The sequence below is a fragment of the Mesocricetus auratus genome, unplaced genomic scaffold (assembly GCF_017639785.1).
Source record: "Mesocricetus auratus isolate SY011 unplaced genomic scaffold, BCM_Maur_2.0 Super-Scaffold_100004, whole genome shotgun sequence".
Taxonomy (NCBI): Eukaryota; Metazoa; Chordata; class Mammalia; order Rodentia; family Cricetidae; genus Mesocricetus; species Mesocricetus auratus.
In genome coordinates this window covers 48,265,793-48,505,051 of record NW_024429189.1, presented here as the reverse complement: position 1 = coordinate 48,505,051, position 239,259 = coordinate 48,265,793, and the positions used below count along the sequence as shown (strand labels likewise).

General features: G+C 38.7%; 2 protein-coding genes and 1 long non-coding RNA gene across 6 annotated transcripts; 2 read left to right on the top strand and 1 right to left on the bottom strand.

Annotated features, from left to right (window-relative positions):
- Positions 1–350: 350 nt before the first annotated feature.
- Itprid2 (ITPR interacting domain containing 2) lies at positions 351–43,087 on the bottom strand. 3 transcript variants are annotated; one of them, XM_040745687.1, is made up of 19 exons: positions 42,998–43,087; positions 37,048–37,293; positions 36,714–36,759; positions 33,357–33,406; positions 32,464–32,520; positions 30,655–30,694; positions 30,469–30,567; positions 29,080–29,288; positions 27,616–28,301; positions 21,506–21,578; positions 17,876–17,964; positions 14,630–15,832; positions 12,613–12,690; positions 12,406–12,533; positions 11,667–11,817; positions 10,440–10,502; positions 9,355–9,819; positions 2,366–2,484; positions 351–1,493 (listed from the first exon to the last, which is right to left on the bottom strand). In XM_040745687.1, exons 2-18 carry the CDS (start codon positions 37,256–37,258, stop codon positions 2,380–2,382), a joined length of 3,753 nt encoding a protein of 1,250 aa, XP_040601621.1. In that variant the 5' UTR covers positions 37,259–37,293; positions 42,998–43,087; the 3' UTR covers positions 351–1,493; positions 2,366–2,379. The 3 variants fall into 3 exon arrangements, with proteins under 3 accessions (XP_040601621.1, XP_040601620.1, XP_040601622.1); XM_040745686.1 differs by lacking the exon at positions 42,998–43,087 and having other exon boundaries at positions 37,048–37,393; XM_040745688.1 differs by lacking the exons at positions 2,366–2,484; positions 42,998–43,087 and having other exon boundaries at positions 351–1,487; positions 9,351–9,819; positions 37,048–37,395.
- On the top strand, positions 37,519–175,554 carry LOC110343068. Of its 2 annotated transcripts, XR_005877236.1 has the most exons (9): positions 37,519–37,837; positions 133,217–133,276; positions 135,695–135,770; positions 140,062–140,149; positions 141,863–141,904; positions 143,020–143,167; positions 144,399–144,534; positions 172,517–172,621; positions 175,253–175,554. It is a non-coding gene; the product is annotated as an uncharacterized LOC110343068 (long non-coding RNA). The 2 variants fall into 2 exon arrangements; XR_002385264.2 differs by lacking the exon at positions 135,695–135,770 and having other exon boundaries at positions 37,525–37,837.
- A 42,472-nt stretch (positions 175,555–218,026) lies between these two features.
- Positions 218,027–222,092, top strand: Neurod1 (neuronal differentiation 1). Its single transcript, XM_005065117.4, has 2 exons — positions 218,027–218,201; positions 219,702–222,092. The coding sequence occupies exon 2, from the start codon at positions 219,713–219,715 to the stop codon at positions 220,778–220,780; it is 1,068 nt and encodes a 355-aa protein (XP_005065174.1). The 5' UTR covers positions 218,027–218,201; positions 219,702–219,712; the 3' UTR covers positions 220,781–222,092.
- The last annotated feature ends 17,167 nt before the right edge of the window (positions 222,093–239,259 follow it).

The following is a 239,259-nucleotide window of genomic DNA, read 5'->3' as shown; positions in this document are numbered from 1 at the left end:
TTCAGGCTGTCTTCAAGTTCCTGATACTACTGCATCTACTTCTCCAATACTGATATTACAGGCACGCGTGTCATACCTGGCTTCTTATCTGCTCTTCATAGTAACTGCACATTTTAAAGAGAAGTTCAACCTGGCCTTAGATGGGATCATAGCCCTGGACCTTTATGAGCCCAAAAGTGATGTATTACTGTGTCTCCGGTTGGTGGTGGAGACTGAACTTCCTGAGAGCATTGCAGGAGCCTCTGCAGGAGAGGGACAGCTAAAAGGCTGTTCAGATTTATTTGTTAGTCATCAAATGCAAAGCAAATTCTCCATGTAGCAGGTCAAAAAACAAACAAAAAAGAAATGAATATTTTTGGCAAAATAAATACTTTATTGTTTTAATGGGTTTTTTGTTTTTTAGAGATCAGCCTTTGTGTGGTATTTCAAATATTTATAAACCTTTTAGATAGTCTTTGAAGGAATGATAATATTTCAAGCACTTTTGACTAAAATTTCTCACACAAAGTAACATAATAGGAGTTGAAGATTACAAATACTAAAAGACTAATTTCTAATACTTTATACATTTATTTGACAAACATAATACCAGATAGAAAACCTTTTTTTTTTCAGAAAAACCAAGAGTTTTCTGGTTAAAACTGAATTAAAATCATTTATGCATGAGAAAAACAAATCTAAATCTCATTTGGAGAAAAACAAAAAACAAAAACCAGCTTATTCATTTCTATCCTATCCATTCAAGTCATAGGCCCCATTATCTTGACAATACTATTTAATCTAAAAGACAGAAAAAACATCTTAAAGTAAGACATCTGGACAATGCAGAAAATACATAGTGTTTACCATAAGGCACATAGCTATAATAAAATTACATTTGTTTGGGGCAAAGCAACAAGGCTTACAGTGTAAGAACATGAAGTAGTTGTAGGTAACCTAATGAGATCTACCCTACTGCTTCTCAGTAGCCTCCTCAAGAATTAAGAGCAATTTTTACAACAGAACCATTTGTCTTCTTGGAGTGACCCAATGAAGAGCAGTGGAGGGAAAAGTCATCGGTTGCTTCAAGCTCTCAAAAGATGAATCTGTTATTGCACAGTAAATACCTCATAGAGGTCAGTGTTGTAGAAGCTAGTCTGAAGAAATATGTTATTTATAAGTTGGTTATGTTTGGAACTCTTCAAGTTTTACAATTAATTCTACATAGGAACATCAACTGGAAAACTACTGACATACAAATAAATACTAGACTTTCAAATGGCCAGTCTGATAGTTTAGAAATGAGTCAGCAAAGTGCCTAAGTTTCTATATGTGTTTTTAAAGTTTTATGAATAGAAGAACAGTATACTGTACACTCATACAGAAATGCACAATGTCCATTGTGTACAGTAGGCCAACTCAGTAGAAAGTATCTTCCAAAGGACAAACAACACCTCCACCAACATAAATCATGGATAACACCAGTATTACAGTTAATGGGATCCATCCTGACCCTAAAAAGAAGGAAACGTCAACATTAACCATTCTTCAAATACTATTTTGAAAGTTCTTCAAAAAGAAATGTGTTTATTCAAAAAAATCCATTTATATCATATATATCTCTCTCTATCTATCTATCTAGCTACCTATTTAACTATCATCTATCTATCTGCACATACATATGAACACTTACACATAATCCTCTGGCTGTAAACAATTTTTTGAGAGTTAATTGTTTGATTCTTGGCCTTTGAAAAGGAATCCTCTGAGTTGCTTGTGACATCATTTATTAAAATACTTGCTTATTTTCCACAGCTAAAATTATATCTCACACTTTTCATATCACATTGAATAAACACTTTCAGCTGTGAAAGTGTTGTAGAGACTATATGTTTACCAATCACTACTATTAACACAATCTATAAAATATAGCTAGAGTTATTCATTTTATTAAGTAAACCACATAAAATTCTTTAATAAATTATTATTACAAATGGATCTATGGAATGTCTGTTTAAAAGATAAAAATAACAATGAAAGGTATTATAATTTTTTGACCAATTTTCAAACTCTTGTCCACAAATTATACATTTGAAATACAATTTAATTAATATTAAATTAAGATTCAGCCTAAAGCCCAATTCCAGGATTTATTTACTTATTCATCTACAATGGAATTTCAAAGTAACTGTAGGCAATTCTATTCTTAAGTTGAGTTGTTAACACTTTAAATGAGGCTATACTTGGTTTTCATACTGAAAAACAACTAAGACATACATTACAAAAACAAAAATGTAGCTAGAGATAATAAACTGCACTAAGACAAAAAATTAAAAACCAAGTATCAACTTATATCTAGTTAAATGAAGAAAGTAATAAGCATTACCTAATAAATTCCATTCAGTGACTGTCCTGCTTAGAATTCGACGCTTTACTTGAAGACACGGCTGCCAAAAGTCCACTTACAATTTCTCGTCTAATTTCCCCAACAATAGACTCTTTAATCTATAATGGGAAAAGAAAAAAAATACACATTTAACAACAGGACAAAGCTATTTTTTTTCTGTTTTCAGATAAAAATACACAACATTTAACTGGTACAGTCAGTTAAAACACAGAAAAGACCACAGCCCTCATATAGCAAACATAGAAAGAAGGACCTGCAGGGCAAGTTCATCCCCTCAATTCTCATCAGACTCTGAGGTCTGGTGTAGCACAACCCAGCTAATGAGATCATGAAAAAAAAGTCACAATTCTTATGGGACAAACTTTTTAAAACCTTCTCGTAAGTTACTGTACACAACAACCTTCAAGGACTAAATGTGAGGTTTGCAATGCTGCTTTTACAGATGAAGGAAGTCAACAGGACTCATGCTTTTACTGCTAAGAAAATCAGTAAGTGGCAAAGTGATACGCAGGAAGGGATACTCTGCCTGTTTCTACTAACTAAAAACAGAGTATCTAAGGATACATTTTAAGTGGACAGAAGAAATTTTCATTGAATAATACTTATGTTTTAAATATTATAAACATACTCAAACACAACTATCTGTTCTAAAATTAGGATTTTTTCTTTAGTGTTATGGTGTGCTTGTTGCCTATCTGGCTTTCATCTCTGGTTGAGGAAGGGCAGAGTCAGTAGAATGCTTACCATGTAGGCATGAGGATCTGACTCTGATCTCAGAGTCCATGTTAAAAAAACAAAAGCAAAAAACAAGCTAGGTGTGTGATGTTTACTTGTAATTCTGGCACTGAGGAGGTAGGGACAGGTGGGTCCTGGAACTCCCCAACCAGCCATCACAGCCTAATGTATGAACACTATGTTAGTGAGAGACCCTGTCTCATAGAACAAAGTAGAAGCCCCTTGAGGATGACACTGAGGCTGTCTTCTGGCTTCCACAGGCATGCACAAATAAACACCCAAACACGCACACACAGACAAATGAACATCTCATTTGGTTGTTAAAAAAAGCAAATCGACTGGAGGCAATGATCATTCCAATTCCTTTCTAGATGTCTAAATACTACATAAGCCTCCTTCCTCCTTTTCTTTCTAGTGATACGGCCTCACCTCCAAATAGCTCTTTGTAAAGGCTTTAAATGTGCATTCCTGAAGTAAATTGATAATGTATTCCCAAATTAGCACTGTGCTACTCTCAACTAGCTCTTAAAAACTGTACATTTCCACAGTTTCCTGTCAGCCTGATCTATTTCCTAAAATGTTCCTAAATACATTCTGAAAACATCTCTGTTGAAGTCTTTCTAAAAATGGCTCTGCCATGCAAAACTGGTACATAATACATAGACATATATATGATTCTTCCTAGGAGCAAAACAGGGCTAGGGAGATGGCTCAATGCTAAAGACTAGGCTCACAACCAAAAAGACAACAGAAACAAAACGTTCCTTCGCTATCAACCAGTCATTTGCTCTGCTACTCTGTTAATAAATACAAGATTTTAAATTTCCCTATTACCACCATTTTTAGAACATTAAATAACAAATTTTTTGAAATTCGTAGTATTTTAGGATTCTTTTGTAATGAGTATGAAACATGAAAGCCAGGTGGTCATAGCCACAGTATATAAGGCAATTACAGAATGCAGGAAAAGAACCGATGCAAATCTGTTTTAAAAGATGATGAGCAATGCTTTGTAATGGAACTATAATAAGACAACTTTAATACATTTCCTTCCTGTTCACCATTCAAAACACCAATTAAAAAGAATGGCTTAAGCATTTTGGGTAACACAGATACTACTGGCATAATGTCTGTAAGAGTATCTAAGACCCTAGCAGGGTGATGTGCATCTGTAGTCCCAATCATCTGGGAGGCTGGGCCAGGAGGATTGCTTAAACCTAGAACATGAGACTGCCTTGAGCAAAACCCAACTCACTAAAAAACAAACAAACATCACTCTCTGCTGTCAAGCATAATTTACTTTAGATGGGCACACAAAATGATACTGTCTGAAAAATAATAAAAGAAGGCTAAGTGTGGTGATGCATGCTTTTAATCCTAGTACTCCGCAGCAGAGGAAGTTCCAGGATATTCAAATCTTGTCTACAGAGAGTTCCAGGAACAGCCAGGGCTACATAGTGAGACCCTGATGAGGAAAAAAAAAAAAAAAAGACAGAAAAGTAGGTACATCTAACTAGCACTGAAAATAACACAATGGCAATGGCCATAATATATACTTCACAGGGGCATCATGGGCAAATAAATCAGTCTAAAGTTCCCCATGCTACAGAGAAGAGAAGATAGGAGGGTTCAGAGTAAGAGAATTCTAGGGACGGAGGTAAAATTATCTTTGTGAGCAGTTTCCAAAATGTTGTGTGGGCTTTAGATGGACTACTTGACATTTAAAAAAGGATGGTTGATTACAACACCCAGTGACTTGCTGGTCATGGGAGGCTGCATCTACACAGTGTCTAGAGCCCCAAAGCCATGACCCTTAAATGGTCTCTAAAAGATTCCAAAGGAATACATGAAAAGTTGTGTTTTTACCAAAACACATGTTTAATCATGTCAGATGTACTAAAGTTGTAAACCACACTAGAAGCTTAAATAAACACAGAAAACATTCATTAAAGCATGATAATCTATGCTTATTCTTCAACATTCAATAGTGAATTTGCCTCTGTGAAAATGGCACAAGTTCACATATCCAATAAACCATCTTTTTATTCCTATATATATATGCACATTTTCTAAAATATCTGTAGATAGTTTTGGACCCTGGTCACATACGTCACGATGACTCAGACAAATTCTAAGGCAGTACTGTTTTGTTTTGTTTCATTTTTTCCCAACTGTGATGTGTACACAATCGAGCAAAGTAGTACCCTCAGTTTGACAAAAGTTTAAGTACAGACTGTATACTAAACACTTGCCTGTAAGAACTGTGTGTCAATATTCTCCTTCCAAAGTGGGATTCCAATGAATTAGTGCATTGTAAGTAATGAAGTAGTCTTTATAGCCTCACTTACGGCAGTGATGGAAACAAAGAACTGACAGTCACCATTGTTTTCATACACCCAGGAGTACAGGAAGACAGCTTCCCTGAAGGTGCTGCCAAGCATGTTTAATCCTCACCTGCAAAACTGTTCTACCCAAGACTAGATCTTGCCATCCTGAATGGTGGCTTTGTTAATGGGGTTAGGGACCACAGATTTACAAGGAAGATAGAATAAAATTTAGTTTTCTTGATAGCAGGTACAATAAGCTAAGTACTTGAAATTTAGTGCCATGGACATTTAATTTTAAAAGATAATCAGTTGGAAATAAATGGGGTAAAGAGTAGTAGGTATTTTAAACATTTGGTAAACAAACAACAACATGAATTGGTTTTTGAATTTTAATGAGCAATGTGTCAGTGTATCTATTCATAGACATTCTCATGGATATTCTTAAAGTACCCCAGAGGGTTTGATTTGCTAAGTATATCAACATTCCTTGTGCCTTGTTTATAGATATATTTTGCAGGGTAAGCCCTTCTTTGTAGCCAGCAAGGGTAAATATTAAAGCAGATTTCCTTCAAACATTGCCATATACTGAGCTGAGTAGCTTCTCACAAAGGGTGTAGAACACATTTTCAGAAGTTCATCAGACATTTGCCTAGCATGTCGATTTAAATGTTGACAAAGTATAACGTCATTCATATTTAATGGGAGATTCCTATAAATGATTGAGTAATTCTCTAAGGCCAAGGCGGCATAATGGAAACAAATGACTTCTCTTATGGTCTATGCTATTGGCCAAAGAATCAATGTTCTGGTTGAAAGCAAACAGTGTCTTCCAAGGAAATGACTTGCTTCATGGATCAGGTCGACAAACTTAAAAATGAGAATTCAAGCATGCATTAAAGGAGTAAACTATGCCAAACAAGCAATAGGGAGTCATGTTTTCAAGAGAGAGAACTTTCAAATCAAAGCAAGTTAAGAGGAACAGAAATATCAGAATTTAGTAAAAGAAAAAAAAGAGTAAACATTCCATGAACAAATGCATACGGGTAGAGTATTACTTCATCTTACTCAAGTACTGTCCTATTCCTACTCACTGGCATGCCTGATTGAGGAAGCTGAATGCACAGCCATAATCAACTTACAAAAATAACTGCATTTGTAGAACAAGTAAACATATAAAATTAAAGGCTTCCAGTAGTTCATAGTCAAGTCTGGAGAACAAATAAAAATCATGCAGCCTGAAGCTATACTGATTTTGAAAGGTGGTGTTTGTTCCAACATGTCAGAAATCCTAGGTAACAATTTGCATGTAACACAAGTGTCATGTCTATTTATTTGCATTTCAACCTCAAGATGCATGAGTGATCACAGAAAGTAGCTTTCGGCTGAACCTAAGAACTCAGAACACAAAATTAACACAACTTCACTACCTACCAGCAATATCAGTCCTGTGCACAAGCCACTGCTACTCACACCTGGCATTGTAGCTTTGTCAGATTTCAGGCCATCCTTTAACCCCACAGTAGTAACCCACACACTCCAGCCTTCCCAAGCCCCAAGTTCACAAGCACAAGTCAAATGTTTCCAAGGTCCAAGTACCATTTTTACTGTTGTATTATCTGCTTCCAGACTATACAACTAGGTATAAAACCACGCTACTGTTCTGATAAGTTTTCTATTTGTCCTTTTTAGTGCCAATGATCAAGTATGGAATGTCATCCTTTGAATCCTATTTTACTTAGACAAGTTCTATGGTTTTTATTGCATTTTCACAGCACAGACATCATCTGTGTATTCATAGAATTTCCTGTCCTTTTAACATATTTCGATATGTTGTACGATAAGTCATGGCACCATGTATATAGGCATTAATCTTTGGCCCCAGAGACTCAGTGGCCTGTTTGAGGGAAGATTCTATGCTATAAATTGATTCAAAAAGAACACTAGATACACATTTACATTTACATTAGAAACAGTTTAAAAATAGGAAGCCCTAATTTCTGTGATGTATTTTGTTCCTAAATTGTTAGTTCTTGGATTACTGAAAAGATTAGGAAATATACATTTATGAGACAAGAAATGGTGCATGTGTGTGTGTGTGTGTGTGTGTGTGTGCGCGCGCATGCTCGAATGAGCATGCACACATACAGTATTTTCAGACTTTAAGATCTCCAAATCTGAATAATAAAAAGGCCCAAAAACCTGAAAAATTTTTAAGGGCCACTGTGGAAGTTTTCAATTTACTTAGGGTTTGTCTTGTTAACCCCACTGTAATTTAAGTCAATGATTTCATGGCTTATAGGTACGTTCTATTACCCTGGATACTTTATAAACTGTGTTGCTGGTTTCTTTTTTGTTTTTCATTTTGTTTGGGCAGTGCTGGGGTAGGGGTCTCACACATGCCAAGTGCCACCTTTGCAGGGGTCACAATCAGGGCCTAACACCTGTGCCCTAAAGCTACAGATGAAATCCTAAAGGGACTTCTTTTTTTTTTTTTTTTTTTTTTTTTGGTTTTTACGAGACAGGGTTTCTCTGTATTGTTTAGGAGGCTATCGGTCCAGCCCAGCCTCGAACTCACAGAGATCCGCCTGCCTCTGCCTCCCGAGTGCTGGGATTAAAGGCGTGCGCCACCACCGCCCGGCCCTAAAGGGACTTCTTACATATAAAATATATTGTTCTTTCTGGCTAAAGGCAAAAAATAAAAGGTGTTTATTATCAGGAATTTTAGGACTGGATGGAAAGAAAAGTTCAACTAGTACACGTCTTTATGGTTGTCCTTAGGAAAACTAAACAGAAAAGTATTCAGCGTGTGTAACTATAGAGAGCAGATTGAAAAGCCATCATGAAGCTTGTCCAAGGTATTCTTCTTTTTAAACATAAATACCCGTTTATATTAATGAAACTCAATGGTAACAACAATAGTATAACTTAAATCTAAAATCTCCCCAGAGGCTCACATGCCAACAGTGTGGCTTCCTATACAATGATACACAGAGGTGTGCCTTTTGAGATGTCACTAAAGTAGTCCACATATGGGCTCATAACTCCACCAGTTACTGGGAGGTCACAGAAACTCAGAAAGTGGGCCGTGGTAGAGAGTAGGCAGGTTCTTGGGCACAGAACCATGGAAGTTCTTTGTTATCCTGGCTCCTAGAGCTTCCTTCCCTCCTCCCAGAGAACACAGGGCGAGTAGCCCTTCTCTGTCCCGGCTTTCTCCACATGCTGTTTTACCACAGGCCCATGAACAGCAGAGACATGTGCTTATGGGCCAAGACCTTTGGGAGCACCAACAGAAACAAACCTTCCTTTCTAACTTGTTCTTCAGGGCGTTTTGTCACAGCAATGGAAAGTTCAGTCATTCTACACATTTTCTTAGTTATCTTTTGATTCTGACTCGTATCCTTCATATATATCTGTGATTCCTTCAGTAATCCAGAACTATGGTTCACACTTTGGGTTCCCATGTTGTCACACAGGATATACCCCATTTTTTGTACTATGTTTCAACTTATGAACAAATCATACAATATCTACACTTCTCCAACCATCAAAGAAAAGGAACAAATTCTTCACAATCATGAATTTCTCCCTTTTTCTCATGCCAATTGGAATTTTATAAAATGACAGCTTCTGGAAGAAGTCTAAATTGTAATTCCATATTTTACACAAGTGGAAATGAGAGGTCTAAAGGGCTTTCCCTCCTTCAAACTTTATGAATAACTTTTCCACTAGAGTGTATTACTCTGCAGAATAAAATCTGCAGAAATGCACAATCAATGCGAAACCTAATCTAAAGCTTTCTGCAAATTATTATATTAAGTGAAATCAGTCTCACAAGTAAGCAGCATCTGAGTCAAATCTACCAGGACACACACTGTAATTAATGACACAAGTCCAGACTGTACCCACCTCGCGTATGACTTGCTGCAACTCATCCTGCTCCACGTTCCGATGCATTTCCTCTGCAGCTGGCATCAGTGGGAGGTCTTCTTGCTCTTCCTCCACGTGAGATGTAAGTCCCACAGCCTGTGAGGTTTCTTCAGCTGCTCCAGCTTCCTCAGAACTTTCCAGATCTGGAGGTGTCTGCACAGAGCCTGTTCTAGAGGGGGCAGTTGGTGTCAGGGCCACAGAGGCTCGAAATATCTTCTTTCTTGCCACTAAGTGGGCTCTGGGTTTGTTGCCCGAGTTGCCAGAAGGTCCTCTGGATCTTCTGTTATTGTGGGAGGGGCTAGAGCAGACAGAAGAGGACTCTGATGTGGCCTGAGAGAAAACGGACTCTGAGCTCTCTCCAGGAGGAATTTCGAACCCCATCTCTCCAAGTCCTAGGCCCAACTCGGACTTCAGATATGACTGCTCCCGTATCAATTCTGTGACCTGGAAGCCAATAAAATTATTCTTTATTTGCAAGATAAAGGCTAGTAACTCAGAAGGTTAAATTCCCAGCAACGCTTATTGTCCTAAATCACATGGATATTTTAAGGGCCTAATTCTATTTCATTAACTTATTAACTGGTCAATTTCATTTACAAAAGCAAAGTTAAATTCATAATAATCTCAAGTCATAACTTAGGAACATAGGAAACACAGAAGTGAAATTTTGTTAGTTAATATATAGATGTCTGAATTCCATGAAGGAGTAATTAAAGAAAATTGGAAAAATAAAACAGTTCCTCAGAAGGCTTTGCCAATGACTCTAAAATGTAATGATGAATACATAAGTCATTCTACAGATCCTGTAGGAACCTTGATCTGACATGAAAGGACTCCGTGGAGTATAAATGAAATGTTTCTATGGTGCATTATCTCCTTTAGGTTATAAAGACAAATCATTATTGCAATGAAGCTAGCTTTCTAGTGGCCCAAAATGGTACCCACTTCCAATCAATATCTTAAATTCTGTATTTAACACAAGCATGCTTTTTATAGGAACTGGGAAAACTGCACATTGGTGTTACAGCACCCTTCCCCGGGACCTAAGAAGCATAGAGGCTTACTGGTTCCATGACATTCAGTGGAGACGGGCATAAGTTATCAGCACTTCTACTGCCACACATCCCCTGAAAAGGTAAGTACAACACACAAGCTTACACTTGTATACATTTTCTCATACTGCAAATGCTTCATACTAAAATTACTTGGCTACTGATTTCCTTGAAATATCACTTTATGTCACAAACACTGTGGTCAACTACCATGAATTCCATCAAATGTATCATTGTCAGAACTCCACAGACATTATGGTTCTCTATTCCCACCAACACATTTCTCAGAATGATGGTTCAAAACCATGGAAGCATTCATAATGATGAGGAACATTATTTTATCTATGTACATACACATTCTTCTTTGTACATGTCCAAATACACACATACAGCCATTTATTTTTAATAAAATCAAACATGAAATAGCAGGATAAGATTCAAAATTTCAAGCCAGCATGTTTTATAACCGGAAAGTATTGGCAAAAATAAGAATATAATGGTGAAGCTCAAATTCCATGGGAAGCACATTAGAAATATGGAGAAATGGTACAGCATAAGGATAAACAATGTTCTTCATTATTCCTTTTGTATAAACAGATCACATCAGGACATCCCACAACATGAAGACAAACAGTGTTCCTTCATTATTCCTTTTGTATAAACGGATCACATCAGGACATCACACTTGCTTCCTTAAGTAGACAAGGAAGGCACTGGAGGCTCCACCAGTGGACAAGGCATGCATTTGGCTTAGGGGAGGCCTCACGTTCAATCTTCAGCATCAAAACCACAAAAATATAAAAAAAAAACCACAAGGAATAGAAAAGAACTGAACTGAAAACAAAGGGAACATTAAAAGGGATCAGCTACTTATTTAAACAAGGAGGAAGGGAGAAAAGGAGTACTATATCATGTTCTTTGGAGTTACAAGCAGGGATACGAACTTAAAGTAGTCATATTTTAATCCACTAAAACTTTTCCTTCAAAAACATCTTTTATGTTAACCTTTGCTTTTTCTATCTGAAAATTATGCTTAAAATTTTCAATGTGTTTCTAAATTTACTAAATATGAATTTATCATACTTTGTACAAAAAAACTAATGTGTACAATATGAAGATAATCAAGGCAAAAACATTGTGCATGGTCCTAAAAAGCCATTAAAGAAAATGGTTGACTAAGTCCCCTGTCCTAATCACACTATGAGTAACCCTCTTCCGACTCTGGACCCCACAGCTTACCGGGAGCACAGAGGATCGGAACGGTGAAGGCACCCGGACTGCACGGAGCTGCTCATCCAGGCCCAGCAGACGCTCCTCCAGCTGCAACTCCAGGTCCTGCAGTTCCATTCGCACAGAGTTCCTCAAACCCTGCAGCTGATCAACTTCATACCTATCACATTGGGACAAGCAGAACTTTGGAAAAATAGTAGCCAAGTGATTTCTAGTCACTACACTTTTGAATACTATGATATTACAAAAGGTTTACAAAAGATTGTGATTCTATAACTTCAGACAGAAGCAACCCTGAGGTAATGACTAGGACCTTTTTTAAAAATTATTTATTTATTTTTATTTTTATTTCATGTGCATTCGTGTTTTGCTTGCCTGTATGTCTGTGTGAGGTGTTAAATCCCCTAAAACTGAAATTATATACAAACAGTTGTAAGCTGCCACAAGGGTGCTGGGAATTGACCCTTTGGGTCCTCTGGAAGAGCAGTCAGTGCTCATAACCACTGAACCATCTCTCCAGACCATGACTAGGTCTTTGATCCCCTCCACTCTCACCTCTCTGGAAAGCAGACTACTGAGAGTCTTACTTAGCACACCGGAGGCACAGGTATAACTCAGTGAACTCCCTGGGCCTGTTTCTTGCCTAAACTGCTTCACTAAACACAGAGTTCATGGAGTGTGAACGAAGCTGCATTCTCAAGAACCTACACTGCAGGCCCTGACTGCAGCAACACAAATGAGTCCTTACCTGTCCTCCTCTGTCATATGAGGGTACACCACGGTTTGCTGCCGCAGCATGGCCAACTCCAAGTCCATCATCTGCGTTCTGAACAGATTCAGGCTCCGCCTCACGACTTGAAGCTCCTGGAAGGTATTCTGAAATGCAACGTAACAAGATTACACTTCCTAATCACACTAATTACTTTGTAACTAAAAGATTTAGGAAGGAACTTACTTCATAAAGAGGTAGAACAGACGACTTCTGAGTACTGTATGAAGCAGCAGCAAGATCAGGTCCTCTCATCATAGGATACTTCAGACAGATGACACAGGATTAAAAGCCATGTCAAAGTGACTACCACCAAGCTCTCTATGGTGTTGAGGCTAACTTAAGACATGCATTATCATTTCTTTTTAAGCTAAATCAAATCCAACAACATTTTACACTATAATCAGCAACAAAGGAAACTAGTCTCTAAAACCACGTATTATTCTTAAATATTCCAGCTCCAAATGACTCTGTTTTGGAGAAGTAAGAAGCAAAGGAAAACTTGTGTGTGTGTGTGTGTGTGTGTGTGTGTGTGTGCGTGTGCGTGTGCGTGTGTATGTTGTGTGAGTGCGTGTATGCACATGTGTGTGTGTGTGTTTTCACAGAATTTCCTTCTTGTCTTGAGAAAGTAAGTAGAAAAGCCAAACTGGAACTTGGAGATGTGGAAGCAAATGCAACAGGAGATTGCATCACACTGGTGGGCCTGGAGAAAGTAGCCAGTGACCATCACATACACTCTCAGTGGGACATATTCTGCTTTTAAAGGTAGAGAAGACAAAAAGGTGCCTTGTACTCACAATGTAAGGGAAAAAAGTTAAAAAAGAACAGTGTAGACATATGTCTGTGAGTATATGTGTGAGACAAGTGTGTTTGTGAGTATATGAGTGTGGTAGTATAAATGAATGTATGAGTTTGCAATGTGTTTTAGCATGTGTGGATGTAAGTGTGTATAGATGTGAATATGAGTGTGCATGTGTGTGAGAAAATATGTATGAGTATGTGTGAGTGTGTGAGAGTGTGTGTGTGAATATGTGGTAGGAGGCAATATCATGAAAAGAAGCAAAAGTTCAGTTGGTAAATATGCCTATAGTGGTGACAGCTAAACTGAGCTTTAGACACCGCTGGGGTTTTGCAGTTCTTGCAAAGAACAGCAAAGACAGAGCCCTATAGTTGGAAAACAGCAACAATGAAAGCATGCACCCAACCAACCAACCGAGAGGTATAGATCACCCAACTTCACAGACACTGAGAACCCTGTATCATCTAAGCAGGAGACTACAGAGAATCATCTGTCTGCTAGAGTGAGGTATGGGGTGGGGAGATTCATCAACTGAGTTATTGATGGAACATTCATGACCAAGAAACCACAGCTGGAGAGGCTGGCCTAGAAAGGCACACCACAGAGGCACAGATAGAGGGCTCTGAAAATTCCCACCCTCACAGAAGTACGGTGAAAATGCTGAGCAACTCAGTCACAGCCAGAACTATGTTTTATGGGGAAGAAGACATAGGTATGTTCTGGGCAGACTATAAATCACTAGGGACAATTGTCAGTGGGACAAAGATGGTATTTAAAAGGTGCATCTCATTATTATTTGGAAAGCTGCAACTTTGATTTTTACCAAAGCTGCTTCCCATCCAATATTTCACTGTAACAGATGGCATGCATTCGGAATTCATACTTTACCTGATTCTCTTTGGAGTGGTTCCACTTTTGAGACCATGGAAACAGATTAATTCTGTGCCAGGAGGCCAGCATCAGAAGTCAGCAGGTGAAGAGGAAAGCTTAGTCAGAGAGCTACAAGAACCAGGAGAACATCGTGCCAGTGGAGGCAGCCAAAGAAAAGACTTAGATAGTTAGGGGTGATCAACACATCCAATGGCAGAGAACAGGAAGAGGGCTGAAGATGCTTTTAACAGGACACTCTCAGGTTTAGACAAAGAGAATGAAGGAGAGGATGAATAGGGAAAAACACCATGAAACAACTCCATCTCTACAAAGAAGAAGCTCTCAGCACAGAATGAACTGTTCAGGGTTAGTTACAGCTTTCCCCCACAACACAGGAGGGATGTGTCTAGGAGAGCAGGCAGAGATGAGTTCAGACATGTAGGAAAATAAGCTCAGGTGGTTTGTCTGCTCAGTTCTAGTTTCCTGGTCAATTAGGAAGAATTGCAATAAAATAGAAAGACCTCTTTATCTTACCTGTGAAAGATTCTGTAGTGAGTTTCTAATATCGTGCAATACTCTTCTCAGCTGCATCTCTATTGCAGAAGGAGGATTCACGGGGCATGTCCTGTATGGGTGGGCAGCATGTCTATGTGAATAGGGACACCCAAGAGGAGAAGAGAAGGCGCTACACGAGGCACCTGATATGTTGGGGACGCTGTGAGCACTCAGGGTTCTCATGTGTTCACACAGGGGCCTGTCCTGCCATTCATGGACAGAGTGAAGGGAACAGGTAGACTGGGATATTGCAGCAAACTGTGGACAAGAGGGAAGCCTTCCATGGTGGCAGTCCTCCAGTTTTGTCACCTCACTCTGAGGGGCTTCTTCTTTCTTCCCAGAGGAAGTGGGTATGAAGATGGTGGATTTAACCATAGACTGACCATCATGTCCAGTCTCTTGCTTTTCCAATTCTTGTTCCTCTTCAGGTGTGTACTTGTAGGTGAAGGAAGGTGGGCTGCACCTGGTCTCTTTTCCTGGAGATAGTCGTACATTGACAGAAGACACAACCCTTACTGGGCTCAGTAAGGTGGTCGGCAAAGACTGAGACCTTCTTAGGGGATAGCCAGCTTTTGCAAGCAAGTACCTTTGTTTCAACAGATCTTTTGATTTTATTAGGCTACGCCCTACTCGTTGACCAGACAGACTGCAAACCTTCATTTGAGCTCTCTGTAAGGCAGTATTAACTCTATCCACAGAAGAGGGAAACTCGGTTTTCTTTTCAGAGCTCACACCACTGCACTGAGCTTCAATGGAAGCCAAGGATTTGAGAATGTGATGTGTGGTATACTGGGCAAATTCACATTCACTGCTTCTCTCCACATCACTGTCTCCACTACCTTCCCTCAGGACCTCTCCAGTTGGTGCTGGAGGTGCATCCTCCTCCGTTTCAATAAGCTGAGGGTCAGGGTCACCTGGACCCTTTGTGGACTCTTGGTTTCCAGTATTCTCTGCAGTCTCACATGGAGGGAAATCTTGGTTGCTTACTCTTCTTTTGTCAGAAACTATTACAACCTTTGTTTTTCCTTTCTGAACGGGGGCACAGGACTCCTCCTCTGACTCATTAAAATAAGGCTGATCTTGTACTGTAGGAGTCACATGGTCTTCACCAAATGATGTGACAGTTGTCTCACTGTCACAGCTGTCAGCACTACTCCCCATGGCTTGCAGGGATTCATGAACCTGAAACAGAAAACATTTGGAAGAATGGGAATAAAGTCAGAGAGACACCACTGACAAAAGGCTGCAGATGAGATGTGTCTGGACTCAATGGTCTCCTCTCATGGTTGTTCTGGTTTTTACCATCTCCCTCCCCACCTACTCCTCAAGATTGTCTAAGATCTTTCTTAAGTTTCCTTTCCAACATATGACACCGGCTCACAGAACTGGACAAAACTGTTCTCTTCCATACCTCTAATTTCCCTAGCTCTCATCACCTTCTCTTCATTCTGAAGGGAATCATGTTCTTTTCTCACATCTAACCATGCTGTGCTTGTGATCATGAGGCTTCAGGAACAGGGGTCTCTCCACAGTTTCATCCCAGATTCTTCTGGATCAAACGCTTCTTACACTGAGGTCCCTTCCCTAAGCTGAAAGTTTTCCTCCCATGCTAAGACATAGGGACCTTTTCAAGGAAGCAGTCATCCTTACTTGACAAGCTAGCCAAGTGTCTTCCTTTCCTTCCTCATTATTGACATATAACTCAGTCTGCCTTTACCTTGTCTGTTTCATCACAATTACATACCTTCTTCCCATTGGCCATTTTTTTGTACATTCCATTATTCATTTTAAATGTATTTAATATACATAACCGGTCAATTATCATATCTTATCCCATTCTATCTTAAGTATGCTCAAACCACTTATGCTAACTTACAGGTGAGCAAAATTATCCAAAATAAATCTTATTTTATTACTAAAATATTTATGTTATGTAATTTATCGAATACTATAAATGGAAAACAAAATTGTGTAAGTACAGGAAAGACAATGACTACTGTACAAACATAACAGAATGTAAAAACTCAAAACACAATACCCATAAAATACTGACATACAGTATACTGTAGAGTACAACCTATTCACTTCCAGAACACATACCAGACTGCACCCACTGTCACTATCCTATATAATAAAACACAATTAAATACTGAAATTCAAAGATTTCTACAGAACAAAAATCACTTTTGCAGTATTGTAAAGCTACAAATTTCAAGTCAAGGAATTACAACCTGGGGAGTAGATACCTATTTACCTTTATTAACAAGTTTTACACGCTTCATATTACTGATTACTATTTTTTCATTTTAACTTGAAGAATTCTCTCCAATAGTTTTAAGAAGTTTTTTAATTTAGTCTCTTAATATTATGCATGAACATAATGAAATATGGTCATAACTACATTCCATTTCTCCACTCCAACTCCCCCTAGATTCCCACACAACATGTCCCCCTCCCCCCCCCCACTAAGCATAACCTAGTTTTTGCTTTTTAATGTTGATAACACACTGAGTCTAGCCAGTCTTACCTATATGTACAGGGTTCATGCAAGACCACCCACTGGAACATGGGCAACCTGCTAGTAGCCAGAGCTCCAAAGAAAAATGACACTCCCCCCCAGCTGTTACCGGTTGCCACTAACTCAGGTCGGAGCAGACTTTTGTGGTCTCCTCCTCTCCCATAATGACTCTTTCTGGGTTTTCCTGGGTGACTCTCTTGCCTATTTACCCTTCAAATGGCATGTTTTTAGAAAGCTCTTTATTATTTTCCCCCTTATTTCAAATTTTATTAAAGACACTTTGAACACCTTTTCTGTGCATTTTGTGACTCTCCATACCAAGCAACCAGCAGCTCCTCAAGGATAAAGAAGCCCCTGCCTTCTGGGTTGCCTAAGACAGCTGAACTTTTCACAGATGCCCCTGTATAACTAGCAGGAATAGGAGTTTTCAAATAAACACGATATTATAAAAGGCTGGGATATACTAATACAAGCAAATAAGAAAAAAAAACCATCAGGTCAAACAGTTTAATGGCCAAAATAATTTAGTCACCAGTAATACAAAACTTAGATTTTAAAAAAATACTCAGAGATCATGAATGAGTAAAACCTGAAACTTAGCCAAGATCTACATTCCAGACATTTTATTCTTATATCCATTGACAGACCATCTTGCAGTAAGACACAAAGGTGCTAATGAAAGTGCCTATTAAAATAGGAACTAGTACCTGAAGATGATTGAGGGAGAGGAAGTCTGCAGAATCCTCAGCAAAGCCGCTGCTGTCGGAATGCTGACTTGCAGTTCGCAGCAGATGATCTGTCAGTAAAACATGTTAAATAAAACCACTGCGTAGGCCTGCAAGGGCAGTAACATTATCACAGATATGATCCCCAATAAAGCAGCACAAAGAACTTATGAAAAATCATGGCTTGAAAGCATGGTAAGTAACTCAAGCTCAAATAAAAGCTGGATCAGATTTTCTAGCAGAAAATTAGCTAGTATTCACTTGTTAATTAGGCTTCAATGGTCATGTATTTGGGAAATCCAATTAAGTCTTACCATAGAGAAAAACTGGATGAAATAAAAAATTACATTATGTAAATCTATAAAATTAGAAGTTTATATGCAGAATGCATTAAAAAAGTTTTGTATCTTCTTAGTATGAAGGAATGAAATTAAGGACAATAAACTAAATCATTTGAAATGCAAGGGTATTTAAATATTTCTGGTGTTTCTAATGATGCAAGTATTTGCATTAAGAAATAATTCTTTCATAACAATTACAATGAAGTCAAAGATTCAATTAATGCATGACTTTTTATCATAAGACATGTTTATTTTTATGTCACAAAGGTCTAATTTCTAAGTACATAAATATGTATATTGCTTTGAGAAAGGTGCTAAGAACAGCAAGCAAGATGACATTCTATTCATAGGAGAGCTACCATAGAGGGGACATTATAGCTAGTTCATTTGCAAGGATCTGAGAGACAGGAGACTTTTGTAGAACTTCAGAAGCAACAGGCTAAATACAGTGCTTACCAAATCATCTGAACCAGATAATATGACTATATAAAATCAAAAATTAAAGTTTACTTGCATCTTTGACCCTATTAAAAACTGAGACTGATTCGGCAACAATGCCATGTCATTAATAAAGCTTCATATTGAGTTAAGGAAGAGATCCATATCCTTACCAAGCCTAGAAAAGCTGGAATAATTATCAAACTGAATTGTAACACACCATTACCACCAGTTCTAATGGGGCATTACATTCATTCAAAAATGAATTAACAACAAATGAACAATTTATGTCAGAGCACTCGTCACTGTACTGGTGCTTCCATGTCTCTGCTATGTTTTGTTTTCTTTTATAACTATGAGCCCATGAAATCGGGAACTTCACTTATTCTTAATGTTCTGGTATGTAGAACAACATAGCAATGTTTGCTTAATGACTCAGTTGTAACTCTCAACACAACAATTAAGCAGCCATGCAAATGATGTACAAGTTAAAGTGCCTATTTGGTTGGGAAAAGGGAATCTCGGTGGAGTACAGAGAAGTCAGAATGACTGGGTCAGACTGTTTCTTTAACGATCTGTTGAAGGTGCAGCAGAACAAGGTCTGAGCAGGTTTGCAGCTTTCCCTCAAAACTGAGCACCATGTGACTCACACAGTGAGTGGGCATGGGGAAGTGAACAGAACAAAGAGCTGAAGTTTCTCCCTTGGTTCATGGGGCAAAGCAGTAACTTCTCTCCTCTGGGGTTTGGGATCAGAGCCCTCCATTGCCTGGGCTACTTCAGGGCAAGGCAGGAAAGTATTCCCATAGCTACAAAGCACACAGGCACTGCTGTGGTCATCAACAATACCAGAGAGACTGACAAGTAGAGCTTGAGTTTAAGGCCAGCCTGAGCTACTGAGATAGGCCTTGCCTAAAAATAAACAAACATTCTAAGAGTCTAAATATCGCAATCTAAAGTCTTTAGGCAGACATTTCCGTTCCATAAAAAGCATAGTTCTCTTGGGCGCAATAGTTAAGAACATTTGTTTGTGCAGAGTACCTGAGTTCGATTCCCAGCACCCACATGGCGGCTCACAAACAAGTGTAACTCCAGTTCTAGGGATACAACATCTTTTTCTGGCCTCTATGGGCACCAGGTACACAGACATACACACAAGCAAAATACTCATACAATAAAATAAGGAAATCTTATAAATCACAGTTCTTTACTAGAGAAATTTAGATCCAGGAAGGATTAATTCTCAGTTCTGAAGACACTGAATATTACCTAAACATAAAAGTTGGAAGCATTTAAGTGTGAAAACACAAAACATGGAAACCATCTGTTTAGTATCAAAGAAACTGAATAAAATCCATACATCTTTCTAGAGTTTTAAGAAAATATATCATGTCTTCTATAACAAGAACAGTGTTAGACTCCTAAGAAGCTCATTGAACATTAGGCCAGGACATGAGGTGAGCCACTAAACCTTTGTAAGGTGCAGGAGAGTCCCTGCACCTTAGATTAGGGAAGTTCAAGTTGTAAAGTCCTACTAGTGAAGCCATGCACTGTTTCTATTAAACTTGTGAGATGAGTGTCCTGCTGGTGACTCAATCTGAAAACATGATCAGTAAGTGATACTATATTACCAGAATTCAATAGGCTACCTTCCAGAATGGGTAAAATGTTTCTGTTTCCCCTCCTCCTTTCTCATTAATGCATACAAGAAGCTCTTTATTGTTCCTTATAATATACTTATATACAAATATGTTAATAGTTTTGCTTATGTTGCCACAAACAAGAGACTGAAGACTGTGAGAGGAAGAAGCTCAGATTTGACCCTGAACTGAACACATCTTCCCATCACTCACGGTTTCCCTAAAAGAACTTAGAGCCATTTTACTCTTCTGTTTTATCCTCCTTTGGTGCATGACAGGTTGCTTTGTCCAATATGGCCCTTGCCTATCCACCGAAGGCAAAGTCTTAAGCATCACTTTACACCTCAGAAGCAGATACAATTATTTATGGACTTAAGAAAGAAAGAAAAGCCAAGGAGAAAGTTCATTTTGTGTTTGACTAGAGCTGCAGTGACTAAGAGCCCCTATTCTTCAATGCCATACCACAATGAAAGAAAAGTCACGTGCAAACTGTCCCTCAGGAGAAATTTCAGAGATCAGGAGGACAAACATGTAATTTCCTATTCTAAGAACATACATACACATTTTTGTTTAAAAAAAAAAGAAACCAGGTTAAAAATAAACAGTCCTACCTTCAGTGGTCATTTAATGTCTCCCTCTTTAACTATCAAAAGCTTGGCAAATCTAAAGTCAGACGGTATTCTCCAGTTCCAAGTCAAAAGTGTAGGCAATGGATGCAAAGGTTCTCTGGTCAATAATTAACGATTCAAGGGGAGAGTGGTATCTGGGGCTACTCACCTTTGATCTACACTTTGAATTTATCTAACTTGGTTTAACTGTTGAGAGTGAGTTTTGCCAGTTACATTACAAGATATGTTTGCATAAAGAACACCCAGAGAACATAAGAGTTTTCAGTCATAACAATGTAAAAGTAGTCTTAATCTGTTTCAGTACATGTGTAGAACTGAATAATATTTAGAGCACCCAGAAATATTTAATGGGGTCATTACAGGATAAACAATCTAGTATTAGTTTATAAGTACAAAAATCTCCCCAGCATAAAAACCCCACAACAACTGGATGAATGATAACATACCCACCCTATACCCTAATCTTTTCACACTTAACTACTATGCACACTGATAGATAACCCCTTTCCTTCCCAGCTGACAACACACAGTAATTATGGGGAACTAGTGGGTAGTGGCTCCACTTACCTCTTTTTGACTTGGCAAGACCTAGCTGGCAAGTGGCTGGCACGTGAGGTGCCTCTCCCTCTGTGCTCTGAACCTAAAAGAGAAACCTCTGCAGTTAAGAGAATCTATGACCAAGAACTGAGTATCACTTGATGGCAATTCATTAAACAAATCAGTCTGGCTAAAGTGTACCAAACATCACATAGCATTTTATCTCAAAATTGTCAGCATGTGCCACAGCTATATTTTCTGACCTACTTTCCCAAGTGATGTGCACACTCTACCTAGGTAGCTGGGAGAGAAGTAACATACAAAGTAACTGCACAGACTTAACTGTAGGAAAACACTACCACACCAGAAAGTTGTCCAAATATTAAACTTTATGGTAGTTTCAATCTGAGGAAAAATGTTAATCTGTGTATCACAGGAAGTGATTACTGGGCCATATTTGATACATAGACTAGCATTTTTCCTCAGATTGAAACTACTTTAAAGTTTAACATTTGAGCAACTTCCTGGTATGGGCCATCTTTCACCTATGGCAACTTTTCAGAAATGAAGTCACTATATGCGGCGTTTTCTTACAGTCATGTCTGTATGTGAATGAAAAGGAAATCTTAAAACAACTAAAACAAACCTTGAAAAGTCTTATCCATATACTCTCTCTAAAAATTCTATTTAATGAAGTACCAAATCCAGAGAAGTTGTCCATCTTATTCCTACCTGCACAAATTCATCATTGATTAGAAAACTGTTATTCTAAATGCCACCCTCACCCTGTGGAGTCACTAGCTAGCTATTCTAATGACTAACTTGTATCATTTGGAGGAGGCACATGTTAACTTCCAACACTTTACCACACAAAAGTAAGCAAAATGACCAAATCATAGAGTAAATAGCAAACAAAGTTTAATTTGAATCCTGGTATACTTCAAGCTATGAATTAATTCAAGACTAATAAATACTCCTAAAAGAATGAAGAAAAAGACACACACATACACACACACACACACACACACACACACACGCGCGCGCGCACACAGACACAAATGCATACATTCCACCTCCACAAAGTTTAACAATCCTACTACCCTGTTCAGGAATTTCTGATTCGACAGGATAGTTATTTACCACATAGTTCCATTAATCTATAGTTATGAGTTGAAGAAACTGAAAGTAGTGACCATTTAACACTGTCCTGGGTATGAGACATACAAAGTAAGCTCTACAGTTCTTCGCTACTATTTAAAAATTATATTATTCAAAGCAGCAGATACAAGTCCAACCGGAAACCCATTGTTTTAAATGCAAGGGAACAGAACACATTTTCTTTTTATATTCAACAAAAGGCCTATTATTAGCTGCTATTCAGGCCCAACCTAATACAGACAGATTTCTAAAAAACAATCATTAACTAGATTTAAAAGTACAAAACAAATCCGGATAATTATTTATATTTTAGGAATCTTAGCTTAGACACAACAAATTACTATTTCTCACTTTAAAATGTAGGATTAGAAAATATTCTATTTCCTTAGAGATAAAATTAATCACAAAGTAGTGTGGATTTAAAGAACTCACTACCTTCTCTAACTGTCTATCCTTCATGATGTTGTTATACGGAAAAAAAAATCACTCACCTTCTACTAAAAGCCCTTTATCCTTGCACTGACAACAGAGAGGGCCATGTTTACTTACAAAACTAACATCAGTAAAAATATTCTCACTCAGCAAATTTTACAGCATTAAGACAGCAAGTGACGACTTCTTTCTTAGTTATTATTGGTCACAACTACGCAAAAGTCAGATCTGAGTGGAAAGTCAGGGAGTCAATACAGAATAAAAATCTAAACAGCAAGCTTTCCTGTCAGTGCTGCGGGTGATTATTCTTAAAAATATAATCAAACACAAATGAATTGAATAATAAGTAATAGGCTTTCATCATACAATTCTCTAAACTTTAGGTAGGTTCAAAACTTTCCATAACAACAGGAAAACAAATGAACAAAAACCACATTAAGCCAAAATAAGACAAAGTCACTTATTCTTAATGTTTTGGGGACAGTTTTCTGAATCAGTGTCTATCAGCTTTGGTTTCTTGATCATAATGTCTTTTTTATTCAGCTCTCACCCGGTCCTTTACCGGGATCAGAACAACACTAATTATACTTGTCATCATATACACACTACATAGAAATACTGCTGAAATAAAATCTAGAGTCTTAGAAATTACAATTATGTGTTGTATCACAGAAAAAGAAGGAATAAAGAAACAATGCTTTGCAAAGAAGTTGTATGAGGCTGTAACAAGAACTTGAGCTCTAGTCCAGTGATCTCAGCAATCTCCACCCACCTATGTGTTCTATGGTAAGTGTATGGTGCAGCTAAAAGAAACCAGTCTTACTAATGCCATTTATTGGCTTCTAAAAATTATCTGGGATAATTATATGTTTTCGCAATTACAAAATAAGGGTGAAAAGTCTTCCACCACAGTCCTTAAAACAATCAAAGGTAACTGCAAGTGAACTTTGAGACATAAAGTAACAAGGACACATGACAGAAGATTCCTCTCACTGACACACACCCATCTCCTGTCCATCTTCCCCTGACATCATAGGGAATGTGACATCCCTCCGAGATGTGGTGAAAGTCACCGCTGAGCTGTGGTATCTAAGTGCCAGGGAGGTATAAAAGGAGGGAAACAATTGCAAGCAACCTTTGTACTAGTCTATGATTCTGTAATTACTTGTAAGTTACCTTAAAGAAAACTGTTAAGTTTTAAAAGACACACCACACAGTTTGTTTCCACTACTATATAATTTTCAAAAAACTTAAGGTATTTTAGATTTTAAAAAAGGCAAATAACAAACCCAGTGACTATTTGGGATTTGGGATATTAGGACAGATATCAATCGTTAGAATTCCTATGCTTATCTTCAGAAACTAGAGCTAGAGACAGGCATGGTGGTACAGGCCTGTAATCCCAATATCTGGGAGGATGAAGAGGGAGAATCAAAGTGAGTTCAGAGTCAACCTTGGCTGCACAGCAAGACCTTGTCTCAAGAAACAAAATTCACAGCCAAATTTTGTGGGTCAACGAAACAGTGTAAGCTGTTCCTTAAATACCTGATTTGGAATTATTTGTATTCAGATGAATAAATAAAATAAACTTTAAAAGTAATAAATTGTATTAGCTGAAAACCAATAAAAAGTACAAGGGCAGGATTAGAAAGTTACTTTAGGAGCTCAAGAAATAGTGTGTTCACCTAGTAACAATTACACTTAAATAGCTCATTAACACCATGATAGGACTACCTGGCACACAGAGGAGGGCTCCCAACACCACTACAGACATATCTTATCCACAAAGCATGAGCAACTGTTCATCCATAGGATGAACAGTTAACTGAACCATCCAGACTTCTGATGTTCAATTCCTTGAATACAGCATAGTAACTATGCTATATTCAAACAAGCCACCAAAAACAAACAAAAATTATCCATTTGAGCCACTAAGAATTAAAATCCTTTCCCCACATCTCACCCAAAGGGTTTAGAATTTCTGGATACTCTGGACATTCTGAAATGGCATTTTTTTAGAAGGCAAGCTGACTTAACTAAAACAGTCTATGAGCTTTTTCATCATTTTCTTTTCCTAAATAAAAGAAATAGACACTTCTCCTAGGCCTGTATCAGTCTTGTCTTGTGTTTCACTCTCTTCACATTTAAACATCTTTCCTGTTTCCTGTTAGGTCCTGGTTACTGTCACTCCTTACCTCCAGTATGATTAGGCTGCCTCACCCGAAGAACACCACCGAGGGCTGAAGGCTCTGAGACCGACCGCGGGGAGAGCAAGCTTTCTGAAAAGCTCTAACCTGTATCTACTTGCAGCGTACACAGGAAAAAGCAGTCTCTACAGGAATGGGACCCCAGGCAAAGGGAATTTCCCACAGAGGCCGTGCAAGTTCCTCTGAAGGGATGGAATCGCCCTCAGGGGGACTGTTCTCTTTGTCTGTTAGTATGATTGATATTATGCTTAAGAGGAAATGAAAACAACACATTTCCCTACTTTAGTCATTGTTCCATAACCTTTCTCTAAAGTTCCCTAAGAAAAAAAGCAGAATTTTAGGTTTTTAATGCATATTTAGATAGATATGAAAAAAGCAAGGATTCATTAACCGTAAAGTGTCTCTATTTACAATAGACAAAGTTGACAAAATAATTTGTTTATTTGAGAAAATATCTTACTATGTATACCAGGCTACTAGCCTAGAATTTGCTTTGTAATTCAGCTTGCCTCAAACTCGTGGTCATCCTGCCTCAGCCCTCTGGATGCTACAAACATACAGCTCCATTATTAGTGACCCCCCCACACACACCCCAAAGATCTAATATTCCTTAACTTATTCACGTAGTTTTACACTTCACCAAAAGGTTCACATTATTTTGTCATTAACTAGTTTTGCCAGCAGAGGGCGCAAACGAAAAAAGGTCTATGAAGAAAGGAAATTACCACCAAACTGCAGCTACCATTTTCAGGTGTTATGGACCTTCGATGAATGTTATCAGAACGCTTTCAGAGAACTGCCCCTTACACTTTTGCTTGGAACTCATGAATTCTTGAAAACCCTAGACATCACAAAGAAGTCACAGCCAACCTTCTGCTGTCCAAACTGAGTCAACAACACAAAATTTTTAGCTAGTGCATAATTTGTATGGGTTTGTATAATGCAGTACAGTGCTCAAGTGTGGAAGCTGTGGGTTCAGGGAAGGGTCGGACTAGACTTAGTAGTCAGGACTAGTTAGACTAGAACAACATCCAACAGGAATCAATAGGACAGAGATGAGGTTGTAAAGCAACCATAATAATTCTCTTCCATACTAATTCTACTAAGACATAAATTACTTTAGAAATTAAAAAAATGGAAGGATAAACTACAGGAAAAAGTAGCCTACAAGAAAAATGTACAAGCTGGGAATTGGTGGTGCACACCTTTAATCCCAGCACTCAGGAGGCAGAGGCAGGCGGTTCTCTGTGAATTCGAGGCCAGCCTGGTCTACTGAGGGAGTTCCAGGACAGCCTCCAAAACAATACAGAGAAAACCTGTCTCAAAAAAAAAGGAAAAATGTACAATATTCCAAAGAGCTTCTTCTATTCCCCTTTCATTTTACTCTTTAGCCATAATTAACACATATAAATTCAAAAAACCATCAAAAAAATCAAATCAAAACATAGCTCACCCAGCAACTGAAATTTTGAAATAAGTAAAAAATAGTCTCTAATGTGACTGATACAAAGCTCAGCTAAGAGGATATTATGGGCACCATCCTTACTCCATTCTTTGCACCGGAAAAAAGGTTATTCTAAAGTTAGATGAGCAAATCTTTCACATTTTTAACAGGAAAAACTGCATATTGTATTATGCACAGTCACAACTCAGTTTCTTCCTGTGGAATATGGGACAGCACTTTCCATGTAGCATCCTCAGGCCAAGCAGTAGTCCCTCCCACAGGGCAGGTGCCTGCCCTGGACCACATAGCCATCAGTCCCTATGGTCTAGAAGGAGCTCTAGATGAACCTCATGAGTATTTTTCCCTCCTGGATTAGAATTTACACTAACTAGCAGGAGAATCAATCAGTAAAATAAAGCCACCAAATGTTGACCTGGCTTACAGAACCCCACCCTGCAGCCTTCCAGAGCCCGCCCTCTCAGGCACACACCATCACTAGTATCTGTTCACACGCTGTCTTCGCCCTCACCCTGGTCACTGGGACCCTTTAAGAATAAACCACACATCTGTTTGATTTCTGCATTTTCACTGTAATGCAATACTGATTTGGATTTGCAGATACACTCTCTAGGCTCTCTCTGACCCCAAATCTTATGCTTGAGGACAAAATGGCTGCAGGTAAAATGTCGTCTGGGAGATGACAATCTAAACTGAGGGGCTCCACAGCACACTGTTCTGCAACCAACTCTTGTTTGTGAAGCATGACACAGGAAGTCAACACAAAGGCGAGTTTCCACAGTTATGGATCTGCTAGCAGCCTCCAGTTTTACAGACGCTTTCTGGGGCTTTTCTTCCCGACTCTCTACTTCAAAAGTAGTCCCCGAGCATCTTTTACCTACCTCTTCCATCTCGAAGGAGTCTTTCTGCTGCGCCAATACACTTCTTAGGAATGGGATTGTCAGTGGTGCACTCGAGGACGCATGGGCAGGTTTCAGCTCACTGCTGCTCTCCAGCTCGCAGTGGCTGGACATGTTGACATCACAGCCTAAGTCAGATTCTGAAACAAGAGACTTCTGGAGCAGTTTGTTTTCCTGACTTGGAGTTTCTTTGCTTTGTTCCCTTTCCGTTTTGTGTCTAATGTTACCACCTGCCTCATCAGAAAGTCTGTCGGCATCAACACTGTCTGTGACGGTGGATGAACTGCCTGAGACTTCTTCTGTAACTGTTGCCAGCATAGAGGAGGACTCCTTCTTCTTCATAATTTTCTGCAGCTTGGGGTCATTCTTGCCACCATTGTCCTCAGCCAGCGAAATGCTCAGACTCTTTCCTTTCTCACCAGCGGGGGAAGAGCCCCCTTCTCCTTTCTCTGTTTTATCAACACATAAGTTTAGTTTGGATAGTGTTTTCATCAGACGGTTTGCAGTGTTGCTTCGAGTCAGAGGAGGAGGGGAGTCTGTTGCCTCCTTGGTGGAAGTCACTGAAGACATACTTCCAATTCTCTGCAGGGGTGTCCCAGAGACTTGGGAATATAAAGAAGAAAATGCATTGGCCACAGTAGTGAGCACTTCAATTTGACGAAAACGGCCTACGAAAGGAAAAAAAGAAATTATATGCTTATGTTATATGTACATATAGTAAACAAATTCTATCCTTATAAGTACATACAGCAAATGCATGCTGTTGAGAATTCTAGTAACTGAATTTAGATCTTAAATACTATGAAATTATATTTTTCCTAAGTGAACATTTAAATTTCTACATTCATAGAATAGGAATATTTTTACTGTGAACATTAGAATTTATATTTAAAAATTAGAAATAAGCACAAAAATGATGATAATACTGAACATAAGAGAACTAGCTATTGATCTCTAGTTATGACTTATTGTTTGGTCATGGACTCCATTAAAACTTCCAAATGCCTTCCGAAGAAAACAGAAATGTATTTTACACTGATCCACAGACAAACTTGGAAGAGTCCTGTTTTGAAATACCATTTAACAGAGAACAAAGAAGCAGGGACATGGATTAAAAGGAACCCAACTGCCCAAGGTATCCTACATTTACAGAAAAGCACCTGAAATGGACTGATTTTTCATTTAAAATTAATAGACCCCTCCCCTACTTCTTCCTTTCTTGAATAAATGTAATTTGGAGATAAATAAAACGTTCTGCAAATAAATTATGATGAGTTAATGAGGAAGGAGGGATGGAATAATCTCTATAAATAGAGTAATTAATCCAGAGTGTATAAAACAGCTATTCTAATATTAACCTTATTTTTAAAATGACAGGTGCTACACAAAGACCATCTGGCCTAGATGCTAACTTTTAAAAACAATACACTAACACCAAACTCTTACTTGTCAAAGCATAATTTGGATTCTCTACTTCCATTCGTTGCATTTGTGCACTCAAAAATACTTTAATGTCTATGCCTCTGGCAAAAGACGATGAATTAAAAAATCTGGAAGGAATTTTAGAAGCAATATCTGGTTCATCTCGTCCAAATCCAAGATTATATAGAATTTCTTCAGGATCCTCTTCATAAAGCTCCAGCAGTTCTGAAACACTACAACCAAAGGAGAGGAACACAAAGATGGAAACTGTGCTTAGAGTCTACATTGCATTGTCAGGAAATCTGCAGTCCCGCCTTCATTCCCCTTACATTCTGTTCTTTACTCCAACATTTCTCAGTATTTTCTAATATTGTGCACTCATGGGACATACAACCCTTAGAAGGGATACATAGGTGCATTTTCTCAGGGTGCTAGTGTTGGAAAAACAGAAACGCAAGTGCTAACCCCTAATTCCCACAGAAACAAAATAGACCCTCTAAGGGATTCCTCACCTTATTTTCTTGGTCATTTTAAAGAGATTTTCCAGTAAAGCAATTCAGTTCAAAAAGACCAAGCATGATGTGAAAAGAACAAATTGAAGGAGAGGGGAAAAGGGGAAACATCTCAGGACGTTGCTATTGAGGAGCCGGCTGGGAAACATAAGCTTGGCAGACATTTTTTTGTCTTAGAAGAAGCAATGAAGGAGACACACTGGGTAAGAAAGCAGGGGAGGAGCCTCCAGCTCTTCTCTGGCCATATTCACCCAGGAAGGTGAGGAGGATACGAGTTACATAAAGGGAAGTCCATGCTCCCTATCTGCTGGGAGTTCAACACTATCCTACCCTCTCACTCCAGTGACAATCCAAGCTTTCTGAGGCTCAATAAGCAACCAAGAACATTAGAGAGGTTACTCCGCTTCAAAGAAAAGTGCCTCGGCTGTGATACAGCAATTTGTACAGCAATTTGAAAACTGGTTCCACAGGCCTACGCAGTTGATTTAGCACACACTTTAAAGATTGGATTAACACGCTGAAAACAAATTTAGCCTAAATATCAAGTTACCAATTAAGGAGGTTTATGCTGATGTCTATGTCAGAGTTACTGAAGGCTCTCACAGAGCAGAGAGTTTTGGTTGTTTCCAAGTAGAAGTTACTCCAATACAGAGTTAATTTCAGGATGTTCACAGAGCTTTAATCACTCATTACTAGAATGCAGCACTGTTATAAACATAGCTACTGCTTTTTATTTGCTGTTACAAGTGTTCTTGGATTTTACATAATAAGCTCCTGTCAGTTGTGTCAGTTTAGAAAACACTTTGGGTTCCCTTTGATTCATACTCTCAGCATCAAATCCAAGAACAGAAGGTGACAGGTCCTTTTAACACCATGTTAAACCAGCCTCACCAGGACTCACCTTGACACTGTACCACTGCTTTTCCCAGACCCAGTAGAATTCATACTTCTCCCTTTCTGATGAAACTGTAGTCTTCGCTCTTTGGCCAAGATGTTGTTGCTATAAATATAGTAAGATACTTTAAAACTTGATATTCTATAACCCTTTTTCACTTTTAGAAATAAGCAGAACCAAACAGGTACATACCAGTTCTCAACTTGAGCATCAGGCTCGTGTAGGTGATTGGCTACAAACAAAAAATAAATAAATGGAGAGCACAGTGATTAGAAGGACAATGGTCCAATTATGGAGAAGACAGGTTATCTATATTGCCACAGTTGACTTGTTAAATGTCCACTACTGAAACTACTATAGAGAGGCCAGAACTGGACCAGCAGCTTTTGGAGGTTGCTTGTAGTTTCTGGTAATGTAAAACTACTCCTATTTGAGTGTTTAAAGGAAAAAGATCTATAAATAATCGATTAAATTGCCGGACCAGGTTGAAGAGTAATGGGAAGATAAACAGCATATGCTATCAAATTTCAAATTTGTCAGTCAAGAACATCTTAAAGGCAAATGTGAATGGGCACCATTAAGTACAAGCACACTATTCACATACTTCTTATATGTTTTTAATGTTAGTGCCAGTCTTTAGTACATACACCTTTCCATGTAAAGTTTCCAGTAAAAACTTCCTCTTAACTTTATCCTTGATTAACAAGGTCAAAGCAAACAGAAGTCAATGTTTAGAATTAATTTTGTATTTATAGAAAAATAAAACAAAGACATTAACAACAACAAATGTTCACCCCAACAGTGACTTTTTCATTTCTGATGCACAAAATTGTGAGAATTGCTTTTGCAATTCTTTGTACATCCTACTGGTAACATTGTTTGAAGTCATGGTCCAGGCAGATATCAGAGCATCCAAAGCTGTTTACATGGGTGCTGACAAGCATCTTCATAAGGTGCTGATGGCATTGATCAGAGCACTGACTTGAAAGACGAGATTTAAAGTTTTTATTTATTCTTGAAAAATACATTGTGACAGAGATAATGAAAATGCACATATTCTAACCTTTCTGAATGTTTGAATGCTGGAATGTTCTAAATAAGTAACTCAGCTTACAATCAGAGGTAAAGTACTGAAGAATCAAGGGTCCTGAATGCAGTGGGCAAACTTAGTCTTCATCAGCTTCTACTTTTTAAGCATTTAACAAAAACCTTTACTTCTTTGTAAGAGCTACCAATAACCTATTCTACCTAACAAAATAAGACAAAATCAATGTAGATCCAAGCATGCTGGCCCACACCTGCAATCCCAGCACCAAGAAGGCAAAAGCCAAACAACGGTGAATTGGAGGTCAGCCTGAGGCTACATGAGGAATTCAAGGCCACTGTGCCTAGTAGTGCAAAACCTGTCTCAAAACAAAGTAAAAGCCCTACCATTTATAATAACAACAAAAGAGTTTTAAGAAGAGAAACCTAACTTTTCATAGTGAAAAGCTTTATTGGGAACCTACAAAGAATTTAATGACATGCTTTTACAATGCTAAGCACTCTGAAATAGGCGCCAGCATATGATCTAAATTCTAACTCTATTTGGTCTTTGTACTTTAATCTTTAACTGCCAGGAAAAATAGGGAAAATATAAGGAGAAAGACAAGCCACAGCTGTACGTGTGACATGAGTCCACTTCCCTAAACTAAAACTCAGCTTCAGCTTAGTTTTCTCCTGCATAAATATTTAAGCTCCTTTCCTTCTTTGGGACAGTTTGCCTCTCATTTAGGTCTCCATAGTTTTGTCACAAACAGTTCTCCAAGCACTTAAGCCAGGCAAGCTGTAGCTATGGTATTTCAGAGGCACCCAGAAAAGAATCCTACAGGGGAGGACAGTGAAAGTGACCCGTTGTTAAGACCTTTACATGATCTCTGAGAGCTTTAGATGTGCCGGTCCTTACCTCATTTCTTAAGATAACCCAAACAACAGAAAGATACAGTTCCTCTACACACATACCTTCAGCTCCCAGCGACAAGTCATCTTCGAAGCTTCCTCCATTTCTCACAAGCACACCTAGATCAGAGTGTGAAAATTCAGAAACCATACCCTTGTGCTCCACTCTTCCCCATGACCCCATTACTGTACAAGGTTACTAAACAAACAAGTCGACCAAACAAAAGATTTCATAAACTACGGGAAAATATCTCAAACCTGTATATACTCAAAATGATTAAGATTGTCATTTCAAGATGCTAACAAACTTTTTCCCCCTACTGTATACAAATGACTCAGGAAAAACTTGCAGAATTCAGGGCTTATACTTTATATTTTTTATACCTATGAAGATATTTGATTAGACAAAGTACTCGACCCAAGGAGTTCCATAAAAAGCCAGGTCTTGGAGCAACCATTTGTTTTACACCTTTATGTTCAATCAGGGCCTCAAGCTTTATTTTTCTGACACTATAAATGCTTTGTAGTCACCTTGTTATTACCTGTACATTCTTGTTGTACTTTGAACTTGAGAATTTTGTCTTGCATAGGTGCGAAAATTTCAGGTGTGGCAATTTCAGTTAGAGTAAGCAAAGAAATGCTACACTAAAGTTAACCTAGTTCACTCATTATGAATTTTCTTTATATTTATATAACATAATCCATATTTAATCAGTCTTTATAATATCTAACTGGGCAATAAGAATATAAGTATGACATTGTGAAAAGCTTTGGGAAACAACGTTCTAAAGTTACTGTTCTTTTATGGCTTCTGACAATATTTTTTTCCTTAGGGCTTCTAGCTCGGAATGGTGTATTTTATAAATACGAGCCTCACTTGAATAATTCAAACATACACTTTCATCTAAAAGCCCAAGGAAGATTCTCGGTTTTGAAAACAGAAAACTTTCTCTTACCCTTCAGTGCTCCACCGCTTTGCTCATCCAGTGAGGCTCCCAAAGGGGTGCTGCAATCACAGAGACACAGAAGCCTCAGTCTTCGGAAACCCCATCTGGAGAACTGTCACTGCACAGCCTCACTTAGAGGAACAGCTAAGCAAGCATCTTAATCAACTTAGCGCTCCTCCCCAAACACCAGGAATGTGCATGGCTTACATAAGTAATGTCCTTCTCACTAAGCAAATACGTGTTGTCAAGTCAGTTCACCAGCAATGGCTTAATCACAGGTCTGCTCTGCAGTAATTAAGAGCGGGAATGGCAACAGCATATGATATACATTGTTATTTTCTTTGCAAAAACAGAGCAAGAGAGAGAGAGAGACAGACAGACAGAGACAGACAGAGGCAGACACAGAGACACACGCACAGAGAATATATGACAAGAGGCTAAGGAATTGTTTCACTCAATGCCTTCTGCTGAAACAAACCAAAACCAAACAAACAAAGCAAAAAATAAGTAAGTAAGTAAATAGCAGATTTAGAAGAAAGCAAATTTTCAGTGATTAGCAACTTAATTTAGTAAAAGTAAAAGTTACAGGAGTTAGGGAACAAGCTGGGGTTCCTTAATTCTCACCTGTCACGCAAGCCAGCAGCAGTTCAGAGCACTACCTATCTGCGCAGCTGCTCTCCTCCTCAACAAAAGCCTTTCTCATAAACACAGAGAAGCCTGAAAACCACTTTCTGCTTTTAACCGTAAAAAAAAAAAAAAAGTGACACATTTTTGTCACTTAACTTGGAAAGTCCTCAGCTGAGCTTGGGAATTAATTAGGAGTTAAGGATCAGCCCACGCTGATTTCCTCTCCCCTGTTTGTAGTTCAAACACAAATGTCTCAGAATTGGTTTTCAAATACAGAGATACTTTTACTTTTCTCAAAACAACTTAGTTTTGGGACTTGAATCACAGACACATTCTTTTATTCTAAAGGTTCTAATCTGTGATACAAACTTTAGTTTCTCGGTAACAGTTCCTACCTATTAACAGTTTTCATCAGAAGTGGGATTCATCCTGGAAACTGTTTCGGAGAAATACTACTGAATGCCAATTAAAAGTGCAAGCATATACATAAGCAAGGTGGTTTTTTGACAATTAGTGCTGTTGAGATGGAGAAGAATCATGAGCAAGTACCATATGGGCACTGATAAAACCTTTAGTTCTAGGGTTTCATATATATTTCAGTTAAGCGCTAATTTCTGTCTTTATGGGACTTCGTTTTTTTTCCCCAATGGCTCTTTTCTTAGTTGGGCCCAAACACTGTATTTCTGTGTCCACAGCTGCCTGGCGGCTCTGCACTAACAGAAAATGGCAAATGAGGCAGAATGTAACTGGTCTCCTTCTTCAAAAACAAGTTCTCTACTCTTTAACTACCCTCCTCCAAATCCCATTGGAATCCTTACTGCTTCCTAGACATCAATTCAGTCTGTTTGGCTAGCAAAAAAAGAAACAATTATCAGAATGAATAAAGAGTCCATCAGAGAAGGGAAAGTATGACATCTTCACTCATGATACGGATAGCAATGAGAAAACAGTATTCCAGAATTTGTCAAGGGAGGAAAATGCTGTCCTTCCAATCATTTGCAAATAATATACAAAATACATTAACACTCAACTCTGAGAAGGACCTCAAATTGCTTTTAAAAAAATAGAGTTCCAAATATGCTAGCAGCCGAATCTACAGCAGAATAGCCAACATTAAAGATTATGTCTTCCAACTTTCCCAGTCACAAATGAATATTGCTTGTGGACTGAACATGGGCAATTACTGGAACGACAAAGACATCTAAGAGAGGAGAGACAGAAGGCTGCAGAATCATGCTCATTAGGTTTAGCAATGAACTTCTGCAATTTTCTGAACCCAACTTGGGTCCTGGTCAATATCAGCATTTACCTGAAAGATGTATTTGTTTCCTGTCTACTTGATATGGTTCCTTCTACAACCCCAATTCCTATACATCATTTTTAAAATGTGATTTTTCTCTTCTTCTTACATTAAAAATTCCTTGATTATCCACTTGAAATAAAATGATAGAAATTTTAAGACCTATTTTAAGGGTAAGCCAATACTGTATTCAGGAATGGATTCTAAATCAGAACCAAGATGTAAATAAACATTAAAGACTTGAATTAAAGCGAGGCTAGACTACCCCTTTCACTCCTTAATGGAGAAACTTCAAAGATACTGCTTTGTAAGTTCTCTCCTAAAAAATTTTGAAAATTTAATTTAAAATATCAGTCTTTCAATTTCACACTATGCTGCTGACATATTCTTATAATTCAGAAACCAAAGGGGTAAACTAAGCCGAGTTGTTACCCTAAAGATGCCTTGAAGCAATGCATTTGCCTGTGTGCATCTTTAAAAGGACCATCTATACATTACATAATATTTTAGAGAATTCCAGTAACAAAAGTTAAAAAAAAATACAGTGAGCAATCATATGTTTCCAATTACTCAAGTCATTAAACAGAAACAGCCAATATTCTATCTATCTGTCTTTGGGGGACAAAATTAATACCATATATAAGAATCATTTTCAAAAAAAATCCCTAGGACAAACATAATTTGAGAAAGCAATAATATGCCCAGAAGCAAACGCCAACAAAAGTTTAAAAGCTATTGTCTTTACACAGATTTTTCAAGGAGTAAATAAATTGGAAAAAGATAAAAGTGAAACACATTTAACTATAGTCACATATACTTGCAATACGACCCATCCTCTGTATTTTGTCAAACAATTTTGTGTCGGTTGCCAAAGCATGTAACTACAGATTCATGCAGTCTGAATGCCTTCAAAGCTCCATTTCCTTCTACGAATTCCAAAGCCAGCTCACAAACCCGTGTCCAAGGAGTTAAACTCCAAGGACCAAGTTGGTTAGCTTTAAAAACTCCCCAGAGGGACTTAAGGCACACCACCAAAATTTAAGCCCAGCTAGGATAGTTAAGTAAATTAAATTCGTCTAAGACATGTTTGAAAGGAAAATGATTCCGCGCCAGATATGCAGATGACAAAATAAAACATTCTAGGAAACATCAGAATTCTTTCAAGAAATGCCACGACCCGCCAAAGTAGCATCACCACGACCTATTTTAGTTTCTGATCTGATGCTGACATCACTCCCAGGCTGCTAAACTTTACAGTTCTAACTGTAAAGTGAACTCAGTCACAAATAATCAGCGGTCACAACACTTCCAGTTGTAATCGCTTCAAGAAGGAAGCTATCGGCCGGCTCACTTTCCGGTTCCTAGCTTACAGCCGCCACGGGACCCAAAGACATCTCCGGGTCCCTCGCTTCTCCCCGGGCAACCCGAGCAGGACTCACCGGCAGTCTTTGAGCCATATTGCGATCTTCTCGTTGGGCACGTTTCCTGCGGAGCAGAGCGAAGGGACAGCTCGTTAGGGACCCCAATAGTACTCAGAGGCTGTGCCATTTCTGACGCCCCCTGGCAGCAGAATCCGCCGGGGGCAAGCGGCAGCCTCCTCGGGGAGCCTTCCGGGCGCCCGACCCAGAGGAGCCAGCCGGCAACCAGGTGCACATGCTGGCGCGAGAGCGCGGATCACGCGCGCGTTTAAAGGTCGGGGGGCGTCCGGTCCCCGCGCCCAGTGGCACGGAGCACCCCACCTCCCCGCCCGCCCGCACGTCCCGGAGCACCGACCTCGCCCCGCGGCCGCCGGCAGCTTTGCGCCGGGGAGGTCCTCCTCGTCGTCCTCGTCCTCGTCCTGCGTCGTAGCCTCGGTGGACAGATCCTCCGTCTCCGACGCCTGCCAGGAGCTGCGGCACTTGGCCCAGGCCTTCCTCCTGCGACTCGCCACTTGCCACTCCAGTTCCTCCTCCGCCTCCGCGGACGCCGTCAGGGGTCGGTTCATGGCCGCACCGGGGGCTCCGCCGGCCCAGCCCGAGCCTGCGCGGGACACGGCGGCGGCCGCGGGGACCCCCGCCGCTGCTGTCAGCGCCCAGCCGGGCAGGGGGCCCGGGGGAGCTGGAGCGGGCGCCGCAGGAGGAGGGGACAGGGAGGGAGGGAGGGAAGGAAGGGAGGGAGGGAGGGGCGGGCGCTTCACGTGAACCCGGCCTGGCGGGGCGCAGGAGAGCGAGTGGCTCCTGCAAGCACTGTAGGCGCGGAGCGCCGGGCCGGTCTGACCCCGCCCACTCCAAGGCCCCGTCCTGCCCCCTTCCTAGCCACGCCCCCCGCCAGACACAGCCCAGCCCCTTCGCAGCTGTGCGCCCCGCCCACGGAGGAGGCCACGCCCTCTTCCGGTGGCTGTCTCGCTGGAGGCCGAAGAGGCGAGCCCGGGCGGGGCTTGGCCTGACGAGCCCGGGCGGGGCTTGGCCTGACAGGCCCGAGCCGACCCGCCCCTTCGCGGTTGCCTCAGGAAAGAGCCAGATTTGTTTGTTTGTTTGCTCATAGCTTTTCCTTCTCTCAACTCCTCGCTCATCCAGAAATAGAGGTAAAGTGCCGAGGCCAAGTCTCCTAAAACGCCTCCGCGTGCAAAACAAGTGACTGGGCTCCTGAGACCTGTTCTTTGAGGCGTTGCTTCAGTGTGGGATGCCTGAGGGGTTGGGCAAGGATGAAAGAAGCAGGAGATTGTACTAAGTGTAAAAGCTTCCCCTGGTGCTGCTTGCGCGCTTGAGAAACGTGTGTCCTGGCTATGCGAGTTATGAAAATGTACTGAGAAAGAATGGACACACCACACTGAAGCTGCTGACACAGAGGGAAGTGGGGGGGGGGTCGGGGGAGTGGAGCAAGAAAGACCCGTGGGATGTAGAGATATCTAACTGTTTGGATTTGAGGGCTGGGGATGCGACAGGAAGCTGATAGTGCCAAGGATCTGAAATAACCTTCTAAATGAGCTTCAGCAACCCCCTTTAACATATTTTTATCTCTTATGAGAAAAAAGATTCAAATTCTATCCAGAATGAAACAAAGTGAAGCATACCAAACAAGGAACATCCGCTCTAAAGTATCTACACTACTTTCTAAAGTATCTATACTAGTTTAGAACTAACCTTCCAGTATTTTATTGTGCGTGGCTGAACTCTGAAAACAAAGTTAGAATACTTTCTGTTTTGGTCTTAGCTTTACTAAAAAGAACATTTTTACATAAATACTATTTTAAAGAAGAAAATTCCACTTAAAATAGACATTGACAATTAATGAAATTTCAATTTAAATATGCACTAGTAGCCAGGGGAAATAATTTGTGGAAATTTTAGGAAGTGAAATGTTCTTGAGGTAGAATGGTGTCTAGTGTTCTGTGCATGCACGTACACCTAAGCCGTATATATGCTTTTGCATATGTCCTTGAACTTCTTGTCTTTGTTCTTCCCTATCTTCTTTCTAGCATGGTCCTTACATCGGATAGTTCACAATACATCATTATTCATTATTGGAAACAACTCCTGATGGCTTATCAACATCCTCAAGATCAAATCCAAAATCCAGACTGGCTTCCCCGGAGCCATCACAATATGATCTCCTACACTTACAATGAAATGTAAACGGAGTTTAGAAGGATGCTTCTAGCATCTCAGTGGCTTGCTCTTTCATATTAAAGAATCTGTTAGTTCTTAATATGCCTTAGACTGTCAGGAGTTCTATATTAAGGGTGAAGCTAACTCTTTAGTGTTTTTTCCGAAGCAGCTGCCTGTGGAAGGAAGAGGCAGACAAAAAGGAGGTGCCTACATTACTGTTGGTGGGCTTGGTCAAATGCTGTAGAGTACACTGCCTCATAGTTTATACAGAACCTTATTGCATAAACTGCAGTCTCCAGCTTCCATTCTGTCGTAGCCATGTGCTGTTGCTGGCTCTTTTTTCTTGTCTTTTAATTCATTCCTATTCTGTCTAATACCTGAATGGACAGACCAGCTGATTCAGAATTTCTTCAGCCTGTTGTTCCACCAGTCGTGATCATAACCGGCTAGCAGTTCCTTGATATACAAATCTACACGCTATTTCTGGGGGGGGGAGCACTGAATTATGCAGCAAATAATATGACTGGATCCAGATAATATGTTTAGTTCACCAGCCACATTGTAAACATGAGAGAACATTAATATCTTTACTGTACTACTAATACAGTATTTACTCTACATGGAATACTGACTACTTGAGGTAAGTTGTCTATTTGTTATTCTTCTTCAAAGGAGACAAATTAGGGATATGTTTGCTTTGTGTCTTCTCTGCAATGTGCATTATTTTTTAATTAGTTTTGTCTGCATGTTTAGAGAGTAAAGAATTCTTGGGAAAGGCAATAATAAAGTATAGCTTATATTTACATGTTATTCAACCACAATCAAAGAAGAAATAGAGTAAACTCAGGAAGTATCACTAGAATAGAATATAACAATTGTTGAATCTGCAGTAGCACAAATATTTTTGTTTTACATTGCAAAACTTAATGGAGGATGAAATATGTATATTTCCTTCAGAAGAAAATCCATCAGGCAGCATGCTAATACCTTAAAAACCAAGACATTTATGTGGTCAGCTCTGAGGTTATTTTTAATGCCCAAGGTATTTGATTTATTCAATAATGAATGCTAAACCTGAGGAGAGTCTAGGCATTTGACTGTTTTCCAGACAAATACCATAGGCTAGATGAGTTGCATAATCTGCATTGCTAGTGTTCTACATTAAGAATACTGGCTAAGTCATTATTGTTTATAAAGAAGAGAAATACAGTTATATTTAAATGGACAATGTCAATTGACAACATAGAGTAGAAAGGGGAAGACCTTTGGTATCAGACTAAAGTTGAATGTTTTTCTTCTCTCTGGATATCATTTTCTTCATATGTGAAATTGCAATCATAGCTACATTCCCAAGTTAGTGTGAGGGTTACACAAAATTAAGTAGATGCTCATAGGGCTATTGCTCATAGGGTTATTATGTTGCAAGAGACAAAAATAAGTCAATTTTATGATGCTTTTTTAAAATTATAATAAGTTCAAGCTAGAACAAAACCAATTTGGTTAAACAACAAAATTTTAGGTGGAAAAGCTCAAATAGTGATATATCATGTAAAATTTCTTAACACAGGCCTCAAATTAGAAAACAAGATTTAGTTTGGCACTAGTTACATTGAAGCCTTTTGATTCTAGTTAAGATACCATTTCATTTATATCTATGAAGTCAAAATTTTATTCAAAATCTTATCTGAGAACGGCAGAATTGTAGTTATATCAAATAATTTCTCTTTTTTGGTGATAACACTATATACTGTGTTACTGTATTATCCACTTTCTTTTTTTCTGGCCAAATCTCATATTAAAGACCTGGTAAATCCTTAAGGCACATTTTATGTGAGATTGATGTAGTACCCACTGTACAAAGGTAGCACCTTCAAGGTTTATTCTAAACAAACATGACAATTTGGGTTAGCTCAATAATTCTAAAATTCATCTCAGAAGAAAACCTTGTGGGTCCCCCCAACATCTATTAGCATTTCCAGTGATAGCCGGGGGGAAATTCCCAAATAGAATAAAAGAGAATTGAAATAACTAATGATTTATTTATGAAACAAGCATAATAAGTGAACTCTGATGAAAGATAGTATGATTTTGGTCAGTTCTTTGATCTATCCCAATAAGCTATTATTACTCATTAAAATATATTTTGTTTTAGTATTCCTAGTTATTGTACATATTTTAGAGAAAAAATCATACAAGATATATAACTCAAACCTGTTATTAGACTACCCAGCCTAATAAAAATTTCAGTAATTGTTGGATTCCTATCCTTATACTATATATATATGTATATACATATATGTGTGTGTGTATATATGTATATATTATAGCACAATCATCTACCATTTTTATTTCCCATTTTTTATTAAGTACACATCAGATGGAAAGGGGTAAATACCACTTGAAAACTGCCTTACAGATTATTTACTCAATAGGCAAGTAGTATATTTTCTGATGCTATACTCACTGGGGGCTTATCAGTTTTATCACTTGTTCTTGGGTCACAATTTCATGTTTGAAGAATGGTAGATGTAGCCTTTTCACAATAAATTTGTAGCCAGCTTATTTTTTTCCCACTGAGTCAGTTCTCTCCTGTTTCTGAGCAACAGATCATAATGCCATCTATTCTTTATCCACAATGGAGAAGCAAGATTATGTAACAAAACAAATAAACTCCACTTGGTTTTGTTTGTGAGTTCATAAAACTGCCCAAAGGAGGATTTGGAATCTCCTTACTGGACATATGGGAAAGCTATAGGGGAAGCCAAAATATGTGTAATTCTTTGGATTCATCTCTGTTCTTTTTCTTCTCAGTCTTGCTCTAAAATGTTACTTTTGAAGGCTTCAGTCATCTTGAATCATGCAAGGTTTTACAGAGGTGTATGGTTCTATATTAAATGCTCACTCTATGCCAGTACTTGCTGATGATAAGACTTTTTTGCAGTATAAAACAAAACAGGATAATAATGTCTCTTAAGTTCCCAAGTGTTAACATTGTCCTGTAATGTGATCAATCTTTATACACATTTTCTTTCTAATGTGATTATTTCCAAACACTCGTGTTTTTATTTAGACCTTTAAAAATTTACTATACATAGATTTAGAATTATGTATTTCTATATAAAACTTTCTTTGTACCTTTTTCAAAGATGAAAGAAAAAATGTTAGTGCCTGGAATACCTCATATCGGTTTAGTAATGATATATTTGAAAAGCTTTATGAGGACAGTGTTAATAACGGTTGTTTCACATACATGAGCATGTTCACTGAACACACACACACACACACACACACTTTTTAAAGAAAATCAGTTCTTTGACATCCACCTGATCCTGAATAAATATGAACTGTACTAGCTTCTCCTATGACATTTCCCGTCTCTAATCTCTTTTCTGCAGCTACTTCATGCCCACTGCAGAACAAACAAAATCTATATTCAGAACAGGACCCTTTACAAGTTCAATGGAGTTATTTTGGGTGAGTCATTGAAAACACAGTACAAAACCTTTCCTCACTCACCAGAAATGCATTTTAAAAATAAAGCCAAAGTGAACAAGGCTTGGCAAGTTTAAGAGTAAAATAGGGAGAAAGTAGGCCTTTTCCAGCCACAAACAGGATTTTAGTTATTTCCTAACTCTCAGCTCCACCATTGCCTTTGATCACCTCTAACTAAAAAGTGCAAAGTCCAACAGGTAAGACATCAAAATAATAACACTTGCTTTCAACCAGCACTGTTAGGGGGTCCCCTGCAGAGCCACTGCATCTTTGTACTCAGAACAGTTTTAAGACTCCTTCGTGTCTTTCTTTACTTCAGATCCATAAGGCACACACAGTAAGTAACTGCTTTCTTCAGGCTTTCAGACAAATAATCAGAATGTCGTATGCACACTTCTTATTCTTCTTATTTCTTTAATAGCTTTTAAGTAAGTCAGGTCCGATGGAAGTTATTCCGGCAGTGAAGTATCAGAGGAAGTAGAAATGTGGACACAGAAAATAAGCTAGTTCGTAGGAAGTTTTTAAGCTAAATTTGATAATAAATAAGTCTGTGTAATAGTTTCATGAATTTGAGAGATTTAACAAAGAAGTATTCAAGATTTATAAATGACTGTAGATTACTTCCTATTAAACATGTTACTCACCCAGTACTGTGAAGGAAACTTCCTATTATCCACAAGGCACGGTAGATCACAGAGGTATGCACATCCCATGAGCAAAAAGAAGCCCAGAATCTACAAGGAGATATTGTAGGATTTTGGTTTTACTATTTTTAATTATGTGTATATGTGCATGTCTGTGAGTGGGTATGTACATATGCATGCAGTTATTCAGGAAAGCAATAGTGGTTGCATCCTAGAAACTGAAGTTACAGGTGTTTGTTTCCTTCCTGATGTGGGTGCTGGGAACTGAACTCTCAGCCCTTCCAAGAGCAGCAAGCTCCCTTACCCACCCACTGAACCAACTCTCCAGCTCCATGAAGATAGTCCTAAAAACCTATGATAACTCAGGCCGGGCGGTGGTGGTGCACGCCTTTAATCCCAGCACTTGGGAGGCAAAGGCAGGCGGATCTCTGTGAGTTCGAGACTGGGCTGGACCGATAGCCTCCAAAACAATACAGAGAAACCCTGTCTCGAAAAACCAAAAAAAAAAAAAAAAAAAAACCTATGATAACTCAGAAGTCTTACTACAGGATTTCACAATTGCTAAGACCCTCTTTAACACAGATTGTCCTAGAATGATTTCTGTGAGGTAATTAACATATACTGTAGAGGATCCTACAGTGAGAAGTATCCTATTCACAAAAGACCTTTCCCTGAGTTATAGGAAAAGCCAAGAAACAGATTGTCTTATACATTTTTATCCCTGGACTCTATTTCCACAAGTCAAGGTGACAACTGTGGTAAAGAAATAAATGTCTGTGTTTGAAATTTAATCTGCCCATGGGAATACTAGATCAAAATAAATAGATATCCCTGCTCTAGTTAAAAACAAACCATAGTATTCCATTTCCTATGTTTGAGGAACTTTTCTTTCATTTCACTTTTGTAGTGATAACATTTTTAAATAATAACATAAGAGCTTGTTTTTCTTTTAAAATGTCTGTCTTACATAAGAAAAGTGTTGTCTACGTTTACTTAAATGCAATCTACATATAATGGAAGTAAAGGGACTTAATATGTATTATCATTAAGATCTAAGAACAACAACAAAAAAGAACTTCCTTATAGGATGTGTCAAAGGAATGAAAATGTGAAGCAAATTCCATTGAAATCTCATCTCATTGGGCATGAAAGTTTTTAAAGCTGTGAGGTAGGATGCTTGGCCGAGATTACATTAATGCTGATCAAACAGCTCAGCAGCATGTAGCATGGTTATTAGTAGATTGTAAAAAAAAATGACAAGGTAAAAGTTACCATACAGGTTGTTTTGCTTGATTTTTAAATATTCTAGAATCTGAGTATGTGACTTCCCTATAGTTTTTTAACAAATCGTCTCAGAGTGGTACTTTAAGCCCTTCAAACACACCTCATTATAGGTATGTGGATATCTATTTGTAGAAATTTTAATATGGAAATTATTTCAGTGGACTCCAGGAAATGGCAATGTTAAAAATGAGTGGTTTTTACTAGGTACTTGCTTTGTGACCAGTTACTATATTTAGAGCTATACTGACACTGTCTCATTTAATAAAACAAACAAAAAACCAAACACACCAATTTTTAACTGGTTGTATTATTTTAGTTTTATGGATAGGGAACCAGATTTTTCTGAGACATTAGTGGTCCAGACCACTCACTAATACACTGTTTGAATGGCAGAGTAAATCAAGGTTTCTCCCTACCACACTCACTCTCTAGCTTACCCTGCACAACTGCTTCTTGGAATCCGAGGCTTACTATGAGAGCTCAGCATCTGTGAGTGCAGCAGGCCTCTTCACTTACAGCTGGGCAGAGGAGAAGGGGCACTAAAAGCTCACGGACTCATGGAGAGAGATTTATCTACCCCAACTTTTTGGTTTCTCAGAGCAACAAGACTGAGTTAGAAATATTAGAGAGCTTGCATAAGGCCAGCAGGTAGTCAGTGACAGAAATACAAGAGTCTATATCAGCCTTTCAGTGTGTTTGCTTATCTACCTCTGAGGGATCCTACCAGGGATTTTTAGGAAAAAACTGTACACTTTAACTTGAATATTTTGTGATATCATACACATCTCTTCTGTTTTATTGGAAGATATAAACATTAATATAAAATGAATGCATTTAGTGTCTCAGCAACCCACGTTCAGTTCCCGGTACCTATTTACTGAAATTCCCACAGCTTGCAACTTTAGCAGCAGGGGGACCCAATGCTTCTGGCCTCTGCAGGCACCAGTACACTCATGAAGTTCATACACCCAGACACAGGGATACCCATGGTGAAAAATAAGGTAAAAGACAAGTAAAAAGAGGCTTGAGATATGGATCAGTATTAACTACTGAACCCTAACTGCTTTCAGAGGACCTGTGTTTGACTCCCAGTACCCTAGTGGCAGCTCACAACCCTCTAAAATTCCAGTTCCAGGGAATATAATGCCCTGTTTGACCTTTGCTGGCTCCTGCATGCACAGTGCAGATATATATACTCACACATGTGCAGGTACATATTAAATAAATATTTTAAAATAATACATTTAAAAGCATTAATGCTAAGAATATTTGATTTTCAGAACCCTCTGAAATATTTGTTGATCTGGAATCAGGAGAGTTCTGGCTACATGGAGGACAGGTCTCCTATTTTTTCCAGAAAAACAAGCTTTGTGTTTTTCTTATTAATATAACACCTCTAAATCTTCTGTTGTTTTGTACTAGCTTTATTTTTATATACTTTGTGTTTTGAAATGGAGTCTCTCTGCGTACCCTGAAACACATGATGAATCTACCTATGTATATCCAATACTGGTATTATACCTTTTTGCATTATCATAAATTATACCATAACATTTACTGTGTGGCTCATAGAGTAGGATAACTATGAATAAGATGTTCATTTTAATCTCATTATACATAAAATCATAGTCATAAAATCTTCTCTATAAAATATTTTATAACCTTCAGAAAAGCATCTCAAGCCAGTCTAGCAAGAGGATTAACATCAGTGTTACTTGGAAAACCTCAAGCTTGTTATAATCTTCCCAGGCTCCTAACTATACAAGTTCTAGCCTATGTGATAATAGAATTTGAAGCAGCTACAACCACATTTAAAACCACAATGGGAAACATCACTGTCTAATAGAGCTTATGTAGTCATTTTAAGGATGGTTAAACAAGGCTGAGGGGTAGAATGATGGTCTGCTGGTTCAGAAAGAAATATGGAAACTCTGACCCAGCTCTTTCTGCTGGTGTCTGGTGGAGAAGAGGGTAAAGTTACCAAATTTTTGCATAGTCCTTTGAAGTATCACAAGCTTCCATTCCTAAGTGGGATCTTTTGATACTTTTTTTTTTACTTTCTATAGGTCTAGAGGTATAGCCACTCAATATCTAATTAATCATTCCTTCCTCTCCTTCTTTGGGAATAATTGTTTTAGATTGGATACCATTCCTATAAGTGATTAGATCTTCCTTTAGATCTCTACAATGTAGGGACATATCTAGATAATCTATGTGCCTACTTATTTCAGTACTGTGTGCAAATGTGTAAGATACATCATGCCTGGTAAGAAGAAATCTTCCTTTCAGATAAACTATGTATCTCAGGAGGTTTATATTTATTGATAAAGGTAAAGATGTAAAATGCTTTTATATTATCAAATCTTCAAAATGGCATGTAATGCAATGACTTTAACATCTAAGTTTCTCACTATCATGAAATATTAAAATTCCTCAGTAAAATTGATATACTTCAGACCCCAAACCTATCACTCCACCAAGTCATAAATCTCTGTAACCTGAGGGTGTTCTTTAACTTATGTTTGAGTTTCATATGGGGGCATACTATTCTATACTAGAAGCTAAAGGCTAAGACTGTATCATATCTAGTCTAGCTAGCTACTTTCTGATACTCAGAGTACTATCTACAGGTGATAGGTTCATGATAAATATCTGAACCTAAAATCTAGTCTTCATGGCAAAGCTCAAATGTCATATGTGGGATCTAATGCCTTAAATGTTTACTTATGGAACTGGAACAATGACTGGGCACACAGGTTTAACTCCAGGTTCAGCAGATCCAATGCCCTCTTTTGGCCTCCATGGACATCACATACCTCTGATGCACAGATAGGCATCCAGACAAAACACTCATACATATTAAAATATATACATCTTTTTAAAAGTTTACTTAAGAAATACTTAAAATTCTAATGTTGAAGGAGGTGGAAATGTTAACTATCCAATTTGATCATCACATATTGCCAACAAATATTGTCACACTGTACTCCAGACATTTGAACAATAAATAAAATAAAACACTGTAACTTGAGGGGGAACAATATTCAAACTTTTCTAAAGGATACAAATGCAACTATTATCATGACTGTGCAATGTCATTATGCATGATTGTTTAAAAATATCAGTATTTACCCAAGGCTTAAGAACAGTCTAGGAAATAGCCCACTGCTTTGCTGCTTTGATAATATTTAGTGGTTTCCACAAGTATATGTTTTACAATTATATTACTCTGTGGTTTGCATGGTAACACCTGCAGGCATCAATTCTGAATTTGAACAGTGAAGAAGAATTATCATAATTGAAGTTGAGATGGTAGGTAAAAGCTGATTTTTAGTCACTGTCATAAGAGTTTGTTTTTTTTTCAATTTTCAACTAGAGTGCTATTTAAAGATAAATAGTAACTTTAGAGTTGAAAGAGTTTGGTAGGCCTCAGGCAAGGCAACCTGATAGGGAGTGTATTAATTGGAATTTGGCACAGATGATAAACGGCTGTGTTAGGGCAGTAGCGATAGGGCCTACACACAACACTAGGAATTTAGAAATAGGTGTGGGAGGGGAGAAGAATGAACTCCCTAAAGTTTGTTTTCAACTTTTATTAAAAAGGTGTTTATTGATGTTGTTTGACATGACGGGAAATATAAAGATTCAGCATTTGATATTAATTTGTTTATGAGTAAGGAGAACCAGGCAGGAAAAAAAAGAAAGGAGTGTATTAGTGTACATGTTAAATGGCAGGTTTTTATAAAGACAACTGATTGAAATGTGTCTCCAAGCTCTCAAAAACAGAGTTCAGAGCTGGAATTGGGGGTGAAAGTTTGGCTTAAATAGTGCATGTATGTTTTGACAGCCTCCTATCTCCATGGTTCCTGCAGTTTTCCTCCTACTTCTCAAGGAAGCTGTTGTATGTTCAGTGAGGTGGTACTCATAAAAAAACCTGCAAAATGCAAATTCCAATGATCATTTTTAAGCCATACTTTTATAGTTTGTCTTATAACTTTTGGAAGAATTCAGACTCCTTCAATTCCTCTTGTCCTTCTGTATTTTTCATTGTGTTTCTCAGTCTCTTTAATTAGATCTGTTCTTCCTCCATATATACTCCTGTGTTCCCCAAATTCCCACCCTTAGTTCACCAACTCTTCCTTGTCGAAGAGGGAAAGACATAGCTTTATCATAGTAGTGCTTTAGGTCCCTGAAGAAATATGCCTCTAATTCAATTAAAGCAGAGGTTAAGCAGAGGGATTGCATGGCCTGACGTATGTTTTTGAAGGCTGCCTCTGACTATTCTTTATAAATGTGACTAATATGGTAAAGATAAGAATAGAGAAAAAAACCAAGTAGATTATGTAATAACAGGGTTGTACCAGAGTGGGAAAATTGAGCATGGTGAAGATGATAAGTATATCTTGAAGATAAAGCCAGCAGAATTTGCTATTAGAAGTCATGTGTAACAAAAAATAAGGGGGTAAGAGTGATTTCATTTATTGAGAAGATAAGACTGAGGTAAAGAATACTTTTTGTAGAACAGTCTTGGAAAAGAATAATTGAATGTGTTAAGTTTGAAGACCAATTTAGATACTTAGCTAGAAAGATAGCATAAGCTTGCAACAATGGAGACTGAACTCTGGAGAAAAATGAACTTAAATATAATTTAGGGAGTAATAGATAAATATGTAATATCTAATATCCCAAAGTTAGGTGGGGCCATAAGTTGGGAACTGGTTAAGAAAAATGAGAAGAGACACCCAAGGACAGTATTTTGGGGGTTACTTCACACTTTAAGGTAGGTGAATGAAGAAAATTCACCAAAGGAGGCTGAGAAAAATAAACCTATAAGATAGAAAAAGAGAAAGTGGAATCCATAGAACAGGTGAAAGAGGAAGAAATCAACTTTTCTAACTTTCTGATTAGTTAATTAGGATGAAGACTGAGACTGACCTGTGGTTTGGTTGTACAGAGGTTATTTCTGACCTTGATAACAATTGTGGCTGGAATGGTGAAGAATGGAGACTTGATTAGAGTGGAAGTCTATGGGCTAGTTCCTTTGAGAAGAATAAAACAGGAAACAATATGGTTATTTACACTAAAACATTTCACTAGCATACAACAAGAAAGCAGGAAACCATTTATACAAATATATGGCCATAAAATCACAAAAGCCTGCTCTAGCTGAAGCTCAAGAGCAAGTCCTAATTTTGGATGCTTCTGAATTTATTCTTAATTTTAATATTGGCCTCACAATTACCATTATTCATCATCTCTCAATTATCCAGCAACCACAAGAGGTAGAACCACACCTATATGCATACATATACACACATATAGATATATAATTTTATCATATGTATATATGATGAAAATAAATTTAGAGCTTGGAATGAGAATGACTTCCATTGGCGCTCAGATATTTGCACTTGGTTCCCAGTTGTTGGTGCTGTCTAGGGAAGCTTAGGGAGGGCGATAAGCTTTGCTAGAGGAACTATGTCACTTAGGTCATGTTTTGAGATTAAGGGTCTTGTGCCACTTCCAGTTCACTTTGTCTGCATGGTGCTTGTGGCTTAAAATGTGAGCACGAGGCTTCCTTTTCCTGACACTGTGCCTACCGCTTGCTGTTATGTTCCCCCACCACAATAGACTTACCCACTGGAACCATAAGTTAACACAAACAGCAGAAACATAGCATACTTTAGCTAGACTAAAATACAGAGTTGGAATTACAAGTATATTGCTGTACTTAAAGAGTTGCTACTTAAGAATTCATGGGGGGTCTGTATATATGGTAAAATCACATGGTATTTGTTTTTCTATGCCTCGCTTTGTTTACTCAACACAATGTGCTCCACAGTACTGCATGTTTCTGCATATGAAAGATATTTTTCTTTCTGTAACACAGTAGTGTTCCATCATGACTGAAAATCATATTTTATTCATTTATTTGTACATGGATGCAGGTTTATTTTATACATTCCAAATATTAACATCACTGCAGTAAACAAGAGTATAATGTTCTTATATTTATTGTTTCTTTCATGAATACAACTATGAGACTGTTTTTAAATTTTTGGGAACCTCCATGCCACTTTGCATAATCACTCTACAAATTTACATTCTCATCACTAGTATTAAGGTCTTCCCTATTCTCATACTTGCAAACACGGGTGGGATTTTGTTAAAAGATAGTGTAACAGGTGTAAGATTATATCTCTTTGTTGATATAATTTGCATTGTACTGATTACTAGTAGTATTGAACAGTTTTTCAGATATGTTTTGGTCTTTTCTTTTTCATTTAAAAAAACTTTTATTGATTCTTTGTGTATTTCACATCATGCATTCTGGCCCTACTTATCTCCCTGTTCCCTCACATCTGCCCTCTGCCCTTCCAATCTCCTGCGAAAAGAAAACCTAATTTAAAAGAAAAGCCAAAAAACAAAACCAAGAACCAAAACAAAAATAAAACCAAAAACAACAACAACAAAATGAAAAATCTTTTGGAAGCTGTAGTGTAGCCAGTGAGTCATACAGTTTATCCTTTACTCCATACATCTTTACTTGTAAGTTTTCATTGCTATGAGTCATTGGTCTGGCTCAATGCTTCTAGTTTCTGGTACACCATTGGTAATGGGCTCTCACTGGGGCACCTCTTGGATATCCTGTTGTTGTCCTGTGTCATGGAGATCCTGCTGTTTTGGATTTGTAGCTTTGTCTCCTCACATGCTTTAACAGTTCATAGATTGGGTAGATGTTGGGGTAGGCCAACTCATAGCCATGGTTCTGTGTCTAAGTGGTAACTGGGTTAGTCAGCTCGATAGTTTTCCTGTATAGTCATTACTCAGATGAACTCTCCAGAACTGCCTAGGCTAGCCCAATGCAGCCTACAGCAAGGAGCAAGGCCAGTTCTCCTGCTCTTAGGCCTTCAGATCTGTGTCCCCCTCACTCATATTACCAGGACCAACTCTACTGCTCTGTCCAGACAAGGTGCAGGGCCTCTCTGCTGATTGCTGTAGGGGTACAGGGAGGGGGGTGGCAGAGTCAGCTCTCCTGTTCTCATGCCATCAGGGTTGGCTCACCTGTGTCACTGAAAACAGAGTCAGCTCTAGTGTGCTGCTCAGACAGGACACAGAGGCTGCTTTCTTGTAAACTGCAGCCAGTGAGGGTTAGGGCTATCTCTCCTACTCTTGTGACCCTAGGGCCAGCTCTCTTACCTGCTGCAGGTGGTAATGGGTATGTTGGTTATTTCTTTAGAGAAATGTGAAATTGGGTCTTTTTTCATTTATAAAAGCATTTTTCTTTTATTGCTATTGAGTTATATTCTTTATATATTTTAAATCTTAACCCTTTATCTGGTATAAATACACATGCATACATACATACATACATACATACATACATACATACATTCACATAATTTGTAAATGTATCCACCTTGTAGGGTGTCTTCTCACTGTATAGCATCTCTATAGTTTAGCATAACTACGTTTGTCTATTTTTGCCTTTGTTACCAGTAGACTGGAAATCATATCCAAAAAAATATCATTGCATGATCAGTGTTTTAGAGGTTTACTGAGAAAGATAATTTAAATGAACCTATCCAGAATTGTCCTGAACATACCCAGAATCAGGTGCTCTACTAAAGCAATGGAGCCTAAGTCATGTGGAAATTTGGAAAGAAAGTTATAAAATTGTGAATTGTTGTGCTCAAATCTGAACAGAAAACTAAAGAGAAATAAAAACATGTTTGTTCAAGTTATACACCTCTCCAAGCAGCTTATTCATAGCATACTGGTGCAACATAGCCAACTATCATGTTGTGCTTTTTGGAGTTAAACAAAGTACAAAATGCCCATGTTATTTTTTCAAGGGCTGGCTCTCAGTCAGCATGGGAATAGAAAGTAAGGAAAACTCAAAACTCCTTACCATGCCCAGTGATGCTTTCTTATTGTAGAGCATCCTAGAGACCCTCTTGGGAAAGATATAGCTGTATTTAGTAGGTTCGGACATGCAGGAGTTAAATTTCAAGAGAAAAATTTAAGTTCATTAAGACAGGAGTTCAGAAATTGGAACTGGGTGTGATAGAAATTGGAGAAATGGAGGATGTTGAGGACTTAGTTGTTCAGATAAACTACAGAGATAGATAGAAGAGGAATTCATGAAGGGAAGAAGTAGGCTAGTGAAAGACCTCAGAGAAATGATATTGTGTGATTTTTCTAAGGTTTTAGATTCCTTGTGAAAAATGAATTTGTCCGATAAAATTGGGGAAGAGCTCTAGTTGAAGGAGAACGTAGTACTCAAATTAAGATGGTGATACTGTGTTGTAAAAATTATAGGAGGTTAGAACTTGCTTGGGATAACTAGGTAGCACTAGGCCATGTCACTGGTTAACACTGAAGTCCAAAGGAAAAGACTTATGTACCTCAGAAGGTCAAGAAATTATGAGTCTAGTGTGTTGGGTGGGGCATCATCATAAATATTGAAGTCATGTATGAATCATTCAGGATGAGACAGGAAGCAGGGTGGAGAAAAGACAGGCAGAGCCCAGGGCATTTCAGTGTGAGGCCATGAGGAATGAAAGATGGAGGAAGTCACAAGACCAAGTTAGAAATGATCAAAGTCCAGACAGTTGTTACACAGGACAGTCTTTCTTTTAGCCATCTGTCTCTGGGAGTATGGTAGGTTCTATGTCATTAAGGTGCCTACACTGGCAGCATTCCTGAAAAGCTTTTTGAGAGGCTGAACTTTGGAAATGATTAAAGCATTAAATTACCTCAGAGGTCCAACACATTAGTAAAGTAAATATTAACACAGATTAGTCTATCAAGCCTATTTAAAACCATTAGCCCTTTAAGCACAAATAAGGCTTTGAAGGTGTGGACAGCTATTGAAAATAGGGGAGTGGAAGGAGGTAGGGAGCATAGGAAACAGCCCTAGGCAGAAGGAAACACTACCAAGCAAGAGCATAGGGAACCGACTAATGCCGGTTCTGGCAATGCTGTGGAGAAAGAGAAAAGTGCAAATGAGCCATGTTCCTCAGTTCAGTACCCTCATTATTTTAATTATTGCAAATACAGAGGTGGGGGTTGGGATCACCTCCCATCTCTAAACACATGAAGGACCTCAAAAAGGAAATAGTAGCCTTTACAGATTATAAAAAGGACAGAGACTTCTGTGACAGTTGACCAACTTTCTATCCCTGAGTCAGAAAACAGGGTCAATTATATCCTGTTACAGAACTAAGTGCATATTATTAGAGGAAACTGTGTTAGTCAACAAAAATCCAGACTTGTCTTGGTGACACCTATTGTTGGTTACTTACTGAGTCACTACTTCTCCTTCTTAGCAATAGAATTCATTTTTATATCATTTGTATATTGCCATGAAACATGACATTAGGAGCCAAGGCAGCTATCTTGTGACCACAAAGGAAGCTACCTTCACAAGACCATCTGCTGAGAAGGTGCCCGGATTTAAGGAATAGAAATACATAGCACTCAGTAAAACTGGAACTTACAATATCAATATTGCATGACATGTAGTAAAAAATTATTCTTTAGTTGAAATTCAAGTTCTAGGAGATTTGTGTATTTAATTTTTTTAAGCCTGGCTGTTAAAAATGACAAAACAGACGTTTACAAAGATCCTGTCTCAGTAAAGAACTCAATAAAGCTGCTGACCTAATCAAGTCTTGGGAATATCTTAGTTCAAAACATTTTGATATTGGTGAAGTTCCCTTATTATTAAGTCAGATTTATTTCTGTAACTCCCTGTTGTTGTGATTTTAAAAAATGCTGCAAAGAGAAGTCATGCCATACAACAGGACTCACATAGGATGTATATTGGAAGAGTAGAGAGAAGGGGCAGAAAAAGGAGAAGGAAGGGGCACAGAGGCCATTCCCTGGGGACAAGAATAGTAAAGGAGAAAAAGAGAGGGGGATGGAGAGAGAGAAAGATAGGAGGTGGGCAGGGCCCTTTTAAAAGGGAACACAGTGAATGTGCACAGGTGGTACTTTTAAGTGGCCACAGCTGAGGGGCATACCAAAACAGCGCCTAAATACTAACATCTGTCAAATTCATCTAAACTAATGCAAGTATATTATCCCTCACACCCAGCAAGTTGACAAGATATATTGTCCAGACCTAACATCAACTTAGAAATTCTAATTAGCATTTTCAAACAGTTCTTAAATATGAAACCCATGTATATTTTAAAATTCATAATTTTATATCTTTTTGTAGAATACCACAAGAGTGCAATTCATTACACATTAATGACTTCATTGGCACAGTTTAACTGGGATGGATTTTTCTCTAGGCTCCTAGTATAGAAAGATTACTGTTCAGAAACCAATGAACACATAGTATAAAAGATGCCAAGGTAAAATAGATATTTGTAAAAATACCTAACAATTCTGGCATACAACAGATTTTAATCTGGTATTAAGATTATTTATATAAAGTGTCATTTTCATCAGAAATCATTCATTTTGAAAATGAATGCAGCTACATATTCATGGCACCAATCACAAAGGAAGGAATAATTCCATGCCTTCTACATATTTCTGAATTATGAATAAAAGTTAGAACATGGTCCTACATCCATGTAAATATGTAACTCTGCCTCTCAGTGTCACAAGAGAATGAAGTAGCTTCAAAACCTTATTAGATGAATCCTCCCAAAGCTCTTTTGGTACCATGGCTGTAACCATAGTGTTTTGGTACCATGGCTGTACTACTGTACCACAGTAGTTCAGGAGTAGAATAAGATATTTTTAACCGACCTCCCAGGATCAGGAAGTAGCTTACATGCACGGGCAAGCAGCAATCCTTTGAATTGGCAATATGCATTATGTCCAAATATGCCTATGCTAGTGAGCATTAGTGCATGCTAGTGCTGCGCTCCCATAAGAAGCATGTACTCTACCCACATGACCTCCCCCTATGGCAGCTTCACAATGCCAGAGCAAGTGAAGTCATTTGGCTAAAGATTCTCATAGGATGGAGATGGAAGGAAAACATTACAAAGTTCACGGCACACACTGTTCTTGTGCGTAGTAGTACTCCTTGAAATGGCACTTTCTATCTTGTCATGTTTCCCCTCTTCCTCTCCTCACACAGTCTTGCTTAAGTGAAATTACATTGTTTTAAAAAATCACTAGTTATAGGAGGCATTCACTGGAATAACTTTATTCTCAGACACATCTTTTAACAACCTTCCTATGTATACCCTGAACTATAAATATATCATAGTACTCATCCAGAATTTTTCTGCCTAGGAAATTTGTTGCAGTTGATTTATGAAAAAATATAGCACATGCACACATACAAAACCACACCCACCCACAAATAAGAAACATGTACTTAAGAAGAAAGAGGATGGAGGTAAGGCTGACTCCTCTGGCCTCTGTGTGCACCTGCACATACACACATACACACAGACACACACACACAGAACAGACACACACACACACACACACACACACACACACACACACACACGGTGGGGGAGAGGAAAAGAAGGGAGAGAGAAATGTAATTACTACTGCAAACAATCCTTTAAAGAAAAAGGGAATAGAAGAAATGATTTAGTAGTTGGGAGCCAACACAAATGGAAGAAATAAATTGCAATTGGAGGTTCTTTTGGTAGGTTGATTTTTCATTGGAGAATCAATTTTAGCTAATGTTACAATCTGTTATAAAATGCTTACTTGGGACTGGAGAGGTGGCTCAGCAGTTAAGAGTACTTATTGCTCTTACAGAGAACTCAGGTTCAGTTCCCAGTGCCCACATGGTGGCTCACAGCCATCTCTAACTCCAGTTCCAGAGTTCTCCTTTTCAAAGCCCTGAAGGACTGGACAAGCATGTCCCCTTTGCTTATCAGTTCTCCCTTTCTGTCACTGGATTCCAGTTCAGTTCAGTGTTTAGCTGTGGGTGTCTGCCTCTGCTTCCATCAGTCGCTGGATAAAGGTTCTGTCTCCCAGACTCTAAACTTTTAAAACAATAAAAATGCATTAAGTGCACCCAGCTACCCATCTGTCCTGTCTGTCCTTGTGCTCTGAAACACATTAGAAATTTCCCTCTCAGTGCTTGTCTATTCATTGTTCATAATTCTACAATTCAAATTTCTGCTACATTAAAATCAGCAATCAATGTGTAAGGGAGCAGGGAGAAAAGAAGATTTTAGTCATATAGAAAACTGCATTCCAAGCTAGGCAGGACAAGACTCATTTCTGTAACTCTAATAAGTAGGAGGCAGAGGCAGGAGGATAATGAGTTCCAGGTCAGCTATAAAATGATACCCTGCGTGGGATCAAATCAAACCAAACCAAATCAAAACAGAATCCATACAGTATTTCCTTATATTAGAATTTGATTTCTTTATTTTCTCATACTAGCTATTATATAATGACATCATGTCTGATTTGGCCAACATAATCTACCTACTACCTACCTTCTCTTCCCTCCCTCCCTCCCTCTCTCCCTCCCTCCCTCCTTTCCTCTCTCCTTCCCCCCCCTCTCTTTCACCAGTCTTATCCAGAATTTCAAGTAATGTGGTCTAGATGGACTTAAGGGGATTCTGGTAGTAAGTGCACAGCTTGCAGGTCATGTGTGCCCCAGATGGTCCTTCCACAGCAGCACCCTGAGCTCCTCTGAATAATTCTTAGGGTTCTAGAACTGGTACCAATCCTGTCATGGCCTTGCTCTGCCATCCTTTCTCTCTGCAGGCCTGGGTCATTTTTTTCAATCCTTCAGAAAAATGATCTAATTAGAAGCCTAGTATATACCAAAATAAAAATAAAAAATCCTGGTATTACAAACAGCATCCAGAAAAAGTAACAAAATTCATATCTAGACTATTCCAATACTTTCTTATTATATGACATCACTGCTACATTTAGATACTTCTTTAGTATATGTGTATCACAACTGATAAAATTGATTAGCAATTGGAAAAGTTATTATGGTTTACTGTGATTCTGGTTTATGATTACTTCTTAGAAGTAACTGTCACATTTTAGAATTCCATTTCAGTTTGTGTTTTTAAGTAGCCCAAATATGTGTTCGACATTCATCAGTTCTAACCCTCTGTAATACTTCACCAGAGCTAGCAGTTGCAAACATGGTGCTCCTACATACAAATAACCTGGTAAAAGCTCATTCAACTTTTTGCACTTGCAAGTCTTAACATAATTTCACAGAAAGTGTGAGGAAATAAACAAACTCAGGCTCATGCAAATACCATTAAAAAGTACGGCAGTGTCAGGCAATAAAATATGCTGTTGAAATTGGGACATTTTAGTCTGGCTATATTTAAAAACCGTTTCTAACAGGGAGCTGGTTCATTTGTAGATGGAAAAATTGTCAGGCAAAATATCAAAACAGTAAGTTCACTTGACTCAGGACACATGTTAAATAAAGTGTTGCTGCTTTTAACCTAAGAGATCTTTAATGTACCTGCCAGCATCTATAAATTTTTTAGAATTCCTGGTTTTCCCATCAGATCAACTTGGCTTAGCTACCAATAAAAAAAGTGCTTTGGTTTTCAATTCAGCTTCATCCAAACAATTGCTGATATAGCTAATCTTTGCACCAAAGTTTCTCTCTCTCTCTCTCTCTCTCTCTCTCTCTCTCTCTCTCTCTCTCTCTCTCTCTCTCTCTCTCTCTCTTTGTTTTTTTGAGACAGGGCTTCTCTGTATTGTTTTGGAGGCTCTCCTGGAAATCTCTCTGTAGACCAGGCTGGCCTCGAACTCACAGAGATCCGCCTGCCTCTGCCTCCCGAGTGCTGGGATTAAAGGCATGTGCCACCACCGCCCCGCCTCAAATTTCTCATTTTTAACAAACATATTTATAACATGAAAAGTCTAATAGAAAAAAGTCAGTTTGTATGGATATAACACATATGTGTATATGTTAACATGTATGGGCATATGTTTACATATAAATTTAGAAATATTCATTATAAATTAATCATTTCTGGTGAATTAAGCTTAGCAAACCTTATATAGAGACATTGTAATCATCTTAGTGAAAGTGTTCTTTTATCATGCCTTATTAGTAAAATGCTAAGTAAAAAGACGTTTAACTACAGACTATTCTATCCATGTACATTCTCATTAATTCCATAAATAACTGTTGTATTTTTGCACAAGATGGTCTTTTGGGCCTTTTGAAACATCAAGGAGGGCCATACTGAAGAACTACAGTATAAAGAGTGGTTCTCAACTTGTGAGTTGCAAGTCCTTTGGAGGTTGAGTGACCCTTTCACAGGGGTCATCTGAAACCATCAGAAAACCTAGATATTTACAATATGATACATAACAGTAACAAAATTACAGTGATGAAGTAGCAAAAATTAATTTTATGGTGGGGGGTCAGCACAACATGAGGAACTGTATTAAAGGGTCACAGCATTAGGAAGGTTGAGGACCACTGATACAATGTTTTTGACCTTGGTGGTCCAGCCAAACACTGTAACGTCAATCACCTTTTTAGAGACACTCAAAAGTAAGTGAGATCTGAAACAAATCAAAGAAGAACACTTACTTTTCTTTTTCTGTCTAAAGATAAATGAAAGATTCCTTATTATATCTTATTTTCTCTCCCATTTTCTATAGAACTAGCATTAACCAGATTTAAAAACAATGTTTGTTTTTAAGTTTAAAAGCATTGAAAAGAGTGTCTTTGAGCAGGAAAAGTCTGTAGGTGACAGAGAAAGAAACAACAAGAGAGGGGCTGACTGAAGGATTCCATACATTTTCAAGTTTATGTTGAAACATGAAATACTACCAATTGTTTTCTCTTTTACCATTTACAATAGGAAGATATTAGCTTATAAAATGAGATAGGAATTTTATGTCCAATAATCTCACTGATTTTTTTCCAGTCAGTGTCACTGCCATATGGTTACTGGGACCAAAACACTGAACACTAAATTAATTGAGGAAGTGACTAACTTTGGAAGAGGCAAGGGCCATGAACAGTCGTGTTGATAAGTAAAAGCATAGTCATCTGTACACAGAAAAGTATGTGCTGACTATAAAACTCCCAGTGTCAGCTGCCTGAATAGAGGCTCTGACTCTATCTAAAAGACATCACTTCAAGTATTTGATATAGACAATGCCCGGATTAAAATGTTTTATTTGTTCATTATAAATCAGAGAATTCAAATTACAGGGAAAATAGGTCACAGATTCACCATGAAACTGTCCTGTTTCAAAGACAAGATATACTTCACAACTTTAGAGAACCAGTTTAGAGTTTCAAAGGAATCTTAATCTCTATCAGTTACAATATTTGCATAAAGTGTTTTCAGAAAAACGGTTATCCTTTAGCTACTGACCTGACTTTCACAGAATTTTATGATACATTACATAACCTAAAATTTTTCTAGTTAAATGGGTGTATATAATATAATTTAGTTTCAAAATGTATATGGGAGATGAGAGTGTTTTTAAAAGATAAGGGAACTGGCAGTCCTAATAATGTTATCATTCACTAGAACTAGGATCAAACATTAGACAAGTTAGTACCAATCAGATATTTTTCTGACCTATATAAAGTTTCGTTCCACCCTTCTACTTCTAGTTACCAGAGTAAAACAATTATGCTGAATTGCCTAATTAACATTTTCATCCAGGTTGGAGGATGTCCTCTTTCCACTCTCAACTCTGATGTGTATATGATGAACACTTGTATTTTAGTACCTACCATAATTACTATGGGAATTATTTTTGCTTTTATCCACATAAAGTGAGACGGATTACTTTTGTGGGTACAACTAAATTTTGTGACATCCCTAATGTTTACCACAGTGACTGGTACTTGGTACACACAATTAAGTTAAATACCATATAACTTTCTACTGACTCTGAGATTAATGTTAATATTGTTCAACATACTGGCTCCATACAAGTAACATTTGTATAAGCTACACATGAAGGAATTGGTGGACTATTGTTCCTATTTCAAAGATTTGTTTTAGAATTCATAAGACATTTTGCTGAAATTTCATTAAACACTCAAATCATTTAATTTTGATTATCACAATAAATTTTTAAATCATAAATTTATGCTGATTACTGAAGTCTTCTAGTAATCAGTCTTCAAATCTATCTTTAAGAATAGAGTTTACAGAGATTCTTAATTCAATATTTCTCTGAAGATTAACTATGGAGTCATGGGAATTTTGGTTTGTAAATGACCTGCCACAAGAATGGCTAGAATTAAACACTAAAAACAATAGTTTTACACATGAAGTCATAAAGATTGTTTCTTATTAGAAACAAAGGCATTTGAACATATGATCTTAATGTAGATAAGTGTTCGATGAAAGAATTCCTGGAAGTTGGAAAAGTATTTCAATTGTTAATGGCATATGGTATTTTCTCTACAGAATATACATTACCCATAAACATGCTTGACCTTGGCAAGCCTGAGGCATACATTGTAAAATACACATACTGATAAAAATACATAAAGGGAATTGTTTTTGTTTTTGTTTTTTGAGACTGGGTTACTCAGCATCCATTTCCCCAGCCTGCATACCTGAGGTGCAGATGGCCTGAGTTCAGCATACACGTTTTTGTGTACACATTCTTGGACATTCATACTGTTCCTTTCAAACCAAACTGTCCCTCATCACAGATTCCACATTCCAGTCAAGCTGACCTGTGCAGTACAATGTTTCCTATCCTCCCACAGCTTCTGTACCTGTACATGCAGAACAAGCTCTTCATCCTCCTTCCTCTGATTCCTCGGCTCAGGGCACCGTCTGTCCTCACCAAGCCCATGACCTGATTGCAGTTCACACTTCAACACCTGGCTTACTCATGTGGAAGCCACCCCCAACCCTGGTAGAATCCTATAAACAGTATACCTAAAGCTCTTGTGATACATGGTATGTTCTCTCTCTCTCTCTCTCTCTCTCTCTCTCTCTCTCTCTCTGTTTCTCTGTCTCTGTCTCTCTCTGTCTCTGTGTCTCTCTCTCTGTCTCTGTCTCTCTCCCCTCCTCCCCCGCCCTCCCCACCAGGTCCCCCAGTCCCCCACCCAATCTCCACTCTGATCCCCAGGAAGGGTGAGACCCTTCATGGTGGATTTCTGGTGACTGTCATTTCATCCAGGGCAAGGCCTAGGCCCTCCCCCCAAGAGTCCTGGCTGAGAGAGCCTCCCATATTGTGGCATGGGCACTCAAAGTCTATTTGTATGCCAGTGATAAATACTACCCAAGGCCCCATAGATTACCTAGGCCTCCCCACTGACACCCACATTCAGGGGGGTCTTTTAACTTCCTCATCAACTTTGTTCTTAGGACCTGTGGCTTCACGACAGCCACCAAAATAATACAGAGAAACCCTGTCTTGTTAAAAAAAACACAAAAAACAAACAACAAAAAAAAAACCTGTGGCTTCTTCATCCATTATCACATTTAGGTAATATGAAGCCAATGAGGCAGCTTGAATGAGAAAAAATTTCGGAGTTGCAGAGGCTATAGCTTTGTTGCCAAGTTGTTTTGCAAAAGCACCAGGATCTCAATGGCTTGATTTCATCCTCTCTAAAATGGACTCACTGCTTACTTTGAGGGTTTGTTAAGAAACACTCAAATGTATACTTGGTAGGTTTTCTGAGTCTCCTACATACATTGTCTTATTGCTTAGCACAACCTTAGTAGCATCCATAATTTATAGTTTAAAAACAAAAACAGAAACATGCAGTACCTGGCCCAAAGCTATACAGTTCATAAAAATATAATATTTCAGCAATGAGCCACCTAGTTCTGGATCACTCATAAGTCCTGTAAACCCTAAATCCTATTCTTACATCCTGTTTTCCCTAAATAACTTCTTAATCACAAAAATAGTTTTTAAATTTCTAAAATATAATCTCTAATATATCTTTACAAAATTGAGAAAACTTCTCTAATTTCTAGCAAGCACTGAGACATTTCCCAGAAATGTCATACTAAAACATCCCTTGAGGGCCTCAAGGATGTAGCTCAACTGTAGAATGTTTGCCCTGGGCTTGATCCTCAGTGTTGTAAAACACAGTTGAGTATGATTTCCGCGATACTAGCGAGACTGAACTAGCCCCTGCCTAAGTTCTCTGAAAAAATTAAAATAAAAATTTAAAAATCATCTCTTAAACACTCTATTTTGTCCAAAAGAGTCCCATCATAATTTATGCTCTGTCTCAACACAGAAAAGCAAAAGGTATAAAACCTGTCATGTACTGAAAGTATGGAGAAGAAAGCAAGAGCCAAGGTGGAAATGCAAAAGAAGAGCTAGAGTGAGTAAGGAAAAGTTGCTGAGATGTGACCTGTGACAGGAAAGCCAAGAGAGTAGGGAAGGACTCAAATTGTGGAGCTCTGAGCACTTGTGCCACATCCACATCTAACACTGGTTTATCACAAACACAGGCAAATGTAATTCTGAGCGCTGAATGTGTATTACTTTGCTTAAGTGTTCAGTGCATCAGATCAGGCCTCATTGTGCAAATCACAAGAAACCTTTACTTATTTGCCAGGTATTGTTTTAATGTGAAAAAAATAAAATAAAATGACGCAAGTAGCCTTTCTGTGGCTGCATTGTTTGTCTGGGCTGTGATTGGATATGATCCACTAATACCTTTAAGATAGGCAGAGACATAAATAAATATGCAATGTGTATTTCGAAAGAAATCCTAAGAGAAGTCACATGATTTTATAGTTCTAATTGACCTTAGAAATCAGAGCTCAACCCATTACAAAGAAAAAATTCTAAGACTAAAGGAGGTCAAAGGACCTGTTCCTGCTCACCAGACTAGTTATTGACAAAGTTGCAGCCAGAAAAAGAGCAGATCACTTATTCCTACTCCACTGATCATTATATGTGCCGTCTGTCTCCCAGAAAATTCAGAACACTCCCAGATAGCAGCAGTTTGGGCTTCAACATACTCTAAATATATGTATTTTTCCTATATAGACTAACATAGACTGGATGTACCTTTGTTATCTGATACACTCTTAAATGAACATTCCAGAACTGTATTTAATAAGAAAAATTTTAATCGAATATGTAATATCAGTTGTTAAGTAAATTAGTTCAGCTGAACAACTTCCCAGATCTTATCTGCCTGTTGTTCAGTTTCTCAGGTTAGAAACCAGAAAACATAATGACTGCCTTTGAAATAGTGGTATGAATAATGAGATTCACATTTAATAAATATAAACACATAAATTCACAGTGGAGCTGTTTAGGAAAATCTTACAGTGGGACTTCAGCTCACAGTCTGGTCAGATAAGGCCAAGGCAACATTCTGTCTTCCCTTCCTTCTCTACAGTTTTCTACTTAATAATGATAACAGACAATATTTTTAATTGTTATTTCTAAACTATGACAGCCACTATACTATTCTGTGAAATAATGCGTTCTGTTAATTGTAGATATTGAGCCCAATGTCTGTTTAGTTGCTTGATCTATATTTACAGTTGAAATATTATTTTTATAAGCCCATTTCAAAAATTTCAGCACAAACTAACATTTACCAATACCTCAATAAAACAACCCCAAATGATCTAGACATCCGTTTTTAATATGGATGCCTGGAAATAAAAGGAAACATTTACTAGGCCTGATTTATAGTCTTGAAGTCTGTTAAACCAATCTGAACAGAGGGAGTGCCTACCTGAAAATATAGCATGTAATAATAGACAATAAAATTTAGAATAAGGTTAATTTATTTGTTAGGGTTGTGAAAGAATTTCTAAGATTTTTTTAGTTCTTCTTTCCTTAAATGATAAGGAGGTCATAGGGCAAAACCATATCCATAGGAATCTACTGGGTCAGTAGGTAGGTTCTGGTGGATACTAGTTTGGAGAATCTCGAGGCAGAGACAGGGCTGGGAGGGGTAGAATTGTTATTATTTAGTCAGGAGCCCAGGGAAGTCTGGCAAATCCAAGTACTAGCTGGCAAGGACCACTTCTGGGTAACCAAAACCCAGAGTTCAGGAAGGTAGTGTCAAAAAGAAAACTCCATGACAAAGATAAATTGCTTTCACCCCTGCTGTGGGCCCTTGGTTACAGAGTGCTTCTTTCAAAAGGTTAGAAGTTTGTCAGAGTTCTGCCTGTCTCTGAAGCAGGGGAACCAGGAACACCAAGGGTCCAGGACTTTGCCATTTTAGAGCATACCTTACTGACTTCTTTAACTAACTAGCAGTTAGTTCTGAAAAGGAACTTAGTGACTATATTTACCTATTAGACTCTTGACACTCTGGGTAAACTAGTGAGACATAAATGTGTGAGGTATAAAAATCTTATGAGGCAATGGGAATACTACATGATGGTAACTGGAGATTCTATTTCGTAAATTCTGTGACCTTGAGGTAACAGACTCACTGCCTTCTTCAGAGTAGTAAAATATTTGAAAACCTGTTTGGGTAATCAAAAAACAAAAATAGTCTTAATGGTCATAATCAAGGATATTAAACAATAAAAATAGATCTCATTATAAATTCTGGCCAAATGTATCACTACAAATTAAACTGATTATTAAAATTCTCTAAAACTACTAAATACAATATTAAATGTGGCTGTAAATGTAAAGTCTGCTCAAACATTTGGTGGTTCATTTTACTAGGAATTACTTTATTGTACTTTATGTATTTAATAGTTTTTCCTACTACTTGGCTTCTCTACTCCCAACGTAGACACTAACTGAAATATAATCTCAAAAATTTGTATTCTCACAAATAAACATTGTTTCTTATTCGTGTTTCTATTTTTTTATTATTTTTCCCAATAGTACTGCCACAAAAGTAAATACAATTAGAACTTCAATAGACTTTAGTCAAAGGACTAAAATAGAATATCAGTAACTTGGATCACCATTATTTGGAGGCTAACCTGTTCTGTATAGTATGTGCCAGGCCAGCCAGGGCTACACAGTGAACCTTGGTCTCAAAAAGAAAAAAGATTATCAGCTCTCTTCATTGCCAAAGATAGCTGTAACTTACAGGGTTGAAGTGGTTTGAAGCCAAGAAAATCCCTTCAAAATGCATCCAAGGAGGCCAGGAACATTCACAGCTTACAGAAGTGAAGCAACCAATAAGAAGGAAGAGATCCAGCTGAAGTGGGCATGTTCAGTTGACCACTGCTGACCTCCAATAAGCAAAGGATAGTGGTCTTCATCTGTCCAGTGCAGCACAGGGCAGTAAGCATAAGATGAACCTGTTCTTACAGTGCATTTATAAAATAGGAAACTCAGCTCTCCAGGTCTCTCAGAGGGCTAGTGTCTCAATATTTGACCATACCACATTATTTTGTTTCAATCATTTAGATAGCCATAGTCAGCTAAATGTTGTAATGAGTAACTACAGCTATGTGCGTTGTGAATTCCGGAAATCATTCACTTTATCCTCTTCATTAGATAATATAATGCATATATATAAATATATATATATATACTATTTTAAAGACATATATAGGCAATAGAGTTTGGCATAATTAGTTCAGGTGTGTGTGTGTGTGTGTGTGTGTGTGTGTGTGTGTGTGTGTGTGCTTGTGTGTGTGTACTTAAACATGCAAACACACACTGGTACAACTCTAAACTCAGGCAACAGTACTCTTGTAGGCTTCATGATGGAGTGAACCTTTCTGTATTTCAAATTGCCCAAACCAAAGGATTCTGTAACCAAATATGCTCATCAGAATAGTGAGTAGATACTCTTCGTGTTTTCTTTGCTTTTTGTGGTTACCTGGAATCTCAGAATCCCCTGCCCAAGCATTCCTGTACCTGCTTCAGCTTCTTCCCCAGACCAGTGTCAGGCATAGGTTGCTTTGTCAGTGTGAAATGCTGCAAGTCCTGAGGGATGCCCACCTGGCAACAGTTGCAGGCAGTCTCATAGACTGTGGGTATGTGAGCAGGAATGGCCAAATGCAAACCCGGAGACCTCTTGCTATTTAGGAAGGGCAGGGGAGGGTAGAAAAGGCTTATGGGCCTTGGAACAGGCTCTTCTAGCCGCCCTACCTTTTAAACATAGATTCAAAGGTATCAAAAATTCTAAATTTGAAGCTGTTCTGAACTACAATTTTAAGGTAGACCCATAAAGAGCAGAAAGTTTTTCATTTAAAGGTATTTACCCTAGTTGATAATTCCATTTTTTCTATGTGGGCCTCTATTTGTAATCTCTTTCTAGGCCCATAAATATTAGAGGAAAGACTGTACATTTAGAAAACTCATTTTCCCCAATACTTTCTATATAAACTTTGAGGAAGAAAGAAAGACCTTAGATTTTTAAAGTGTACACTAGTCTGTGATTTCTTATGGAGTACACATTATTTTGAATTGCTTTCCCAACATGTCTTAGCATAATATTATACAACATAATTAATCAAAGCCTCATTCCCACGCAGCCCCACCTTCCCTGCTTGGCACAACTTTAAGCTGGTAACTCCCTTCTGACACCAGCAACACTTAAAGGAAGGGCCATTAGGACTCAAAACAGTGGTTTTTGTTTTGTTTTTAAGTAAATTCTATACCTTATCACAGAGTAAGCAAAACTGAAGGAAAAAAACTTATATGGGAATAGCACACTTTCACAGCTTTTCTTCTCTCTCTCTCTCCCCCCCCCTCTCCCTCTCTTAATCCAAGACTTTTAAACACACAAAATGAAAAGGCCTGAACAGAAACAAAGTTGATCCCCTCCTGGGATCATTGCAGTATTTATCTCAAACACTTCCAAGCCATAGTCTTAATACTTTAGTGCCTATTTATTGAGAATTAGCTACAGGCAATCAAGAGACATACAGACAATTCAATGTGGAAAATAAGTCATAACAAATATTAAGCAACAGAAAATAGTGGGTGTGTTGTTTGTTTTCTGTGGGGCTGATGATTAAACTCAGGTCCTCATGCATGCTGGGCAAGTACTCTAGCACTTAATACCTTTAGCCTATTTTTATTTTTATCCAGATGGAGTTTTGCTATACTGCCCAGACTGAACTCAAACTTGTAACCCTCATGCAACAGTCTCTGGAGAAGCTAGGATTAGAAATGTACACCACTATAATTGGCTAAGAAAATAATCTTAAATGCTAGTCTAAGGCAGGAAGAAGTATTTGACCTTCATTAGTGAATAGAATACATTATGTGATGAAAAGGCAAGAGAACAGTGTAGAACCATAATGTTTTGTTTTGTTTTGTAAATAGGCTCTCACTATGGGGCCCAGGCTGGCCTCCAACGTGTGATCTAACAGTCTTAGCCTCTCATCATTTAAATTGTTTTTCTGTATATATGCCTCAGTTACAGATTCCATTGCCATCAGTCCCACTTGGAAATGGCTAAGCTAATAGATACCTGCTTTATTTGCCCCTACACAAAGCAAATGTCTGCACCTAGGGAATATCTGGTAAACATGATGATTTGGGACATTCTGGAACATTCTGTTTCAAATATGAAAAGTATTAAATCTTATCGCTTTCATATATCTGGGCCACTAAAGACTAGAAAACTACTAAGGCAATCTCAATTAGATACAGCAAACATGAGAGCAACTGGGCATTGATGTTGCTTCAGAAAAGTAAGAGCTATTTATAGAAAACAGTATGTAAAATGAACTGCATCTTCAGAACAAGCAGGTATTCTTGAATCTAAGCATTTAGCAGGATCACAGTACATAGGCAAGAGCATCTGATTTTCTGACATTAACTACAGTGAGTCATTAAATTGCCAGAGCTGTATGTGGCATAAATGATGAGCTGACCACACTGTACACACCCAATGTGTCATAAGTGATGATGCTCAGAGTACATGTTCATAAGCCACCTGGATTCCTCAACATGTAGTTCCCTGACACCAAATCATCCCAGTGACAGTATTCGCTACCTTCTGTATGTCAAAATGTAAACCCAGTTATCATAAATCACAGGAGCCTGACTTATCCTTAATTATTCAAGCCATTAAGTCTCTCATGTAAATTCTGAACCACAATATGGTCCACAGATTATGGCTTGGGGGGAAAGATATACATTTGATAAAAGTTGTTGAATTGAACCAAAGCTGTAGCATCAGAAATTATACTGCTATAAGGATTCAAAAATGCAAGGGGAAGGAGATGGCTCAGTGGGTGAGGCTCTTGTTATCCAAGCAGTGAGATCTGAGTTTTGATCCCCAGAACTCACATAAAAAGCTGGCTGTGGCAGCACTCACTGTAAGCTCAGTGCTAGGAAGTGGAAGCAGAGGAGTTGAAGGCTCTCAGTGGACCTTGAAAACACCATGGAAGGTTAAAGTCATAATTCCATTTGTATGGAGAACATAGAACAGGGAAATCATTACAGCAGAAATTAGATAGCACACAATTGTATAACACTGTAAACTTATTTTTAAAACCATATTGCAACTTTAATTTGATGTATTCTTTGACATGTAAATTATATTTTTATATGGGATTTTTAAAAAGTCAATACCAGCTGGGTATGAATATATTTTTCTGTTTCACATAATAGAGTTACAGAGGAGAGCATGAAGCCTCCTGAGGGGTTCCAGTTATACAAAGGCAATAAAATTCTTCCCTCTAAGATAATTTTGGTGCAGAAGCAGTACAAATATTCCCTGCTCACATTTCTATCTCCTTGCTGCTTTAGAGTCTGAAAAGCCTTTTACGGGCTATCCTGTAAAATAAGTCATGAAGGACCTTAGCCAAATAGGCACACTGTACATGGAAATGCACAGTACATTAACTTCTTAACATTCATATGAATAGGCTTATGAACTTATCCGGGCATCTCACTGAGGCCCTGAAGGAATGAAATGTTAATTAAAATTTAAGGGAAGAGAAAAAGATTTGGTACTTGGCACATCGCCTAATGTAGTGATTTTTAGGAGTAAAATCTGAGAAACAGACACAAATGTGAAATAGCACCATAGGCTACTTTTGGCAGTCATAATTCACCTGCCTTGCTCACCCTTCTTCATGTAAATCAACATTAGCCACCCGGGCTACAGTTAGTTATAGTTTTACTCTTTTGTGCTCTATGCTTTAGTAGGCAAGCAGTAAATCTAGGATTATAAATCATAATCCTTGGCAAAGAAAAGCCATTGAAGTGTTTTTAAGAAGGGCAGTGCCATGATCAGCTGCTTTAGAATTGCCTCCGTAGCTGTGGTGTGGAGACATATTTATGAGTAATGAGACTCAATATGGGGGAATGGATACCTAAAGACCAACAGTCCTCTAACAGAGTGTAAAGATTTCAAAATGAAAACAGCTACAGTGGACATAGAAGCTTATCTGAACTTCCCTTATCTGACTGAAACAGAACTTTATGAGAGTCAGCTGCCACAAATTGCCAGGAAGTCTCCTGTTAGGGAGGGAACTGGCTTTGACTGGGGACATTCCAAGAAATTGTATAAACAAGTCTCATTAGAACCTTCTTCATCCGAATCCCCATATTCCTCCTGTTACATAAACCCTAGCCCTGGTTGTTCAGGGAGTCAATCTTTGGATGCTCCCCATGTTTGTGAACCTATTCTTTAACACCTATTGTCCATTTATTTGCAGTCTGTTGCCACCTCCAAAGCACTGGGAACAGAGTTGGTAGATTTTCTTTTCTTTCCCAGCAATGGATTGGGACGCTTTCACGGTTTTTCTCTTAGAAAAGCAATAGTGGTTTTCACTAGGGTAGCTGCAGAGGGAAGTATAGAGCCAGCAGGCTTTGGGGGGTTTAATGCAGTAGGGAAGGAATAGAGAGACATGCAATGAATCTTAGCTCTCTTTCAAGAGCCTTTGAAAAGCTAATGCTCTCCTGGCTTATATAACTGTCAAAACATAAGGTGAGCTACAAAACCTTGTATGTCTGTGAGAATGGGGGCAGACAACTTAAAAAGTCAAAAGCAAGTGACAGAATTCTTTGTTGAAAATACTGACCTCTTCTTTAAAAAAAATGTCATGGTAAGACAACTTTAGCTATTTCAGATTTTGGAGAAGAGTTAAAACGTACATTTTATATTGTCTGCTAATAAAGGAGAATGTTTTGCTTCTATTGGATAGGAATGAGGCAAGTATTCCAAGCCTAGGAAAAGCAGGGAGGATAGCAGAAAACAAAAAGCATGACCCGGGGCAGCATCAGAGCTAAGTCCTAAGCAAAAGTGCTCAGATGGGTGTGAGCAGGGTTATCTGGTCTTCTACTTTAAAGCTAGGTGGCAGGATCTGTTGTTCTAGGAAGTCCTTTTACTTTGTTTCCAATATAAAATGATTACTTCCCTACCATAAGTACTCAGCTTATGAAAGTTCCTTTTGAAGAGTAACATATTAAAATGTCTTATCTAAAAAGTTGTTTTATTGGTTGAATTCTTCTCCAGTTGGGCCTCCTTGAATCAAGGAGGTTTAGAAAAATAGATGATGCCATTGAAAATTATCCTCATGTGTTAATATTTTATGTAGTTTTGTTCTTCATTCTGATTTCCATAGGTCTGTGGAAATACCATACTGTTCCCAGTCACAAGCTCCACACAAATCCAAAGCAAAATCACATTGCTTTATTTCTCTACATAGATCAATTAGATCTCTAGTTTTCCCTTAACTTTCAAATAGTATTTATTAGAATGGATCTGGGAAACAAAATTGTAAATGAATAATGCTTTCCAAAGTTGAAAACCGTAGGTGCCTCTGCTTCGTGTATCTTTCCAACAGAAGTTGGAAAGCTGTTTGTGTTTGAGCTCCACCATGTGTGCATTTTAACTTTTACACGAGTCACCTTTTACAGATTCCTAGTCTTCTTGACTCTGTTATCTTCCATTCACAATTCTCTGCAGTGGGTAAAGTGTTCAATAATTCTCTGGGCCAAATAAACATCGTCTGCCTGTCATATCAAACAGGTTACAGTTTAAATGTAACCCCTGCCTGCCATCCCAAACTTTGAAATATTATTTAAATTATTACCAAAGCTGGTTCTTAAACTCACCCAATGGAAAGGCTCAGAGATGTGTCCCATCAGACTAAGTCTTGAGAGGAACTTGAACACATAGGCTTGTGATTCCTAGACAGCAGTCTTTTCATTTTTCAAAGCAGAGTCTTACTATAAACTTTGAAGAGGCTGTCAGGCCCAGGCTTTCTTAAGTTTCTGATCCTTCTGCCTCAGTCTCCAAGTGCTAGGCCACACAAAACAACTAAAATCTTTAGTTGTTTTTTTTTTTTTAACTTTGTGATGAAAGGGAGGTTTTAGAGTAGCTGTGAAAAGTGGGAAGTAGACAAAGCTTTTCTCCTGATAGACATCAAAACTCAGGAAAATTAAATATAACTAGCTCTTATGCCTGCGCTCGGTCTGCTCCTTATAGCATTAGAAACAGAACTGGGTACTTTACAGTCATCAGGCCTCTGCAGCTAACTGTCTCAAAGCTGTGGTTTTTGCACACATATCCCATTCAGGAAAGCCAAAGAACTGCCCCACAAAACACTAGAAAAATATACTCTTAGTCCATCAAAAAGAAGACAGATTGTAAAAAAAGTGGATTCCATTTACTTGTGTGCATGGAATGAAACTACTAAAAGTAAATCTTTAGCAATATTTTATCACTGGAGTATGAACGCTTTGGATATTTGGAAGGGCAGCCACAACAAGATAAAGAAACAAAGCTGTCTAGAGTCTGTCACTTCATTCTGGGTAGGGTCCAGGCACTCCCCTAAGAGTCCAGGCTGAGAGAGCATCCCTCTTTGTGCTATAGGCACACGATGACTGTTTGTATTCCAGGGATAGACACTGATCCACAACTCAGGGCCCCATAGGTTGCCCATGCCTTCTCGCCTATGTGGAAGGATTTGGCAATAGGGTGGGGGGGGGGAAGGGGAGTGCGGGAGGAGGGGAGGAAGAGGGAACTGGGATTGACATGTAAAACAAGCTATTTAAAATTAAAATAAAAAATGATAAAAAAAGAAACAAAGCTGTCTTAGGATTAAGCACATCATCCACAAAAATTAGAAGAAAACATGAAAACTCTGTTTTGCTAAGTAGAAAGGTGGGTAAGTGCTACTGTTGACTATGGACAGACAGTTAATTGTTGTATCTTCAGAAACCACCCATAGCAATGCTATTTCTGTTTTCCATTCTAAAACAGACACAGGGTTCATCCTCTGAAACTGGTAAAAGTAGATAAAATAAGAAGTCACAACTCAGCGCTTTCCCTTTATTTTCAAATATATAAGCTTACATGAAATTTTACTGAAATAATTGGCATAACTAATAAAATATCAGGTCATGGACTTTAGCTGTTTGCTGCAATTTTGAGAGTGGGAGAAATGAAAAAATAAAATTCCTGACGTGTCTCCCTCCTACTGCCCTTTCTTCACACTAAAGGTCATAGAATGGCTTCAGTATTGCTCTGTGACAGACTGGGTTATGAAGTCCTGGAGCCAAAAGAGACTCTTGTAGTCACCTAGACACATTCATTATCTTACATACAAAACCCCCCAAAGACCAAAAACCAAAACAAAATAAAAAACCCAGAGATCAAAAGAGTTGAAATTAATTGTTAAAAGTCACAAAGCTAAATTTTAGTAGAAAAGGAGTTAGATAATGTGGAACAGGAAGAAGTTTTTCTGTTAAGTAGCCATTGTGTTAGCATAACATTAGCTCAGGAAAAGATTCATTCAGGTAAGCCAACAAAAAAATACTTGAATCCGTTGTTTCAGAATACAATAAGGACTTGGGGGTGGATAAAAGGAGTATTGGCTATTGGCTCACAGAACAAGTAGGATAACATATGGTTTTAGTTCTTAAGTCTTGGGGCCAAAATCAAAGTCATTCTTACAACCTTGGTAACCAGAAAGAATCTTGTTCCTGGAATACTTGTGAAACCTGACTTAGTCATAAGCTTCTTAGGAAAGAATTCATCCTTTGTTTGATATTGCAGTGATTCCTGATGAGAAGGACAGCAAGACCCATTCGTTGTCAAGTAGCTAGAGTTATACTGTAATTACAGGTGTAAGCAATCCCCTAGAACCTTAAAGAATCATTGATTGTAAATGATTTTACTCTGCATAAGATGATCACATGAGGCCTGTCCTTGCTGGGACTTTTATCTCCTTTACCAGTTGATGTCAGCACAACAAACTTCACATACAAGTTTCTAGAACTTAGAGCAGGCAGTAGTGATTGGATTTTACATTATAGATTATTCATTTTGGGAATTAACCAAAATTTTATTGTAAACCTCACCAAAATCATTTAAATTATGAATGAAGAGAACTAAAATGTTAGTATTCTGAATAAAACAATTCCACTGACTTTGGACCATTTGGTATTTTCAAAATCTGTCTTTTGGTTTCCCTTAAAGCTACTTACATGCCCCCATGCCAATAAATATGTTATTGCCTATGGCCAAAGGATAAAAATTATCTTTAATCTACTTTTATAAGTGGCTATTGACCAAAACTCTATTTGGTATTTTATTAAGATCTTGTGAAGAAATAAGAAAAAAAGCTTTATATCTATCTCCAACCTCTGCCTCCTGAATTCTCTACAACAAATTTAGCTTAGCATTAAAATATGCTATCTGGACTCTTCCTGACATTCCAGAGACATACTCGAAATAAGAATGCCAAAAGAAGCTAAAAATGGTAAAGGAAATTACAGAAGTGTTTGACTGTCCTCCAAAAGATTCTAACAGTTCACTCAAAGGAAAATGCCCTCCACCCCCATTCTACAAGCATCTCAGGCTTGGTACCAAAGAATGTTAAAAACTTTAATTGAGTGGCAAAATATATAGCAAGTGGCCAAGCAGTTTTGATTGATAGTAGAACTTTTTCTTCAGATGTTCAACTGCTTCATAATAAAAAATAAGCAAAGAAAAGAAATAGGAATGATTTATACATGATAGACTGAATTCTATCAATCTTTTATAGCAAACAGAACCTTTCAAAACTTAAATACTTGATTCTCAGGTTTCCCTCATGATCTCCTGTCTCCACTGAAATACAGAGAACCAGTCCTCAGGTTATGAATGAGCATGAAATTTGACACCCTTTCCTCCCCATTTCAGACATGACTCATTGCTCTTGTTGCAATCCCCAAGGTCTAGAAGTTCTTCTTTAAAGCACAGAGACAAAAGTAACATCTTTAATTCAAACTGGTTTACCCAGAGAGCTCTGATAGTTCTTATCCACTGACTTCTTTATGCATCATAAAACTAAGTGCTCTGAGTGTCTTGCCTTCACTTTCCCTGGGGAAGCATGCCTAAAAGCTGGAAGGGGAATGAGACTGGTAGGCCTTGACTAGAGCTTATCAGCTCTGCTTAGCCTCTCATTACCTCTAGCATGCTATTGAATGCTAGCATTGGGAGTATTTTATTTTATTTTCAAGGTTGGGGATCTTCTTTCCTTCAGACTCGTCTGCCTTTGGGTACAAAGAGTAAGTGACCTGAGGTCTTTCCTAAGAGCCAGTCTCATTTCAAATCTGCCTTCTGCCAAGTAAAAATTGCCACTCCAACCATCAGATTTAAAAGTTCTACAGTCAATATAAGGAGGCTTGAAATCTGAGAGTAAATTATGTGGTCTTTGAGCAATATTCAAAACTCCACTTATCCCATCCTTGAAAATACAAAAGAATAACTAAAAGCTAAGGCTATGTTACTTTTCTAGTAACATTTTGTCCCAAGAAAATGACAAGAGTTCAAGTTATACAATCATCCTTTTAGAATTTCTTGAAAGACAAAAGAAAAGAAAGAAAAAATGAAAATGCTAGCAGAGGTAGTTAACTGCTCCATTGGAAAACTTATTTCAGCAGATGTTCATTGTCTCAGGAAGAAAGCACCCCCACTTTGCAGCATAGCATTTGCACATTTAGAAGCTTAAATATTTCTAACTTGAAATGAACCATATGGTATGAGTGAGATACAAATACAATCAGTTACATTTTACTATTAAGTACAAAAGAAGAATGCTGATGACTGTTGCCTGAATTTCATATTATGACAAGGTAATGCAACCTTCAGCCTGTTTGAAATCCAGCTTCCATAGATTTTTCTTTTTATACCATGTACAATGATGCACCAAGAAAGACTAAAAAGTTAGCAATTTAATGATATTAGTAATATTTATAGAATACATGTGTAATCATTGACTGTCTTAGTTACTGTTATTATTACTATGATAAAACACCATGACCAAAAGCAACTCGGGGAGGTATCTTGGGGTTTTTATTGCTATGAAAGACACTATGATCACAGCATATCTTATAAAACAAAACATTTAATTAGAGTGGTTTACAGTCGAAGATTTAGTCCATTATCATCATGGTGGGACATGGAGGCATGCAGGCAGTCATGGTGCTGGGGAAGGAGTTGAGAATTCTACATTTTGATCCAAAGGCAACAGGGAGTACACCATAACACTAGGCATAGCTTGAGAAAACGAGACCGCAAAGCCCATCCCCATGGTGGCACATCCTCCAACAAGGCCACACCTCCCAATTCTGCCACTCTCTTTATCTTACTGGGGCCAATTGCATTGAACTACCACAGGAGGAAAGGATTTATTTGGCTTATACTTCCATATTGCTGTTTATCATCAAAGTAAGTAAGGATAGAAACTCAAATAGGCCAGGAACAGAGGCAGGGGCTGGTGCAGAGGCCATGGAGGAGTGTTGCCTACTGGCTGGTTTCCTGTGACTTGCTCTGTTTGCTTTCTTATAGAACCCAAGACCACCAGCCCAGTCCACTATGGGCTGGACCTTCCCCAGTCAGTCACTAATTAAGAAAATTCCCTACCATCAGATCTTATGGAGGTATTTTCTTAATTGAGGTTCCCTGCTTTCAAGTACTCTAACTTGTGTCACTGGGTATAAAACTAGCCAGCACAGTGCCACTTATCCTTTGAAAATGTAGAATTTAAAGCTCAGAACAGTAAGCAACTTGCCTAACTCAGACAGACTAGGATTAACCTAGTCTCATATTCATATTCTCATCCTCCCTCCCTGCCTCCTTGCCCTCCCTCCCTCCTTCCCTCCCTCCTTCCCTCCCTCCCTCTCTCTCTCTCTCTCTGTGTGCGTGCGTGTGTGTGTGTGTGTGTGTGTGTGTGTGTGTGTGTGTGTGTGTAAGTCTTTCTGGCATAACATAGAACCAAGTTCCAAGCATGACTGAATGACTGGCCTCTTTTACAATTTTCCATCTTTACTTTTATAGCATTTTTCCCCTTACAGCCAGATTTGACTGTTCTCACTAACACTATCTCGGTTCATCAAATATTTTATTTTCCTTCATTCAACATTAACTTCAAACTCAGTCTTCTCTCTCTGTACACCAAGTAAGCTGTGACCAAAAATAGAGAGACTTCTGCAGAAAGTATAGTTTAGTACCTACGGTTCTGATAGTTCCCGAGAAATAGAAGTACTTGGTGGGGTTGGGGTGGGTGTAGGTGTTTGTTTTGGTATTTGTTTTTTGTTTGTTTGTTGTAAAAGAAAAGGTATGCAGAACTATAAGGTTCTGACTTGATATAGTTAATGATGTTTAGTTTTTTAATATATAACAGAACAGTACAAATAATATTTGAAGGAGACTGGATTTATTTTTTATTTTCTGATTGCTACTGTAATGTAATCACCATTAAAATGCGATTTTATCTTATTTGCTGCAGAATTTCTAACACAGGTATTTTCTGGAAAATGAGAAATCTGTAGAATGAATAAGTGATTATTAAAGGAAGATTGTGGACACGGACACCCCGGAGCACAGTGATTAAACAGGCGATTATTGTTCTTCCCCAGTGACTCTTTCCTTATCCACAGTAGAAGCAACAAGAGAAATAATCCACAAGTCAATCAGACAAAGCAGGACTTAGTAATACGGACATGACAGGAGCATGAAGATAATGTGACCATTGTCATTTTCATGCTGGTAATGAGCAAGGAAGGGAAAACTGGACAATCCAGTCAGATCATTATTCTTAAGTAGACAGGTTCCAGAAGGTTCAATGAGAAAAAAGATGATTCTGTAGGCCAATATTTGAAATAAAAGGAATGAAATCACATGAGATTTCAAGATGTTCTCAAAACAAACTTCCGACCTTTCCCCATGCATTTAGCTATAGTAAGATGTGCGGGTTCTGTTGGGCAGGGTTTCTTCTTATATGGAATTGGACACTGCTTGTGTGTGTGTGTGTGTGTGGTGTATCCTGTGCTGTGGATGTTCAGCAGCCCTGTTGGCCTCCACACACTAGCAAGGATTACCCTGCTTCATGTTATGACAAATGAAAAATATGTCAAGCCTTGGCAGACTAAGAACCACACAACAGAAAAGGACAGCATGACAGCATGAGGAGAGTCCGAGGCTTCTGAGGTGCTTATAGAAAATAAGGGAAGGATATACAGGCAGTTCAGAAGCACATTACTGTACTTTTGACAAGAGTTGAAATCTAAGTTTAACAAGAAATTTGAAGGGGAAAGAAAGCAATGCCCATCGTGGTTTGTGAGAGCAGGAGCAAAGAAGGGACTGAGCATGTATAAACAACAGGGCAATCTTGCATATATTTTCTCCATTTAGGCTAACAACCTTCTATTGTAAGAGAATATTTTTAGGGAGGTAGAGAGTAAGAAGGAACTCTATTACTCTGAATTTCTAAAGCAGGTAAATTTAATATTGAAAAATAATTGGGAAATAAAAAATTAAAAGCATAGGCATGTCTTCATAAGTCTTTGAACCACTGCTTGAGAGATGTCTCATAAAGCAGATAACCAGATTTTCAAAGAATATTTTATTAAAGAAGCAATGTTATAAAAATGACAAGCTATTTAGTAAATTAACTTGAAAAAATGCTGAATGCCTATAGTGGAATCCACCAAAATATACCTATCTTGAGCAAAACCAGTATGAATGATTCACTAATGTTTAACAACAACAAAGACAAAATGCTACCCAGAAATGGTAATCAATCATTTTATAGCAGTATTATTTAGGCCCTATATAATTATATTTAAAATGTTACAATTATTCTGCTATCTTAGGAAGCAATAATATGCTAGATATGGATTATCTTCCCCTAAAATACTGTCTCTACCTGATGTTTGCTCTACTCCACCCACATAATAATTTATCACCTTGTTCTAGTAATTACAGAAATAATGACTAAGCAAAAGTTTACCAGCTTAGCTATTTTAAGCACCACCACAACAATAAAGTATTGTTTGGGGGTAAACAGAGTGAGTTGTAAACCAGAATGGAATTGTTTAAGCTCATCTTCAAAGACAAATGTACAACTCCACCAACACTAAAATAGAGCAAGTCACACAGAGCATACACAATCACCAGCCATACAGCAGTTTATGTGGACTGCTTCAACTTTACTACTACTAAGTCAGAAGTACGGTGTGATGAGTTTGTTATAGCTGATGATACTGTGATAGCTTTGGTTAATTAAAACATGCTTAGGAGTTCAAGAAAGGAGACTAATTTCAGGAGCTAAAATTAAATTAATAGGTAGTCATTTCATCAACATTATTTCATGTCATAATTTCCTTATGAAAGTGTTGGTTCATTTGTGGAAAATTCAGATAACATAATCAAGTAAAGGCATGCTAAAACGATTTCTTTCCAGAATTAACAACGATGCATGCTCACATTACACATGTCATAGTTATACTTTGGTGGTTTCAAACCCTGAACAAATGCAAATTTACTTAATTCTTTATCCCATGGTGATCTTCTTTTTAAAGGAAATATAATCCTAAGGAAATCTAGCCATATGCAAGAGAGAAGAAAATATGACATAGAAAAGATCAATTAACAGCATTTAACTAGGTTCCTCTTTAGAGTTGGTCCTATCTGTTCTCAAAGCACAGTCTATGTGAACTCTAACTTCAAGAGCAAACTCATGAGAGTCCAGAGTCCAGCTTTGTGCCTAGGAAAGCATGAACTCATTAATGGTAGAAGTGATTTGATCTAAGCCATACTGTCACCCACAGTGAGCACTTAGAATCTGGGAAGTACTAGCTGGGAATGTTGTTTTGTGTTCTTAGGATAAAAGGGGGACTTTGTGTTTGTTTGTAATTAGTAAGCTCCTACTGAGTATAGGACATTGATTTTATCTTAATCATAAGACAAAACCATTTAGAAGGTGCCAAAATGTCTGTCATGCTGGCAGTAAGGCTGTTGAGGCAGTGTGATGAAGAGCTTGAAGCCAGTTTGACCTAAAGCATTCTCTCAAAATGACATGACTAACCAAGTGATCCTCACATAAAACCCACAGAGGACTGGTCAATGTGGCTTACTACAGAATGCTTGCCTATGTGCTTAGTTTCCCATACCAGAATAAAGAAGATTGCATAACTACAGAGAGAAGGAAGTGGAAAATTCTATAGATTGTTTTGTGTGAGAGAGGAAGATATTATATAACCAATTATATTTATGTAGAAGATCAATGAGTCCTTTTCAAGTTCATAAAATATAAAGATAATTTCACAGATAGAACCAGTTAGATAAAATTTGAAATCTTTTCCACAGGTAGAAATAATGATATTTGCTTTCATAGCAATAATACTAGCTTTTCAATCTGATTCACATTCAAAACCTCTTGCTTTGCATGCATTTTCTACTCTGAAACCAAGAGGAATCACACGTTATAAAGAGTCTTGATATTATCTCAATTTTTTTCAGAATCTTCAAGTATATAGAAAAAGGAAGATCAGTTTAGTGTAATTTCACGAGTATTTCCCTCAACAAAGATCATTATTTTAGAATTGCCTGTGTACTGAATATAAAAGCATTTAAGTAGCTTAGGAAAAGTTAAGCAAAGAAAGAAAGTAGCTCTTTACACCCAGACCTTACCTGAAGAATTGAAATGGGATAAGACCCTCTTAAGCCTCCCGGATCTGTGCTGTTCTCCTCAAGGGACAGCTGAATCCCAGAAGCCTATATTCTCAAACTCTAAAAGAAAAACCAGGAAGCTCGATCTGTGCACATAATGGCCTGCATAATGTAAGAAAGCACCGTTTCTTGGCAACTAGAAAACAATCCTTTTCAATTAACTCACAGCAATTGGCCTACATTTGTTGTTATGCACAGAGTGAAGAAAATGTTTAAAGAACTGAAAAGAGCCTGGTAATAGCTCAAGTCTGAGAAATGTGTTCACTTGGAAAGCATTTTAAATTAGAAGACTTCCAATTCCAATAGCCTCTTTCCTAAGATCATCTATGGACATACTCATCTCACTTTGTTGATACATAGTCATTTAGTCAAAGCCCTAACCCTGAGTGTTGCATGTTATCTGAACAATAAATGTCAATGAGCAGTTCTAGCAAACCAGAGGTCTGTTGTGTTATCCTGGTGCTGGTTATTTCATTTTGCTTTCTAAAATACCAACATGACTGTCACCCCAATGTTCACTAAGATGCACAGACTGAACTATCATGTGTAATATTCCCTTAATTGTGGACTTCAGCTCAACTCCAACAGATAAGGATTTAACTGATAGGTAGTAAGTACAGCTGTGTGACATCAATCTTACTCTAGTATTACAGTTGTGGAGAACTCACAGATATTTGTGACAATCTTATGAGTGCAGATGCTCTTCTTAAGATGTCTTGTAGTCTCACACATGTATCAGAAATTTCATGTGTCAATAAGGGCCCACAGGAGTTCTTCAACTTTAAAAAATGTATGGGGAAACATAGATCAGTCATGTTTTTAAATTACTAAATCTTTCATAGGTGACAAGTTAAAGATTTAATTATCCAGTTAAATTATATATTTAAAAAATGAACAGACAATAAGGATAATTTCTATATCCAAGCAAAGTCAAATCTGGTGATTTTTTTTTCTCTATTGTCCTCCACTTTTGCCATGATTGAGTAAAAGTATGCTTTTACCTTCATTAGCTCTTTTCTATATCCTCCATTATAATGCAAATTTCTCTTGAAGATGTCAATCTTGTCTTCCTAGCCTTGACAGGTAATTCTTCTTAGGTGTACCTTTTAATATGTAGATTTAGGCAGTATCTTAGCACAAAGTACTTTCTTTGTTAGTGGGAACTTAAGGCAGTGTTGTAAGCCAGTGAAGGTGATGTGTTTGAGTAGACCGTCTGGCACCTTCAATTCAGACTTTCGACAGCTGTGTACACTTTCCATGGGTAGATCTGTCTGGGATAATTTTACAAGTGTTTCCTCAATCTTACTACTGACTCTTCACTGGCTGTATGACCTCAGGCAGATTTGCTAAACGTTTTGTGTCCAGGCCTCTTATCTGCCAAGTGAAGGTAATAATATTTATATCATAGGAGTGTTGTGAGTGTTAACTAAGGCTACTTGTGTAAAGCTTCTTAAAATAATGTCCAGCAGATGATACATGTTTAAAGTTAAGGTAAATAATAAATATGATGCTGTTATTAGTATTCCTGAACTTGGTGAATAATCATAATATATTTGTTACAAGGCTTATACCTTCACTTCTTATGTTCTTAAAATGTATGGCCATTTACTTCTGTGTTAAGTGTATTTAAACAGCATCCGCAAAGCCTAGCATTTAAGAGGACTTGCATAAAAGTCCAGTTTTCATAAATTATGATCTTTATTCTCTCATCCTCTCCATTTTAGAAAGTGGATTCAATCTTACCTCCAAGCTTCTATCCCAGTCCCTGATGTAGTTGTTACAGTCAAAATTTTACACCCTGCTCATGCTTGGAAATAATTCAGAGTCATTAGAAACAGGTAAAATAAGCCTATTTGGTCTGGAGCAATTCGGCTCCATGTTTATTGGCTTGATACAGGGCCATGGTCCCTTGTTCATTATTTTGGATAGTGCTGATTTTCCCCAGTATCTCAAAGTAAAACATTATGGCACAGGAAATGAACCAGTGAAATCTGGAAAGGAAAAAAAACCAAGAGGACAAGTTTTGTGTAAAGATGCTGAAGTATGTAAGTTGTAACAGACACTCTTCGTGGGGCTCTAGCTCAGTGGTAGAGCATTTGACTGTAGATACCCTTCAGACAGTCAACCTGGTAACCTGCTGTCTTCCCAAGGCTTGGATTTCATGTGGATGTAGGGTTGCATGAGCTCTTGGGAAACTGCTCTTGCCACGAGCACTGTCACAGCCCTGTTAGTCCTCTCACAACACAACCAAGTAGTCCACAAAGCCTAACTGAACAGCAGGAAAAAAATAACATGATAAATAGGATATAGTGCAACTTTTGGGCACCTTTACCTTCAATTAAAATGTTGCAAAAATGTTTATATGAAGATATTACCATACAGACACAATCAAAATTAATACTATTAAACAAAAATGTGATTTGCTATAGTAACCCTTCCATAGTTCATAAAAGAGGTATTAAGATGCATGTAGTAGACCTTCTTGGATCACCGGTTCCCAAACCATGACATGGAGACAAAATATTATTTTTTTAAGTTTTTTTTATTAATTTATTTTTACATTCCAATCCCAGTTCCCCTCCCTCCTCTCCTCTGGCTCCTCCCACTACCCCACCCACCTCTCATCTGCTCCTCAGAGATGGTAAGGCCTCCCCTAGAAAGTCTACTAAGTAGGTCTCATCATCTCATTGAGGCAGGTCCAAGACACCTCTCCACCCCTGTATCTAGGCTGGGCATGGTGTCTCTCCATATAGAATGGACTCCACAAAGTCAGTTTGTGCATTGGAGTTAGATCTTGAACCCACTGCCAGTGGCCTCATATATTGTCCCAGTCATAGCACTATCACCTATATTAAGGGAGTCTAGTTCAGTCTTATGCAGGTTCCCCATGTATCAGACCTGAGTCAGTGATCTCTCACTAGCTCGGGTCGGCTGATTCTGTGGGTTTCCTTATAATGGTCCTGACTCCTTTGTTCATATTATCACTCCTCCCTCACTTTGATTGTACTCCAGGAGCTTGGTCCAATGGTTACTTGTGGATTTCTGCATCTGCTTCCATCTCTTTCTAGAAGAGAGTTCTAGCTTCTCTGGGGTTGTGGATTGCAGGTTGTGGATTGAATGCTTGGCCTTATTTTATATTTGTCCCACTAGCTCTTATAACTTAATTTAATCTGTTTCTCTTCATCCATGTTTTACCTCTGGGCTTTTTACCTTTCTTTCATTCTGTATGCCCTATGTTCCTGTTTCCTCCATGTCTGTCTGGCGGCTGCCTGGCTGACTGACCCTAGCTATCTCCCTCTCTTTCTCCCTCATGTTCTCTCAAGCCTAGATTCCTCCTCCTACTTATTCTCTCTGTCTGCCAGCTCCACCTATCCCTCTCCTGCTATCAGTTAAGATGCAGTATAAACCAAAGCAACCCATCTTTATATCATTAAATAAATATTTCATTCCACAAGAGATACATATCATGTAAATTGATAAAGGTGGCAATTTGACTCCTGTAGAGAGTTTAGTGATCAAATACTTCACACAATGAAAGATTTTATAAACATTGAGTACATTTGTTCTGAAACATAAGGTTGTAGTGTGAAAAACAAATATTTTCAAGTGCGTTTGGGAGCAAAGAAAAAAAAAACAAAGTTCAGAAATAGCTTAGTTTTTTTTTTATTAGAAGTAACAATTTCTGCTTTCTAAGATTCTAACCTCCATCCCCTGCTACACACACAAAGAGAGAAGTGACCAGGGAAACTTTTAAACATACAAACTCGTATGTTCCAATTCCAAAGAAATTAACTGACTATCCTCAGCAAAACCAAGAAATCTACATTTCACTAGATCCTGGCACTGATATCTTGTAGTACAGCGCTTGAGAACTGGAGATATAGGAAAATACAGGTAGATCGGCGTCTCTGCTTGTCTAAGAGGAAACATTTACAGGACTTCAAGCAGAGGAAGGTGCCCAAAAGGATGAAATGAGAAAGTGCATTCCAGATAACTTGAGCCAGAGAATAGAATGGAGAAGATTAGAGAATAACTTCTTGATAGACAAACAGGTGTAGACACAATTGCAGTGACTTTTGATTTTGTACTGAAATGCCATTTAAAGTGTGACACTGAAACCTGAGTTTTCTGAGTGCAGCAGAAAACCAGGCAACTACTCTTACCATTACCCATTCTTCACTTGACTTGATGTGCTGACCTTACTTGGCCTATTGATTGTCCCTCAAGAACAATGGCTTCTACTTCCTACACGCTCTATAACTTTTAATAATTAACTTCTCAAAACCTTTGGGAGGTGGCCCCAAAATTCAACTTCTGCCAACTCCCACTGATACTGTTTTCTTTCCTCCTAATTCTTCTTGTCATGTATTAATGCCCTCTATATTGTCGTTGCTTGCTTTTCAGTCCCCCTCACTACACTGGGAGATTCAGATGTGGAAATGTTGGTCTTTCTTATTTAAAGGTGTGTCCCTCCCATATAGAGTGGTGCTTGGCTTGTATAGATGTTGCTGCAAAGAATTAGAAATACAAAGCATCACATGACATGTAGCTCAGTGGTACAGCACTTGCCTAGAGCATGTGAGGCCTTGGGTTATAGCCCAGCCCCAAAACAACAGCAAGGACAACCAATATCATATGCTGTAAATGTAGGCAGAAAGAGGAATTATTCAATGCTAGAAATAAAAGCACAACACTATTGGATTTTTGAAAACTTCTGCTTATCCTTCTAGAAAAAAAGTCAAAGTGAGGGAACCCTGTCTAGTGCTATAATACTTCAAGGCATATTGTTTTCTTGTCTTCATAGAGGTAGGTATGAGGAGTTATTGTTTAACCTCATTGAAAGCTAATAATTGTGTCATATTAACCTTGGGGAATGAAAAACAGGAAGCATTTATCAAGGCACAAAGATTTCATAAGTAATATTTTAAATGGTAATATTCATAGTGTTAAAAATTGTTTTTAAGTACAACAGCATAAAGGGGAAATAAAAAATCAATCTTTGTGAAAGCTTTAAAAGAACACAGAACACAGAAATTTGTCATTTATGCCCCATTTCTTTACAGTCATGACTTAACTACATTGTTATTGTTCCTTGAGAAAAACTACCATAGAAACTAGCCATTAGTAATAGAAATAATTGTTCTACCTAGTATTTGTGAGAATATTGCTTTTAGACAGGTCCAATAATCACTGTCTTTCCTATAAATGCCATGAAATGCATAAAAGTATCAGAGAGGATCTGAGAGAGTAACTAGGACAATCAAGTGATCACTGTTTGATCTGAGGCCCTGAGTTTGATCCCCAGAATCCATGTAACAAAGCTAGGCATGATAGCACATTTATAACCACAGCTCTGAGGAAAGGTAGACAGGTTCCTGAAGCACAGTATTCAGCCATCCTGGCCTAATTGAGGGAGCTCAAGGCACACCCTGTCTCAAAAAGCAGGAAAGCTAAGAAACCTGAGGAGGAATAACACTCATGGTTGTCTTCTGGTAACACACACACACACACACACACACACACACACACACACACAGTGCATAGATTGAAATGGGACCAGAGGGGAAAGCATGTTTCTGACTGTCTGTTGTGTTACTGTGTTCTGTATGCCAGAGATATGAATTTCTTAAAATAATAAATATCTGTACATGCCTCATATCATTGCATTCCAGCTTTATCATCACATTCATGCTTCACTTCCAATAATATTATCTAGATGCTCAGAAAAATTCTCACCTGCATCCCCCCAAATACACAGGACCCATTAAAAATGTGTGTTCACTCTAATCGTACTTTTAAACTCTGAATTTACTCTATATCAAGAACTGACAGGTGAACTGCATGAGTTATCTTATTTAACCCTTAAAACAACCCTGTGTGGTCAATACTTTTATTCTTTGCTACAAATAAGGAAAGCATGCCATAGAGAGGGGAAGTAAATTTCCTTAGGTCAGAGTTATTCACCACAGGGATTTAAACTAGATTTTGACTTACTCTGAAATCTACATTTTCAACAACTTTTCTTCAATCCCTGGCATGTGCAACAAACAATTCTTTCTGAACTCCATGTTGCTGCTGCTGCTGCTGCTGCTGCTGCTGCTGCTGGCAGTGGTGGTGGTGGTGGTGGTGGTGTGTGAAATAAGCACATAAACTAAAATGCTTTAAAAAGCTACTGCTTATGCCTCTTTGAATGGATTTCATTAGTACAAGTAATGGAGTTGGTGTTTAAACAGCACCAAGTGCTTAAGGACAAAAAAAGCAAACATTTTCATGCATGGTCTTTTGTAATGATGTTCAATTTAGACCTAATCCTTTTAGCCCAGAAATGGAAGAGTGACATTCTAAACAAATCTCATTGTCCTATGTTTGCTGCCATAACAAGGTATTAAAGGATGAAATTCTTGCTGGCAGATGGACTTTTTGGCTTCACTATACATGCACCACAGAACATTTTTGTTTCAGAAGTTTAAACATGGAGCCAGATGCTTCTCAGTAGATATTTCCACTTAGAAATATTTTAACTGGTTGGATAAGAAAGTTAAGGAACAATAATAAAATCTTTTTGCAAGCATTTTACTAGCTTATGACTTTGTATGATAATTTTAACCTACACTTAGTGAAATGTATCATTGGTCCCAGAATAAAATATTCCTGTAGTTTCTCTTCCCATTAGAAAATGAAAGCATGCCGGGCTGTGGTGGCACACACCTTTAATCCCAGCACTCAGGAGGCAGAGGCAGGCAGATCTCTGTGAGTTCCAGGCTGGGCTGGACCGACAGCCTCCAAAACAATACAGAGAAACCCTGTCTCGTAAAACCAAAAAAAAAAAAAAAAAAAAAAAAAAGAACATGAAAGCACATTTTCATGCTCAACACAGAATATAGAAATACATCCAGGTGGTTATCTGTGACTGATGCTGGTCCAGACAGATTCATCTTTGATGCTTTAAGATCATTTGTCTAACATGAGGTTTCTATAAGGTTATTGTAACGCCATATATTTTAGTTTAGAAATCTGATTTTTTATTAAAAAATTTTATTTTTAAATTTAAATGCAAATTAGAAACAAGGTTTCTTCACATGTCAATCTCACGTCCCTCTCCCCTTCCCTCCCCTCCTCCCGCCCCTTCCTACCACTCACCCAATCCCCCCCTCCTTTCCCCAGTGAGGGTGAGTTCTTCCATGGGGGTGTCCATAGTCTGTCATTTCATCCAGGACAGGGCCTAGAACCTCCCCCAAGAGTCCAGGGTTAGAGTGCATCTCTCATTGTGGGATGGGCACCCAATGTCCATTTGTATGCCAGGAATAAATACTGGTCAACTATCAAAGGCCCCATAGATTGCCTAGGCCTCCTCACTGACACCCCCATTCAGGGGGTCTTGATCAGGCCCATGCTGGATTCTCAGGCATCAGCCTGGGATTCAAGAGTTAACCCTTGTCAGGTCAGCTGTTTCTGGGGGTTAAACCAGCCCAGTCTTAATCCCTTTAGTCATCAGTCCTACCTCTCTGTTACTTGCTTTCTTGAGTTCAGCTCAGTGCTTAGCCGTGGGAGTCTGCCTCTGCCTCCATCAGCCACTGAATGAAGGTTCTGTTTCCCAGACTCTCTGACCATGGGATTATAGGCTGGCACTCCCTAGATCTAGGTCTAAAATCCATATATGAAAGAATACATGCCATGTTTCTCTTTTTGTGACTGGGTTACCTCACTCAGGATGGTTTCTTCTAGTGTCATCCATTTGCCTGCAAATCTCAGGATTCCATTTTTTTTTCTGTGGAATAGTACTCCATTGTGTAAATGTACCACATTTTCTCTATCCACTCTTCAGTTGAGGGGCATCGAGGTTGCTTCCAAGTTCTGGCTATTACAAATAACGCTGCTATGAACATAGTGGAAAAGACATCCTTGTTGTATGAATGGACATCTTTGGATATATGCCTAAGAGTGGAGTTGCTGGGTCTTGTGGTAGGTTTATTCCCATTTTTCTGAGGAATCTCCACACTGATTTCCAAAGTGGCTGAACAAGTTGGCACTCCCACCAGCAATGGAGGAGTGTTCCCCTTTTACCTCATCCTCTCCAGCATAAATTGTCGTTGGTGTTTTTGATTTTAGCCATTCTGACAGGAGTGAGATGGTATCTAAGAGTTGTCTTGATTTGCATTTCCTGGATGGCTAGGGATGTTGAGCACTTTCTCAAGTGCCTCTCATCCATTTTAGACTCCTCTATTGAAAATTCTCTATTTAGTTCTGCAGCCGACTTTTTAATTGGATCCTTTGGTGATTTGGAGACTTGCTTCTTGAATTCTTTGTAAATTTTGGGGATCAACCCTCTGTCAGATGTGGGGTTAGTGAAAATTTTTTTCCCATTCTGTGGGTTGCCTTTTTGTCTTGCTGACTGTGTCCTTTGCCTTACAGAAGCTTCTCAGTTTCAGGAGGTCCCATCTATTAATTGTGGATCTCACTGTCTGTGCTACTGGTGTTATGTTCAGAAAGCTGTCTCCTGTACCAATTCGTTCAAGGGTACCGCCCACTTTCTCTTCTAAGAGGTTCAGTGTGGCTGGATTTATGTTGAGGTCTTTGATCCATTTGGACTTAAGTTTTGTGCATGGCGATAGACATGGATCGATCCGCAGTCTTCTACATGCCAGCCTCCAGTTATGCCAGCACCATTTGCTGAAGATGCTTTCTTTATTCCATTGTATATTTTTAGCTTCTTTGTCAAAGATCAGATGTTCATATGTGTGTGGGTTAATATCAGGGTTTTCAATTTGATTCCATTGGTCTACCTGTCTATTTTTGTGCCAATACCAAGCTGTTTTCAGGAGTATAGCTCTATAATAGAGCTTGAAGTCAGGGATGGCGTTGCCTCCGGACGTTGCCTTGTTGAACAGGGTTGTTTTGGCTATCCCGGGTCTTTTGTTTTTCCATACAAAATTGATTATTGTTCTTTCAAAGCCTGTGGAGAATTGTGCTGGGATTTTAATGGGGATTGCATTGAATCTGTAGATTGCTTTTGGCAGGATTGCCATTTTTACTACATTGATCCTACCTATCCAAGAGCATGGGAGATCTTTCCATTTTCTGAGGGCTTCTTTAATTTCTTTCTTTAAAGATTCAAAGTTCTTACGATACAGGTCTTTCACTTGTTTGGTTAGCGTTACCCCAAGGTATTTAATGTTGTTTCTGGCAATTGTAAAGGGTGATGTTTCTCTGATTTCTTTCTCAGCCCTTTTATCATCTGTATATAGTAGGGCTACTGATTTTCTTGAGTTGATCTTGTAGCCTGCCACTTTGCTGAAGGTGTTAATCAGCTGTAAGAGTTCCCTGGTAGAGTTCTTTGGGTCATTGATGTAAACTATCATATTATCTGCAAATAGTGAAAGTTTGACCTCTTCGTTCCCAATATGTATCCCTTTGATCCCCTTTTGTTGTCGTATGGCTCTGGGTAGAACTTCAAGTACAATGTTGAAAAGGTATGGAGAGAGTGGACAGCCTTGTCTTGTTCCTGATTTTAGAGGAATTGCGTTGAGTTTCTGTCCATTTAGTTTGATGTTGGCTGTTGGTTTACTGTATATAGCTTTTATTATGTTTAAGTATGTTCCTGCTATCCCAGATCTCTCCAAGATCTTTATCATGAAGGGGTGTTGGATTTTGTCAAAGGCTTTTTCAGCATCTAGTGAGATGATCATGTGATTTGCTCTGTTTCAAAATAAGGTAGTTATTTATCTCTAGTCTCCTCTAGGAAAAAAATTAAAGAAAAACACTGGGGTAAAAAAATCAAGATCAGAGTGCAGTCCAAAAGCATGTCAGGGTACATATAAAGTCAAGTATATGATTTAAAAACCTTTCTTAAAATATTTGTATGATTTAAGGTGACTTCTGATAGACTCTCACAACTGGCAACTGTTTTTCTGAGTGTTCCTTAAGGAACATCAATTTAAAATAATAGCATTTTAAGAATGTTAAAGAAATGTTTTCCATACCTAACACATAAGAGTGTCCATAGTAGAAACCACTGATGTCAGCTTTACTACTTTTACACAGGGACACACTGTTCAAGCAAAAACTACCTTGAGCACTTTAAGCTGATCTCAAGCTATTGTCCTATTTCATAACTCAGGTAAAGGCTATTTTTTAGATGTTTACCTCTGTGGATACCAATATACAACTTTATAGAAAAAAGTGCTTTTCATCTAGAGTCATAGTCCATTTGATACTGGACATAGTCAGCTACCAGGTACATTGGAGAACTCCCAGAAGAAGGTGTTACACTATTATCTATAAATTAGACACAGTCCTAGAAAACCCATTTTAAGAACTGTTAAAAAGATTCTCAGAAGGGCAGAGTTTAAGATACAGAAGTGCTGGGTTTTTAGGCTGGGATGTGACAGAAATTTGCAGAAAGTTTACAGGGCTTGACATAAGGATATCATCATGACCTCAGCACTTTTGACTTCACTTATATGATGAAACTGTTGACTGCACTGAAAAATGCTGTTGGTATTGTGGAACACTGCTGAGACTCATACATCTACTTGCCCACCATGTACTAACAAGAAGGAGAAAAGCTCCATGGAATGTGTGGATATTACAATCTTTGCAATTAGCCAAATGATGAGGTGCTGTTGAACAGTTTGGAAAATCAGGTTCAGTGAAAGCATGTTATTACAAGAGCAATGTACAGTGGAGCATCATTAGGGAAGCTTTAGAGCTCATGGGAAATATGAATCCTCTGGGTTAGAAAGAGTTTGTTCAAAAAGCAGAAGAAAGGAACTGTAGGCATAGAGAGAACTGGAGCGTTAATGATATTAATAGTTTTCTCAGTTCATAAATTCATTGACCAGTAAGCCAGGAGAGTAATTTTTAGCCTTAAGCTCTGAGCTGAAACCCATAAAAAATGGGAGCCCTAGGGACCAACTATGTCTACTAATTTACTTTTAGTTTATGAAATATAATTACAAGGCAATTAGCTGTGGCCATCTAAGCACAAAGAATTTTACTTTTTCAGATCCTATATTGCCTCATGCTGGGATTATTAAGATAGAATTATATAGATTCCAGATGTCAATATGTCAGAAGAAATGATGATGTAGTGAGACTGTGATCGCTTGAATATTTATGGATTTCCATCTGCAGGCTCATGTTCTGGATGCTTGGAATCTGTTAGGGTTAAGAGAAAGGACCAGTGAGCAAAATTAGGTCAGAGAGCTCTTGAGAAGTGACTTATACATGCCTCTCAAGAGTGGATTTGGTTTTGTGGAGCTACATTTGTACCTTACATTGCTGGACTTTTCTGCTCTTGCAATGCTCTCATTCTGTAATTCTGCTCATCATTTTTTGAACCATGATACCCTCAGGAGAGAAGGTGGATGCTTAAACTTGAATATTACAGCTTCAAAAGCCATGAGTCCAAATAAATGTCATCTGTTTGTTAATATTCAGCCCAAATATTCTTTGTTTTTTTGTTGGTTTTACGAGACAGGGTTTCTCTGTATTGTTTTCGAGGCTGTCGGTCCAGCCCAGCCTCGAACTCACAGAGATCCGCCTGCCTCTGCCTCCCGAGTGCTGGGATTAAAGGTATGCATCACCACCACCCGGCCAGCCCAAATATTCTTATTACAGCAGTATAAAAGAGACCTAGCGGTAGACTGGGGCAGTGTCAGTACAGGCTTGGATGACTAGCATGTATAGGGGAGGGTGAAAAATTTTCAGAATCCAAGTTGTAGGGGAGGTCCAGGAGAAATACCTCAAGACCAATCCAAATCATCAAGAAGTTGAATGTCTAGGCTCAGAAGAGCATGAGGCTTAGTGCTACTGTCATGTTCCATGTTGTCCTTGTATTCATACCCAAACAAAAGAAATTTTCAGTGAAAATGAGCAAGTAGCTGCTCATTTTCAACATCCAGTGTTCTTGTATGTCAGCCAGGACTGCTGGTTTCACCTAAATAGCAACTTTTCTAATGGACTGGAATCTTAGATTCTGAGGGCTCACAGCTGTGTCCTACTTCAGGAGTGTCGCTTAGCACAAAGAAGTTGCCTCGCCAAAGCTCTTCCTATGACTCATAGTGTGTTAAAGAATAAATGATTTTCTTACTTGTACAAATCAGAATGCCCTTGGATGGCTAACACACCTCCAGAGGAACTATAGGATTGTCTGGGGCTGTGCTTTGCTTACCTCATGGGTCAACTTCCATTCTCAGGGATTAACAGTAATTCCCTCAACAAATTAACTTATTTTACTGCTAAGTTGATTTTAAGACACTCTGCTAGATGCTATTAAGAATTAAACTGGTGACCTAATCCTGTAGATTTTAACTTAGAGAGAGAAAAAAGACTCCAGCCTATTTTTAAATACAACCTGTAGACCCAGTTCTACCCTATTTTATTTCAATAACATTTATTAATTTATAATACACTATATATTTTACTTTTTAGGTATGTTTTAATTTGACACCTACCATTAAATTATGAACTGTATACAGCAACTTTAGCATCCCTTTTTATTCTGCATCTTCCTTCCTTTCCTCCTATTCCTCCTACTCCAGCATGTCAGGAATACCCAGTATTGTTCCTTGTATGTAATAGGCACAACATTACTATTTATGGGCCTTTAGATGAAGAAGAAGACAAATGTGTAATATATATGATGAAGGGATGTGGTAAATGATTAGTTAGAAAACAAATATCTGATTTAACTTTGCTAATGTTTAAAGTTAGATGCCATGTTTAAAGTCCTACTGCAGTAAACTCCATGGTATTTTTGTCGCAGAACATGTAACCACTCTAAAAAAATTCACTGTCTCAGCATTTTTCACTCATGTGTTTATTTCTGTGGTGAGCCCTTTAGAAATGTTTTTACTGTAATTTTCATATTTCTGTTTTTCTACATGACATTATAGAATTTCCTGTCTTTTTCTGCCTGGTATTTACATGGGTACATATGGGGCTTTCAGTGGGGCTTGGGATTGGCAATATTTATATTCACATGCATCCTTGGAAATGGTATGTCAAAGTTCAGGTTTGGATGACCTTAAATGAGTAAGTAGCTCAAAAATATGAAAAACACCCATTGACTGTATTCATAAGATAATTTAGGACTACTAAATATAGCCCTTTGTTCTGCCTGTTACTAGTTGTATGGTTTTCAGTAAGCGCTAACAGTACAAGCTTCTATACTAGACCTCAGTCTCTGTGTCAGCACAAAAAAATGGCAATGCCTGGTCAGGACTTAGCAAGAATTCAAGTGATAGCCATTGCTGTTATTAGTGTTTGTAAAATCCTATTTTAAAATCAGTTATAAAAATCACAAGTAATTCCCTATATAACTATCTGTACTAAATACCAGACTATATGACATGGCAAAGTTAACCTGGATTGACCATTTGAAGTTATCCCAATGTTAGAGAACTTAACTCCCATGGGAAATCCATTTTTGTTTATTCACTTGTTCACAGACTTAAGTGCTTTCACTCAGTCAGGTACCCCCCCCACACATGCACACACAGAGAAACACACGGACACACATATTCCAATGATTACTTCCTTTAAGGAGTATGTCAGAATTTATAAATTTTGTCACACAGAAGCATTAATTTTGAAACTAAGACACCCCATCCCCTAAGTGCCCATAGCAGTGTAGATTTCCTCCACTCTTGTTATTGGACATGAGTCCATGGCTTTGAAGACCCAAACCCAAGGTGTTCCTCAGATTCAAGCTGATCTCCTACTCGTGTTTCATATCAACATGGTTTCCCCTGCTACCAACTTTCTCCTATCTCCAATTTGACTCATATATGATTCAGCTTCTCTAGTATCAGTCTTCACTGAAAGATGTAGGCCATTGTTATCAATAACTTGTCATGTGGTTTGTATTAAGTATCAGCTTGACAGGACCTAAAATCATTAGGAAAGGTGCATTTGGGCATGTTGAGGTGACTGGCAGTGCTGATGTCTCCCCACTTCCTGACTGTAGATATTATGTAACCAATCACTGCAAGCTCTTGCCTTCATGACTTCCCAAAGACAGTGGACTATACCCTTGAACTGTGAGCAAAGATAAACCCTTCCTTTATTAACTTGGTTTAGCCAGGTATTTCATTACAAAAAGAAAACAACTAAGCCAGCATGTGATCCTAGTAATCTACTTACAGCAACAGGGTAAAGGCACTAGCAGAGATAACAACAAGCAGAGAGAAAGGATCCAAATTCACCACAACCTATAGAAAACCTACAAAGGTGACTGACACAAGTCGCACAAGGGGACCTGTGTCCTGAAATTCATGGATTTTCCTTGATTTTTTACTATAGCTGGGTTATTTTTCTTATAATAGTGCAAATGACAGTCTTTATGTTTTAACGTTTGCCCACAACATAGTTCAGTTATTAAACTAAACTACTACTAAAAATGAATGACTTGGAGGTAAATTCAGGTTTGAATTTCTTTAAAAGAGCCAAACTGGCAAGTTTTTCATTGGCATCATTTTCCAGACAATAAAAAGCTAACACACAGTTTAAGTCTGCCTCACAAGCTGGAATGCCATCTGCAAGTGTATTTGTCAGTGCAGGAAGGGAGTTTTGCTTCTGTGGTGGTCTAGAACGTGTTAAAATTCTTCTAGAATGCTTTCGTGTAGCTCACCAACAGCTGGTGCCCACCTGATAGCTTTTTGTCTAAAACACTTTCTCCTTTCAAAATTTGAAAATGCAATCTGTAATCATTCATTGACTATGATCTTTCATTTCGTTATGATCCTTGGAACACTTTGGCCTTCAGATTATAAACAATCAAATTTGCCTTCTGGAATGCTTTTCTTTTACAAATTAGTGTTTGTCAAAATCATAACACAAAGAGGGATGCTCTCTCAGCATGGACTCTTAGGGCAGTGCCTGGACCCTGCCCTGGGTGAAATGACAGACTCTAGATATCCCCTATGTGGAAGGAAGTGGTGATAGGGTGGGAGGCTGGGGGATGGTGGGAGGATGCCAGAGGAGGGGAGGGAGAGGGAACTGGGATTGACATGTGAAGCAAGCTATTTAAAATTAAAATAATAAAAAATATAGCATAACAAAATGACACTGACATTCTAGTAAAAGGAACAGCTACACCCAGAATTATACTACAGGCCCCTTTGAAAATAGTTGAAAAACACCGGTAACTCTTTGTCCTACAGATGATGAAACTAGGGTTCAGTTGTTGAGGAACACTTCCATTATAACTGATAGTGGATCCTAATCAAGAAAATATGTACAGAAACTTGGATGGTAGCCAGATGCAAAGGCTGAATTTTTAGCAGTTGTTCAAACTTGAAGTACTTCTGAGGAAATGGAAGCCACTGTCCCCTCCCTTCATACCATAGATTTAACTCCCTTTTATTATCTACTTCATAACATTAGCAACACATAATCAGAGATTTATCTTGGTAGGAAACTGATAAAATCAACAGACATGAGTCACTTACCAGATATGTATTGACTATGTCCAGATTATCTAAGACCAGAAAATATAAGACATAACTTTTACCAAGTAGTTTTTAAGTACATAGGAAACACAGGTTATTATGTTACAAAGGAAGAAATGTAGCCTTAAACATTTTATTTCAGTGTAGAAAACACATGAGCAATTCTAGTGTTCTAACAATATTCAAGGTACTCCACAGTCTCTACTGTCGATTCACTTCACTTCACTTTTTTCTCTTCCCATGTCCTGTGCTTTTCCACCAGTCTCCTACAAATAGGTATACACACAAAGCCCAGGGAACTGTGTTCCTGATGGCATATGCTTTTAATTTATACACAGATGTCTTGTCTGAGACTCCTTCCATGTTAATCATAAAATAAATTGTATTAGAAACAATTCTCATGCTCAGGTCTCATTTAACCTTAGCAATAGGCGTTTTATAGAAAACACACACACACAGAGGCTGTTGCCTAGCATTTCATTTTGTTCACTAATTATGAGAATGGCATTAGAATTGTTTTTTTAAACTGCTCTAGCCAAATGAATTAGGCCTTATTGACAGTTTGTATTTGTCACAACATGATCAGTGTGAAGAATTCCACACCATCAAGAGATAGGCACTTTTTTGCCTCTTCTGAGTTCCAGGTGCTCCAAAGTGAGCTGGCAGCAACAGAAGGCTCCAGAACCCCGTATATTGGTCTGAACAGGGAACACAGAGCATGTATTGAAGAATCTAATGATTCTGTAAAGTTTGAATAATCTATCTATCTATGCATATATATACACGCATATGCGTATATATATGAAAAACAATGTACACACACGCGGAGACCCATGCTTATCTCAAATTTCACATAATATCACTTTGACCAAGAGCACTATTTTCCTTCAGTTCTAAGCTCTGATCTCATTCCTCATTAAAATCCCACCTTTCTTTAATGTTTTCTCCTTCTCAGCTACTTCATTATTCTTACGTCTGGTGCTTCATTGTGTTGTACCCTTTATCAAGTAAGCTGGGAGGAGGAAGGGAGCTGAGGGAATTTTCAGTGTTATAACACAAACTGCCCTTTCAGACTTTGTTGACTTTTCACATCCTATGTTCACTCTCGGGAAGGGCAACCATTTCCTGGGTATATCAATCAACCAGAAACAATATATCAAAGCTCTTGCTGTGTTCCAGGAACTGTCTAGCACATCATCTCTTTAATGCCTACAGAAAATAGCCACTGAACCTCTTCCCCCACTTTACACAAATATTCTTCTCTTTTCACTTGTTGCTTTATTCTTTTTAGTTATTCTTTACAATAAACAAAACTCTAAGAGAATAAAAGAGGGAAAGTAAAACTCAAGCAAACTAATGTATATAGAAGCTGTAAATATTCATATAATATTCATAAAACAGATGGGATATTAGCTAGGTTAATGACTTCTGTGTCTTTGTACAATATTTTCTTCAAAGTTATCCTAATGAACAATAATGGATAAGATATTGAGTTCTCAAGAGAGCATAAAATGAATATACACATTCAAGAATAGTTAAAGAATTGTCATAAAGTCCCACTGATATTAATAACTTCAAAACACTCATAATAGAGGTTTTATTTAGCATTTACTTTCCCTAGCTGTAAATCCAGATAACAAATATAAGCAATAGTATCATATATCTTTTAGCTATAAAGGTGACTCCATGTTGAGCCTGATTTTGTTATGGACTTCACTAATCAGTGACTCCAAACTGCCCTGAAGACAGAGGTTATTCAAAATTCTCCATTAAACAGCACAAACAAAAGTCAAATGAGTAACTCTTTCTGGTACTTGTAATGCTCTCTAGATGACTTTAAAAACAGATGCACACACATGAAAGAGAGAGAGAGAGAGAGAGAGAGAGAGAGAGAGAGAGAGAGAGAAAGAGAGAGAGAGTATATATGATTACTGGCAGCTTCTTTCCTATAGTGTTGCAAATAATTTGTCTTCTAGAATAATAGGACTCTTTAAAGTATCAGAAATAGAAATAAAATTCCAAAATTCTTTTGTTCTAATTCTTTTAATGTATTCCTTGTAGCTAATTAGTTCATTTCAGTTTGAAAATTCTGGTATTATTACATAGATACAAGTATCAACTACCTGGGAAATGTTTCCCAGAATAGAGCAAACCCTTAGTTCTTAAAGCAGTATTTTGTCAAGATCAAAGAGGCCAAGTGTCACTCTTTGCCACATCTTAGACTAAACTGACTGACCTTTTTGCCAATATTCTCTAGAAATTTTGTAATGAAATACACATTTTGAGAAGGGTGAAGAATAAGTCAAACTATTTCAATACACTGCACTCAGTTTATCCCTTGCACAACAAACACACTAATGATACCCCCTTCATTGAAAGAGTATGGATGAATATATCAAAAAAGTGTTTTCTGGATACAAGGAAATTGCGCATGTGAATTCTCAGCAGTTAAGACAAAATTCATAGGACCTGAAAAAATTCAGTCAATAAAATTCCCAGCATAGATAGGCAAGGCAGGCACAAAGTCCCATCTCTAGCTCAGGAGCTACTGGCAATTGATAGCTTCATAGGTTAGAAGACAGATCAGGCACCATTGTGACCTCTGGTGATCTAAATGGATGACACCAATTGACAAGCTAAGCAATAGTGTAGAGACCACCTCGAATGCCTATTCCTGATAGTGAACTTGATGTCTATAACAATCCTGGAGCCTTCATCCAGTGACTGATGGAAGCAGAGGCAAACACCCACAGTTAAATACTGAACAGAACCCAAGGAACCCAGCGACAGAGAGAGAGAGGAGCGAAGAGCAAATTTGCAAAGAATGGGCTGGCAAAACCAGCAGAGACAGCTGATCTGAACAGGGGAGAGCCCTTGGACCCCAGACCGACAGCTGGGAGGCCAGCATGGGACCGATCCAGACCCCCTGAATGTGAGAGTCAATGAGGAGGCCTGGGCTACCTATAGGGTCCTGAGAAGTGGGTCAGTGTTTATCCCTCAAATACTAACAGACATCCTGTGTCCATAACACAAAAAGGGTTGCTCTCTCTGCCTGGACTCTTAGGGAAATGCCTGGACCCTACCCTGAATGAAATGATAGACTCTAGATATCCCCTATGCGGAAGGAATTGGCAATAGGGTGGGAGGATGGGGGGGATGGTGGGGGGCTGCAGGAGTAGGGGAGGGAGAGGGAACTGAGATTGACATGTAAAACAAGCTAATTAAAATAAAAAAATGTTAAAAAAAGAAATAAGGAGAATCCGATTTTCTTTAAAAGTGCAGCCTCTGGTAGGCTGTTTGGTGGATAGCCACATACCCTAAAGTATATGGGCAGCATCTCTTGTACTTGATGGCTTAAAAAAAAAAGGATGGTCATACAGTGTGTTTGTGTGTGAAATTTCCTCCCAAAATAAGATAAATAATTTAAACCCGTTTATTTTTTTTAAAAAGACCAGGAGATGTATGGAGCTTAAGAATCCCAGATAGATGTATGTTCATATTTGGCCCTCTTATCTTGGTGCAATGAGCTGCGTAGTCTGTTCATTTTCTTTTGCGTCTGAGAAGGCTACTGGAATGAAGATTGATCAAGAATAAGGGCCATAAAAATACAAGCAAAATATTATTTTTAAGTGAAGCTACTAAATTTGACAGACTTAAGGATGAAAACAGAACCCTGGAAAGAAAATAGAAGACCCAGGGGGTAAAGGCATCAGTGTTTTTAAAGAATCAAAGAACTAAGTGAACCATAAAGAGAAATAGTAAACAGAGTTGACAACAATGGAGAAAAGTTCACATTGCTTTAGAAACACTAAAAATCAAATTTAGTCCTACAACACATTTACCTATACCTCTTCAGTATTGAAAGCATGATGATTCATGAATGTGTGAGCAGCACACAGTGAAGATAATGAAGGAAATAAGAACCATATTTTAGAATACACGACTAGAGTCAGGTTGCTGCTGCTAATTAGCTTGCAGAAGAGGCGGTGGGTTAGATTTGACATTTGCCTTATTGGTGTATGGGGAATACCTTTGCTTTATCAATTGGCAAAAAGTCTAGTTTCTTATTATCAGTATTGCTTCTCACTACAGCCACTCATGTGGCAAACCCAAATGGAAGGTTAACGGAAGCACACTTAGGAGTGAGGCCTGCATCTTCAGAAGTTCACTTTGTTTAAGTTGTTAGAACTTATTGCATACTTGTTCCCTTTTCTTATCATGAAAGCTAAGGTCACATAATACGTCTACATCATGGGTGTGTTGTGAGAGCTCAATAACAGAAGGATGTAGTATGCTGACTGTCAATCAGCTATGGGTGTGTTGTGATAGATCAATAATAGAAGACATGTAAAATGCTGTCAATCAGCTATAAAAGAAGTATTTGATTAATATTATTGTTTTTCCCATTGTAGTGGTGATGGAAATACTAAATCCTAAGTCATGACTCGTCAAAAATGTCAGGGAAATATTTCAAAATCCATCAATTAATACTAAGGATTCATTAAACTCAGAAAGTTATGTGGCCTACAACTTAGAAATTTATTTAACAAAAATAGCAAAAAAGTACAAGCGGATTTGAATTATTCAAATTTCACAGCATTTTGTCCCTAAAGTGTTTGTAAGGTGTGTAGTATCAGAGTTAATGGTTGTTTTTCCTGCTTTGTTTCTATGAATATTCTGTATGTCATTCAGAACCTCTACCAAAAAATACTTAGGAATCAGCATTCATGGCACTTCTCTCTAAATTTAGCATTGGCTAGCACCATCTTTGTAGGAATGTCCATGAATTTTGAGCCAACTTTCTCTACAGAATCAACTTTGATCATGTCAGCCATTTGCATAAAATTTCTGATGCTTGGCTTCCTAGTATAACCCGTACAACTGATTGATGTTTACTCTGGGTATAAATATTATTTAAATATACAGCAATATCCTAACAAGACATGTTTCTCCCCCAAAACTGTAAAATGCCCAGGGAGAAAGAATGTGAATTAGAAGCTATCTTTGAGATATTATCAGATTTGACATGCTCTTACTGAATCTATGATTCAGGCTGAAAAAACTCAGGAAGAGAAGAACATCTATTTAATTGCTTTGTGAATCTGAAGGTTTTATCAACACCTTTATTGACTTTTGTGAGATATTTGAGAAAAGTGAGGCTTGACATACTATGGTATTTCTGTCCTTTCTAAGTTTAGCTCATGGCTAGGGTAAGCAGATACCCCATTTTCCAACTACTATGATTATAAAATTTCACTTTTCTATACTGTGAGTGAGAAAAGTATCTGATAATAAAGTAAGAGCAATCTTAAACTGTACAGCCTGGCATGTAACCAGAGTAGAACATATTGGATACAGAATCACAAATAAGGGAGGAAAAGGCAAAGAAATAGCCAAAACATCTGTGAGACAGTCTAGCTGAGACCTCCGTTACATTCAGATACCTCAAGAGATGTTTTTCTTGGGCTAGAATCTAGTATTAAAATTGTTTGTAAATAGTCACTGATACTCTAACCCCATGCATCATATCAGGCCTTTTATCATAATGGTTGTTAGAATATGGTCACATGCTGCCTGCTTTGCTGAAAAGTTTTTGAAGCCTTGAGTATGGAGAGCAGCCCTCATCTCCCTTTATATGTTGATACTATTCAGGAGTCTTTTCCTCTCATTTTGCCATATCTCTTCAGGGTGTGTCATCTACTTCTTAGGATTTAAAATACCCTGACATGCTAAGGGTTTCACACCTGTAAATGTTTCACAAAGTCATTCCCATGTTTTGGCTCAGACAACCAACTTTCTCTTCGAAATTTCCACCTGACCATATCAAGGCCCATTTCAATTCAATTTAATTAGAAATTAAAATCAGATAGCACCACTATCCAAGGTCGGCTTTTTTCCTTAAATATTTTCTACATCACTTAAGGGTTCTACTATCTATAAACTTAAGAATCAATGTCCTGAAATACTTCCTCAATTTTTCTGTTACCACTGACACCATATTTGTAGGAACAGCCATGAATTCTGAGCTTCACTACCATATTATTCTTTATTTGATTTTCCTTGCTCAGCTAACTCCTGATGGAATATAACTCTGACCATGTCAACTTTATTCAGAAAATCTTTTCATGTGTTGGTTTTTTCTAGCTTCAAAATAGTTTATCTGGACTCCTCATATGACTCAAAGCCTTTAGAACTTGGCCCTTGTTCTCCTAACCAGCCTCACAATGACAGCTTTTTCCGATTTTAGTCATACTAGTCTATTTTTAGAGCCTCAGACCAACTGTTCTCTTCCCATCCCTCACGTTGTCTGTCCTTCTTAGGACTTCATTTCCCTTCTAAAATGACCACTGTTAGTCATCTCACTCAGTTTAAGTTGCGTCTTTCAGAAAATTCTCCCTGGCTCCTAGGTGACTAGGTGTCAAAGTGCCTTAAGCATCTTCTGTTATTAATCCTAGCATTGTTTTGTAGTACTTATTAATGTCACTATTATCTTCTTCACTGGACTTCGAGCCTGTGTAAATCCCCATTATCTAACCTAAAACAAGAACACTTACTGGAAGGACAGCAAATCCCATGGGATGAATGTATATACACAGAGGATATGCTCCTGTGTGTGTTTGTGTGTTTGACTTACCAGCTACCAGTGAAGCAGCACCAACCTTTGAATTGAAGGTCATAGGTTAACTTCTTCTAGACCTTTCTTAAAATGCAGGTATCAGAGCTAGACAGTTTTTTTGGATAAGACTCAAATAACCTGATTTTAGGCGCAGGAGTTGTGCTGTAGATGTATCACTTGGGAATGGGATTTACAACTCTACATTTTGATTGGGTTTTAGTTTTCTGTAATGGTCTCCATTTGCTGCAAAGAGAAGCTTCCTTGATGAGGTGTGAGGACTACACTTACCTGTGGATAAAAGGACACGTGTTTATAGTTAGGGACTATGCTGTAGGGATTATCCTCCAAGATTCATGACTTCTATAGCCCTGGGTAGTTGGCTAGGTTGGAATAGGTCTTAAGTCTAATTAGAGAGCCATTGATTACCATCGACACCTAAGATTCAGGGATCATTACAGAAAAGGGGGTGGAAAGATCGAAGGAACCAGAGGAACAGGAAGTTTGTTGCGCAGTTATATCTCCTGGTAATGTAAGAAGCTGCACCTATGAAGTCTCACCAACATGACTGCCTAAACATGGGCTGGGGGGATGAAAACAATGGATATGCTGATGTGGAAGAGGGAAAGACCAAGAGGCCACAGCCCTGCACAAAGAACTACAGGCAATAAAGGAATGCAGGGAAGAGAACATTATCCAGTACCAAATGGTCAGCCCTGAAAACATATACATACCCATAACATTATAGAGACTGAACAGGCTGTTTTTATGTAGTTATAAAGATATACATGTGCACCTATATATGTAACAACAATTAAAAAAAGAAGCCACGAATTTGAAAGACCAAGATGAATAGTTCATGGGAGAGTGTGGAGAAAGGAAAAAAAGAGGGAAATGATTTAATTGTATTATAATCTCAAAAAAGGTTTTTAAAAGTTTTCACGTACATTTGAGATGAATTTGCTTTGTATTTCCTAAAATCAAGATTAACAACAAAGGATAAGACAATTTAAGATCAGTCTTAATAAAACAAAAATGAGAAAAGATAGGCAGAGTCAGATTTTTCATAGATCTATTTTATCTTCTCTCATGTATAAAATTTTATAAAATATAAAAATATTTTAAAGCTAACACTTTTCATTGTCTCTGTTTTATGCTAATATTGTGTCCAGGTAATGTTTTTATATATAAATAGGGATATGAATAAGGATACAAAAACATCCTTCTCTATTTCAGATTTTTCCATTGTGATGAAGGGCATCAAATGCATAATGAACAAATGTATTTTGGATTAAATAACAGCAAAAAAGGAAGAAATGATGTCTGGGCCACAATCTGGAATTGTAGGACTCTAAAGCAAGCATATATGAAGTCCCCTCCCTTCCTTGGGCCCACTAACTCTAGATTCATGTCTGTAATGTCTGGAGTAGATGGTATTTTTGGGGTTATAAACACTGTGGCTCTCTTCAGACAAACTTAGCTTCCTTCAGCTCAAGGGGCAAATGGTGTAGATGAGGGAAGAAGAAAGGCAGGCCAGTACTCTTTTCTACTCTATCATGTCACTTATTGTGTGCATTATCCAGCGATAACCAGAAGTAGGGGATCCTAGAGCCTGTCACGATAATAGGAAGTTTAAGTGATTGCACAATTATGATTTCAAAAGTAATTCTAACTCTTCCTTTCACACACACCAGTAGAGCAGCATGGCTATAATTAGAGTGAGCATGCCTTCATATTTACTCACACAGTCCTTGCCTGACCTGTTGTTCTTAGCTGGGTCACTCTTCATAGGGCTTTTTTGCTTTCAAATTGTCTTTTAAATGTAAATTTCATGGGCATTGGAATATAAGCAGTATTTAGCGTATCAACCCACTAGTATTTTTTCTTGTTTCTCTCCTTCTCTCTCTCTCTCTCTCTCTCTCTCTCTCTCTCTCTCTCTCTCTCTCTCTCTCTGTCTCTCTGTCTGTCTCTCCCTCTCTGTGTGATATGGATTTATGTGTGTTTGCATGTTTGTGGAATGTATGTATGTATGTATGTATGTATGTATGTATGTATGAATGAATGAATGTAGAGAGCAGAGATTGATGGGTGTTTTCTTCAACTTTTATCCATTTATTTACTGAGGCAGGGTCTTTCCTTTGAACCCAGAGCTCACCTATTTCATAGTCTAGCTAGCCAGTTAGCTCTGGGGTTACAAGTAAGTCACCATATCAGCCTGTGACTTACATGGGTGTTGAGATTTCAACTTAGTTCTTCATGATTGCATGGCAGGAATTTTACACAATAACTATCTCCCAAAGCCCTTTTCTGATGTGTTTGTTTGTTTGTATTTGTGTTTGTTTTTTATTCTTCATATTTTTTAAGAGAGTATCTGTGCCAGGCACTGAGGTGGTTCTTTTCCATTTGCAGTATAAGTAATTCAACCCAAAATATCCACCATGTAGATAAAATCAATGTTTTAAAACACAGGAAACTGTTTCAAAACTGTTAAGGCATTGTCCAAGGCCACAGGACTACATGAGTACATAACAGTAAAAAGTTAACCTTTCTGGGCTACTGGAAAATCATTCTCTATCAGTTACAACATTTTCTGATTCAAAATGGAGCCTCATCCACCCCTTACCACCATAAATGAATGAAAAAAAAAAAGAGACTGAAGAAGCAAATACTTTCTAGTAGTTGCATGCAAGTCAGAGTTAAGTTTACACTGTAAAGCATGACTGACTCAACCAGATACTGGGGGAGATTATTAATGCTCACACCATTATTTCTATAGTTCCAATTATGTTTACAGATCACTGTATCATTCTCCCTGAGTAAGAAAACACTGCTTCAGGAGAGCTTGAACTACACATTTCTCTTTCTATGAGTTCTGGAAACTGAGCGGAACTCCTCCCCTGCCTGCTGCCCACCACTACCAGTCTTTCCCACACCCTAGATATGAAAGGAGATAATAAAGCCCTCAAATAGAAGTTTCCAGATTATGAGTCATGGCTTACTCAGTCTTTGTTACAGAGAACCTGGAAGCCTTTGAAATGGATTGTTGATTTTGGCATCCTTAACTCCCTTTACTGCTATCAATAAATAAGTTACATGACTAATTAGCTTGAGAAATTACCTTTGTAATGAGTATATTGAGAATATCCAATGTTAGAGGATCAGGTACTTAATATATGTTCTTTAATGCCTGTTTGTATAAATAAGTGCTTATTTCCTTGAACAATGCCTCACTATTTAGAGGTCCTCAATACATATCTGCTACATTGAATTAAACAGAATCAGATACTATGAGCCAAACATTATATTAAGAACCTAATGGACATTATTTTCTCTCTCTTTTAATATGTACACATATATTTATACATATGTAAAATAAATTCACAATCACATATGATTTGAATGATTTATACATGATATGTAATGTCTTATACATAGAAAGCACTTATGTAGGCATGATTAAACAAACTATATATGAAAACAGCCATAAATGTCAACATGGCACCTTAACATTAGTTATTATTTTATATCTCTACTTTGTAGAGATACTCTCTGAAACAAATTCATACTATGAGCTATACATATGTAATGTAGTTATCATCAAGAAAATGTTAGCTGGGCATTGGTGGTGCATGCCTTTAATCCCAGCACTCAGGAGGCAGAGGCAGGCAGATCTCTGTGAGTTTGAGATCAGTTTGGTCAGCGAGTTCCAGGACAGCCTCCAAAACAATACAGAGAAGCCCTGTCTCGAAAAACCAAAAAAACCAAAAAAAAACAAAAAAAAAAGAAAATGTTTTGGTATAGTCACTTAAATTAGACAATATGTACTGCTATATAATATCTTAGCATAAATTCTATACAATCCTTATTTATATGTAACACAAATAATAACATGACTCAAGATTAGGGCTGACAATAATCTAAATTATCCTATAAATTAATGATAATTTCTATAACTATGATATTTTAGGTTGGATTGGGATGTAACTCAGTTGGACAGCATTTGTCCAGTGTAAACAAGGCCCTGAATCCAGTCTCTACTACTGAGAAAAAGAATGGATCCAGGCAGCTACCTGTTCTGTTTAGGAGAAAAATCTTTCTGGATCTTACTGGCACTGTTTGAAAGTATGCACTTGCAGGACAATGAGATCCTTCAGTGGATAAGTAAGTGTACTAGCTGACAAATCTGATCATGTACATTCAATCCCTGGAGCCCATATAATGGAAGAAGAGAACTGAATCCCACATGTTATCTGACCTCCACATGCCATGGCATGTGTATACCTACACGTATACACATACACACAATAAATAAATAATGTTTCCATGTAAAGTGAATGTTTTAAAACATATACTTGTTTGATCATGAAAAATGTTGCAACAGCATCATTACTAGTAATGAGTAACCTAAAATATTAGTTTTAACGTCAGTTTGGGAAGGTGAAATTTATAGTCAGCAGTTTCTCAACAGTAGATTCTGAAGCATTCTCCAGAATGAATAAATGTTTCTTTTTTTTCCTTTATTCTTTTACAAATGTGCTTTGAGCCAAAATTCTAGAAGGGAAGATTAAACATCAGAGGCCTCTCTCTCTCTCTCTCTCTCTCTCTCTCTCTCTCTAAGTATGGACTGTTCTAGAACTTCTTACAGACAGCACCAGAGACAGGGTGGAGTTGAGCAATGCTTGTTCCAAGATGGGCTTTGGATGTCTTTGATATAGACTGAATTGGGAGCTACTGGTTTAATCCAGTTTGAGTCTTTTAGTCTTCCAAGGTGTATTAAATGTAACAAGATTTGTAAGCAAATGCAGTGAAATTATTAATGATAAAGATCATGTCAAAATATACTCAAATTGACAAATGATAATTTAAAATGAAAAATTAAAAGAAAGGAAATGATGGTGCAAAGTGGTGTGTTTAAATACAGTAGAGACACCCAAGTTTCGTATTATATTTTCTCTGAATAACTGTCAGAGTGGAGAAAACAAGTTTAGTTTCTTCCTGAAGTGACCTATAGTAGTAAATAATGCTGTTGGTGCATTAATTAAGCTATTAAATGGAGAGTAACTAGAACTTTCCCCAGTTTTTCAGTAAATCAGTGATACGATAATAATTATTATATGTAAGCAAAACATTCACTTCATCAGAGAGGTCAAAGGAACAAACCACACCTGACTAAGCTGACCACATGAATAGTTTCTCAATGAGTATAAATGTTGGTGCCAAATTATTCGCACAATGGTATTGTATTCAAAGTTATTTTATTATGAAATGTATGACTCATTAAATGTCTTAGTTAAAAGATACAAACAATAATAATTTTATGTAAACATACATATACTCTTCTCTAATAAGATTAGAAAACAAAAGAGTAGATGTTAGCAACACAGCCCACTGGTACATATGGGTTTTATAAAATAGAATTATAGTTTATTTTTTACATATTCTGCATCTTTTAATAATGTTTGTTAATAAAAGTTAATATCCAAAAAAGCACGGCGATTTAGACATGTTTCATGTCTCACCCATTACAAAGTGGCAATGGCAATCAGTGTTGTATCATATAGCCTTCAGGTCCCAAACTGTAGGTTTGTTTTCTTCCCATTGCCAGTTTGAGGTCAGAGCTAGCTGCCTGAATTCAGAACAAACTCATATCTACACCCAGACATCAAGGGCAGAACTCTGTTGTGAATAATTCAGGGGACAACCTAATCCCACAATCATCAAGGCCATGGTCAAGTACTTAATGAGCCAGGACTTTCTGCCCTCACTCAAAGGCCTGAGTTCTAAGAGCTTTAGAGCAGAGAGTAGGAACACTGACCAAATGTTTGACATTACAAATCCAAGGAAGGCTTTTGACCTTGAACCAGCCTGAGAGTTTTCTTCACACTGGCATTGTCAGAAGTTAATGTCTCCTGCCTATGCTGAGCAGTGTTAAGCTATCATGCAGTCAGTAACCATGATAGCAAGCAATCACAATCTAGGACTTTAGTAAGCAGTCATTTATTGTCAATAAACAGAAGGTACACTCATTGTAATCACTATTTATTCACTGATTTGTAGCTATTCATATTCCTCTCTATTCCAGTCTTTAACCAGAAGGCTGAGGGAAAGTATAGAGGCCAAAATAGCACAGTTACTAAGAACTCAGCTCCTGACTTGCAGTGAATTTCAGCTTGCAAAGCCATAGAATGCTGTTGTGAAGTTTTATACTTCACAGTCATACACAATTCTATGCTACCATAATCATATACATACAATTCCAATCTCAACATCTAATGCAGTGGAAACACTAAGCAAAGGCAAATCTCTAACAATACTCACTTTCTTAAGATGTCCTTCTACCTACTTCTCTATTAGTACATATTGAAAGGTAAGCAACAAACGCTACAGGATCCATAAGTCCTCCAATGTTCTTTTGTACCCCTTTGTTGAGGAGAAACAGTAACATAAAGATATTTATTTCCAGACACTGATGCTTTAGTTATTTCAGAAATGCAATGCTCCTAGAGAACAAATAGTGAAAGGGAATTAGTTTATTTAGCAAAAGTATTACTTAATAGTCAGCAATTGAGGCCTTTGGGCAAGCTAACAGGAGGGAAATGTATGCAAAGTGATGACAGCCCTGAACTTGGGAACTTCCTGATACTACCAATGAAACTCCTTAAAGATTCTGACCCACGCCGGGTGGTGGTGGCGCACGCCTTTAATCCCAGCACTCGGGAGGCAGAGGCAGGCAGATCTCTGTGAGTTCGAGGCCAGCCTGGTCTACAAAGCGAGTTCCAGGACAGCCTCCAAAACAATACAGAGAAACCCTGTCTCAAAAAACCAAAAAAAAAAAAAAAAAGATTCTGACCCACACTGAGTTGATTTTCAATACCCATTTACATAATCTTAAAATATAAAGGGAACTCCCTAGGCAAATGTTCCTGCCAAATTCAAGCTTTTTTTTCTTCATCCAAGGTCTGTATCAAAAGCAGGTAGGTATTAATCACTTTGGAACAAGACTACAGTGGGTCACTACAAGTTTTGAACATTAAGGAGAAACTCAGATTCATATGCATGACTCCAGGATTTAGTTCTCTTGCTCTTCTGGGCTAGCCTCCAGCCTCCAGCTGTTCAAAAGCTAGGAGAAAAGGAAGTCCAGGAAACATTGTCAGATATGGTTATTTCACATAATCTCTCCCTCTTTAGAACCCCCCAAAGGAAATTATAGCCTTTATTGAGAATACTTTGGTATATGTTACAGAAAGAAAAGAAACTTAAATAGTAAATGATGTCTTATAGAAAGAGAAATGAAGGAGATTTGCCAGCAACAAATGCCTGAATATCTGTATGTCTTTACTAGACTTACAGGGAGGGTAAAATGTGCAAGGCCTTGAAACCAGTTTTGGAATTACATCAAGTTAGAAAACAGAAGTGATCTGAACAAATGACCCATTTATATTGAAAGAAACCTCACAGGATTGGAGAGGATAATACTTTAAATGTTAACAAGGGTACTTGCTAATTAGGGTCTTCCTTCTTCTGCCAGAATACCTTGTCAGAAAAAACCCAGTCATGCCAGATGTCTAAAACAAAGAATGATCATCCTATCTGCTATGATCTTGAGAGAGTATTCTCACACTGTCTTTAAGTGAGGTAGAGTTGGATGTGAGGTTTAAAAACTGAAATGCATTTTGGCTGGAGAGATGGCTCAGTGGTTAAAAATAGTTTCTGCTCTTGGAGAGGACCTAGGTCTTATTTCTACCCATATCAGGTTTCTCACAACCACCAGTAACTTCAGTTCCATAGGACTTGATGCCCTTCTGGTATCTTCAAATACCTTTATGCATGGTATACAAAACTCATGTAGGCACACATATAAATTACAAATAATAAATCCATCTTAAAAAGTACAATGCATTATTCATTTTCTAGCTAGGCTCCACTTTTTTTTAAATAAGAGTTGAACCCTTTCTTCAGTCTTTTTCTTTGATTATGTATTCACTGCACTGTTAGTAATAATAATATTCAAAAGAGGAAACCGTATGTAGATTTGTTCATAATAAAGTTAACAGGCAACAATTAAAAGTATATACAATGTATGATTTAGGTTCAATTTGCAATGTTTGAACAAATAGTCACTGGATTAATCCTCAATTTTTTCCTTATAAAACAACTTGAATTTTATGTGCCCAAGTTTTAAGAAATATGAAGACTCTTCAAGAATTGAAGAATCCTTTTATAAAGACATTTCAGCCTAGGGCGATGGCACACGTCTTTAATCCCAGAACTTTGGAAGCAGAGGCAGGCGGATCTCTTGAGTCCCAAACAACCACGATTACACAGTGAGAATCAGTCTCAAAAAATAGTAATCTAAATACATTCCAAATATATTTACTTACTATAAAATTTCCATTTGTCCGAATGTTTTCCAATTTTCCCTTTCTTAAGGTCTTCCACAGACTGAAGGGGAAAGGATTTTGGGAAGCATCTCTGGATGTATGCTGAAAGAACTAGAAGGGTCATTGTAGGAAGAAGATGAGCATTTCAGTAAACAAAACGAGTTATTCTAGAAAGACAGTTAACATTGGGAACTGTTTACAATTAATCCTCTCCAGATCTGTGCCATTGTTTTGATTTCAACATGCTGCGATCCAGAACACTGGTTTGATTATTTCATAGTTCAAAGAAGGAAGTCTCTTAGCAGAGACCCATCAACCAGTAGAACAGCTCTTTCCACAACAATGGGCCAAGTCTTTGTATATAGTTTGATGTTCCTATGGGTTGAATTTTGTCCTTTAAAATTTCACACCCTGGAATGCTAAGCCTGCTGTCTTTCAGAATGTGACCTTATTTGGACACAAGGTTGTGCATATGTAAATGGTAATGAGGGGTTATTCTCAGCAGGGTGAGCCCTGGTTCAATAGAGCTAGTGTCTTATTTAAAAGGAGAACTTGAATGTAGGGCCTGGCTCTGAGGCACAGCATGTGGAGATCAGAGTGACACTACCATAAACTGGGGAAGTAGGTGTCATTTAGAGACAGTCCAAGAACAGAGCCTTCCTTAGAGAGCTCAGAGGGTGCATGGACCTGGCAACACTGATTTCAAATGGACAGCCTCCACAACTGTGACAACAAAGTTCTGCTTTTCTGAAACTCCCAGCTTGTGGTACTTTGTTTCCAGAGCCCTTGTAATATGGCAGTTTTACAAACTTTTTTCCTATTCTTTCTAATGTTGTGGCTCTGTTATATAACACAAAAGTATCACACCAAGGAAAGAACCTTGAAGCAGAGGAATGACCATGTACACTTCCCATTTGGTGCACCTCTATTGCCCTGCCCTCTAGTCCCCCATTGTATTCAGACCCACATTATTGTGGAGGGACTTTCCATAGGAAAAATAACTGCTGCTTTCCTGACCCATGAAAGCATACCTACACTTTCATGTGGGCCCTCTGACTAGCTGGCTATAGAAAACAACCTTGTATTGTACTTTTCTTGTCTGAATTAGGTGAGAGGCCAGTAGATGCCTTGGCTATAATGTTGTTTTTTACGCCCTTGTGTAAGTGACCTTATCATATGTGTCTAGCTTCCTCCTGTGATGAATAGAGGTAACTGAGGTGCCTGCATTCTGGGATCACTCACATTATGCCATTCTCCTGTGCAATGTCAGATAACCAGGTGCTTATAAGCACAGCATTCCTTCCCTTGACTATCACTGACTATACTATGCTGTATTACCTTTATGCAGTTGTTAAAGCCCTTTCCAGATAACTCCATAATCACATGTAATTACTATTGTTTTTATTTTTATGAAAATTGGTTTTCATAATATTTTAATTTCATAAAATTTTAATTTTCCATATTAAGTCAAACAGAAAAATATTGTTTCTTTGAATTTAACAAAGAAAATTAAATTCAAGACACTATGGCTTTATAGCTTGCCTTAAAACATCATTTTGTGATACTAACTATAACCTAAGTTAAAACCTTTTTATCCTTTTACCAGGTTTACCAGGACGGTATCATAACAAAAATGGTTTTGAGTAGTTTATGCTTCTGGTCTACTACTGTAAAAAGAAGCTTCTTCCTTGTGAGGAGCCGTTCCCGACAGCCTGGTTCTAGAGCTGCATCAGTCCCAAATAAACACACAGGAGGCTATAATAATTATGAAGCTGTTGGCCTTGCTTGTTTCTTACTGGCTAGCTCTGACTTAAGTAATTACCCCATAATTGTTAATCTAAGTATTTCTCTTAACGGAGAATAGTTCCGGGTTTCCTACCCCATGGCGGTTACATCTCGAACTCTCTGTGTTTCTCCTTCCCAGAATCCTCCTGGACTCCTAGTCCCACCTATCTAGATTCCTATTGGCCAGCAGTGCTTTATTAACAAATGTACAGGACTTCCCCCATCATCTCCTCTTTTCTGTTTAAACAAAAAGAAAGGTCTTAACTTTAACATAGTCAAATTATATATAACAGAACAGTTATCAAGTAAGAACACAGTTACAACATTTTGTCTATTAACATTTAGCAAGATCTAAAGAAAATATCATCCATCCCATCCTTGTGAGTCCAAAGTCCTATATGTAGCTTATCTTTTATCATAACTAAGGAAAACTATAATTATAACTATCTGTCTTCAACTCCATCAAAGACCACAGAAGGATAGAGTCCAAAGTCCTATATGTAGCTTATCTTTTATCATAACTAAGGAAAACTATAATTATAACTATCTGTCTTCAACTCCATCAAAGACCACAGAAGGATAATATATAAACACTAGGATTGACAGAGATATCTTACTGCCTGGACAGTCACCCGAAGTTCCTCTGTAACATTGGGGCATCCATCTTCAGCCCATAGGCCACAATGTGTCTGGAACACTTCTCAGCAAAGCAGGAAATTTTAAACTGTCCATCTGCATCAGCAGTCTGTCAGTCACTTTTCTGTGTCCTGCAGAAAGTCTGGTAGACTCTTCCATGAAGCAGGAACCCTGTAAGACTGAGTTCAGCAGTCACTTTCCTGTGGGTCCTGCTTGTCCAGATTATACAACAACAGTCAAACAGTCTAGGCAAGAGCAGTTTCTTGCCCAAATGGATAATCTTGCCATGTTGAAAACAAACTCCATAACCAGTTTCTTCGATGCCCATCTCAGACGTAATTGGTGCTGCCAGGAGCAGACATTTCTCATTGTCAAGAAAAACCCACCATTTTAAATGCCATTTTTCTGAAGGTCTTTGAGAGGTTTGAAGACTATCTATCTGTCTCAAATACATCTCTATATATCTAGAAAACCTAACTTACCTAACTATAAATTCTGACTATTATAAGTAACTATCTATAATTTGTATTCAATTATTTATTACGTTTTAAAAGATCAGTATAAGCACAATACTTAATCAAGAGGAGAAATATATACATCACAAAATTGACCTTGAATTTGTATCAATAAATGAAAAACAATACCCATTCCATAATTCCCCTTTTTTCCATTAACAAGAGATCGGCTGTGATCATTAGCCAATTATAAACAATCCCATTTAAACGAAAACAAAGATTTATAAACAAGATGGGAATTAGGACGTCGCTCACTCTAAACTGCTTCATGCTGGAAGGGGGCGCTGTTTATACCATGGGGATCATCACAAAACTCAGAAACCTGTATAAGTCCATATTTTCGTGGTCTGTAAAGCTCCATCATCTTAGCTGTCTCAATTGTTGAAACGCCTGGCCCACTGCTTCCGGGGTCTTGGTTCATCAAACCACAGAAGCCTGGAAGGAATCCTCAGCTTTTCATTTTCTGTGGAAACATAAACTAAAACTTCTTTTCCGAGTAAAATATCCTTATACTTAAATTTTGAAGTCAAGGCATTTTCAAAAGATAGAAGTTCGATTAATTCAGCAGCATTTATAATCAAGTGTACTTCAGTAGCTGTTCCTTCCTTAGCAATGAAAAAACTGAAAAACACAATAGCGTACAGTATCCAGACTTTCTCTGTATTTTCCATCTGTACGTGGCTTATTTATTTATCTATTATTACTTTATTTCTTTTACTTTTATTTATTTTTCTCTGAGACAGGGTTTCTCTTTGGAAATTCGCCTGCCTCTGCCTCTGGAGTAAATCCTACTGGCGTGTGCCACCACAATGCCGGCTTTTGTATTTATTTATCACTTTGCCGTTTCATTTTCTCTCTCAATCTCACGTATATTTTTAAACACACTGTAAACCTTTAGAGGTTTTTCTTCATCCAAGTCTGACTTTACTGTAAATCTTTATGTTTTTCTGGCCACGTGTCTTATCTGTAAAACTGTGGCTGTTTTAAACTGCCGGTTTTTCGTCAAGATGGCGGGCGTAAGCATGACTCCAGCTTACCGCCTCAGTCCATGCTGACCTCCAGCAAAAGCTGCCACTTCCAGCTGTACGTACAACTTTTAAATCATTAGCAAAGCTTCTTAAAACAACCTTTTTTTTTTTTTTTAATGCCGAGTCAGGAAGACTCCAGTAAGCGAGCTGCGTGAATCTCGGCTTGTAGCTAGCAAAACCGAGCACACCTGAGAAAAATGGTGCTACCAAAATCTGTGCTTCTCTCTATTCTTCTGTTTCTAAAATTCCTTTAAAGCTTTCATTGTTTTGCGTGGAAATTTAATCCAACTCCTGACAACCATTTTGTTAAGAGAAGCTTTTTCTTTGCTTGCCGCTTTGGTTTATCCCCCACCAGTCGCCTGGGCTCTGCCACATTGTAGTCCCCAAATAAACACACAGGAGGCTATAATAATTATGAAGCTGTTGGCCTTGCTTGTTTCTTACTGGCTAGCTTTGACTTAAGTAATTACCCCATAATTGTTAATCTAAGTATTTCTCTTACCGGAGAATAGTTCCGGGTTTCCTACCCCATGGCGGTTACATCTCGAACTCTCTGTGTTTCTCCTTCCCTGAATCCTCCTGGACTCCTAGTCCCACCTATCTAGATTCCTATTGGCCAGCAGTGCTTTATTAACAAATGTACAGCACTTCCCCCATCATACTACCTTTTCTAAAAGATGAGTCATTATGGGCAAAGTAACTGGGCCTGAAAAACAACAAACAACGAGAGAGCTTCACTCAGGATATAATCGATAAACTCCCTTTTCCTTGCTGCTAAATGTATCCTGTTACCTTGAGAGGAATGAGTATGCCTACATTATAAACTGACCAATTTTCTCTCTAGAGAGTATTTTACTCATTCAAGTTCACAATAGGTCAGGCTAAAAGTGCTTCTAGCCTAATTTATATTTCTCATCACAGACATCCTAACTGTTACAGGATGTGTGACTAATTAAAAAAATACACACAGCAGGCAGAATTTGTGACACATAGCAGCCACCTGCACCGTTTTCCATTGTGTTTGAGACATACTGATTGCCCTGTGAGTCATTCACTCTTATGAAAAGCTCAAAATCACCATACAAACAGTGAATGTATGTGAGTGTGCTTTTAGAATGATGAGTAAGAAAAATGATGACTGACAGGAGAACAGGGTAACTCACAGCTTCCTTAACAACACCTTCCAAAATGGAAAAGTAAAACTATCTCTATGGGCAACTTTTTAGCTTTCAGTTTTCAGTCCATGGAAGTTGAAGATCACATCCTGATCCCAAGACTTTTAATATGCCACTATCTCCTCACCACATCTGCTACTCGTGAGCATAAAGTTTACCTTACTTCAGCTGGCAAAGACACATGTATATGAGCAGCTCCATGTTTGAAATTCAGCAAATGCTTATTATTGGCTCAAGGAAGAGAAGAATAAAAGGGTTGTGGGTAAGTTCTGAGGTTTAGCTTTGAATAGAATGTGTATCTAATTGTAGATCATTCCCCAACTAATATCCAGGGCACTTTGCTGCGAACAGACATGATTATATTATACTTCCACTTTGGGTGGACACAGGACTACAGGACAGCTGGAGTATTTTCAGAAGCTCCCAGGTGTAATGACATCTGGAAAGATTTTATGTTGGAGCATATGAAGACAACAAATTTAGAGCCAAGGAATACCTTTGCAAATACAAACGCTATATAATTGAGCATGAAATAAGTTATAAAAGGTCTCCAACAATTCATGTGTTACCCATTAAAGAATCATTTCTCAGAGCTCCTGGTCCCCATATTAGACCCGAATTCCTCGCACTCACCCTCTCTCAGATCCCCTAGCCTGGGGACCTCAGCCAGGTAGACTCAACTCCGGACAGATAATCAAGCGACCTGGAGCCTGCAGAGAGAGCTGGTCCACTTCCACCGACACTCAGGGCAGAGGGCAGAGGACAGAGAGAAGAGGCCAGAGAGTATTGGATTTGCTTGCACCCACCGAAAGGGAACCCTGGTTGCCTACACACCAGGAGAAGAAGAGACTCTTTCTACACCACTGGAAGAAGTGATGGGGAAGAGGCAATATAAGAACACACTCAGCAACAGAAAAAAAAAAACCATGACAACACCAGAGTCTAGAGATTCGACATCAGTAAGACCTGAACACACCAATGCAGGTGAAGCAGAAGGGAATGACCTTAAAAACACCTTCATGAAAATGATAGAGGCCCTCAAAGAGGATGTGAGAAAATCCCTTAAAGAAATGGAAGAAAAAACAAACCAAAAAACCCAACAAATGCAAGAAAGGGAGGAAAACACGAAACAAAAATTACAAGAAACAATTCAAACAGTGCAAGGGTTGAAAGCTGACATAGAGACAATAAAAAACACAGTCTGAAGGAATGCTGTAAATAGAAAAACTGGGGAAATGGTCAGGTACTACAGATGCAAGCATAACCAATATAATACAAAAGATGGAAGAGAGAATCTCAGGTTTTAAAGACACAATCAAAGAAAATCTCAAGTCCAATAAATCCCTAAAACAAAATATCCAGGAAATATGGGACACCATGAAAAGACCAAACCTAAGAATAATACGTAAAAAGAAGGGGAAGAAACATATTCAACAAAATCATAGAAGAAAACTTTCCCAACCTAAAGAAAGACATGCCAATGAAGGTACAAAAAGCTTACAGAACATCAAATAGAGTGGACCACAAAAAATGTCCCCTCACCACATAATAATCAAAACCCAAGCATACAGAATAAAGAATACTTAGAGCAGCTAAGGAAAAAGGTCAAATAATATATTAAGGCAAATCTATAAGAATTACACCTGACTTCTCCATGGAAACTCTGAAAGCCAGGAGGTCCTGGATAGATATTCTATCAACATTAAGAGACCACAGATGCCAGCCCAGACTACTATATCCAGCAAAGCTTTCAATCAATATAGATGGAGAAAACAAGATATTCTATGACAAATCCAGATTTAAACAATACATATCCACTAACACAGCTCTACAGAAAGTTCTGGAAGGAAAACTCCAATCCAAGGAAGTTAACTACAACCAGAAAAACATAGGCAATATATAATCCCCCTTTACCAACAGCCAAAAGGGAAAAGGGGTGGAAATCCACATACAATTCTACCAAGAAAAACCATTCCAAAACAAATGAGAATGAGCAATCAAAGGTCATTAATATCCCTCAACATTAATGGTCTTGATTCGCCCATAAAAAGGCACAGGCTAACAGAATGGATTAGAAAAGAGAACCCATCCTTCTACTGCATACAAGAAACACACCTTAGCTTCAAAGACAGATATTACCTCAGAGTTAAGGGTTGGGAAAAGATTTTTGAATCAAATGGCCCCAAAAAACAAGCAGGGGTAGCAATCCTAATATCTAACAAACTAGACTTTAAATTGAAATCAATCAAAAGAGATGAAGGAGGTAATTTCATATTCATCACAGGAAAAATCTACCAAGTTGAAGTCTCAATTCTGAAAATCTATGGCCCAAATACAAAGGCATCCACATTCGTCAAAGAAACATTACTAAAACTCAAACCACACATAAAACCTCACACACTTATAGTGGGGGACTTCAATACCCCACTGTCACCACTAGACAGGACTACCAGACAGAAACTTAACGAAGAAACATAGGAACTAACAGAAGTTATGACCCAATTGATTTTGACAGACATCTATAGAACATACCTACTTCTCAGTGCCACATGGAACCTTCTCAAAAATTGACCACATACTTGGCAACATATCAAACTTTAACAGGTATGAAAAATTGAAATAACTCCATGTATCTTATCAGACCACCATGCTTTAAATTTTGAAAGCAGTGCTAAGAGGAAAGGTCATAGCACTAAATGCCCACATGCAGAAACTGGAGAATAGTTACACTAGAGAATTAACAGCACAACTGAAAGCTCTAGAACACAAAGAAGCAAACTCACCCAGGAGGAGTAGGCACCAGGAAATAATCAAATTGAGGGCTGAAATCAATAAAGAAGAAACTAGGAAAACAATACAAAGAATCAATGTAACAAAGAGTTGGTTCTTTGAGAAAATCAACAACATAGACAAACCTATATTCAAACTCAGAAATGAAAAGGGGACATAACAACGGACACTGAGGAAATCCAGTACTGGCAAATCAGATCCAAGAATACATCAGAAAACTCATCCACCATGATCCAAGAGAAACTCAAGGCCAGTGACTGATGGAAGCAGAGACAGATACTCAGCTAAACACTGAACTGACCCCCTGGAACTCAGTGACAGAGATGGAAGAGTGATGAGCAAAGGGGTCAAGACCATGCTGGTGAAACCCACAAAGATAACTGACTGGACAAGGAGGAGCTCTTGAATCCCAGACTGATGGCTAAGAGGCCAACAGGGGGCTGATCCATATTCCATGAATTTAGTGTCAGTGAGGAGGCTTCAGAAATCTCTGGGGCCTTGGGTAGTACATTAGTGTTCACCATGGTGTACAAATGAACTTTGGGAGCCCATTCCACATGGGAGGGATGCTCTCTAAGCCTGGACCCTGGGGGAAGGGCCTAGATCCTCACTGGATGAAATGACAGACTCTGGAGATCCCCCCAAGGAGTGCCTCACCCCCCTGGGGAATGATTGGGGATTGGGCTGGGGGGTGCTGGTAGAGGGACAAGGGATGAGGGGTAGGAGAGGGAGCTGGGATTGACATTTGAAGCATGCATGTTTCTAATTTAAATAAAAACATAAAAAGAATCAATTCTCTTGAACAATTAAAATATCCCTAGGATCTTTGTGAACTTGTATCTGAAAATTTCTAGATAGCTCTGCATACATATTGTTCAACTACCCAGATGCTATTAATACACTCATGTAAGTCTAATTTGTGCTTCTTTTCAGGAAAAGTAGCAGCAAATGATAAACTTGCCACACTAGCAGACATGTTATTAAACTCTCTGTATTAACTCCTGTCACTTCTGTCGGTGCCCTACTACAATCCTCCAAGACAGTCTCCATCTCTCATTGTTTACCTGTTCAGTGTTAGTGCAGAGCGGAGCCTTCAAAAGGGAGTTCTCTTTACATCTGTGTTGTCAACTGAATGTGGGTGTGGGTTAGTGACTGGGAGTGAGTGCTGCCTATGCGGTTTGAAGTGTGGGCTTCTGCCTCCCTGTACTCTGTCTGCATGATGACTGCAGCAGTGAGCTTCTGAAATGCAGTATTTCTAAAAGAACCATGTTAGTGATGCTTGTCCACTGTGCATGAACATGGGTAATATGACCCTCCCTACTTGGGCAAGAATAACTGTACTGATACATGAGTAAACTCAGGATTACCTCTGTAGAGCATCACAATAACTACTCTTAACACTCACCCCGGTCTAGTTCATATCCATTGCTTTCACAACCTTGGTATATGTTGGGTTTATTTATGTGCACCTATTTTTTCACTTCTCATCTCTCAGGTATATTTTTACATAAATGAGATTTTGCCTTAAGAACATTTATCCGTGTCTCCTGGCAAATAACATTAATAGTGTATTTTGTGTAGAAAGATTCTATGTATCAGACATTATAATTTATAATCCGTATAGTCCCGTTGGCATCTATTTCTAAAATAATTACCAATTTTAAACAATTGAGCTCTTGCCAGGTTAAGTGCTTTAAATTAATGTTCTTCTGTAGTCCTATGGTATAGGTTTTCTATTTTTCTTTTAGTTTGACATATGATAGACATCTGAACTGTGTTAAATAACCATTCAGAATTTGCATACAGGCTGGCTGGTTCTAGACTTGGAACTCTTTTTGTTAGAACTAATTCTAATATGGTTGGCCTTTTAACAAAACAAAACAATTGAAATTTTAGATGAAGGGAGATCCTAACATTCTTGCTCCCTGGTCATGTGGAGTAATTAACAGAGAAACTGGATTAAAACAAGTGAGATCATTGTTCAGCACCAGTACAGCTATTGCAGGATTCCTGGGGCATGCATAAATACAGCTAAGTAATGAAGCTGGAAATGTTTCTTTGAGCCAAGGGAATAGAGTCTGAGTTTCAACCCCATCACACAGATTTGCACTTGCAGACATTTAAAAAACCTTTAATTTGTACCTATTTTTATGCATGCATATCTACATGTCTATATGAACACGGCATTCATACAGCAGTAACTGTGGAGACCAGAAGACATATTGGATCCCTGGTCCTGGAGTTATAGGAAGTTGTTAGCTGCCCCGTGTGGGTTCCAGGAGCCCAGCCCAGGCCCTCTGCAAAAACAGCAAGTTTTCTTAACTTCTAAACCATCTCTCCATTCCACCCCTTTAAGAAAATATACACCGGGTTACAAGAGACCATTTAAATCCAAGTGTATAATATATATTGAGCTTATTTTTCTCCATTCCCTAATGTTATCCTCACCCTCCTCCCTCCCAGTCCCTTTTTCTCCAGTTTCACTTCTATTGTCATGGCATTAGTAAAAATGTAGCTTTGTAATTGAATCCAAATTTATTCGCCAGAACAGCTAAATGGAAGAGAACATCACAGAATCACTAAACCTTGAATTATTATTCTGCGTTTTGCACCCTGCCTCTGAAACCCATCTATTTAATAATAATGCTGAACACCTCAAACTATGACACCCCTGGTGTTATGATGATGCCTTATGTGCCATACTTTTGCTGTCTTATGTGGCATTCTTTATGTCTTTCAGTCTCACCAGAGTTCATCATGAAAATAATGTAGATATAACTTACTTAGTAATAAATAGTCATGTGATAAACATATTTAGTTATCCATAGTAGAGATTTGACTCCAATAACTTAGAATATTGACAGATATCATGCAGGAATAGTTGAAAGGTATGCAGCATATATTCTTTGTCATTGCTGTTATGGAAAAACTGACTTCAGTGGGCCTTTTAAATCTTGAAGCTCTATTCATGGCAACCATTATTTTCAGGATAAAAGCTCAAATCAAGTGCTGCTACTGCTGACAAATTATTGAATTATATTTCATTAGGAATATTAGCAAGATTCAGTCTTGGGGATTCAGAGATATCTCTTCCTCCCCATGACTGCATAGTAGTAGGAAATATTTTTGGAATATTCATCTTTTTCATTTAGACTTCTAGAAGCTGTTTTGGGGATTCCTGCAAGCTGAGGATACACTGTGATAGCAAAAAGTGAGTTTCAGATCCCCCCACGTGATACTGTAGGCGTGGCTGTGACAAGGGTTAGTCTGGCATTTATACTCTGCTGTTGGACTGAACTGTTAGCATTCAAGTATGTGCTTGTTACCAGAGACCAGAAAGGACCTTTAGAATAGAGTGAACTATTGCAATCAGTTCAGGGCCTTGGTAGTTGTACTAAAACCTGGTGCTGGCTGCACAGGGTGGCATCTCATCTGAAGGAAGCACATCCTACTGTCAATCACTTGAGTGTCAGTCAGTAAAAAAATACTTATTCCATTTAAAGCCAGAGAGACAGTAATATCATAGCCAGCTGGTCCCAGATTAGACTCCAGAGGTAACTAGGCATCATGTTTGTGTGATTGAGACAGTCTGCACAATGCCTGGAGCTATTTGGAATGATGTGGAGACTCTAGTCTAGTTGGGTCTATAGATCTAGAAATGACCACCACAATATTATTGATCCTTCTGTAGGAAGCCTCTGTTCTACCTAGGGGGCCTTTTGAAGGAGACACTGAAATCATAGACTAGTTGCCTGGACTGTAAGAATTAGAATGTGTGGCACCCTCCCTAGCACTGCAGGGTGATGATTGCCTCATGTCAGAGAAATCTGCTAGGCATGCAGACACGACAGGAGACAAAGGAGACTAGTATCCCGGCATTCATATGTCCAGTGTTGTCAGTCAGCTACCCAGTCACCTGGAATTTGCTACATTTTATTGTTGACAAACTTCTCTCTATAATGTCCTGAAGTCAAGTTCAAATTTAGAATTTTCTGCCACCACTTTCTGCCCACAAGCCACTTCCTTTTCTTCCAAGGCTGACTCTGTCCCATATAAGGAGGGACCTTCTTCACCATACTCGACCACACATCCAAGCTCTTCACACACGTACCCATAACAAACAGCCCCCTGAACTGGGCCTTGTTCCCACAGGGATTGTGTCTTGTCATGTTCTAGTTTCAAGATGAAGCCCCAAGAAGACTGAAGCCCTTCTGGACAGGAAGGCCCTGTCTGTGTTCTGGGCACTCAGTAGATGTAGAACAAGGAAAGTTGAATCCATACCTCAGGAACTCAAGCTTGGTTCAGAACAAGCTCACATCCAAAGACAGAAATGCCAGAAGAGTGCGGATTTCTGAAATTCTATCTTCTAAGTACAAGCAATAACTTAATCAGTAGTGATTGGGGAGAGTAGAGGAGGAGAGAGAAAATGAATGGATCTGAAAGTTTTCTGTTATAGACTATAGATCCCAGAGAACATGTATAGCTGGGTCGGCATTGACACAGGCTCATTTCACACAAGGCAAACTAGCAACAACAGCAACTACATGAAAGGGTGTACATGCTTTGAAATCCACATCCCACAGGGGATGTCCTACATTGTACCCAGCTTCCTTTATCCCACAGTGACACTCTGTCCACAATCACATTAGAGTTAAATATTCTGGTCACCAGTCTCTGCTGTCAAAAATGTAATAAAATAGCAACCTGTGGTAGATCATGGGTGCTTGGAGAAGATTCAGTAAGAGTTCTGCACATATTGTGAAGTCAGTCTTGTACCCATGAGCTGCAACTACATGCATTTTGACAGCTTTTCTTAAAATGATGTGACAGGCTTTGATGATCCCCCATGGAAGGCCTCACTCTCCCTGAGGAGTGGGATGCAGGTGTCTGTGGGCGGCATGGGAGGATGGGAGGGAGAAGGAACTGGGATTAATATGTAAAATAATATTGTTTCTAATTTAAATTAAAAAACATCAAAATGGGTAAAACCTATGGAGCTCCCAGACTGAACTAGACATTTGGGCATCATAATAATCTTCTTCAATTAACAATGAAAACAACAACTAGCCTCTCCTGAGCACTGATGAACCCAGCAACAGGAAGTGTTGTTCATCTGCATGGTCATTCACTGTCGTGTCCCCATCAAAGGGGTGTCATCACTTCAATTTTAGGGTAAGGAAGCTGGTACAAATAGGAACACAAACTGCTTAAGGCCAGTAATGGGCAAGCTAGGGGTTTCATCCCAGCTGAGTCAGGCTATGTCCTTTTCTCTGTGACTGTGTTCCTCTTGTGCTCTATAATACAGCCATTTAGCACAGATACTATTTTCTGGAAGAAATAAATTGTTTTTACAGTTACTATCCTCTGATTCTGAGCATGCAATCATTTGGAGAACTTTAGCATTGGAAGGAATATCTAGCAAATGTGAGTCCTTTAAAATGGCAGACACAGATGCTTAGAGACATTGACTTGCTAAATTCAAGTTGTACCAGATATTTAAGCCTCCTGGTCTCTAGACTCTTATAGTTTTGAATGCTTGTCACCCTAGAACTTTTTTGAAACTTGTAAGGACCCAGTTCACCAACCTGGAAACATTTAGTTTATATTATAATATGCACAGTAGTTTAAAACCCCTGTTTCTACAATGAAATCTAACATTGTGTAATTGCCAAGTGAAAGCCTTTGAGTTATAAGGTCACAATCACACATTCAGCAACTGAAAAGAACCTACATAAAAATTACTTTTCAAAGCACAAGTGAATGATAGTTTCATCAGAAGAGTGAGGAAATGTAAAATATTTTTGAATTAGCAGTCATAGGTTGTGAGGGAAACATTTGCACCATTATTACAGTACTATCTATACAAGTGCCCTATGAACAAATTACTGAAATGAACTATAATACCTCTTGTAATTTATAAATGAGAAAAAATGCAGCAAAATTCGTTTGACCTGAACAAGGGGAAGCTCATGGATCCCAGACTGATGACTGAAAGTCCAGCATGGGATACATCCAGCCCCCTAAATTTGGGTGTCAGTAAGGAGGCCTCAGCAATCTATGGGGCCTTGGGTAGTAGATCAGTATTTATCCCTGGCATACAAATGAACTTTGGGAGTCCATTTCATATGGAGGGATGCTCTCTCAGCCTGGACACATGGGGGAGGGCCTAGATCCTTCCCTGGATGAAATGACAGACTTTGGAGATCCCCCATGGAGGGCCTCACACTCCCTGGGGAGTGGAGTGGGGATTAGGTAGGCATTGTTATGGGGATTGGAGGGGGAAGTAGCAGGGAGGGTGAGGGAGCTGGGATTGACATGTGAAGCAAGCTTGTCTTTAATTTAAATAAAAAAGATTAAAGAAAGGAATGCACTGGTCTGAACAACTTGTTTCTGAGTAGTAACCTCACATACACTTAAGCTAAACATGAGACCTAGATGTGAAGTCAGCCTTGCTTTCCTGCCATTCTGCTGTTTCTACTACAGTATCATTAGGCAATCATCATGTCAAAGAAAACAGCAAAGCTGGATGATGTCTTTCTTGTCATTCCTTGTAGTGAATACCCCCCATAAAGAATTTAGTTAGAGACTAAAAGATTAAGAAGAAAAACAGCTTGTTTAAAAAAAAAAGAGTCAAAGGACCACACGTTTTTCCAAAATAATGTGTGGTTTATTACTCAGTGTTACTTGAATGTGATGCTAGAGTTTGTTATGCTACAAGCCAGATATCTCAAGATATCTTAAAGCAATGGGCAGCTGTCATATTCAGTTTCCTGTGTGCCTGGTCCCAGTAGGGAAAGATGACAGGCACTAAGAAACTTACTACCTCCACCCATGCCTACATACATGCCTGGCTATCTTCCTTCTACATGCTCTATGTGATATGCATCCCAGCAGACACACCTTCCAAGATATACTCAATGTGCTTTTCAGATCACTGCAGAACAGCTCTTATGACATTAGACTGATTCCAAACTTTGCCCGAGTCTGTCAGGAAATCTACAAAACATTTTTTTCCCATTTGAAACTCATTGTAAATAGTCTCCCTGTGGATGAATGTGAAGAACTTTGTGCTATTATCTCCTTTTCCTTTGATTGTATCCTCAGACTCCTTTCCTGTAAAGAGCTAACCCCTTCAGTAGCATTTAAACACATTTCTGTTCTTTCCATCTTCATACAGACATGCACACACTGTCACTGTTGGGCTACTCTCCCACAGTCAAATTTTGTAAACATTGATGTCTCAAATTCCCTTTAGAAAATGTATGAATATTTTACTTGTATAAATACACTTCTTAACCACATCCAGACTGATCCCTCTCTGCCTACACTCCTCTTGGCAAGGTCATCAGTGGCCCTCATATGGCCAACACTGAAGGCCAAGCCTAATCTGTATCTTGTTTGGTATCTTGATTCCAACAGGGGGATCACTGTTTACTTTTTCAAGTTGTTTCCCTGTGACTGCTGTGCCATCCTTATCTGGCTTCTCTGTTTTTCTCTATAGTCCTTCCCAGTCTCTCTGTGTAGCTCTTCCTTGTCTGCCCCATGTGTAAATGATGGAATTCCCCCAGGAAACTGCTTGAAGAGATCCCTCTTTCACAACACTCCGTAGGCAATCTCAGCCACTCCTATGGTTCCAGTACTGTGATGTACAGCCACCTCCCAGCATTCCTGTGCAGTCCAAGCCCAGATTCTGAAAACCCAGAGCAATTACCTGGTCAGTACTTCATCACCTCCATTTGTACATAGCACTGTCACTGAACCTCATCATACCTATCTCTGAACTCAGTTTCCCCAAATTTTCTATTTTCCACTGTTTTCTATTGAGTATGTGTGTGTTTCCTGTTGCTCTTGCCAGAAACCAGAGGTCACAGCTGGACCCTTACACAGACAATAGCAAGCCATTTTTTCAACACTTGTTTAGTGGGCGTGTGAGTTACCTAGGGCTTCCATTACGAATTACCACAACCCGGACGGCTTAAAATAACATAAACTAATTCTCTCATAGTTCCGGAGACTGGGTTTCAGAAATCAAGGTGTCAGCAAGGTCATGCTCCCTTTGAAAACAGCAGGGAGGATTCCTCTTTTACTTTTCCCAGGCCTTTGTATTTCTTGGCTTATGACTGCACATGTCTCTATTCCCACAGTCTTCCCCAGTGTCTTTACTTGAGACACTACTTGCAGAAGAGTCAGTCTTTGGATTTGGCTGGAGCTCACCTACACTAAATCTGTGGTGAGTTCATCCCAAAGTTTTTGACTAACAACACCTGCAAAGACTTTGTTTCCAGGGAATGTCATATTCTGAAGGTTTAAGTGGAAATGAATCTCTGTGGTACTCTTCTTACCAGGGTGGCAAAGGAAAGGGACATATTTCATAACTGAAAAGTATAGATTGAAGCATATTCATTTATTTCCACTGACTAAGGCAAAGAATATTTCATGGAGGACTTCAAATCCCTTTCCATGTTTCCACAGTATTTTTCCTTACTTTTAGAAAATTTGAAGTTAGTAATTTGTTTGGTATATGTAAAGGAGTCTTTATATAATAATGAAATAGTATATTCCTAGTAAATAGAATTATACCTACTTCACTTCAAGTTTTATTAATAGTTGATTTTAAAGGTTAATTTTACCTTACTGCCCCTAGAAGTATGTTCAGAGACAGGTTGTTCATAGTAAATGTTGCTTTCCTATTTTTACTGTGTATTGCATATGTGGCCTTGCTTTACATTTTTCTACAGCAGCTTCCTGGTGAGCAGTGGAGGCAAAGTCAGAATCTTAACTTGGTCTACTGCTCCTGCAGTATGTGCTGTCCAGGGCACTCTTGACTTCTCAGTCTCCTTAACCCCAGACATCGGGTCAAATCCACTGACTGCAACCAGCTTACTCTCAAGTCCTTCCAAGTCTCTCCACTCTCACTGGCACCGTCTTCCTCTATGCCACTGGCTCTGCCCATTTGAACATTGCTAGTAGCATCGTAACTGGACTCCACAGGCGAGTCTTTGAGGCAGCCTCCGTGTGGAGTTCTACACCCAAGTCTAATCATTTTATTCACCTATTTCACTCTCGCCCCCTTCTCTTACAGACGAAATGCCTTTAGAAGGCCTGCATTGGCAGACTGCTTTCTCTACCCACTTAAACTTCTCATCACATCTCTCACTACGTTCTACTAAGCAGTGCTTTCCTTCAACATGTAAGGCCGTCTAGTCTAGCAGCAGTCCTACCCCTGCTGTACTCTTTGACTGACATATTAGTTAAGTACTTAGAAACACTTGGTTTGGAGTTACATAGGTCTGTGTTCAGTATTCTACATTGTCACTTATCAACTGTGGAGCTTTGTAGTGGCCACTGAATATCTCTGAGTCTCCCTTTCCACATGATAAATGAGAATTGTATTTAAGCTTCCTATAAAGATCACATAATGAAATGAATGTAATTTTCTCATGTTGCATACTATTATAAATTTTCTAGTTACAGTAACTATAATTATTCCAATGGTACTCTTTAGCGGAAGGCTATGAACATCAATTTAAATGTGTTAGAACAGTATTACTCTGACAAACCTGTATATCCCTGGTATGTAAGAAAACTTTTTCCTCTAAATTGCTATGTGCTACCTATGTGTTTATTATGATAGTTCATCAAAAAATATGTTTTAGCCACTTTTTGAGCCAAATTCCAAATGATCAGGATCAAGTCTTGGGGGAGGGTCTAGGCCCTGCCCTGGATGAAATGACAGACTATGGACACCCCCATGGAGAGCCTCACCCTCCCTGGGGAAAAGAGGGGATATGGGGGGGCTAGGAGGAGGGCATGGGAGGAGGGGAGAGAAACGGAGAGGGACCTGGAACTGACTTGTGAAGCAACCTTATTTCTAATTTAAATTTAAATTTAAAAATAAATAATAAAAAAAGAAAAAAAGTATTATATACAAAAGATGAAGTTCCTCCACTATTAAGCCTGGTGTACAACAAGGTGGCCTCTTTTTCTTGGTTTGACCAGGATTTCAATGATTTTTTTCTAAATGTTTAGTAAACTGAGGATCCCACAGTTAATCACTCCATTGTTTTTTTTTTTTTTTAAGTGGGAAGTTTTATTGGGAGAAAGGTAAGGGAATGGGGGAGAGAAGAGAGAGAGAGGAACAAGACAGCTGACTGGACAAGGGGGAGCTCTTGAACCCCAGACTGATGGGTGAGAGGCCAACAAGGGACTGATCCAGACTCCATGAATGTAGTGTCAGTGAGGAGGCCTCAGAAATCACTGGAGCCTTGGGTAGTAGATCAGTGTTTACCATGGTGTATGAATGAACTTAGGAAGCCCAATCCAAATAGAGGGATGCTCTTCTCAGCCTGGACACATGGGGAAGGGCTTAGGTCCTTCCCTGGATGAAATGACAGACTTTGGAGATCCCCCCCAAAGAGGTCCTCACCCTCCCTGGGGAATGATGTGGGGACTGGGGGGAGGACTGGTTTGGGGTCTGGTAGGGGGACAAGGGAGGAGGGGTAGGAGAGGGAGCTGGGATTGACATGTGAAGCATTCATGTTTCTAATTTAAATAAAAACATATATTGAGAAAAAAAGAGAGAGGGGAGATAGAGAGAGAGAAAGAGAAGACAAGATAGGAAAAGTCCTCTCTGCCCCTTCAGAGGAACAACGGGAAAGAGAGCTAATTACTCCATTGTGTAAGAGTCTTAATATACAGTGACTCAAGACCCATAAAGCAGGTGCTTTTTATCCCTCATTCAAGGCTCCCATTCCTTCCTCATTGTATATCCAAGGGTCTTCTGCAATATATAGAAATGCTGGAGCCTGGAGAAAGGAACTATCACATGAGTACTCTCTCTCCATGCCCTGACAGCATGGAGTAATGCTGGTTGTTTAATAATGTGGCCTTAGAGACATAGAAATAAATTGTGTAGGTTGAAAGCTGACCCCAGCTTCTGCAGCAAACACTTAGACCAAGTTAGTAACCTTCTACATGGGAACAAGTATTTAGGATGTGAAATGGGAAGTAATTCCTCATCCATCCCAGGTGGTATCTGGGGATATTTTAGTGGATTTCCATACCAGAGCAGGCCAGGCCTTGTGAGTTGCAGCTCTTGTAAACCTTGGCTAGCTCCCCAGATGTAAATTAACCAGTGCAAATTTGGGCTGACTGGACTTGTTCCACTGGACACTACTTTGAGACGCAACAGTCCCGAGAAGGCCGCCTTAAGAATGCTTGTGTCTAGGGACCGCCCTAGGGGAGACATGCCACAGAGTCACCCTCCAATAGGCTGGACTAGACCATATCAGAGGAGTGGCTTGTTGTTCTGATGGTCACCACATGAGCCTGAGTAAAGTCCTGCTGAGGTGTTGCCTAGGAGAAATGCAGTACCCATCAGAGTCATCTCTTGCTCCCTTCTTTTCTCAACTTCCCCCTTTTGAAAACTAGAGGTTTTTTTTGTTTTGTGCTGTTTTCTATACCTTTCCCCCATTGTTTTAAGGAAAGCTGTCTCAGTGATTAGCTTTTCTAGAAGAAAGTAAGCAAGTTTTCCATTCTGGCTTTGTGTCACTTTCTGGTAGGGTTCATGTTATAGCTTAGTAAATTATTGATAGAAAAACTGGATCCATGTTTTTCTACATGGGAAAACATCAGTATGTCCTTGGGTTTTTACAGCAGAGAACTGGTGCTGTGTGTTGTTGTAGTTAGTGTGGTACCGGATTATTCTACCCCTCCTACCATAAATATGCTTGACTCTGGTCCAGACACTGATTTCCTTCACCTGCAAATACCCTCCTAGGATTGAGTGGTGTCTAGAAGGCAGGGGTTAGGAGTAGGAGTGTCATTACCGAATACCACTTCAGTGCTTTCCATTTCTACTGTTTTGTAAAAGCCCAGCAGCAATTAATCTGCTGTTGTTCGTGGCTGCTGTTTGCTTGTTTTTCTCAGTCCACAGTTTGAGGCATCCATTTGTTCATTTAGGTTGTTTTGAAAAGGCCCTCTTTGTAGTATTAGTAGTCTCAGTGGATGGAGTGAAACCTTAACTTAATGTGTAAAGTTCTTCATCTTTGGAGAGTTTCCTTTCAAGCTAACTCTGGATCCCACGTGCACCAAGTTCAGTTTTTGTTTGGATAGACTGCTCCAACTTGGAGAGAAAGAACAGGAAGTGGGACATTCCAGCCCCTAGGCAGCAGCTTCTGCTTGTCAAGCCTTCCTTGACAATAAGGTCACAGACATTTAGTAAGGGCGTTTCTGGGAAGTAATTTATAAATTATGCTAAGAGCAACAACAACAAAGTTTATTATTAAACTAAGAACAATATGAGCACACCAACAGAAACCAAGTTGTAAAATGAGCTAACCAATCCATGTGTCAGAAGAGAGTAGGGAGAGAGAGGGAGAGTGAAAGGGAGAAGGAGAAGCTGGCTCTTTATGTGGGAGTGAACTCAAAATCAGAATCACCCTCCCTGGAGATCAACTGTTATTCAGAGGATATTAGGGAGAGTTTTAAAATGCTATTTAGGTTGTGAAGACTGGCAGCCAGAAGATCAATCACAGGGATCTCTAAGGAGATGATGAAACACGTTTAAGTTTCAGCCATGAAGCAACTTTGGAGGACAAGAATAGCCATTTGTGTAGGTTTGGTTTTCTGAATGAGATGCTAGCTGGAGAGGACACAAAAGTAATTACTACAGATATAACCTGCCAAATGCAATCACCAGGTCAAGAGTAAAGGACTGATGGCTCTCTGATCCTTCCATCTCTGGGAAGGTCTCAGCGTATGTGTGGTATCATTCCTCTATGACAGAAAGACATGCCACCTGAATTGTCACCTTCCCCAAGCCTTAACCCTTTCCTAAGGATACAAACACCACTTTATGTCATGATGATTAGTGTGTAGTTAACTCAGTGTGGCCTGGAATTTTTATTATTGCCATGTTTTAATTATATTCAAGCTATAAACTTCTTCAAAGAAAAGATGGTAGAAAATGTACTTTATAATTATAAGCGTACACATTTCTGAATCATACATTCTAGGCAGGCCAAGACACCATTCATGGAGTAAAAATGAAAACTGGCAAGTTCATTACAAAGCACAGCTGCTTGGGAAATTATTGATGTTTTAGGTATTACTTTCCCTTTTTAAGCAAGAAGGGATAGTCTGTCAAATGAGACCATTAATAGGTTCAAATTTTTCCAAGTCACCTCACAGTTACTAAGTTCAAAATGGTTGCCTATTCTTACTGGCACATAATATCCCTCCAGTCTGCTAGCACACTGCTTTGTTATTAGGAATGCCATTTGAGTTTGAGCTAGGAAGAAGTCCAATGTCAAATGAAAAGGATTTCTCCTTTTCATGAATTAGCCTTTCTTTAACCACATCATCAAAAAAGTGAGGACACTGCTAATTTCCCAAATCTTTTGCAGGCTGGCACCAAATGGATTCAAGTAAATCACTGGATGCCTTTATCTCCAAGTGAGTCATACTGATGAGAGCCAGTTTTATGGGTTTGAAACTCAGTTCAGCCTCACTGCCTCCTTTGTGTTTTTACATAGCACAGCAAGGTCCAAACAGACTAAGAAATTGTAGCTAAATCATACAAATTGTTGCTGGTTATACTCTAAAAATGTACCCCTTTGTACAACGCATCTAACATATACTGATAAGATATTGCTTTTCCACCTAAAAGGCAACCTTGGCATACTTCTAAAAATTTATGACATAAACTCAAAATATAGTAATCCCCTAAATAAAGAGAGACTTTTTAAAAAATTAGTGGAAGACATAAGTTCAATATCAAAACATCTTCAACAGTGCTTGAAGACTGAAAATTTTAGCAAATTTTTTGCAAGCTGGCACCAAATGGATTCAAGTAGTCTAATGTTTTAGGAGAGAATTATATGTCCAAAATGAAACAGAGAAAAAATGGCAAATATTTACATTAAAGTTTTTATTAAAGTGACTAAAATCCACATTACTTTCTCAAACAAGGTAAATCAGTTCCCCCCTTATTCGAAAATATTTTAGCCTGGGACAGAGTTGTCAAATGATCTTGAGAACAAGGTCTTCTTGAAGACATTTTCCTTGTGTGTTTAATAAAATCATGTTTCATGAGTATCCAAGCAATGCAAAGACAGCACTCTGCCAATCTTTTCATTTCTTAAGTCAAAATCAACTTCAACTGAACAGCTATAAAGATAAGCACTCTCAACTTGCCAAGCTGTTGTCACAAGCACAAGACTAATCAACCAAAATAGGTTACATGACCCATACAAGAAACAGATTTTTTTCACCATTCCTTATGGGCAAAAATGGTTATCTCTATTTGTATCTTAAAATAAACACTGAGTATTAGCAATTAATTACTGACAGCAGTTGTCAAATTCTTATATTTGAGATGCTGATAGTAATGTGGTTTCTGCTCAAGAATCTGAAATTATATATTCAATATTTGCAATGTGTAGCTTATTAAAATTTAAAACATCTAAAATTGCTAAAATAGCCAATTTTAAAAAGTTACATTATATTAAAAAAGAAAAAGGGATTTTAGAATACTTAACATGAAATGAATAACAAACAAATATTATCTGTGTTTAGGTTTATAGCCTCAAGCAAGTTGCTTATGTCCTTTGAGCCTTTGTGTCCACATATAAGAAATGGGTCATTTTTCAGACTGTTTTTGTGGGGATTATGTAGAGAATATAAGAAAAGTTAGTCATACATACTTGATAAACAGTAGGTGCTCAAACAGCTAATGAAGTCCTCTATCTGTAGACTTCAAGTACTGCTGTTAATGAAGACTTGCCTCTGGATTGACTGATGTTCTCCAACTCTGTAAGTACCTTTTAAAAACATAAATGCCTGCCTCTCTTGGTGCCCTCCTTGTTTCCTAATTTCTCTGGCAGTGTGGATTGTAGGCCAGGAATCTTTTGCACTATGTCTAAAATCCATATATGAGTGAGTACATACCATTTTTGTCTTTTTGTGACTGGGTTACCTCACTCAGGATTGTTTCTTCTAGTTTCATCCATTTGCCTGTGAATTTCAAGATGCCATTGATTTTTTTCCCGCTGAGTAGTACTCCATTGGGTAAATGTACCACATTTTCTCTATCCACTCTTCAGTTAAGGGGCATCTAGGTTGCTTCCATGTTCTGGCTATTGCAAATAATGCTGCTATGAACATGATTGAACAGATGTCCTTGTTGTATGAATGTACATCTTTTGGGTATATGCCTAAGAGTGGAATTACTGGGTCTTGTTGTAGACTGACTCCTATTTTCCTGAGGAATCTCCATAGTGATCTCCTAAGTGTCTGCACAAGTTGGCACTCTCACCGGCAGTGGACAAATGTTCCCCTTTCTCCACATCCTCTCCAACATAAACTGTCATTGGTGTTTTTGGTTTTACCCATTCTGCCAAGAGTAAGATGGTAATCCAGAGTTGTTTTGATTTGCATTTCCCTGATGGCTAAGGATGTTGAGCACTTTCTTATATGTCTGTCAGCCATTTTATATTCCTCTACTGAGAATACTCTATTTAGTTCTGTACCCCACTTTTTAATTGGATTACTTGGTGTTTTGGTGACTAACTTCTTGAGTTCTTTTATATTTTGGAAATTAGATGTGGGGTTGTTGAATACCTTTTCCCATTTTGTGGACTGCTGTTTTGTTTTGTTGACTCTGTCTTCTGCCTTACAAAAGCTTCTCAGTTTCAGGAGGTCCCATTTTTTTTTATCAATCTCAGTGTCTGTGCTACTGGTGTTATGTTCAGGAAGCATTCTCCTGTACCAATTCATTCCAGGGTATCACCTACCTTCTCTTCTAAGAGGTTCGGTGTGGATAGATTTATGTTGAGGTCTTTGATCAACTTGGACTTCAGTTTTGTGCATGGTGATAGATATGAATGTATCTGTAGTCTTCTACATGCCAGCATCTAGTTATGCCAGCAACATTTGTGAGAGACATACATACATGGTCCCCCAGAGAAGCGGAAAGGGACAAGATCTCCTGAGGTAATTGGGAGCATGGGGAGAGAGAAGAGGGAGTTAGAAGAAAGAGAAAGGGAGAAAAGAAGGGGAGAGAAGGACATGAGGGTGCAGGAAGATCAAGTCAGGGGAAGAATAGAGGAGAGCAAGATAAGAGATACCATAATAGAGGGAGCCATTATAGGTTTAAAGAGAAATCTGGGGCTAGGGAAATGTCCAGAGATCTACAAGGTTGACTCCACGTAACAATCTAAGCAATAGTGGAGAGGCTACCTTAAATACCCTTCTCCAATAATAAGATTGATGACTACCTAATATGCTATCCTAGAGCCTTCATCCAGTAGCTGATGGAAGCAGAAGCAAACACCCACAGATAAACACTGAGCTGAACTCTGGAATTCAGCTATAGAGAGGGAGGAGTGATGAGCAAAGGGGTGAAGACCAGGCTAGAGAAACCCACAGAAACAGCTGACCTTAACAAGGGGTTTCTCATGGACCCCAGGCTGATATCTGGAAACCAGTGTAGGACTGTTCCAGACCCCCTGAACAAGGATGTCAGTTTGGAGGTCTGGTTTATCTATGGGGTCAGTATTTATAGTGGGTCAGTATTTATCCCTAGTACATGAATGGACTTTGGAAGCCCACTCCACATAAAGGGATACTCTCTCAGCCTAGATACAGAGGGTAGGGTCTAGGCCCTGATCCAAATGATGTGACAGACTTTGAAGATCCCCCATGGAAGGCCTCACCCTCCCTGGGGAGCAGAAAGAGGACAGGATAGCAGGTCAGTGGGGGGGGCAGTGGAGGAGAGGAGGGAGATGGAACTGGAATTGACATAAAAGAAATAAATCATGGACCTTCAGACACTGTAAAAAACCACCACCAACAACAAAACCAAAACATAAATACTTATAGAAATACCACAATTCAAATAGGAAGGCTAGAACAACATCAGGATTAGCAAGATACCTCTTAAGAGTCTTCAGGAAAGAGAAGATAGTGTCTATAAGTCCCAGTAAGATGTTGTGTGCTACTGCTATTATCAGTTAAACCTACTGGGGAAAAGGAGGAGTTCATTCAATTAGCTCCTCCCCCATGCTCCAGCTTCCTTGCCCAACCTAAGTCAATCATGGAGTATCAAGGGCATTTTAAGATTAAACAGATGTACTAACGAGAAAAAAATAATGTGAGACGACAACAATTGAGTTACTGGAGTCCTGCAAAACAGGATGTTCTTTCCACACCACCTCTTCCTCTCATTCACAGGGCCAATAAGTTACAGTGCTTTGGTGCCTGGCAGTTTGTCATCCCTGAAGGAACTTGGCATGTCAGCAAGGTAGAGGTGTGCATTGAAATTACTTTTCTTTTTCACAGTGGTCTCCATGGTGATAGAGAACGCAAAGTGTTTTTAAATAAGAAATAAAACTTAAGAGTTTTTGAAAAGGCCTAGCCATCTAAGAAGGAGGAGCCAACACTTGCAAGAATTAGTATTATAAATGTGTAAAGGTTTGTTATACTCTCCAATTCTTAAGGAAACATAAGTAGACAGCACTAAGGCAGAATTTGTATGGGACAGTAGGATCTAGCAATTATATATTAAATACTGGAACTTAAATGACAGTCAGCACTATAAGAGTCAATGACATTGCTCAGTGCTTATCTTCTTGTGATATTAGGAAAGCAATATGGTGTTCATTAATACAAAAAGTGATGGAGACAGATAACCTCAAGTTTTATAAAATTTTTATGTAACACTATACTATTTGTGGGCATGTTATTACAAAATCACTAGCAAAGAGTAATATTGCTTTAGAGATTTTGATGACAAATTCCTAACACATAAAATACTAGGCCTGAGCCTTAAAGAATGCATTGTTACTGGTAAACAGAAATGAAAAGCCTATCAAAGAATATGAGATCACACTGAAAAAAAGAAAAGAAAAGGCTTACAGGTACAATGAACAATAAGCAACTTTGCAGGAAGCTTAGAATATGGGAGAGTGTTGGGAAAAGCAAAATGTGTTGCAGTTTGTGGAGAATCCTTTGCATACTGGGCATTTTAAATGCTTCCAGATATGTAGTTGGTGAAAGCATTCAAGAGACTTATGTGGCAGCATGGGTCATGTTTATATTTTAGTTGTATCTTTCAGATTACATTTTGGAGGGAGAAAGAGCAGTTTAGAACCACTACATCAATCTACATCAATCTCAGCAAGAGATGAGAAAGACTAGGAGTAAGGTGGTAACTGTAGGAATGGAGAAAAGAAAATAAGTGTTTACTGGAAAATCTAAACAGTCAAGACAAATGAGCTAAGGAATGTAAGATGGACTTCTGATGAAGTTTGAAATCAAATTCTGATGAAATCAAATAGTGGAAGAGAATATGAAGAGACAATGAAAAAGAAAAGATAAAAACTCAACACAGCAGCTATGGACATTTTAGAAGCCAGTGAGCTATCTAGGTGACAATGACTACTAGAAAAGAATGGAAATTTGGAAATCTAAAATTTGACAGTTGAGACTAGTCAGATGATAGATGAGTGATATAAAAGATGATAGATAGATAATAGATAATGGATCCAGAAAGAGAAACAGCAAGAGAGGCATCATTTGCAAGTAGTTATTGCCTCAATCAAAAGGAACTTGTCTTAATACACTTGGACATTTGTAATAAAGTGCCATAACTGGGCAACTTATAAACACAAGAAATTCCTTGCAACTGGAAAATGGAAGATTAACATGACAGAAAACTTGGAGTCTGGTAGAGGTCTATCATACACCTTTTGTCTGTCTTTCATTAGTGAAAGCAGCAAGGTAGCAGCTCTCTGTGCTAAGCACAGTCAGGAGGGCTCCACTCCAAAGGCCCAACCTCCTAATACCTTCTTTACTCAGGATCATGTTTCAGTACATACATTTTAAGAATGTGGAACCATTCAGTCTATCCCTAGTAGAAGCATCCAGAATCAGAAGAACTGTGTAGAGGACATATGTGAAGGGAATGCTACCTTTACACTGTGAGTGGAAAAGGTTTCATGCAAAATATAGTCAGGATAGTGCAGGGCGAGCTGGAGGGATTTAGCTTTGTTAATAGCTTGTTATAGAAGAGGTTAACTTGGACACATTTATAATGAGGGAACATAGTAGGATGCGCTCTTTGGTAAATTATATCAAATATGTTATAGATTAATAAAACTAACACTTAGTTGACATTCACTTGAAAACCGACTTCCTCCCATAACAAATCTTTCAACTGTGTGACTAGCAAGCTTCAGTTAGGACTGATTGTGTTCTTCCTGACTTACCAGCCAACTTTTCTGTTGGCACCAATAAGCTGTGAACACAAGCAACATATTGGTGAAGGAAAAAGGACTTGGGAAGACAAGGCCCTGAAAATTTCAGACTGTATAATGCTAATCACTTTCTGAAGGGGTCCAGGTTGGCCCATAAGACTCTGAGTGTCAAAGCCAAGTTGGCTGTGTATCCTTGAAATACATCCAAAGTGTAATCTCACATGCTAAGCAGCAGAAATTTAAAAAGTCAAATGTTATCCAGACCCAGTGTGGTCCAGTTTAAGGGTTATTATTTCCCATCTTGTCTGTAAATAATGGCACAAAAGTAGACTCTTAATGATCTTATTTCCCAGAAGAAGGTGACACCTAACCATTATTGCTCAGACTCGTACCTCTGGGTAGCATTGCTCCTTGGAGAACACCCAAAGGTGGTGACATCAAGAGCATCTGACAACACTCTTGGGTGTGTGGTGTTGCCTGTGGCTGGTCTGGCAGCTCTGCCCAGTTTCAGGTAGCAGATACCTCCAGATGATGACTGTGCTGGAAACGCCGGTGTAGTCAACACAAAGCAAAGCATCTCTGCTACTCTTTTGTTGATTGTGTTACTGCACATGTCCCTCCTGTGGAAGTAAAGAAGCAACATAGAAACATCCTGCTTTGGGGTCCTGAGCCTTGAAATACGTATAAACATAAATATATACAAAGAAATACATCTGTTATATTTTATAAGCTATCTTAAATACTTTTGGGGAAAATACAGATATTCAGAATTTAAAAAAAAGTTGCAGAAATCTTGAGAAGTTTGTTGATAATGCAGAGTGTAGTTAGTAATCTGAGGTGCACATGAGGCTGAAAATGCTACCTTTCCCCACTGGTTTCAAGACATAGATAGCAGTGCCTTTTCTTAATGATAATATTAAATATACAAGGCTTACTATTAGAGATTAATTTCTATTGGACAGCCAAATGTGTATTTGTTAGCACGGAGACATCAGCTAACTCCTTACACATACCTTGCCTAGCCTAACTTCTATTCAACTCTAATACATAATTTCAGGTCACTTTCAGTCTCCTTCTGAAGATTTCTCTATAGGAGGTTGCTCATCTATATGATGGACAGGGATTCCGAAGTGGCTATAAATCAATAAGGTCTGATTATTTTGGATCTTCAAGGCAATCAAGAAAAGACTTAAGGTTAGCCTTCTCAGAAACATTTGAGCTGTTTCTGAGACCCTAGGATATATGACCAATTTGAAATGGATGCTAAATCCCTTAGGTCTCTGAGTTGGTGACTCTTCAACTAATGATGGCACCTGAGGTCTTGAATAGGTCTTGAAATATCAGGCGTTAGGAAAGACTTCTGAAACTCATTCCTAAAGAGTTATTTAACACACTTTGTGTGTTTAGCATTAAAATTATTCTGATGTAAAAATTTCAGAATATATTAGTTTCACAGTAATTGTGTGTGTGTTTGTGTTTGTGTGTGTGTGTGTGTGTGTGTGTGTGTGTGTGTGTTTTGCTGGCTATTAAGTCTATGGCTCTGCCCATGTTTATCAAATGCTCTACCACTGAGCTATAAATACACTGTATCTTCCATGTTCATTTTCACTCAAAGTCCTCATATAATTCAACAAATATTAGCTGACTATGAAGAAAGAGGAAGTACAAACAAGACAAAATAAAATAAGGACCCCACAAAACAAAAACTATGATTGGTTATTAGCCAAACAAGAAACAGAGACACTGGCTTCCTTGGAACAGATTCACTTTCTTATTCAAAATAAAGACTTGAACCTGAAATTCACAACACTAGTGCTAGGGAAGTCTTATTTGGTATGGTGCTTACACAAGCAAGAGGGCTTGAATTTGAATCTCCAGCACACATGCACAACCTATGTAGCAATGTTAGCTTGTAATCCCAGTACTTTAGAGATGGACACAGGTAGATGGATTCTGATGCCTCACTGGCCAGACTTCTTCTCGGTTCATTGGGAGACCTTATCTTAAAATATAAGGTCAAGAAATGATTGAGGAAGGCATCCCAGTATTAACCTCTGAGCTCTACAAGCACTACATGTTTAGCATGTGCATGCACAGGTATACACACACAGGCACACACACACACAGAGGCACACACACACATACACACACATACACTCAAACACACACAAACTCACAACGCTTAGTCTAAATTTTAAATATAACCAAAAGTATCAATATTAAACTATCCTTTCAAATGCTATGTGTTGTAGAATAATCTTTTTGTACACTGTGAAGATGTGTATCGTGGATTGGTTTGATAAAAAGCTAAATGGCCAATAACCAGACCAAATTTTCTTTCAGGGCAGAGAGGATGCTGGGAAGAGTCACAAGGAAATGCCAGGAGACACAGAGGAAGCAGGATATGCAAGAGGAGAGGTAACAAGCGAAGGTGTGCCATATGGCAGGACATAAATTAACAGAAATGGACTAATTTAAGTTACGAGAGCTAGTTAGAACCAAGCCTAAGCTACCGACCAAGTATTCATAATTAGTAAGTCACCTCCATGTTGTGATTTGGGAACTGACTGGCAGAACAGAAAAAGACTTCCTAAACTATGGAGTAAATTTTAAAAAAAAATCAAAGCACAGTTTTCTGTTTCTAGTGAGTTATTGAGTTAGCTGCTAACTTAAAACATCTTTACATTTTAAAACTCAACTTGAACTGTAATTGCATAAATTAGAAGTAGAGAAAAATGATTTATTTTTCTGAGTGGTTTTCTTTTGACGGTCTGGAAAAATTCTTTAAGGAAAAAAAACATCATATTAAAAGCCTAAATTTGGATTCTTAGTATTTACTGAGGGCCTATGCTGTGCTAGATACATTGTATGAACGAATGTCTCATTGCTCGTAACCAGTATGCTAAAGAATGAATCTGCTTTGTATCACATATTGACCTGTGGCCACACACAGAGGGGGCTAGTTACCACACCTTATAGGCTTGCCGTTGTGAAATCATCCTCAGCAATTATCTATCTCTTTTAGAATGAATGCTCCTGCACATTGTGTTCCATTCCACTATCCCAGTGCTCCCTCAACCACCACCACCATGTATTCCTTGATACCTTTCTGTCTGAGAAGTCTGTGTCCAAGTCATGAATACAATACCCCTGATAAAAAGATTGGGGCTGGTACAGGACAGACTGTAGTTGGCTGGATATAGGGTGGATTTTCTGAATACTCAGAGCAAATACAATAACATATAGCAGAAAGAAAAACTCAATCTTTGTTCACACTATAGTTTCCAAAAATGTGAAATTCTACTAAGCTGCCAAACTGTACAATGACTAACCAGAAAAACAAATTAAACATGACAGATCTTGTGGGACCAGCTAATAATGAAGCTTAAAGACCTAGTTATGTATATCCTAAAGGCCTCTTACCATCACCCACCTAAGCCTGTTATTAAAGACCAGGACATTCATAGCATTGAGGTCTTTTTTGTTGGTTTTTAAAAGAACTTCTTTATCATTTGAAAAATATTGTAAGATATTCTTCCATATTTAAAACTGAAAGCAGAAATAAAAAGTCCTTTATGGCCCATCTCAGCTCTCCAATTATTGGTTATTTATGTAAAACACTTTTCATACAAGGAAGCCAAAGTAAGGCAGGAAGAAGCAGGAAGCCTGCAACAATCCTGCAATTGTTCATTTAAAACTGAGAGACTCAGATTCCAAGCACAAATATGTTACTGTATCTGAAAGTCAACCTGGTGGCTTCAGGAGCATAAAGAGATAGGTTTATGCTATTGCCTAGGAACCATCAAGAGAGAGAAGCTTTGCACTGTACATAATGACATTCTGAGTTTGCCTTCTCATGGAACCTAGTACAAGTAATTAAACTCTAATAGACCTTAATTATCTCATAACCCAAATGGAAATATTTGTTTGTATCTTCTCCCTCTGCTATGGATCCATTAGATAGCCAGATGGAAAGGTATCCTTCTATATCTTTTACAGTCAGGAAGCCAATGGCCCATTTCTAAAGGTTTTGCCTCTTTCTGAATGGGCCCAGCTTCTTGACACTTGAATTCAGTATTATTTGAATACTAAAGGCAAAACAAGCACTTCCCGAGTAGAACAGCATCTGTTTAATTCTCTGCAGGCTTCCTCTGGTACAGGACCCAGCCTCAGACAGCATAAGCATGTAAGTAGTATAAGATATTATTCTTACGTTGTAGTATGCTATCATATATTGATTATTATTAAAATAATATTAATAATATTACATATTATTCAGGTCTAATGGCCTTAATGGTTGTAATTAGAAGAATAAAGGCACCTTTGGTTTAAAGCACTGATTCCTAAAATGTCTTACCTTTTCACTATGGGGAAGATATAGGGAAAATGGAGCTGAGTTTAAGCTGAGAGTGAACAAAATTATCACTCCATTTTATCCTTTAGAAAGAATTTTTTTCTTCTCACACTCAAATGTACGGGTCTAGCTAGCCTCAGATCTCCCTTCTCCCTTAAGATTATCACCATGCCTCTTCTTTGTGCCTCCATATCCTTCAGCTCTGAAGTTGGATGGCAACAACAGCACCTAACAGCAGAATCACAAAGGTTAGGATAACTGAATGCTTGGTACATGAAACAATGAAGACTGTTTTGCTTCATGTTCACTGTGTTGAGGTAGACACTGCTGATGAAAGAGGATAGAAGTTGTTTATAGGTACTTAGCTTGTAATGTCTTTTCACCTTGGATGGAAATTTATAGGGCATTGAGGCCAAAGAAATAGAGTGGGATAAAGGAAAAGTTAAAATGATGAGAAAGTAGCCTCTGGAAAAGGTTCAGAATAAGGCTTTGCCTCCAGGAATCTCACAAGTGGGTGAGACCTCAGTGACAGTTGCAAAGTAACTCTTGCATCATCCCAGATACTGACCTGCCTCTTATTCTAATCTAGTGATTTTTGAAAATGAGGGGGCTGCTGCCCAAATACTCATGTATTTGTCTATTGAAACCCACACCTGTGAAAGCACTCACATCTGGAAAACTAATGACTTGCACACACAAGGCATTTACTGTTTACAGGCAAAGAAGCACTTGAAAAGAAACATGGCATATGAGGGTATATGAAACCACTTTCTCTTGGCCATTCTCTCTGGTGCTTATATTAAAGACAACTCTATTTGTATACTTCCCTTTGTAACACCTCCCCCTGGGCAATATTATTATAACTCTATCAGCAATACTTCCTGTTAATTACTGTTTGTTTTCAATTAATGTATACTATGTCTCATCCAGACCTCCTCTTCTTCTAGAACTACCCCCACTCTGACACTAATTACTAAACCCAGAGCCTCCAGGATGCTAGCCAGGTGCTCTACCACTGAACTATCTCTTGAGACCTTCTAGGATAGTTTGCTGAATCCTTTACCACCATGGATGCCATATTCTAGAATTACTCTGGTAAGTCAACCTTTCCTGCTGCAGGCCAAACTATGCCATTCCCTGTGAATCCCAGATGTTATCGGATTCATAGCAGAGGATCACAGGCACCCCACACCAGCTTCCTCCTTAACTGTGAATCCAGTCCCACAGTCTTGGCCTCCCACCCACACTATCCTTTTATCTCACATTCACCACCCTTCCCACCCCACCCTGCCCCTTCATATACTCTGTTCTCTTCCCCAACACCTTCTTCCACTTTTTTCTACTTTCTCCTGGATGAGCGATGAATGATAAGTGTGCATGCGTGGGGGGGTGGTATCCAGTTTTCACCACTTGGAATCAGGTAACTAACAGAATGTGTGTGTGTGTGTGTGTGTGTGTGTGTGTGTGTGTGTGTGTGTGTGTAAAAGGCCTATATCTGTTCTCTCCTCCATGAGAAGACTTGAATATCTTATGCTCCCTGTAGCTCTGTGTGACATACACTTCAGCCCCAGCTTTGTAAGAGTGTTTCTCATTAAGAGCAGGCTTTAGACCTTTTCTGCATGGATCCAAGCAAATTGTAACCACAAAGCTGCTTCGTGTTTGCTGGAAAACAACAAGAAGTCTCTTCAAAAAGGAGCTAGCCTGTCAGTGACTCTAATCTGTAATAGCTGTCTAGGGCCTTGCCCTTTTCTTTTGACTTTGTCCACTCCCTCTAAGGGATAATACAGCCATTCTTTTCCTTATGAAGTCAAGGCTCTGCTTCCTGTCATCCCTTTTTGATCAAGCCACACTTAGTACACACTGAACTTTCTCCTCTGACCTCCAAGTTCCCAATAGCCAAACTAATATCTGCAAAATGGTATTGAAATGCAATTTTCTATGCATTACAACACAAAAATTCGATAATTACATATCTACGACTTTGACTATTTTCAGTAACCCCACACAGGGTCCTAAGAAAGAGTAGAGTAGTCCATTATGTTGTAAAGCTTCCTGTTACTTTAACAAATGCCACGCCCCAACCCCTTTCAGCAGTTGTCACCTTCAAGTTATCAGCACTATGTCTGAAGGAAAATTTTTGATATGAAGGAAACTTTTGCTTTAAGACTTTGGTTAAGGCCCAACAATAAAAGGGTTAAAGCAGAGCAAACATGGTTGTTACTCTTTTAAAGCTCCTTTCTAGCTTTCTCCATAAACTTTGTTCTACTTAACTTTCAAATACTAGATCAAAAGCTTGCCAACCAACAGTACTTCTAATCCATTTCAGGATCTTCCTCTTGCTGTGTCAGAACACCATCCCTGGAGAACCTCAGCACTGTCCTTCACCACCCAGACTACAGGCAAACCAGTTGTTGCGGGCACAGCAGAAAATAGAGAAAGGGGTGTAATTGCCCTGCCTGAAGGTAGGCAAACAAGAGATTGTATTGCAGTGATTTTTTTCTTTATCATTTGCATAATTGCTGTACTCCTTTGATTTGCTTTTCCAGTAGAAAACTGGCTCCAAGCCCTGCAAATTGCTTTTATGAAAATCTGAAAGTGAAGAAGTAAAAGCATGTTGCTTCAATTAGCTTAAGACCCAAATGAATCTGCTGTTGGCCTAAAAGAGAGCTGTCTCAAGAAAAACAAAAGCAATGCCTATCATTTTAGAATTGGACTCTAAAAGGAATAAGAATGATTTGCTGTCCTCTTTCTCACTGATACAGTGAGGAGGCCTGAACATTCTCATTCAAGGTCAATGCTCGCATTGTCCTCTTGTGATGATTGTGAAACAGACTGGAGTAGGGGGAGATAGTGAAAGACTGGAGGCACATAACTCCATTACTGTTATGCAATTGGCCCCTGTCCACCCACTGAAGGATGGGAGGGAACAGAAGGGCAGCACTCACCTTTACCAGGCAAAGGCAACAGCTTCCTGTAAGAGAGGAGTGTATATATTGGCTGAGGAACATATACTCTGTTGTGTGTTGGTGGTTGCTCAATTTGTTTACATGGTAACTCGCTTATTTACTCGTATGCTCTTTGTTCTCCAGTGAAGATAGATGATCCAGCAGAGCAAATCTTTGTTTTTTATGAGCTCACCCTCTCCTGCTGTCTGTGACACACCTGTAATTATAATTATGGCCCACTGCTCAGGGATGCTGCAATCCCTTCCTGCTGAAACCCATCTCGAGTACACAAACCGAGTCACTATGCAAGGAGAAAATGCCTGAGTCGATGGAATCTGCTTCATTAGTACATTCACTGGTTCTGCTGGCTGCATTTAACCTCCTAAGATGTGTGTGGCCAACATTTTTCAGAAGCATGGGCATATCCTTGCATTTTCAAAGGAACTATGACGTTAGTAACCACAACTGGGACACTCTGGACAAGCATAATGAGGCTAGGCATTTTGAAAGTGCCTAGATACCGAGATAAAGGAGCTGCTGATGTATTGCAGGTATGCCATAGAAGGAGAAACTCTGGGAAGTCACCAGAAAGAAATTAACACAAGATGGTCACAAAAAATGTTACAGATTGACTTTATTTTGACAAAAATCTTTCTTGCATGTCTTAACACTAGCAGATTCTGTGATGCTAAGATAATTCAGCATTGAAGTGATCTACCCTTGATATATAAACAGCCTGATGGTTTTACAAATTCACTGTCATCATGATGAAAAATTTAACACAGGACTTTGCTGTCAATTATAATGAGACGGATATGCAACTTTGTTCCCAAGTTAATGGTGCTCTTACATTTCCTAATGAGGTATAGTCTCTCTTTGCTAGGGTGATTTTGTTTTCATACACAGGATAATAAAGGCATCATGATCATTGGATTTGTAGATAGCTTATGATGTGACCTTTTTGTTGTTTTAGGCTCAAAATAGGACTATTGGGTGTTTAATCTATAGAAAACAGATGAGATTTCCCCTCCATCAACAAGGTTTCATTTCTAGAATCTGAGCCCAAACATGACAGCCTTCAATTGCTCTATTGTATTTCAGTTTAGACAAAGCATTTAGTCAGTGTGGTAGCATATCTGCTTTTTATTCTGTTGCAAATTTTGAGGATTTTCTCTGGTGTATCAAATAAAACACATCCCAGGAAAACTTCAGAGATAAAACTTAAACAAATAAGTTTGAATGAACAAAAACAAATTTTTCTTTAGGTTCTTGCAAATGAAAGTGATCAGCACAATTTTATTTTTCTTTAGAGAGACAGGCCCTTTTCATTTCAACAGTGAAATAGATTTTAGACTAATTGAAGCAACATGTCTCACTTCTTGACTTCCAGATTCCTACAAAAGCAATTCATGAGGACTTTCATTAAAAATAAAATAGAAATAGACAAGAAACTTAATTGAAACAAATAACAATAATTAACCCAATTTATCAACTAACATCTATGATGTTAAGAAAAAGGCTTCTGGCTAGAATGTGTAGGTTGCATAAAACATACATTCATGACAGGACAGGTGCTTTTGAAGCAAAGCCTGCAAAGCCCTGGGGGAGAACTGTAGAGTTTGAATTTACTATCAATGCTGCGTCATACAGTGCTTCTCTGCCTGTTTATTGGGTAGGTAATATCAGGATCACAGCATCAGGACCACATACCAGAAATGTGTTTTCTCAGGCCATGATCTAGACCTTCTTGTTCATTAGCCTTGGTTTGGTAGATTTGCCTTCTTGTTTCAATAAACCATGAGGGGATCCTGTTATCCACTGATGTTCAAGAACTTTTGGCTTACATCTAACTGGCCTCCTGGTCTCCAAGTTTGCTTACTATAAATTATTCTCCACAGTTTCCACGTACCCTTTTAAAATACTGATTTTCTATGAAACTTTTTTCAGGTTCCCCATGGCTGTGCAGTTGAGATGTTTATACTCTGCAGGTAGTCATACTCTACTTTCTCCACTCACTCTTGCCTCACACATACATACACACTCAAGTGCAGACACTCTCAGCTCAACACCTGCAAAACTCCAATCATTTTAGCTCCTGGAAGGTCTGCATGTGCCAGATATTTTTCTTCATAGAGTCTGCGTATTATCCACTCCTAGGATACTGCTTTCTCCTTCTTCCAATCACTCCCTCCTGCTTTTGTTTATGTGGACAACAGATTGGGAACTTTGTCCTTTCTTCCTCATCTTCCAGAAGCATTGCCTGAACACTTCTCCTGTGCCTTCCTCTCTCATTCAGGCCTCTTTCCCGAATGAAAGAGAAAAGTGAACACTTTCATTGCTACACTCACCACCCAATTAACACTAAATAATAACTAGTAACTAGCCCCTGCCCCCACAAAGTTATAAGAATCAAGATGGAGCAAGCTGTCACCTATAGCCTTGATGTACAAAGTTTGACCAAAGATTTGGTTCATAACGAGCAATTTCTGAGTTTCTACATACCAACTGACTGACTGAACAAATATAGAAATGATTTTTTTCAGAACAACAATTATAGATGAAGAGAGTAAATCTAGATGGGAAAAGTGATCTCTCAAATCTCTATAGAGATTAACACCCATTTCCCTGTTTCTTTATACAATATTCTCAATATTAAGTCATAGTGGTTTTTGGACCCAAGGAAAAATTTACCAACATTTTCTAGCTGTTTTTGCTGTGTTGAAATAACTTGGACTAGGGATCCCCTTCAATTCAATTTATAGACTTTAACCAACATGGTTTTGATTTTTGTAAGGTGTCTAAAGAAAGGTGGTGACCCTGTCCAAAACAAAGTGACATTCATTCTACTTAGTACCTCACCTCCCTGTCTTCTTGCTGTGTGGCCCATCTATCGGCTACAGGACTTACATCATGGCTTGATGCCACTGCTTCGTTGACTGGAGAGATTTCATGAAGTAGCTAACCCAGTATCCTGGAGTAGATAAGTCATATGGGTAAGAATGTGGGCTTTCTTTGCCTACAATGTCTGGGGAGAGATGTCTCTTAGCTCGTGGGACCAGTGGAAAAACTAAAGACCAGTGGTCTGCAAGGAGCAACTGGGAAAATGTCAGGTAAACACAGACAAAAATAAACTCAGCAAGATAATAAGATACAGAGTGAGCTATTGAAGTTTCAACATGGGAGAGGCAAAAAACAATTACAAAATCAAAATACAAATTCATATTTTATACTAAGATCTTATTAAAGCTTATCCCTTATTATTTGTGTTACTATTAGTTTTAACTGGCAATAGGGCACCTTTGGTATACTTTAGATTCCAAAAATTCAATATTAATATAATGACACACTTCTGTACCTCATTCACTAAAAGCAAAACATTTGAATATTTTAAAATTTCCTTTGTAAAGACTAGCACAGTATTACCATTGTATTGAAAATACTTGCGAGATTTTATAGTGCATACATACTATACACAAGCTCCAGTGTGAGAATGCAGCAGACATTCCCAATTCTGACTCAGATTCTTCTTGCTTATATAATTTGTGGTCAGCTCTTAATCATTCTCTCTACACTTTGGAATGACTCAGCATGGTGTCTCCCATGTAGTCAGTGGGAGCACTCTGCCCAGTCAGGCTTTGTGAGACAGAGGGAAGAAGAAGCAGTCCTATAACGAAGAATGGTATTGAACAGGTCTTCAACTGTCCTGAGATGGTAAGGTTATTTTAAAACTTTGAAAGGGCTTACATGGGTAGCATGGACAAGTACAGACGCCAGCCTGGACTGACCCACTCCTTACCCCCCAAACTTCTTGTCTCCCTACCCCTTTGCCCTCCCACCCCTCCCTGACCCCCTGCTCTACCTCTCAGCTACTGATATAATGAACGAAAGATGGGAGAAAGTGTGTGTGCTGTGGAGAAAGGGAGAACTGGAGATTGATGGCTGTGACGGGTGTGAGAAACAGCTGAGGTCAACAATGGAACAAGGGCCCTCAGACATGAACATGGCTTCAGGTGGCAACACAGACCACAGATATCAACATGGCCTTTGGTGGTAACCTCAGTGGGGTTGACAGTGTGATGTACAGCAGCCTGGAACTTATGCAGACACGGACTCAACCTCTCAACATGCTGCCAGGCCACAGGATTGCAGTGGCTCTGGACAATAGCAGAGGGCCAAGATGAGGAACCATTCACTTTCTGAATTGGATCTCCTTGAAGGATCACAACCCCTTCTTCCTCTGTGTTTTCACCTTCCATTTCCTTCCTAATGGAACTGTTAGCACCTCATCTAGGTAATGATACTTATGATATTATCATTGCAATGATGATGATGATGATGATGATGATGATGATGATGATGATGATGATGATGACGATCAGGTTAAACTGTCAGTGGGAATGCAGTCTGAACTGATGCAGATACAGAGATGACCTGAAGAGGTGCCAAATGGTGCAAAAGGGGGCTTTTGTGAAGGACTGGCTAAAACAAAACTGTGAACTTGAAAGCAAACTAATGAGGCTGTCCAAAATAACAAAGAACAACTATATAACCAAAACAGACTTGCTCATTCCATCCTAGGACCTGAGCAAAGAACTACAATACAATCAAAACAGACTTGTTAATTCCATCCTAGAACTTGGGAATTAATGAGTCCTCTTGGTTCCTGAAGTGGGTGGTCCTAATAAAACCAAAGGAGGCATAGAATTGTAAACTTACACAAGAGACTCCCCTGCAGGGCTTTACTGCTTAGAAATTAGAATTATTAAGAGGGGTTTGGATATGCTATAACCAGTGGATCATATTAAATTATCTTTCTATGACCAACTTCCATGCTGTTCCCAGGGTCAATTTACAAATTAACTTTCTCCTGTCCGTTCTGGAAATACAGACAGCCTTTCATTTTTATTTCATACATCTGTTTCCACATTTTACACACTGGGAGCCCAAAGTTATGGAGAAGGAAAATGTTGTTTCGGTTGGACTAGTAGAAGAATAGAGAAAAAAACACTGAACTGTGCAATCTAAGTTATTGCCATTGCACCTCTGTAGAAGTGATTCAGCCTGTCCCATTGTATCACTTTCTCCCTCTGAAAGTCATGACTAATGTGGTGCTTAGCTGCATTCTCTCAACAAAACCTTTATTCTGTGGTGTAGGGAAGACTGCAAAATGTTACAATGAAAAAATCCTAGCCTATACCTGTACTCTGACAGCAATTAAAAGAGACATTTAAAGGAGCCTCAGCACAGTAGGTAGCACATCAGTCTCATAAAAGAGACATCCGTGTCACAGGTGAATAGCTACAGGTAACTATGTCATCATGTGTGATCTATGGTCTGTTTCCTGTCTTATATGCACTGACATTCAAATATCCTATACAAGAGGATGATTAGGATCAAACATCCTCTGACTTTTTAACCATAACGGTTAAATCAGTACTTCCTCCATATAGGCTTAAAGGAAAACAGGTGAGATGTGGGTGTACATTTAGGAAACTAAGTGAGGTGTGAGTTCAGTTTCCTTTCCTATTCCCAGCTAAGCTAGAAAAATATGTTCGGGTGAATATACAGACATAGAATTAAGACTACACTCATGAAATTGGTTGCTATTTTAAATAATTATATTTATTTATACTTCAGAAATGTATTAATCGTAATTTCTCTCTGTCAGTCTCAAGGTTGACTTGTGTTTTTTAAGTTACAAATGTCTCATTAGATTTGCACTTTCTTCCTTCAGAATAAATCTGTTGTAGTTTTGGGAGGCTGGGAAGTTGAGGGTGGGGATAGACTAGTAGGTACACAGAAGGAACCAATCATCAAACTATGAAAGTCCAAAGAATAAAACAGATACAGTATAGAGCTTCATGTTTTAGTGCATTTATTGAGTGGCTTCTCTCCAAAGAGCTAAGATAAAGTCATGATCACATTTATTTGAAAGAAACAAATCTCTCATCCTAACAGTTCTTATCCTCCTTAGAGTTCAACAACCAAATGTTCTTTCTTACTTTAGCACATGTATTGAGAAAATTCTCTTGTATAGTGAAAATTATAAAATATAACAAAAACATTTATAGCATTAACATAGGAGAAAGGGTACCTCCTTCTCAGAAAAAGTCACCCCTTTGAATGAAACACAATTTGTGCCAGGGTCAACAGATTAGCACTATATCTACTAAGATAACAGACTCTGTATGGCAATTCCCTATTTCTGCTTCCACATTGTTCCTTCCATGGAGGCCTAAACAGCAGTGTAAAGCTGCTCCAGAAACAGGTGAAGTTTTCAGAGACTTCAAACAAATTTAGCCTTTGAATTCAGGGTCACTGTATAAACTAGCTTCTAGTGTGTGTGTGTGTGTGTGTGTGTGTGTGTGTGTGTGTGTGTGTGATCAATTTATCTGAGTACAAGTAGAGAGACAAGGAAAGAATTGTTTTAAAGAATAGCTGGAATTTTCATAGAGGTTCTTAAAGTCTCTTTAGACCAGTGGTTCTGAACATGTGTGTCACAACCTCCAGAGGCTCCGCATATCGATATTCTATATCATATATTTACATTATGATTCACAGCAGTAACAGAGTTATGAAGTAGCAACACAGATAATTTTATGGTTTGGGGTAATCACAACATGAGAAACTGAAATAAAGTGTTGCAGCATTAGGAAGATTGAGAACCACTGCATTGGACCAGAATTCTGAATATGAACATTTGCTTTGCAAATACATTGGGCAAGGAAACTTGTACTGGGCATTCTCAATAAACATGATAGGGCCTGTCACTCCCCTTACACCATATGCAGCATACCAATGAGCTCCCTGGATTCACCTCAAAACTGATACAGTGATTTCAGCAAGGAGGGGAAGAGGCCTTGTTAGCACCTTGTCCATGCTCCTGAAGTTCAGTCCAAGGGTACTGTGATCTTTCTTCTGATCCTTTTCTCCTGTTTGGCCCTGTGTTACCTTCCACTGTCTTTGGGGATTCTGTTGCATGAGAGCTGCCTCATCAAGTCTTTATGTTTTATGCCTGAAGCTTCAGTGCTAGTCCTACCTGACAGAGAAACAGAAACTGTGTCTAAGCATTAGGAGAACTAGATCTTACCTGTTTGGTTTCTTTCCTGATTTTTAAGAACAGTTGGTTCTCAGATAATTTTATCTGCTGTAACACATGGTTAAATAGAATGTGTTCAATTATATTTGTTTTTGTACTCAATTCCTTCTCAAGTAGAGTGTTTCTCAGCATTGAATTTAACCTTTACAGGTTACATAGTCTGGTCTTTGAGAATATCCAATATACCTACACTATAAACTCTGAATTGACGAGATCTTGACTCTGTCAATTCTTACAGTGCCCTCTTTGATAATACGAGATATTAACCACCAAAGTGAACATGGTAGTGGTGTGATTACTGGCAACAGTTCTATCAAGTTGCATCCTTAAGGAGGAGAGAAGAAAAATCCATGTAGCAACCTCTTAGTGGACAAAAGCAGTCTGCACTGATAAGACTGGGGAAGCACTGGGGCCCCAGTGTCTGGTCAGTAAGAGAGAGAAGTCACATACTCCACTAGCACATGGCAAAGACACATGACAGTTGATACTGATACACCTTTTGGAGAAGGAGCTTTTCTCTTTTATTATTCAGAAATGCCAATGAATGACCCCATAGAAGAAAGCTAATATTTCATATTTATTTTGTTGTGCACCCATTTTAAACTCAGGGAGATGTCCTCCTCTTCATCAGCACTAAGGTCTCCAATAATGGCAGCCTGTGAAGGTATCACCTAAAGTATCCTTCCTGAAATAGGTTCAAGTCTCAGACAAAATATTTCCAGAAGAACCTTCATCTTTAAATATAAGCACTTCTCATTTTAATCCTTCAATTCCTAAGCATAAAGTGGGATGGTGTTTAGTAATCTTAACAGAAGTCGGAAGTAAATACAAAATGTTCTTAGGAGTGGTAAATTTCTGGAGGTATATATGAAACAAACTGTAAGGGAGGAAATCTTCCAGAAATACCAAGTGCTCAAGGTCCTAGGCTCTTCTGGACTTTGGCAGTAACTGTCATCACAGTGATACCCAAGCTGCATAAAAACTCAACAGATGTCAACACTCACTTATCTAATGGGCATCAAATGAATGTTCACAGGACTCTGAGACAGAATGTAGTCCTTGTCTTGAAGTTGCTAGTTTATTGCTGGCATATAAATAGATAGCATTCTTATCTGACTAGAGCAATGACTAAAATAGGGGCCCTCAGGATAGAGAAAAGGAATACTCTCTTAGAGTTTCTCTGAAGAAGAAGCTTAACTAGGAGTGGAATACTGATTCTGAGTTAGTCAAGGGAAGGAGGGAGAGGGCAGAGGGTGTCCCCAGCAGAGCAGAACACTCTGTACAAAGGTGGAGGAGCACAAAAGGCATGATGACTTTGAGACATGAAAAGTCATTAAGGATAGCAGGAGTGTGCTGGCACCAGGGAGTGGCAAGGCAAATAAAGCTGGAGCTGAAGGTAGGACTGAGGGTCATTAAAGATGGGTTAAGTAAATGGAAGGATGTGCTGTATACTCATGATTGGTTCAGGGAGACTTGGTGATATAAAGCTGTCAGCTATCCTCAAGCAAGATCATGAATATGTTGGAAACCATAGCTCAAGCTTTTGCTGTTTGCAGATTCAATTTGGAACTTGATAAGTAGATTCTGAAATTAAGTGAGAAATTAAATGAACACTTAAATGTCAGCTGAAGAGGGCACTTGTAAAAGACTTCATCTGCATGTTGTGTTTATTACAGAAAGTTATAGAAACTCAGACTACAGTGTTCACACAGAGATGGACACCAAGATGATGACATGAATAATATGGCTGTTCATGGAGACCACGCTCTGTGTCTTCAGTTTCTTTGTGTCTCGTCTGGAATAGCATCTACCAGTGAGGAGTCATCACATAAAGCAGCAATGTCTGCTACCTCCACTTCCATCACTGTCCTTATTCCCTTTCTTTACCTTACTTTCTTCTTAGCAACTTTACAGTCTTTTAACATTATAACAGTCTACAGTGTAAATGACACATGTGTGTGCGCACACACAACATACACACACACATGCACACACATACACATACACAGGCATCTTGTTCATTGATGTGTTCTCAGGGTGTGAAATGCTACCTGGTATACAGCAAGTACTCAATTTTAACAAGTAAATGATGCCACAGTATACAATATTCCCCACATGTGATCATTGACATTATAAAATAGTAGGGGAAGAACATCATTTCCTTTATAGTAGTCCCCTCTCTTCAATTTACCTATCATTGAAGAATTTATTCTAATATATTGCCCCATAGTTGTTCTTCAAATATTAAAAAGGTCCATTGTATAAAAGTAATCATTATCCAGATGAACTTAAAAGAAAAAAATAGATTTCTTCCTTTAGAAATTAGCTCCAAGTGGATTAAAGCATTAAAGGTGAAAGTTTAGTCTTAAGAAATAGAAGAAATCCTCTTAAAGCTTTCAGATAAAGACAACCTTTTTAAGATAAGAAAGAAATAGTGCAAATCATGACCAAGAACATCAAAATGACAAGTGTCTCATTTGGGCTGAGAAAGAAGCTTAGTGGGGAAGCTCATACTGCCTCCCAGGACAGCGTGGGTTGAATCCCTAGTACCACGGGGTAAAATAAAACACAAAGCCAAAATGTGCCCATTCATAATATGCCACAAAAGGGGATATACAGCAGCATACTGGGAAAATATACAAATAACAGAGGATTATAATCCAGTATATTTAATGAAAATCCTCAAACCAAGAGAAAAAGACAAGTGAGCACTAGAAAGTGGGGGAGAGTATAAGTAGCCTTACTGGAGATCAAAAAATTGCTACTTAAACCACAATGAAATACCATTTTTAGTCTTCAGTTTTGCCAAGATATTTTTTTTTGGTTTTTCGAGACAGGGTTTCTCTGTATTGTTTTGGAGGCTGTCCTGGAACTCACTCTGTAGACCAGGCTGGCCTCGAACTCACAGAGATCTGCCTGCCTCTGTCTCCCGAGTGCTGGGATTAAAGGCATGTGCCACCAACGCCCGGCTTTGCCAAGACATTTTTAAAAAGTTGGAAAATACTAAGTGTTGGCAAGACTGAGCAGTCACACTCTCATCCATTGCTTGTGACTGGGTAATTGTAAAGTGGCAATGGAACAAATACCCTCTGGCTCAGCAACTTCATCTTTAGGTACAAAGCCTAGAAAAGCTGCCATAAGTGTGCAACTGGAGACATGTACAAGGTTAGATGAGCTTTGCCCAGAACAATGAAGCACTGGATCCTATGCAGATGTGTATTAATCATGCAGTGAATAAGTGAGTTTCACCAGGTACACCAATGACTTGGTGCAGAGATGACTCACGGGGCCCAAGTTCATGCAGGGGAAGCAAATCACAGACAAAAGCATATGAATCCACTTATGTGAAGTTCAGACCCAGGCACATGTGAACTATCATTTCTCTAGAGATGCAGAGAAGTAATCACGAAAGGCAATGAACTGTTGAAAGAAAATGAATGAAGGAACTCAGCAGTTAATCTCATTGTTTCCCCTGGCTATGGGAATTCATCTGCCATAAGGACAACTTTTCATTTATTTGTTGCTAAGAGCTAACCTTTTGTTGTTTGTGAACGCTTAAAAAATTAAAACTAAATTCTCTTCTTGGGTAGAATTCATTTTCATAACAAATATGTGCAAACAACAACAAGTTTCAAAATGTGATTATTTATTTGATTTCATTTTCTTTTTAATTGGCAAGTCCTCTTCCACAGTGTAGCAAATGCTACATTCATGTTTTACAACTAAACTTTCCAACCAGGTTGGGTATTTTCCTTCTAGGTGTATGAACTCAATTAATTCATGGTCCTGATGTTTAGAGTTCAAAATGTCTTTGCTCCCCCTCAAAGTTGTTACTGTGTAACATTTGCTCATGGAGGAAATTGATGTGATCATGTCTGGCTCAGCAGGAAATGAAGCAGATAAGTAGTTAGACCATTATTACACTCAAGTCTTAGTGGGTCAGGCACTTAGTACTGTTCCCCTTGTCCTGCTTTATTCTATGTTCTATGGATTCTGGATTTCATATTAGTACCTTTTAATTAAAGATAGCATTTCACTATGGGGCCCAGGCTGAAATCCTCAATCTCCTAAGTGCTGGAATTATTTAATGTCATTATTATAAATTATTTTCACACATTCAAATGTTTAAAATTGTTATAATAGTTTACTAGTAAACAAAAGCATGTTTTTGCAAAGCTTAGAATGGAAACATGTAAACTTTCACTGATTAGATGCTACTAAATAACTACAGCCAGGAGCTTTCAAATAATAGCAATAGTAACCAAGAGCACAAGATACATATATTAAGAACTACAAATCTGTAGCCATAGGATAAAACCATACCCACAAGAAGGTTGTGTCTTCTTTGTTTTTGCTTGAAACGAGAGATATTTTCCATTCATTAACTCACTAAAGGCATTATCGAAACTATGTAACATACAGGAAATGTAAAGTTCCTGCCTTTAAGTTGTATAATAGTGTAATTGTGCCGTTCATACTTCAGTGAATACTAATATAAATGCACATCATTATTATTCATGTTCTCTTTGCCATTGCCTGGCTGTGAGGTTATAACAAGGAATTTTATTTTTCTGGATCTCCATTTCCTTATCTCTTACAGTTGACTCTATTCCAATACTTCATGCTAAATCCTTATGTAGATTTTACTGTCTACTAAAAGGCATTCCATTTAGAGTTGTGCTGTTACTAGTTGGTGTGGCAACAGCAATAGTATGAAATGTCAGAAGATTCTCCCTCATTCAGCTAAATCCCCGACTCTTTGTGTAGTACATACCACACAACGGTTTGCAAGGTTAATGGAAGGAAGGAAGGAAGGAAGGAAGGAAGGAAGGAAGGAAGGAAGGAAGAAGGGAGATAGCTTCAGTTTTGTAGAACTATGGACGTCTAGAATTTGATCAAAAGTTTGTCATTTTTCACTTCAGTTAACTATTACAGCAAAGTTTGCATGTGAGTTTTAAATCATCTGATTTTCTCTAGAATTTCTTTTTCACCCTTTGCCTGTCCAAGCCTGCTTGCTGTCCAATTTCAGCCTGGTATTTTGGAAACTGGACTTTTGAAGCAGTTGGAAGAAGGTGACTGGGGAAGAAACATTTACTTTTTAGATCGCATGGATCAGCTAATTGACAGGTCTTTTCCCATGCTCTAAACAACATCAAGCCTGCTCGCTCCCCACCACGTCTCCTAGTTCATTGCAAAATGGCAATAACGACACTGGCCTATTTTGAGGAGGAAACAGCTTATGTAACCATAGGACTGCAGATCACATCAGTGAACCTGAAGAGGGCTAACCTCTACTCAGTGGAAAGTATTAACTTGCTTGCTTCTTTTGAGGGAAAACTTCTGGAAATGAAACTGTCTCCATTAAAGACATGTTGCTTTTTTTTTTGCTTCCATAGTTTCAAAGTTTTCTATGCAGGTCTTCCATTTTTAACTTTCTAAGGAGTTTTAGAAGAAAAGTAAGTGATGTGATGGAATATCTACTTGGTAAAGCACTGTTTACCACAGTAATTTCCACAATTCATCAGCTGAAACAATAGCAAGAAGGTGAATTTAAACTTGAAACAAAGTATCTCTGTGGATAAAAATTTCAAGTGAGCTTTTGGCTAGATGAGAGGTTTTTAAAAACAATTTCCAAGATCAAATGCATTTAAAGGGCATTATTACAAAGTTGATGATAATATTATATCAATTAAAATCTGAAAACTCTAAATATACCTAGTCTTAATAATATAAAAAAGAAAGAGTCATAAAGCCACAATACTTCCCTTTCCCTGTAGCTTTGGCTCATTATGGTCATTCATTTTAACATCTGTTAAGGTCACTTGCTTTATGAAATAATATATTATGAAATAGTAGGTCATAAAAGAGTGACGACTGCTTGTATGTTGTACACCATATGGCCCTATTCACCAATACTGTAGGAAATGCCACATGCTTGGTAAACAATGGGCATAACAGGCATGTGTTAACAGCAGTGGATAGAAATCTAGTAGCAAAAGCTCAAAGTCCTAGAATGATAAATTTTGGCCCCACGCAGATGAAGCTAATATCATTAGCCATTTATTGCAAAGGAACTAAATCTTTTCAAATTAAACTCATGATGGATTTTAATCACTTGGCTAATGTTGGTAAATGATTATGCCCCAAGCTGTTACGATAATGATCATTATTAGCAAGAATCTGTTTTACAATGTTTCTAATGCTCAAAGTTAATCCAGAAGTCAAGAGCCATTAAATCATTTCACCTGCAGCAGAATTTTAAAACATGAGCATATTTCATGCAACTGCCATTTGAAAACAAAAGCTAGGAAGGCGATGGAAAAATACAAAAGAAAATCAAGCTATTAACTACAGCGCCACCAAGTGACCAACTTCACAACTCCCTGTGAAACCCAAACAGCAAATACAAAAATGAAAATGCTGTGTGGGGTAAGAGACCCTAGTAGGAATCTCAGAGAGATGCTCAGATTAAACTACAGTGAGTTTCATGAGTACACAAGGTCTGCTTCCCATTCTCTTGAATCACAGTGCTTATGTGAGATGCCTTGGGTCTAACCTTGCAGGTTCCCAGAGAGCTTCCAAATGTCAGAACTTGAAACAAAGGTGAAGATAAGATTATTTAAACAGCAGCTATCCTTACAGATGTAAGTAGGGGAGTGCCTGTGTGTCCATTACTCATGACATTATATGATGTCATCACAAAAAATAAAGTTTGAACAGGTATCATATTTAGAGTGTATAAAATATTAGAATAACTAACACTGATTTTTCATACCACTTCCCAGGCCAGAAATTCTATGAGGCAAGAATATGTGCTGTCAAATCTAAATCTAAATCTAGCTCTCAATCTATCTATCCATCCATGTATCACTTATCCATGTATCTGCCAATAATTTATAACAAGAGATGATTTTTTAAAAGTGGAAAACTAAAGCATTTTATAATTCTATAAAGATAATTTACTAATAATCTCACTATCAATGTTTAAACCATTAAGTTTTTCATTTGTTTATCAAGTTTATCAGGAGTTGCAACTCTTCCAAGCAAAGTGCTAAAGTCTGAGAGTGGCAGTGCATCATGGGAACTTATGTTACTAGGAGTTCAAAACTAGTCATGTAAGATGGATGAAACATGGCTTGAAAATGAATGAAAACTTAAGACAAATTTTCTAAGCAATATGAACGGTCATTTCATCTACAGACTACAGTAACTGACTCCACCCTTATGAGCTATCCCTGAAATGCTCTTTTCACTATTAAGGCTAAGCATCACAAAACTGGAAACCAACCCAGCAACAAAAATGACTAAGGGAGTGACACATTCAATGACTAATGGTAGAAACTTAAGAAGAACTAAATTTAAGCCATTGACTCTATGGACTTAGCAAGCCTGGCCTAAAAATAGGAGGCAGACAAAAGAGTTGACAATGTTCTGCCATATACAAAGACGTAACCATGGGAGTGAATGATAAAATGGAATTAGGTAGAGGAAAATTTAGATAATATCAGAAAAAAAGTTTCCTGTTGGAGAAAATCAGCAGATTAATACAATCACTACCAGGAAATGTTGGGAGTTCTATTTGTTGATAAATGGAAAACCTAGACTGGAGCTGGGAAGTGTGTACTCAGTAGCTAAGGAGAGGTGTAGGCCTGGTGGTGCCTCTCAGCCTCCCAGTGTTGTGATCTTCACTCTGCCAATATAACAAGTGTGGTCTCATGAAATGTGATACCTAATTTGAAATGCTTCACAATTATAAACTGTTCAATTACACCTCTGTTCCCCTATTATTTGGTGCATCTCTTCATTGGACTAAGTTAGATTCTTTTTTATAATCTTTACATATGTATATATACATATATATTATTTAACTTTTTACGCATGTCACTTTCAGTTCTCTGTCCCTCCCCTCAGCCCCCATCCCCCAATCCTCCTGACCCCTCATCCCCCCTCCATCCCCCCTCTGCTCCCCAGGGAGGGCAAGGGCCTCCATGAGTTAGATTCTTAACAGACCAACACTCTAGTTTATTGAACAGATAACAGGATCTCAGTCCTACATGCCACTAACTAAAAATAATTCAAGAGATATTACTTACAACATGAAGACTACTATTGATTCTTACCTATATATAGCAATTCAAATTATTGGTTTTCTCCTGTACTGAAATAAGGAAAACCCACAGAAAATATCACCTGGATTAGGTTAACTGACTCTCTGTGCCTCATCTTCCATGCCATGCCTTGTAGAGAATTGGAGTTTATTATCTCAGTCAGTTTGTACTGGCTCCTAGTCTGGTCACATTGGAGAGGCCTGGTTATTTATATTCATCTGTTGCCTTTATGTTAAAGGGCAGGAAACAAAAGGTGCTGTTGTTCTTGAAGCTGCCCTGTGGGTGCTATGACTATACAGCTCTACTTGGCTTCAGTTCCCAACTTGGAAAGTAGAGTTCATGTATTTCATGCACACCATTTCTGCCTTGTGGCTTGGACCTTGATTCTTGCAGTTGGTATGTGACTTCTGATTTCAGCCGTCTGCCTGTACCTACACCAACAGCTATACTTTTTCTTTTCTTTCTTTTTTTATCCTTGATATCTCCCCCTGTCTTCTAGGTCTCTTTTGTGACCCTCATGTTGGCACATAGAGTTTGTACTGTCAATCTGCATTGAGCTATGGGGAAGCAAAAGACAAAAAATACCAAAGTTTCTGACCTAATTTGCTCAAATGACATAGAAATATTTTCTAGATTTTAGACAGTTAAGAATTTGTTGTGTGAATATATTTTCTATTATTCTTTATTCATTTAAGGTATAAATGAGTCATCAGATCAACAGTGATAATTCTGCTTGTGTAACAGATTACAGTTTAAATTGCCCTTTAAATCATAAATTACTAGTCATTATTAATCACTTTTTATAGGTAAATAATTTTTTTGCTAATGTTGATTTATTTTGTGTTTTCAAAGAATCAAAGTACTAGGATTGCTTTGTTTTGTTTGTTTTCTATGAATGGTTAGAAATCTATGTTCTAGAATAATCATATAACTGTTATACCCATGGTTTACCAAAGTACTATTCACTATAACTTACTGTGTATACTCTATAATTTTCTTGCATAAGTAAATTATTGTTATTTATTTTTAAGTACAGTTGGCATCCATATTTTTCCTCTGCCATAATTTAGAAAATTTGATCAACAGACAGGTAAGTAGATGGTCTTTCCCAGCAAGTTATAATTAAAGTCTCAAACACTTATCCATGTTAGGCAATCAATTGCCTTAAAATACACCTATGCCACAAATGATCCCACGTGACTTCAATAGTAGCTGAAGATACAGAAAATTGCAGTTCTTGTTCATGATACATTATAAATCCCAAGACTCTAATACTAATTCAACACTACATTGCAATTTATGAATATTTTCTGTCATATAAAAGTATCTACAATCCTTATTTTACTTCCATCTTCTCCAAAAAGCAAGTGTATAAATATAACATCCATCTAAGTGATTGGCTCTAGTTTTGGGGGTAAGCTGCTTTAATTGCCAGAGCAAATGGCTGCGGAATGGGAGATGGTAGTATAATCACTTCTGTATCCACAGGTGCCTGTCCCGTGCTCTTTCCAGTTTGTGAGACAGGCATTCTTGTCACATGAGTTTTAGAATTCTACCTAAGCCAACAGCAACCCCCAATATAGACCATTTCTTAGGAATCAATCTTAATCACTTGGAAGATCATACAGTCCAACTGAGAATTCTTATTTCTGCTTTATCACACTAAGCTTTAAAAATAATAAAATAACTTAGAGTCCTTAGAAAGCAAAGGATATGTAAATGCCTGTTCCCAAATCTGAATATTGGACATTTAGATACTGAGACTCAATTACACCCAGCTTCATTGATAATGCCAGATTAAGTCATGTGAAATTGCCATTTTATTACTTAAAAGTCAAAGGTTGACAGCTTAATAAAGCTTAACTATGTAAAATCAGATATAGTAAGAAATTTCATTAACCACAGATGTGTAGTGGCTTTTCTATTAGACACATATTTTAACTATATATTGGGTCTTTATACAGTCTTGCAAGATGATATTATTGTTACACCAACTTATCCAGTAGAGAAATTATGTAATTTCATGAAATAATCATGGATTTTTAGTTCTGTTTTAAACTTGTGCCTTTTCACCATGCTGTATTTTCTTAAGATGGTTTTGAGGCAGACTCTACTTCTCCCTCCTTAGTGTTTGACTACTAAAACATCTGCAAGCTTCATTAAGTGGCATCTTGCTGCACACTACAATTTTTAGCCTCTAATCAGTGGTACCTTTACATAGCCTTGCATTTGTATAGCTTTGTTATAAACATAGTTCAGTTGAATCTAAATCAGGTTCCTTATAATTTCTACTTTGATTTTTGTGCCTAATGGTCCATACAGGTGGCAGACTTTCAAAAAAATGAAGATAAATATATTTTGCCCTTTTTTGGCATCTTTAATTCTTAGTATACATATATCACAGGAATTTTTGACCATCCAATTGTGTTCTGTTGTATAATAAAAGACATGGACAGGATGTTCCTTTACATACAATATGGGTGACAGTACAATGAATGGAGAATAAACAATAAAAATATATAGAGAGCAAGAATTTGGCTTGTGTACATTTTTAAAATCAGAATAAAAGAAATGTGCATTGAAATAATGTATTCCTAAACACTGTCAAGCTCTTTATCTTGAAAAAGGATCCTTATTTTCCTGCTCTTTGATTAGAATATGGAATTCTAGTAGTTGGGCCATCCAATAAATGTAAAAGAAAAGAGCCAAAAACAGAAAATATACAATTTGTAGGCTACAGTATAAGGAACTATTTTGTAAAGGTTTTTCAAAGATTCTAATAATTAAAATTAAAATAAAGTTAGACCCTGAACTGATGGAGTCTTGTAGCTCAGGTCAAGAACAAGACATTATTTAATGAAAATGGACAGGGTTGTAGTTAATTTTAGTTTTCAAGTTAACTTGATTGAGAAATGCCAGGGATATTCATATAACATACCCCTGGCTATACTTTTGAGTTTATCTCCAGGGAAAATTAGAGGGTGAGGACCAGACATAGTGAATGGCTTAATCCATTGGTGGATTAAAATTTCAAATAGACAGAAGGAGGTTATGGAATGTGCAAAATGGAAATTACATACAGGAGTTAACTCACTTAGTTGGCATGTCTTTGGGGCCACATCTTCGTTTGGCCTTTCTCATGACTAATGTCCTGTTTCCTTCATGAGGTGAACATTGCTACTCTCTGTATGAGATAAACACATCCCTCCTCTACACACTCCTGTTGCCATGATGTTCCACCTCACCACAATTCCAGAAACACTGAACCACATAACCATGGCCCACACCTTCAAAAACTGTGAGCGGAAGCAAATCCTCTCTCCAGTGATAAAGCTAACACAGAAAGTGATCACATTAGAGACCTATTGAAGTGTGGCTTTGAGAGGCAGTGAAGAGAAGAACGGCAGAGCTAAGAGTGATGAATCTGATTATCTTCTGGGTATAGAAAAAGGAGCTCAAGATGAGAATATAAAGGGATCCCAGTAGAGTGACCAATTTGTTGGGGGCTTGGCAACTAAAATACTAGAATAATAGAAGGAAAGAAGTTCGAGAAAAGACAAGTGAGGCTTGTAGTAGTAATAAAATGTGGATTTTTTTCACTGCGTATGAATGATTAGTATAAATATCTATCTTTATAGTGGTATTAAGAAAACAAGTCCACAAAATAACTTTACTGGTGTATGTTAGCTACTTTTTGTCATTGACCACCAAAGAACTTGCATTACAGTACATGCATATGATGACAATGAATGAGGCTGTTCGTGGTCCTATCAGCATGGAGACCCATTTATAAGGCAAATATAATTACTTTTACCTATAAATTATAATTCTGATATCCTGGCATGGCTCTGTTTCTTAATGAGACCAAGCTGCCATGGCAGATTGGATATTTTGGTCCCTTCTATCACAGAAAGGTCAACGATTCACTATCACAAGGGTAATACCTATTAACATATAAGTCTTTTTCCTTCTGCTGTCTTAGCTCTGCTATTTAGGAACTAATGGCTACTGTGTATTCTAGAAAACATAACATCCAACCATAATTTTCTAGAAAAATATGTATAGCACTGGATTCATGGCAGTGGCATCCATGGATTTTATACCACAATATCAGGACTAGACTCATGACCATAGGGTTCCATTAAATTTACATACACAAATAGAGAAGCACCAGCCTCCACGAGTGTTAGAACAGCCTTTTAAAGGCATGACTGAGATTTCAGATCAGTATTCTTTACAAGGATAAGGTACCACCTTTCAGGATGTGGCTATGCATTAAATCAGAGTTTTAGACATGGTTCTGTGTTTCTCTGTGGCTCTATTTTAAAGACAAAAGTATTACAGATCTGTACACCAAGAGTGAAACCACAACTATGAGCTCTATAAAGCTAGAAGTACTGGCCTCCCCCAGAATATATTACACATGTATTACATTTTCAAAGAATGCATTTATAAAATTAGTATAAAGTACCTACCATACAGCTTCTTTTCATTCATTTTTCTCATGCAGAAGAATCCCATGAAGAGTCTAGCATTACACCCAGGCTGTTCTTCCAGCCTGTCCTCCCAGATTAGGTCTACTGTTTACATGCTTTTACTGCATGTCTTTCTTTTGGCATCTAAAACAACAATATATAGCAGTAAAACAGATTGCCCAAATCCCAGTTCAATGACTTCCAGAAAATTTGGCCAAGTCATTTAAGCCAAACATCAAGTTCATTACCTCAAAATGGAAGCAATATCTCCCACAGGTGGATATACTTTGTATTAAATAAAATACCAGGGGGCGCCTTCCAGGCCCCAAACTCCAGCAGCCCAGCTTTGGGAGAGCTTGGGTCTCCAGCGGGGACACTCCCCATCCCCTGCCCAACACCCTTCCCCTCGATATTCCCGGGCTGCTCCTGGCATCCAGAAGACCCACCCACACAGGAAAGACATCAACCCTTCCAGGCGCCAACCTCTGGCAACCCCAGCTTCAGCTTAAGCTTCAGTGTCAGCATCCCCAGCTTCAGCTTCAGGAAGGAAGGGGACCAGTGGAGATGGAAAGACCCCACTAGCACCCACTGGATTAAGAGATGGGAAGAAGACAGAATAAGAGCTCACTCAGCAACAGAAAGACCAACATGACTCCACAAGAATCTAGGGAACCAGCAAGACCTGAAAAGCACTACATAGACGAAGCAGAGGAGACAGACCTTAAAAATTATTTTATGAAGGTGATAGAGACCCTCAAAGAAGAAACGAGGAAATCCTTTAAAGAAATAGAAGAAAAAGCAAACAAAAAATCCATGAAATGGGGGAAAAATTCAAGAAATAAACAAATCTCTCAAAGAATCTAAATCTAAAGAGCACCAAGAAAAAACAACCAAACAAATTAAGGAAACAACTCAAACAGTTGAAGGATTGAAAGCTGAAATAGAAACGATAAAGAAAACACAGAACGAGAGGATGCTGGAAATAGAAAAACTGGGTAAACTATCAGGAACTACAGATGCAAGTATCACCAATAAAATACAAGAGATAGAAGAGAGAATCTCAGGTGTTGAAGACTCATTAGAGGATATAGAGTCATCAACCAAAGAAAATCTCAAAACCAACAAATCCCTAACACAAAATATCCAGGAAATATGGGACACCGTGAAGAAGTCAAACCTGAGAATAATAGGTATAGAAGAAGGCAAAGAAATACAACTCAAAGGTACAGAAAACATATTTAACAAAATCATAGAAGAAAACTTCCCTAACCTAAAGAAGGATATGCCTATGAAAATACAAGAATCTTACAGAACACCAAATAGGCTGGACCAGAAAAAGAAGTCACCTCGCCATATAATAATCAAAACATCAAACCTACAGAATAAGGAGAAAATATTAAGAGCAGCTAAAGAAAAAGGCCAAGTAACATATAAAGGCAGTCCTATCCGAATTGCACCTGACTTCTCAATGGAAACGATGAAAGCCAGAAGATCCTGGAGAGATGCCCTAAAAACGCTAAAGGAACAAGGATGCCAGCCCAGACTACTATATCCAGGAAAGCTTTCAATTACCATTGATGGAGAAAACAAAATATTCCATGACAAAGCCAGATTTAAACAATGCGTATCCATGAATCCAGCTCTACAGAAAGTGCTAGAAGGAAAACCTAGATTCAAGGAAGATAACTACACTCACAAACACACAGACAATATATAATCCCACGTTACAAAACACCAAAAGAAAAAGGGAGGAGAAACTACACAGAATAACTTCACTAACAATAAATCAAGCACAAACAAGAATCATCAATCAGTGGTCATTAATATCTCTCAATGTCAACGGCCTCAACTTGCCTATAAAAAGACACAGACTAGCCGGGTGGTGGTGGTGCACGCCTTTAATCCCAGCACTGGGGAGGCAGAGGCAGGCGGATCGCTGTGAGTTCGAGGCCAGGCTGGGCCGACAGCCTCCAAAACAATACAGAGAAACCCTGTCTCGTAAAAAAAAAAAAAAAGACACAGACTAGCAGAATGGATACGAAGACAGAACCCTTCCTTCTGCTGCATACAAGAAACACATCTCAACATCAAAAACAGACATTATCTCAGAGTAAAGGGTTGGGAAAAGATCTTCCATTCAAACGGTCCCAAGAAACAAGCGGGTGTAGCAATCCTAATATCTAACAAACAAACTAGACTTCAAATTAAAATCAATCAAAAGAGATGAAGAAGGACACTTCATATTCATCAAAGGAAAAGTCCATCAAGATGAATTCTCAATTTTAAACATCTATGCCCCAAATACAAAGGCACCTACATTCGTGAAAGAAACATTACTAAATCTCAAATTGCACATAAAATCTCACACACTAATAATAGGAGACTTCAACACTCCACTCTCACTGCTAGACAGGAACTCCAGACAGAAACTTAACAAAGACACCAAAGAACTAATAGAAGTTATGACCCAACTGGGTTTAACAGACATCTATAGAACATTCCACCCAAACACAAAGGGATATACCTTCTTCTCAGCGCCATATGGAACCTTCTCTAAAATTGACCACATAATAGGAAACATAGCAAATCTCCACAGATACAAAAAATTGGAATAACCCCCTGTGTCTTATCAGACCACCATGCATTAAAATTAGAATTCAACAATAACACAAATCGCAGAAACCCTACAAACTCATGGAAATTGGACAATGCACAATTGCACCATCCCTGGGTAAAGGAAGAAATAAAAAAAGAAATTAAAGACTTCCTGGAATTCAATGAGAATGAAGACACAACATATGCAAACTTACGGGACACTTTGAAAGTAGTGCTGAGAGGAAATTTCATAGCACTAAGTGCCCACATGAAGAAACTGGAGAACAGTCATACTAGAGAATTAATAGCACAGCTGAATGTTCTAGAACAAAAAGAAGCAAACTCACCCAGGAGGAGCAGACGCCAGGAAATAATCAAATTGAGGGCTGAAATCAATCAAGTAGAAACCAGGAAATCATTGAGAAGAATCAATGAAACATAGAGTTGGTTCGTTGAGAAAATCAACAAAATAGACAAACCTCTGTCCAAACTAACCAAAAGACAGAGAGAGAGAACATGCTAATTAACAAAATCAGAAATGAAAAAAGGGACATAACAACGGACTCTGAGGAAATCCAGAGAATCATCAGGGCATACTTTGAAAATCTGTACTCCACAAAATTCGAAAATTTAAAGGAAATGGACAATTTCCTGGATAGATATCACTTGCCAAAACTAAATCAAGAGCAGATAAACAATCTAAACAGACCTATAACCCCTAATGAAATAGGAGCAGTCATCAAAAGTCTCCCAAACAAAAAAAGCCCAGGGCCAGATGGCTTCAGTGCAGAATTCTACCAGATATTCAAAGAAGAGCTAATTCCAATACTCCTCAAAATATTCCACACAATAGAAGCAGGAGGCTCACTGCCAAACTCTTTTTACGAGACTACAATTTCCTTGATACCCAAGCCACACAAAGACACAACTAAGAAAGAGAACTATAGACCAATTTTCCTCATGAACATCGATGCAAAAATACTCAATAAAATACTCGCAAACCGGATTTAAGAACACATCAGAAAAATCATCCACCATGATCAAGTATGCTTCATCCTAGGAATGCAGGGATGGTTCAACATTAGAAAATCTATCAGTGTAATCCACCATATAAACAAACTGTGAAAGAAAAACCACATGATCATCTCACTAGATGCTGAAAAAGCCTTAGACAAAATCCAGCACCCCCTTCATGATAAAGGTCCTAGAGAGATCAGTGATAACAGGAACATACCTGAATATAATAAAAGCAATATGCAGTAAACCAACAGCTAACATCAAACTAAATGGAGAGAAACACAAAGCAATTCCTCTAAAATCAGGAACAAGACAAAGCTGTCTACTCTCTCCATATCTCTTCAATATTATACTTGAAGTTCTAGCTACAGCAATAAGACAACAAAAGGAGATAAAGGGAATACAAATAGGAAAAGTAGAAGTCAAATTTCACTATTTGCAGATGATATGATAGTTTACATAAGTGGCCCGAAAATCTCCGCAAGGGAACTCCTAGAGCTGATAAACACCTTCAGCAAAGTGGCAGGATACAAGGTAAACTCAAAAAAAATCAGTGGCCCTATTATATACAGATGATGAAGTGACTGAGAAAGAAATCAGAGAAACATCACCCTTTACAATAGCCAAAAACAGCATCAAATATCTGGGGATAATGTTAACCAAGGAAGTGAAAGACCTGTATATCAAGAACTTTGAGTCTTTAAAGAAGGAAATCAAAGAGGATGCCAGAAAATGGAAAGATCTCCCATGCTCTTGGATTGGTAGGATCAACATAATAAAATGGCAATCTTGCCAAAAGCAGTCTACAGATTCAATGCAATCCCTATCAAAATTCCATCACAATATTTCAAGGCCCTGGAAAGAACAATAATCAACTTAATATGGAAAAACAAAAGGCCCAGGATATCCAAAACAATCCTATACAATAAAGGAACTTCAGGAGGCATCACCATACCTGACTTAAAGCTCTATTATAGAGCTATAGTCCTGAAAACAGCTTGGTATTGGCACAAAAATAGGCAGGTAGATCAATGGAACCGAATTGAAAACCTTGATTTTAACCCACACACCTATGAACACTTGATTTTTGACAAAGAAGCTAAAACCATACAATGGAAAAAAGAAACCATATTCAACAAATGGTGCTGGCATAACTGGGTACTGGTATGCAGAAGACTGCAGATAGATCCATGTTTATCGCCTTGTACAAAACTTAAGTCCAAATGGATCAAAGACCTCAACATAAATCCAGCCACACTCAAACTTTTAGAAGAGCTAGTGGGAGATGCTCTTCAATGAGTTGGTACAGGCGACTACTTCCTGAACATAACACCAGTGGCACAAACACTGAGATCGACAATTAACAAATGGGACCTCCTGAAACTAAAAAGCTTCTGTAAGGCAAAGGACAAAGTCAACAAGACAGAAAGGCAGTCCACAGAATGGGAAAAGATATTCACTAACCAACATCTGACAGAGGGCCAAACTCCAAAATTTATAAAGAACTCAAGAAGCAAGTCTCCAAAACACCAAAGGATCCAATTAAATTCTCAATAGGGGAGGCTAAAATGGCCAAGAGACACTTAAGAAAGTGCTCAATATCCTTAGCCATTAGAGAAATGCAACTCAAAACAACTCTGAGATACTATCCTCCTCCTGTCAGAATGGCTAAAATTAATCAAAAACACCAATGACAGTTTATGCTGTAGAGGATGTGGAGAGAGGGAAACACACCTCCACTGCTGGTGGGAGTGCCAGCTCGTACAGCCACTTTGGAAAGCAGTATGGAGATTCCTCAGGAAAATGGGAATCAATCTACCACAAGACCCAGCAATTCCACTCTTAGGCATATATCCAAATGAGGCAAAATCATACAACAAGGGGATCTGCTCCACTATGTTCATATAAGCATTATTTGTAATAGCCAGAACCTGGAAGCAACCTAGATGCCCCTCAACTGAACAGTGGATAGAGAAAATGTGGTACATTTACACAAAGGAGTATTACTCAGCAGAAAAAAACAATAGAATCTTGAAATTCGCAGGTAAATGGATAGCACTGGAAGAAACCATCCTGAGTGAGGTAATCCATTCACAAAAAGACAAACATGGTATGTACTCACTCATATATGGATTTTAGACATGGATCAGGATAGTGCCAGTCTGCACTTCCACTGATACAGAGTCTGGGAAACAGGAAAGAACCTCAAAGATATGCATAGTACCCAAGAGAAGAGGAATGAGGCAAGATCCTCTGAACAGATGGGGAACACGGCGAAGGGGGGGGAGGAGTGGGAGCTGGGAAGAAGAGAGAGGGAGAAGAGGAAGAGAGAGTAGGTCATGGGGGAACAGGAAGGTTGAGTGTGGGGGGTAGTAGAATAGGGGGAAGAGGGAATCATAGGTTAGAAGACAAATCAGGCACCAGAGTGACCTCTAGTGATCTAAAAGGATGATGCCAACTGGCAAGCTAAGCAATAGTGGAGAGACCACCTCGAATGCCCATTCCTGACAATGAATTTGATGTCTATAACCATTCTGGAGCCTTCATCCAGTGACTGATGGAAGCAGAGGCAAACACCCACAGTTAAACACTGAACTGAGCCCAAGGAACCTAGTGACAGAGAGAGAGGAGCGATGAGCAAATTGGCAAAGAATGGGCTGGCAAAACCAGCAAAGACAGCTGATCTGAACAGGGGAGAGCTCTTGGACCCCAGACCGACAGTTGGGAGGCCAGCATGGGACTGATCCGGACCCCCCCCGAATGTGAGTGTCAGTGAGGAGGCCTGGGCAACCTATGGGGCCTTGAGCAGTGGATCAGGATTAATCCCTGGAATACAAACAGACATCGTGTGTCCATAACACAAAGAAGGCAGCCTGGACTCTTAGGGGAGTGCCTGGACTCCCCTAAGTGAAATGACAGACTCTAGATAGCCCCTATGTGGAAGGAATTGGCAATAGGGTGGTAGGGTGGGGGGGGAATGGGTGGGTGCGGGAGGAGGGGAGGGAGAGGGACCTGGGATTGACATGTAAAACAAGCTATTTAAAATTAAAATAAAAAAACATAAAAAAATACCAAGGGGGCACTGAACAACTTCGTATCATTATTTATTACTTTTCTATTCCATTCAAACAACTGAAACAAATCTTTCCTTCACAGTTTTCTTCCAGTTTTATCTGGAAAAATTGAAAATATCATATTATCATTTAGGAATACCAGAGAAGTTCAAAGTCTGATAACTCAGAAAAGGTGAGTTATCAAATCAAAAAGGTGAAGAGAAATCAAATCAATGCTATAATTTATTTCTCATGGATAAGTTATCTTTCATTAGACCTAAAGATTGTTAGTCTTCTACTGGAGACACACTGAAGATAAATATAAAAATAATATTATTATGTTTTTCTTGGCTTTTTTAAACATATATACCTATAATTTACCTATATACCTATAATTATTTTTGTTGTCTACAAATTAATGTATAATTAAACAGAGGGATGAATAAAGTTTCTTTTTTTCCTACATAGCATCTGGATATCTAGAACATCTGTGCAACTGACAGTTTTTCATCTGAATGCTTGGCAAAAATGGAGTAAATTTCCCTTTCTAAATCTAATTTTTATTCTTGTGTAGTGCTATCCTAATAGCATGTTGGTTAATATTTCTAGCTTCATAATACAATTTTGGAACAAAATAATAAATTGCTTAATTACATAATGCAAGCTCTGGATGTTAAAATGAATTTGCTTGATTAATTCTTTCTCCATAACACTATATCTATTTCAGGAGAGATTAGCAATAGAATACATGAAAGCAACTCCACACTCTGTGATCTCTATTGTGTATACCTTTTATGTGAGATGAGAGAATTCTATTCTTCAGCCAGGTGCTGATACAGTCCAATACCATCTGCATGGATGCCTGCTTGGCACTTAGGGTAAGGGGGGCTATTTGATTGTACCCTGGAGGTTTTGGAACATGGAGGCAGGGATCATAATCATTCTTTGCAAAAACTCCAAGGGCTTTACTTACATGTTTTTTCCTTGTCAACATCTGTCAAGAACCACATGTCAATTACCACTCCATCTTTCCTCAGGTAATAAAAGAACAGATAGCTCCCAAATGAACAGTCTTTATCTTCCCAACAATATGCCCCAGGCCTTTGCCTTTGTATCTAACCCTCATAAATTTTTGTCATTATCTCTTTATAGGGATTTCAGCAAAGAAAGAGACCTTAACAGAAGAGAAAGGTCTTACTTGTAGTACAACAGAGCATAAGTGAGTTCATGGTTCAAGGTGAAGTTCAAACAAGGCAGGTAAGCTTAACAAATCTGTTTCACTTCCCTGAGAGTCATACCTTCTTGGGCTGAGTTTACCTAATTGCTTTTTACTATTCACTTTTATTGTTTTGTACTTATACAGTTGCATTCTTTTATCAGTTGTCCTAATATTAGCTTACGTGCATGTACATTCCTGTGTGTGTATACCTAAAAGTCTTTTATAAAGTAGTTACAAATTTGGGCTGTTGTCACACTGCATAGTCCACATCTTATGCCTAAAGTGAGGTATGTAATTACCTACACTTCAAAAAATGTTAATGAGAGCTATAAGATACATTTTAATGTCAATGCTGGGCTAATTTCAGATTTCAATTAAAGGTGGTCAACAAAAAAATGGACAGAGATCTTAGGATAGTAGAGTCTTTCCATTGGGATTAATTCATTTTTAAATGTTTACCTGCCATTTTCTCTAAATTCCAAACATATCACATACCATGGTTTTCGGACAAAAATACACAGTAAAACTCCTTGTTTAGGCCAAAAGGGTTGGTGAGCCTCTGAAGCTAGTAAGCACAGATCCAGAGATGCCATTGGAGACATGTAGACGCATTCCTTTATTTTTTCTGCAAATGAATGGTTGTAAACAGTTTACCAAATTTCACAATGGGAACCCTAAGAGTATGTCAGATTACCTTTTCTCCCACTAAAATTTAATAGGTTATGGCTTTCTCACTGCCAAATCTAAGAACGAGTTGTGGCGCCAAGGCTGTGAGAACCACAGCCTATCTCTAGGAATTTGTATGGGATGGTGACACAATTCACACAAAAAGACTGTTACATAGTGGATAAAAGAGTTGCAACATCTCTGCCACTTCTTTCACTAAAAAGTGAAGTCTCTAGTCTTAATTTTTTAAAGATTTTTTTATTTATTATGAATACATTATTCTGCCTACATGTGTCCCTGCAAGCCAGAAGGGGGCACCAGATCTCATTACAGATGATTGTGAGCCAAGATGTGGTTGCTGGGAATTGAACTCAGGTCCTCTGGAAGAGCAGGCAGTGCTCTTAACCTCTGAGCCATCTCTTTTGCTCTGGGATAGCCTCATAACTTCTTTGGCCAATGTAATATATCAGAGGTGATGTTAAGCCAACTCTGGGACCATATTTATTTTTTGCCATGCTGCAAGATGAGACTATGCAATAAGGAAGACCATGTTGTTCTTTTAAAAGGGGCTATAAGGAGATGTCCTAGAAGGGAGAAAATCAGAGAAGGATTGTGGCTGATGGAACCAAGTATTTAGGGTTCTAATCTTTCCAACCACTTCATGAGTGACATAAGCTAATAGTGATCAGAATAGAATACCATCCAGTCAACCTATAGACCCCTAAAAATGACACATTATTCTTATCTTAAACGCTTGACTCTGAGAAGGTTTGTTACACAAAAGAATGTATCTTATGAGTTAACATATACACCAAAATTTCCAGCAATACACACAACATCACTTCAAATAAGCATGTGAAGAAACTTGGAGTTGAAAAAAAGCCACGGAAGTCCATAGATTCTAACGACCTATGGAGTAAGACCCATGTCTGAACCTTTCGTCTTTCACCTCCTATCTCTATGAACTTAGGCAACTGAGACCTTTCAGTTTAGGAGTTTGGTTCTGTGTGGAATATCCTTTTGTACACTGTGTATTACTCTCATTGCTTAATAGAAAGCTAATAGGCCAGTAGCCATGCATAAAGTATAGATGGGACAGGCAAACACAGAGGATTCTTGGAGGAAGAAAGGTGGAGTCAGGGGAGTCATTAACCAGACACAGAGGGAGTAGGAAAAGAACCTATCATGCTAATAAAGGTATTGCCATGTGGTGGAGCATAAATAAGGAATATGGGTTAATTTAAAATGCAAGAGTTACTAGTAACAAACCTGAGCTATTGAACAAGCACTTATAATTTATATCAAGTCTCCAAGTCAATTATTTGGGAAGTGGCTGTGGGTACTTGGGAAGGGGCTGCTGGGTATTTGGGTCAGGACAGGAAAAATCTCCCTACATGGTTCTTTAAGATGGGGTCTCACTCTAATTTAGCTCATGTTGTCTTTAATTCATGATAATCCTCCTTCCTCAGCCTCCCAGTGCTGGACTATCTCAAGTCCACATTCACTTTCATATCCTATGTAAACTGGGCAGTGTGTAGCAGCCTTTAAGTTCCTCATGCAAATTAAGAACTCAGCACTACCAGGCGGTGGTGGCGTACGCCTTTAATCCCAGCACTCGGGAGGCAGAGGCAGGCGGATCTCTGTGGGTTCGAGGCCGGGCTGGAGTGACAGCCTCCAAAACAATACAGAGAAACCCTGTCTCGTAAAAACAAACAAACAAAAAAACAAACAAACAAAAAAAAGAACTCAGCACTGGTTATTACTGCTGCAAAACTATGATGCTTAAAAGTTAATTCACATATTGTAATCTGTAATTTGAGATAGAGTCAGTACACTAATGCCCAGATTTCCAGATGCAATTCCATTTTTTCTTGTTTATAGATAGATTATGAATTTGTATTGGTTTATATTAAGAAAAATAGTATATCTATTTTGTATAACAGTGCCTGAGGCAGAGGCTACATTGTGCTTCAAAACCTGTATCTTTTTTCTTCTGCATACAGATGGCTGTGGATAATGCTGTAACATTAGGTTCTGACTGGCAAACAATCTGACAAATGATAAGCACTTTCAGGTCTGTAGGAGCATGTTACTCCCAATACTCCAGGATATTGGTGGCCTGTGGGTTCTGCATAGCAAGATCTACAAGTAAACACCAGAGAGAAGAGAGAAGCTTGATCAGAAACTACTACATTGCCCTGAAACATGAACAGGAAATACTTCATTTGTGTGATGTCACTTGTGTCTCAGAATTTGCATATGACAGCCTCTTGTAACATTAAAACTGACACAATTTCAATGGAAATCATGTGGCATCCATAACCACTTATTTCGTTATTTCTCCGTCTACCATTTATGGTTTTTTCAACAAAGAAAACATTACCTTTTATTTTATCCATTACCCCTCCATTACAATTGTGAGTTCTTCTTCCCTTCAACTTTGTCTCTGTTGAGGCCACCAAACTGTGGCTTTCTTTCCATAAGAGCCACAGAGATTTCCATGCAGTGAGCTTCTTCAGCTTCACAAATATGGGCACTTGCTCCGCCATTCACTCCTGACTGCCATTTTCAAATGTAAGGCCTACCCCTCATAGCAGGATCTCTGGATTTAGGTAGTATCTAAGCCTCCTTAAAGTGATGTATAATGTTATGAATGATTAAAAGTGAATTCCTTGTAGCATTATTAACATCACTTATTATTTAATTATACACAAAGAGCTGTGTACTTTACACAGACAAAAATCTGTGACCCTTATCACAAACTAGGCCAGAGACATTATTAGTATTTCTACTATGTAGATGAGAAACCAAATATTAGTACAACTGGCAACTTTGCTAAAGTCACACAAGAACTATAAAATCTAAATTTAGACCTTGTCATTGTAGTTATACCATCCACATCTACTCAACCTAGGGCTGAAAGCATCTGTCATTTTATGGTTTACACACAAATGTATGAAATGTATACACAAAGTCAGAAAACATTTTGATGCATTCCTTTTAGAATCCCCTGACTATAGGAAAGAAACCTTTTCACTTTTGTAAAGTGTGGTGCTGCAGATCTAATCTAAGGACTCATGCATGCAAGGCAAGCGCTTTGCCACCTGAGTCTCAGCATTTTAATTATTTTAAAATTTGCTTTCTATAACCTCTAGCTGTATAAAAATAGAGCATATATACATTTTTCACAAGATAGACCTGAACTGACAGGCAGTGTTCAATTGCATGCAAAGCATTAGCCTAGAGCTCTTAACTGCATTTTGTCTTGTGTTTTTGTTGAAAGAATCCTTGTCAGTCACCAATGAACTGTCCTAGTTTACAGATCCAGACACTCTGCTTTCAGGGAAGTAGCCACATAATGCTGGTGATCAATTTGCCATTTTCAATGTAACCAGTCACTTCTATTTTGATCCAATTGTAACAGTATTCTGTGCTTTGTTAATTGGGAGCTCCCTTGCAATGTTGTCTATTTTATAACAATAAATTCATGTATAATTGGGAAAAAAACGTTTCAGGATGAACAAAGCAGCCATCCTGAGATGCTCAGTGTGCTAGAGTATTCTGGTACAGCACACCATTGTGCTGGGGAAGGTCCTTCATGGGCCAGTGTGACCTGCAGATGACAACATTCTCTGATCCCCATTGAACATGAACTGACTCTCATCAAGAAGATCATATCTATAGCAGAATAGACTGAAAGTGTAAAAAAATGACTGCTTGAACAGTATGAAATATGTTACTAGTTTCTGTCCCTTCTTCAGGAACAGAATAACTCTAAGCATTAGAGGGACCATGGTTCTTCTTCTCTGGCCTTGATCCAGAACTGTCTGTGATGAGGGAAGAGGTCATCCTCTAGCTGTGCAGACAGTGGTCTCTGTGATGCCCAACTTCTCAAAGACTTCCCAGCCATGTAGGCCATGTCTACAGCAGAACTATTGAGAGTCACAAAAAGGAATTCTACATAGGGGCAGAGTTGCTCTAGGTTCTGTATATGGACCTCAACTTGAAGCCTTCTGCTGAGATTATTAGATTGGTTTTTGACTAATGCTTAGTTTCGGGAGTGTGCCACATTCTGCTGAGATTATTAGATTGGTTTTTTGACTAAGGCTTGGTTGCAGGAGTGTGCCACAATGGATGCCTTCCCCCTAAGAAGGGGAGAGAGTTTCATCAAGACAATGGATTCTAAAGAGGGAGTTTGGAGGTTAGAACTTACCTCTGTAGATTCATTGGCAGCATGTGAGACCATAACCAAATGATTAAGTTCTCAATATGTCATTTTCCTTCTACAGTTATCTCTGGGTGTAATAGTGATGCCTTATTTGCAGTCTTTCATTTTTAAAGTGAAGTTTGTATAGACTTATGAGATTACATATTCTAAACCAAATTTTTGAGGGTGAAATCAGACAAATGATATTTTCTTCTAGTGTTTATATTCCAGCATTTTAAAATCATTCTGTTGTGTGAGTTAGATTCTACTTAGCTACTATAAAGCAGAAAAAACCCTCCTGAATAAGAAGCCAGACTGCTGCATAGCAGATGAGAAAGGAGGCAGTAAACCTGCAGCCATGCTGCCTTAATTTCCTCATGCAGTTTTTCCACACCGCTTGTTTTCAAATTGCAGGCACTAAGCTAGAATGAATTTGAAGGAGAATTTGCCTGCATTGCTTCCTGCGTTCTGTTTTAAAATTCAGTTCTTGTGAAGACAAAGACTCTGCTTGCACAACTGGACTTGAGAGAAACATTGTTCCCAGCTTAATTTACCAGACAAGATGGAGTCGGAGTCTTTGGGTAGAAAGTGTTCAAATGTGACAGGCTTGCCCTGCAGTCAGCTTGCTTTAGAAGGATTTGCAAAACTGTCCCGAAGATGGCGCCACATGCTCAGCTTTAGAAAAGCCTGCGCCTTCCAGGCTGGTGTGTGAAATCACAAGGCTCCAAACACAGATCTACAGGGACTGTTGCCTGGAAATAACATTCCTCTGTTAAAGTGCGAAGATTAAACTAATTCACCCAAGACATGACATATGATGGGAATATCTCTAAATTTTTCATTTCGTGGAGAGAGTATAGAAAAAAATGCAGGAAATATTTCTTTGAGGTTAAATCTATAGCATGCTCTGAGAGACCCAATTCACCTCTGACTTAGTTATTTCTGATGAGTTTGATGGTAAGGGTGTGACCGTGCATCAAATCGACTGAGCCAGAAACATGAAAGGCATCCTTGATAGTTCCTTGTTTTAGCCTTTCCCTTCAGGGATGCTATGTCCAGTCAACCACACAGTCCCTTCTATTCCAGGTCCTAAATGGCTCAGGTGTGTTCACACCCCTCCATTCTCCAAGCTACCAGCAATGTTGACTGTGCCCTGCCCCATTACAGGGTGGTGGTCACTGCTGCATTTAATCACACCTTATTCTTCTCCATAGGCTCCCTACTCCCCATCAAAAGTGACCTTTCAAAAGCATATACCTGATCATTAATCCCCCTACTGGTAATTTCTGGCCCCCTATATCTCTCAGGTAACCCCTATATCTCTCTTATGTAACCTACAATACCCTTTGCGATATAGCTGCCCTCCATTTCCCAAGCTTCATATTGCCACACTAGTCCTCTTGATCTTTGCTTTAATCATGAGCTGAGTTTCCCTCCTCTCTAATGACTTTAGCTTGTGTCAAGTGGACCTATGACTAGCCAGCACACTTGCCCTTTTGTTTGTATGTATATGGCATGTGTATGGGACACATGTGCAGATCAGAGGAAAACCTTTAGGAATCTGTTTTCTCCTTGTGTTCTGTAGGTCCTGAAGATAAAACCTAGGTCATCAGGTTTGTGAGCAAGTGCTTTTACCCACTGAGGGTTCTCACTGGCTCATAACATTCTTTTTGTTGTTGTTTTTTTTCAAGACAAAGACCCACTGTATCTCAGGCTAGCCTTTGACTCCAAAGAAGTAAAGCTAAAGGTGTGAAACAATATGCCTGAATGCAGTATCTTCACAAAGACCTTGTATCACCTTAAGATTTCTGACTTTCTTCCTGTATACCCCCACCTCTCTCCACTGCAATCTCCTTGCTGAATTCCTCTAATTGCTTCCTTTAGCTTTCCTCTTCTCCTTGAATTTGTCAGGCACAATCTTGCCCAACGGCCTTTGTCTTGCTACTTCCTCTCAGGAAGCACCTCCTTCAGACTTCGTTGTGATCCTTCCATCACTTGCTTTAAATTCTCTATCCTAATATCATTTTCTCAGTAGACTCTTTTATGACCATGTCATCTATATATCCCTGTCAATTTCTATCACTCTTCTTGATTACATTTTTCTCCTTAGTTCTTGGATTACGTAATATTATTTTGTGGACTGTTTATTGGTTCCCTCTATTAGAATTCAAGCCCAGTGAAAACAGGGTAATATCTCTCTTGTTTGCTACACTGATGTCTTTTGAGTAGCATAGAATATTTTCATGGAACCTATTTACCTCTCCCAAACTACTGACACTATCGAATACTTATTTTATTTATTTACTTTTTTGCAGGGAGTAGCACTGAACCATTCTAATTAAAAGCTGCCAAGAATCCACATACTCCTAGAAAGTTCTTTCTCCTCTTGACTAATTTCCTATTTCTAGGACTCATCTGTCTTTGAGGACTGGGAGAACAGGAAGGCTTAGAGAAATCAGAACTAAAAATAATTCTTCCCATGAAAATATCAAAGCATAAATTCCTGAGGCTCTCTGAATTTCTCTTGCTTCCAAAAATAAAATTGCCTGAAAACTAAGATTGTTTGACTTGGGGCCAGAGCAGTGAGTTCTATTAAAAAACATCAACATCAACCCCTGGACAGATCCAAGGGCTGTGATCTCTTAGTGCTTGATGAGAGACATTCAGAAAGAGTTGGAGTCCCTAGTCATTTAGCCACCTTTTATGTTAATGCTAGCATGGTTACCTCTCAGTACAGCCAGCTCTGCCATTTGGATGGGAATGTGAAGCTACTCAAGCCAGACCAGCTGTGCAGTTACACAGAGCCCAATATCCAAATGAAGAAATGACAAAGAAGAATCAGGTTAAAGGATTGCTCTCTGGAGTATAAGCCTACAAAGCTGAAAGTCCACATTGATCAACAGCAGGGAAAACAAGATTCAGCCTCATAATATATAGTGCTCACTCATGACTAATGATTTATTATAGAAGTTGCAGAGGTGTAAGATGAGCAGACAGATGTCATACTGCAACTATAATTAATAGAAATATCAATATGGATATGTAACATATTGAATTATCAGATAGCATGTGAATTAAAAATGAAATGTTCATATTTAAATTTTATTCTTTTAACTAATACACAAGAAGCATATTTTATAGGCACTCTGGGATATCATGTGATGTTTTGATATGTGTATCTGTTGTATATTATTTATAACATATATCTCTATATATTGTGAGTTCTTTTATGGTGGAAACATTCAAAATACTTTCATTCTTAAAAGATGTGACCTAGTTTACATAAGCCTACAAAGAAGGAAGAAAATGCAAAGTCATAGTTGGTTGGAAGTATAAACACAATGTTGCAAAGGCCAGCTTGTGCTATTTCATCATTGCACAATGACACAATTTACCAATGGAAAAGAAACAACATGGGTACAGGGGAAAAAGAAAGGAAAAAAGGAGAACAAAGCTCCTCCAGCAAAGGTCAGGAAGTGCATGGCATCTGAGCTGCAAACACTCAGGTAGATTGAGGACATAAGCAAGACAATGGGGATCATCAGAGTTCAACAGAAATAAAGGAAATAAAACTGTTAATTACATTGAAATTGCACCGAACCTGCAGGAATGCAGGCAAGAAACCAGTGTGGAAAAAAGAAATAGAAATTTCCAAAAGAATCCCCCACAGGGTCAGGGTAAATCATGGGGGTAAATATATCCTCCTAGTCTCATGTGGAAATAGTTCCCTTTGAATATTACTCTCTTAATTCCATAATAGAACCTATAGTGAAAGACTGACTACACAACATGGAATCCAACAGTGTCACCAAATAGCAATCAACTGATCTCAAAATATGCTCCACTGATGTTATTATCTGTTTAAGTATAATAGGAATTCATAGGTTAAAGGAAATGTATGTAGTTTTTGTTCTACTAAAAGACTTCTCTGATCTGAGCATTGTTGTGTGTTTATTGTCAATGAGAAATCTTGCAGTAAACCACCTTGAGTTGTGACATAAAGTGTCCTTCTGAGAAAGAGCAGGATTGCTAGAAAACAAATGAATCCTCCAAACTAAAGGGTGAATTTCTTAGCTTGTGGTATAGCATTCCTTTGTTTCCCTCTGTATATCCCTTTGGATTTTTGGAGGTGAGAAGAATCAAAGGAGTTTAGTTGTTGTGCTGTAATAAAGTTCTTTCTCTCTGACCCATGAATCTCCTGTCTTCTGCCAACACCTATGAAATGTCAATAGGCTACCCTGGTAATTCAGGAATGGAAAAATTCCTGGCCCTGACCCTGGCCATTACTACATAATTCCCTAGGGTTTCTTCTCTGTTAAACCCTAAAATCATCCTCTGAAATGATTTTCCACATTTGTTTAGTCAAACAAATTCATCATCTTGTATAACAAAAAATTCTTTGCCACAAATGCATTGGGAAACTCTAGTCTAAGAATACTAGTATAGATCTGAGTGGGATGTTTGCAGGATTTAGGAAGATCAGCCTTCTCCACTTTGCTGTGTTCTGGTGTGCTCCCCTAAATGCACACCTTCTGAAGGATTTGTTTGGTAAAATGTATAATTTCTAGAAGTCTCCTATTTAAACACAGACATGTTACCTAGAGAAGAGGTGTAAGAATACACTAACCTCTCAACATAGAATACAGAGGAGGAAATGCAAATGGAGTGTGGCAGGTGAGCTGTAGGTTAGGAAATGTCCCCAAACTAAACAGTTTCTGAAGAGGCAGAGTAGCAACACTATGAAGTTGAACCCTCTTCTTCCTATCTCCTTTCAAATGCAGTAATTTGGGACAAGAGTTTTAAATGAACTGTAAAACATGTGTCTTCATCCATATTAAATGTTCTTTTCTGGTTTAATTGATTATAATTTTTTATTCTCACCAAGCGAGTAGCTAAGGAGTCTAATATTTGGGGATTTTTGTTTTTGCCCTTGTTTGATTGATTGTTTTGCTTGCTTTCCAGATGGGTTTTGAGAAATTGGGTTGGCTTTGATCTCACTATGTACCCAAGGATGACTTTGAATATCTGATCCTTCTGCCTCAACTCCTGAGTGCAGATTATAGAGTGTACCCCATGCCTAGTGTTATGTAGTACTGGGAATCATAATTCTAGGTAAACACTCAGCCAACTGAGCAACAGGCCCAGCTCCTATGTGGATTTATTTTAATAGAGTCTCTAGTTTTTATGATCCAGAGAGACAGAAAATAAACCAATGGGTTACATTGTAAATACCTTCAAAACGAACACTTTGTTCCTTGAGGGCACCTTTGGAAGTGCTATCACAGAGCAAGAAGGCTGTTAACTTCAGCATTGCATTTCCTTGCCTCTTTGGTGGTGTTCTTTTTTAAACTATTAACTTGGTTGAATGTGTGTCTAATGCAGAAGGAAGGTCGTGCTTCTGCCGTGTGCACTTGTGGAGGCCAGAGGGCAGTGTCTGTTATGGAGCTGGTTCTCTCCTTCCACTTTTGTGTGGATTCTGGGGCCAAAGTCCAGTCTCCAAGCTTTACAGCAGTTTTACTTACCTTTTGATCCATCTCACTGTAGATCCACTGGTGGGTTCATAAACCCACAACTTTCTTATTTTATTGATTCCTTGATTTAAGTTGGACACCTGGAGATCTGTGGTACATATCACCCAGTATGTTTTTCAATTTATAACTATTTCTGCCAAAAACAATGCATATTCTAGTGTTCTTACCAGACTCACAACTTTGTAGAAACTGTTTATCACAGTTACTTAACTTGTACATGATTTTGCTATGTTCTCATCACCATTTGGGAAAAGTTATTCAGAGAGAATGCATTAAGATTCTGCTGTATTTACTCTTAAAATCTAAGGTTATGTGTACAGTACTTGGCATTGTTCTTTAAGAGCCTGAATTTTTCTCTGGGAAAGATATTCTCTAGGAAAGAGGTTCTCAGCTAGTCTGTATACATTATGATTTGTACAGTGCAGGAAACACCATCACCAAATCCAACAGTGGCACCTCAGACATGCCCTGCCCACCCAGGTGAGCTGTAACAGGAATCAGAGAAACTCTTCATGGCATCCAATTAAAACTCTTTGTGTTTTATAGTCAGATGTAACATAATGTGTTCTCCAGTGAACGAAGTATTTGTGACTCTTCCAACATTTTTGTCATGTCTAGGGTATAGGAAGCTTCTGAAAGGTCATCTAAAGTGTATAGCATTTGTAGAATATCAGATGCTGGCTCTTAGGACTCTCATGGATTCTAGTGTAAGGGCATGTATTGTCATCTATCCATTAGCATAAGGATGGTTCATCCATCCATTAACATAATTCAGTCTCTAATTCCTACTTGGACAAAATTCATCACAGTGAGGAATAAATATGGATGAATGGTTATCAGAATCAAACTTTAAAAACAAATTGAAAATAAAGAGAGCACACCAGATATTTTCAACTTTCACTGAAGGGTGTCACTTTCCTTTGTCTTCCTGCAATTCATACCACAATGTTAGTCCTTCCAATAATGAACAGTATTTTCTGATTCGTACCACAATGTTAGTCCTTCCAATAACAAACAGTATTTTCTGACATACGAGTGCCAGGTAAAATTGGGGTTGTGCCTAAGGTAAGCCACCCACTGAGAAATTTTTATAAAATATGAGTACTTTTATTTTACAAACCTCCAAGATCTCAAGAAGATTGTCACTGAAAGTCTTTCTTCCATTGAAACAGATTGATGAAGGCATGTCAGCAATGGACAGAGATACAGTCCCTTTTTCTCATTTTCATTTCAGGTCTCAGTGACTACCATTTGTTAAGAGCAGAAAATGCAGTTTCAGTTTGTTCAGAATCCAGAGAAAACTAAATGCCAGGAAAGTCTCAAAACTTAGCAGCTTAGTGTGTCTTATGTTGAGGATGGCTCAGCACATTTAAAGATTCTGCCCTGCTAGTGCTCAAGGATACAGAGATGCTCAAAGTCACCACCAATGTCTTGTTTGTTTAAAATCAATTTCCTCAGATTCTGTGCTCTTTAACTCTGAAGGTCCCAATTTTCATTCCATCCTTTTGCCTTTCTGTTCTTGCTGATGCTGTACATACACACTGTGGTTGTGTATAGACCACCCATAACTCCTTGCATATTGCCAATTCAATGCATATCGGGCAGACTTTCCACTGACTGCATGTGTACCACATTGGCTCTGCCTATGTGAAGAAGCAGCCATCTAAGTAACTGAAGGAAGTTGGAGTACCCATGTCCCATCTCTCTCCCAATTAGATGGAATACCTGAGAACTGTTCTCAAATGACACACAGGTTCTCCCGCAGTATAAAGTTCCATGCTGCTGAGAAATCATCTATAGAGTAGTCTTAAGGAGACTGTTTTCTCTTCCTTCTGCTTCTGCTTCCTTTGAGAGTGATATTGTGATCCTTCTGTTTCAATTTCCTAAGATAACACTAATTTAGTGGAAATATTAATGGACATTATCTGCAGTAGCTGCATCCTTGATTAACTTTAATTTCTTATGAAATTTCTCCACCTTTATGCATGTTTTCTCAGATAATATCAGAATTTCCAATTGACTACTTGAATTTTTGTTTTATGAACAACTTTTAGGGTAACCAGACCAAAATACAGATACTGCTTTCCTTATTACATTGGAAAGTTTGATTTCCTTATTACATTGGCTTTTGACCTACATTTGAATGATATATCAAATATTTAAACCACGCATTCAGATAATTTACCAACTCTTCTGTATCATATAATGAAGCCAAGAACTACGTTACCTTGTTTGTAACTTCAAAGGCATGGATTTATTTTTCTATTTTTTTTATTAAGAAACAAGCTTGTTTTACATGTCAGTCCTAGTTCCCTCTCCCTCTCCTCCTCCTCTGGTCCCCAATTACCCCCATCCAATGCCTTTTCTGCTACCCAGGGAAGGCAAGGCCTTCCATGGGGGATCTTCAAAGTCTGTCATATCATTTGGAGCAGGGCTTTGGCCATCTCCCATGTGTCTAGGTTGAGAATGACAGACTATCCCTTTATGTGGAATGGGCTCCCCAAATCCATTCATATGCTAGGGATAAATACTGATCTACTACCAGAGGCCCCATAGACTGCCGAGGGCTCCTCATTGACACCCAGCTTCAGGGGATCTGGATCAGCCCTATGCTGGTTTCCCTTCTATCAGTCTGGGGTCCATGAGTTAAAACCTTGTTCAGGTCAGCTGTTTCTGTGGGTTTCACCAGCCTAGTCTTGACCCCTTTGCTCATCACCCCTTCCTCTCTGCAACTGAATTCCAGGAGTTCAGTTCAGCGTTTAGCTATGAGTGTCTGTTTATGCTTCCATCATCTCCTGGATGAAGGCTCTAGGATGACATATAAAGTAGTCATGAATCTCATTATCAGGGAAGAGCATTTAAGGTAGCCTCTATACTATTGCTTAAATTGTTAGTGGATGTCATTCTTGCAGGTCTCTGGACAGTCACCTCATGCCAGATCCTTCCTCAAATTTATAATGCTGATAATCCTTTGTTCTATGTCTAAAATCCATACATGAGTAAGTATATATCATGGTTGTCTTTTTGTGACTGAGTTACCTCACTTAGATAGTGTCTTCTTGTTCTATCCATTTGCTTGTGAATTTCAAGATTCTACAGTTTTTTTTCTTCTGAGTAGTACTTCAATGTGTAAATGTACCACATTTTCTCTATCCAGTATTCAGTTGAGGGGCATCTAGGTTGATTCCAGGTTATGGCTATTACAAATACTGCTGCTATGATGATAGTGGAACAGATGTCCTTGTTGTATGAATGTGCATCTTTTGGACTGATGGATCTTGTGGTAGACTGATTCCCATTTTCCTGAGGAATCTCCATACTGATTTCCAAAGTGGCTGTATGAGTTGGCACTCCCACCAGAAGTGGAGGAGTGTTCCCCTTTCTCCATATGCTCTCCAGCATAAACTGTCATTGGTGTTATTGATTTCAACCATTCTGACAGGAGCAAGAGTATATCTCAGAGTTGTTTTGATTTGCATTTCCCTGATGACTAAGGATGTTGAGCACTTTCTTAAATGTCTATCGGCCATTTTAGTCTCCTCTATTGAAAATACTCTATTTAGTTCTGTACCCCACTTTTTAATTGGGTTATTTGGTGTTTTGGAGACTAGCTTTGTGAGTTCTTTGTAAATTTTGGAGATCAGCTCTTTGTCAGATGTGGGGTTGGTCAGTATCTTTTCCCATTCTGTGGACAGCCATTTTGTCTTGGTGACTGTGTCCTTTGCCTCACAGAAACTTCTCAGTTTCAGGAGATCCCATTTATTAATTATTGATCTCAGTGTCTGTGCTACTGGCTTTATGCTCAAGAAACAGTCTGCTATACAAATTCATTCAAGAGTACTTCCAACTTTCTCTTCTAAGAGGTTCGGTATGGCTGGAATTATGCTGAGGTCTTTGATGTATTTGTACTTAAGTTTTGTGCATGGTGATAGATATTGATCTATCTGCAGTCATCTACACGCCAGGCTCCAGTTGTATCAGCACCATTTGTTGAAGATGCTTTCTTTTTTCCATTGTACAATTTTAGCTTCTTTGTCAAAAACCAAGTGTTCATATGTGTGTGGGTTAATATCTGTGTTTTCAATTCAATTCCATTAGTCTACTTGTCTATTTTTGTGCCAATACCAAGCTGGTTTTAGAACTATAGCTCTACAATAGAGCTTAAAGTCAGGCATGGTGATGCCTCAGGAAGTTACTTTATTGTACAGGGTTGTTTTGGCTCTCCTGGGTCTTTTGTTTGTCTATATAAAGTTGATCATTGTTCTTTCAAGATCTGCGAAGAATTGTGACAGTATTTTGATGGGGATTTCACTGAATCTGTAGATTGCTTTTGGCAAGATTGCCAGTTTTACTATGTTGATACTACCTATTCAAAAGCATGGGAGATCTTGCCATTTTCTGGTATCTAATTTCTTTCTTTAAAGACTCAAAGTTGTTGGTACACATGTCTTTCACTTGTTTGGCTAGAGCTACCCCAAGTATTTTATGTTGTTTGTGGCTATTGTAAAGGGTGATGTTTCTGTGATTTTTCTCATCCCCTTTATTGTCTATATATAGTAGGGCTACTGATATTTTTTCAGTTAATCTTGTACCCTGACACTTTTTTGAAGGTGCTTACCAGCTGTAGTAGTTCCCGTGTAGAGTTTTTCAGGTCACTTATGTAAACTATCTGCAAATAATGAAAGTTGGACTTCTTCCTTTCCAATTTGTACCACTTGATCTCCTTCTATTGTTTTATTTTTCTAGCTAGAACTTCAAGTACAATATTGAAGAGATATGGAGAGAGTGGACAGCTTTGTCTTGTTCCTGATTTTAGAAGAATTGCATTGAGTTTCTCTCCATTTAGTTTGATATTGGCTGTTGACTTACTGTGTATTACTTTTATTATATTCAGGTATGTTCCTGTAATCCCTGAACTCACCAGGACCTTTGTCATAAAGGGGTGTTGGATTTAGTCAAAGGATTTTTCAGCATCAAGTGAGATGATCATGTGGTTTTTCTTTTTCAGTTTGTTTATATGGTGAATTACATTGATAGATGTTTGTATGTTGAACCATCCCTGGGATGAAACATACTTGATCATGGTGGATGATTTTTCTTATGTGTTCTAGGATGCAATTTGCTAGTATTTTAATGAGTATTGGGGCATCAATGTTCATGAGTGATATTGGTCTCTAGCTATATTTCTTAGTTGTGTCTTTGTGTGGCTTGGGTACCACCTTCTGTTTCTATTGTGTGGATCACTTTAAGGAGTATTAGTATTAGCTTTTCTTTGAATTAGTGGTAGAATTCTGCACTGAAGCCATCTGGACCTGGACTTTTTTTGCTTGGGAGACTTTTGATGACTGCTTCTATTTCATTAAGGGTTATAGGTCTGTTTAAATTGCTTATCTGTTCTTGATTTAATTTTGGTAAGTATTATCTATCCACAAAATTGTCCATTTCCTTTAAATTTTCCAATTTCTTGGAGTACAGGTTTTCAAAGTTTGACCTGAAGATTCTCTTGATTTCCTCAGTGTTCGTTGTTATGTCCCCCTTTTCATTCCTGATTTTGTTGATTTGCATGTTATCTCTCTGCCTTTTGGTTAGTTTGGATAAAGGTTTGTCTATCTTGTTGATTTTCTGGAAGAACCAGCTTTTTGTTACATTGATTCTTTGTATTGTTTTCTTTGTTTCAACTTTATTGATTTCTGCCCTCAATTTGATTATTTCCTGGCATCTACTCCTCCTGGGTGAGTTTCCTTCTTTGTGTTCTAGAGCTTTCAGATGTGCTGTTAATTCTCTAGTGTGACTATTCTACACTTTCTTCATATGTGCACTTAGTGCTATGAACTTTCCTTTTAGTACTGCCTTCAAAGTGTCCCATAAGTTTGGGTATGTTGTGTCTTCATTTTCATTGAATTCTAGGAAGTCTTTAATTTCTTTCTTTCTTTTTTCCTTGACCCAGGGATTGTACAATTGTACACTGTTCAAATTTCATGAGTTTTTAGGTTTTCTGCAATTTGTGTTGCTGTTTTATTCTAACTTTAAAGCTTGGTGTTCAGATAACATACAGGGAGTTAATTTTTTATACCTGTTGAGGTTTGCTATGTTGTCAAGTATGTGGTCAATTTCAGAGAAGGTTCCATGTGGTACTGAGAAGAAGTTACATTCTTTTGTGTTTGGATGGAATGTTCTATTGATGTCTGTTAAAACCAATTGGGCCATAACTTCTGTTAGTTCCTTTGTTTTTTGTTAAGTTTCTGTCTGGTGGTCCTGTCTAGTGTTGAGAATAGGGTATTAAAGTCTCTCACTATAACTGTGTGAGGTCTTATGTGTGATTTGAGTTTTAGTAGTATTTCTTTTATGAACATGGGTGCCTTTGTATTTGGGGCATAGATATTCAGAATTGAGACTTCTTCTTGATTGATTTTTACTGTGATGAATATGAAATGACCTTCTTCATCTTTTTTTGCTTGATTTTAGTTTGAAGTCTAATTTGTTTGATACTAGTATAGTTACACCAGCTTGTTTCTTGGGTCCATTTGATTGGAAAATCTTATCCCAACCCTTTACTCTGATGTAAGTCTGTCTTTGAAGGGGAGATATGCTTCTTGTATGCAGTAGAAGGATGAATTCTGTCTGTGTATCCATTCTGTTAGCCTGTGATTTTTTATAGGCAAATTAATACCATTAATACTGAGGGAGATTAAGGACCATTGAATGTTAATTCTTGTTTGTTTTTTATTTGTTGTGGATGGTGTAATTGTTTGTGGATTTATCCCAATTTTTCTTTTGGCTTTTGGTAAAGTTGGATTATCTATTGCCTATGTTTTTGTGAGGGTAGCTACCTTCATTAGGTTTAAGTTTTCCTTCCAGTATTTTCTGTAGAGATGGATTAGTTGATGTGTATTGTATCAATCTGGTTTTGTCATGGAATATTTTGTTTTCTCCATCTAGAGTAATTGAAAGCTTTTCTGGGTATAATAGTATGGGCTGGCTTCCATGATCTCTTAGTGTTTGTAGAATATCTATTCAGAGTTTCCATGGAGAAGTCAGGTGTGATTCTGATAGCTTTGCGCAAGACAAAATGACAGTCCACAGAATGAGAAAAGATATTCACCAGCCCCACATATGATAGAGGACTGATCTCCAAAGCTTACAAAGAACTGAAGAATCTAGTCTCCAAAACACCAAATAACCCAATTAAAAAATGGGATACAGAACTAAATAGAGAATTCTCAATAGAGGAGTCTAAAATGGATGAGAGACACTAAAGAAAGTGCTGTGGTGGCACACACCTTTAATCCCAGCACTCAGGAAGCAGAGGCAGGCAGATCTCTGTGAGTTCGAGGCCGGGCTGGACCGATAGCCTCCAAAACAATACAAAGAAACCCTGTGTCTTAAAAACCAAAAAAAAAAAAAAAAAGAAAGAAAGAAAGAAAGAAAGAAAGAAAGAAAGAAAGTGCTCCATATCCTTAGCCCTTAGGGAAATGCAAATCAAAACAACTCTGAGATACCATCTTGCTCCTGTCAGAATGGTTAAAATCAAAAATACCAATGACAGCTTATGCTGGAGAGGATATGAAGAAAGGGGAACACTCCTCCACTTCTGGTGGGAGTGCCGACTCATACAGCCACTTTGGAAATCAGTATGGAGATTCCTCAGGAAAAAGGGAATCAGTCTACCACAAGATCCAACAATTCCACTCTTAGGCATGTACCCAAAAGATGCACATTAATACAACAAGGACATCTGTTCCACTATGTTCATAGCAGCTTTATTTGTAATAGCCATAACCTGGAATCAACCTAGATGCCCCTCAACTGAATACTAGATAGAGAAAATGTGGTACATTTACACAATGGAGTAATACTCAGCCAGAAGAAAAAATGGAATCTTGAAATTTGCAGGCATTTGGATGGCACAAGAAGAAATCATCCTGAGTGAGGTAACTCAGTCACAAAAAGACAAAGATGGTATGTACTCACTCATATGTATTTTAGACATGAAGCAGGGGAGTACCAGTCTACAGTTCCACTGCCAGAGAATCTGGGAAAAAGGGAGGACCCTAAGAAAGATATGAATGATACCCCCAGAGAAGAGGAATGGGACAATATCTTCTGAGTGGACTGGAAGCATGGGGGGTGAGAGAGGGAACTGGGGAAGAGTGAGGGGGAGAAGGGGGGAGAGGAGTTTATGGGGAGCAGGAAGTTTGAGTCAGGGAAAGAATAGAAGAGAGCAGGATGAGAGATACCATAATATAGGGAGTCATAGGTTTGAGGAGAGAGCTGGCACTAGTCACATCCAGAGATAAGGATGACACCAACTGTCAATCTAAGCAATAGTATAGAGGCTACCTTATATGCCCTTCCCCAGTAATCATGACTACCTTGTATGCCATCCTAGAGCCTTCATCCAGTGGCTAATGGAAGCAAAGACAGACACTCATAGCTGAACACTGAACTGAATTCCTGGAAACCAGTTGCAGAGAGAAAGGAGTGATGATCAAAGGGGTCAAGACTCGGCTGGTGAAACCCACAGAAAAAGTTGACCTGAACAAGGGAGAGCTCATGGACCCCAGACTGATGGCTGAGAGGCCAGCATGGGACTGATCCTAGTGAATCTTCAACACCTGAGATTCTCTCTTCCATCTCTTGTATTCTGTTAGTTGTGCTTGCATCTGTAGTTCCTGATCATTTCCCTATATTTTTTAATTTCAGCATTCCCCCAGACTGTGGTTTTTTTTATTGTCTCTATTACAGCTGTCAAACCTTGCACTGTTTGAATTGTTTCTTGCAGTTTTTGGTTTGTCTTTTCTTTCATTTATTTAAAGGATTTTCTCATTTCCTCTTTTAGAGTCTCTATCATCTTCATGAAGTTGTTTTTAAGGTCATTCTCTTTTGCTTCATCTGTCTTGGGATGTTCAGGTTTTGCTAGTGTATAGTCCCTAGACGCTGGTGATGTCATATTGGTTTTTCTGTTGTTGAATGTGTTCTTAAATTGTTGTCTTCCCATCCCTTCTTCAAATAGGTTCAGGTGGGGTCTCTTCCTTTCCTGGTGGCAGGCCCAAGGTTCTCTTTGGGTGGGTACGAGCAGGTCCAATACTCTGGTGGGTACAGGTGGTTCTAAGGCACTCCCTCTCCTAGTGGGTGGAAGCAGGACTAGCACAGCAATGTCAACAGACTCGAGGCTGTTTGGTCTGCTGGGAGGCAGTCGCCCTGCCTGTAGTCCCCAGGCCAGGAGTTCCCAGAGTGGGCAAGCTGAAGTGTGGCCTGAGATAGGGAGGGGCCCAAGCAAATCTCTCCCCTGAGTAGAAAGACATTGTTTTGTATGCAATATATTCTCATCTTATTACATAGTTATCTCAAAAAATCTATTAATTTGTTAGTGTATGCCTCAAAGGCAGAGCTTTCTCTTAAATTCTGAAAAGAGATATTGCTTTGTCTCATGTTCTGGATACACTGATACCTGTTAATCCTGACATAGACATATTTTAGATTAAGAAATATTTTTCTCAGCCTGCTCCATTTTCAATATCATTTGCATATATTTATCTTACTATTTAAATAAGAAACCCGGAACCACTCCTGATTCCTCTCATTTAACCCACTGTCTGATAGGCATGCATTTAGTAACAAATAATAGAAAACTCATTTTGTTCAAATGATATTGTTTACTTTCCCCACATAACAAGTAGGTTCAGAATAAGTAGTTAGGATGTTCATTCAATAACCTAAATGTTCATAGCAATAGTCTCACAATTCAACTATAAGTCTCTGAGGGTACTGAAGTAGGACTACACCAGTGTCATGGTTATGGTCAAGAGACACAGAAGCATAAGAAGTAACAGCAGCATGTGTCTTGCATCAGAATCCATGCCTTTTCTTGAAGAATCCTCCAGCCACTTCCCAGTGCAACCTACCTGTCAGAACAAGCCAGATCTGCCTGTGCCTGGGGCCTACCACTTCGTCTTCCATCTCAGCTGCAGGAACCAAGGCACCATAATCTCCTGCTCCACCCACGGGACCAGGTAAACCAGGGCCCATTTCTGGGCCACCTGCCGGTGCTTGGGGACTGCCATGGCGGCTTCCATCCCAGAAGCAGGAGGCAAGGCACCCCAGAAGCCTAATCTCCGGTTCTACCCACGGGACTAGGCAGGTGCCTGTGCTTGAAGTCTACCACTGTGGCTTCCATCCCAGTGTTGGGAACCAACGCACCATAGTCTCCTGCCCCACCCACTGGACCAGGTAAACCAGGTCCCATTTCCGGACCGCAGGCCTGGACCTGGGCTCTTCCACTGAGGCTTCCATCCCAGCTAGGGCAGCAAGAGCCAAGGTACCACCATAGTTTCCTGCTCCACCCACGGAACTAGGACTAGACTGGCTGCCTGCACTTGGGACCTACCGCTGAATCTTCCATCCCAGCGGCAGGAGCAAACTCACCCCAGCATCCTAGACTCCTGCTCCACCCACGTGACTAAGACTCTCAGGGCCTGTCTCCAGGCCACACTCCTGTGCCTGGGGTATACGACTGGAGCCCCCATTCATCCCGGTGGGATCCAAAGCACCCAAGCATTCTAGTTAATTTCTCCACCCACGAGACCAGGAAGTGGAGAGTTACCACAACAGTGAACTTGCCTACACCCACCAGAGGGAATCCCCGACCCAACCCACCAGGAGAGGAAGAGGCACCCTCTGAAACCCATTGCAAGAAAAGCTGGGAAGGAGACAATATAAAAACACAGAACAAGCCAGATAACCATACAAATTACTGGAGAGACTAAGGGTAGGGGAATAAGGTAGTTATTGTTTGTTTATTTAATAAGAGTCAGTGATTCAAAGAGGGGTACATTGGTCCCTAGAGGAACTAATATTCCTTTAGTTAAAAAAAATCTCTGTATTCCCTCATACAAAATTCCTCAAAGTCAGCTCTTTAATTTTGAGCAATTAAATTAATTGCTTCATGAAAATAGCCATACATACATACATACATACATACATACATACATACATGTGTTAGCCATGCAACACAGCAGAGGAAATTCATGAAGAGATAAAACTTAATCCAAAATATTGATTCATGGATTGAAAGAGTAAGTGCTTGTCCTAGGCTTGGAAAGTCGTGTCTGCAACCTAGAATTCCAGAGGCTGATACAGGAAAAATTCAGGAGTTTGAGGATATCCTGGACTAAGGAATTCTAGGCTAGTTTGGTCTGCAAAGGAGAGAGAGAGAGAGAGAGAGAGAGAGAGAGAGAGAGAGAGAGAGAGAGAGAGAGAGAGAGAGAGAGAGAGAGCGCTACTATAATCCTAAATTAACGCATAGGTCAATGGATAATACCTACTGAATGTTTTGATGTTTTCAATAAATGAGTAAAGTGAACCTTATTCCCACCCCCATAGAACATATAATCTGGGCCGGTGCTATTCAACAGAATACAGGGTGAGTCGTATATGTAACTGCTATTTTCTAATATCTATACTGCAAGGCAATTTAATTATAAGTAAAATTAATTTCAATAATTTAAGCACATCTGTGAAAATATTATCATATAAACCCATAATCACCTCAAAGTATTATCCAGGCCATAGCTTCCATCTACAGCAGTGTTCAGTTTTGTGCTGAATTTCCATTTCAATTACATTTTTTTAACTTACAGTTGAAAAATAAGACTCACACCCAAGAGGTCTCAAGCATGCTTAAAAACTTTACCATACCGATTCAGATATTGATTTGAATTTTGACTTTGCTACTGCTAGGTAAGATTTAAAATCCAGTGCCTCAGTCACACTGTTACATTTTAGTATTCAAGAGCCACCTGGGGGATTGGACAGGAGGAGATGCATGGTAGTGGTGCCCATAAGTATGGAAAGTGACTAAAGGGAAAGACAGTGCTCTGGGGTTATGTTGGGGTTGTTGGGGTTAGCCATGTGACTCGGCAGAGGAATTCATGAGGAGACTCCCATAATTTTCTACCTGGCTTATTTCTCTAGCCTTATTTTAAACTGCTCCATTATCTACTCTATTCTTGTAACACATTGCCCACCAGCCACACATATAAATACACTACATGCTTTAGTCACTCTGACAACTGTTTAGGGCTATGAAAATACTCTACCTCTATTTCTTCAAATGAATGTTCTTTCTTCCTTATCAACTGGCTTATTAAAGCACATTTTTTCTTTTTTTAATTTAAATTAGAAACAAGCTTGTTTTACATGCCAATGCCAGTTCCCTCTCCCTCCCCTCCTCCCCTGCCCCCCACCGACCCCTATCCCATCCCCTTTCTGCATATTTTTGATGTCTCAAGATAGACAACATTTTCTTCACTTCCTCTGTGAAAAGAATTGTCTCAACAAGTAAGGTGGATGGCTCAAGCTTCCTCTTATAGGTGTACACACATGAATATATACCCACTCACATAAGCACCCACACAGACATGAAGACACAAACACACACACACACACACACACACACACACACACACACACACACGAGGTTACTTGAATACCTGCGCCATAGTTGTTATGGAACTAAGTGTTTAGAGTGAAGACCTTATCTGCAACTAGTTTGCTCTCCCTGCTTCATGCTTGTGGTTCAAGATGTGAGCTCTCAGGTTGTTGCTCCAGTTACCATGCCTATCATCATGCCTGCCACTTCCCTGTGATGGACTCTCATCCCTCTAGAACTATAAGCCTAAATAAAACCATCCCTTCTGTAAGTTGCCTTGGTTATGGTGTTTTGTCACAACAATAGATAAAATAGCTAATGCAAAAGATAAAATGAAAGTCTAGCATGATTGAACCATTAGGGTGAACATTACAAAATGAAACAAAGCAAAAACCAACCAACAACTAGCAAGTGTTGTGAGAATGTAGAAAAAATAGAGTTCATTTATTATTCTGCTGAGAAAGGTAAAGTGATACAATCATTACAGACTTCTCAAAGCATCACACACACACACACACATACACACCCTTGGAAACAGGATATAGCAGTCATGTTAATAATAGTATTTTACGTGGTAGACATTACATTACTAGGAGAGAACCCATGACAGATCAGATGTACACATGAACAAAATATAATATGTACTTGCAGTGGAATAGTGTTCTCCCATAAAATACAAGGAAATCTGACTGATGCTCCAACATGAATTTATCTTATGCACATTATTCAAAGTGAAATAAAACAATCACAAAAAAGCAAATAGGGTTTGATTCTACTTATATGAGGTAACTAGAGTAGGCAAAGTCACAGAGAAATCGAAATAGGAAGTTGAATCAGTGGGCTATACACTTGCTGTGTAAACACAAGGTTCTAAGTTTGGATGCACGGAGCTCTTGAAAAGTCAATGCAGCAGTGGGTATCTGTAGGTCCAGAACTCCTACAGTAAAATGGGAGATGGAAACAGGAGAATCTCCAGAATCATTGGACCAGGTGGATAGGCACATACAATAGCAAACAAATGTCTTGAATCAACGTAGAGTATGAGGATATTACTATGGTTTTCCTCTTACTTCTTTTTGTGCCTACACCTCTGTCTCTGTCTCTGTCTCTATCTCTGTCTCTCTCTCTCAGTCTCTGTCTCTTTCTCTGTCTCTCTCTCTCTCACACACACACAACACACAACACACACAAATACACCTTTTTATTGGGTTTCTTTGTGTAGCTTTGAAACCTGTCCTGGAACTCACTTTGTAGACCAGGCTGCCCTTGAACTTGCAGAGATCTGCCTGCCTCTGTCTCCCGAGTGCTTGGATTAAAGGTGTGCACCACCACCACCTGGCTGCATACACTTTTTTGTTTATTTTTAGACAGAGTTTTCTGTGTAACAGTCCTAGCTGTCCTGGAACTAGTTCTGTAGAGCAGGCTGGCCTTGAACCCACAGAGATCCACTACTTATGTGTCCTAAGAGCTGGGATTAGAGGTGTGTACCACCACTGCCCTGCTCACTTTTTTAAACAAGAAAAAAAAAATGCATAGAGTGTAATGGGAAGGCCTTTTCCTTGAGAGAAGCCTTCCCGCCAGCCTGGTTCTAGAGCCGCATCGGTCCAAATAAACACACAGGAGGCTATATTAATTATGAAGCTGTTGGCCTTGCTTGTTTCTTACTGGCTAGCTCTGACTTAAGTAATTACCCTATAATTGCTAATCTAAGTATTTCTCTTACCGGAGAATAGTTCCGGGCATTCTACCCCATGGTGTTACATCTTGACTCCTGTGTTTTTCCTTCCCAGAGTCCTCCTGGACTCCTAGTCCCACCTATCTAGATTCCTATTGGCCAGCAGTGCTTTATTGACAAATGCACAGGACTTCCCCCCCAACATCTCCTCTTTTCTGTTTAAACAAAAAGAAAGGTCTTAACTTTAACATAGTCAAATTATATATAAAAGAACAGTTATCAAGTAAGAACATAGTTACAGTATTTTGTCTATCAACGTTTAGCAAGATTTAAAGAAAATATCATCTATCACATTCTTGTGAGTCCAAAGTCCTATATGTAGTTTATCTCTTATCATAACTAAGGGAAACTATAATTATAACTATCTGTCTTCAACTCTATCAAAGACCACAGAAGGATAAAATATAAACACTAGGATTGACAGAGACATCTTGCTACCTGGACAGTCACCTAAAGTTCCTCTGTAACGTTGGGGCATCCATCTTCACCCCATAGGCCACAATGTGTCCAGAAGATTTCTCAGCAAAGCAGGAAATTTCAAACTGTCCATCTGCGTTGGCAGTCTGTCAGCCATTTTTCTTTGTCCTGCAGAAAGTCTCGTAGACTCTCCCATGAAACAGGAACCCTATAAGACTGAGTTCAGCAGACACTTTCCTGTGGGTCCTGCATATCCAGTTTATCCAGCAACAGTCAAACAGTACAGGCAAGAGCAGTTTCTTGCCCAAATGGCTAATCTTGCCATGTTGAAAGCAAACTCCACAACAAGTTTCTTCGATGCCCATCTTCCTCTCAGACGTAATTGGTGCTGCCAGGAGCAGACATTTCTCATTGTCAAGAAAAACCCTAAACCACTTTAAATGCCATTTTCTGAAGGTCTTTGAAAGGTTTGAAGACTGTCTATCTCAAATATATCTCTGTATATCTAGAAAACCTAACTAACCTAACTATAAGTTCTAACTATTATGAGTAACTATCTATAGTCTGTATTGAATTATGCATTATGTTTTAAAAGATCAGTATAAGCACAATACTTAATCAAGAGGAGAAATATGCGCATCACAAAATTGACCTTGAATTTGTATCAATAAATGAAAAACTATATCCATACCATAATTCCCCTTTTTACCATTAAAAAGAGATTGGCTGTGATCATTAGCCAATTATAAACAACCCCATTTAAATGAAAACAAAGATTTATAAACAAGATGGGAATTAGGACATCGCTCATTCCAAACTGCTTCGTGCTGGAAGGGGGCGCTGTTTATACCATGGGGATCATGAAAAAAAACCCTGAAACATGTATAAGTCCTTATTTTCATGGTCTGTAAAGCTCTATCATCTTAGCTGTCTCAATTGTTGGAACACCCGGCCCACTGCTTCCAGGGGTCTTGGTTCATCAAACCACAGAAGCCTGGAAGGAATCCTCAGCTTTTCATTTTCTGTAGAAACATAACAAAAACTCCTTTCCCAAGTAACATATCCTTATACTTAACTTTTGAAGTCAAGGCATTTTTAAAAGATATAAGTTGAATTAATTTAGCACCATTTATAATCAAGTGTACTTTAGCAGTTGTTCCTTCCTGAGCAATCAAAAAACTGAAAAACATAATAGCGTACAGTATCCAAACTCTCTGTGTATTTTTCATCTTTATGTGGCTTATTTATTTATTATTATTATTCTATTTCTTTTACTTTTATTTATTTTTCTCTGAGACAGGGTTTCTTTTTGGAAATCCGCCTGCCTCTGCCTCTGGAGTAAATCCTACCGGCGTGTGCCACCATAGCCGGCTTCTCTATTTATTTACTACAATGTTGTTTCTTTTTCTCTCTCAATCTTATGTATATTTTTAAACACACTGTAAACCTTTAGAGGTTTTTCTTCATCCAAGACTGATTTTACTGTAGATCTTTATGTTTTTCTGGCCACGTGTCTTATCTGTTAAAACCGTGGCTGTTTAAACTGCAGTTTTTCCAAAATGGCGGGTGTAAGCCTGATTCCAGCTGCTGGCTTGGAGATGTGGTCACTGCCACTTCCAGCTGTATGTACACACCTTTCAATCGTTAGCAGAGCCTCTTAAAAGAACCTTGCTTGTTTTTTTTTTTTGTAGTTGTTTTGTTTTTTGTTGTTGTTGTTGTTTGTTTGTTTGGGTTTTTTTTGTTGCTTATGCTGAGTCAGGAAGACTCTCTTAAGTGAATCGCATGAGTTTCTGCTTGTCGCTAGCAAAACAGAGCCCACCTGAGAAAATGGTGCTACCAAAAATCTGTGCTTCTCTCCGTTCTTCTGTTTCTAAAATTCCTTTAAAGCTTTTGTCATTCTACGTGGAAATTCATCATCCCACTCCTGATCACCATTATGTAAAGGGAAAGCCTTTTCCTTGAGAGAAGCCTTCCCGCTAGCCTGGTTCTAGAGCCGCATTGGTCCAAATAAACACACAGGAGGCTATATTAATTATGAAGCTGTTGGCCTTGCTTGTTTCTTACTGGCTAGCTCTGACTTAAGTAATTACCCTATAATTGTTAATCTAAGTATTTCTCTTACCGGAGAATAGTTCCGGGCATTCTACCCCATGGTGTTACATCTTGACTCCTGTGTTTTTCCTTCCCAGAGTCCTCCTGGACTCCTAGTCCCACCTATCTAGATTCCTATTGGCCAGCAGTGCTTTATTGACAAATGCACAGGACTTCCCCCCAACAATACAGAAAGTGGAATGAGAAATTACACTTGAAGAGATATAGAATTGAGGTTTTGCAGGATGAAAAAGAATTCCAGAGGCAGGTATCAGAACAGCTGAACAATAGGTTGAATATATTTAATACCATTGAATTTTAAAATGGTAGATCATTATTTTGTTTTGTGTTATAGCTTTAATTGGACACTTCCAGGCTCAAGTGTCTCTTGTCTAAACTGAAGGTACTACTACGAGCAGACTAGATTTTAAGGGTGTTGACTTCATGAGCAGATTAAGTCATTGTCATACCATAATTTGATATTATTGGAAGGTGCTAAGAACTAGTAAGACACTTCAGGGCCATGCCTTGAAAGATATAACTTGTCCCAGCATTTGTTTCTTGTCTTCCTGGCTGTTTCCAGTTGTCCAGCGCTCCTCCACTATGCCCTTTAACATTATGGTTCTGTTTGCCAGGAGTCTATCAATGGATCCTATAACTAACCATGGGTTAAATCTCTCAAAAAAATGAACCACGAAGACTTTCCTTTCTCATATCCATGAAAGAGCACTAACAAACATTGTAATTTAACAGAAATTTTAAAAAAGGTATCTATGCATGAAACTAAAGGGTATTCTTGTGATGAAGGCTAGAGACAAACGTAAGAGCTGAAGTGAAGTAAATAAACATGGCCAGGGATTGATTTCAGGCATATTAGAGTATAATTGGTAAGAATTTATCAAAATTTGATCATAACTAGGAAGAGTTCAGGGTTAAGCTATTTCTCAGGTTTCTGGTTGAGTAATAGCAGTAAATAGTGGTGATATTCTTTGAGATAGTGAATAAAAGGACATAGGCTTGGCATAGGTTGGGGATCTGAAGACAAATGACCCAGCTTCTGACACTTAGATTATGGGGTGCTTGCTAGGATTCAGAAAAAAATTGTCTAGAAAGAAGCTTTCAAGGAAGGTTCATTTCTGTGGACAAATTTTGTAGCATAACTAAAACTGCAAGAGGGGACAGTCACTAAGATTAGACTGTGGAAAGCTGAAGTTTGTCTGCCAGTATGTTTCTCTTTGTTTTCTTCTGAATATTTGTAACTTTTTCACTGATTGCCCATGTGACTGGGAGACAAGGAAGAGATCATGTATGCCTAGCTGTAGTGTTGGTGAACAAGGAGCAGCAGCTTAAGCTAGTGAAACTTAAAGGATTTGTCAGGAGGGTTGGGTTGTTTCCAAATATCCCTAATCTCAATTCCATTTGAATAGAACCTGGAAAATTAGAGGTTTTTGCTGTGGGGTGGGTGAGTGTGCTGGAGGTCATCACATCACAGTTTGAGGAGGGATCCCATACAAAGATTTGAAATGAAGAAAATCCAGCCAAGCCCAAGCAAGACATATCAGACATTTTAATAACCATTTCAGTTTTCTGTATTTTATTACAACAATACAAGTGGTCTGGACTTTGTGTTGGTAGTGTAGGGCTTTAAAAAATATTTCCAAGCTGAAACCATGTAGTGTAAGACTATTAATCAGTGAGAAATGTGATTGCCTGTGATTTTTTTCAATAACCTTAAAAAATCTCTTATTGTATTGGGAAATTTAAAAACTACAAAGCATATTGAAATTTAAAAAATTGCAGACATTAATAAGGTGTTTTTATTTGTAAAAGCTGATATATCAAAATTAGTCTGAATATTTCTGCCATTTTCCTCATCATTCAACTTAATACAAGTTGATCAAGAATTGATCAAGATCAAGAGTCCTTTCTATGTCATGGCCAATTGAATTAGCTTCCAGCCCTTTGGCATATTGACTTTCAGGGCTGTGGAATGGATCTGTAATCCCCTTTAATTTGGAGAGTTGTGGACGTCTTCATCCTTTTGGCACACCACTTTTCTCATTTGTGCTTGCACGTTTGTCTTTATGAAGCTCTGGTGTCTGCATGTCTAGTCTTTTGAATAATGAGCATTGACAATTTTTTTGGATGGGTGTTTCTTCTGCAATTCCACTACCATTCAACTTCAATTCTTGGAATTATGTCAGCTTTTGAAGCACTGAACTCAGCCTTCTCTAGTATGGAGCTGTTCTGTCTTCTGTCTCTTTTACTATTTTCTTTCAGTGTGTAAGCTCACTCCAGTGTCTCACATCCCCAGGAGTCAAATTTGGGGTTTTTACTTGTATTGTAGTCTCCTAGCCCAAATTGTAATAAAGGTTTCAATTCTAGTATAACCCGTTTTCAGGTACAAATACAACTTCAGCTAAGACATGCTGAAGACACTTTCACTCATCTGACTTATTTATTATCCTCTGTTCAGTAGCTTTATGTAGGCAAGGATTGCTGTGTCATTTTGCTGTGTCCATTTACCATGTCTCTTCTCATATTCCATATGTCTTCATCATCACCAGTCATAATTGCTTTACTGTCCTTTAATTTTGTTTGGATAATTTTCTCTCACTCTTTTTTGTAAAATGCCATATGAGTTTCATTCAGAGGGACAAGAAAGCAAGAATTTGCACTCTGTGCATGAATTGAATCACAGGTGTGCAGCAACCATTCATCAAATGACTTTGAAGATAGTTAACAATGAGTAGTCACTAATTGTGATGGTTAAATATTGTCAGTTGGATGAGATGATTAAATATTGTCAATGTGCCTGTCCCAGTGACTTCCTGAAATGATGGACTGAACCCTTCAACTTTGAGCCAAAGTAAACTTCTCCTTCCCAAAGTTGCTTTCCCAGGCATTGTGTTCTGGCAATGAGCAAAGTAAATAATGCAAGTTTGTGGCAGTGAATATGTGGTGATCTGTGGGCTGAAGAGTTAGCACTGAAGTGAATGCAACTACTTGTGTTTTATATACCACATACCTAAGATTTTAATTATGTTATCATGAGCTGGTGTTTGTCATCTAAAAAGCAGCAAACTAGTTGTTCAAAGCAATGGCTGCCTTGCTGCCTAGTCTGGAGACTATGTAAGAAGAAATCAGGAGACATAGTTCAGCATTCTGAGAAGAAGTCATTTCTAGGGATGACCAGAAGAGAATCCTGCAGAGCAATTCACAGAAAACAGTCAAAGGGGCAGTAGACAATCAGGAGTATGTCCACCAGGCCAAAGGTGGGTATATGTTAGTTTATTATTGAGTTATAATAAGGTACCATGACATATTTTCAAAATATACAACTCAGTGATTTTTAGTGTATCCATAGCCACCACCATTGTCTAATTTTGGAATATTTTCACCGGCCAAAAGGAACCCATATCCATTCATGCTTCCCTCTCTATCATCTTGTTCATACCTTAGCCTTGGGATTTCTAACTATGCCAGACTTCTCCACATAAATGCAATCAAACAGAATTTGTGGTTTTGTTGATTGGATTATTTCACACCACACGTTTCCACAGTCCACCCATGTGGGAGCATGTATAAGAATATTTTTATTATTTTATAATATTTTATTATTATAATATTGCTTTTTATAATGTAGTATGCATATGCGCATTTGTTGTGTGATGCATATTCGTCTTTTTCGTTCTACTTTGTGACTGTGATGAATACTTATGCTGTGGTTGTTTGCATATACATTTTGTGGGGACATATATTTTTTAATATTCTCAGAGCTATAACTAAAATTGAATTGTGCCCAAATGGTAATTTTAATATTTCTGAAACTTTCAGACTATTTTATAATCTTATCAGAAATATATGAAGATTCTTTTACATCTTTTATTCAAAGACTTGCATGACAGTTTCCTCTAATTTTCTTCCACTTATGTAGCTTCTCACTCTAATATGTCATTTTTTCCTGTTTCTTTGAGTTCTTATTCCATAGTATATACTCTTACTATCTTCATTGACATGTAAATCAATTAAAGATTCCTTACCTTACACTGTACATAACTTACTCATTCAAATAATGAGGAATGTCAGGTCTTTCATATTTTGGGCCATTTATCCAAACTGTTTTTACCATTATGAAAACAAACTCCCAACTAAACAAACAATAATATCAACAATCCAAAGCTAGGTTAGACAAATGTTCATAAAAACAATCACTTTAACTACCTTGCTCTTGCCTTATGTTTAAAGAACACAATACAGTAGGTTTTGAATGAAAACTGCCCAGTACCCCAGCATCTCTTGTCCTTAAGAAATACAAAGTAAAACAAATTGCCTTTTATTTTGGAAGGAACATGTGTTTACAATATTCACTGGATGAACCTTTACTGAGATGTCAGGCATCTAAATGTACTTGGCTATACTTCCCACCCACTGCCAATCATGGACATTTTTTTTTATATAGCTGGGCTACTGCTACCTAAATTTCCTGACTATCAATACGAGGTCACCGGTACACTGAACACTCATGCTACTCTATGGAGTGATGATCTGACTAAAGTCTGAAAGCTAAACTACCCCATACAGTGGAAGAATTGGTGCTTCTGAAATAGACTAGTTCATAGCAATCAGATCTGATATTCTCCCTTATTGATATAAAGAGAAAAAAAAGTTGTTAGAGCAGTCATGGAATGCTGAGTTCAGGGATGTGTTGCTGATTCACTCAACTAAAGAGATCATGTGGACTAGCACTTACATTTAAAAATACACCATTTGATTCAGCTTACATAAATCCACTGACATTCCCCAACAGCCAACCCTCATTTTATATATAAAGCATAAAAGGGAATACATGTTTCTAATGGGGCGTTAAAGGGATTGTTACCCATATCTGTTAGCAGCAAGATTCCACTGCTTGAGATCGGTCCAAAGTGATAAAGCATAAACAAGATTATAAGAGAAATTATCTCTCATTCAACTGAGAAACCCTATATAAGTAGACAAGATTGATGTTTGGTGCTGCCATCAGTGGGCCAGTTCCTTTACATCTTGTTGTCACAGTGTACAAACAATAGTTGGTGCCTTTTCTACACTTCAACAGGTACAAATGGAAAAGGCACATCAGTCCATCTTATTGACAAGATCCACAGATTTCTTCATTGATCTCATTCATATCCCATTGGCCCAAAACTTTGTATATGGCCTTGCACAGCTGCAACGCTGCAAGAAAATGTAATCTGTGTTTTGAATGGCTGTTTTCATAGCTAAAATTTGGAGATAGTATTTTATGGGGGGGGGGAGCTATCAAGGAACAACCAATAGTCACATCAGTATCTCCTAGAATACTTCAAAATTTGATTCTAACTTGTCTTTGCATTTCTCCAGAGTGCAGTTTTACTTTTGATAAAGATGAAATGCTCTATATTTAGTTTCTTGTTTAATTTAACTTTCATAGCCCTCACTTGGGGTCAGAGAAGGGACTAAGTGTTAGTTATCTCCACATATAGCAAACATGGAACGCAATCACAGTATGGATTTGTAGACCTATAGAATTTGCACCTCAATTTGTCTCCTAATCTTCATATATTCATATTCTGTGTTTTGTTAATTAGTTCACAATAAATGGGTCATACTCCAAAGATTGACTATTTCCTTCTTCCTACTATGTAATTGCCTTGGGAATGGTCAAAGGTACTTTTGGAGAGGGGAAGGAAAATATTTATAAGAAGCACTTCTGAATTATCATACAGCTTCCTACACATTCCAATAAAGACCCAGACTCAAGTGTGAGAGTTGAGTGAGCAGTCATCAGAAGATCATGATGGTTTGTAACAGGTCTGTAGGTTTCATCATTCATGACGTATTACAACAACCAGCATATTTCTGCTGTGTATTATGGTGAAAATCTCACCTTTGTGATGCTTCCTACTGTGTCATCCTAGGAACCAAATGCCTCAGCTAGTATTAAAGATACATGTTCTATAATAACATTGCCCACCTTCTTTTATATCCTAGAGAGATGTTTCAAAGATGTCATCACTTCCAAAGTAACTTATCTCTTAACTAATTAATTTTAAGAAGTTTTCTGTTTAAGTCTTTGTATTGATTACAGGTGATGGTGCACTCAGGAGGCAGAGGCAAGCAGGTCTCTGTGAGTAGGAGGCCTGACTTATCAATAAAGTGAGTTCCAGGACAGCCAGAGCTGTTATACAGAGAAATCCTGCCTCAAAAAACACAAAAAACGACTTTGTATTGATCTTTTTTTCTACATTATGTCTACAAATTTACTTTGTTTAGTGTGGATCATCTCTAAATGTATATTTAAATCAATTTCTAATAATTATAACTATATTAGTAAATTTAGTCTAATCCTCCCCGGAATGGGATTTTTCAAAAGTCATCTCCACATTGAGACTAATAAAGACAAACAAACTATTGAACTTACTTGTTAACCTTTTCTTGGGTACACAATTGTACTTACTCCAGAATATTCCTGCTGGGAACTGATGATGGTCATAGGATGAGGGCAAGGAGAAGATAAAGTTATATACATTAGAGGAGCCTTTACACTTACCTAGATGAAGACTTATAAGATGTAGCAGAAGGAAGTGCTTACATCAGGAAAGTAGGTTTTTCAGTAGAGTTTTAGTTTTTACCAAAGTTCAAGGCCATCTAAATCTGTCCCTAAGAGTTATCATTGCAGTTCTCAGGTTGTGGTCCCATGCATAATCCATCAGCAGGTGAGTGTAGAAGGGTATTGGAAACCATACAGTTTTCTCAAACTTTTCTGAGTGTAGTTGGTTGAATGAGAAATGGCCCCCAAAGCTTTGTTCACTTCAGCACTTGATCTCCAGTTATTGTCTCTGTTTGGGGATGCTTAATAGTTGTGCCCTTCCTGGTGGAGGCATGACAGTACAAGTGGGCTTTCAGAGTATTTAGTTTCTCTCTATTTCCAATTTGCCCTCTCTGATTCATGTTTGTGATTGAAGGTAGGATCTCTTGGCTTCTTGCTCCCACTCCCAAGCCTGCCACTAACTTCTATGCCCCCCTGTCGTGATAGACTCTTCACCCTCTGGAAACCAAAACCAACTCTCTTTTCCTTAGCTTACCATTGGCCTTGGTGTTTTATCACAATAACAAAAAGTAGTTAATACATTGAACAACACAGACATATGGAGGTCTTCTTAAAGGATGGGTTACCAAGCCTCATTCCAGTGTCTCTACTTCCAGAGCTCTGGACTAAAGCTCAAGAATTTTGTTTCCAGTTAAGTTCCTGGCTGTGACAGATTCTGATGATTCTGATGATTCAGGAACCAGTTTGAGCATCAGGAAACTGTACTGTCAGCTCTGCAGACTGATACAAGCTTCTTTTAGAAAGATCATAGGACTTTCCTATGTGTTTTTCTCCAGCCTGATCCCTTGCTTAAACAATTCATATTTTCACTTGAAGTTACTCAAAGCAGGTAAAGGAACAGAAATCCCAACACTATTACTTTGGCGTTCCTTGTATTTCTATAATAATTTATTGCAGTAGCTCTTCAGTATGGCACTACGTTCCAGGTGACAACAGGCAAGTAACCCATTGTTGGATGTCACGGGTTATTAACATCCTTCTTTTATGCCTCTCAACTGCATCATGTTCCATCAATCAATTGATCACAGAGTTTTGTGTTCTTACTGTTCTGTTGTCACCACTCTACAGGTTCATTTTTGAAGCAGGAGGAGGTTATTAGTTGCAGATTCTATAATTAGTTGCACGTGAAACAAATTGATTTCATAGTAGGCATAGATACTTCACATAATTGTCAGTAATTGTAAAAGCACAGTGTAGCTCTACATTTCAGGCATGATATCCAAAACCATATCACAAAAGTAGGCTGTTAAAAGACAGTGTGTGCCTTTGCTAGAGCCAGGCAGCTAACAAAATTGAAAGCCAGCATGCCATTGTCTGTCTTAAGGACTTTATACTCATCTTTGTGCCAACCAAATAAACCTGTCTTCTGACTTTCCCATGCAACTCAGTTATATGTTAAAGTTCAGTGTTTGTGTTGTAAAATGCTTGCCATCCCTATGGAGCCCAGGAGATACTTCACAATTATTGCATAAATGTTCTAGCCTTTTTTTATTATAGAAAAGAATGCAAGGACAGTGATAGATTGTGACTTGATTAATCAATCGGAACTATCAATGATAGGCAGAAAGTGCACATTGTACTTTTATGATTGTACACAGCAGCAGGCTGGCAGAATAGAAACTGAGTAGTCCTAAAAAAAGGGTAGATTCAGAAAATGTTGTGTCACAATGTTCCTTAAAATACTTATTATTCCTCATCATTCTCTTTGAGACAACATTTCATTACATAGCTCAGATTGGTCTTGAACTCATGTTCCTTGTAAGTGTTTCAATTTCAGGTAGGCACTGCCATGTCTAGCTAATTTTTCATTCTTCTTTTTTTAAGATCTACTCTTGGGCTGGGGCAATGGCTCATTATGTATAGGAATTTCCACACAAGCATAAAGACCTGAGTTTAGATTCCCAAAACACAGGTAAAGCTATGTAAAAGCATGTAGTTTGTAATCCTGGCACTGTTGTAGTGACAGAGGTAGGATGTGAGGTTACCCAGAAGCTCACATATTGGCTAGCCTGAAATAAGCAAAGATGAACAACCAAATAATTTCTGCCTGAGATAAGAAGGAAGGTGAGGACCAACATTTGAGGTTGTCCTTTGATTTTCACATGAGTGTATTGTAATATGTGCCCATATTCACACAAACATACCCCGTCACATACACACCAAATCACAAGTGAGTTTCAGGGATTTGCCTGTCTCTACCTTCCCAGCATTGGGAGTGTTACTACCTGTGAATTTTTTTGTATGGATTCTGTGGATCTAAGCTATTACTGTCATTATGCCAATGAGTAATTTGTCCAAAGCTAAACACATGGAAAAGAGTAACTCTCAGATGCTCAGGCTTAGATGGTGGGCACTTTACCTGCCAAGTTATCACCCAGCCTGATAGACAACTTTTACAAGATGATTTCTATAAAACCAAAAATGATTATCTCCTGGGAAGGAAATGTAAGCTTTCTTTTTCTGCATTTAACATTATGAGTTTGATACATGTGGCTTGTTAAATGCCTATATTGAAATACATGTTTCCTTGACAACTGGAAACTTTGCATTTGAGAATCTAAGATCAGCAGTAAATGAATGATACTGATAAAGAGGTGCAAACACACTATTTCTTCAATTCTCTCCCTATTTCGGCTGGAAACACATTCCTTTGTCAGTCTTTAGGCAGTGAAAAATGCCTAGGAACAAGTGTGGGGCTATAATCAAGTAAGATATATTTTTTCTAAAAGAAAGAAAGAAAGAAAGAAACCAAAACACAAAAAGAGTCTTTCATGTTTAACTCTTTTTCTATTGAAAACATTTTTATACACTACATTCTGATCACAGTTTGTCTTGTCTCCTTCCAGATCCTCTCTACCTACCAACTCCACACCTTCTCTCTCCCTCTTTCTCTCTCCTTCTCTCTTCCTCCCTCTCTTCCCTCCCTCCTTCCCTCCCTCCCTTCCTCCCTTTCTTCCTTCTCTTACACCCTCTCCTTCTCTCTCTCCTTCTCTCTCTCTCTCTCTCTCTCTCTCTCTCTCTGGAAAACAAACAAGCCAGTAAAATAGAAAACAGAACAAAACAAAGCAGAGACAAATAGAAAGAAAAAGCATGAAATACACATGCTGACACATACATGTAAATTCCCTTAAAACATTAACTCAGAAACCACAATATACAAACAAGAGACAGACAAGGTTGGAAAAATGTCTAAACAAAGTATCATGAGACAAAACATCTCCAAAAAGACAATGAGTTGGTTTGGTACTGGCCATCTATGCTACTTAAAAAATGTTCTAAGTCAGATACAACTGCAGCCAAAACAATTTGAATGTGTATAGGAGAACAAATTTTAGTAGAGTCTTAAACAGTGAACTTTTCATGATAAAGGTTAATGGAAGGATATAGAATGATTTATCTGCATCATATTATAGAACTGATTAATCAATTAAATTAATTGATGATAAAACCTGGGAACACACAACTGCCTAAAGTATCGGTTACCATTTCCTCAGACCTATCTATGGAAAGACGCAGCAACTGATATCACAGCTCTTTGCTATTTTCAGATTGACCAAGGCCATGAAGCTTACACTGAGCTCCTAGAAACAAACATGAATCATGTTTTTACAAAACATAATTTGTAAGTAGATCTCGTTTAGATTCTGCCCCATTACAATATTGTAGCTAGAGGACACCTGCCTTGGGATCTGGCTGGTCTGGGCTTGAGTTTCACATCTGCAGTAAGTATTTAGGAGGCACAGAGCATGTTGCAGAAATGGCCTAAGCTGGGTTTTCTTCAACTGTCAAATAAGAATCACCAGAGGCCTGGACAGTCTATGAGGCCTCTGGTAGTGGATCAGCATTTATCCCTAGTATATGAATGTACTTTGGGAGCCCACTCCACATAGAGGGATACTCTCTCAGCCTAAACACACAGGGGAGGGCCTAGGACCTGCTGCAAATGATATGACAGACTCTGAAGATCCCCCTCAAGGAAGGCCTCACCCTCCCTGGGGAGTAGAAAGGGGATGGGCTAGGGGGTTGGTGGGGTGGGAGAGGGAACTGGGATTGACTTGTAAAACAAGCTGGTTTCTAATTTAAATTAAAAAATCTTAAAAAAGAATCACCAGAGCTGTCCCCTTTTAAAGGACTGAATCGATGTGGGTGGCAGTTGTTAGGCTTCATGCTTTGCAAATTGGTTACATCATGAGTGAGTTATTGATTTAATATATAATTTCTGAGGAGACAAATAACATTCATCCAAGATAAGAGTAATCACGTTATTCTACATCCACTGGGGTGCTTTGTATAAAACTGGCTGTCATTTTACGGTAGTCTTTCTGAATGTTCTGAGCTATGCAGCCTGCTTTGTTTGACGCCCTATCCATGAGCCTGGCTCAAACACCACAAATTATTGCTAGGAAAACTGTGATAACTAATCAATCAAAGCTATCATCAGTATGATACACTCTGGCTAGAAAAAATCTTTCTAAATATATGGATTGTGCCCAAATCACACCCTATTCACCAATCAAAGCTTCTCTCTGGGAAACAGGCTCCGGGCTTTGTCTCCTCCATGACTGCCTCACTTCTTCCCATCATTCTGCTTCCTCTTGCTACTGAGGGTGGTTTCCTTACTAAGATTGAGTTGGGACCTTCGCATATATTCTTTTGACTTGCTGGAAGACCTTGCCCCAGGACAGTCCCCAGCCATATGCTCCCTCCTTTCATAAAGCCCCTCTTCCTAGATGGCCTTCCCTCATGAGGCCAGGTGCTTTTGTGTTTGTCCTGGTGTAGTTCGTTTTTCTTTCCTATATTTTCCTCCAATTGGTAGGTAAAGACTCCCTTGTGAGTGAACCCTCTTAAATCCTTCTCACTGCATAGAAAGTTCCAAAACCATCAAGTCTCTTGTCTGATTCTATAGGCCCCTCTCCTCCCTCTATGATACACCTCACACTACAGTGTCTGGCCTGTGGTGGCCTCATATGGAGTTGCTAAAAGTGTTTGCTACTTAGTGTGGTTTGAATGAAAATGGCCCCCCCACAGGTTTGCATACATGAATGTTTGGTCCTGAGCTGGTGGAATTGGTGGACTGTTTAGGAAGGATTAGGAGGTGTGGCCTTGATGAAGGAGGTAGTTACTGAGAGTAGGCTTTGAGATCGCAAAAGCCTATATCAAGTCAGGTGTTTGTTTCTCCCTGTCTTCCTCTATCCCACAGCAACCCCACCTCATATCTCAGATCATGATATAAGCTTTTAGCTACTGCTACATCCACATGCCTGCCTGTTGCAATGCTCCCCATCATGGCAGTCATGGACTACCCCTTTGGAACTGTAAGCCAGACTCCAATTAAACACTTTCTAAATTGTCTTGGTCACAGTGTCTCCTCACAGAATATAGTAGTGACTAAGACACCTAGAGACTAAGGAACAGCTTCTGAAAGATGGTGTCAAAAACACAAAACAAAATGAAAACAAAAATCACGTGTTCTCACCAAAGCCACACGAGTCCTGGCTCTCTGTGTAGTTAGTTACTATACTGCAACATTAAAAGAACATGAAAATATAGGCTAATTTTTCCACTATAAGTATCAGTATTGTTTATGGAAAGCCCTAATAATTAGGAGTCTCTAATTTTAAGGTAAATAAATAAATGCATGGATTTTCTCTTTTATCCCCATAACACCCGAAAGGATCAAGAACGATAGGTAAGAGAGAACCTTCTCAGAGGTTACTAATTTTCACAACATCTGTGTGACAATAAACCAAGTACAAATCTTGCACTGGAATGGGGCCCCCATGAAGAGAGTAGCCCCTTAATGTTATTAATTTCTGAGTTCAAGCTTAAATATGTATTACCTTTTCCATACTCTGTGACTCTACACAGGGACAGCAGGTTAAACATTACTCCTCCTGTCCCAACTGCAGATTTGTGACTTCCTTGTGATAGTAGGTTTAGGTAGTCAGGGAGCAGAAAGCACAGGGAGGTGATGAGAGCACCTGGAAGGTCTTGGGGAAAGTGTTGCCAGTGGCAAGAAAACATGGGCACCTAAGGGGCAGGGGGCACAGGAGACACCTGGGTCTCAGTCACAGTCCTAGCAACACCTTTATAAACTGCCTTGTCAAATTAATCAGCTTTCAAGGGGAAGGAAAGGAAGTGCATAGAAGCTCAGAGCAACCAACTCAGAGATGGTAATTTGTCTCACAGGGGCAACTGTGACTGCCTGCCTTCACAGCTCCTTACTCTGCGCTAGGATGCTAATGGTGGCCACTTCCCTCTGGGATGGATTTTGGCATTTGGATTCCTCCCAATGCTGTTATGGTCTAATTTTTCAGTACTGGCCTACCTATTTGAGGTCTGTGAGCTGCGTCATGAGAGAAGCCTAGAACCTCAGACCATCTCACAAGGGACTAATATGCTCCTAGGACCCACACAGAGGTGTCTCCTAACGCAATTAGATTCTGTGTCATGATATTGTCATCTGCCAAGTGACTAAAGTGAAGTCACATTTGTGTGATGACTTCCTGCCTCTAACTATTTGTTTATTATTTGAGCTTAACCTTGTAATCAGATTGTTCTGTTGGGGCCCCACAGTGGCTTGTCACTGGGTAAAAATAACTTCCCATGGCAGGTGCTCCCAGCAGGTGGCTTCTCATGGTACCTGCTTCCGAAAGGTAGATTCAGTCAGAGATTTAATTTTAATATGAAATCTGCATTACAGCCAGAGCCACCATTGGGTGATGTGCCAAAATCCATGTCTGCAGCATGATTTATTATGTGAAAATACCACAGAACTAATCAGTGGAGTTACTAATTAATACAAATCTGCATTTTTGCATAAGCAATTAGTGCAAGGAGAGAGCAGTGAAAGAGGAAGTTGGACTCCTTTAATCTCAGTGTCTATTCAAGTGGAAAGACTCACCAGGGCCAAACTCCAAGATCTACATTTGAAATTTTCCCACTTTGATGAGTTAAAGACACAAAAGGTCAAATTATCAATATTTAATTCAAGTGGAAATACATCTTTTGAGAAAAGAAAGAAAACATTTTATTTGAGAAAGGTGAAATTCTAGGGATGAATTCTTGAACCTAAAATAATTAAACCTTTTAATGACAATGATGTCTCAACAGCTGATAAGGATTTTGTTTGCTAATCATATTTTGAAATTACATCAATAAATATATGTTCTGATTATAATGCAGTCTGCTTCCAAAGAGGTCAGGTTTCCCTTTTAGCTCCATATTGCCTTATCAATCCCAATCTGATGGGGAGTATGATGCATATTTAGCAAACACTTGGGTTTTTGTTGAAAGTGCTTGCTCTTCCCAGAATTGCAGTATTAGATTTTGTTTTCCAGCATATTCTAGAGTAGCCATGTATACCAATGCAGTATTTAAATCTTTATGATTTATGAAATCTGATAAAATAATATAATTTCCCCCACTAAAAGTCATCATTTCTGTTATAAAGTAGCCAGACAGTTGACTTGATAATTGTGATAAAGAAGTATTCACATCCTCAGTAAAGGAGAATAAAAATCAATTTAGAGGCATTTTATTATCACCATAGAAGCCCCGTGGCAATTAGGTGCAAATGTTAGAATACTGGCTTTTTTTTTTTTTTTTTGGAATTTGTTTAATATTTCCCTGCTCCACATCAGGATGACTAGGTTTCCAGGAAACTAACTCTGTTAAGGCCGCTAACTAAATGCTCTAGAGCTGACCAGTGATTTGGTAAAATAAAGCCATTAGGAAAAAGAGCAGAAGACATCTAAGGGAGTTCTCACTAAATCTGAAAGGGAGTTTCAGGAGCCACACGGTAGGAGTTGTCCACGGTGCTGATACTCTCAGGAAGCCATTTCCCTGTGGGTGCCTGGGCTCTAAGTCTGGCTGGCCAGTGCTCCTCTCTTTGCTTTTTAGATCCTTTCTCTGCTCTTTCCCCAGCCTTAGGTGGCAGCCATTGTTAAGGACCTCCCGTGTGCGTCGCTGACTCTTGACTCCTGTAGTTACATCCATCTACAAGGGATTTCTTTTTCTTTTTTGCTATGGCAAAGGCTGGCAAATACCGAGTGCTTGAGGACCCCTTTCAACCACAAGCTGTTCTTCATTTCCTGAGAAGTGAAGCCCATGAGCACATAGTCACCCCCTCAGAACATAGGCAGCACGGATAATATACTAACATCTATGCCCTCAAATTTTCAAATGCATGTCGACAACCGCGCACATAATCATTTATTCACGATTATACAATCCCACACGTGCTCATACGTTCGCACTCAGATTCGCACGCTTGAACACTCAACCACAATCACACATTAACACATTTGCACAAGCAGGCTTTCTGACAACAAACGTGACTGAGAGCAGCGTCTGCCAAGGTGCTCTGGTGGCGTTTATTTTTATGGATTTAAAGGAAGCTCCTTAATTCTGACAGGGAGGCAGAGGTGTATTCTCTTGAGGTCTGTCGGCACCAGGAGGGGAGCCACTAAGGCCCCAGCGGGATCTAGAGAATGTAAATAATAAATAAAAGGGCTCAGGCAGGCCACGCTGGGGAAGCCCTGCACTAAATCACTCCCCAAATCACAGCCTCGTCGTCCTCCATCCAATAGCTCTAAGCAATTTGTGGAGTTGGGGGTTGGAATCAATTTTTTTTCGGTTCTCGCAGGTGCAATATGAATCAATTATCTTAATTAAGATTATGCCGCAAGCCCTGGAGATTTGGGGAGAACGGGTTTTGTGCTCCAGGCGATAGCGAGGCATTTTAATAGCGTCTCTCTTGCTCCTGGCTCTCTCCTGTCGTCTGCCTGTCGAGTACGGGCAACTTCAGCTTCTGGCCAGGACCTTGGAGTCCATTCGCCTCCCTCCCGAGAGGCTGAGGAGCAAAGCTTGAGTCACCCCAGCAGTCTGATCCAAACCAGCATCCCCTGGCCTTGCAGCTATCGGGGCTAAGAGAGGGTTTTAGTTCTAGCTGCTGCTCCAGCGACCCACTGTTACCGAAGGTCTCCCAAGTACTCTCTGGGCTGGGTACCGATGACCTCCTGCAGATGGAACTTGTCCAGGTTTGGCCACCTGACTCCAGGGCCCTGCAGGGAGAAACTCTGAAGACTCTGAGTCGGTGGGGTAGCCATGGACAAACTGGGTCCTTTCACGGAACGCAAACATCTGTTTCTGAGAAAAACAGGTCACCACCCGGCATGCCAAAGCCGCGACCCAGCTCTTTATGTTCTCTATGAATGTGTTCCCGGCCAGGCTACACTCTTCTGTCCCTGTCCCCTATTCCCCCCATCCCTTTCCAGGCTTCTGCTTCCCCGCGGGAGCTCAGAGCCGCCGCTGTAACGGCCTGAATGCGGTCCAGTGCCGCGCTGGGGAGTAGGACCCGTGAGGGGTGGCAGATTTAGGGCATTGCTCGAGGGCATTGAGTCATGAAAAGCGGCTTTTGTTGCTTACGCGTGCAGCTCGCGTGCCGCCCGGCTGCCTAGGGCGCCCGGTGGGCCAGAGCTGGGGGAGTGCGCATACCGGCCCGCCACCATGCCAGCAGATTCAGCAGCTCACAGGGGTACTCTGGTCAGGGACTCCACCTTGCCTCCAGCTGGGTGCAGTTCAGGTTGGCCCCACGATCTTGTCCCCCACCCAGAATACACACACTAAACTCCCATCCTTCTTAGGCAGTCGCTGCCTCCGGTGAGCTCAGGGGGCACTTGCAGGGCACCTTGGTGTTTTTCACTCGGACTTGGCTTCAGGGTCACATCACAATGCTGCAAGAAACTCAATGAGAAACCTTACTTCAGGTCCCAGGAATATCCAGATATGTAGCCTTTCCTTTCACAAATCCTTCAGCCATCTTCCATCCTGCCCCAGCAACTCTTTTGGGGTGAGAAACGGAGAGGTGATAGCCAGGATTGGCGTCGATGAACCCACTACACACCAGCTCTCCAATAAGGGAGACCACAATAATAACTCCACTGTGATTAGACCTCGGGGTTTAGGCTGGCACCTAGTATTCTGACGTCTCCGTGCTTTAAACGCGGCACCCAGTGCAAATACAAGGACAGTGCTCCTTGCTCACTCTGCTCTTTGCCAGTTGACAGAACAAAGACAAAGGAAAACCACAGGCAGTTCTGCTCTGGAACCTCAGAAGGATTGGTGCCATGTTTTGGGTCACCAAAGAACTCCAACAATGCCTTGCTTTTCTCTTCAGATTCGTTCTGGATCTGGCAGGCCACATCCAACTCTATCCACATGTTCAGAATCTACTTAGAACCCTCTCCCCCTTCTGCCTCCCAGATGTGCCCCACTCCAGCCGCTCAACCCTGACACTGTTTGCAAACTTGAGGGCAATTGTGTTTACATAAGCAATTCAAGTAGGATGCACTCATCGCAAAAGTGTTGGAGGAGGGTAAGAACTTAATGGAGAATTAGACTAGGAACTGGAAAAGAAAGGAGCCAACCATCCCCCCTCCTCTCCATACATTCTTCCTTGCACATGAGGGGCATCTTTCTGGAAAACGCCCAGGTGGAGAAACTAAGGAACCGTTATTTAAGAATAGATAAGGCTCATTATTCCAGAATAGGCTTTTCTGGACCAACCAAGAGACCGGATCAAATCAGAGGCTTGGAGATCCCTCCAGAAAAAGGTTATTAATGGTTGATAGAATGAAAGGATGCCTTGAATAAAGTCCCATTTCAGCTTTCTTTGAGGGTTTTCTGACCCAGGATTCCGAGACCAGGGATTGAACATCATGGGCTAGAGAAAGACTGTGATTGAGATTATGGTCTGCATCAGGAATGAAATGGCAAGCCGGGGTGACTGGAGTGTTGTTTCTCAGCATTCCCTAGACGTGCTAGGTGAGGTCATCTTTTACTAAGGAATCTTTTGAACTTCAATGGAGCCAAGGCCTGTTGAAAAAAAAACTAGCTTTAGGCACAAAATTCTAGCGGTCAGATTTGAAGACTTTCTTAGTTAAGTCTCCAATGACAGGGGCAGATGAAAGTTAGGATGCAAAGGGTCACATTTTGGAAGTCCAGTGGTACATACAAAATTTCTGTCTTGTAGAGATTGGGAGAGGGTGGTCTAAAGAAAACTAGTCAAAGCTGTGTTTCCGGATGAGGTCATTTTTATATGAAATATATGATGGCCTCGAGGGGTGATGGAGATTAGAAGCCAGCCACCCTTTGGTGCCAATGAGCAAAGCGTCTGCCAAGGGATAGAAGCCAAGAAATGGGCCTCTCTGAGAGCAAGGAGTCAAACTGCACAGGAGACCATTGTCACGGGGAGGGTTCTTCAGCGCGCCTCAGTCTCCCAGGTCGTGCCTGCTTCACCTCTGTCTCTCTTCTAGCACTATGACAGGCTCCAGGCTAGGACCTAGACACAGTCATCTTAACCTTTCCTGCTGGCCTCCAGCAAACTCCTCCCCTATGTCCTCTGCCTTCTGTCGGCACAAAGGGTTAATCTCTCCTGCGGGTAAAAACAGGTCCGTGGAGTCTCTAACTGGCGACAGATGGGCCACTTTCTTCTGGCCACAAAGGGGCCGGAATGGAGCGCTCCGCGGCATACAAATAGGCAGGTCACGTGGTTCCCGGCTCTTGGCTGGACCGGGAAGACCATATGGCGCATGCCGGGGAGGAAGGAGCAGGGGCGGGGGTACTGTGGGGGTGAGGGGAGTGGTGGTGGAAGGGGGCGGGAGGGAAGTTCTGGGGAGGGGTGAGCGGGGGCGGGAGGCGCTCAGCCCGGACGCGTGCGCGATTGTGGGGAGCAGGGACCTGCTCGTTGCTCAGCTCGCGGCCCCGCCCGCTCAGCATCAGCAACACGGCTATATAACCCTAGCGCCCGCGCCGCCGGGACACGAGGAATTCGCCCACGCAGAAGGCAAAGTGTCCCGAGGCTCCGGGGTTATGAGATCGTCACTGCTCAGGACATTCTAACAACAGGTAATTACGATTCCTATTTTTCCTCTCTCGAGAATAAAAGCATTAATTGAAGAACTGTACCTTGGTACTTTGCATGAGCGCATTCGTGGAGCCCACTGTCCGTGTACTGAGATCAGTGTCCCTCCCAGTAATTGCTCACAAGTACTTGCACATAATGAGTCCCAGTACTCAAGTACCCCCTGCAGGCTTTCTAATTAAATTTAATTTTTAATAGTATAGGAGCTTTTAGGATGTTTATAGTGGTGGAGGGGAGTAACTGTAATTATTTGTAAGCGACTATTTGAAAGTCCCCAAAGCAAACAACCACTTTACATTCTCACTTATTCGGGTGAGGAAATGAGAGGAAAAAAATTGCTTGCTGCTCAGAGTTTTATTTTGTGTACAGATATTTAGGCGCACTGTGAATACGAAACTATCTATTTCAGGGGCATGGAGTACACACAACACACCCTTGAAGACTGATCAGACTCTGAGATAGTTTAGCTCAAATGTTGGGGGAGAGAGAGGGAGAAAGGGGGACTTCTGCTACCTGTTACTGCCCCAGGGGCGGCCAAGTCCCTAGCAGCCTCTGCAGGGGCCAGACATTCAGTTGTTTTACTAAAGGCTTTTTACAGTCCTTATTAGAAGCGGCACCTTCACCATTGCCAATAGCTGACCATTGTAATTACTCAATCTTTTAAAGGGAGGTTTGAGGCGAACTTTGAAAAGCCCCAATAAAGAACAGGCGGCCCTTTCAATGGGCTGTTTATTAGAGAGGAGCCTTCGGCACCTGATCCCCGGCGCGTGGGAGAGCCTCAACTGGGAGCCAGAGCTTTTGTACAAGGTGGGAATTTAGCAGGGGGTGTGAGGAAAGGAGAGAAAGGCAAGGGAAGGGTGGAGGACTTGTGCCCACTTCTGTGGCCAAATGCGTGGTTGATAGAAAAATAATTAGGTAGAAACTACTTTTCCTAGTGCATTGGCTCTCCAATCTCCCTTCTGTATAATCTTCTTACAAATCGGGGTCAGTGTTAGTAAATTACGTAATGGCTCTTCTATTTATTTAAACCTCTAAGTACCTAGAAACCAGAACAGAGATGGGTTCAGAATGCTCCATTTCCAAACTAATCATTTTTGTGAGTTGGGAGTGACTTGGGACACATGCAGAAAAATATGGACACTGCACTAGTTTCCACACACAGCATCTGGCCAGGCAATCAATCGCCTTGCATACAGTTAAGTTGATTACTAGGAAACGTACCCACAACCTCCGTGATAGCCCCAGCACTATCCACAACGCAGCAGCGAGGCACAAACATGCCAGCATGAATCGCTGCGTTTAACTTTTCCTAGAGGCGTCCATTTTGCAGTGGACTCCTGTGTACTTCTATTTGTGTGCATTTCTGCAGGATTAGGGAGAGGGAGCTGAAATCTTACATAGTTTTGAAATGTAGTTTTTTTGTTTGCTTGTTTGTTTTTGCTTCCTTTCTTCTTTCTGCTTGCTTCTCTCCCTGTTGAATACAGGAAGTGGAAACATGACCAAATCATACAGCGAGAGCGGACTGATGGGTGAGCCTCAGCCCCAAGGTCCCCCAAGCTGGACAGACGAGTGTCTTAGTTCTCAGGACGAGGATCATGAGGCAGACAAGAAGGAGGACGAGCTCGAAGCCATGAATGCAGAGGAGGACTCTCTGAGAAACGGAGGAGATGAGGAGGATGAAGATGAGGACCTGGAAGAGGAAGACGAGGAAGAGGAGGAAGATGATCAAAAGCCCAAGAGACGGGGCCCCAAAAAGAAAAAGATGACCAAGGCGCGCCTAGAGCGTTTTAAATTAAGGCGCATGAAGGCCAACGCCCGGGAACGGAACCGCATGCACGGGCTGAATGCAGCGCTGGACAACCTGCGCAAGGTGGTACCCTGCTACTCCAAGACCCAGAAGCTGTCCAAGATCGAGACACTGCGCTTGGCCAAAAACTACATTTGGGCTCTGTCAGAGATCCTGCGCTCAGGCAAAAGCCCTGACCTGGTCTCCTTCGTTCAAACGCTCTGCAAAGGCTTGTCCCAGCCCACCACCAACCTGGTTGCTGGCTGCCTGCAACTCAATCCTCGGACTTTCCTGCCCGAACAGAACCCGGACATGCCCCCGCATCTGCCCACAGCCAGTGCTTCCTTCCCGGTACACCCCTACTCCTACCAGTCCCCCGGGCTACCGAGCCCTCCCTATGGCACCATGGACAGCTCCCATGTCTTCCAAGTGAAGCCGCCGCCACATGCCTACAGCGCGACTTTGGAACCCTTCTTTGAAAGCCCCCTGACTGATTGCACCAGCCCGTCTTTTGATGGACCCCTCAGCCCGCCGCTCAGCATCAATGGCAACTTCTCTTTCAAACACGAACCATCCGCCGAGTTTGAAAAAAATTATGCCTTTACCATGCACTACCCTGCAGCGACCCTGGCAGGGCCCCAAAGCCACGGATCAATCTTCTCGGGTGCCACTGCCCCTCGCTGCGAGATCCCCATAGACAATATTATGTCTTTCGATAGCCATTCACATCATGAGCGAGTCATGAGTGCCCAGCTCAATGCCATCTTTCACGATTAGAGGCACGTCAGTTTCACCATTCCCGGGAAACGAACCCACTGTGCTTTCAGTGACTGTCGTGTTTACAGAAGGCAGCCTTTTTGCTACGATTTCTGCAAAGTGCAAATACTCAAAGCTTCAAGTGATATATGTATTTATTGTCGTTACTGCCTTTGGAAGAAACAGGGGATCAAAGCTCCTGTTTACCTTATGTATTGTTTTCTATAGCTCTTCTATTTTAAAAATAATAACAGTAAAGTAAAAAAGAAAATGTGTACCACGAATTTCGTGTAGCTGTACTCAGATCATATTAATTATCTGATCGGGATAAAAAAATCACAAGCAATAATTAGGATCTATGCAATTTTTAAACTAGTAATGGGCCAATTAAAATATATATAAATATATATTTTTCAACCAGCATTTTACTACTTGTTACCTTTCCCATGCTGAATTATTTTGTTGTGATTTTGTACAGAATTTTTAATGACTTTTTATAACGTGGATTTCCTATTTTAAAACCATGCAGCTTCATCAATTTTTATACATATCAGAAAAGTAGAATTATATCTAATTTATACAAGATAATTTAACTAATTTAAACCAGCAGAAAAGTGCTTAGAAAGTTATTGCGTTGCCTTAGCACTTCTTTCTTCTCTAATTGTAAACAGACAAAACAAAACAAAACAAATTGCACAATTTGAGCAATCCATTTCACTTTGAAGTTGTTCCCTCTCCTTAAAATAGAAACCAGATTCATAGTATTCAAGAGGATGAAAAAGAGATGCATTTCTTATCAAAACATATCAATTCATTACTTGCACAAGCTTGTATATACATATTATAAACAAATGCCAACATACACACACACTCCTTTAAATCAAAAGCTGCTTGACTATCACACACAATTTGCACTCTTTCATTTTTAGTCTTTTCTTTGAATTCCATGATTTTATGGAGTGTCTGACACTGTTGATGTTTCCAGAAAATATAAATGCATGATTTTATACATAGTCAAACAAATGGTGGCTTGTCATCTATTCATGTAATAAATCTGAGCCTAAATTTATTCAGGTTGTTAATGTTGGGATTGATACCTACGTAGTCAGTTAGTACAGTAGCTTAAGTAAAATTCAAACCATTGAATCCATAATTAGAACAATAGCTATTGCATGTAAAAATGCAGTCCAGAACAAGTGCTGCCTAGGATGTGATGCTGGTACCACTGGAAATGACCTGTACTGTAATCTTGTTTGTAACCCTGTGTATTATGGTGTAACGCACAATTTAGAAAACGCTCATGCAGTTGCAATAAAAATAGTATTGAAAATCAGAATAAGTGTTTCATTTCTCCCCAAAGTGGTTTTTAAAGGGGTAAATTGTGCTGAGGAGGATCAACTTCTGGATCTGCTGAGTTAAAAATGTTAAGCACTGGTTGTAAAGTAAAAAGTTGAGCTTGTCCTGTGCTCACTCTGTCATCTTGCTTTGGGAGTCTCCACTTCTTCAGACCTAGCAACTGTTTCATTATTTGGAATACTGGGCTGCAGTGTAAGCCGGGCAAACAGCTGTGCTTTTTCGTTACATTTCTTTACCTTTGAGATAGACTTTTTCCTGTCTGTGTGCTTGTTACCAATTGTTGAAATGTTTGCCAGAGGTTTCTTTTATTTTAAAGTGGATTTACTTAGCTACTAGACAGAAAGACGGAAGCAAATACCTTAGTTTAATTTGTTTACACATTTAAAACATAAAAATACTTGCATATTTTCTTAGTGTTCTGCTACCTGTACTTTTCCTGAACTAAATAGCTGTCTTTTAAAACAGTGCTATAGTTTCAAAAAATGTATCTGATGTTGTAGGGAAATTAATTAATTGAAAGACTCCAAGAAAATGTGGCATTTTATAATGGTTCTATAAGTGTCTTGGGATGACTTTAATAATTTTTCCACAAAAGTGTTTGTACATATGAATATACTATTTCTATTATATTTTAGGAAGGTATATTAATTCCCAGTCTCCTTCACAGCCCTAGTATTTTGAATTTTGATTTCATAAACACACACACACACACACACACACACACACACACACACACACACACAGACACTCCACAACTTAACTTCTGCCATTGGTAAGTCCACTTAAACATAGTTTGGCATTTCCCTTCCCATGAGAAATAACTGACAGCCTGGATTCCTAGGGAATAGCACTTTGGCAGTTGTACCCTGGCTCTACTGTGGTTTTCTGATTACTGTCATTAGTAACTCCATTGTTCCTTCTCTGATTCTGAGGCCTCATGTATGCCCACCTCCCTTTCCAACCATGTTCCTTTCATCTCCTTCTCATTGGTGATTTAAGGGTTCCAGAAAGCTGACCTCATTTAGCAAGCTGCTCCAGAAAAATGTGAGTAATATAATAGACAGGAACAATTAGCCATAGTCATAACATTGCCAATTGGGCTTCATCAAGCTGTGAGAGTAGTAGTAAGGGATATTCCAATGTTCAAACAAAATGAGTGTAATTTAAAATACATCATTCACACGTTTTCCATCAGCCGTCATCATACACAGAAATACATTTAAGTTGGTCCCAACTTTATCCCAAATACAGCAATCTCTTTCCAAATGAATCAGAGCAGTTCTTTTGGAATCAAGCTGTTGCTTCACTCATCCTGAATTCTTCTCCCATTCTGACTTTGACAGAAGTAATGTTGATATTTGAACACTTTCAGCCTCCCAGCACAGGAGAACATGAAGAAGTGAACATTCAAGCCTGATCTGATCTATTAAGCAGCTCGATTTCACCTGTAATTAAAATTAGACATCTCCATGCAAACTAAAAACTGTTGCTATAGTGAACAGACAAACAGAGAATGGGGTTTTAAGAATCCCAGTATTTAAAACAGAAAGATAGACTCTGGGTTTCGTTAAAGATAGAAATGAAGGATGAAGGTTCTGTCTCCCTCTTTTTGTTTTTCATTTTGTGTTTATAATTTCACTCTAAAGCATAGGGATTCTTTCAGTCAGTCGGGGAGCAACTCACATGCCACCATCTTTTATTCAAAGGCAGGCACAGATGTTCCTTCTGCAGGGGAGGTTTTAATTTATGAAAATGATATTGTTTATGCATGAATGAACGGCATGCACTCTGCATAAGGCATAGCACTTCCATCTGATGGGAGAAATACCACCGAACCAGCACCAATGTCAGAGACATATTCTGCACATTTACTCACTTAAATGTTTAATGAATATTGGAAGGCATTTTCAAACCATAAGAAATCTTTTAGATGATCTCCTTCATTTCTTTTATGAATTGTTAACCATATTTTAAAGAGACGTTTACAGTTTTTACATTTGCTTAATTCTTACTAAAGCTAATAAGAAAACTGTTTGTTCAGTGAAGACAAATTAAAAAAGAAAGAAAAAGGAAAGAAAGAAAAAATTCTGATAGCTTTGTCTATATCCAACAAAACGATATTTCTTGTGGTTTTGCTGTGTGGTACCAGCTGCAGCATTTGAGTTCTGTGCTGCCTTTCAGCAATTGCTGTTCCTACTATTGAAAAGGCTTGTAACGTTTTAGTGTTAAAGTCTCTAGAGAAGCTATTCCTAGAAGAATCTGGAATTTGAAGTTGGCAGGTTATTTCATAGTTGAAGATGAAGTTTGGTTAAATAGCTTAACTAGTGTATAATGACTATTGAATAGGACTACTCCATAGAATTTCAATTCCTTTTATATCAATTGCAATTTTATGTAATATGGTGTGTCTTTTTAACCACTGAAAGGATAATTGTAAAAAATGTTTCATGGAAGATCACAAGTTTAGGATAGCCTACTAATTTTTAGGTTAGTAATGTTACAGTAAAATAATATAAAAATAAAAATTTAAGTAGTATGATTTATTAGTGAAAGTATCATTATGTTTTCACCATTTGAATATATATATATATATATCCCTACAAAACTGAAACATCTTCTGCAAGATGCCTAAATTCTGCAATTACTAAAATGATATATGGATCATTAGCTAACAGTTTGAACCAAGCTGTTTTAGTTCTATAATTATATGAGAAATTTAAAGTGAAAATATCTATTAAACAATTAATAAAACCAGGTTTCAAAAACAGTGATTTTTGTCCTAATGGGAAATGGAAAATAACATAGCTGTTTTTTAAATTACATTTTTACTTCATTTTTTTAAATGCATCTATCACCACTTATTTTGTGACAATTGTCTCAATAAAAATTTCAGTTCGATTAACCATGAAGTAAAAGAGCCAATGTAACATCTTGTGGAGCACCAGGACTGAGAACTCATGCTATCATTGCAAAGAGACACTCTGGAGTCAGATGAACAGTGATTTGTATGGCGGTATAGCCATTGGCTTCTGGCCAGGCATTATGTTCCAGAGGACACTATTGTCAGTAACCATTCAGCTAGAAATCTGCACTGTAAGCATTCAGAAGTTGAGATCATATGCCTTCCTATGTCAGGAAAACTCCATGCTGGCAATTGACTCATGCATTCTCTCCCACATACACTAACACTTGGTTCAATGGCTCTGATGGAATTAACAGTGTAGCCAAGCTAGTGGCATTGACAAGTCCACAGTCCCTGAAGAGTTCTGAATAAATTGATAATTTAAAAATGCCCTGAAATGCAGAATATTTTGTTCATGGATGACTAAGTCTTTAGATACATTAAGTGTGGATTTGGTCACCTACATACTATTGTACTTATTTGCCCAGTTAATTTAGCATTGTTTCTTCAATTAAAAAAGATAGTGACAGTAACCATTTCTATAGACCCCCCCCCCAGTTTGGAACAATGAAAAGGGATAGATCCAACTAAAATGACATTGAGAAAAGAGAGTAAGTATACTCATCTGGTCTATTTGAGAAATTGGTGTTATTGGTAATAAAACTAAAGCTAACCTTGATGTAGACTTGTTGATTAAGGACAGCGCATCAGGAAGATGGCCACCCACAACTAGGTTAGTGTTCAGTCCTTTTTTGTTTATTTGTACCTGGGATCAGCAAAGCTGTCTTGTGTTGTAAATTACAGATGGGCAAAGGCAGGAAACTCCCATGTCTAGTATTTGTTTTCCCAGATTCCAATTTTTAGGTTCTTATTCAAAGCTGCTTCCTCAAACAATCCTTTTTTGACATTCGTCTAATATAGCCAACATCCAAAGTGCTCAATTATATTATGTCTGTCTTTTTTTTTTTTTGCTAGAGTTTTGCTTTACCCAGTATTATCTGTTGAGGTTATTCTAAACTACTTGTCTCCTTTTACAAACACTGGGGTTTTCAAGAACAGGAACCTTGTATTTTTCTCTTGCTGCTGTTATCCTGGTGCTTAAAGACCTAGGGGAACCTTAGTAAATATCAATTGTCTAAGAAACCAGACCATATATCTGATGCTGAAATCTGCAGTCTGAATCACAGTACTGTAAATCAATCTGTTGAGAATGGCATATACCACAAATGAGTCTCATCCCCATGACCATTTGTTCTATAAAAGAGAACAATTGCAATTGATCTTTTATGATACTGTGTGATACTAAATGTCTCCTTCCCATTGAGAATCAGAAATTCTGAATTAGCAGCCCTCTTTTCTTTTTTTCCCCCGTATTTATTGATTGATTCCATTCATTTATTTTTGCACATTTGGTTCAATATAATTGGAGACTTGGATAAAAGGAAGATTAAGTACCAAAGACTGTCCCCAGACCAGGAGTTCCCTTTTACAAGTTAAGTAAGAATTCTCTTGAATTCCTGACACCCTTTTCTCTACGACTTATCACTATTCTGGGCATTCTATCATATTTAGGGCGGTATAAAATTATACCAAGCTGTAATTTCTACTTTAAAATGGTCAATTTATAAACTTAGCACATTACTGCTGTTAATGTAGTGTTCTCTCTCAATGATGTCAGTTAAGGTTACAGTGACGTCAATGGATGGGTTTCATAGCACTTAAGGGAACTGTTAATTCCTTTCCACTCATGTCCTTAACAATCATGGGACTTGTCTACTATTAAGAGGGAATTATAGTATTATAATCTCTATGGGCGTGGAGTGCATACTAAGTAATTTTCACATCCAACAATAAAGAAGATTATAGTGGGGACAGAGTGGAGATAGAATGACTTAACAGTTACAAGATCATTGGTATCCTGTATGACTAAATATATGGCAATGAATAATTTTAATACAAATACATATAACGTATAGTAAATTATTAATAGTGACACTTACAGCATTTCTTTACTAAAGTCATTTCTTGGTAAGGTCAAGCTTTCTTCTATGCATATTTTTAAAGCTAACATGAGAATTTTTGGTCAAAAGACATCTATTTCAATGCTCATTGATTCTAAACTATAAAACAAATAGAACTTTACTTTCTAATTGACTGATAGCTCATTTATCTTTACATTTTTATTTGTCTGTCTATTTATTATTTATGTCTATTTACCTCCCTATCTATGTTTGTATGAGGAAATACTGTCTTCCCACAGATACTTAGGATATAAGATGAAACTTGAGATGAAGTCACCTTGATTGTGTTGGCCCCAGGTGCAATCACTAACGTCCTTGTTAAAGGACAGGATATACAAATATACAGCACACAGAAGTAACAGCAAGTGAAGATAAAGACAGAGATCTGAGCAATACATTTATGATCTAGGGGACTGTGGGGACCTTGGACCACTGTTAACAGCTAGATGACTCTATCTCTGAATCTCTAGGAAGTAAACAACCCTATCAGCACCTTCTTCCAGATACTGGTAATCTGAACAATAATGCATTGCAATTGTTTAAGATCCTTGATTTATGGTGCTTTGTTATGGTAGCCCTGTGAGGTTAAAATACACAGTAAAATCTGATTCAAACTGGTATTAAACATAAGTATAGAAAAGTTAAAAGCTTTCTTGGAAATGTCACAGTGAACATAGAGCCCCATGTATGTCACTACTAGAATATTTTACTCAGTACCACGTAAATGAAATGAATGGAATGGCAAATGGTAGCTATTTAATAATTACCTAGATTGCATAAAAGTTGTAGGAAGTATTATTTACATGAGTAAACTTGAACGAATATTTTTATTTAATGGGGGGTGACTTAAAAAATCTCTCTGTCGTCAGGCATAGGTGGCACACACCTTTAATCCCAGCACTCCAGAGGCAGAGGCAGGCGGATCTCTGTGAGTTTGAGGCCAGCCTAATCTACAGAGTGAATTCCAGGACAGCCTCCAAAACAATACAGAGAAACCCTGTCTCGAAAAACCAAAAAAAAAAACCCCTATGATCTTATATAAAGAATAAAATATCAACTACTACCTAATCTTCATATGAAAATTTTCATTTGTGGGACAGCATGGATTTTACTAGAGTCTCTTCAGATATGTCACATTTACATAATTTCACAAACACTCATCAAACAAACAATTTTCAGCTTTTTTTTTAATGCTTGTGGCCCTAATGAATTTAAATGCCATCACCGTTCAAAGTTTCCTCTCTCTTTCAGGGTTATTTTGGGTCTTTAGTCAGATATTATATTTAAGTTTGAAACCTGAATGCTGAGACACAGTTATGGGAAGTGCTTCATTGGATTATGTGACTGTCCTTATCGCTCTAAACACAAGTTAGCGAGCTGCTGTTGCTGTCTCCACAGCTGCTTCTCCTCCGCCCCATCATCCTCTTCTTGATATCCATTTAGAAGTTTGGATGTTCTATACGGCTGAAATTCATGTTTTGTTTTTGTTTTATGTTTGGTTTAGTTTTAGAGCCAGGGTCTCCCTATGTTTCCCCGTTTGGTCTAGAACTTGCTTGCTGTAGGAGGTTTCCCTGTTTGGTCTAGAACTTGCTTGCTATAGGAGGCCCACAGGTAATCACTAGAGGAAACAGGAATATTAAACACACGTTGTCTCTTCAGATGGAGAGATGTGCCTTTGAGATATCTGTATTACCAAGACTATACCAGATCCCTTCTGCCCTCCCTAGGCCCTATAGATGTCACATGTAGTCAATCTATAGAGCCCATCTTTATGGAAGATACCATTTGTACCTTACAAAGAGTTCCAGTGCAGTCATGTCTTAAGCTTAATTGTACACTCATGATTGAGTTAATTATCACCAGAAACCTTTTCCCAAATTGTGCTGTGCTTAAATGTGCCTAAAATAAATTGCTTGGTGTCAGACTCTTGAAGTTTGAACCAATGCTGGCTACTGAGTGATGTTGAACAGGCTGCCTTCTTGTCTCAATTGGGTTGTTATTCTCCTGGTCATGGATTTTGCAGAGACTCCCCCCCCCCAACAGCTCTGTAAACTAGGCTTGCCTGGAACTCATAAAGATCTATCTGTATTTGCCTCCTGAGTGCTAGGATTAAGGATGTGTGCTAACACATTTTAAGTCTTTGTTTTTAGAGAGTTTGTAGTTCTTTACATCACAATTATATCTGGTTTCCTGCTTACCTATACTATTGAGTATTGTTTTAAGCCACTGGAGAAATTTTTAAAAAATATTTTTTATTAATAACCAAAGCAATTCAACTGGTTCATAATCAGGCATCCACCATCACATTTCACACATACCAGTGCCACTGGAGAAATTTAAAATCAAATCACATCCTAACTTTCCTCCTTCCCCCTGTTAATGCTACAGTTGTTAGATGTTAGGGGGTGAAATGTTGTGCAGGAAGACTTTACTTGGACTTCTGGTAAAGGGGAAAACCAATGCCAACAGTTAAATCAGGGCTTTAGGCATGCCATATCTGTTCTCTGCCAGTGAACTATATCTCCATTCCTTTTTATTCTGAGACAAACTTTTAGTAAGTTGCCCTAGCTGGCATTAAGTTTTCTCTGTAGCGTAGGCAGGTCTCAGACTTCTCATTACCTGACCTCTACCTCCACAGTAACTGGAGGATTACAAGGCCTACACCACTATGCCTGGCTGAAAACCCTCCTTTTCTTTGATTATTATTATTACATATCTATACACATGTATGCACAATATATAAATACAACTTGCTGAGCCCATATTGTTGTTTGTGTTTATATGATTCAGGACTGATGATTTTGTATTATAGGATGACCAATCAGGAGGTTTGTGGGAGAGACTAATTCTCCCTCTGTCAATAGTTGCCTGTAGTTCTTTCTCTAAGGGTGGGACGCTGATATATCTCCCCCCTCATATGCATTTATCTGCCACTGAAAAAGAAAAATTTCACAACATAATTAGGATTAGAAAAGACAACTAGCTTTACATCCTAATTTGTGGTTCACTTGTAAAAAGCTCAGGATGAACTACTGAACGACGACGAAGGGCTATCTGGAGAGAGACAGAGGCCTGTCTTCACAAAATCCAGCAATCCCACTGGAAATGCAAGGCGTGTGATTCCATCATGCATATTTTGCAGCCAGCCAAATACCAGTGTATTCAATTAACAATCCATGGAGCAGAGCCACGCAGCTGTGTTGAGCCAACTCACAGAATCGTGAGAAATAATAAATTGTCATTGCTTTAAGTCAAAATACTCGGAGGTTGTTATCCCATAGTAGAAAATACACAACCTGGAGGAAAGAGAGAATCCAGAACTGGTGTTTGCCTCACCAGTTATGACTGGTGAGGCAAATGTCTCTGTGGTATTGGGTTTTATCAACTTGACAAACCTGGACACATCTGGGAAGACAGAATCTCTCTTGAGGAATCACCTCCATTAGATTGGCCTGTGAGCATGCCTGTGGGGGCATTTTCTTGATCGTTGATTGATGTGGGTCATCCCACCTCTTGGCAGGTGGTCCTGGGAGGTATTAAGATGAGCAAGATGGTCCAGTCAGTAAGAATCACTCCTCCTTGTTCTCTACGTCAGTTCCTGCCTCCAGGTTTCTGCCCTGAGTTCCTGCCTTGGCTTCTTCAATGGTGAACTGTGATCAGGAAATATAAGCCAAATGCATCCTTTCTTCCTCAAGCTGCTTTTGGTCATAGTCTTTACCACAGGCATAGAAGGCAACCTAGGACAATCTCCAGTTTCTTTGTGTATACTGGCAGCTCTCATTCCCCACCTGAAAACTAAAGACGTGTTTCCCAGTCTTTCAGAGCACAGCTCTATTGCCTGATGTTAATTTGTAGTACTTTCTTCTCAGAGACAATAGGGGATAAAAAAAGAAAGGGGGCTGGCTCAAGGAAAACCTTCCTTTCTCCTCTTCATTCCTTGTTCTTGGGCACTATCATGGAGCGCATTTGGAACCTGCACCCTAGGAACCATCGTGGAGACTCCACTGTGGAGTCCTAGCTATTTTGTGAGGATAGCAAAGTAGAACATTGCAAAGCCTTTTTAAAAAATTTTTTTATTATTTATTTTTAAATTTAAATTTAAATTAGAAACAAGGTTGCTTCACAAGTCAGTTCCAGGTCCCTCTCCCTTTCCCTCCCCTCCCCCCACAGCCCTCCCACCAACCACCCCCCAATATCCCCTCAATTCCCCAGGGAGGGTGAGGCCCTCCTTGGGGATGTCCATAGTCTGTCATTTCATCCAGGGCAGGGCCTAGACCCTCCCCCAAGAGTTCAGGGTGAGAGTACATCTCACATTGTTGGATGGGAGTCCAAAGTCCATTTGTAAACTCAGGATAAATACTGATCTACTGCCCAAGGCTCAATAGATTACCCAGGCCTCCTCACTGACACCCCTATTCAGGGGGGTCTTGATCAGTCCCATGCTGGATTCCTAGGCTGATGCCTGGGATTCAAGAGTTAACCTTTCTCAGGTCAGCTGTTTCTGGGGGTTAAACTAGCCCAGTCTTAATCCCTTTGGTCATCAGTCCTCCCTCTCTGTTACTGATTTCTTGAGTTCAGCTCAGTACTTAACCGAGGGAGTCTGCCTCTTCTTCGATCAGCCACTAAATGAAGTTTCTGTTTCCCAGCCTCTCTGGCCATGGGATTGTAGGCTGGCACTGCCCAGATCTATGTCTAAAATCCATATATGAGAGAGTACATGCCATGTTTCTCTTTTTGGGACTGGGTTACCTCACTCAGGATGGTTTCTTCTAGTGTCATCCATTTGCCTGCAAATCTCAGGATTCCATCGTTTTTTTCTGCTGAATAGTACTCCATCGTGTAAATGTACCACATTTTCTCTATACACTCTTCGGTTGAGGGACATCTAGGTTGCTTCCAAGTTCTGGCTATTACAAATAATTCTGCTATGAACATAATGGAACAGACATCATTGTTGTATGAATGGGCATCTTTGGATGTATGCTTAAGAGTGAAGTTGCTGGGTCTTGTGGTAGGTTTATTCCCATTTTTCTGAGGAATCTCCATACTGATTTCCAAAGTAGCTGAACAAGTTGGCACTCCCACCAGCAATGGAGGAGTGTTCCCCTTTTACCACATCCTCTCCAGCATAAATTGTCCTTGGTGTTTTTGATTTTAGCCATTCTGACAGGAGTGAGATGGTATCTCAGAGTTGTTTTGATTTGCATTTCCCGGATGGCTAGGGATGTTGAGCACTTTCTCAAGTGCCTCTCAGCCATTTGAGACTCGTCTATTGAAAATTTTCTATTTAGTTCTGCAGCCCACTTTTTAATTGGATCGTTTGGTGTTTTGGAGACTTGCTTCTTGAGTTCTTTGTAAATTTTGGAGATCAACCCTCTGTCAGATGTAGGGTTAATGAATATTTTTTTCCATTCTGTGGGCTGCCTTTTTGTCTTGCTGACTGTGTCCTTTGCCTTACAGAAGCTTCTCAGTTTCAGGAGGTCCCATTTATTAATTGTTGATCTCACTGTCTGTGCTACTGGAGTTATGTTCAGGAAGCTGTCTCCTGCACCAATTCGTTCAAGGGTACCACCCACTTTCTCTTCTAAGAGGTTCAGTGTGGCTGGATTTATGTTGAGGTCTTTGATCCATTTGGACTTAAGTTTTGTGTATGGCGACAAACATGGATCGATTCCGCATTCTTCTACATGCCAGCCTCCAGTTATGCCAGCACCATTTGTTGAAGATGCTTTCTTTTTTCCATTGTATATTTTTAGCTTCTTTGTCAAAGGTCAGATGTTCATATGTGTGTGGGTTAATATCAGGGTTTTCAATTCGATTCCATTGGTCTACCTCTCTTTTTTTGTGCTAATACCAACCTGTTTTCAGGACTATAGCTCTATAATAGAGCTTGAAGTCTGGGATGGTGATGCCACCGGACGTTGCCTTGTTGAACAGGGCTGTTTTGGCTGTCCTGGGTCTTTTGTTTTTCCATACAAAATTGATTATTGTTCTTTCAAGGTCTGTGAAGAATTCTTCTGGTATTTTAATTGGGATTGCATTGAATCTGTTGATTGCTTTTGGCAGGATTGCCATTTTTACTACATTGATCCTACCTATCCAAAAGCATGGGAGATCTTTCCATTTTCTGAGGGCTTCTTTATTTCTTTCTTTAAAGATTCAAAGTTCTTGCGATACAGGTCTTTCACTTGTTTGGTTAGGGATACCCCAAGGTATTTTATGTTGTATGTGGCAATTGTGAAGGGTGATGTTTCTCTGATTTCGTAGGGCTACTGATTTTCTTGAGTTGATCTTGTAGCCTGCCATTTTGCTGAAGGTGTTAATCAGCTGTAAGAGTTCCCTGGTAGAGTTTTTGGATCATTTATGTAAACTATCATATCATCTGCAAATAGTGAAAGTTTGACCTCTTCCTTCCCAATTTGTATCCCCTTCATCCCCTTTTGTTGTCGTATGGCAATGGCTAGAACTTCAAGTACAATGTTGAAAAGGTATGGAGAGAGTAGACAGCCTTGTCTTGTTCCTGATTTTAGAGGAATTGCATTGAGTTTCTGTCCATTTATTTTGATGTTGGCTGTTGGTTTACTGTATATAGCTTTTATTATGTTTAAGTATGTCTCTGTTATCCCAGATCTCTCCAAGACCTTTATCATGAAGGGATGTTGGATTTTGTCAAAGGCTTTTTCAGCATCTAGTGAGATGATCATGTGATTTTTGTTTTTCAGCTTGTTTATATGGTGGATTACATTGATGGATTTTCGTATGTTGAACCATCCCTGCATACCTGGGATGAAATCTACTTGATCATGGTGAATGATTGTTTTGATGTGTTCTTGGATGCGATTTGCCAGTCTTTGTGTGGCTTGGGGATCAAGGTTATTGAAACCTCATAGAAAGAGTTTGGCAAAGACCCTTCTGCTTCTATTGCGTGGAATACTTTGAGAAGAATTGGTATAAGCTGTTCTTTGAATTTCTGGTAGAATTCTGCACTGAGGCCATCTGGACCTGGGCTTTTTTTGGTTGGGAGACTTTTGATGACTACTTCTATTTTCATAGGGGTTATAGGTCTATTTAAATTGATTATCTGTTCTTGATTTAATTTTGGCAAGTGATAGCTATCCAGGAAGCCGTCCGTTTCATTTAAATTTTCGAATTTCGTGGAGTACAGGTTTTCAAAGTATGACCTGATGATTCTCTGAATTTCCTCAGAGTCCGTTGTTATGTCCCCCTTTTCATTTCTGATTTTGTTAATTTGCATGTTCACACTCTGCTGTTTGGTAAGTTTGGACAAAGGTTTGTCTATCTTGTTGATTTTCTCAAAGAACCAACTCTTCGTTGCATTGATTCTTTGTATTGTTTTCCTAGTTTCTACTTTATTGACTTCAACCCTCAATTTGATTATTTCCTGGCATCTACTCCTCTTGGGGGAGTTTGCTTCTTTGTGTTCTAGAGCTTTCAGCTGTGCTGTTAATTCTCATGTATAACTATTCTCGAGTTTCTTCATGTGGGCACTTAGTGCTATGAACTTCCCCCGTAGCACTGCTTTCAAAATGTCCCATAGGTTTGGGTATGTTGTGTCTTCATTCTCATTGAATTCTAGGAAGTCTTTAATTTCTTTTTTTATTTCTTCTTTGACTCAGGAATGGTGTAGTTGTGCATTACTCAATTTCCATGAGTTTGTAGGTTTTCTTCAATTTGTGTTGTTTTTGAATTCTAATTTTAAAGCATGGTGGTCTGATAAGATGCATGTAGTTATTCCAATGTTTTTGAAGCTGCTGAGGTTTGATATGTTGCCAAGTATGTGATCGATTTTTGAGAAGGTTCTATGTGGTGGTAAGAAGAAGGTATATTCTTTTTTATGTGGATGAAATATTCTATAGATGTCTGTTAATCCCAGTTGGGCCATTACTTCTAATAGACCTTTGCTTCTTTGTTGAGTTTCTGTCTAGTATTCCTGTTTAGTGGTGAGAGTGGTGTGTTGAAATCTCCCTCTATAAGTGTGTTGGGCTTTATATGTGATTCAAGTTTTAGTAATGTTTCTTTTACATATGTGGATGCCTTTGTATTTTTCTTTTTTAAAAAATGATATCATATAGGATCAGGCAACTCAGCAACTGACTCTGGGCCACTTGATAAATATTTTTTGTGTGAGAAATAGAAACTTACCTTAAAACGTGTGCACTTTCAGTTGTATAAGTTGTTGGCAGATATCCTAAAGGGTGAGAGATAATGAAGCAAGGTTGAAAGCCACCTCATTTAGTATAAACTCTGCTGCCAATGAGTAACAAACCTGGAAAGCAAGTAGCTATTTTCAACAGTGAGAAGAGACTCTGAAATTTTTCTTTTTTCATTTAGTATAGCAAATGAAAGGAGGTTTGTGGTTTTAACTGCCTGCCTTACTTGTATGCCTGGTTGTACCCAATTTAAGACTGGTGCCAGAACCAACCTTAGAGGGATTTCTCAAACACTTGAGAGAAGGGAAAGCAGATCCAGCCCTTCTTCCCACTGTTGCTCTTTGTTACTGCCCACTGATATGCTGGTCACCTGTGAGATGCATCCTAGAATGTAGCTGAGAGATTCATTTTCAACAGTTTCAATCTGAGGGCTGAGTGGGAACCTGGCACATTTAGAAAATGTGATATTCTGACTTGATGGAATTCTAGGATTTGTTCTATTTTTCTCTGTAATTGTCATAGGGACATATGGCCCTCTACTTTGTAGGCAGCAGGAACCACAGTGACAGGAACATTTTGACAAAATGTCCACTCAGCATGAGAAGGAAACATTCCCCATGGAACCTTGACAATGGGCCCACGCAGCATCAGGAATAACTGAGAGGTGGACACGACCTAAACTGACCTCCAATGTGTGTTGATATGGGGAAATAAATACGGACTTTGTCATGAATCTTTTTGTTATGTCTGTTCATGAGGCACAGTATGTTTAGTAAGACCAAGAATTGAAGTAGAACTTAAAATTTAAAGTTAATTTATTTATTGACAGTCAACCCAATTATTTAACATTTCTTATAGTAAAACATTGTTATTATTATTATTATTATTGTTACATGTGTGCAGAGTGCGTGCTTATGTGCATGAGGTGCACGTGTGTGGAGGTCAAAGGACAACTTCAGGAGTCAGTTCTCACTTTCCACCCTGTTGAGACAGGGTTTCTCTTCATTCTGCTACTGTATTATGTATTGAAGTCTAGCTGTCCCACAAGCTTCTGGACAATTCTCCTATCACCACAGGAATGCAAGGTCACTGCACCTGACATTTTTATGTTTATTCTGGGGATCTGAACTAAGGTCACAAGGGTTGTTTATGCAGCCAATGCTTTTAGCCTCTAAGCCATCTCCATCTCTTCCACCCTGAAAACATTATTTTCAGCAGAAGAGATGGACACAAAAATAAACAAACAAGTTCACTGAGAGTTAAAGTAGCAATGGTAGAAGAATGTGGAGAAAAAGAAATAAAAAAAAATTCAAACATGAGCTCAAGCCAATGCCCTTGGCTGCCTGCCAGAAAGCAAAGGGAAGATCCTATTGCTGGAGACACTACAACTTTGAAGACCCAAGATTTAAAGCAATAGAACTGGCACTGACCTGAGACCTCCCCTTTGAGTAATATCTCTAATAGTATCAGTCGTTGCTATGCAAGCTGCCAAGACAGAGAGAAGCAATTGAGTAGTCCTACATAGCTGTAAAGCCTAGGAACCATAACAATGACTGGATCCGCAAAATATCTCTAATGGCACAATAATGGCAATTTCATCCTGGGGATTAACCAACAGATGTCTAATCGTACTCTAGGCCTGCTTAATAGGAGGAAGTTCACGCCTGTTGCTGTAAACTCAGCTAACTACCCATGTCTGGAGAGGTTGTGGACTCCAGAAGAGATCTTATTACAGCCAGGTTCCCTAACCAGTATAATTTTTGTTTTCTGAATACTTATCTTTATACTCACAGGTAAGTGCTGCTTTCACCCCCTCATCAAAGAAACTTCTTTTTACAACAGATAGACACTATCACCAAGACATAGATGTGGTCAAAATGAAGAGAATAGTTGACTTGCTTGGGGGGTACCCAACTGACACATTTGTAACACAACCCCTACGAGTAAGGCTCATGGAAAATCTTGGAAAAGAGGATGAAAAGACTGAAAAATTCAGAGGCCCAGTACACCCTCTCCTAGATAGTGTCTGCTGTATGTGACGTGAAATCTCAATGATATGGTCATATAAACAACACCTGCATAACAACAGCAGTTGAAATGACAAGGTGGAAAGGGGAAAGTCACATGGCTCTATCCTTAATGAAATGTTACAGGTTGTCAGTGCAGGAGGAGCAAAATTAGTTTACTCCAAGGGTGGACTCCTACATAGCTTGTCCAATTCCAAATGATCAACATATTCACATGATTAAAGTACACGTGTACATACATGCAACAATAATAATTAAAGAGGAGCTCCTGAGTCTTGGAGGGAAATGGAGACACAGAAGGAGATGTAAGGGAGGTGTGAAGGGGATGAGTAATGTAGACACATTGCTCACATGTGAAGTCTTCGAAAACCTATCTTCAAAAAGTCAACTCCAATTTTGCATAATAGAAAGCTAAATGAAGAAAATGCCATTGAATAGTGAGTTAACATTTGGTTAGCCAGACAGATCTGCCTTTTGAAAGGATGACATGAAGTCAGCTGATGTCCCAGGCAAAGCTGTGCCAAGCCAGTGTATGTTACGTGGACTGTTTGGTGCATAGGCTCATGTTGGTGTCTACTGAGCCACAGATGAGTTTTAAAACAATCAACACTACACAGATGAATGTGAATGAGTTCTCTAAGGAGATCCATGCCTCTAGAGGAAAAAAGGCAGCTATACACCGTGATGCATAATTTAAAAACATAGTGAATCAATTGTGAGTGCCAACCAATTCTAGCAGACAACCTTTGCCTGCTGCCTGTTGTCTATCATTGTGATGCAGTACTACAAATATTGAGTTCCCGTTATATGGTTTCTCCTTTAAAATTTTTATTTTTCCACACAATATTTTAATTGTCAATATTGTTTGTGCAATTCTCTATGCTCTACATTTATTCTTAGCACCATTTCCAACACCATAGGTATGCATCATGTGAGGATTCTTAGAACATTATATTCCCTTTTATAAACACATTTTTCCAAATTTCACTATACAAAATTCTGTTGCTATAACATTTAGTTGGCGTGTAATTACTTTGTATCTATCTAGAAATATTGAAGCATTTTCAACCAATGCAAAGTTCTCCTCTTTGCAATCTGCACTTGTGAAAGATTTCTTGAGATTTCAGCCGTTGGGGTGGGCTGTTGGTCTAGCAATGACTCACAAGGTTTTGTTATTATTATTATTAAAATGGAAGAGGAAGGGGTCAGAGGACAGTACACATCATCAGTGACCTATTTGCTTTAACCAGTCTACACCTGCTGAAGTTCTCTCTCCCTCTCAATAATGATGGTAGTCAGCGACTCCTTTGGAGCAGAACTATAGCACCAATCACAGTGACACACATTTGTTACACACTATAGTTTTTGACCTTTTCCCGTAAATATGGTTTGCCAGCACATAATAGTTATGCCCATGCAATTGAGTTTAGTGTAGCAGAGTATTTATGTGTGTGTGTGTGTGTGTGAGAGAGATTATCAATTTTTATTTAAGTAGCCTATGAAATTCTGCCTTTTTTGTCTAAACTAATGCCCCTTTAACACACAGATAAACATTTAAATTTAAAATACTTTGAGAATTAATTACACCTCTAGGATTTTGATATTTTGTTGTTTTAGACTTAAGGAATTTTGTTCACTGAGATGTTAACTTTTGGTGTTTTATTGTTTGGAATTATAACCCAATCTGGATTCATACAATACTAATGCATTAAAAAAGTCTGATTTCAAACCTCTTTCAGGAGGTATTCTGAACATGTCTTTCTTTGGTTATTTGTATCCAGAGCATTGACTAGAAAGAGTGCTAATCTAACAGTCACATGGTTGTTTTTAACCAGAAAGATTTGGCTATGGAAATCTTAGAAGTCAGACTAGAAGACCATAGAAATCTCTATAATATTAATAAAATATTTTCTGGATTGGAGCAATGGCTTAGAGGTTAAGAACATGCACTGCTTTTACAGAGGACCTGAATTTGTTTCCCAACATCTGTGTCAGTAGCTTCCAGTCACCTACAACTCCAGCT

What these genes read in the sequence shown, in the direction of transcription:
- Itprid2 (XM_040745687.1), bottom strand. Translation starts at nt 37,258, where the DNA reads ATGAACCGACCCCTGACGGCGTCCGCGGAGGCGGAGGAGGAACTGGAG. An exon ending in GATGCTCAAGTTGAGAACTG is followed by an intron (nt 30,568 to 30,654) that starts GTATGTACCTGT and finishes CTATATTTATAG; the next exon opens with CAACAACATCTTGGCCAAAG. An exon ending in ACTCCTTCGAGATGGAAGAG is followed by an intron (nt 21,579 to 27,615) that starts GTAGGTAAAAGA and finishes TTTCTCTTTTAG; the next exon opens with GTTCAGAGCACAGAGGGAGA.
- Neurod1 (XM_005065117.4), top strand. Translation starts at nt 219,713, where the DNA reads ATGACCAAATCATACAGCGAGAGCGGACTGATGGGTGAGCCTCAGCCC.